Source organism: Barbus barbus, assembly GCF_936440315.1.
Source record: "Barbus barbus genome assembly, chromosome: 46".
Lineage (NCBI taxonomy): Eukaryota > Metazoa > Chordata > Actinopteri > Cypriniformes > Cyprinidae > Barbus > Barbus barbus.
The window spans coordinates 77,857-366,214 of record NC_136724.1 but is presented as its reverse complement, the minus strand read 5'-3'; the positions used below and the strand labels follow the sequence as shown (position 1 = coordinate 366,214).

Genomic DNA, 288,358 nt, shown 5'->3' with positions numbered 1-288,358 from the left:
AGCAGCTCATATTCTTCACGTCTATGAAGTGCTATTGTGGGAAAAGACAAAACTACACTGAATCTAGAGTCTCCTCTTGAATCACATTAGCTACTGTAGTAAATAAACTCAGACTCCAGTCAGCATTAGTCTGAACTTTGTTGCTGTTTACATTTCTGCTAGAAGAAAAAAACAATGATTTAATTAAAGGGAGGAACATGATTTCAGTCAGTACATGAACATCTATTTACTAAACATTACATATTCAATAATGACTGATTTAGGTTTGTTTTCTGAACTGGGCTCACCATTATGGTGGATCTGGCATCGTACGCCACGCGCTTGATCCTCTGGAAGAACCCGTCTCCTCCGAACGCCTGTCGGGAAACACAGGGACAGAGCCGGATCAAGAGAAGTCCAGCAGCGTCTGCTTTCAGAGAGGGATTCTGCTCTCGCTCTAAAACATTAAAGCTCCTGTGTGTGGCACTTACCGTCCAGACAGACACATTTACAGAAGCGGCTTCATCTCGTACAGCTGTGAAAACCAGACCATGTGTGTATTTCGTATCTAAAGAGACGTGATCCGTCAGTGTTTTAGTGTATGTGACTGACGCACCGGAGCGCTGCCGTCCAGGACGCTGCTGAAGAAGCGCAGCAGCTGCTCCAGATCCTCCACAGGCTCCGGCGGCACGAAGTACTGCTCGTTTGAGGTGTTGAGGATGATGATGCTGGGCACAGACACCTCGCTGCGGAGGAAGAGCACTCAATCATTCACAGCGGACGACAAAATGATAAAAACACTAGTATATTCAGCAGCTAAAAATGGTGTTAAGTCAGTTATTTGTATCTTCTGCTGTAGTGTGTCAGTAGAAAAGATCGGTTTATATTTCCAAACATTCATTAGCCATTAATTGTAATAATCCAGTGAGATGTTTGAGATCTGATCTGATCATCATCAGTCTGTCTGGAATGACATGAAGAAACTAACCTCCTGCAAAGCTCCTGAGAAACTCTGCTCAAGTGCACCGAGGACGAAAGCTGCTTTAAACAAAGCATGCTCACAACACATGTTGAGTTAATTTAGTTAATAGAAGTTAATTGATAAAGAAAATCTATTTATGACATTATTTTTGTCAGCTTCCTCATTTTACAGCATTTTTACACAAGTGCCTAAAACTATTAACAGCACTGTAGCTTTGCAGGAGGTTTCTTGAAGCGTCTTGGAGACACAGTTCTTCTGGATTTAGTCTCAGTTTGTTCTGTTTCTTCATGTCATTCCAGACAGACTGATGATGATCAGATCAGATCTCAAACATCTCACTGGATTATTACAATTAATGGCTAAATGAATGTTTGGAAATGTAAACTGATCTTTTCTACTGACACACTCCAGCAGAAGATAGAAATAACTGACTTGACACCGTTTTTAGCTGCTGATAATACTAGTGTTTTTATCATTTTGGCCAGCGCTGTATGTCACAGTAATGTTGTATATCATCACCCTCTTCCCCTAACCTCTGTGCAGTCTTCAGTGAAACTCACCCCATTATCAGGCTGTTGATATAGTCGTTCCCGTCCATGTGTCCGAACTGGAAATCCCTGGAGGACAGCATGAGAGACACATCTGTAAAACTCTTCTGATCATTGCAGAAACACAGAGTACAGACAGAAACAGCTGCTGATTGTCCGGAGCGTGTTCATCTCTCAGCTCTAATGTCTACTCTATGCTATTCTAGAAATAAAGCAAAAACAGAGCAGCTTTAACTAGACGGTTAACTAGCGATTGTCTAGTTGGACCAGGACAAACATGACAAGCTTTTGGATATTTGTCCGTCCAGATTGAAAAAACAAGACAAGAACACAATATATCTGAGGGGTCGAGCGCTAACGACTCATATGGACGATTACTGGACACAACTGAAATATATCTTGGCTAATATAATGTGCTTTTTTACTGTAAACAAACTCCATCTTGAAACTGAAAGAGAAGTTCAAAAGCCTTCTATAAAATGTTTACTGTCATAATACGTGATAATATGATGTGGTGTATATATATATATATATATATATATATAGATTTCAGAGTAGATGAATCATGTCATAGGAAAATTTCAAGTATGAAGCTGTCTGTATACATATATACTTACAGTTCATATTACAACTAGGGCCGGGACTCGATTAAAAAAATTAATCTAATTAATTAGAGGCTTTGTAATTAATTAATCGAAATTAATCGCATTTTAATCGCATATAAATATTTGACCTGAGAACAGTGAGAAGTAAGTTTTTTTTATATGGATTTTTACATTTCCCATCCACAGGGCCAACCAAAGCGGTCTCATCAGCTTCTTTGTCCATGTTCACTGTGGTTTGTTTTTGTCTGTTTCTCAATATGCGTTCTTCAGCGATCTTGCGTCCTTGTGTTCTCGTTCTATGTCATCATTAACCGTCGAAGTTCAGTTCCAATTCTCAAGAACGCAAGTACAGAGGATGCATGAAAGTGCCCGGATATGTTCTTGAAACTGAGGATGCATCGAGTGCAGACTTGAGAGAATCGAGCCGTTAGAAATCCCAGAAGACGCTGTGGGTGGCCGGTGTACGGAAGCCTGTAAGCTTTAAAGTCGCTCTCACAAATACTTAACGGCTCTTCAAGTTGAAAGTAAACATTTATCGTTTTGTTTTGGTTAATTTTAATAAAGTTATAAGACCCGGAGAAAGTCTGCATTTTTATTGGCATATTAAAATTAATCTTAACAGTAAAACATATAACGCTGTAACATAAAACAATACAATTATATGAAAGTAATATCTATAATAGTATGAAATGTTTTAATAAGTTATGACATTTTGTAATATTTATTGTTCATTGGCCGTTTCTTATGCTGAGAAGCATAATAGTCAATGTACCCACTATGAGTTAACCGCTGATTTAAATAGAAGAACAGATTAAATAAAGATGATGGACATCCTCAACATCTTCCTGTCAATCAGAATAAGCATGGCTGCGTCCGAAATCGCATACTTCCCTACTATATAGTATGCGAAAAACAGTATGCGAGGCGAGTAGTATGTCCGAATTCATAGTATTCGAAAAACAGTAGGCGAGAATTACCCGGATGACCTACTACTTCCGCCCGAATTCTGTAGTAGGCATACAATGAACACTTTACTATCCCATGATGCCACGCGAGAAGAGGCGTCATATTCGAAAAATGGTGGAAGGTGGCGACGCGGCTGTTTTCAAGTGCAAGTACCTCAGGGACAAACGTTGTTTATTGTGGTTAAACTGCACTTGTTTAAAATAATCAAAGTAAACTGCTGATTTATTCAAGTTTAAACGTTATAAATCGATGAGATTACTTCGTGAATCGGCTGTAAAAGGTTTTTGTTTCTATTCATTCTCTCTCTCTCTCTCTCTATCTATATGTATGTATGCGTATGCATTCATTCAAGTTTATTCATTGATTCATGTGTCTTTTGTTTGTCCTGTGTATTTTTATATGTATTAATTCATAACAATAAATTACTTTATTTCGTTGCTCCAAATCAGCCTTTGTCACTGTGTTCATAGACGTGTCTTTTTATTCTGAGGTAAAACTTGCAAGCTAAATTGGTGATTATACTTGCATTATTTGATAAATATTTTATAAGCTGTGGAAGAAGGCATGATCTGCGAGAAGCTGACCTATGCCTCCTCTGAGCTGTCGATCCAATCAACGTTAAAACGGCGATGAAAACGGTAAGAATTATGAGCAACATTGCTGAAGAGTGGGCTCTTTAAATTTTCGCGCTGTTGTGACGACGCATGACACGTGACAACATGAACATGGCGGATGTAGTACGTCCGAATTCCATTCATACTACCCTCATTCATACTATATAGAACGTACTGTTTTAACGGTCGAGAAGTACGTTTGAATTCAAATGTAGTACCTACACAAGTAGTATGCGATTTCGGACGCAGCCCACGAGTCTGTTGGTGAACCTCTTTGGTGGTTCAGGCACAGCTGTCACAACACACGGGAGCGGCGAGCTGTCGGCTAGCATCAGATCCAGCGCACTGATCGCCAGACCCCCGTCACTTTGCGGTCAGTTAAGCAGGAATGCAGTACATCTCAATTCTCATAAGTGTGCGTTCTGTGTTCTCGCGTCCTTCCGAGTTCGTTCTTCCAAGGAAGCTTGGCAAGACCGGTCTCCACGAGAACGCAAGTGCGTTCTTGGAATTGAGAAACAGAACGCTAGTTGGTGCTCCAGTATAATCGGTCCGCCGAAACGCATCCAGTGAGAAACGTTCCGCGGTGCAAAAATAAGTGCGATTAAAATGCGTTAAAAAAAATTAACGCGTTATTTTTGTGTAATTAATTAATCTAAATTAACGCGTTAAAGTCCCGGCCCTAATTACAACACAAGTTTGTACAGTATTTGTAATGCGCTGCAGCATGTAGTAATATGATCATGTGACCACACATGGAAAACTCAAGGGGTAATTCATGTGGTTTTTCTTTGAGGGTAAAAACAATGATACGTAATCTCAGGAAACTGTATGTTTACAGTAGAAGCTCTGAATAAAGATTACTAAGCTGAAGAACAGAAGCTATGTTATCTTGATCTAGAGTGGAGAACAGCAGCTATGTTATCCTGATCTAGAGTGGAGAATCGGAGCTATGTTATCCTGATCTAGAGTGGAGAACAGCAGCTATGTAATCTTGATCTAGAGTGGAGAACAGCAGCTAAGTTATCTTGATCTAGAGTGGAGAACAGCAGCTATGTTATCCTGATCTAGAGTGGAGAACAGAAGCTATGTTATCTTGATCTAGAGTGGAGAACAGCAGCTATGTTATCTTGATCTAGAGTGGAGAACAGCAGCTATGTTATCTTGATCTAGAGTGGAGAACAGAAGCTATGTTATCTTGATCTAGAGTGGAGAACAGCAGCTATGTTATCCTGATCTAGAGTGGAGAACAGCAGCTATGTTATCCTGATCTAGAGTGGAGAACAGCAGCTATGTTATCCTGATCTAGAGCGGAGAACAGCAGCTATGTTATCTTGTCTAGAGTGGAGAACAGAAGCTATGTTATCTTGTTCTAGAGCGGAGAACAGAAGCTATGTTATCTTGTTCTAGAGCGGAGAACAGCAGCTATGTTATCTTGATCTAGAGCGGAGAACAGAAGCTATGTTATGTTGATCTAGAGTGGAGAACAGAAGCTATGTTATCCTGATCTAGAGTGGAGAACAGCACTATGTTATCCTGATCTAGAGCGGAGAACAGAAGCTATGTTATCCTGATCTAGAGCGGAGAACAGGAGCTATGTTATCTTGATCTAGAGCGGAGAACAGAAGCTATGTTATCCTGATCTAGAGCGGAGAACAGAAGCTATGTTATCCTGATCTAGAGTGGGGAACAGAAGCTATGTTATCCTGATCTAGAGCGGAGAACAGAAGCTATGTTATCCTGATCTAGAGCGGAGAACAGCAGCTATGTTATCCTGATCTAGAGTGGGGAACAGAAGCTATGTTATCCTGATCTAGAGCGGAGAACAGAAGCTATGTTATCTTGATCTAGAGTGGGGAACAGAAGCTATGTTATCTTGATCTAGAGTGGAGAACAGCAGTTATGTTATCCTGATCTAGAGTGGAGAACAGCAGCTATGTTATCTTGACTAGAGTGGAGAACAGAAGCTATGTTATCCTGATCTAGAGTGGAGAACAGCAGCTATGTTATCTTGATCTAGAGCGGAGAACAGAAGCTATGTTATCTTGTCTACAGTGGAGAACAGCAGTTATGTTATCCTGATCTAGAGTGGAGAACAGAAGCTATGTTATCCTGATCTAGAGTGGAGAACAGAAGCTATGTTATCTTGACTAGAGTGGAGAACAGAAGCTATGTTATCTTGACCTAGAGTGGAGAACAGAAGCTATGTTATCTTGATCTAGAGTGGAGAACAGAAGCTATGTTATCTTGATCTAGAGTGGAGAACAGCAGCTATGTTATCTTGATCTAGAGTGGAGAACAGCAGCTGATGCTCTCACCTGTTGAACTGATCCCTGTGTTCAGTAGCAGCTCTCTGGATCAGACCTTTCAACCTGAACAATCACGGATCGGTTAAGCACAGGCAAACACTGACCTCACAGCGTCACATGACACACAAACCGTCTCTGTACCTGCTGCTGCGCTCCGTCACATCTTTCTCATCAGTAATGGCGATCGCCACCAGTTTACCTGAGAGATGAAGAAACCAGAACAGTCTCCTGATCAAGACAGACACCTTTTGCAGAGACAGAAAAAAGGCTTTCAATAATTCTCATTCATCAGAAATCCAGTCTAGGCTATGAGTTTGTGTAACGGTGTAATGTATGTTTCATATATGATCATAAGTCAATGTATGATCATTTCATATAAAGCTCACACTCCACGACTAGCGGAAAAGACTGAACTCAACACACTTAAAGACTGTTTCCATCGACTGGAGCAGATTCTAGTCTTTGACAGTCAAAGTGTTACCGTTTTTTTCTGCTATGCTGGTGCTGTTCCTAATAAATGTCTCAGCAATGTGTCTTGAATATGATTTGCATTAAGTCTGATACTTCGTTCTTTTTGTAATGAATGCTTGAGTAGACACATTTCATTAGCTAGGCCTATGTCTTTTCCGTTCGCTTAATTACTAGCGCTATTTTAAATGTTTAGTCAAGCAACAATATATTAATAATCTCATGTAGGTCTAAAATCAGGGATTAAAAATGAATTGTTACATTTTCCTGAGGTTAGAATGAAATAAAACATTACTTAATAAATGCAAGATAATGTGATTTCCTCATCCATTCAACACAAAACTATATATATGGGTATACGTGTGTCCTATGGTGTTACGGAAAAATGTTTAAAAAGAAGATAAACCTCGCTCATGCTATTTGTAACTAAGAATGAAGATACATTTTTCTCATGTTATTTGTATGTTAAGGTTTTTTTTCCCTACATTTTTGCTGTCACACCACAGGACACTAATTTTTTATTTAATTCTAATTTTTATTTGTCAACTTTCCATATATATATATATATATATATATATGACAAAATTGCTCTGTTGGCTGTGGAGTCAAGACATTTCTAAATATGATTAAAAGATGAATATGAGACAAAACTACAGATTGTCACATTTTATTATTAGCCGTTTCAACACATACATGTTTTACTAAATAAAAAGAGCAGCACTTTTAGAGTTCATCCCTCTATCTGATGAGAGCATAAGTATTGGAGCAGTTGCCTCACAGGTCTTTCTAAGTGATCAGCTGTGTCCTGTTGCATTAATTCTTCAGATATTAAAAGCAGGGAATGTGTCGTATCAGTTATATCCATTACTTCTGTATTCTGAATCTTGCATTCGATGATGACACACAAACCAGGATGAAGACGAGGGAGCTGACTTTGAGAGAAAAGAAAGCAATTTGGATGCTAAAAGAAAAGAGGAAGTCAGTTAGAGCTCCAGAAAAAACAAAGGACATGGAGAAATCAAGAGTTTGGAAACCACCAGCGACACCAGCAACCAACAACGACCTGATCGGCTGAGAAAACAACAGTAGTTGATGACAGACAAATCATAAAAGCTGTGAAAATGAATACTAAAAGACGTGTCTGTAAAATCACCAACAACTTCCAGAAAGCTGGGGTGATGCTCTGACAATCTACTGTCCTCAGGAGACTTTGACACAGAATTACAGATGCTACACAGCAAGATGCAAACCTCTGACCAGCACCAAACATAGAAAGACAAGATTAGAGTTTGCAAAAAAGCACAAAGGTGAGCCAGAAGAGTTTTGGAACTGTGTTTATGGACCGATGAGACAAAGATGAACCTTTATCTAAGTGATGGGAAAGCAAAAAAAACAGGGAACTGCAATGATCCCAAGCATACAGCCTCATCTGTAAAGCATGGTGGAGGTGGTGTCATGGCATGGGCATGCATGGCTGTCTCTGGAACAGGCCCTCTCAACTTTACTGATGACTTAATGTATGATGACAGTAGCAGAATGAATTTGGAAGGGGACAAAACCATCTTGCCTACCAATATTCAAGAAAATGCCACCAGATTCATTGGGAAGTGCTTCATATTGCATCAGGATAATGACCCAAAACACCCGGCCAGTTCAGTCAAGGAATTTATAAGAGCAAAGAAATGGAAAGTGTTAGATTGCCCAAGTCAATCTCCAGATTTAAATCTGATTGAACATGAATTTCAGCAGCTGAAGAGGAGAGTAAAGGCAGAAACTCCCCAAAACAAGCAACAATTGGGATTGGCTGCATTAAAGGCTGGGAAAGTATTTCAAAGGATGAGACCAAGAGTCTGGTGATGTCTATGGGTCACAGACTCACTGCTGTGATTGTGTGCAAGGGATCTGCAACTAAATAATAGCTTTTAATCTTTTATATCTGCCTTATGTTCAACTGTCCCAATACTTATGCTCACATCAGATAGAGGGATGAACTCTAAAAGTGCTGTTGTTTTTATTTGGTAAAACATGTATATGTTGAAACGGCTAATAATAAAATGTGACATTCTGTAGTTTTGTCTCATATTCATCTTTTAATCATATTTGTAAATGTCTTGACTCCACAGCCAACAGTCTTTACTGTCTTTACTGGTCCAATACTTTTATTTGGTCATATTCATGACTTTGTTTTTAATGAAAACTTTGTTTTTAAATATGTCTTAATTCTTTTAAATGTATACATCATCTGAAAGCTGAATAAATAATCTTTCCATTGATGTATGGTTTGTTATGATAGGACAATATTTGTCTGAGATACAACTATTAGAAAATCTGGAATCTGAGGGAGCAAAAAAATCTAAATATTGAGAAAATCTCCTTTAAAGTTGTTCAAATGAAGTTCTTAGCAATGCATATTACTAATCAAAAATTAAGTTTTGATATATTTACGGTAGGAAATTTACTAAATATCTTCATGGAACATGATCTTAATATCCTAATGATTTTTGTCATAAAAGAGAAATGTATAATTTTGATCCATACAATGTATTGTTGTCTATTGCTGCAGATATACCTGTGTTACTCATGACTGCTTTTGTGCTGCAGGGACACATATAGATGAATGGGCTATTCATTATGTTCGTATATTCGTTATGAAGAAAATAACGAACAAGTATAAATAACAAATAACGAATAGGCTAAATCGTTAGCCTAGTCTATTTTTTATTAAGTTAATTTAAAAATCTTTATAACAAATTGAAGTTAAAATTGAAGAAAAATGGACTTAGCCTGTAGTCTACAGACAGGCCTATAGAATAATTATATTTTTTCTTAACTTTTATTAGACTGCAGATCGAAATAAAATAATTCTTGATAATCTTTAAAATGGGAGAAATCACTGACATAATTTAGGTTATACTTTCTTCGACAGCAGAAAAAAACGAAACCATTTAATTTGCAGTGTTAACTTATGGATTAAAAGAAAGTCAAGAACTAAATCATGATAAGAATAATCAAGATGTTTCTTGTAATCAAGGAAACAATATTTACAATATAAACACATTATACAATCTCTGGTATCAGTCGCAAATATTAAACATGTTTAAAAAAATCTTTGTGAAAATGACTGGCAACAACTGGTTCTTGAATTCTAAGATTATAATCTTTAGACACCACACACTATGGGACTTTTTCTGCTGACTGCGAACAGCGACTGAGCCGTCCTCAAGACCAAACTCCATTCATAATCGCCTGACGGTCCTGTAGTGTGTTCTCCGCTTAACCAACACAGTGGAGAAATAACAATCATTTCCAAAGTATGTTCACAAATGTGGTTGCTCTAGGGTTAAGCTGCTCAGTGTTTAATTGAATACGGCAGAGCTGTATTACCGGTCTCTCCCAGCTCATAGAGCGTGAATCCATCGATCGGCAGGTAACTCTGGAATCGCTCTCGGTTCACCCAGGATGACAAGCTGCCGTCTTCATACTCTGAAACACAACAACCATCTTACTACAGAGACAGAAGACAAGCCATATACATCTGTGACCAATTCACTGGTCAAGCACTGCACAAACATTCATTAGATGCTTTCTTCACGTACCATCATATGTGAAATAGCTTCCATCTTTGAAGACGACCACTGAAGGCAATTCATGCAAAGCCACAGACTGCAGCAGAACAACGCATTTCAGTGAGATTTCATGTGATTGTTTCAAACACAGCAGACTGGATAAATCAAACCGCAAGCAGAAGAATCTGAAAAGGACTCATCTCACCTCTGGTAAGACGTCTTCAGACGCAGAGAAGAAATGGGTGTACACAATGAGCTCAGACGCCACCTCTATGTACTTCTCCTGAAATCACACAACAGCAAAATGAGCTCCAATGATGAGTTAAAGAGGTGTGTGTTTGTAGAGATGAAAAGGTTGATGAAAATGAGTGCAACAGCAAAAACACTCACTAAGGTTTATGGACAAAAAATGTAAAGCTTAGAGATAACAGTGATTGCAGATTGTCGTCTCATCAGAAGATCTGACTGCTTAGATTAGATTAGATTAGATTCAACTTTATTGTCATTGCACATGTGGGTACAAGGCAACGCAATACAATAGAGAAGAAGAATACAGCATAACATGAGGAAGGAGAGGAGAAAAAAAAAATCCCCATACTATGCTCCTTCGGGAGTAGTGTGAGAACAGGAAAAACACCTCAGCAACAAAAGCACAATCAATACAGAGACACAGGACTTGCAGGGGGGGGGGGGGGGGGGGGGGGGTAATCCAGCTCAGACAAGCAGCCATCCGGACCTGCAGCCTCTCAGCGCTAATCACAGACCCGCTTGTCAGAGTGGCGGTACAAAGCGGCAAAGGCGTTGGATGGGGGTTTGGGAGGTGAATGCATATCTGTATATATGTGCGAATATGTGTGTGTATGTGAGTTCGTGTATTTGTAGGCCTAGAGATCCGCCACGCTGGTATTCAAAACAAGTTGTCTCAGTCCACAGATTGTGATAGCGACACAGCAACTGCCATGGAAACGGCCTTGATCGGGACCCAGATGGAGTCGACAACCAGGTGTCTGTGGGAGGGGTCAGGAAGCAAGAGCGTCTTCACTGCAGTGCTCTTCCGGGGGTTGTTTCCAGCACGACCTTGTCCGAGAAGCCGGAAGAAGATAAGATTGCAATTGTTTGGTCTTGGTGCGAGCAGCTGCATACCAATTTCACAGCTACTCTCTTTGTCCATTCTGGTCTCCAAAACAATAAATTTTTCTCAGCACAGCCGTGAGCTTCTCCGTGATAAAATCCATATTGCGGTTGATAGTTTCAGTCTCAGTGCTGACCGCTCTGCCCAGTGCTTCAATCATGACGGGCAGCCTTGTGAGGCTTTGGACAGCTGTTCTCGTCTACTGAATTCTCTGATAACCCAGGGCAAAGCCTAATCCAATCAGCAGAAAACCCGTTATCATGGTTCCGAATAGGTAGATGTCTTCAATGTCCTCCACGGAAAGAGCCGCCAGACACACGACCCGCCATCTCTCCCATGCGTCCATCGTGTAGCCAGCTGCGAACGTCCCGTCCGGACAATTGGGCTCCCCCGAACCCAGGGCTCTTGTAGAGAATATGGTGTCAATTGCATTGAGAGACCAGTTGATCAAATCCATGATTTTTCGGTTTGGAGAGCAGTGCAGAAAGAGTCTCTCAAGTGTTAGACAATAGACAAGACGAGAGAGCAAGCAGGGAAGATAAGGGGTAAGGGGAGGAGAGAAAAAGCATCCGCCTTCGCTGAGAGGCAAACGAGTATTAATACTCGTTTGGCTCTCTGTAATACACAGCATTTAGCCGCACTTGTGCAGATGATGTGAGGCTGGTTAGAGTTTCTGCTGCATCAGCAGTGTGTTGTGTGTATAGGGCCGTGTTTCCATCCGGGTTCATGAGGAACTGCAGGGTTTGTGAGTTGATGGAAAGCTAATAATGATAGTGTGATATGGGTTGGTGTGATTGTCCAGTCAGGAGTCTGATGACCTGTGTTTGAGAGTGAAGTGTCACTGTGTTCATTTACATGCTGCTCCACATCAACATCCACATACAAGAGCTCGACTCGCTCTTAACGGCCATTCAGGACAATACTGTGTGTACTTGTGTTAATAAATCTGTGAAGTTAGCACAAATCACATCTGCTTTGTCATTATGAGGTAAAATTGAAACAAATTAGCATAAGGCGGCAAGATAAAACGTGAGATAAATGAAGGGCTCTGGACACTGAATTACCTGTATAATGGTTGTCAATGAAAGAATTCATTTTCTATAAAAATACTAACACTAGTTATTTTTCTGATATTAAGCACTTTTCTTAATCAGATATGTTTTTTGTAATGTCAGACACACTGATAAATGGCGCTATCTGCTGGGTGTGTAACTGCAGTGCTTACTTGTCCAGTTACAAGACAAGAAAACAAAACAATCAGTATTGATTAGAGATGCACCGATCGACCGGACAGGGATTCTCCGCATGCTCGGCCCACACCTGTGACCGGCCGGTTGGGGTGGGCGCTATATCTGTATTATACCGTGGATATCGTTACATATTCATGGATTCGTTGGATGGACAGACAAAGATTATTTCCCCGCGGTCGTTACTGCTGAGTTGAATCAGGTGTGATTGATACAGGAGACATGCAAAATGTGCAGTGCCGGGGAGGCTCCAGGAACGCGTTTGGGAACCCCTGCTGTAACACATTCATAAACAGTCACTTTGTTTCTGAATGAATCAGCTGTTTAAATGAATCGCTTGAATGAATGACTAAATGACTCACTCATTTGCTGCCATCTACTGGTGGTTTGTTTTACATATAAAAGTATCATTGCATTTTCCAAACATTTCTTAATTGTATGTTCAAACAAATTATTTAAAATATTATTCTTATTACATTTACTTATGCATTTGAAATTTTGCAGTGTAAATGCATTTATGGCACCTCAGCTTCATCAAACAGTCTGTAAATACATCTAATGTCACTCCAGATGCAGCTTCTGTGTTTGCTGCAGTGGAAAGATAGAGTTTGATACAGATTTCATTTGAATGGTAAGAACTCTACAGTTTTTTATTATTCTAACAGAATTAATTGATACAATGTATGAATTTGATTTGAAAGATGACATTTAATAAAGTTAAAATTGCTTATTTATAAACATATTGGGAAATGACATCTGTTTTGTCGTGGGGAAGTCGTGGCCTAATGGTTAGAGAGTCAGACTCGTAATCGAAAGGTTGTGGGTTCGAGTCTCGGGCCGGCAGGGATTGTAGGTGGGGGTAGTGAATGTCCAGCGCTCTCTCCACCCTCAATACCACGACTGAGGTGCCCTTGAGCAAGACACCGAACCCCCAACTGCTCCCCGGGCGCCGCAGCATAAATGCTGCCCACTGCTCCGGGTGTGTGTTCACGGTGTGTGTGTGTGTACCAATTTCGAGTATGGGTCACCATACTTGACAATACGTCACGACTTTACTTTACTTTACTTTTTTTTATATACAGCAACTAATTTCAACCTCTTTCCAGTCACAGAGCACTTTATTTTGTTTAAGTGAGAGAACATCTGTAACTTAGTGCAGTTTGGGGGAAGCTGTAATTAGAGATGCACCAATACTGAATTTCTCTGCCGATACCGATAGCCGATTATTCAGAATGATATCGGCCGATACCGATAGTTATGTGCGAGTTAAAAATTTGATGTGGTCGCATTTGTGCCAGTGCGTGGTCTGCGCTGCTCCAAAACGTCTGCTCCGCTCCATGCATAAAGCGTGCGCTGCAGAGCTGGCGCACAGTGCAGCAGGAGTAAGATTTCTGATCATGTGAAGAGAATGAGAGGGGCGCTTTGAATGAGTGCTCTTTGGGAGCAGAGTCTGGTTTATACTCGCCGCGTCAGCACCAGCGGCAAAAATTATGTGAATACTGAGGAAAGGATGGCGGACAGGGCAGTATTTGGTTTTCAAGTGAAAGTAAAATAAAAGACTGCTTCTTAAACCAGAGAAGGTGAACATGTTGGTTTTGTCTTTGCTGTTTATCTCATGTTACGCTATGGAGGCTTTCTTTAAATGTTCTTTATTTATTTGATTCCTCAGTGTTTACTAAACGTTCTGGTGTAGCCTATGCCATGCCTCGTCTTATTCCTTTATGTTAGTTACATTATATAAGTTAGTTTGTAGCGTACCGTTTTATTATTTTTGTACATTTTAGGCTTGCTGTGATAGACGGTGCTGGCAGCGGTGTTAAGCTGCAAGACCGGTTACATCACTTGCCCACCGCGGCACCGCCTCACTGTCATTTTGATTTTTTATAGTAATAATTTAGTTCAGTTAGAGGACACTACAATAAAAACTGAACGTGCACCGAATGAACAACAGTCGCCCATCACAGATCAGATTTCATTTATCACCTGAGGAGAGTGAGTTGAGCTGACTGACAAGAAGAGTGAGGTGAAAAAGACAAGACAATGGCGGAAGAGAGTTTCAAAACAAAATGTAAAAGCACCCGTTTTAAAAATAGTTTGGATTTTGAAAAGCCTGTTGACTTCTGCCATTAATCGACATGATAATGGAAGTTTTTTTAAACGTTTATTTCTCATTTATTTGGTTCCACAATATTTGCTGATTTTTATTTTATTTAAACTGTGTATTTTTTTTTTTCATTATTTTGCATCAAGGTGCATGCAACTTTCTTAATCGTTTCGCTAATAAACGATCTACGTTTCAAAATTATTTGTTCCTCATTCTTTACTGATTTTTAGTTTTGTATACCTATTTAAACTTGTGTAAGCTATTTGTTATTTTATATTAGGCATAGCATGGTGTATTTTTATTAATTTTGTTGTTAAAAGTTCTATGTTCTATGTTGTATTTTGTTGTTGCTTGAATTAAATTCAAGCAATTGATGCCGAATTGCTGCTAATTTAAAAGTGAACGTAAAATGCGCATGGCGCTTGCAGGCTATTTAAAACCGAAGGAAAGCGAGGAAAAGAGGGAAAACTCAAACAACCCCCCCACATACTGTAAGCCGCACTGTATGTTTCAACATCTTATGAAGTACTTTCATGTGTATTTTGCGCTATAACTTATTAAACTGGAAGAGACTTGAACTGGGCTGCAATAGCGATCTGTCACGTCACATTTAAAAGCGTCAAAACGGCATTCATTGTTTGTATTTCGTGATAGAATGTACAGGATTTGAAAGCTGAGAGTTTGTTTCTTATCAGAAGAAAGAAAGCACAGAGCTCATTGTAATTATTGGATGCGAGGCATGCTATAAGTGTTTGGTGTAGAGAAAAACTGCGGATCTGGCAATGCTGGCTTGAACTACGGGTGATTCATCTGGCCAAATAGAGCCTGCTATAATGTCGCTTTTTTAACTGTTAATGCCTTATTGTCACGTTAATTTTGACAGCCCTAACTTCAACAGAGATTTTCCTCACTCACAGTATGACCTTTTGACTGACAGGATATAATTGGCCCTGATCATCGGCTGATTTTGAACAATCGGCCGAAGGCCAATAGTGAAATAAATAGATTTTATCGGCCGATACCGGATCTGTATCTCTAATTGTAATGTTTAATCATTTATTTTATTATGAAAATAAAATTTTGCATTGACAAAAGTAGATTTCTGTTTGTATATGCTGTCAATTATAATTCTTAAAAGAAAATCAGAATCTGCAAAAATCGGTATTGGCAGGTCACACACAAAACTGAATCGACCAAGAAAGTTGCAATCAGTGCATCTCTAGAATTGATGAATCTCTAACTGAGGATTATCTATCCATATCTAATCTATTCGGTTTGCTCCAAAATGAATACAGTGTGAAGGAACATCAAATAATATTAATTTAGTTATTAAAGGAGACACACACACAGCTGATATTTCAGCACACTTTCACATGTTAACTTTAGTTAAGTGTAGATATGAAGACGGATTGAGCAGCTCACTTTCAGAGGAGATTCGCCTCCGACATACACAAACAGCACACTGTGCCTCTTCAAGACGTGCTCAAACATCTGTCTGCTGGGCAGCGAGCGCACGGCAGGCCTGAAACACACACACACACACACACGATCATCAGAAAATGACTTTCCTAACCTAACCCAGCTTGCTTCAACACACTCGCTGCGTCCCAATTCACCTCCGTACACTACTAAAGCATGCACTGTTTTTGCAGATAAAGCATGTGCAGCAGAAGAGCAGGGAGGTTTTGGCGCAAACTATCACATCATAAGCGTGTCGTGAAACGCTGCAGGAATCTGTGGGTCTCAACCCTCTCATTCCTCTCTCAGACACTACCTAGGGTGGAGAGCATGTGAATTGGGATGCAGGGACTTTTCTAGTAATCCTGATGCTCTTGATCAGCTGTTTATTTAGGGATCTGCACATAGAAGCAGGACCGTCCATCCCTGATATTTAAGATCGCAGCTCAATCTGATGACAATATACTGAGAAACTGATATATATGTAGTGTTTACTGCACTGTTAATCAATACTACTCTCTACACACTTTCACTTTACTAAGGCCATATTCACAAGAGTTCCACATAATAAAATGTTAACTTTAAAAAGGTAGGAGTGTTTAATACAATAATTTTGTTTAATGTGAGCTCAAGTCAAGTCAGCTTTATTTATGTAGCGCTTTTAACAATACAGATTGTGTCAAAGCACTTAACAGTATCAGATTAGAGGATAGAGTGTCAGTAACGTATAATAATAACATTAAACACTCAATTTTCAGTTAAAGGCATTTCATTATTGAATTCAGAGATGTCATTGTCTAGCTCAGTTTAGTTTAAATAGTATCTGTGCAATCAAATTTACGATAATCGCTAGAAATGAAGTGTCCCCAACTGAGCAAGCCAGAGGCGACAGCGGCAAGGAACCAAAACACCCTCTGTGACAGAATGGAGAAAAAACCTTGGGAGAAACCAGACTCAGTCGGGGGCCAATTCTTTTATTGTTTATTTATTGATTTTTATCTCTATTACTCAAGACCAGTAATAGAGGTGAGACTCTGCTGCAAAAACACATCATAGGAAACAATGCACAGGTGGTTTATAACCGTAGTTAAAATAACATGCAATAGCTTTTAAAGCATTAACAATGCTTGGAGAGAAAAAAAAAACCTTTAAAGGTTTCAAATTCAGAAATATAGCTATAGTTTAGACAGTATCTTATTTAGATTCTCACCCAGCCACTCTGTTGGCAAACTCGATAATGTCATCTTTGGTTCGTGGTCCCTTGTAGTTATATGCCAGCTCCCCCTTCAGCCTGAGAGAGAGAAACACTCATTTAATCAACGATAAAAATACAGAACAATCCACTGAATCAGTGACTCATCATACACCATATGAACGCATGACTCCACGACACGCATCTAAAACACGTAATTCACACCTACAGTGGGTATAAAGGTCTACAAACCTGCAGTTTTCAGGTGCATACACCGCTAACATAATACTGAAACACTGAACCCTAATCCTGAAGGTGCACATGCTGTTACAGCAGGACTCTGTGTGGAATTAACCAATCACATTCAAACTCTTACCAGTCATCATTTAACTCATTTTTATTTTATTATTATTATTTAATTAATCAGTGATTCACTTTAATAATTGGCAGATGTTTTGGCAGACAACCTTCAACTGAGTCTATTCAAAAGTAGTGAAAGTGCATTTGCGCACACTTTTTAATTTATTTAATTTCTTATATTATTGCTTTAAATGGCACGCTGGGGTTGACAGGCAAGCGGTTGTAAAACTCCTTAATAAAGAAATATCCGTTTGCTGTGTGTTCACATTATTTTGACAGTATATGTAACTGTAATCTATAAATACTATAGATGATTAACCCTCTGCTGTCATGTTAATGATGCAATAAGTGATCACCCAGCAACTGGTGTGGTGCAGCAGCCAAACAAGAGCATTTCCTCTGGTAACAGATGTACACAAGACTATTCCAGTCTCCTCCAGAGAGCGAGAGTCACGGACTGATCCAGCAACACACAGATCTGAGCTCTGCTTCGCCTTCAGAGGCTGGACGAGGTTATGACTGACAGATATCAACCCCAGCCGGACCATCAAACCAATCATATAGATCATCAAATAAATATATACAATTATATAAATGCACTTTTCACATTTGCACATTTTCTTGTGAGAGGGACTCTGGGACTCTCATTAGGATAATTGTTAGCCTCAAGAGGAATTTCATCAGCACCTCGGTCCCCAGACACCAGGCCCGGGTCTGACGGGATTCACAGACACACACACACATTCTCTTCAGTACTGACAGAAACACTGACAGCAGTCTGATCCTCAGTGAGTCTGAATCAGACGCTCAGCTGAAACACACACTCGGGGCAGAGACCCGCTGCACATTATACTCACTCATAGCACTCAAATTATCAGTGGCCGTGACGGACAATGGCCTTTTATAAGTTATCGTAATCTACCTTCTTGTGAGCCTCTTTCATTTTCAGACCACAAAAGGAGAAACGCCTGCTCACACTCGTCCATACAATGACAGCGAATCACAGAGTGATCCCACATCAGTTCTGGAGGCAAACAGCAGGGTTTGGTGAGAAACAAGCCGAAGTCAGTCAGCGAGAGTGTCTGAGTCAGCACTAATACACCGCTCAGATCTGCTTGTGTTTTCTGCTTCATCATGACTGTGTTTCCAGAGCGAACAGCCCCGAGATCCCAAACACTACAGTTCATTTACTTATGACACACGCTTTTTGATTCTTTGTGTAAATAGTGTTGTCTAATGACTGGATTGCATCCTTTTTACTTTTTGGATAGGCGACAGATTTTTTTATAAAAAAAGTTGTCTGTACGTAACATTTACTCGTGCAATGTTTGGATAGATTCTGAAATCTGGCACGCTTATTGGGACGGTCCTGATTAGTATTCTGACGAGCCCCGGCCCGGGAGGTTCATTATTATAACAGAACCTGTGGAGCATCAGTTCAGTTCTTCAGCGAAGCGCTGCTCTATTCTTCAGACTCCCGTCCTGCAGATCAATGCTTATAAAAAAAGTTGGCCATTGATTATTTAACTGGTTAAAAGTTGTTATCAATAATAATTTGGTTAATGATTTTTGGAAATAATGAATTTTCAGTGAAATGATGTTTCTTTGCAGTTTCTTGGTTGTCTATAGTAAGGATTTAAAACAGATGAATGGTGCAAATCCATTTGTGCTTTGTGTCAGAAGTAGTGAAATATAACATCAGTGCCCTGTCAGGGATTTGACATCTGGTGTAGAAACATGTCCAATCAGGACTAACCATTATTCTACACGCTTTCTTAAGATCAGTTAGTCACCAGATTGTTTGGTCAGCCCACGACTAGCTGATTTCAGAGAAAGCACACATCTGCACATGTGTACCAGCGTGAGAGGAACGCTGGAGAAAGACTCACAGTTTAATGGTGGGATATCCTCGCACGCCGAACTCTGACGCCATACCTGCATCTCACACACACACACACACACACACACACACACACACACACACACACACACACACACCCTTCAGGAACATGTTCATATCAGCAGCAGAGAGATCTGAATCATTTGTGTTACTGTAACTGATGAAAGCCCAGTCTAGTGTTATACCAGATCACAGATGCACCATATTATCATGCATTTAATATCATCACAATTTAATAAAAAACATTGAAAGTTACTAATTAAAACACTTCCTTTTCCACAGTTATTCAAAGAGTGAGTAAATGATATAGCGAAAACAAGCAAAGAACATTATAACTGACTCCAGTGATTAATTACAGCAATTATTTAAGCTTTAATATAGTTATTTCAAACACAGTGTGTTAGATTGCTTCATCCACACGCGTGACTGCACAGAGTATATCATGATAGAGTCAAGCATTCATGGCTGGTTCTCACCTGAATATGCGGTGGCGTCCATTTTTCCGACTCGGACCGGCGACCCCGAGCGGGTCAGCTCTGCTCCCACCTCCAGCCAGATCGGCTCCAGCTTCTTACAGTACCCACACCACGGCGCATAAAACTACAGCACAACACACAAACGATCAAACACTCACACACACTCACACACACTCACTCACACTCACTCACACTCACTCACACACGTTGGTTTTTGTGTTTTATGGGGACTCTCCATAGGCGTAATGGTTTTTATACTGAACAAGCTGTGTGTGCTATTGCCCTACACCAACCCTACACCTAAACTTAGCCCTCACAGGAGACTTTGTGCATTTTTAGATTTTCAAAAAAACACCATTTAGTATGTTTTTTAAGCCTTTTGAATTACGGGGACATAGGCAGTGTCCTCATAAACCACCTTCATATTGTAATACCTCTGTCATACCCATGTCATTATACAAATTTGTGTCCTCATAAACCACACACACATGCACACACACACACACACACACACACACACACACACACACTCACTCACTCACACACACACACACACACACACACACACATTAGATCATGTGTGTTTGACTCACATCCACCAGCCAGACGTCCTCCATCCTGCTGTCTTTAAACCTGAACAAGGAAGACAAACAAACAGGATTTACTGGAGGAAACAACAGCACAAGAACAGCAGAGTTATCAAGTGCACTGAACAGTGGACTACAGCGCTCAGGACTCAAGAACTGCTGATAAACCGGCTCAGTGTTTATATCTAGATATCTGTCGTGCAATGTTTGGATAGATGCTGAAATCTGGCACGCTTATTGGGACGGTCCTGATTAGTATTCTGACGAGCCCCGGCCCGGGAGGTTCATTATTATAACAGAACCTGTGGAGCATCAGTTCAGTTCTTCAGCGAAGCGCTGCTCTATTCTTCAGACTCCCGTCCTGCAGATCAATGCCTTCATTCTTCTTTTGTATCTGTAACTCATGAACACTGGCTTTGCTCTTCTTTGTGTTCTTCTGGCTGCTCGCAGCTACGCCATTAATCTTGCACACGATATTCATGATAATTGAGCAAAAATACTGAAATAAATGTGCAGTGGAGCGATAAAGCAGCACAACATACAGCAGAGGTTTTCTCTCATGAGAGCATACTGAGCTCACTATAACATTCATTTATCATGCAAACGCGTTAAACATTTGCATCTATTTACATTAAACTCATCTATTTATTTTATTACATCTATTTATCATCAAATAAAGATGATCATCATATTCAGAGCACTGAATCATCTCATCCTTCAACTTTCTCTCAAACAGAACAGCTTTTTGATCTTTTAAACTCATACCAAAGAAAACTAACGAGGTTTCCTCAGTCAATGCTTCATGACTGAATTAAGCAATGAAGAACAGTCAGGTTTGCAAGAGAGCCTCAGTAAATGATGAACACACACAGGCCAGTGCTTCATATTCACACCTGCAGCTGTCAGATACTGTATGAATATGAATATGAATATGAACCGAGTCAAAGCATCGGATCTTCACTCATGCACACTGCGATAAACTCAGGACTGTTCACACTGAGCCCAACTCTGTCGACACTTCTCGAAATATTGCACACATTATGATAATAACTCCGAAAGAATATATTACAGGAGAAGGAATATCTCACGTGTCATCGAGGTCCTGCACCAAAGCAAACGCGGAACTGAAGAGAAGAGAAGAGAAAACTGCAAACACACACATTAACAGCGTCAGACGCCGATCTGACTGATGATGATGACTGATATAAAGAGATATGAGAGATATAAAGAGTGTGCACCCGCTCTGAGCAGCGCCATGGCTCCGAGTCAGAAGAGCATCAACAGGAAATGCGAACAGCAGCAGCGGCGCATGCGCAGTGACGACATGCGCTTCCGGTCAAGAGCTGAAGCTGCGTCCGATTCGCTCTCGTTCCCTAAATAGTGCATGACACGCAGCACACTACATAGAGAAGGAGCATTCGACACTGACTTAAATAAGTTATTCGCGAAAGCTTCATATTAATAGAATGCAATGGTCTGACTCCAAAACAACAACTTTCTCACTTATCTCACGTAAAAAGTAATGTTTTAAACAAGTGTAAAGGTAAAAGGTCACAACATTGTAAGCACACATAATCTTGTTGCATAAATTGGAACCCATTGCATTGTATTCTGTAACTTATATTGTTTTCTTTTGAAGAGGTTAACATGTCTCAGTGTAACAAACAAACAAAAAAAACTTCTACTCTACACCACTGCTCAAAAGTTATATTTTTCTTCACAAAATAACAAACTTTTAGGGCAGTCTAGTTCTCTCCAGACTCACCGGTCCAAAGAGACACCCCATAACACTCTATTCTTACAATATGAGAGCATTCTGAAGGACCGCTTATGGGATATCATCATGTCAGTTTATTACAAGCAACAGAAGACTTTTACAGCTGGGGACACTGGGCTGATTTAGTGTTAATCAGTTACATTCATTCTTAAGACTATGGTCCCTGGAGCACAGGTTTTATCAGCTGGCTATTTTCAATGCACATTTAAGAGAGCCTGTTTTTAAATTCCCTAGCCCGACCTTCAGTCCACAAGACTGGCCAGGAGCTCCCATCTCTCTCATCATCTGAATCAAGGAGATATAAACATTGTATCCGGCTTACTGCTGTACACACACACACACACACACACACATCATCATCTGTGTTATCTCTCCCCTTCTCTCTCATTCACTGATCCACCACACTAATGTTACTGAACTTATTAGCAAGTTATGTTGGCCTGAGAAAGCTAATATACTGTTATATTTAAACTTCGTATTATTCTTCTGAGACCAAGAACTTTCAACTGTACTGTATATCCTCCTAGAGCTTTAATGATACAGGCACCAAACTCATCACCAGGGACCTGATCTGTAGTTTGTTTCTATGTCTTTTCTAACTGAGGAGACTTACAGTTTTTGTATTATAATTATCAAAAATCAAAGATTTCCCATAGACTTGCATTGGCTGAGCAAAAATGCCCTCTCTAGAGGACAACTGCAGTCCACTAGAGGGAGCCACAGGATAAGAAATCTTTCAACTCCCCTCATTTACCTTCATCGTCGGTCAGTTAAACTTACAAATAATTGCATACTTTTCCTTTATGCTGCCAAGCAAAGCTAACACATGACCAAGTCAGGTAGTGACTGTCTGATGTCCAGAGGCAGGGCCGTCATATCTCCTTTAGTAATTCACATTCAATTCTGCGTCATCAACAGAAAAACGGCATGATTTTCAAAAAATCGGTGCTTCACAACACAGACGAGGTGAATTTAAGAATGAAGGTGTGAAAGTTCTGTTACAAAATAATGTTGTTATGTATCCTCACACTTTTTTAAGTGGGTATATGGAAATCCTTGACCTATCCTAGTAGGAATACACAGGGAAGGAATCTAATGGTGTATTCACACCTGTCTTGTTTGGTTCAGTTGAATCGAACTCAAGTTCGTTTCCCCTCTTGGTGTAGATCTTTTGGGCAGGTGTGAATACAGCAATCGCACTCTGGTGCAGACCAAACAATCGTACCGAGATCCAGCTGAACAGGTGGTCTCGGTCCGCTTCCAAACGAATGCTAGTATGGTTTGTTTAAGGTGTGAATATGACCTGACCTCGATCCGACCCAATTGCAGAAATCACGCTCAGAAACACATAGTTTGCACATGTAGTGCTGTTTTTTGTTTCAATCACTTGTTTTTAAACCACAATGCTTAAAAATGCATGGAAATTATGAGTTTTCGTGACCATGGCACACACCAATGTGACGTGAGCACACTAAATAGGTTAAAGCTTGCTGCAAAAGTTACCAATGTATATGTTGGGGGCAAACAGTAAGGAAATATTTGAATGAACTAGTGCTTTCTGAGTCAGTGTCGCAAAGATGAAATTGATCCTGACTCAATATCTCATTAGACGCGCCTTTAGAAAGAAATGCATCTTTACGGATTACACAATGAAACAGTTTTTGTTTTGGATTTGAATTATTTTGTTTTGTAGTCATTTAAAGCTTTCTATGGATATATTCATCATGTCTGTAAGGAAAATATTCACTGAGTTTCGGTGCATTTTTGTTAAGCGCTCCTTTGAGACTGGAGAAATTGCATCCTATTCGTTTTCTTTATTTTACAAACACACAACGTTTTGTTGATATTGTGAGTGCACACAAATAAAAATAGACCCTTTGCAGTTCCGAACGATGTATTATTCTTACCTTTATGAGAACAAATGACGGCGTATTTAATTTGTTTCCACTGATGTTCACACTTCAGCTTCCACTCTCCGCACAAAGGATTGAATATGCGCCTAATAGCACACGTTTATCTAGATTACATGTTTAAACTAACAATGTGATATGCTTTAAGCATTTTATATCTATTTTATTTTCGGCATTTACAAAGCTTTCTGCATCCCCTAATCTAAAGTGTAAACTAATCATCAGTTGTAAATGTTTTACAAACCTTCCAGGTTACAGGTTGTTTGTGAATATATATATATATATTTACGCACACACGACTGGAAACCATAAAGTTTGTAAAACATTTACAACTGATGAGTAGTTTACACTTTAGATTAGGGGATGCAGAAAGCTTTGCAAATGATTTATAATGTTTATTGAGATAATAGTACAATGTTGACATTTCAATGATCTATAAGTGATTAATAATATATTAACTATTAACTATTATATGGCTTAGCTCCTCAGTACTTGAGTGAGTTCTTATCACATTATAGTCCTCCACGTCTGCTGCGTTCTCAAAACTCTGGCCGTTTGATAATATCTAGAATATAAAAATCAACTGCGGGCGGCAGATCCTTTTCCTATTTAGCACCCAAACTCTGGAACAATCTACCTAACACTGTTCGGGAGGCAGATACACTCTTGTCAGTTTAAATCTAGATTAAAGACACATTTCTTTAACCTGGTTTACACATAACACACTACTACACTTCTATTATTCAAATCCGTTAAAGGATTGTTAGGCTGCATTAATTAGATCAACCAGAATCGGGAACACTCCTCATAACACACAATGTACTCGTTACATCGTAAGAAGAATGGCATCTACGCTAATATTTTTCTTTCTTATTCTGTTTCTCAGTATGTGTCCGGATCAGATGGTGGATCGGTGCCAGAAGATGATGTCTGCGACCTTGATCGTCGGCGGAGGCCGGACACCTGGATTAGCCCCGGGGACATATCCCCAGTGAAGACCTCAACTAAAAATACCATAAAACTAAAAATAAAACAAAATAACTCAAAATATAATAAAATACCTAACTATATAATACTATTATTGTTAGAAATTGCAACAATATAAAATAGAAATATAATACATTTATACACTTTAAATTTTAATTAAATCAATAATTAAACAATAAATAAACAATAATATCCTGGCCAGAGGAGAACTGGCCCCCCGACTGAGCCTGGTTTCTCCCAAGGGTTTTTTCTCCATTCTGTCACAGAGGGAGTTTTGGTTCCTTGCCACTGTCGCCTCTGGCTTGCTCAGTTGGGGACACTTGAGTTTTTTAGCGATTATCGTCAATTTGATTTCACAGATACTATTTAAACTCAACTAAGCTAGACAATGACATCTCTGAATTCAATAATGAAATGCCTTTAACTGAATCGAATGTTTAATCTTATTATTATAGATTACTGACACTCTATCCTCCAATTTGATACTGTTAAGTGCTTTGACACAATCTGCATTGTTAAAAGCGCTATATAAATAAAGGTGACTTGACTTGACACAGATAGTCAGACCTGGTGTGAGAGCCGGGTACAACGCCCGCAACAAGGGAGAAAGCCATGGACTGTGAGAGTGCGGAGAGGAGCTCTGCCCCCTGCACCATGGCTGAGAGTGAGCTAATTATGGATCTGGGACCGTGTAACTCCAAAGGAGAGAGGGCTCCCGTTCCTGAGTTTAGCCCAGAGAGGGCTCCTGTTTCCACGTCCAGCCCAGAGAGGGCTCCAGTTCCCACGCCCAGCCCAGAGAGGGCTCCCGTTCCTGAGTTTAGCCCAGAGAGGGCTCCTGTTTCCACGTCCAGCCCAGAGAGGGCTCCCGTTCCTGAGTTTAGCCCAGAGAGGGCTCCTGTTCCCCCGTCCAGTCCTGAAAGCCTGGAGGCTCACAAATAAACACCCTCCCGCCCGCTCCTGCCTCCTCCACCACTGTCATCTGGCAGCCCCTCTGCTCGTCCTCAGCCCACTATCTATACGGTGCGAGCTCCGGGGGTCTGCCATCCTCCATCGTCACTGTGGCTGGAGAATCCCTTGCCTCTGCCTCCAGCGTCTAAGCCCCAGACTCCGCCTTGGCCCGTCGACCCAGTGCCTCAACCATGGCTCCTAGATCCCTCCTCTCCGCCGTGGCCCATCTGCCCACTGGCTCCACCGGGTTACCTCGTCCCTCCGGCTCCACCTTGGTCTGAAAAATTACAGAGCCGTGGTTTGTGGTTTTTTGGCTAATTTACTAGCCAATGCATGAATTGTTCATTCCGCTTACAGTATATCGGTGGAACACGTGGAACATACCAACTATACAAACTGTGTGGGGGGAACCTAAACTGAACCATTCACTAAATAGGCTACTACAACCAGGGGTGTATTCCAGAAAGCTGGTTATGTGACATACCCGCGTAAGTTTGAGGATAAGTGAGCAGATAAACTCGGCTTTCGGTTCCAAAATCGGAGGTTACTTTTAGGGTATGTAAGTAACCATAGTAACTTTCTCTCTGAAGATAACCTGCTCCGGAGTTATGTCCAGGGTTAGTTCACTTCAGTGCTATCAGTGCACGCGTGACATACTGACCAGCCTTCAGTGGGCCTGACAGATAACACAACATTATATAATATTACATTATATAATATAGCCTTATATATATATATATAGGAGTACAGTGTGAGAACAGGAAAAACACCCCAGCAACAAAAGCACATAATCAAAACACCATAGACACATGACTTTGCAACAGGGGAGGTAATCCAGCTCCGGCAAGCAGCGGCGAAGGCGAGGGATCGTGGGTGGGGAGGTGAATGCATATCTCAGAATCAGAATCAGAATCAGAATGAGCTTTATTCGCCAAGTATGTTTACACATACGAGGAATTTGTTGTAGAGTGAGGAAGAAATACAGCATGACATGACATGAGGAAAGGGGGGAGAAAAAAAATAATTCACAGACTATGCTCCTTTGGGAGTACAGTGTGAGAACAGGAAAAACACCCCAGCAACAAAAAGCACATAGTCAATCAACAACATAGCCACACGACTGCAACAGGGGAGGTAATCCGGCAAGCAGCCATCCGGTCCTGCAGCCATTCTCGGCACCGGCCGGACCCGCTTGTCAGGCTGGCAGTACAAAGCGGCGAAGGCGAGGGATCGGGGGTGGGGAGGTGAATGCATATCTGTATATATGTGCGTATGTGTATGTATGTATTTGTAGGCCTGGAGAGCCGCCACGCTGGCATTCAAATCAAGTTGTCTCAGTTCGCAGAATGTGATAGCGACACAGCACGTTGCTATGGAGACAGCCTTGATCAGGACCCAGACAGAGTCAACAATCCGCAGGTGTCTGTGGAAGGGGGGAGGAACGCAAGAGCGTCTCACTGCAGTGCTCTTCCCGGGGTTGTTTTTCCAACAGCGACCTTGGCCGAGGCCAGTGCTGGTGTGAGAGAGCCAAAAGAAGATAAGATTGCGATAGTTTGGTCTTGGGGCGAGTAGCCGCATTCCAATTTTCACAGCTACTCTCTTTGTCCATTCTGGTCTCCAAATCCATCAATTTTCCTTTGCAAAGCCGTGAGCTTCTCCGTGATGGTATCCATATTGCGGTTAATAGTCTCAGTCTCAGTGCTGACCGCTCTGCCCACTGCTTCAATCATGACGGGCAGCCTTGTGAGGCTTTTGACAGCTGTTGCCGTTTCCTGAATTCTTCGATAACCCAGGGCAAAGCCTATTCCAATCAGCAGAAGACCTGTTATCATGGTTCCGAATAGCTAGATATCTTCAATGTCCTCCACGAAAAGAGCCGCCAGACACACAACCCGCCATCTCTCCCATGCGTCCATCGTGTAGCCAGCTGCGAGCGTTCCGGCAGGGCAGTCAGGTTCCCCCGAACCCAAGCTTCTCGTCGAGAAAATGGTGTCAATTGCGTGAGAGACCAGTTGATCAAATCCATGATTTTTCAGTTTGGATAGCAGTGCAGAGAGAGTCTCTCAAGTATTAGACAAAAGACGAGACGAGACGAGAGAGCAAAGCAGGGAAGGTAAGGGGAGGAGAGGGAGAGAAAAATGCATACGCCTTCGTTGAGAGCCAAGTAAGAAGTAATAAATAAGGTAATATATTATTCTAATATGGTTATTTTATTTATTTTATTGGCATATATGACAGTTATTTGTATAAATTATAAAACACTATGACAAGGTAATGTTTAATTTATTATATTATATATACTTATTACATTTTATATTATCATCTCACACATGGATTGGCATTTTATATAATGTATTTCTATAATAAAAATACATATCTGATATGACTTAATAAATAATTAGTATCAAACTAAAAATATAAGTCATATTCTCAAGGATTAAAGATTAAACGGGGAAAAAAAAAGATTACACAGCCATCAATTATGTGGCGATATGCACTAAGCATGTAAACGACCATTGAACAAAAGAAGAAGAAAGAAACAGCATGGCGTGCAGCGTCCGTTTCCATAGTGACTCGTCGCTCTGTTGAGAACGTCTCGAGTCTTAACCAGGAACATACTCTGTGTTGAATGAACTTACTCCCGGACACGTTTTTGGAATCACATACCTCGAGTAAGCAAGGTTTGGGGTTAATCAAGCCAAAGTTCAGGGTTTAGCTGAAGGTAAGTTAACCGTGCTTTCTGGAATACACCCCAGGGCGTTGCTGAAAATGAGTGTGTGAGTTTGTGTACATCAGTGCTTCCCAAACCTCTCCTGGAGGAGCCCCTGCCCTGCACCTTTTGTATGTCTCCCTTATCTAGCACACCTGATTCTACTCATCAGCTCGTTAGTAGAGACTGCAAGAACTAAATTGGGTGTGTCTGATTAGGGAGACATACAAAATGTGCAGGGCAGGGGGTCCTCCAGGACAGGTTTGGGAAACACTGGTTTATAGAATACTGTTGTCACGGCTGCAAACTCCCATGTAAATAATTATTCTGAAAATATAATTTCCCTGCAGCCAGTGGGATAAAGACTGGCCGTGTCTTTACAAGATGGAGGAATTTGATGGAATATTTGGGATTCAATCAATTCGATGAACTTGCAAAGTTTTTTTTTTCTCGACAGGTAAGCTAAATTTCAAAGAACTTGAATGGATTCATAACATGTTGGAGCTTTTATTGAAAGTAGCGTAATTTTACCATGCTTTCACTTCTCTAGAAGAGCTGTGTTTGTGATGTTTGAGTTTCAGTTTCGTAGTTTCGCTAGCGCAGAAACTGAGTACTTCGCCTTTAAAGTCCACATGCAATCATATTTATTTTGTTAGCGCACATTGCTAGTCTTAAAGTCAACAATTAATCCGTACAAGTTAATCCTGACGTCAGTTTGACGGCTCGGGCAGAATATCAGTAACCACGCCCCTCCAACAGTTAGTTTACTGCGAGTGAAAGATGAGAGGAGGAGCCACTGATCTGTATAATGTTCTCTATTACAGATCAGTGGGAGGAATGCAAAAATAAAACCCCTACTCAATATTCAGTTTCAGTTGGAAATACGTCACCATACTGAAATAAAGTCAGTAGCAACTTCCGGTTCACGCAGACTTTAAAGCACCTGTATGGAGTTTTGTGTATTTTTGTGACTTGGAGTCCCCTACAGTTAAATGAGTGGAGATTACTGTGGTAAACACATTACTGTCATAAATACATTGGCTGTACACCTGTTTTTGTTGCTGCTGTAAAGCAATCAGCACTTTTCATGGATTTTGGTTCCTGATCAACATCAGAATTATTTTAAAAGTGATATTTCAACTTAGCCTACATACAGTAGCTGTAACTATTTTTTTATTGGGTGAGTAATATGTCAAGTTTGATGATGTACAGGTATTTTTCTAATCTTTGTCATATATATTATTTATTTTATATTGTATGTTCATTATGGTGAAGTATTTAAGGTGTATTTTGTTAAATTGTTATATATTAAGTGCTTTTGTCACTGTCTAGGAATACTTAAGTGCACACATTTTCACAATTCAAATGAAGTCAATCCGATCGCAGATTCTGAAAGTATTGTTTATGCGAACTCTACACACTGAGGGTCGATTCAAATATGAATTTACATGTACATCACAGAGGTCTATATTACAAATAAAACAAGTGCAGAGCATCAGTTGTGCGTTCACTTCAATCAGACAAAGGCAGGGAAAGCCAACATGGGCATGACATGCACTAATAAGTGCTTTTGCCTCATGGACACACATACGGCTATGTCAGCAACGCTTTTTTCTTCTTCTTTTTTAATCTAAATGTTGCAAACTTTACTCGGCCAGGAAAAAAACAACAAAAACAAATTAGAAGCAGTTTTCCACCATCATGTCTGGCTTCATGCTGGTGAATGAATAACCAGCTCCAATAACCACCATCTCTGGATGAAGGTACAAAGACAAGATTGTTGGCAGAGAGTAGAGAGTTATCAGATGTGGAATGTAAGCAAAATGTTTGAATAACACAGTCTTTTTTTATTATGTTGTGCTTAATGTTATGAAACAGTAACACATTCTCAAAGTATTGCTTCATGATATAAATTAGGTTCTTGCAGTGAGCATCATGTGATTTACAATCAATCTTGAGTCCACAAAAGCACTGTGAAAAAGTTTGTTGATCTGTTCAGGAACGGTCAAATTGATAATTAAAAAAACTAAAAGAGAGGATGAGGAGAGGATGGACCGCCTACATACTTCAGACTGTTGTAGAGGTTGGTGAGACGGACTCGTGATAGAGTACACACTTCAGTCGCGTTCACCAGGTCTGTGTTATGCTGTGGTCTGAAGCCTGGCAGTCTTCTGTTACTGAAGCGTATTGGCCGAGGACAGTCTTCTCATCACCATCACAGGACAACTCAGACTTCATACATCAAGTTACTAGCTTTTTGTTTTTCAAATCAATTTATTTAGTTTAACAAAAGTACAACATTTACTCTTATATTTTTAATTTATTCAGAATGTCTTGCCTGTATACATGCTTTAATTCCTGCTCCACTTCTGTCAACAGATGTCACGGATTTTTGTGGAGGATCAAGTCACGTTCACATTATTTGTGGTTGAGTGTTTTTGTATAGTGCTGAATGTGACAAATGTCTGAAAACATATACAAATGTGATTTTTGTGGGAATACGGAAACCTGAGGCTTTATAGGCCTTTAAAGTTGGGCATTTAAAGAGTAATGACTTAAATGTTTAACCCAGTGCATGTCAGGTTTCTAATTTGTCCATGTCATGTTAATTTGTCTAATTTCAGAAATAAATGTATGCTGTGTAATACACATGGAGTGAGCTGTAATAGTTTGTGTTTATAGTGATGTGCACTAGAGGGCAGCAGTGCCGCACTGGTGACAGATGAGCATCTCTAACACCTTTACCATCATTCACTGCATGCCTTTAATATCAGAATCAGAATGAGCTTCATTCTCAAGTGTGTGCAAACACGCAAGGAATTTGTTTCGGTTTCCAGGAGCTCTGGGTGCATATATACAAGAGCATTTTAATAAAATTAAGAAAAATAAATAAATTAAAAACAATTAACTAATATACATCAAGATCAGTAGATCTATGTACAAATGTGTGCATTTATGTACCATATGTAATATATTAATAATGTAGGAGCAGTTCATTGTTTTCTCTCTTTCCTCTTTTATTGCTCTTTTTTTCTCTTCTTTTTGGTAATTTATTTTGATTAATTGTTTTGCTGAGCCCCGTTTGTGACTACAAGAATTGAGAAAAGAGGTAAATGAGGGTATGCTTGTAAACCATCATGACTTTATTTACAGTGAGAGCAGCGTCTCCCTCATTATACGAATCTGATATGTGGCTCGTCTCAATGTTAGGACGTCGTGTAAACAGGAGGTTACTTACATATTCTCTTTCCCTCACAAAAGACTCTTGAATAATTGATTTTTGTTGAGTGTACTTTTTTTCTCAGAATTTATAACAAGAATCAGACAATGTCATTCTCCGAGAACAAAAGCCTCTTCACCAACATAAAGAGAAATAAAATAGTCTAGTTAGTGTAATGGCTGTATGTTTCTAGCATGGGATGATAGAATATGAGTCTTTCCTTAGGACTCCTTTTAAAAGTGTTAAACATGATAATTAATTTTAATTGCAGAACTGCATGTATGATTTCCCACATTTATAGATACACACCCTTATTTTGGAAAAATGTTGACTTTTTGGACACAACAGATTTTATGATTTTACAGTGGCAAAAATAAGTTTGTGAACCCTTGAAACTTGTGAAATATTGAAAATATCTGGATATTGGCATTGATTCCTCATGACTCTAGACAAACCCAATCTGCACATGAAACATGAGGGTTAAAAACGGACTGATCTTGCCGTTGTTGATGCGACTCCTTAGCTCTGAAAGCTCGATTGTGTTCATGTTTGTGTGGGACACAGACAGTCTGCTGTCGTCAGAAGCTGCGCTGGACTTACCAGGACAGAAAAAAAAAAAAACATACCTTACAAGAAAAGCATTTCACATCATTTTATTCTGAACAATTCAGATGCTAATCAGACAAGAGAAATGATTGTAAGGTTTCTGCAGAAATCAGGTGATGAATTATTTGCCGGTGTCTTTGATGTCGAGCTGATGTTAAGCTGGTTTGATTAGTTGTTTTTCAGAGGACAGTGGCCCACTTTCACACTAAAACAAAAGCTCACCTTCCTGCTAAATGCCAAGGGTAACAAACCTTTGCTGCTTTCTCATCCTTTGGGATTTAAAATATGTGCTCTAATTAAGAAGAAATGCCACCAACAGCCGAACAGCACGATCATAGCTAATTAACCACTGAGGGCAATTTTACCTTATTAATTTTTCACTTGAGTTTCTCAGTAATGGCAATTTGTACTCGAGTTTAGGATGGAGATATGCTGCTTATTGTCCTGGAGAGCCTCAGCACAGTGGTTCAGTCTCGGGTTCGGTGCTGGAGCGTCCAGCACAAGTTTGAGAACCAGCAGCCATCAAACACAGATATCTGACAAAACAAAACAAATGAGTGTAGATTGATGTTAGTGACCACAGAACCCTTAACTCGGTAGCCAGAGGCTCGTGAGCATAAGCATTTTTCCATGTAAAGAGATATTTGAAAACCATTAAAAACACAAGATTAAAGGTAGTTACCCAATTGTATCTTTCATAAAGAAAATAAACCTCACTGCATCCTTAAGACCATTAAGACTTTGACATTTTCTGATTACAGAGTTTAATTATCATTACTTTCAAAGATGGTTCTCATTTGTTATACAGTATTTACTCTATCACAATAAAAATGATTTATCTATTAAAAACAGCATGAATTCACAACAATGCAACAACCACAATGTGCTGTATGAATAATTTTAGTGTGAATCATCTATATAAGGTGCAGGTCACCATCTTAACTAGCGGAACAACCTCAGCAGAGAATAGAAAGTTTCTATATCAAAACCTTTTCTGACATAATTGCTCATCAACTGCTTGTTTAACAAGTCTCCATTAGTCTCATAAAAGTACTTCATTATAAAACTAAAAGCAGTAACCAAAGATCGAGCAAGCAAACTTCAGCAAGTCATTTGCAAAGCTGGGTTAAGTTGATGTAAAGCAGATGCATCTTCAGGGGCTAGGAAGCGAACACTTCCCACCTCCTGACAGGCGACTGACGGCTGTGTAAATGCAGGCTGTCATGAACAAACACCAGCCTCAGGGACACCTGCTTTAATCAAAGAAACAAAGGCACAGCGAGTGGCCGGCATCCGTCTGTGATATTCAGATGATGAGGAGGAGCAGCGTTGCACAGCAACAACATCAAAGAGGCACTGCTCCGCCTGCGTGTTGCCGCTGCTCCACCCACTGATCACCCACATGACGCCCGCTACTCTGCCCGCTGCACTGCCCGCTGCTCTGCCCGCTGCTCTGCCAGCTGCTCGCCCACTGATGGCCCTCTGATCACCCGCTGCTCCACCCACTGATTGACCACTCCACCCACTGATCACCCACTGCTCCGTCCACTACTCGACCTGCTGATGACCTGCTGATGGCCCGCTGCTCCACCCGCTGATTGCCCACTAATGGAAAAGGGTCTCTTCACTGTAAGTGCTAAAATTAATAAATTAGCGATGTGATTCCCATAATGTTTAAAGAAATTTTGTTCATATTTTTATGCGGGGGTCCCCAGGACCAGCATTGTAAAACACTGTCTAACCAATCACACCCAACAAGCTAATCAAGAATTATCTGAAAATTACACATAGGTGTGTTACCATTAGAGATCGACCGATATATCGATTTACCCATATTTTTCCCGATATTTAAGCATTTGTCCATAATCGGATATCGGTTTTGTAATATCGGATTCACCGATAAACGTCGCCATCTTGTGGGTGTTTTGAGAATTGTGCGCAGGATCGCAATTGCAGTGAATCTGAGGGGAGATGAGACAACAACAACGGCGTGCAGGTACTTGATTTGCTGTAGTTAGTAAACTATTTAATATTACAGTCATTAATGCACAAATTAGATGTATTACATAAATGCCTGATATACAGTTTATGCAACTTGGCTCTAAGAAATATGATAAATAAGATACTCTGTCAAGCCCTGTCCCTATAAAGACGTAACTTTGCATGAATTAAATAATACAGCCATGAATGATTGCATGTTGGAAATAAAAGCGCTGAATGTAATTCTCTCTCTGTTGTCTATATGCTCATCATTAGTCTCTCTGTTGTCTATATGCTCATCATTAGTCTCGTGAAGCCGCTTTCATATTGCAGTTCACTCAGCGGTTGATGCTCAAGAAATGCTCAGCACAGCCACTGCATGTAACTTTTAACAAGATTCACTTTTTTGAAGCACCCTAAATTGTATTAACACTTACTATATAACCATTATTTCCTTTATAAACATCTAAATTAATACAACTCTATAGAAATTCTCTGCAATCGATGGCAGTTTGAGTAGCCTATAGTTCTGTGTAAATGCAGATAAACCGCGCTGTCAGCAGCATAATTTAGAGCATGCCAGCTGAGAAATGCAATAAAATACAATGCTTGTTATATTCCAATATTCCAGAGAATATCATTCCGTGAATTAACATTATCCAGTGAATTATTCTTCACTCTTTAGCCTATTAAACAGCTTATAAACCTACTAAAACTGTAGTTAAAAATGAAGTTGATATGACTCCTGTCCTTTATTTATTTTCTTCATTTGAAAACATTAGACATTCTACGTTTATTTTGCTTACTGCTAATATTAGTGTTGCTGCTAAAGCATTTTATAAATAAAATGTTTTTTATTGTTGTAATACGAAGATTTAATTGAACATGACAGGGCTCTAGACTGCGACCAAAATGGTAATTTTTTTTTGTGAGTTAAAATTTGACGGTCGCATTTGTACGAGTGGCTGGTCTGCGCTGCTCCAAAGCGTCTGCTTCATACAGCGCACGCTGCCAGCCGCAGCACTATGGAAAGCCAAAGTGGTCATAAACACCTGCTCGGGCGTCTGATTGCACACTGACACGTCAAAAACATGCGACTTGACAGCAAACCGCGCGTACTGGTTTGCCATGAAAAAGCACGTTCTTAGCGCGCTCTTTGGGATTATGGAAAAAAACAGTTTATGGAAATTTTTACAGACATATTGCATAAACAAAATGGTATATCAAATCATTTTGTTATACATTTTATAACAAAGTTGAAAATCATCCTTAAACAAAGTTTAGAAGAAAAAAATCCTGAAACCTAAAAATGTATTGGGGATTTAAAAAAAAAAAAAAAATCCCATTGTTTTTGCCTTTTTGATGTCTATTCATGCCATTACATTTTTAGAAAAACTTAGTCCTAGTGTCCTCTACAGAGGACATAGAAAAAAATATGAATAAAATATATTTTTTCAAAAATGTTAATTTTCCATTTTTTTCTAATGCTCTAAACAATGTAATGACATGAAAAAATACTAAATTCACAAAGCTTTTTTTTGGGGGGGGGGGGGGTCTCAGGAGGATATAGCGGACACATGACAGAATCAGGCAATGAAGTCAGCACACGCTTTTGACGCGTGCCATTTTGAGAACACTACAGAAAGAGCCCATTGTTTTCGCCTGTGTGGATACTTCAAAAGACGTTTGCTCTGTCTGTTTGGTTTACCTGTTTACACGTTCAGAACGTGCGTTTTGTCCGACTCCAAATGCACGTATTCGACGCCCATTTCCTGTTATGATAAACGCACGTCAAGAACGCCCGTTTTATAGGAAATCACACGTCGAGGACGCGCGTTTTGATACACAAAACCGATCTCCATAATCCCAAAGAGTGCGCTAAGAACGCGCGTTTTCATGGCAAACGCACGTCCAGTACATGTGGTTTGCTGTCAAGTCGCACGCTTTTGATGTGTCAGTGTGCAATCAGATGCCCGAGCAGGCGTTTATGACTACTTTGGCTTTCCATACAGCACATTATAGCAGGAGTCAGATTTCACTGATCACGTGAAGAGAGCGAGCGTGAAGGTGCGCGTCGCGGAGCACAACGGAGGATTTTGTTTTCAAACTAAAGTAAAATACTGCTTCTTAAACCAGAGAAGGTGAACATGCTGGTGTTCTTGTAGCAAAAAGTTCTTGTAGGTTTTCCTGTAGCTCAAATAGTAGAGCATGGCGCTAGCAACGCCAAGGTTATGGGTTCGATTCCCAGGGAAAGCAAGAGCTGATAAACTGTAACTTGAATTCAATGTAAGTCGCTTTGGATAAAAGCGTCTGCTAAATGCATAAATGTAAATGTAAAAACATGCAAGTCCTGTCAGCCACAGCCAGTTTAGTTTTACTTTTCTTTTTGTTTTCGTTTTGAGAAGCTTGTTATCTTTGCTGTTTAACTCACGTTACGCTTTGGAGGCTTTCCTTAATTTAAAAAAAACATATATTAATATTTATTTGCTTCCTCAGAGTTTGCTAAACATTCTGTAATATACTCGGTATATAGTATAGCATGTGTCCTGTGCCATGCCTCGTCTTATTCGTTTTTGTTGATAAATGTTATGTAAGCTAGTTGGTCATTGTCAACGTACTGTTTTATTGTTGTTGTGCTTTTTAATTAAGAATAACAATGAATCCATCTTTTGTTTTAGTCTTAAAAGTGAAAGGTGTAGATATAAGCAAAACAGACAATTATCTTTTCTTGTAAAATGTGACACCGAGATCGTAAATTTGAAAGTGAAAGCACACGAAATAACTAATTCCTGTTCACAAAATAAAAATCACAAATAATACAGATGAAAAAGAACGAGTTAAATGTTGAACACTTTCGTTACCATATAACTATAAACTATGATAAAAGTTCATCAGCATGCATTGATTAATCAAATGTTGTAGCAAAAACAAAAAAACTAATTGCAAACAAATTATGTGCTCGTGCGACCAACTGAGAAAGTTAGTCACTAAAGTGAGATCAGTGGGAAGAATGAGTCTAGAGCCCTGCATGAAAGACTGCTAATTCTCAAAACATTTTTTGTTAAGATGACTGAAAGGAGCAAAAACCAGAGTGATATATGGACTTACTTCACGCAGTCATTTATTTACTTTATAACAGTTAAAATCGGTTCTGCATATCGGTTATCGGGCACATAAACATGCCAATAATTGGTATCGGTTATAAAAAAATCAATATCGGTCGATCACTAGTTACTATATCTTTGAATCATGACATGTTTGAGTGATACAGAATATGAAGCAGGTTTAAAAGCACATCGATTATAACTCTGTGTGCTAATGTTGCTGAATGAAACGCAACACAAGAGTCGGGCTCTGGAAGAGAAAATCCCATGATTTTATCCTCAGATGACTTGGTTTTTAAAACCTGTTTATATTTTATTTTATACTTTATTTTATCTAAAGTCAGATTGTTATATATCAGTTCTGCATTTAATTCTACAATTCTTCTAATTCTATTATTTGTGCATATAATTCTACACTTGCTCCTGTATTTGGAAAAGATGGAGAAGATGTATTTTACATGTCTGTGGTTTTTGTCTCTGTGTTTTCCCGGTGACCTAGTTTTCCCCAGTCTGTTTAATTAGCCATCCTGTTCACCTGCTGTCTTGTTAATTATCCCATTAGTTCCCTTTGTTTGGTTCATGTTTATAAACCCTCTGTTCTACCTTAGTCTTCATCTGTTCTTATCGATGTTAAGTTGGTTTCCGTTCCTGTTCTGACTTTTCTTTGATCTTCTTTGTGCTTGTACAGTTTGTATCACCAACGCATGACAATGTAATCTATTTTATTTTATTACACTTCTCAACAATATGGTATTGGATGCTCTGGGAGCGAGAGCAGCCTGCCTATACACCACAGTAATGCAGAGTAATAATCCATATTCTAGTGATGCCTAGTAAGCATAACCATAACAACCCTGCAGAACAGCAGTAATCAGCCCTAACAATAGCAAACAACCCTCAGTAATATTCCACCAGTGCCTGCAAACCAACCAGAAGAGCCTAACAACAGAATTCAAACTGTAATGTTGTGATTCACCATGCAACCGATGAATAATAACCGATGAAAAAATCCTGTTTTCAAAAATAACGAGAAGCAAAACCCAGAAAAGCCAGTGGTCAGGGATGTGCTGTACTTGTTGAAAAATATTCAGAGAAACGTGTTCAAACATGAGTACGGCTAACAAAACATGTACAGGTCGTTCTCAAAAAATTTGCATATTGTGATAAAGTTCATTATTTTCTGTAATGTACTGATAAACATTAAACTTTCATATATTTTAGATTCATTACAACACAACTGAAGTAGTTCAAGCCTTTTATTGTTTTAATATTGATGATTTTGGCATACAGCTCATGAAAACCCAAAATTCCTATCTCAAAAAATTAGCATATTTCATCCGACCAATAAAAGAAAAGTGTTTTTAATACAAAAAAAGTCTACCTTCAAATAATTATGTTCAGTTGTGCACTCAATACTTGGTTGGGAATCCTTTTGCAGAAATGACTGCTTCAATGCGGCGTGGCATGGAGGCAATCAGCCTGTGGCACTGCTGAGGTGTTATGGAGGCCCAGGATGCTTCGATAGCGGCCTTAAGCTCATCCAGAGTGTTGGGTCTTGCGTCTCTCAACTTTCTCTTCACAATATCCCACAGATTCTCTATGGGGTTCAGGTCAGGAGAGTTGGCAGGGCAATTGAGCACAGTAATACCATGGTCAGTAAACCATTTACCAGTGGTTTTGGCACTATGAGCAGGTGCCAGGTCGTGCTGAAAAATGAAATCTTCATCTCCATAAAGCTTTTCAGTAGATAGAAGCATGAAGTGCTCCAAAATCTCCTGATAGCTAGCTGCATTGACCCTGCCCTTGATAAAACACAGTGGACCAACACCAGCATCACTGACTGTGGGTACTTGACACTGGACTTCAGGCATTTTGGCACTTCCCTCTCCCCAGTCTTCCTCCAGACTCTGGCACCTTGATTTCCGAATGACATGCAAAATTTGCTTTCATCCGAAAAAAATACTTTGGACCACTGAGCAACAGTCCAGTGCTGCTTCTCTGTAGCCCAGGTCAGGCGCTTCTGCCGCTGTTTCTGGTTCAAAAGTGGCTTGACCTGGGGAATGCGGCACCTGTAGCCCATTTCCTGCACACGCCTGTACACGGTGGCTCTGGATGTTTCTACTCCAGACTCAGTCCACTGCTTCCGCAGGTCCCCCAAGGTCTGGAATCGGTCCTTCTCCACAATCTTCCTCAGGGTCCGGTCACCTCTTCTCGTTGTGCTGCGTTTTCTGCCACACTTTTTCCTTCCCACAGACTTCCCACTGAGGTGCCTTGATACAGCACTCTGGGAACAGCCTATTCGTTCAGAAATGTCTTTCTGTGTCTTACCCTCTTGCTTGAGGGTGTCAATGATGGCCTTCTGGACAGCAGTCAGGTCGGCAGTCTTACCCATGATTGCGGTTTTGAGTAATGAACCAGGCTGGGAGTTTTTAAAAGCCTCAGGAATCTTTTGCAGGTGTTTAGAGTTAATTAGTTGATTCAGATGATTAGGTTAATAACTCGTTTAGAGAACCTTTTCATGATATGCTAATTTTTTGAGATAGGAATTTTGGGTTTTCATGAGCTGTATGCCAAAATCATCAATATTAAAACAATAAAAGGCTTGAACTACTTCAGTTGTGTTGTAATGAATCTAAAATATATGAAAGTCTAATGTTTATCAGTACATTACAGAAAATAACGAACTTTATCACAATATGCTAATTTTTTGAGAAGGACCTGTATTATTCACTGAATGAAAAATAAATATTTAATTTCTTAAATAATAAAATCATTAAGGCATGACAGGCTAAAATGCTGCTTTGCGATCTTTGATTTTAAAACAGAAACATTCCAAACTACAGTGGTAGCTTTGCTGACCTCCAAAAAATATAATTTTTTTTAGCTTTACTAACAGTTCAATGAAACAAGAATGCCATTATATGAAAACTTGACCCAGATTTAATTTGTTCCCTATTATCCATGTAATAATGCAATTCATGCATTCATCTGTCTCTATAGCTGAAGTCATAAATCGATGCGTGATCCTGTATGGTTAGTCAGAGTTTATCTTCCCACTCCATCAGTCATCCAGGTGCTGTTATGATGTTTATCACGAGTCTGCGCTGAACCGTTGCTATGAATTGTGTTTCTATGTAATAAAAACAGCAGAAGTGATTAAAGCTGAGGCGGCGCAGCCTTAAGGAGACACATTCGTGCCTCTGACGATGCTGCTCTCTCGCTAATTACATGGCAACAAATGAGTTGCCAATCATCTGAATGCATTGTTTGCGCTTATCAGAAGGACCCATCAAGTCGAGCCAATTAAAAGTCTCGAATGAGACAGACGGTGGCGGAGAGCATGTCCTCCCCCTTTACTTAATTCATGATTGCCAATTAAACAAAAAAGCAGTTTGTTGTGATGTAAAAACTGCCAGAAAGTATAGCTGACTTTACCCTTTTTTAGATTAGATGATGAATTGTTTTGTTATTTTCCCTCTGTTTCATTTTGAGGCTGTATGGTGTGATGAACAATCAAAACGGTTTGAGACGATTAGTGGCAGATTTCCTGAAGCTCAAACAATAGATCATGGCGCTAGCAACACCAGGGTCATGGGTTCAATTCTCAAGGAAATCAAGAATGCAATCTTGAATGCAATATCACTTTGGATAAAACTTCTGCCAGATGCATAAATGTAAATGAACTCAAAGTAATCGATGGAACTGAGGTGACCTGGACTATTACAATTTAAGATTTTAATTGCTTGACTCCTTGTCATTCATTAACTGCCACATCATAGAGAGCCCACAAGCATGCACTGAACAGGACATTCATTTTCTTTCAGTAGATATGATTAAGAGAAAATATGATTATGAAGGGAAATGACCTGTTTACATATTGTGTATATTTTGTATAGTGTATTTTAGTATATTTATTTTTTATCTATTGTATTTATTTTGTGTTGTATGGTGTATGTTTGGCTGCTTATGCAAATCAATTTCCCTGCAGGGATTAATAAAGTAAGTATCTATCTATCTATCTAGCTGTCTGTCTATCTTCTGACTACTTGTTGTAGTTTATGACTGAAACAGCATGTCAGCACCAGTCAGAAGTTACATGGGTTTATTAGTCCGTCTGGATGTGTGATTTTGTTTACAGATGCACAGGATTCACAGGAAGACCAGGGGCCCGTTTCAGAAAGGAGGTTAAGTGAGAAAACTGAGTATGTTAACCCCGAAATCAGGGAAACTCTAGGTTTTACGTTTCAAAATGTGAGGTTTGTCAAACCTGAGAAAGCAGGGTAAGTCAAGTCCGTTTCTGAAAGAGAGGTAACTATACCTCTCTTATAAAAGAGAGGTCACAATACTGTAACTCACATGTCTCATTCTTTGCACTGTCAAGATCATATGTGATGCTGCTCGTATCATCACAAATGTGGAGGCCAAGTGGCCCGGCTCTGTTCATGACTCACAAATATATCGTGAGTCGACCTTGAGCAACAGGATGGAATGTGGTAAGTACATGTATGCCCTATAAACTTATTTCAATGTATGCACTACACACTTACATGGGCACTTCTATATATATATATATAGGGTCCTTTTCAAAAAATTAGCATATTGTGATAAAGTTCATTATTTTCTGTAATGTACTGATAAACATTAGACTTTCATATATTTTAGATTCATTACAACACAACTGAAGTAGTTCAAGCCTTTTATTGTTTTAATATTGATGATTTTGGCATACAGCTCATGAAAACCCAAAATTCCTATCTCAAAAAATTAGCATATTTCATCCGACCAATAAAAGAATGGCCATTATGTTCATTTATGCACTCAATACTTGGTCGGGAATCCTTTTGCAGAAATGACTGCTTCAATGCGGCGTGGCATGGAGGCAATCAGCCTGTGGCACTGCTGAGGTGTTATGGAGGCCCAGGATGCTTCGATAGCGGCCTTAAGCTCATCCAGAGTGTTGGGTCTTGCGTCTCTCAACTTTCTCTTCACAATATCCCACAGATTCTCTATGGGGTTCAGGTCAGGAGAGTTGGCAGGCCAATTGAGCACAGTAATACCATGGTCAGTAAACCATTTACCAGTGGTTTTGGCACTGTGAGCAGGTGCCAGGTCGTGCTGAAAAATGAAATCTTCATCTCCATAAAGCTTTTCAGCAGATGGAAGCATGAAGTGCTCCAAAATCTCCTGATAGCTAGCTGCATTGAGCCTGCCCTTGATAAAACACAGTGGACCAACACCAGCATCACTGACTGTGGGTACTTGACACTGGACTTCAGGCATTTTGGCATTTCCCTCTCCCCAGTCTTCCTCCAGACTCTGGCACCTTGATTTCCGAATGACATGCAAAATTTGCTTTCATCCGAAAAAAGTACTTTGGACCACTGAGCAACACTCCAGTGCTGCTTCTCTGTAGCCCAGGTCAGGCGCTTCTGCCGCTGTTTCTGGTTCAAAAGTGGCTTGACCTGGGGAATGCGGCACCTGTAGCCCATTTCCTGCACACGCCTGTACACGGTGGCTCTGGATGTTTCTACTCCAGACTCAGTCCACTGCTTCCGCAGGTCCCCCAAGGTCTGGAATCGGTCCTTCTCCTCAATCTTCCTCAGGGTCCGGTCACCTCTTCTCGTTGTGCTGCGTTTTCTGCCACACTTTTTCCTTCCCACAGACTTCCCACTGAGGTGCCTTGATACAGCACTCTGGGAACAGCCTATTCGTTCAGAAATTTCTTTCTGTGTCTTACCCTCTTGCTTGAGGGTGTCAATGATGGCCTTCTGGACAGCAGTCAGGTCGGCAGTCTTACCCATGATTGCGGTTTTGAGTAATGAACCAGGCTGGGAGTTTTTAAAAGCCTCAGGAATCTTTTGCAGGTGTTTAGAGTTAATTAGTTGATTCAGATGATTAGGTTAATAGCTCGTTTAGAGAACCTTTTCATGATATGCTAATTTTTTGAGATAGGAATTTTGGGTTTTCATGAGCTGTATGCCAAAATCATCAATATTAAAACAATAAAAGGCTTGAACTACTTCAGTTGTGTTGTAATGAATCTAAAATATATGTAAGTCTAATGTTTATCAGTACATTACAGAAAATAATGAACTTTATCACAATATGCTAATTTTTTTAAAAGGACCTGTATATATATATATATATATGTATAGGTAGGCCTTTTACATTTTATGAAGCCACTTGTATCCTGGGGAGTGACTGGCTCTGATGAACTCCCTTCTGGAATTCCCTCAGCCATTGACCTTCCAGTGTTCAGGCTCAGGGCCATCTCCTCTGCATTTGTGAGTGGTGGTGGTGCAGGTCCTCCCCCAGTTTTGCGAGCCTCTGCCTTCTTTCTGTTGGCAAAGTCTCTTTAAGAGGGTATTCTATAGTCTTTGGTAGAAGTCAAATAAGAAGAACATTTAATCGTGTGAAAACAGCATTAGACATGTCAAAAATGCTGCTGCACTGCTAGACACTGGATGCTATTTAGTTATTTAATATGTCAAATGTTTGTAAAGTCAGGTAGCCTACACCAATGATATGCTCATGCCTTACCTGATTGAATTATGTTTTTATATTTAATTTTTAGCTGTTGCCACATTCTTTTTATGCCTGCTGGATTGCACCAACATGAAAATTTAAATTAGGTTGAATAATGTACTGTTCTTCCAGTTTCACTTCTGATATTATAACAAGCAGTGTTGGGTAAGTTACTCTTTAAAAAAAAAAAGTCAATTAATTTGATCATTACTCTGCCTAAAATGTATTGGATTATTTATTACTAATTACTTTATAAATCCCATATAAACCTCAACCACAATGCAAGGATAGACACAAAACTGCACTTTTATTTTGTTAAAAAATTCAGTATTTAATGTAATTGCATCAGAAGTTACTTTCATTAAATTGAAGAAACATTAAAAGTAATCCCTTACTTTTTCAAGTGAAAATTAAATGACAGTAATTACATTACTTAAACTCACGCATTGACTCGAGCAGCTATTTTCTCCCAAGCTAACTCTCTCTCTTTAGCCGCTGTAGCTGTGTTGCTTTTTTTTCTAAATGTGTGCTCATACTCGCCATACGCTTGCAGAAGCACATCCAGTTCGGCTGGGGAGAAATATGTAGACCTCTTTTTTTCGGGTGCTGTTGCCATGGTGACTCATAATATCTGCACTCTATTGATGATGGCTTTTTATAGTCGTGGTGCACACACTTAACTCAGAGTCAACCTACTTAGAGTTAAGTAAACTAACTCAGTTCAGCTGTTTTGTAACCGAAAACTCAGAGTTTCCCATCTCAGAGTAAGTCAACTCAGAGTTCAAGTTTAAACTCCGAGTTGGTTGAACCTCCTTATTGAAACGGACCCCAGGACTAGAGCTGGTTTAACAAGGTTTCATTTTTGAGGGATATTCAATACATTGTTAAAGGCAGTCAGAGAAATATCCTCATATGTTTTCCAGTGAAAAATGAGAAGTCTTCTTATGATAAAGAATTATAAAGGAGTTTGCCGTCTGTGGGACAACATGAGGAAATCAGAATCAGAATCAGAATCAGAATGAGCTTTATTGGCCAAGTATGTTTACACATACAAGGAATTTGTTGTAGTGACAGAAGCTCCACAGTGCAACAGAAAGACAGCAACAGGACAGGACACAGGTAATAAAACAAAATAACAGGAAATAGCCAATAACCAATGTACAAAGCAGCAAAAAAATAAAAAATACACAATATATAATATATAATATAGGCGACTATGTATGTACAGGTCAAGTATGTGCAAATTAGAAATGAGAGAATATAAATAAAATAAGTGAGTGTGGTGAATGGATAATGAATTAGTTGTGTGTTCTACATTTATTGTTGAGTGTTCATGAGATGGATTGCCTGAGGGAAGAAACTGTTCCTGTGTCTGGTCGTTCTGGTGCTCAGAGCTCTGTAGCGTCGACCAGATGGTAACAGTTCAAAGAGGGAGTGTGCTGGATGTGAGGGGTCCAGAGTGATTTTACCAGCCCTTTTGCTCACTCTGGATGAGTACAGTTCTTGGAGAGTGGGGAGGGTTGCACCAATGATTCACTCAGCAGTCCGGACTACCCTCCGTAGTCTTCTGAGGTCAGATTTGGTAGCTGAGCTGAACCAGACAGTTATTGAGGTGCAGAGGATGGATTCAATGATGGCAGAGTAGAACAGTTTCAGTAAGTCCTGTGGCAGGTTGAACTTCCTCAGCTGGCGAAGAAAGTACAACCTCTGCTGGGCCTTCCTGACAATGGAGTCAATGTGAATATCCCACTTCAGGTCCTGAGAGATGGTGGTGCCCAGGAATCTGAATGACTCCACTGCAGTCACAGTGCTGTTCATGATGGTGAGTGGGGGAGAGCAGGGGGGTTTCTCCTGAAGTCCATGATCATCTCCACAGTTTTGAGCGTGTTAAGCTCCAGGTTGTTGAGACTGCACCAGACAGCCAGCTCCTTAACCTCCTGTCTGTAAGCAGACTCGTCACCGTCCTGGATGAGGCCGATCAGTGTGGTGTCGTCTGCGAACTTCAGGAGCTTGACAGAGGGGTCTTTAGATGTGCAGTCGTTGGTGTAGAGGGAGAAGAGCAGTGGGGAGAGAACGCAGCCCTGAGGAGCTCCAGTGCTGATGGTACGAGTGCTGGATGTGAATTTGCCAAGCTTTACTAACTGCTGTCTGTCTGTCAGGAAGCTGTTGATCCACTGGCAGACGGAGGTGGGGACGGAGAGCTGGGTTAGTTTATTCTGAAGGGTTTCCGGGATAATGGTGTTAAAAGCAAGCTGAAATCCACAAACAGGATCCTCCCATAAGTCCCTGGTCTGTCCAGATGCTGCAGGATGAAGTGCAGTCCCATGTTGACTGCATCATCCACAGACCTGTTTGATCTGTAGGCAAACTGTAGGGGGTCCAGTAAGGGTCCAGTGATGTCCTTCAGATGAGCCAAAACCAGTCTTTCAAATGATTTCATGGCTACAGACGTTAGGGCCACAGGTCTGTAGTCATTAAGACCAGTAATTTTGTGTTTCTTTGGGACGGGGATGATGGTGGAGCGTTTGAAGCATGAGGGGACTTCACACAGCTCCAGTGATCTGTTGAAGATCTGTGTGAAGATGGGGGCCAGCTGATCAGCACAGGTTTTTAGGCAGGCTGGTGACACACCATCTGGACCAGGTGCTTTCCTTCTTTTGTTCTTCCTGAAGACCTGGCACACATCATCTTCGCTGATATGAATTGTAGGTGTGGGGTGTAGGTGTCAAATGATGACATGATTAGCTGAAATATTATTGTCATGGCCAGCGGTAATGTATGTCCTGCTTATCAACAATCTCTGCCAATGACTGTGTGAAATAATAGATTTGTACAGTACATTGATGACTAGCATCAGTTTCTCATCACAAACATGATAAAGTACTGTATTTGCCCAAGTCTTGGGTGTATGTCTCTGACAGGCTGGCGTCTCTCTTCTGCCCCATTAGCTGCTTTTTCTGTGCTGCTGATGGTCTAATTAAACCAGCCAGCCTGAAATGTGTCACATTTTAATGGCAGGATATTGATAACCCACATTAATTTCCACTGTCTATGCTCTTTCTATGCATGTGCTGACCTCATGCTTGTGTGTTTCTTTCTGATGCCATACTTTGACGTATGAAAAGATCCATCTTTTGGTGCTTAATTCATCGCCAGTACAAATGACTAGTAAACTTAAATCATTATGCTATTTATTTTGCAGTTTTTAAAACAATAGAAATTGCATCTGATCAATCAAATATTTCATTCAAATGCACTGTATTTTTACTTCGCTGTTTTGAAAATGAAGTTTAAATATTTAAAATTCTTCTTCTAGTTTGTTTCTGTGTGAATATTTCTCTTTCTTTTCCTGACCTTTTTCCCCATTGTAGCCATATGTTTAGCTAAACTCACACAGGTGTTTCAGGTGTCGAGCTGGAACGATAAAGGCGTTTTTCCTCTGAAACAGTGAGACACAGTGACTGGAAGGACTCCGATTCTTGCTGAAGGAACAACATGTCCCCAGAGATCTTCTCGCATGAAAACTGTCACAAACCACGAGGGACCAGATCTCTGGCCGAGCATGTGCTTTCAGTGCCTTCGGTGCCGTTTGTCATTTATAAACCGTTAAAGTCAGACAGAATGTGAAGTTTGTTGATGTATTGATTGGTTTCTCCTGCAGATTTCATGAACTGCAGGCTGTGACTTCTGACAGCATCGTTCATCACGTTCGGCCTCGATGTTCTTTTGTAACCCAAATGTACGTTTAGATGGAAGGGTGTTTGTTGAGGAGCTCCTGATGGCAGATAGATGGATTGTCAACAGTCATGTTCTGAGCCGAACTGCTGAATTATGAGTGGGGGAAGAAACAAGTGTTGTTCGTTTCTTTGAAATCCAACAATGCTGATCTTTCTGATTTCGGTTTAATGTTGTGTTAGCAGTCATCCATCAAACGAGTCAGGAAGTATCATGCCTCACTAGATTCTCTTAAACTCCTGAGGGCACAAAAATATGTTTCCTACCATATTCTGTGTTCAGAACAGCACATATATTATGCAATACTTCATACAACCCCATCATTTGATAACAAACTTTGTGAAAGATGAAAGACGCTGGCAAATTAGGGCTGAAAGTACCGCTCAAACTGTTAAGATCAGTCGCATCAGCTGCTTGATTCTAATGCTGGGATTTTGTTTATAATTCGACAGTATTTTGCTGAGTGTGGTGTTTTTGTGCTGGTTTAGGCCTGTCGTGGACAGCTGACTCCTGAAGCGTTCATATTCTTCATATCATGTGCAGTGATTAGTGCACAGCAGCGACAGAAATGATCGTTTCCATATACAGCCAATATTTACCTTTTAGACTGTGGAGGCTCGTTACCAACTCGGCATAACGCAGATGACAAATTAAAACGAAACATTTTCAGGATAAATAACTGGCGGGTAAATATCACAGATGGTTAAGCTTAAATCAAAAGAAGCAGAAATCATGATCACGATTAAAATACGATTCATTGTGCAGCCGTATCTGAACTGAACCAACACTGACCTGACTTGATCTGAATAAAGACTGTTGTCATTTGAGCTGCTTCACAGCAGTGTCAGGCATAATCTTTTATGTTAAATTATTTCATTTAATTTATTTAGAATCATTTATAAAATCAGAAGCTTCATCTGAAGTGGCATTTAGATGTATTTACACTGTTTATCACAGTTGAAAGTTGGGGAAAAACTGCGCATTATAGCGAATCGACAGGATTAAAGTGTTTTTAATCACATCCCACTCACCGCTTCAGTTGTTCTGGTGTGAGAGAAAACCCTCTGATTTGAAAAGAGCACGCTCCTCAATGCAGGCAGATTTAAAGTTCTCTCTCCTCTCTGCATTAATTAGTTGTCATCTGTTTTCTACACATACTGTCGTGAGCGCTGCAAACATGGACAGGTGATGTTTATTGGGACATACATGCTCTCTTTTACATCCGTTTAGTTACTGATTATGAATGATTGTCAACCAAAATTGGGTCAAATCAATCCATCATATCAACATTTGGGTTGAAAAAAACTGATAACTGATGTTGTGAAAGCACTCTTCTCACAACTACAACACTGGCAATTAAAGCACAAATAATACACAAGATTACAATAGTTTCCTCATTATAATATCATATCTAAAAATTGTATATTCACATTTTTCACTTTCTCTTCTAAAATGTTATTTTTGTAAAATAGAGTTAAAGGTATAAAACTGACTATAATTACTTAATAGTGTCAAAATGTAATGGATGTTTTCATCAAAAGCTAAAAGCAGCTCTGCCTGATGTTAACAGAGGTTATTTCTAACTGGTTTGCATCTTGGCTTTGACATTGTGTAAAAATCTAAGATAATGGCTTTGTTCTGTATAACGTCCTGCACTTCACTGTATCATTCCATCCTCGCTGCACACTTTCCAAGCCATACTTTCATATTTAGTTCTCTGGTCTTCCCAAGCTAGTGTAGCTTATAGTCTAGAGTTTGATTTATCAAGTATGTGTCACAGTTTTCTAGGACAACAGAAAGCATATCCTTCTTGGAAGTCAACGCATGCTCTAATTTCAAGGGAATAAATGCATTTTGCAAAAATAATTATTTCTGAAACAAATTGATTTCCAGTCCTCTGTAAAAGCTCAGTTGTAATCAGTGCTAGTAATGAATGGTGATCAAGGTCCAATATTCACACTGGAGTGTCAGAATACTGACTACACCGTTAAAAGATTTTGCACTTACTGGGTGTTGAACATTTTGTCTTTTTCTCTTTCATTAGCTAACATCTAATTTCCAGCGTGGCTTAAAAAGACACACAGCTTTTTCCAGATCATCAGCACGAGCGACATACTGTATGTTTCTGTTTGTGTGTGACAGTTAATAAACACGTGTGGCTTTTTTAGCCTGAGCACTGAAGCACGGCAGCACGTTTTCCCATGAGACACACACTAATGCATATTTAATTTGGTTCAAACTAATTCAGATACACTTTTATAGTGCTTTTCACAATACAGATTGTTTCTATGCAGCTTGAATGAAATTAATTCAGTTTTTAGGCAGGTTAGTTAACGTCGTGCATTCAGTTAAGCAGACACAATGCTCATGATTACAAATTGTGATCACAATGATTACAATATAAGGATAATATTTTAGATATAGTTTTGTATGTCAATCCAAAGTTGGCATCATCCGAAGCCTTTGCAAGTTGTGTCATCTGAAACCTTCCCAAAGGCTGGATCCAGTCTGGGCCTGCAGTAATCGGTAGTTCTCTCAGGATGGGCATGAGATCGGAATAGAATAATGTGCATAGCTCCTGTTCATAGCATTTCAGCCAAAAGATGATCATGTGTATTTACTATTATTTGTGAATGCTTGGCTGAAGTGATGTGTCTTTAATCTACAATTAGTGTGAGTCTGACCAGAAAGGCTATTCCAGAGTTTAGCAACTAAATGGGAAAACGCTCTGTTTTATCAGAATTCATTAGAAGAAAATAGCTGATAATCCAACTTGAATCATTCAGAAATTGCATCTGGTCTGAGAGAAATGTAATTATTATAACAACTAAGAATGAATAAAACTAGCAGTGAAATGCAGCCTTGGTCAGATGTTCATTAGTAATATTAACAGGTGCTGTCTCTGTGTTATGATGGCTCTAAAATCTGTCTGAAATTCTTCACTGATACTTTTTTTCAATGAAAAGAAGCATTTGAGCAGACTGAGCTTTTTTTTCCAGTATTTTAGACATAAACAGAAGATTTGAGAGAGGTCCGTAGTTTACTAATTCACTATGGTGTGGTTGTGGATTCTTAATGAGAAGTTGTTGAGACGTGACCTGGAGTTCAAATAAACTCACTGCACACACACTTTTTACGCCCCTAGGGCCGGGCTTCGGGCCAATTTTCACGTCAGAATTCAGACACGGGCCGGGCCTCAGGTCTGTTTTAGGTCTCTTCTTATTTTTATATTTTAGACATCCATGATGAAAAACATCACCGCGCTGGTGGAAACAACAGGAGACCGCGCCGTGACTGAGAGCAGCTGGATGGTGTTTAGTGTCCCGCAGCAGCAGCAGCAGCGGAATAGTTCTGTGTTCAAACGCACGCAATAGACTAAAGCTTTCTGCAAAACCCCAGCAAACATAACCATGAATGTGTCTGCGGGGAATAATAAGGAGATATTTGAATTATTTACTAATAAACTAATGTTTTCTGAGTCTGTGTCGCAAGGATGAAGTTACTGATCCTGACTCGACGCTCCTTTAGCGAGAAATGCATCTTTATTGATTATGATTAAGATTATAATAAAAGAGTTTGTTTTCGTTAAGTGATAATTTAAAGCTTTCTATAGATATATGTATCATGTCTGTGAGGCATGTATTCTCAGCTGAAGCTCCTGTTAAAGACGCAGAAAGCACATCATGTTTGTTTTCTTTGTTTTATAAAAGAACTACGTTTTGTTGGTATTGTGAGTGCACACAAATACAAGTAGACCCTTTACAGGGGCCCGTTTCAATAAGGAGGTTCAACCAACTCTGAGTTTAAACATGAACTCAGAGTTGACTTACTCTGAGTTTTCGGTTACAAAACAGCTGAACTGAGTTAGTTTACTCAACTCTGAGTAGGTTGACTCTGAGTTAAGCTCGTGCACCATGACTATGAAAAGTCATGATCAGCGGAGCGCCGAAATTACGATTCACCATGGCAACAGCTCCCACCAAAAAGACATCAGCGTGCGTACTTCCGTCAATGCATAACTTTAATTCTTAATAACTGCCAATAACTTAATAACTTTTATAATATCAGAGGTGAAAACTATAAATTATTGAACTAAAATTCATTTTAATGGTATCTCATGATCACAAAAAAAAAAAAAAAAAAAAAAACAAGAACGTGGCAGCAGCTAAAAAACTATATAAAAGTATAAAAACACAATTAAATCAAGGTACAGCTTTAAACATGAAAGGTTCATGGGTGTTGGCTACATGACTTTTGACATTAAATATAATTCAGTGTCTATTTCAATGCGCTGCAGCTTTTTTCACATAATTAAATATTCTCTAATCCAACCTGTTACATTTCTTAATTACAGTAATAAAATTAACTACTGACTTGTCGACAGCAAGAAGGCAGAGGCTCCCAAAAAGGGGGGAAACCTGCACCTGCACCACTGACAGATGAAGAGGAGATGGTCAAGTATTGGAAGATTTCTAAAATCCAAAAGTAACTTATAAAAATAACTTTTTATTTTGTATTAGGAAATAAAGATGACCAAAAATTTGTGACTAATTTGTTTGTTTAACAGCTGTGGTGGTGGTTATGGCTACCCTTCCATCTGGCATCCTTCCATTCCATTAAGTAATCGGTTTCATGTTCAGAAGGGGTGATGGTGGAGATATGCTTGTCATCAGTGCATCCAAGCTTCCACACTGGAAGTCCTGAAGGAAATTCGGATTATTGGGTTACATCCAGACGTCACAGAATGATGTTATCAAGTGAACATCATTTATCAGATCAGCCTCATTTAAACCAATTTTTATACCACTGACCTACAGTCCTGTGAAACCCCTCTTTGACGGATTTGTGCCCAGGAAAAAATTCTCAGAATTCCAGGTTACAGGTTGTTTGTGAATATATATATATATATTTACGCACACACGACTGGAAACCATAAAGTTTGTAAAACATTTACAACTGATGAGTAGTTTACACTTTAGATTAGGGGATGCAGAAAGCTTTGTAAATGATTTATAATCTTTATTGAGATAATAGTACAATGTTGACATTTCAATGATTTATAAGTGATTAATAATATATTAACTATTAACTATTAACCATTAAGGATGTGTTTAATTATTTCATGATGCTATTTATAAAGATAACGTATGACAGATTTATAAATCGTTAGCATATTACTTAATCATTTGTGAATGTATAGTCATGTTTTGTAAATGATTAGTTCATCATTAGCTAATTACTTGTAAATGACTTTTAAATGAATTAACAAAACATACACAAATTGTTAGCATATCACTTATTAATCGCTTATGAATGTTTTGTAAACGATTAGTTAATCATTAACTAATCACTTATAAATTACTTATAACTGGACGTTATTATAAAGTGTTACCTGTACTTGAAATAAGACAAAAATACTTAGTAAGAAAATCTATTTTACAGCGTGAATGAATGAATAAGGTATTTAAACTTCGCTAACACTATAAAAAGGGGGAGGAGACCGAAAGAAACTCTGGGTTTACCGAAGAAAACCTGCTCCCGACCAGGTTAGGTTCACAGAGTAAGTTACTACGGTAACTGACTCAGAATATAAGTTACCTCTCTTTCAGAAACGGGCTTGACTTACTCTGCTTTCTCGGGTTTGACAAACCTCCCATTTTGAAACCGAAAACCCAGACTTTCCCTGATTTCAGGGTTAACATACTCAGAGTTTTCACTTAACCTCCTTTCTGAAACGGGCCCCAGGTCCCAATGATGTATTACTCTTATAAAAAAAATAAATAAAATAAAATAATGTTGTAGGCTATTTTAAGTAGAGATCGACCGATATATCGATTTACCGATATTTTTCCCAATATTTAAGCATTTTTCTATAATCGGATATCGGTTTTGTAATATCGGATTCACCGATAAATACCACCATCTTGTGGGTGTTTTGAGAATTGCGCGCAGGATCGCATTTGCAGCGCATCTGAGGGGAGACGAGACAACAACAACAACGGCGTGCAGGTACTTGATTTGCTGTAGTTAGTAAACTATTTAATATTACAGGCATTAATGCACAAATTAGATGTATTACATGAATGCCTGATATACAGTTTATGCAACTTGGCTCTAAGAAATATGATAAATAAGATACTCTGTCAAGCCCTGTCCCTATAAAGATATAACTTTGCATGAATTAAATAATACAGCCATGAATGATTGCATGTTGGAAATAAAAGCGCTGAATGTAATTCTCTCTCTGTTGTCTATATGCTCATCATTAGTCTCGTGAAGCCGCTTCATATTGCAGTTCACTCAGCGGTTGATGCTCAAGAAATGCTCAGCTCGGCCACCGCATGTAACTTTTAACAAGATTCACTTTTTTGAAGCACCCTAAATTGTATTAACACTTACTATATAACCATTATTTCGTTTATAAACATCTAAATTAATACAACTCTATGGAAATTCTCTGCAATCGATGGCAGTTTGAGTAGCCTATAGTTCTGTGTAAATGCAGATAAACCGCGCTGTCAGCAGCATAATTTAGAGCATGCCAGCTGAGAAATGCAATAAAATACAATGCTTGTTATATTCCAATATTCCAGAGAATATTATTCTGTGAATTAACATTATCCAGTTAATTATTCTTCACTCTTTATCCTATTAAACAGCTTATAAACCTACTAAAACTGCAGTTAAAAATGAAGTTGATATGACTCCTGTCCTTTATTTATTTTCTTCATTTGAAAACATTAGACATTCTACGTTTATTTTGCTTACTGCTAATATTAGTGTTGCTGCTAAAGCATTTTATAAATAAAATGTTTTTTATTGTTGTAATATGAAGATTAAATTTAACATGACGGGGCTCTAGACTGCGACCAAAATGGTAATTGTTTGCGAGTTAAAATTTGACGTGGTTGCATTTGTACGAGTGGCTGGTCTGCGCTGCTCCAAAGCGTCTGCTTCATACAGCGCGCGCTGCCAGCCGCAGCACATTATAGCAGGAGTCAGATTCCACTGATCACGTGAAGAGAGGTGCTTTCAGCGCGAGCGCTTCAGTAGAGCCTGCTTTATACTCGCCGCGTCAGCACAAAGGAGGATTTTGTTTTCAAACTAAAGTAAAATACTGCTTCTTAAACCAGAGAAAGTGAACATGCTGGTGTTCTTGTAGAAAAAAACATGCAAGTCCTGTCAGCCACAGCCAGTTTAGTTTTACTTTTCTTTTTGTTTTCGTTTTGAGAAGCTTGTTATCTTTGCTGTTTACCTCACGTAACACTATGGAGGCTTTTATGGAGCAAATTTTGTGCCAATATTCATCAGACAAATCCAGTGTTTTGCAAATAAACACAATCTGCTTTGCAAAGAAAAACTCGACTTTCAAACAAACGCAAAGTGATGTTCAAATACAAAACTCTATTTGAGAGAAAATGCAGAGGTATGGACAAATATATGTATTGTGTGTTACAACTGTGAGACTCATTTGCCTTTTTATGAGGAAACTTGGCTTGATTTTCTCACATGTGCAATTGAGCAACTTTCTTGCAGATGGCGCTGTCGGTCAATTTACGCTAGTCTCCCGAGACCTGAAACACCTCTTTACCTTTTCAGACCAATATGAGTGGGGAACAGGTGAGATTCTGTCTTACTATCGCTATAATTAACCATTTAGATGTTTTCACAAAGCGACCCTACTACAGTGTCAGTGAAATTCACAACAAGTCTGTAAAGTTGTTAACATGATTGATTAAAAAATCAGGAGTGACCTGGATAAACATTTAACTAGGCAGTCTTTCCCTAAAAACTGATCCATTCTCCGTACATCTTATCCTCTGTTGGATCGCAGGATATAGAATATACATATATATTGATACAATTGTTCAGCATTCAAAACAATGCTGGGGTATAACAATATATTGTGACACAATATATTGTAATACTAAAATGCAAATGTATAGTGGATAGCGACAATATTGTGTACCAAAAATGAAAGTGTTTTGAATTTTATTTTTACGTTAGGTCAAGTAAGATTTATTGTCTTTCTGCTATATATGTTGAAACATAGCCTACAGTGGAGAGAAATGTTGTAGGATACCTCTGCAGTAAAAGTTTAAACAAGTATAAAACTACACATAGATAACCTACTGAGAGGAGTAGGCTAAACTAATTATACTATAATCAAACTAGTTTAAGTTCAGGTGAGCTTTATTGTGATTCAGCTAAGTCAATGTACCAAAATATAATATAAACATTAATATCCCTTACGAAAATTAATCATGGTTTTACTAAATAAATACCATGGTATTTGTAGTAAAGCTGCCTATATTGAAATGGTAACCTGCAAAAAAAACATGGTTACCACTGTAAGATATCAGAGACTGAATCAGACGAAGTTAAGATTCGATCAGAACATTGAAACCTGAGGAGCTGGAATTCAGAGAGGCTCCAAGAAACAGGATGTAATAAATCTTGAATTAATAATAAATTAATAATACTTCTTAATAATTCCAATTCAAGAAGGAGACTGTCAAATTTGTTGCAAGTAATCAAGACTGATGGTCACATGTAAACCTGTGATAGAAAATCATGAGCTACAGACTCTCTTGGTTGGGTCTCCACACACAGAAGACAAAGAACCAGACTGAGTCCTTCGTTCATAGAGACAATCTGTTCACATGTACTAAAAATAATCTTAAAGGACATACAAGTTATTTCTCTGCATAGAAATAACCTATACTATGTTTCTAAACTACACATTAGATTATCATGCTTTAATCAAATATTATGTATGGTTTTTTAATCACTATTGAATAGCTGAAGGATTCAGATGCATGTGTGGTATGCATGAGTTTGAAAATTCATGCTTTAAATGTTTCTTCCAATCAATTCTTTGTCAAATGTATCGTAGTCTTGTTATAGAAATCATGTTCAAAGTATACTTTGCAAGAGCCTGTAAAGTTCAGACCTCTGACTGAACAGATAACAACGATTTATTAGTGGGGTGGAGAAACAAAGCAATACCCCGAGCAAGGACAGTATCTAATTGGTCTGAAAGCAGAGTTTAAAACCTCAGGACATCCATCAAACTCTCTCTTACTCTCTTACGCCCTTTGTGCTTCACTTTTGCCACCGCGTGCTGCTCTTTGAGCGTGCTCTGGCCCACGTGCCATAATGAGAAGGAAAACAACTTAGTCTCGTTACATCCTTTTATTCTTTTACTTTAGTTTCTTGTCTTTCCGTGGAGTTTCGTGTTCTAATGTAAGTTTGCTACAAAGCCCAGCTCCGACTGCAGTCGCTTCAAACTTCGACCAGACCAACTCCGCATCCTCAGCCAATGCCCAAGACCTCACTTCAAAGACTATTGAACTTCCAGCCAATCAGACACTTCGGGGAACCCCCCGTCTGCAACGACGACACAAAGGAAACCCGTAACACAGGCAATGCAAGCAAGTAACGCCTTCATGTTCTGAATTGGTGACTTTAATATAAATCTTAGCCTCATTGAGAAACTCAAAGCGAGGGTTAAACAAGTGATTAATGGTTGTTCAGGTCTATGCAATTGAACATATTGCTGTAAACTTGGGATTTCACATTTTCATTCTCTTAAACTCATTCTTCCCTCACTTTCTCTCTTTCTGCAGCGTGTGAATGTGTGAATGCTTGTGTTCATGTGTTAGATTAGTTTATGTCTTAGGTTTATATAAATAAAATCTGATTTATATTGAAAAGAGAAGTATCTTGTGTTTTCTGCTCATAAGTTAATGTCTTAATCTGCCGATCTAGTTACAATGCTGTTTAATAGTGTTTTCACTATATTTGGATTTAATATCAGTGCAGAGTTTGTTATACTCGTTCAGTGAATCGCCGTAACACTGATTCTGTTCAAATCCCTATAAAATCATAAATGATTCCCTTTGAGCTAAATTAAACTATTTCTTTAAATTACATATTAATATTACGTTACACTGATTACTAGTGTGTTGGGCCCACCACTGATGTCAGTGGTCTCTACGCTCTCGAGCCCAGCAGGCATCCTACTGTCTGCTGCACTGCCCGTAATGGCGGTCGCCATTTTGAGTGTGTGGGCTGCACACTGCACTCCTGAGGCCTCTTCTGTTCATGAATCTCTTCTTAAGGTAAAATGATAAAAATGTCTCCACGATCTGTTTTTGAAGAAATATTGCAGTATCATGCTACAGCGCACATTCTATCAGCTGCAGTTCTGGCGCCTCTCTATATAGGCTACTGTACAACGCCACATACATTTACATCAGTGTTAACTCCGCAGTAGAGTTACTCTCACGAGACTCTGCACTTATTCACAATCACAAAAGTACATTATTTGTATGAGCTTTAAATCATTCACGCGCTGTTCGTGACCTGCGCTTTTTCTGAGCCCGTACACCTGAAGCACGCGGACTAAAACACCTGTCAAACAGCACCTGATTACTGAACTAAGTTATCTTTTGAGCTAATCGTGTCAAAACACACAAGGTTTACATACAGACTCAGTTGGTTATATCTAAAAAGAAAGTAAACAGTTGAGAGAGAAACGGATGTGTGCCTGTATATTAGATGCGTGCAGCTCTTAAAGGGACTAAACTAAACATGCTGCCGACTGTCATTAAAGGGATAGTTCACCCTAAAATTTAATTTCTGTCATTATTTACTCACGTTGTCCCAAACCTCTATTAATTTCTTTCTTGTGCTGAACACAAAAGATGATATTTTGAAGAATATGGAAAACCAAACAGTTGCTGGACCACATTGACTTTGATAGCAAAAATACTATAGAAGTCACTGAGGACCAGCAAGTTTGGTTTCCCACATTCTTCAAAATAGCATGTATGTTCAGCAGAAGAAAGTAACTCATTCAGGTTTAAAACTAATTTTGAGCGAGTAAATGATGGGATAAAAATAAACACTATGACAGAATCGACAGACAGATGACAGAAAATGTATTCTTTAATGTTAAAACAACAAAATGCAAAGAGGAAAAAAAAACCCTCACTACTCTTGACTCAAAAAAATAATACAGTTGCTTTAATAGGAATCCAGGACGTATGTTAGGATGGGCTTAGGACGTATGTTAGGATGGGTTTAGGACGTATGTTAGGATGGGCTTAGGACGTATGTTAGGATGGGCTTAGGACGTATGTTAGGATGGGCTTAGGACGTATGTTAGGATGGGCTTAGGACGTATGTTAGGATGGGCTTAGGACGTATGTTAGGATGGGCTTAGGACGTATGTTAGGATGGGCTTAGGACGTATGTTAGGATGGGCTTAGGACGTATGTTAGGATGGGCTTAGGACGTATGTTAGGATGGGCTTAGGACGTATGTTAGGATGGGCTTAGGACGTATGTTAGGATGGGCTTAGGACGTATGTTGTAAGCTGCTGTTGGTGAGTCTAGTCTGTTCATGTCAAGTCTCGGATTATGTTTGTATTTTGGATCACGTATGTAAATAAATAAATAAAAATAAATTTCAGGCTTAGGACGCATGTTCTGTTTGGTGTGTGAATGTTAATTAATTTCCCATAGGTTGATATTAATCAATTCTGGGGAAAACGTAAATATTAACATATGTTATAATGTGACATATATTATAGATACTGAATTATTATCATGATTACAGTGCACATTAAAAAAAAGGTTCTTCAGTGGTTCTTTGGGTTGGTTGAGGTGCTATATAGCACCACTGCTATACAAAGAACCTAATAAACCTCTGTATAGTTATTTAAAGGTTCTCTAACTCTCTCTTACTCACTTAGTTTAGCTGGGGAAAGGATAAAAAACAATATTAAAATACAGTGTATTTTATGGTTCTGGATTATGTGGTTCTCAACCTCTCAACCCATAATAAAATATTCCAGGGCCTCCACATGATAATTTTTGACCTCAGAAAAGCATGAAAGTGATTCAAAACAGCTTTTGCCATTGAAGTAAATTCCTATTCGTAGCAAACATGTGAGAGTGGAGTAACAGCTAAAATCTAAGGTGACAGAAGAGCTATATAGCACTTATAGTGGTTTGCCTATGATTACAAGTGTGGGAAAGTTACTATAATAAGATAATATGGTAACAATTTAGAATAATGTTCCGTCATTAATAAATAACTACACAGGAACACATGAGTAACACAAGCACTCTAGTAATTACTAATAACTAACAAGAAACTTTGATTAATGAATTAGTAAGCGTAAGGTATGATGTGTTTTAAAGTGAAGCTCATGGTAACCCACTAGTAATGACTCAAGTATTAGCTTGAAAGGACATTAAGGATATTAAGCATACGATTAAGAATGAATGTATATTGTCAATGATTTTTCTATTAGCATTTCAAAAATTGTGAAATGTGTAGCTTTGACAAGTATTTTAAAAAAAGGTTGATTATGACAGACATTTAGCCTATTAAAATACTTTTTCCCCCTCCTTTTAGTTCCCTCTTTTCCCCCTTTTTATCAAGAAACCCAGAAGTGTTTTTGGCATGTCTATGGGATGTACTTAAAATGTTGAGATAGTTTACCTAAAAATTAAAGTTTTGGGTAACAATTTAGAATAGGGAACACTTATTCACTATTAACTACAACATTTGCCTCAATAAATTCCTTAGGTAGTTGTTAAATTTAGGTATTGGGTAGGATTACGGATGTAGAATAAGGTCGTGTATAATAAGGCATTTATATGTGCTTAATTACTACTAATAAATGGCTAACATTCGAGTAATATACATGCTAATGATTTTGTTATCATTCGGTAATCATTCGCTTATTCAGATTTTGTCATTCCAAACCCAAAAGAAAAGCTATGTTTTTATTGTGTTATGAGTTTTTTTTCACTAACAGAGTGAACAATGACATTTTTGAGACCACTTTGCAAGCTCAGGTTTGGATCTTGATATTTCTCAGTTCCTGTCGATGGCCATGCTTGCACTTCAGTATACACTGTATGATCTGCCCTCACGTTTCACCAAAAAACTGTGTACTGCACCTATCAGGAGATTCCAGCCTAAAAACTGAACTTCAGAAAGATGCAGTATGTTTCAAAGCAGGATATTTACAGCCGAGTGAGGCTTTAAAGAATAAGAACCTATGAGTCATAGTAAACTTCATCAGATACAAAAGGTGGGAAACTTTTGTGTTTGTTGGGTGAAACAGAAAGTTATAGAAAAAATAATCTCTCACCAGACTGCCAGCATGAGAAAGAGAGACACACACACGCACGCACGCGCTGCATCCTCTCGCTCAGTCTCCGTCTCCACGCGTGCCGCAGCATCAAGAGCAGGAGAGGATTTGACTCGTCTCTCTCTCACATCTCGACTTGAGCTGAGCTTCGACACGCATCAGATGAACCCGAGCACTTCTGATGACACCTGCGGCTGTTTCTCCTCATTCGGTGAGTGTTCTGCATGTGTTTGTGATGAATGATTATAATGGGTCTATGGTTCTGCTGGCAGACATTCACATTCAGAAAGAAACAAAAAGAAAACACATGGCTTTAAATTTTGTCTTCAAAACTCAATTTAACAAGAATGTCAATGGGCTGGATGGATCATGATCTTTCACATCCATCCAAATCTAATATAGGACTCAGCACCACTGACGTTTTGTCCGTCCAGATGTTTGAGATGAATTTGTGGTTCAAACACTGATAGACTATAACATGCTTTATTTCATGTTCATGGGCTGAATTAATTCCTCTGTTTCTCATTCATGGATTGATTGAGGGGTGGATGAGGTGTGAGTGCTATAGTTTCTTTGGAACAATTGTTATGTTTGATAATGAATGTGAATAAATCTCACAGTATGTTAAGATAACGTTTGTTCTAAATATTATATTGTACTTTTTATTAAAGTCATTTACAAATGCAGTTTAGCAAAAAAAGTAGGGTCATGAACATTTAATATGAATATTAAAATATGTAACCTGTAACTATTTAAATGCAAACTTCTTGTGTCTGTTATGTTTTATAATTGTAGGCTAGTACATTGTCTGTATATCTTTGCATTAATGGACTCAAATTAAACTGTAAGGAATATTTATAATTTTATTTTTAAATTATTTTTTTCCTCACCATTTTATCCCTTCTTAGACATTACAAATGAATCAGACATAAAGCCTATCCAGACTGACACGGCAGATTTTCCACTAAATGGATTTTGAATGCAGCTTCCAAATACTGATAACAATATAATTAATAATAATAATTAATATTTGTTACCACAAATTAGTCATTAATTATTGTGTCTTTGGATGAAATAGCCCGTTCTCTGTCTGTTAATTCAAGTCTCACAAAGAGAATATACTTTTAACTGATAATTCTGTCTGAGAAAATATCTACTCACTGAAGAAAAAAAGGAAGAAAGAAAAAAAGATCTCCTGGTTTGATGTTTTCCCCATAGAATAAGCGCATAAAATATGATTAGAATGTAAAAGTTGCTCAATTTGAATAAAAAATGCATCCTTGTTAGTTTAATGTCTTTTCTACATAGTGTCCTCATAAAAAAGTCGTTCCTGTGTAAGAAATGGGTTTTATTCAGTAAGATCTTATTTGATTAATAAGATGAGATGAAATACTGTTTTGTGTATAGTTAATATTGAATTTTATTCTTGAATACTGAACATGGACAACCAATCAAGTAATGCATACTTATACAATCCATTTATTTGTCAGCGTAGCTGAAATGTCTCTGCATGACAGTTTGTGATTCTGCTGATCGTTTACCATAATACCATCAGCATACAGATTCACAAACTTTGGATAATTATTAGTTTATTCTATTTCATGTGTTGATTGAAAAACTCAAGGTCAAGGATCATTGTACCAGATCCATTTGGACTAATGATAAATAATATATCCCAAGTCATTAATAAAATCTACCTCAATCTTTCACCTAAAAGTAAAAAAGCAGGACAGATCTTCCCTATATACCTTTACTGAAACGGCACAGGGATTCACCAAATGGAACGGTGTATTTAGTTTAGTTTTGATACATTCATGAACTTTTCAGGATTCTTTTATGAATAGAAAGCTCAAAAGAACAGTGTTTGTTTCAAATAGAAATTGTTTGTAACATTATAAATGTCTTTATTCTCACTTTTGAACAATACATAATAAATTTTTTCAATAGGGTTCCTTATGCTTAAGTGATCCTGGGAAACTAAAATACATGTGACCTTCACTAACAGCATAAAGAAAAACAAAAATAAAAGATAAGATGCTAAAAACAACTTTATTCTAAGTATGATGAATGGTCTTAATATCATGCTAGATTGTGTTTATGTGTTTTGTTCCCCACATGCCCATATTTGGTCCTTCCTGTTTCCTGTCCTCGTTTAGTTTGATTATCTGTTAATTTGGTTCCAGGTGTGTCTAGTCTTCCCCTCGTTATGTTTAGTATTAATAGTGTGTTTTGCCCTGTGTTTCGTGTACGGTATTAAATTGTCTTCAACCTGCCCTACATGTGTGTTCCTGGCTATCTTGTCAAATAAAGGCTGTGAATCTGAATCTCCTTCGTCTCCTCATTAATGTGCTGTAGCAGCAGCACCGTGAGACTAGAGAGAGAGATATAATAAAGTGTTTCATTATTTTTATCTCCTCTGTTGTTCTTTGTGGTAATTTCAGATGCATTTGTCGTTTCTCAGTCAGAGTTTCTGAGATGTTTCATGAACTTCAGAGAATGTATTAGCAAAGGCACAGGTGCAGCTTCTCCCTTTTTTCTCATTATATATGTGATATTTGAGTGGTGGATCCTATTAATGGAACAGAAGCAATAGAAAAGAGCAAGCTGAAACTCAAGAAATGACAAATATTTTATTGCAAAATTAAATTGGAGAACATGTGATAGAATTAGATTCTGCTGCAAATCAAAAAGGCCGACTGATGGCTCATAAAACATCTGAGCGATATTTGCTGCTGTGGGAGTTTGAGTCCCAGCATTCACTGCCCCTCACACTGACATCACACTTTGCATCTCACTGTCCTTCACACCGTCCACCTCACTGTCTACTATCTCACTGACTATCTCACTGTCCCTCACACTGACTGTCACACTGTCCATCATACGGACCATCTCACTGTGCATCACACTGTTTACTATCTCACTGACTGTCAATCACACTGTCCACCACACTGTCCTTAACACTGTCCATCTCATTGTGCTTTACACTGACCATCTCACGGTCCATCATCTCACTGTCGTCCACTATTTCACTGTCCATCTCACTATCTACTATCTCACTGTCCTTCACACTGTGCATCATGCTGTCCATCTCACTGTGAACCATCTCACTGTCCATCTTTCTGACCTCACCGCTTTATGTGTCATATGTTAAATATATGCAGGAATCTGTCTTTCTTTTTCCTTTTTCCTTTTTTTCTCAGATCCGGTCACACTCTGAAAATTCCTCAGTGTGTGTGTTTGTGTGTATAATGAATATGAGCGTGTGCAGGACATCCCTGCAGCCCCCACAGTGTGTGGGACCCCGTCCCTTTGGTGGGCCACATCACACGACATTCTCATCGAATGCAAAATTCACTTTTGCATGTTGTTTTAACTGAAATGTGTGTTGGCACAACCACCCTTTGATGATAAAAGCCCACCCAGTGATTTTTTTAAATCCCCATAAATAATAACCCCTTTCTCAGATCAAGCCATTCTCAGATTCTTGGCTGTGTGATGTCACACAGACCCAGGCCCCTCCCACGATTGTTGATTGACACTGGTGTTTTACCTTAGACCCGCCCTGAGTGAGCTGTCAAAAGTCCGCCATTGTTTCACAGCCGGAGCAGGTGTAGACAAGAATGGTTCCTAAGCGACTGAGGTGTTTTGTTGTTGATGTAATAATGAACAAAGCAGTCGTCATTTACTGCCGACATCTGAGCCGCTGATGACGCAGTGGATTACGTTTGATTTTGAAGGGAATGCTCCCCTGATCTATCTAAATGTGTCTAAATGTTCACGTGAATCATTTGTGATCCAGCTTCACTTACAGAAGTGAGTATAAGGTTTTTTTATAAAATCTTTGCCAATCGCCTTTCCTAATAACAGGCTAGTTAGCAAGTTCCACAACGAATGCAGCTAAAGTTTACAGTCTCAGAGAATGGCTCTTCACCCCACGGAAGAGAGGGGTGGGGTCAGCAGAGCTCATTAGCATTTAAAGGAACATGCACTGAAACGAAACATTCACAAATCACACAGGACATGTTTTTGCTTTGAAAATCTCGAGACGTGGCAATGGAATTTGGAAAAACAAATGCAAGGTCTCTTCTTTTAAACATTTTTTTTTCCTTTTGATTTGAGTTCTACATTTTTAGAACACTGTGTCATGCTTGAGACACTGCAAAGGATGCAAAATGCGAGCACAGAGGTAGTGCAGTGGAAATCTAACAAAAACCAGGAAAAATCAGTTTTCTCTCACATTTCACTTGTCATAAACATTATACTTCTAAGACAACACGCACTAGTGAGTAATCATTTTTGATAAATCCCACATGTTCTTAAACACCATGTTCGTTCATGTTCATGGTCATTTGCATTCAGATACTCCTCCAATGAACCATATATGGTGACAACACTTCCCTTTATTATCACGTGAATGTATACCAAAATCATGTCAAACAAAGCGGTAACGACTGAGAAGCCATTCTGTGTTCTCATTAAACAGATCAGCACGCTCTTTGAAAAACGTGTTCTCTGCGCAGCGCATGGTTTGCGTTTGCCAAATCTTCCAGCAAAGCAAGATCAGCCAGTCGACTTCCCAACTGTCCTTTATAGCTTTTCACATTTGCATTTGCAATTAAAGGACATAGGACACATGCGGGGGCAATATCTTTTTGTAGTATCACCATTCTACCACTGGATTCTCTGCGTAAGCGTAAGCATGCTCAGAGTTGTGCTTATATTTACACACATTCCTACGTATAAGTACAAGTTGGTAGATCCCACACTTTGCATGAAACTTTTCTTATGCACTTATCAGTGGTGTATAAAGTACCTGAAAGCCATACTCAAGTAAAAGTACAGTTATCTTACCAGAAAATTACTTTGGTAGAAGTTGAAGTCACCGTTTAGAATATTACTTGTGTAAAAGTTTTAAAGTATGTGATATTTATTGTACTTAAAGACGAAAAGTATTTTTTAAAATCTTAAACATACTTAAGTATTGAAAGTAAATGCAAAATGGAAAAGAAACAAAAAAATATGTATATTAAAAAAAATCATACACCGCTTGGGTAACAAGATTGTGTTCAGTTTTAACGCTTTCTTCCATTTTGTATTTTTGGGTAAGAATAAGAAGCACTCCATCCGGTTCTTAGTGTCTTTCATTCCAACATAAGGAAATATTTCTGGAATCTGCATCTGAAATAGCATGTTAGATGTATTTACATAGTTTATGTATCTCAGAGGGGACATGGATGCATTTAAACTGCAGTTACAGATACATAAATAGGTCTAATGTTTTGTTTTTAACATAAAACGTTGAATACTGATATTTGAACATTTCAAACATGAAAAAAATAGTAAAAAGGTGAAATTAAAACTGCCAGTAGGTGGCACCAAGTGACTGTTAATGAGTGAATCATTGAGATTCAACCAATTCGTTGAAAAAGCCGATTCATTCTATAAGTAAACACCGTCCATTGCTCAGACGCAAAACACTGCTGTGATCTTTGTTTGGAACTATTTTCGTTGGAAAAATTTAGCAAAAAGAAGCAATATTATGTCTAAAATGTAAGTCACTTATTGCTTTACTGAACTTGTATACAATTATTATTAAATGTGTTATCATGCTGATATCTGCAGAAAAACGGTACTCTGTGTGATATAGATTAAGTTAAATTATATAAATATAAAAGAATACAGAAGCATTTTAAAGTTGGCTGAAATATAAAAACTCAAGTAAAGTACAGATACTCCCAAAAAATACTTAAGCACTGTAATGAAGTATTATCACTTCGTTACATTACAGCACTGATACTTATTACATACACATCTGTGCGTACGCACTGTTGATAAATGAGGGCCCTGGTCTGTGTGAGTTTAGCCTTTGGTCTCTGTCAGAGCTGAGGAAAGAATTTATTTTGAGGTGTTTGCTCTCAGTATGAAAAGTTCAGATAAAATGCAGCTGAATGTGTGTCAGGAGTGGATTATGATCATCTGACAGACATCAATCACGCTGAATGCTTCATGTTCCTGATCCACCAGCACTACATGAGCAGTGCGTTATAATGCTCTGCAAAATTCAACCCTGTGCATTGAAATTTGGATCCAGGAAGCTCAAACAATCATATAAATGTTGTTGGTTTTGTGTGTTTTTAGCAGTACTGTTGAACTGCGTTATACCAGATTTACACAAAATATTATTATGGTTTCTTCTCTGAGAATGAATAGTTTAAAGGAACACTCCACTTTTTTTGAAAATAGGATCATTTTACACCTCCCCTAGAGTTAAACCAGTTAAACCACCTCCCCTAGATCATTGAATCAGATTAGACCGTTAGCATCTCGCTCAAAAATGACTAAAGAGTTTCAATATTTTTCCTATTTAAAGCTTGATTCTTCTGTAGTTACATCATGTACTAAGACCGACGGAAAATGAAAAGTTGTGATTTTCTAGGCTGATATGGCTAGGAACTATACTCTCGTTCCGGCGTAATAATCAAGGAACTTTGCTGCCGTGCCATGAGTGCAGCAGGAGCAGTGATATTACACAGCGCCTGAAAGTAGTCCGAATGAGTTACCTAGCTGGGGACTACTTTCAGGTGCTGCGTAATATCACTCATGGAGTAATTTTGGTAGACCGGCCACTCCTGGGAAGGTTCACCACAGTTCCAACTACAAACACATGACGAGCTGAAGACATTCATTCACAACACATTCCTTTAGCATGACTTTATTATGCAGTGATGCAGAATGACAGACTAATAAGCACATGCACAGTTCATCTAACTTCACAAAGGCAGACTTCTGACTGTCAGAATGAAGTCCACTTTAAGGCTTTTCACACTGCACTTAACCCCGGGTTATTCTTGTTTTAAACACACCTTTTAACCCCGGGTGAAGGAATGCTTCACACATGTAATTTAGAAGCGGGGTTAGCACAGCTTTTCATGCAGGGTTATGAAACTGTTCTCTGTAGCAGGGTTAGCACAGCGTAGCGGTGTTAACCCGGCACTGTGGTGCCAACCTTTACAGTGTGAAACAGAGCGGTGTTAGAATGTTACATGCTTCGCAACAGACATCCAATCATGTGCCTCAAATCCACATGCTTTGGACAGATACAGAAACCTGTTCTCCTGTTTGAGGAGAAAATGTCAAATGGTAACAGAAAACACGTGACTTGAAGTGAAGAAGAGACCAATTCATTCTTACCTTTATAGTCCAAAATATCCATTCTGGAGAACTTGATTGTATAACGCGTGCTGCGTTTATCCAATCAGTGAAACTGACACGCAAATATGCAAATAATGGCTTTTACCCAGAATTAGCAGTGTGAAATGGCAGCTTATGAAAGATAAGATAACAAAGATAACCCAGATTCCATTTGTTCAGGGTTTAGAATGACCCAGGGTTAACAATTTCAACTGTGAAAGCTCTTTTGTAGTTTATTCTGGCCAGAATTGTCCAGTTAGACCGAAAGTGACAGGATCAGAAGTGAATTCAGATTGAACTATATTTAGCTGTTGGTCTGTTGGTCAGTGCACAGTCAGTGGTGTATACTGTATGTCAGGAGGATGTTCTGCATCACCTCACAGTATTTATGAACATTGTGTCATTAGCACCACTGTTTTAAGATGATGTCAGGTTAAAAATAGCTGTACTTTTAAAACATCTCAAAAACCCTGTTGAATCCAGTTGTCATTTAGCAGACGCTGTGAGTCAAAGAGAATGACAAATAGAACATCACAACCATTCTGGGATCAGCAACATTCTCAGTATTTCATTGCCAAATTAAAAGAATAGCTAGAGTGGTACAGAAGCAGTACAAATCAGAAGTTATTTGTTTGTTCATAAGAAGAAGGTGAACTTTAGGCCGTCATGTTTTGTCGTTAAGTGAAGGATTTTAACTCATTGAAAGCATCGGCAACAGCAGCACATCTCTCTGCTCTTCCTGCAGATTTCCATAATTGTCTTAATAATAACAGTTATTACTTCGTTACAGTACTTAAGTATTTTTTGGGAGTATCTGTACTTTACCTGAGTTTTTATATTTCAGCCAACTTTCACTTTTACCCCTCTACATTTCCTAATTAAAATGTATACTTGTACTCCGATACTTTTCCCCAAAGCATATTCGTTACTTACTACAAAATAAAGTCAGAAGAACACAGACTGCAAGAAAGCAGGTTTGACGAATCAGTTGTGGGTCTGCGATATACAGTATATCTTCTGCGATTAATCTGTTAAGTGTTGTTGTACTGATGTGCAATCTTATTATCGATTAGGCTATATCACCAAATCACACACAGAGTGCACACATGATTTATTAGTCTATTAAATTAAACAAAAATGCTTTTATATGCTTTTTATATTTATATAATTTAATATAGTTAACTTAATCTACAGTATATCACACAAAGAGTGCCATTTTCCCCAGATATCAGCATGATAACAAATGTAATAATCTTTTCATACAAGTTTAATAACATTAGAATTGAGTGACTTACATTTTAGACACAATATTGCCTGTTTTTGCTAAACTTTACCAACGAAGAGTTCCAAACAAAGATCACAGCAGTGTTTTGCGTCTCTGAGCAATGCATGGTGTTTACTTATAGAATGAATCGGTTGAATCTCAATGATTCACTCATTAACAGTCACTTGGTGCCACCTACTGTTGGTTTTAATTTCACCTTTCTACTTTTTTTCATGTTTGAAATTATTGAAAAAATCAGTATTCAGTGTTTTATGTTAAAAACAAAACATTAGGCCTATTTATGCATCTTTAACTGCAGGTTAAATGCATCCATGTCCCCTCTGACAGAGAATGGAGTTAAAACTAAAACACAATCTTGCTACTCAGTATGAACATATTTTTAATGTATTTATTTGCTCCATTTCCATTTTGCATTTACTTGTACTTTTACTTTCAATACTTAAGTACATTTAATATATATATATATATATATATATATAAAAAACTTTTTGTATTTAAGTACAAAAATATCACATACTTTAAGTAATCAAGTACTCGGGTAATATTCTAAATGGTGACTTAAACTTCTACCAAAGTCATTTTCTGGTAAGATAACTGTACTTTTACTTGAGTATGGCTTTCAGGTACTTTATACACCACTGTTCAATAAGTGTGCAGCACCATTTTCATTACAGACGGCTCGACTGCGGTTCAGTGCTCATCATGCTTTTACTACATAGTCACATTTGTAAATAGTTATAAGGATCCTGTCTCAAGATGTTCTGCTTCTTTCTGTCTGATTGTTTGCTCAATGATCATGATCGATCACAGGTGTCACATCTCAATACTCAGAACCATAGAAATCACAATCTGTCACCTTTGGCTTGTTTAGTTGGGTCTAAAAAACACTTGATATTCACTGATTATCGATTATCAACTGCAGTGACACTATCTGACATGAATAAAACTTGAATTGAGCTGAATGGAATGGTATCTTCTGTAGAGCTGCTTTATAGCTGAATTGCATTTGTTTCATAATTGACAAACATTACAGTTATTGAAGTGAATCAACAGTGAACTGACTTGAGTTGCTTTAAAGCTGAATTAGGATTTGTTAATATTTTGAAGCTGCTTTGAAAGTCTGTATTGTTCTGTAGAAATAAAGGTGACTGGAAAGTCCCAACAATGACAGAAAATAAATCTCTGTGTGTGTGGCACTATTTGATAATGTGTGTTAATTATCACCCTGCAGTAATCACTCTGTTAAGCAGGATGAAAAGCAGAAGACTGAAGGAGACAGCAGCGTTTCACAGCAAGCTCTGGGCGAGCGTTGTTCATTTAGCCTGAGGCGAGAGAGCGAGAGACGTTGTGAGTGGGAAGAGCAGACGCTCAGCATGCTGGAGCAATTATCTCTATCACCGGCACCTGCCCACAGAGAAGAGCTGAGACATGGCAGAAACAGACCCGGGCAAATGTCTTTACAGCCTTTCCATGCAGAGATTTTTGAAGCTGACTAGCCCTATTCGGACGGGATTAGTTTTACATGGAGAGGTGGGGTAAAGTAATTATTACCAGAGCTTCTCCATTATTTTAGTCCCGTCCGAATGCGCCATCTCAGTAATCATTACAGACAATAGCCCTATTCACACGGGATTAGTATCACCTGGTGACCTCCAGTCATGTGTAATAATTACGGAGGTTGTCTGTGATCTTAATCCCGTGCGAATCGGCCATGTCTGTAATTTGTAAAGTAAAAATTACCCTGCAAATGACCTACCATATTTCGCCGAAAACAGAGGTCCTGTGATAATGTTAGTCCCCTGCGAATCAGCATCTCTGTGATTTGGCCAGCAATTGGAAGGTCGTATATCATTTTTCAAGGTTTTTGTTTCCTGTGCGCCTTTTTATCCATCTTTCACGAAGAATGTAAGTATTTTGGGTGCTGTCATATCGCTACACCATACAATTTGCAGAAAGAGAAAGCTGAAAAGGTTTAATGTGTTATAAATAAATCAAGCATAAAGCTTGAGATATTATTTTAACCTGGTGAAATGCCTGTATGCAAACTGTTTTCACGTTTTCCAATGGATCTCCAGCTTCCTGAAGGACAGACAGCAAGCCGTACGGATGGGTAAACACACCTCATCCTCCATCACCCTAAGCACTGGAGCCCCTCAAGGTTGTGTTCTGAGCCCCCTGCTGTACTCACTGTACACTTATGACTGCGTGGCCACTTCCAACTCCACCACCATCATCAAGTTTGCTGATGACACTGTTGTGTTGGGCCTGATCTCAGACAACGACGAGACGGCCTACATACAGGAGATTAAGAACCTGGAGAGTTGGTGCCATGTGAATAGTCTACACCTGAACATCAGCAAAACTAAGGAGCTGATAGTGGACTTCAGTACGAAGCAGGAGCGGTCGTACCAGCCGATCACGATCAGCGGGACTCCAGTGGAGAGAGTGGACAGCTTCAGATACCTGGGTGTTCACATCACGCAGGACTTGACTTGGTCCTGTCATACCAGCACCCTGGTGAAGAAGGCCAGGCAGCGTCTGTACCATCTGAGACACTTAAGGGACTTTAGACTTCCCTCTCGGGTGCTTAAGACTTTTTACACCTGCACCATCGAGAGCGTCCTGACGGACAGCATCACTTCCTGGTTCGGGAACTGCACTATGCAGGACAGACGAGCCCTCCAGAGGGTGGTGCGTTCAGCGGAACGTACCATTCACACCGAGCTCCCTGACCTGCAGGAGATCTACAGCAAGCGGTGCCTGACCAGGGCCAGGAAGATAGTGAAGGACCTCAGCCATCCCAACAATGGACTCTTTTCTCTGCTGCGTTCAGGGAGACGCTTCCGCTCCATGAAGGCGAACACAGAGAGAATGAGGAGGAGCTTCTTCCCGCAGGCCATTCGGAGTCTTAACCTCTCTCCACTCTAATCACATCACCCCACACTTCCACTTTGCACATTTTCATTACATCTGCACTAATTTGTAGAAGGTTACGTAAGGATAAATGAGTGGGACTTACATACCATTTGTCTTTAGTATTCCTTTTACTCACTTATACACTTTACTGCACTGCACAGCACACGGACACTTTATCACTGACATACACTTTACCTTTTATAGAATCTATATAGAATCATATTCTATTTTTATTCTTCATATCTATTTTTATTCTCATATCTATTTGTTATTTTATTTTATTGCTAGTTTATTTCTATATATATGTTTACTGTACTTTTTCTATTTGTATTTTTGTAAACTTGAGGTTTTTCTTAATTTTGTTGGACAGTCGTACAATACATTTCACTACATGTTTTACTATGTATGTATATGTATGTGACAAATAAAATTTGAATTTGAATTTGGAATTTTTACCTTCTGTTAAAAGGTCTGGAGAAATTACCTCAGGCAATACTAACCCTGTGCGAATAGACCAGCTGTAAACATATACGTAAATGTTCTGTCATTTCCTGTCATTTTCCGTGGTTTTTCAAATATGGAGGCGCTTGAAGAAGTTTTCAGTTGCGTTCTTGGCAGAGGGACAAGTCGACGACTCAATCATTTTCAACATAAAACGATGCAGGATTAGTAAAACAATAGCAGCTATGCTACGCTTCCTCTCTCTCTGACAGGGAGTTCATATCACACACAGCAGTTCTACATAGTCATGCCTCCTGTCAATCACTCGTCTTTTCTAAACCACCTCAAGAATTTTTTACTGCTACAGAACGATGAAGAGCACTTACATTCAGGAAGTAACATAAAATGCACGTGATGACAGGCAGATGACGGCGGTGCGTAAATTGAGTTATCCCTCCCACTTCTTATAGTTTTACTGAGATTTCTAATCCCGTGCGAATTGGCCATTAATATTACAGACGTCCTGTGTTAAAATTACATTACCCCATCTACCCCTGTAAAAATAATCCCGTCCAAATAGGGCTTTTGATGTAGAAACTGAAGCTGACCTGCAGTCTGATCTTCTGCTTGTTTTGGCAGATTCCTTGACTTACTGAGACATGGAGTGAATGAGACTTTATTGTGTTTGTGGAGCTGTCAAAGGAGAGAAAGGCACCTCAGATAGCAGCAGGTGTGTGTGTGATGGGATTATGTCAGGAGATGATGAGATCCAGCTACAGGTGACACAGCAGAGCCAAACAGGGAGTACTTTACTGAGTAAACCAACAAAACAATGCTTGTAAGCACCACAGTCAGAGCTTCAGCAAGTCTCTGAATGCTCGCATCTGCAGGCATTTTAAATATAGCTGCAAGCCACAATTACAGGGCCAAACACACCAACCTTGAAAAGTTTGTTTGAATATAGCACTCCAGACATTATTTCATTGGATTTTCTTTTAAATAAAAGCAGAATTACTTGCAGATGAATGCAAATTGCATTTGACTTTTGATCAATTGGTGACTTTGTTACAAACTGATCAGGGGACAGTTACATATATTGCACATATAAAGTTTTGTGTCATTGTGCCAAAGCATTGCAGAGACCTCAGATCCTGTTTGATAAAGTGTTAGATGGGGACATAAAAAAAAAATAAAAAAAATAAAACACTGTGTCAACACTGCTTAGTCGAATCAATGATGATCCAAATTCATTTAACTTTTAACATCTTTAGGTTCATAACCATCTTAAAAGAAAATATACAAGCTTAGTCATTTGAAAAGCTTTATGTATCAATTCTAAAGTTTATTTATATGCATTTAAACACAACCAAAACAATGTTCTTCCACAAGACTCTTTTTTTTATCCTCTACATAGTTTGCCTTAAAAACACTTTTACCTAAAAATATTAAATAAAAAAAAAATAAACTTGATACATTTTCACATATTTCTTTGTAAAGCAGTGTGCATGTAAAACAGATCACCATGTGCATTATACTGTATGTATTGCAATGCAAGACACAATTGTAGTAACATTACTGTTCATTATTTTGTCTTATGAAAAAACTGAGATTCACGTATTACCAGTTCTAACTCTAACCCTAAATCTCCAGATCAGGGCCCGTATTCATAAAGATTCTAAGAATCCTCTCAGAAAACTCTTAATTTAGCTTAAAAACTTTTACGTAGGAGTCTTAGCTTAAGAGCGATTCGGGACCGATCTGAGAGCAACTCTGAGTAAGGAAAAGACAAAAACTTTCATCTTAGTGAGGAGGCGGGGTTGACCCCGTTGCTATGTATGACACAATCTTTTGAAGACTGTGATTGGTTGGTTGTCAAGAAGGAAATAAAAGAGTGCTTTTAAGAGTAGGGTATATTATAAGCCGTCACTTTGAAATTACAGGCGGAATTTTTCCTCTCACTTTTTCTCACACACACACACACACACACACACACACACACACACATTATATATGTATATATATTCTTTATTTTTTATTTACCATGCTGTCATACTTACAGAGCCGGCGCCAGGGCACCTCCATCGGGGGGCATTTAAATTTCTAGAGGGGGCACAAATCACGTTGTGTGTGTGTGTGTGTGTGTGTCGGGGGGGGGGGGGGGGGTGGGGGCTGCAATCTGTGATCTCGTGCAGTTGCTGACGCTCGCTAAAGCATGCAATCGCATTATGTGCGCTGTTTTATCGGTACTTTCGCTTTCAAAATCAATCGCGTTCAGCAAGGAGGGGAAAGGATGGAAAGTGGGGGGGCACAGTAACTCGTCTGGGGGGGGGGCACGGCCCGCGACACCCCTTGGCGCCGGCCCTGCATATTTACTGTGTTTTATAGGAAATGAACAGAGACATATAAGCCTAATAAGTGCTGTAACAGACCCAAATCATCACTGCTGCATAGTTGCATTTTTCCAGTTGCCAAATATGTTAATGTAGTGATTTCTGGCGCTATGGCAATTCTGCGCGGTGTCTGAGATGTTAGCATGTCTTTAATAAGATCAGTCACAAACATGATCCCTGCACGAACTAATGTGTAGTGTCTTATTAACTCACTGTCATGCATTGTGTGCAACACATTTCTTCTCCCTCTTCATTTTCGTCCATTTTCTCCGCTGTTAAAGAAACTCTTAAGCCCCTTAAAAGTCCTCGTCCGTACTCCTAACAAGTTTGACCTTAAGACCTCTTTTAAGGGTTAAGATGCTTTCTGAATTACTTTTTTCTTTACTAGGATTTTTCTTTAATTTTAAGAGTAAACGCCCACATTTCTAAGAATTTTCTTACAAATTTTGTCACTAGGAGCTACTTTTTGCATTAAAATTCTTCATGAAAACGGGCCCAGATCTACAGTGAATAATAATAGAATTATATAGAATCAGAATCAGAATGAGCTTTATTGGCCAAGTATGTTTACACATACAAGGAATTTGTTGTAGTGACAGAAGCTCCACAGTGCAACAGAAAGACAGCAACAGGACAGGACACAAGATAATAAAAGAATAACAACAATTAACCAAAAGGCAATGTACAAAGCAGCAGAAACACAATATATAATATAGACAACTATGTATGTACAGGTCAAGTATGTGCAAATTAGGAATGAGAAAATAAAGGTAAAAATAAAATTAGTGAGTGTGGTGAATGGATAGTGTATTATAGTTGTGTGTTCCACGTTTATTGTTGAGTGTTCATGAGATGGATTGCCTGAGGGAAGAAACTGTTCCTGTGTCTCGTCGTTCTGGTACTCAGAGCTCTGTAGCGTCGACCAGACGGTAACAGTTCAAAGAGGGAGCATGCTGGGTGTGAGGGGTCCGGAGTGATTTTACCAGCCCTTTTGCTCACTCTGGATGAGTACAGTTCTTGGAGAGTGGGGAGGGTTGTACCAATGATTCGCTCAGCAGTCTGGACTACTCTCCGTAGTCTTCTGAGGTCAGATTTGGTAGCTGAGCTGAACCAGACAGTTATAGAAGTGCAGAGGATGGATTCAATGATGGCAGAGCAGAACTGTTTCAGCAGCTCCTGTGGCAGGTTGTACTTTCCTCAGCTGGCGAAGAAAGTACAGCCTCTGCTGGGCCTTCCTGACAATGGAGTCTATGCGAATATCCCACTTCAGGTCCCGGGAGATTGGTGATGCCCAGGAATCTGAATGACTCCACTACAGTCACAGTGCTGTTCATGATGGTGAGTGGGGGGAGAGCAGGGGGGTTTCTCCTGAAGTCCACTATCATCTCCACAGTTTTGAGAGTGTTGCTCTAGGTTGTTAAGACTGCACCAGACAGCCAGCTCCTTAACCTCCTGTCTGTAAGCAGACTCGTCACCGTCCTGGATGAGGCCGATCAGTGTGGTGTCATCTGCGAACTTCAGGAGCTTGACAGAGGGGTCTTTAGAGGTGCAGTCGTTGTTGTAGAGGGAGAAGAGCAGTGGGGAGAGGACGCAGCCCTGAGGAGCTCCAGTGCTGATGGTGCGAGTGCTGGATGTGAATTTAGATGTGGATGTGAACTGCTGTCCATCTGTCAGGAAGCTGTTGATCCACAGGCAGACGGAGGTGGGGACGAAGAGCTGGGTTAGTTTATTTTGAAGGGTTTCCGTGATGATGGTGTTAAAAGTGGAGCTGAAGTCCACAAACAGGATCCTCACATAAGTTCCTGGTCTGTCCAGATGCTGCAGGATGAAGTGCAGTCCCATGTTGACTGCATCATCCACAGACCTGTTTGATCTGTAGGCAAACTGTAGGGGTCCAGTAAGGGTCCAGTGATGTCCTTCAGATGAGCCAAAACCAGTCTTTCAAATGATTTCATGGCTACAGACGTTAGGGCCACAGGTCTGTAGTCATTAAGTCCAGTAATTTTGGGTTTCTTTGGGACGGGGATGATGGTGGAGCGTTTGAAGCATGAGGGGACTTCGCACAGCTCCAGTGATCTGTTGAAGATCTGTGTGAAGATGGGGGCCAGCTGATCAGCACAGGTTTTTAGGCAGGCTGGTGACACACCGTCTGGACCTGGTGCTTTCCTTCTTTTGTTCTTCCTGAAGACCTGGCACACATCTTCTTCGCTGATTTGAATCGTAGGTGTGGGGGAGAGAGGGGTTGCTGGAGGTGTGAATGGTTATGTGGAGAGGTGTTCAGGGCGGGTGTGGGGTGATCTTTCAAAACGACAATAAAAGTCGTTCCCGTCGTCTGCCAGGTGTTGATTCTCCAGAGTGCTGGGGGATGATGACTTGTAACTGGTGATATCCTTCATTCCTTTCCACACTGAAGCAGGATCACTGGAAGATAATTTTTTCCTGAGCTTGTCAGAATAATTCCTTTTTGTCGCTCTGATCTCCTTTTCAAGTGTGTATTTCGCCTGTTTGTACAAGACTTTATCCCCCTTTCTGTAAGCATCTTCTTTGGCCTGACGGAGCTGTCTGAGTTTTGCAGTGAACCATGGTTTGTCATTGTTGTAGATTAGATGAGTCCTGTTAGGAATGCACATATCCTCACAGAAACTGATATAAGATGTTACAGTCTCTGTGAGCTCGTCCAGATCGATGACAGCAGCTTCAAAAACAGTCCAATCAGTGAGGTCGAAAAAGGCTTGTAGATCCCGCTCTGTTTCGTTAGTCCATCTTTTAACCTGTTACCGTTCACCAGAGCGATGTCGCACTGAACGCTCTTTGTTTGCATGTGTCATTGTTTTCTAATAGAATAAATGAAACGGGACAAAGTTAATCTTGACAAACTATATATCATTCTGAGGGTCTAAGCCTCAAGCATCGACGACAGATCGCTGTTTTTCGATGGAAAGCTTATAAGGAATGTATTTGCTACATTTGTGTAAGCAGTACACATCCAAACACGCAGAATAAAAAAGCAGTACGTACCTTTATCATTGTAATAACGAGCCACAAACGCGTCCACTGCTGAAATCCCAGTTTAGTTAGAGAGGTAAGGGTCCACAGAACAACATCCCAGCGAGCACTTTTAGTCCAGCGAAACAATAACGTTGTAATAAGGATGAATATTCCTTTGTTTACGTTTCATTTCTTTGGGAGAGTTATTGTTCGCGTCCGTTATGGAATAAATTACGCTCAAAAACAGCGTCTTGGTAGTAAAAAAACAACACGGTGTTGCAGCATACGGTTTTACAAACAGAATGAGACCGTCCACGGAAAAAAAGTCTCAGAAAAGCGGAATATAGATTATTTGAATTTGGCGCTCCCTCCTGCCAGCTCTGACGCGGGCTATGACGCAGCAGTCATGTGAGCGGGGCGTAACTTAGCGATCTGCTTTATCCATAAAAAACTCTTTTTTTTTTCTTCTACATTTTGTATATGTGTGTGCAGTGTTGGGGAGTAGTTAACTACAAGTAGCGACGCTACTAACTTAACTACATTTTTCAGTAGCTTGGCAGTAGCTCAGTTGCTTTTTAAACAGTGTAGCTTTTCCAGTAGCTAACTACTTTTTGCAGCAAGTAGCGGTGTAGCGCGAGCAAAAGCTACATTGCGTTTTGTCGAGCCTGCGCGAATCAGCGCGATGCAAGGGTATTCTTCTTGTTTGATTACAAACTCATTTTTTGCCATTACCGCCACCTGTTGTTTAATCACGCATCTTGCGGCTAACGGTTCACTGACGTACAGAAATGGGTTGACACACCCATATTATCCATGATGGAGCAAGACGTGGCGGCAGATTTGGAGGATGGAGAAACAACTAACGTTAATTACCCATGGCCTTATTTGTCCAAATTCATGTCTCTCAAAGAAACGTCAAGTAAAGGTTACACTTTTTGTAACAGTCTGAGATATTTGAGTGTTGTGTGTAATAAAACAATACTCTTTGAAATCATAATTGTATTGCATTGTTTTAAACACTAAATATTTTACTTAAAACATTCCTCAGACAGTTATTCAGTTATTTATAAGTTCATTTGTAAGTCGCTTTGGATAAAAGCGTCTGCTAAATGACTAAATAAATAAATAAAATAAATAAATTTATAATATACGTTGTTCAAAAAAATCAAAAGTAGTTTCAATGTAGCTAGCTACTTTTTGATAATAACTTGTAGTGTAGCTAACTACTTTTCCAAAAGGGTAGCTTGACTGTAGTTTAACTACTTTAACTTACGAGTAGCTTGTAGCTTGTCAAACTACAGTTTCAGAGTAGCTTCCCCAACACTGTGTGTGTGTGTGTATTGTGTGGGGAATGTGGCCGTATCTGCATGATTATAATATGTATGGACGGACATCAGCGTGTTTATTACCGACTCTATGACGGCTATCATTGTGATTCATTGATCAGCTATTATTGATTATATGGCCCATCTGCATGATTATCATCTGAATGGAAGCACATCAGCGTGTGATTACTGACTCTATGACCATGTCTGGCAATATCACTTCATGTCTGGCAATCAGAATACTTCAGTATACATACTATATACAAAGCATTTTGTTTTCTATTTTTTTTTCCTTTTTTATTACTCAAATAATTATTTTTGTATTTTTTAGTGCTCAAATAAATCTGTCTATTATTTTATAATTGAAAAAGTATGCAGGAACATGTATAATGACTAAAATAGCTTGTATAATTCTGCAATCCATTTGGTGGTTATTTTTCCTCAAACAGGGGGGTGGGGGGACTATAAATAGTTTCAGAAAAAATATTGCAGGAATCTCATTTTTCATGGTATCTTCTTCAAATTTGAAATATGAACTCATGAGACACATGGCTTTCGATCCATTACTTTTCTGGATTGCTCCAGGACTTATTTAATGTATTTGTATATGAAATAAAAAAACATTCAGTGTGGAAAAATATTTTTCAAGGCACGTCAGTGCCTATAACTTTTTATCTTTTTGAGCATTATCAACTCTGGATGATAGATAGTAAAGCCCAGAGTCTCTTCTTTCCAAAGATACCTAATTTGTTTGTGTCAGCACACTTTGTCACAAACTGTTACCATTTTAATTTAGGTAGGTTATTTTCACCTGCGAGGCCCCAAATGGGGGTGAAGGTTAACAGGTTAACTGATCTTAATACAGGCTTTGCAGACTTAAGTTTCTGCCTGTAGGACGGAATAAGATGAACCAAACAGTGATCAGAGAGTCCTAAAGCTGCTCGTGGAACCGAGTGATATGCGTCCTTTATTGTTGTGTAACAGTGATCCAATATATTACTGTCTCTGGTGGGACATGTGATGTGCTGTCTGTATTTTGGCAGTTCGCGGGAGAGATTTGCTTTATTAAAGTCCCCGAGAATGATTAAAACAGAGTCCGGGTGTTGTTGTTCTGTGTCTGTGATCTGATCAGCGAGTTTCTGTAGAGCTGTGCTCACGTGCGCTTGCGGTGGAATGTAGACACTCACGAGAATGAACGAGCAGAACTCCCGAGGCGAGTAGAACGGCTTGCAGTTAATGAAGAGCGTTTCTAGATCTGAACAGCACATCTTCTTTAACACAGTTACATCTGTACACCACCTCTCATTGAAGCATGTCTCGCCGCCACGCGATTTCTCCGTTGATTCTGCGTTGCGATCTGCTCTGATCAGCTGATAATTAGGCAGATGCAGCACACTGTCCGGTATGTCGCCATTCAGCCAGGTTTCCGTGAAACACAGGGCAGCAGAGTTAGAAAAATCCTTGTTTGTCCGGGAGAGCAGAAGTAGTTCGTCCGTTTTGTTGGGTAGAGAGCGGAGATTCGCCAGATGGATGCTAGGCAATGCCGTTCGAAATCCGCGCTGACGAAGCTTCATGAGCGCTCCAGCTTGCTTCCCCCGGCTGCGCCTCCTGTAGCGTTTGACCAGAGCTACGGCTCCGCCAACTACAATGTCCAGCAAAACTTCCGAAAAATCTAAATCCGGTAAAAGATTTTGTGGTGTGTTCTGCCGAATGTTCAGCAGGTCATCCCTGGTAAAACTGATCGTATTTGAAAAAAAAAAAAACAGGAAAAACAAAGAAAAACAATACAAACACTGAAGAGCAACGCACAATAGCTGCCATCAGCGGCGCCATTTTTTAGTAGAATTTTTTAGTAGAAATATAATAATATAATTGCATAGAATTGTACTTACATATATATTATGTTTTAATCTCATAGCTCTTTCCTTCAGTCATTAATGTTTTAAATGTAGAAATACACAAGCAAAAACAGCACCACAATACTGCTTGCATACAGACAGCTGGCCTACTAAACTAAACCAGGTAATGCTGGTCAACCAGTTTCACCAGAAGCCCATCCTGATGATTCAGCTTCACCAGCTCCTGTTCACACTACTGTGCTGCTCCACCAGCTAGACCAGTGTTAGAATTCATACTGGTTCATTGAATTTCCCGTAGATATGCGTGTTGCTGCAGTGATGACTGTGATCTTTCAAATGAGACTCCTTGAGAATCAGCAGAAAGATGCTGAGCTGCTCCTAATTTATATTCTTAACAGCAGATCCTCTGGCCTTTCCACTCACAGCCTGTGTGTGTGTGTGTGTGTGTGTCTCATCATGTTCGTCTCAAAACTAACAACAGCCTGTAAGTTGTGTGTTGATTGTGGATGTGATGTATATTGAGCTGAAGGACAGCGAGGATGCTGTGACTTTCTTTACTGTTTGGTAGTTGCATTCTTATTCCAGTATTCAAGCAGCAAATACATTGTAAACTTATTTTGATTTCAAATACGATATTTCCACAAATTAATTAAGCTCTATTTAAATACATTATGTAGATAAAACTTGAATTAAGCAAAAACATTAAAATTATAATGATCAAATTAACCTTATGTCTTATCTAATAGCTTGCAATAGCTCATGCCAAGGTAACTAACGAAAATGCCCTGAGGTGTTTCCCAAAAGCATCATTAGACAACTATAGTTACAAGTTTCATTGTTATCAAATATCAACAAGTTTCCTGAATCCATAGTCCCACTGAACATTCACAAACAGGATTGCAAAGGTGTGTGTTTGAAACTCCAGCTCTCGACCTGCTCTTCAGACATGTTATCTGAACCGTTTGGCTTGTTGAAGGTGAGGCATTACTACTGTTTAACCCTGGCAATCTTATAGCAACATAAAAATGATTTTTAGCAACACCCTGCTATCCACTCCCCACAGCATAGCTTCGCAGCGGTGATTTCCTTTGCCACACTGCTTTTTCTCAGAAAGTCTACATCAGTTGCTGGTAGATTCTCTCACCTCTGTTTTATCTCTGTCTTTCTCTGACAGGTAAGAGTAACTCCTCATGAAGAAGAACCGTGAGCAAATCGTCCTTCAGAATGACCTCATTATAATCACAGCTCAAGGATTTTGTGTTCTGAGCATCAGAAACTTTGGAAAATCCACAAACTGCAAGGCTTTGACAGTTCATTCTCTGCATTTTCTGTGATATTTCAGAACTTTCGGGGTTTTGTTTTGTTCCTCAAATCCACCGTGGTTATTCGTTACGTGGCCAAGATGAGTTTTCTCATATGCAGCGCTGTCTGGCTCCTCACTGTTCATCTCTGGGGACCGAGGTCTGCTGACGGGGCCCCTGACAGACCCCACCATGACCCCAAACATTCATGGGACACCCTGCAAAGACAGAAACGAAACTGGGTTTGGAATCAGTTCTTTGTGCTTGAGGAATACACAGGGACTGATCCTCTGTATGTCGGCAAGGTAAGGTTTCTAATCTCATTTCTCACATGAAAGTGTTGCTGTTTTTTTTTTTAAATGATCATCCCAAAAGTTTAGTGTTTAGAATCATGAATAAATGCAATCAAGTCAGGTAAATGTTTGGATCTTTCTGGTGATGAGCAAATGCAGCATTTGCTGTGTAATGTGCCGCTTCATAATGAAATATACTGTAATACACGTGGAAATGAGTGCTGAAGAACATCAGCTGCGCTAGAACCTTTAGCGATCCACAATTAGACGCAATGTTGTTGTTCACGCAGAACACTGCAGTTATGACAAAATAAACATATCAAAATGTAATGCTTTAGGAGTGTCAGAATAATGCAGTGGTAGCAGAAAGTAGACTTCACAGAGAACTGGCATAAATCTTAAAATATTACATACGTGTTGCCCTTTTATTTCTGTTGCAGGGATTTATTTCTGGAACTTCTTGCCCTTTAGCTGCAAAAATGGCAGCTCTTGAGGAACGTCTATTAATTCTGCCCTTCTGCTCTTTCACTGACACTAAGTGCAAATAGCCCGCCTTGTTGGCAGAGGCTATTTACTCTAACTCCGCCCACCAACGTGTGATTGGGATAGTCAACACTGAAAAAAGACACTTATAAAACATCAGGTTCAATGGCGTAGATGGTAAGGTGTGTGCTTTTTGACACAATATACCAGAGTTCGAACTCGCCTTTTGCCAAACTTTTTTTCTCCATTTTCAAACCTCACATCGCAACGGAAAGGAATTTATTTTTAAGGAAATAATTAAAAAATTAAAAATAAAGCATCAGGCAGGTGTAGGGAGGGCTTTATTGTCCCAATAAGGTGGCATCCATTTAATAATTTGAATAAAAATCATAATTTACCCTCAATACGTTATTATTGTGTACTGTCTTATAATGTACTACAATACTGAGGTGCAGATAATTGCCACTATTTGCAATAACTAGCATAAATAGCAGAAAATCTTGCTATTTTAAGAGTGTAAATAGAATCCATCGCTATTTGCACTTAGTGCTAATAGCTGCTGCCATATTATTATAATGTTAATCTTGTTAATCATGATTATATGTATGAAAATGTTTGGCCTGCCTAGATCTTTTCATTGTGACAGCCCAAAGTCCAGTATAAGGTCATGTTCTGTTTGATGTGTGAGGTATGGGGATCATCTTACTCCAGGACTACTGCACTTCTGCTACTATGAGAACAACTCTATGATTTACACAAAACAACAGTGTTATTAGCTTTAATATTGATTAATATATTAATTTAAAAAGAAACATTTTCATGGGGAAATTTTCACAAAGCGGCAAATTCAGTCAAAATGTTGTCATCATCCGCTTTCACACACTGAACACCGTGAACTGCTATCTTGCAGTGACAAATCTACCATATCTGCTGCTGACACAAGCAACAGCTTTCTGTCTTTTTATCTGTAAGACACCATTCACACATCTGCACCAAAATACTTGAAAACTCTGTCAGTCAGTCACTGGCATCTAGGTTTGAATTGTTCAAAAAAGCAAGCTTTTTGAAGGGGAAAGAAACACATTTCCAGGGTTTCAATAGACTCTTTTTACTGGAATATGAGCTTCAGTACAACTTTCCTGATAATTGTCTGATGAGGTGGATTACAGCATCACAACACTGGCATTACTGTTCATTCAACTTTATCATTTACATTATGATTTAATACAGGAAGGCTGATTGTAACATCAGAACCAAAATATGCAATCACTTCACTCCACTACTTTTGAAATTAATAATACATTTTGCATGTAACTTTTTCTGCAGCAGTTTATTTTTGTTAAAAAATGAGTCATATCGCCATCTACAGGGTATTGAAAGCACTAGGTCTTCATTGACCACACTTGTCACTGAAGCTACTTGAATATGAGAGTATCTGCAGCTAGTTGTGTGTTGCAGGTGTTTTATATGTGAGAACATGTGTCTAAAACCAGCACTTCCAATACGAGCAGGGTTTGACTATTTCATTTTTCTTAATATTATTTTATTTTCCATTATGTTGTAGATAACTTTTTGAAGAATGTTGGATCACTTGCGGTCTTTCTGAGCTCTTGATCTTAGCAAAAACATTTATTTGTAGATGTTCAGGACGCTGTTGTGTTTACTTTGATTTATTGCACTATTGAGGTGTTCAGTCTTATTTAATTTTAGAAAACAAACATGATTGCTCTCCTCGCAAATCAATGGTTTGTTTGTATTAACCTGTCATGAGATCTCTGAAGTTTACCAAGAAAAAGATTAAACATGGCTCAGTTGAACAGGTATAGTAATACAATTTTTAGAATAGTTGTTGCAAAAATAAAGTTTTAGCATTGTCAGAAACATCTGGATTCATCTGGATTATTAATTATGAGCGCATTGTTAATGGATATAAAGTATATGAGAGATCAGAACAAATGTGGTGGACTAGCTGTTTATATTTAGGAGCAACTTGGAGTGTTCTTAAGAATCAGAATCAGAAAGAGCTTTATAGCCATACAAGGAATTAGTTTTAGTGTCACAAGCTTCCAGTAAACAGAGACAACAACACACAGACAATAAAAAAATAGGATGAGAATAAAAATACACACATATGTAAATATAAATAGACAAAAACATAAATAAAAAAATAAATAAATTGAGAGAAAAAAATAAATTGTATGTACAGTTGTGCTATAGATAATAGAATAGGAATAGGATAGAGTGAGATCCAGCGATGTACTAGGATATAGGTGGTAACAAATAAATAGAAGGTTATTGTATATTTCTTTATTGCATAATGGAGGGAACATTTAAATGTTCATGAGGTAGATTGCCTGGGGGAAGAAATTGTTCTTGTGCCTGGCTGTCCTGGTATTTGGGGCTCTGTAGTGCTGGCTAGATGGCAAAAGTTCAAAAAGGGGATGGCTAACAATCCTTAAACGGATTTGAATTATAGAAATGTGATAGTGTATTATGTGTAAACCAGGTTGAAGAGATGGGTCTTTAATCTAGATTTAAACTGGAGAGCAGAAGAACTTCATCCGTTTTGTTGGGTAGAGAGCGAAAATTCACCAGATGGATGCTAGGCAACGGCATTTGAAATACATGCTGTCTGAGTTTCACGAGCGCGCCAGCTCGCTTCCCTGTGTACGCATCCTGAAGTGTGTGATCAGCGTCTGCTGCTCCGCCAACTACAACGTTCAGCAAAACATCCAAATAATCAAAAACCGGTAGACGATTTTGTGGTGTGTTCTGCTGAATGTAGTTCATCCAACAGTTCATCCCTGGTAAAATGGATCATGTTTGAGAATGAAAAAACAGTGCAAACTAACAAAAAAAACAGTGCAAACGCTGGAGAGCCAAACACTGAGGCGGCCGTCTGCAGTGCCATCTTGTTTGTTTTTTTAAGGAAAAATAAAAAAAAAACAAAAAAAACATCTGCTTTTTATCTGAAGTGTTGTTTTTATTATTTTCAGTCTGTATGAGAGCTGCTCATTTATCCACTCTTCAATGTTTATTTTGTAACATCCAGGAAATGTGTTCAGTATCAGTCACAGCTGCAGTGACCATAATTTGACCACTTTGGCCAAAAATACAAAATTGTCTAAAAGGACAACTAGAATTAAATTATGTAGGTCATATAAATTATTTAATGAAAATTTAAGTAAAAAGTCAGTAAAATTGCACATGCAGCCTTGATGATGAACTGAGCTCATTAATGTTTCAAAAAGACAAATCTGTTGTCTGACAAACTCTTATTGTACATTAAGAAATAGGGTTACAAAAGTAAACTACATTAAACAGAGGGAGGAGATTAAGCAAAACGCTTAATGTACTAGCTAGTAGGGATGGGGGAAAAATCAATTCACAAATAGCTTAATTTTAAGTTATTTAATAAGTTGATAGTTAATAGGAAACACTGATTTCTTGAGTCAGGACTACCCATACTACACAGTGGTGTGTTTTTGTACCAAAATACTGGTGCGCGTTTGACATCCAGTGTGCACAAAAAAAAAAAAAAGTATGAAAAATCGTATCGTGATTAAAAAGTTAAGTGATTTGTAATCGAATAGTGACCCCAAGAAATGAAATTAATCAAATTGTGAGGTACAAAAGAGCCATGTGAACTGCATGTAGTACTATCTATGTGTGCCTGGGCTACCACGCCGAGCGTTACACAACTCTAATCAGACGTGCACTATGTGTAATGTGTTAACAAGAATCTGATAGATAAGACCCCAGCATCCATCTGAGAAATATCATAATTTAGTCATTTGATAACTGTTATTGATATAACAATAGTCTCTAATTGTATAGAGCCACAAACAACGATGGAAGTGAGTGCTTTTAATGCAGTGAGCAGCTGGAATCAACCACACACTCAGCACAGCTAATGAAACATCAACCTTAGATTTAAACAAACGTGACATTGAGATTATGCTGCTGAATATAGCGAACCCCGGTTGAAATGCATACACTCATGTCCATTATTGTGTGCATGTCCTCAGAGCGATTACATACTCTAGACCAGGGGTAGGCAATGTCGGTCCTGGAGTGCTGCTGTCCTGTAGAGTTTAGTTCAAGTTTAAGTTTAAGTTTATTTGTATAGCGCTTTTTACGATACAAATCGCTGCAAAGCAGCTCTACAGGAAATTTAGTTTCCACAATATATTTATATGTTGCAGAACCTTAATATATTTAACTTATGGCAAAATTTGGTAATTCTGTATGTTGTCTGAGCGTTGGCATCCTCTGAGGTCCTCTGAGGGGTTGGCATAATCTTTTCTCAGGTGTTCGGTGTCACAGAATGGCCCGTCTTCCCTGTCACTCATCACTGTCACCTGTTTGTCTTCAATCATCACCCGCACCTGCACCTCATCAATCTCCAATCACCACGCTCATAAAAGCACTTCCCTCAGTTCACTTCATTGTCCGATCTTAAAGTAACATGCTGCAAGCTGTTGTAACTACAAGGACTGACCTCTTACGAAGCTACTGGCTGAGTATACTACCTGAAATTCCCTACCTGTCTTACTTACCTTCTGCCCTGTTCCTCTTCATCCTCTTCGCTCTCAGGATCCAGCTCCTGGTGAACGCCGTCTTCCCCGAGCTCTCTGATACTCCAGTTAACCACGGACCTGCAAAGAAAGAAGGGACTGTTAGAATCCTGACGATCTATCACCATACTCACGAAGAATCACCACTCACCTATTTCCACACCGTCCACCTTTGCTGTGTGTTCACCCACTCTGTAAATAAACCTTGTCACTTGAACCACTTACCTTTGTGTCCTGCAGTTCCGTTACAGAAAATCGGACCTTAACCGAAAATGAGCGCCCTCAAGTGCCCGCTCCTCCAGAGCGCCCTCAAGTGCCCGCTCCTCCAGAGCGCCCCCAAGAGCCCTCTCCTCCTGAGCGTTCCCATGAACTTGCTCCTCCAGTTTGGCCCCTTATGGGGAACATTCCCAAATAAATTTTGGGGGGGGGCTATATACCTGTAATCCTGGTAGCCATAGTGGCCTTGCTAGGGACATTGGGCAGGGCCACTATGGCTCAATCCTCATGGCCTCATGATTCCCTTTGGGCTTCCCAAAAAATATGGCCATGGCTGCCCAAGCTCCCTGATCTGCCATGGCTGCCCAAGCTCCCTGATCCACCGTGGCGGCCCAAGCTCCCAGATCCACCATGGCTGCCCAAGCCTCCTGTCCCGCCATGGCATCCCAAGTCTCCTGATCCGCCATGGCTCCCTGAGTCTCCTGATCCGCCATGGCGTCCCGAACCTCCTGTCCCGCCATGGCATCCCAAGTCTCCTGATCCGCCATGGTCTCCCAAACCTCCTGATCCGCCCTGGATGACCTTCCTAGGTCTAGGTCCTCCTCTGACATCCAGGGCGCCCACCCCCCTCCCCGGTATTGTTGTTACGTCACGGGACGCGCCGTCCGGGAGGGGGAGGTAATGTCACAGAATGGCCCGTCTTCCCCGTCACTCATCACTGTCACCTGTTTGTCTTCAATCATCACCCGCACCTGCACCTCATGAATCTCCAATCACCACGCTCATAAAAGCACTTCCCTCAGTTCACTTCATTGTCCGATCTTAAAGTAACATGCTGCAAGCTGTTGTGACTACAAGGACTGACCTCTTACGAAGCTACTGGCTGAGTATACTACCTGAAGTTCCCTACCTGTCTTACTTACCTTCTGCCCTGTTCCTCTTCATCCTCTTCGCTCTCAGGATCCAGCTCCTGGTGAACGCCGTCTTCCCCGAGCTCTCTGATACTCCAGTTAACCACGGACCTGCAAAGAAAGAAGGGACTGTTAGAGTACTGACGATCTATCACCATACTCACGAAGAATCACCACTCACCTATTTCCACGTCGTCCACCTTTGCTGTGTGTTCACCCACTCTGTAAATAAACCTTGTCACTTGAACCACTTACCTTTGTGTCCTGCAGTTCCGTTACATTTGGTCATCTCAGATCATTTAAGGGTTGGATCCAGACTGAAGCTTCTGTAATTCCTAGTTACCACGGGATGTTAATCCCATGGCAGAAAGTACCTGTTGTGTCTTTGTGTGCGTGAGGCGCCAGCGCGATATGGCCATACCAACGCTGGTTGGTTATACTTATACAGATGCAAGACATCATTCAAAACTGTCAAGCTTTTGCAAAATCTATCTATCTATTTATAGATATTTTTTCTTTTGTTTCGTTATCTGTAGGCATATACTTATATAGGCATATTCCTTTTAAGCCTATAGTTTTATTCGGTTTTCCGTTTTATTATTTTTTTCACAGAAGCGCTGCAAGTGCGCAACATCTGTTGAATCCATCTTACACTATCCTCGGATAAACTCTTCCTCTAATGCACTGCCGTTGCGACTTACCTATGATGAGTTCTCAGCTGAGCGCGGGACGGCATTTCACTTGTTGGATGAGTCAGTGTCACATTTGCATAGTCCGTACTACTTGAATTCCTGATTGGTTGACAGCAAATTTCAAATATTAAATGGAACGATAAAATAACATTATTAACCGGTTAATGGCCATTTCAAATTTTCGATTCTGTTCGTAACTATAAAATTTGATTTCGTTTCTATTTTCGGTTCTGTTCCAGTCAAAATTTTGTTCGTTTCCGGTTTTCGTTTTCGTTCCTTGAACCGGTTCAGAGCCCTGATTCCATGTCCATGATCACGAGAAACACAAGGGTTTTCATACACAAATCTATTAGACAGACATGAAGTCATTTCAAGTTCAGAGGCATAGCTCTTTTCACATTATTTTTTTACAGTGTTTTGCAGTTACTGCCTCCACATTCATCTCAGTAAAACACAATGAGCTCAGAGGAGTGCTTTAAACCCTGTTTGATTTTATATGGCTCTTGGTTTTATTTTTGTGCTGTTGATTAATTTCAGAATTTTGAGGCACTGTCTCCTGTGAGATAATGCACCATTGGGATCAAAATGACCTGTTAATATGCTGTTAATAATTAATAATTACAAGAACCAAACTGACATTTGTAGAGCAACACAGGAGAGATCACAATTCCAGATTAAACTGCATAGAAACCGCTTTGCAGTAAGCATAGCTAAATTACAAAAAAAAAAATATATATATATATATATATATATATATATATATATATATATATATATTATTTTTTTTTTTTTAAATATTACAATATTTGGAGTGTGTATTGGAACTTCAGAAGAAGGGTGAAGAGAAGGCTATCTGATAAATGTGGGTAGCGCACACACACACACACACACACACACACACACACACACACACACACACACACACACACACACACACACACACACACACACACACACACAACATAGTCTCATCACTCAGGCTGTTCATGATTTTGCAATCTATTTTACTAAAGGCCACTTTCAACAAATGTCAACTAGAAGACACAGGTAAACAGTCTGAACACTGGCCAAATTTAGAGAGGGGTAAAGGTTACCAGTTTCAGATGAGTTAAGCTAGATAGATTTCTAACAGAGGCCGTCAGGTTTAGACTTTTTTTTTTTTGTTCTTTTTTTGTCAAGTCACTCACTTCAAGTTTTCACTTTTGTGTAGTGCATCGAACACTAATTATTTATGTTGTTTATTTTTCAATATCTTCGGTATGTTTAACATTAAAGAACAAACTGCTACTCCTAAATCTGTTACCACTTAACAGTGAAATTACTTTCACCAGCTCGTAGATGTATTATTGCAATATTTACAAATGCCTGTAGGCAAGATAAAAGAATATGAACGCTAAACTAGATGTGGCATGACAGACTTCAACCAAACTGCTTCACTCTGCAGGAATTAAAAGTCTTTTCAGTCATGTATTTCTTGTTTGTTGCAAATTCCCCCATTTCAGAGCTCACCCAATCATTGTTTAGAGATATTGTTTAATATATCCAGTTAATGCAAGGTGTTTTGCAGCACACATGGTGCTCTCATAGGGTTAGGGCAAGGTGATGTGTTTAGGGCCCGTTGTGTGGGGCTCTATGAGCCGTGCATCACACACACCGTTCAGTGCTGATGGGATCATGTTAATCGAATCAACAGCACAATGATTGTACAGATAAACATTATTAGCATAACTTAATGAAATGTCATGTTTCCCTTGAAGTCTTATTACAATAGCCACAGGAGTAGATAACTGGTTGTGTATAACGTATCATTCTTCATCACTTTCAGCAGTGACACGGATGTGAAGTCACTTCGTTTGGCACGTGTTTGATTAGCTTCATTCCTCTGTTCTGTTCTTCTCCATCTTCACTACGTCACTTGAAACAGTTTTGCATTATGGAAGTGTGTCAGTGCCAGCGGTACAAACCATTGGCAAATTGTCTCATTGCATCATATGCAGAGACGTGCATTGTTTGTGCAAGTGGAATCACAAATGGAGAACATGAATAGACTTCCTCTTCAAAGAATTATGGAGCACAACACCAAAGCTCTTTTCCCGTTCTCTCCTGTAATGGGCACCTTAGAGGCAATATCTGTGACCTTTTTTCCTGTTTGCCTGTGAGATGATAGAGCTGAAAGTTGACAGCTGAAACACTTCAGACAGAAGCAGAGCGAGAGACAAAAACTGTACATGAAAAGAAGGAATGTGAGCGAGTGCAGTTTCAGAGCGGATGTTTTCAGAGGCAGAATAGCGGCACAATGTGTCATTTGCATTTATATTATTTTTTAGGCGCCTCAGGCTAACCTGTTAGCAATGGCATCATGCCAGAAACTGAGATTAGATGAAAGAAAGCGGATAGATATGTGCCTGGATAAACATATGTAATAACAACCCAGCGACATCTGCAGAACTTCACAGACAACTATTTTCACACAAACGGCATTGTTCAAGGAACTTTTACAGATGTTTGAGAGGTACTTACCAAAAAACACTTCATCTAATATGCTTATTAAGCTTAGAAAGGGCTACTCAAATCAAATATTTAATTCACTAATACTATGTAACACAGGTTGACCTGGGGAAAGTATTGCAACATCCAAAAGCTTACACATTTTACCTTTACATTTGTGCATCAAATTTATTAGCATCTTTAGAAAAATATTAAGGAAAACAGGGAGGAATATCAGTGAAGTTCAGGGAATCTTCGCTGCTGCTCTGGGAACGCAGGGCCAGTCTAGATTTACTCTGCAGAAATGGGAGTTGGATCACTTTGTATCCTGGTGCTCATTGAAAGATTTGGTCTATTATTCTAGATTCTTAGAGCGAGCACTCATTTTCTCAGTCACTTCATCTTTAAACAGTGCATCTACAAAATCGAATACCCTGCATTCTTTCACAGCAAATCAATGTTTTGCATCTGGATTATGATTGGCATCGATAGGTTTGGCCTTGATAAATGTGGATGGTAGTGAAGTTTTGAACTGCAGTTATATTTTTATTGGATCTGGTAAATCCTGCGGTATATACGTTGGTGTTTTGGCCCCTCAAATTTAACAAGGAATGTATTAATGAATTTATGCACTGGGAATTGTTACTAATTATGGTAAAATAATACTTGTTAGAGACTTTGATATCCATGTATGTTGTGCATTCATCTCTGCAGTACATCTAGATCTACATCAAAGAGAATGTTGCATATGAACTACTGCTGTATATGAAGAGGCATTATAATCCGTTTAGACTTTATCTCATCAAAATATCGAGGAACATGTTAATGCTTTTAACTCTTGTGCATATATCTTACATTCTCTTGCTCCTCTTAAGAAGAAACATGCTAAACCCAAATTAGTCCCTGGCTTAAATTATTAGATCCACTCTTTAAAGGGATAGTTCATCCAAAAATGAAGATATTTTGAGGAGAGTTTGTAACCAGGGTGCTTTGGGGCGCCATTGACTTCCGTAGTAGGAATAAAAAAATACTATGGAAGTCAGTGGTGCCCCAAAACTGCTGTGTTTCCCACATTCTTCAGAATATCTTCCTTTGTGTTCAGCAGAACAAAGACATTGTTCTGTTCGTTCAGGTTCAGGATTCTCCGGTGCAGAGAGTAGTGACAAACTGGTCCTCCCACTCAGAGGCAATGCTGCAGGCGGCTCTTGATGACGTCGACTGGGACATGTTCCGGGCGAGCTCTTCTGACGTCAGCGAGTTCACGGATGTAGCATTAAGCTTTGTAAACATGCTAACCGAGCAAGCTACAGAAACAATAACTATAAGGACATTCTCCAATCAGAAACCGTGGGTGGACAGAACAATCCGTGCTGCGGTTAACACAGGCACTGCTGCTTACAATGAGGCTCTTCTGACCGGGAATAGGAGCGAGTTCAAAGCATCGTGTTATGCTCTCCGATGCGCAGTAAGAGCCGCTAAACACAGATACAGAGAGAGAATTGAGTCTAATTTCCAGCTCAATGACTCTCGATGGATGTGGCAGGGACTGAGGACCATCTGTGCCTTCGGAAACAAATCTTCCGCTGAGGTAAGAGCAGATCCGTTGCTGGCCGATGAATTAAACATCTTCTACGGCCGCTTCGATTGCAACGGCGGCGGCGTGTCTCTGCCGACCAGCGCGTCTGGAAGCAGCAGGCAGAGCAGCGATGATCCTGTAATCACCGTGTCGGAGGATGAGGTTCAGAGGGCGCTAAAGAAAGTGAACGTCAGGAAAGCAGCCGAACCTGATGGGATAACCGGCCGTGTTCTGAGGTCCTGCGCTGATCAGCTCGCTAGTTTGTTCACTTCTATCTTTAATGAGTCCTCATTCAAAAAATCCATCATAATCCCTGTGCCAAAGAACAATAAACACTCTTGCCTGAATGACTATCGCCCAGTTGCCCTCACATCAATAGTCATGAAGGTTTTTGAGAGACTTGTAAAGAGCCACATTTGCTCCTCCATACCTGATACTTTGGACCCTCTTCAGTTTGCCTATTGCCCAAACAGATCTACGGACGATGCCATCTCTCACGTCCTCCACTCTTCCCTCACACACATGGACAGCAACAATGGGAATTATGTAAGGCTGCTATTCATTGACTATAGCTCAGCTTTCAATACTATAGTCCCCATCAAGCTGGCTTCTAAACTCACAGACCTCGGCCTAAACTCCTCACTCTGTGACTGGATTCAAGACTTCCTCACCGGCAGACCTCAAGTGGTGAAAGTTGGCCTGTTCACCTCAAACTCCATCACTCTGAACGTAGGAGCCCCACAGGGCTGTGTCCTGAGTCCCCTGCTCTACTCTCTCTACATGCATGACTGCATGTCCTCTCACAGCTCCACATCCATCATCAAATTCGCTGATGATACTGTGGTTCTGGGCCTCATCTCCAACAACGATGAGACCGCATACTTGGATGAGGTAGAGAGACTCACATCATGGTGCCAGGACAACTGTCTCTCTCTGAATGTGAGCAAAACTAAAGAGCTGATCATGGACTTTAGGAAGAGACAGCAGCAGCCCTACACTCCTCTTATGATCAGTGGGACCCCTGTGGAGAGGGTGAGTAGCTTCAAGTACCTCGGTGTAAACATCTCCGAGAACCTGACTTGGACTACACACATCCAAACACAGGTTAAGAAAGCCAGGCAAAGACTCCACCATCTGCGACAGCTGAGGAAATTCAGGTTCTCACCAGCAATCCTGAAAACTTTCTATTCAGGGACCATAGAAAGTGTATTGACTGCATCTCAGTGTGGTATGTAAACAGCTCCAATCAGGACTGCAAAGCACTACAGAGAGTTGTGCGCTTAGCTGAGCGCATCTCAGGGTCTGCTCTCCCCTCTCTGCAGGACATCTACCTCAAACGCTGCAAAAACAGAGCTGTCAAAATCATCAAGGACTCTAATCACCCTGGTAGTCTATTCACTTTGCTTCCATCTGGTAAGCGCTTCCGTAGCCTGATGGCAAAAACTGAGAGACTTAGGAGGAGCTTCTTCCCCCAGGCCATCAGGCTCCTAAACTCTAACTCTGTGTCATAACATCACTTGACTCCATGTAAATATCACCATATCAATAAGCTATTCATAATTTTTCTATACCTCATATTGCTGCTACTTAAATACCCTGTACAACTTTTTGCACATTCCTTTGCACATTCCTCTTTATTACTATTTAGGTCAACAACATACTGACATGCACATTTATATTTTTTATATTTTATTTTATTTTATTCTTTTATTTTTTTCTACTTTTCGTTTTCTTAACATTTGTATTCTATATAATTGCACTGTCCTTGGAGCGGACCTGACCTACATTTCACTGCTGGTTATACTCTGTATAATTGTGTATGTGACGAATAAAAAGAAAAAATTGACATTCATACAGGTTTGGAACTACTTGAGGGTGAGTAAATGATGACAGAATTTTCATTTTTGGGTGATCTATTCCTTTAAGATCTCTGTGAAGAAGATCAGAACATAAATGGTAGAAGGACAAACTCTTGGTGTCTTATAAAATACCAAGAGTCTCTTTATGGCTGAATTCAAAATCACATACTAGCTTGTGTAGGTACTTATTTTGAAACCGATGTGTGACTCACGATGTTATTCTGATGCACTTCTTGAAACTACTGCAACTTTGTTGTCAATAATAAATAAAAGGTTAATAATAGGATCTGTTCCAGGGTATTTTAGTTGTTCAGCCTCTTAATAACAATAATAATAATAATAATAATAATAATAATAATAATGAATCATCATCTTGACACAATATTTATTTGTTTCTCCTAACCCCAGGCCTTATTTCTACAATTATAGAAAAAGCGGTATTTGCCTGATGGCCTGTTTAAATTATGTGAAAGCATGGATGTCATTAAATGTTTTTGGTCTCAATAAAACAAAACGGATGATTATGTTTGGCCCTTCTGAGAAATTGTTGGGTCTGAGTATTTGACCCTCTTAAATCACCAGTAAATATCTGGGCTTTCAGTGTGGCAGTGGTTCGATAAACAGATTAATGAAGTCATTAAAACGACTTTCTTTCAATTTGGACTTTTATCTGAGGTAAAACCTTTCCTGTCTGTTAAGGATTTTGAGGAGGTTATCAGTGCTTTATCTTAGCTCAGCAGTGATTCCCTCGGAATCGGAAATAATAATGCTTCTCTTACTAGACAGCAAATGGTCCAGAATGCTGCAGCTATACTGATGTGAGCTGCCTTTAAGCATGACCATATTACTGCGGTTCGTTTTCCCCTTCAATGGCTACCAGTTCATTTTAGAATTGAGTATAAAATAATACTTTTTGGTTTAGAGTTTTCTTACCTCACGGGCCTGCTATCCATGCAGAATCCTCAGAGATCCTCAGAATCGATCGATATACACTAGAACTGAACTGAAAGTGAGAGGAGACCGCATATATCATTTTAAATTCTTTTCACTTTGGCTTTCAATTAAAGGGTCAATATGTATGAATTTCCATGTTTTTAATTGCTTTTTTATTGCCTTAAAAAAATGAGAATTTCTAGGTTATCTACTGTATGAAAACGTGTAGACTGATTTTTATGTGAAGGACCGTTTTTTGGGACATCGAAAAAACGAAAGGTTGTGACATTTATGTGCGCTCCTGTGTCTCTCTTCTGTTCTGACATATGAAACGAATCATTGTTATGCAAGTACAGTCTGCGTTGTACAGTAATGCTGTTTTAATTGGTGTATTATAAATTAAATTAAATTTGTTTCGGTTTCAGAATTTGCTGTTATCACAATTCATACAGTTCATTATAAATTCATGTTCCAGTTTTATTTGAGTTCAAACTCACCTGCTGAGTGTAAAACCTGAATTACTCAGTTTAAATAAGGAATTTGTACATTATTGGTGTAATATTCAGAAGTGTAATTTTTTATATTATTAGTGTCACTAAATCTTTTCAGTAGTGTGACAGCAGTTTTTGAAACAGTATAGCTTTTCCAGTATCAAGCTACTTTTCCAATAAGAAGAGAGCTGTAAACAAACGGCATCTTAAAAATGCAGCAGTCTTGGCACTGTCACGGTGAAACTTGCAGGAAGCACGAGGTAGCCACGAATCAACAAAAAGTCTTTATTTGAGGAATCACAGGGAATTGTCCAACATGAAAGCTTGAGCATAAACATAAATAAACACAGAGCACGTAACGAGTAGACCAGACGAAGGAGAACGTACTCGGTTACTAACGTAACCTCGGTTCCCTTAGATACGGGAACGAGTACTGCATCGCTAGACGCTATGGGGAAAACTCCTTTTTCTCCGTGGACTGAAGACTTTTTCAATCACGCAGTGTGACTGCACGGCCATTGGTTCGTGCTGTAATAAAAAATTGCAAAGCCCGCCAGAGCCTGCCAAAAGGGGCGGGGTCATCTGGCTATATAAGCGGGCGCTTCGCCATAGCAAAACAGGCCAATTCGACTGAAGCGACGACCTGAGTCGTGCAGCTGCATGGCATGGCATAGTACGCAGTACTCGTTCCCGTATCTAAGGGAACAGAGGTTACGTTAGTAACCGAGTACATTCCCTGTCGATACGTCACTCATACTGCGTCGCAAGACGCTATGGGGAACAAATACAATCCCGCCATGCCATGAAGTGAAACGACAACATAAACTGGCCTTGAGCAATAAGGCTCAGAGGGACCAATTATGAGCAGGAAGAGTCCTGCAGGAGGCATGAGGACCGAACTCCTAGAGGTCGGTCCAGCCTAGACATCGTTACAACGGTCATAAGACTCAGCACCAGGGATGGGGCCAAGAGCGTACTTGGAGAATCAGGCAATGCCTGAGGGGACCGCCCAAGAGAGGTGTGTGCCCTTTATGCAGAGAGAACCCGAGCCTGTAGGGCTGGGACATCCAAGTTATAGAACCTGGCAAATGTGGACGGCGAGGCCCAGCCGGCCGCCGCACAAATGTCTGCCATGGACACACCACTAGACCATGCCCAAGAAGAGGCCACGCCTCTAGTGGAATGGGCTCTCACTCCAATGGGGCTCTGGAGGCCCAGGGAGGAGTATGCTAGTGCGATAGTGTCAACTAACCATTGAGATATTCTGTGCTTTGTGACCGGAGACCCCTTGGTGCAGCCGCCAAAACAGACAAAGAGTTGTTCCGTCTGCCTAAGGGGCGCGGAACGCTCGATGAGAAGTTTGAACTCTCGGTCCTCCTCAGAAGAGGGGAGCGCAGAGAGCATAATAACCTTGACTCTAAACGGAGTGTAAGAGCGCCTTAGGGACATAGCCGTGTTTTGGTTTTAGGACGACTTTAGACTCAAGACAGGCAGGGTTCACAGAGAGAGCCTGCTAGTCACCTACTCGCTTCACCGATGCTTGCGCTAGTAGCAGAGCGGTCTTGAGCGACAGTGTTTTTAAGCTTGCAAATTGTAGTGGCTCAAAAGGAGGGCCCTTCAGGGCTCTCAGGACCGTGGGCAGGTCCCACGCAGGGACTGTGATGGGTCGGGGCGGATGGAGCCTCCTAGATCCCCTCAGGAAATGGACAACCAGGTTGTTCCGGCCCACCGACTGTCCGGCTATAGGAGTGTGAAAAGCTGCTATAGCTGCCACGTAGACTCTGAGCATGGAAGGGGCGCAGTCCTTATCCAACAGCTCCTGTAGATATGACAATATCACTGATATGTCACATGTTGTCGGGTCCTCACCGCGGGCTTGACACCAGGTGGAGAAAACCGACCACTTAGAGGCGTCTCGTGGACGGGGCTCTAGCCTGTTCAATGGTATTCAGGACATTCTCGGGAAGATCTATTGAGTCCCATCGAGTGCCCATAGATGCAGGTCCCACAGCTCAGGCTGGGGGTGCCAGATCGTTCTGTTCGCCTGAGAGAGGAGGTCTCGCCTCAGTGGAATGGACCACGGAGCCGCTATTAGCAGCTGAGATAACTCCGGGATCCAAAGCTGGTTCTTCCAGAGTGGGGCCACTAGAAGCACTTTGTGCTTGCATTCCCTCATTCGCCTGATTACCTGAGGAATCAGAGCAATCGGGGGAAAAGCGTATAGAACGAGGTTGGGCCATTCGATTCACATTCGATGTTTTTTAAAACAAACAGTTTTGCCTTGGCACCCAGAACTGAACGGGGTGCCTGAAGGCATAACAGAGGGCGTTTTGGGATTGGTCCAGCCTCTGCGAGACCTTGCCCCCTCCTCTTCTTTCCTATCGGATCAGGACGACGCCGGAGGTGCAGGGTCCAAGGTCACCACTAAGTTGGCCATTGACCTCCCAGTGGACTGCGCTGTAGTTTTGGTAGCTCTTAAAGCCAGGTCAGTGGCGCTGCGCAGTTCCTTGAAAACTGCGGGATCAGGCCCGAACTCGTCCATGGTCCGGAGGAGTTTGGCGTGAAAGACCTGGAGCACAGCCATGGAGTGAAGCGCTGAGTCGGCCTGCCCGGCGGAGGAGTATGCTCGTCCGGCGAGGGCGGAAGTCGTCCTGCAAGGCTTGGAGGGATGAGCAGCCTTTGCTTTTTTCTATCCGATGGCGGGGAGTGGGCAAAGGTGCGCAGCCACAGCTTCGTCAGGAGGGGGTAACCTCTCGTAGCCCTTCTCTTCGGCGCCGTCCACTGAGGAGAGAGCAGAAGAAGAGTTAGAAAGGAGTCGGGCCGAATATGGAGCACGCCACGACTTCGTAAGTTCGTCGTGGACCTCCGGAAAAAACGGAGAAGTTCGCTGACGAGAGGCCGTGCGGCGCCCCGGCAGGAACCATTCGTCCAGACGACTACGAGTGGGCACCTCCGGCGTAGACCACTCCAAACCCAGCTCGTCAACGGCCTTAGAGATGATGCGGAAGAGCTCGGCATCCATCCCTGGCTTTGCTTCACTGGGTTCGGCAGACGAGGAGGGGGCGGGGTCGATGGTAGAGCCCGATATATCCTCCGCGTCCGATGCTATTAGAGACACGCTGTCATCTAATAGCTCGTCCTCAACAGCACCGAACGAGATCACGTCACTCGCACCAACTGAGGGACGCTGATCTGCGTGCTCGAAGAGGACGGGGGAATCCTCTCTGCATAGCGGGGGCGAGGCACGCGGGGTCTGAGCCGGCGTGAGCTCGCTCGCCGCTGAGCGCTTAAGCCCTTTACCCCTCCGTTTTTTCCCCACAGGTCCCTGGGGGAAAGAAAACGGGAGGGCGTGAGGGGCGGAGTCGCTCTCTGAAAAGAAAGCGATCCGAGCGCGCAGAGTCACGAGACTCATGTTCATGCAATATGAACATTCCATCTCGCTCAGAGCGGCTTCTGCGTGGGATTTACCCAATGCGTGGGATTTACCCAAGCAGGAAACACACTCTGACGAAGCGGGCTGGATCAGCGAAGACCAGGAAAAAAGGCAGCCTTCCAATCCGCAGCAAGGCTTTTCAACGGCGAGCGTCTGGAGTCCTGGATCAGCGAAGCAGTCGTCGCTGAAGTAAAATTGATCCGCTTTCCTATGGCGAAGTGCCCGCTTATATAGCCAGATGACCCCGCCCCTTTTGGCGGGCTTTGCCGCCATTGGTTCATTTTTTATTACTGCACGAACCAGTGGCCGTGCAGTCACACTGCGTGATTGAAAAAGTCTTCAGTCCTCGGAGAAAAAGGAGTTTTCCCCATAGCGTCTAGCGACACAGTCCGAGTGAAGTATCGACAGGGAACTGAACAGGCAGGAACTAATATACAAAGGATAATTACAAAACACAAGTGCAGGGGATTAATCAATGAAACTAAACAAGCCTGGAAGGTGACCAAATAAGGAAACACAGGAAGAACTCAGGGCAAAACAAGACCAAAAACGTGACGTTACACCCACTCCAGGAAGGCACGTCCCGCACCATAACAATACCACCGGGGAGGGGGAGGGCAGGGACATGGGGAAGGGGCCAGGGGGCCATGGCCAAAGAGCGATTTTAGGGAGCCATGGTGGGATAGACCGTCCGGGGAGCACAGAGCACGTGACGAGTAGACCAGACAAAGGAGAACTGAACAGGCAGGAACTAATATATACAGGATAACTACAAAACACAGGTGCAGGGGATTAATCAATGAAACTAAAAAGGACAGGAAAGTGACCAAATATGGAAACACAGGAAGATTTCAGGGCAAAACAAGACCAAAAACGAGATGTGTTGCAGTGCTAACAGATGTGCATCTAGTACATGTGTCTGTGCTGTGTTTTAATTACTGGCAAATGCAGAGTGTCCTGTGAACACACGCTTAGAAGTTAGGCGACTCAGCAGGGCTTTGCTTGCCTTTCATATCTAAAAATATGCCAAGAAAGATTTCTCCTCATGTTGCAAATCATTTTTTAAAATTATGCTTATGCCCATTCTCAGATAACAAAAATAAGTTCTTAGAATGTTTTGCTAACATTCCCATTAAGTCATGAAAACATTATCTCTGAATGTTTTTTTAAACATTCAAAACATCCTTTTTTTTCTTAATGTATTAAGAATGTTTTGGGGGGTTATGTCAACATTACAGGACCATTCCATTCTATCATCGTTATGAAAATGTTTTTTAAGACTTTTTGGCGATTCACAGTCTTTAAGTCCATATGATTTGTGCTGTCATTGATTAAAAAAAAAAACAGTTTATTTATAGTACACTATCTGGGGTCGACAATATAATTGGCCCGGTGGCCCGGACGTACTTTTAAAACCTTTTAAAACCGTCAGGGCCACCAGATCGCTCCAACCACTAGCCCGGTGGGGCCAGTAAAAATAATGCCTCGATTAAAAAAAAAGTCTAATTTCACATTAATTACCTGTGGTTCTGTGTTTTGATTTCTGTTAAATCGTCTCGGTAACCACCGCTAGCAGGTTACGTGATCCCGACAGCCTTACAGATGCAGCGGGTTTATGCTCGCTCCCGCGGTTACGCGCGCAAACTGCACACTGCTGCTCAGCACCTACCTATAGCTACTATTAAGCTAGGCTACATGTTTCTGAAACCCCCATCACCCGGCCAAACGCCGGGTAAAAAAGAGAAGGCAAGGAAGAGAAAATCACCAGAGGAATTGAGGGAAAGCGAAAGGGAATACGAAAAGAAAAGGCAGAGAAAGTTTCAGCCCCAGTGGCGAGACCGCTGGAATTGGCTGGGCTTAGGGGTGGACGATAAAAATGTCTCCACGATCTGCTTTTGAAGAAATATGGTAGTATCGTGCTACAGCACACATTATGTCAAATACAGTTCTGGCGCCGCGGTCTCTATATACTGTACAACACGACATACAGCAGTAGAGTTACTCTGACAGGACACTGCACTTATTCGCGATCGCAAAAGTACATTATTTGCACACAAGCCTTGCTGGTTAAATGTTTCATTCACGCGCTGGTCTGACGTGCGCTCATACACCTGAAGCACGCGCGCTAAAAAGCCTGTCTAACAGCGCCTGATTACTCAACTAACTTATCTTCTGCGCTAATACTGTCAAAACACACAAGGTTTACATACAGACTGTTGGTTATCTCTAAAATGAAAGTGAATAGTTAAGAGAGAAATGGATGCGTGCAGCTCTTAAAGGGACAGGACACTAAACATGCTGCCGCTTGTCATTAAAGGGATAGTTCACCCTAAAATTTAATTTCTGTCATCATTTACTCACTCACATGTTGTCCCAAACCTCTATTAATTTCTTGTGCTGAACCCAAAAGAAGATATTTTGAAGAATGAGGGTAACCAAACAGTTGCTGGTCCACATTGACTTTGATATGAAAGAACAATCCTATGGAAGTCACTGAGGACCAGCAACTGATTGGTTTTCCACCTTCTTCAAAATAGCATTTATGTTCAGCAGAAGAAAGAAACTCATTCAGGTTTAAAACAACTTTTGAGTAAATGATGGTATAAAAATAAAACATTATGACAGAATTGACAGACAGATGACAGAATATTAATTTGTGGGGGAACTATTCATTTAACGTTAACAAAACAACAAAACACAAAGAGAAAAATCACTCTATTCTTGACTGAAAAACTTTAATACAGTTGCTTTAGGAATCAGTCTATGTAGAGTTTTATTTTTATATTTGTTCATTCAATTTCATTGAATGCTCTGCTAAATACACCTATTGTACCTGAAAATGAAGAAGTTTGTTTTATTTGTATATTATGTGTATTTGTAATGTGCATCTTTGTTCTTATTTTTTAATAAGAAAGATAGAATGATGACAAAGATTTTTATCTTCGCCCACTTTGACCTAAATATCTGCCATGTCTTTTTTTTTGTTTTTTGTTACCTTGAAAGGCTTTGTCTTTCTAGTTTGGCTGTAATGCTCAGACAGCTTGTAAAACCAACATGACAAAGAATCGTGATAAAATCGTGAATCGTGATATTTCTAAAAAAAAATCGTGATATGATATTTTTCCCATATCGCCCACCCCTAGCTGGGCTACGATCAAGAAAAAAAGAGGTTTACTGTGAGCTCTGCAGATCAATGCCCACATATGCAGACAAGTAAGTTAGAGAAAAGTTAACGTGTATGAAACCTATGGTATGAACATAATATAATGAATTGCTGTGTGACTACGGAGAATGAATCCTATGCAATAGGTTTATTTGCACTTGTTTCATGTTTTTGCACAGTTTTGCTGCACTTTGCACTAAACCTACCTTAAAAAAAATTAATGTTATTCATGTTGTTCAAGCAAACTGTTCTTTTTCGTGATTATTGGGATCAATACCCGACGCGTTGACCTGGGCCAGCGAACTTCAAAAGACACTGGCCCGGAGGGCCAGTGGCAAATTTCCCTTATTGTCTACCCCTGACTATTAAGAAAAATGGTTCTAAACAGTACCAGAAAATGGTTCTTTGACTTGTAACCAATAGCAGAACCCTTTTTAGTGCTAAATAGAACCTTTTTTATAGGGTTCCATATAGAACCATGCTTTGAAAATACTATAAAGGACATTAATGGTGTAATAAATAAACTTTTTAATGATTTTCATTTTTCATTACTATTAGTAAAGTAATATAATTAATATTATTATTATTTGTATATATATATTATTTATTTATTTATTTTTTACCCCTCTATCTGCCTGGACTTATACTGTAATATCTTGAAGTGTCTAATAGGGTTTTACATAAAATCAACAACAAGTGTCAATTAGGTACTTTTATTTTTTAATGACATGTGAAATTGTAGCAAAAATGACAGTGTTCTAACAACAGTTATTAGCAGAATACATTAATGAATGACAATGGACATTGAACATAAAAGGTTAAACAAGTAAAACAAAATATAACATAAAACAGTGTATTTAAGACCAAGCTCCAGTGAAATATCTTCACAATCCTCTATGATGCATTTAAGTTAATTATTATCTGTATTTTGTTGTGATTGAATGGTAGTTTCTATCTACAGATGATGAGGTTGTAGGATGTGACAGCATCTGAAATGCACAATTGAGTTTAGACATGTCTCCTTTCATTTGTTTATGTGAAAACAGTTGTTTATGAAGGCCAAAAGTAGTATGTGAGCACTTCACAATGTTAATAGGAAGAAAGTCATGGGATAGCTGGGTATGTTTATGCATAAACCCTAGTAATAATAAAAAAAATCTAACAAAATGGACCATAAATTCAATATCTTTGTTACTTAGTGAAGAAGAGGAGAGAACTATCCTTAAATGAATAGAGCTGGTCACGCTTACATGTTTTGTAAAAAAAAAGAGAAAAGACAGAAAAACAATTAGCATTTGAAAGTTATAATTTATAGACATTTTAAGAAAGAAATTATTTACCTGTTGAGAGTGTGTTGACAGTCTGTGTAGTTGGATGTCTGAGCTCCAGAAATTCAGTAATGATGCATCTTAGAGTGTAGCCTCGGTTAGAGTTTTACATTAAAACAACAATAACAACAACAGCAGCATGTTGTGTGAATTAAGTATGTTTTTATTGACATGCAAAATTGTCAGTGCTCTTAACAACAGTTATTAGCTGAATACATTAATGAATGACAATTGACAATGAAAATGAATAAATACATAAATAATTTAAACAAAATAAGGACAAAAAATAGACCAAATTTCAGTGAATTAATCACAATCCTCTATGTCCATCATTTTGGTGTGATTAAGTGGCAATTTTTTGTGATACATCTGTGGAGAAGAGGAGAGACGTTTCCACAGCTTAACAGAGCTGCACGTATATGTGACCAAAACTAAAAAAAAGATAAGAACATGTTTGATTGGAAACCAGTTACAATTATAAAGTTAAATTTGTATTTAAATTTAAGATTGAAATCGTTTACCTGTTGAGAGTGTGTTGACAGTCTGTGTAGTTGGATCACTGAATTCCAGAAAATCAGTAACAAGGTGCTTTGACAGTTACAGATTTAATAATAATAATAATAATAATAATTTGTTACATTTATATAGCGCTTTTCAAGGGACTCAAAGCGCTTTACATACAAGGGGGGAATCTCCTCCACCACCACCAGTGTGCAGCATCCACCTGGATGATGCGACGGCAGCCATATTGTGCCAGAATGCCCACCACACACCAGCTTATTGGTGGAGAGGAGACAGAGTGATGAAGCCAATCAGTGTATAGGGATGACTAGGAGGCCATGATGTTCAAAGGCCAATGGGCAAAATTTGGCCAGGATGCCAGGGTAACATCCCTACTCTTTTTCGAAGGACATCCTGGAATTTTTAATGACCACAGAGAGTCAGGACCTCAGTTTAACGTCTCATCCGAAAGATGTTTTTTACAGTATAGTGTCCCCATCACTATAATGGGATGTTAGGACCCACACAGACTACAGGGTGTGCACCCTCTGCTGGCCTCACTAACACCTAGTTTTTCCCAGGAGGTCTCCCATCCAGTTACTGACCAGCTCAACCCTGCTTAGCTTTAGTGGGCAACCAGTCTTGGGCTACAGGGTGATGTGGCTGCTGGCAATATCTAGAATATTTGAAAAACAAAAGGGTGGGAATAAAGAACCCTAAACTCTAACACCAAGAAACATTTCAGCATAAAAGGGTTCTTCAGAATGCTATGGTTCTAAATAAAACCATTACTGCATGTAAAGAACCTTTTTAATCTTAAAGAAGATCTTTAATTACAGTGTAGTATTTGTAACGGTATAGAAAGACTACAAAGTAACCGCAGTTTATCACACACAGCGCATGTCTGCTTTGGTGGGGCATCTGGTAAAGCGAGTGCTTGTGTGTGGTAGCGACCCGGGTTCGAATCCAATTCTCAGTGTTTCCATCAGGCAATGTTCAAATGGCTGTGTCCAATGTTCCACTGATGTTCTCTGTATAATTGAGTTGACTGGTATGCTTGGAGTGTTAGTAAAAGGCAATTTCTTAAGCTTTGCCATTATTTATAAAGGTTTATTGCATTAGAAGCACACAATAATTGTGCCATTAGCACACTTCAAGTTTGCTTGGAATGTCATTTAGTGACTTTAAAATGCATTGCAAAGTAAGGGATAGTATGACCTCAGTTTGTTATTAGTATAATATTAATGTATGTTCAAATCTCTTACTGTGTAACTGAATTGCAATTGTAATGTCACCAAACTAAATTTGAAGTTTATGCTGAATGAATTCAGCATTTCAAAAATTAAAGGGGACCTATTATGCAAAAATCACTTTTATAAGGTGTTTGAACACAGTTGTGTGGCTGCAGTGTGTGAAAACAACCAGCCTATAATGGTGAAAATCCAATTTTTTTATAATCTGAAAAAATCATAAACGGTCTCTCAGAACAAGCAGTTTCAGATTCTCCCTCTGTTCACGTCACTGAGGAGACAAAGTCCCACCCATTTGTGACGCTGCCCTATAAGCATAGACACAGCCCTGAGTGAGAAGCTGCGGTCCGCCTCCGCCATTAACATTACTGATTACTGTAGCTGCTGGAGATATAATATCAGCGCCAAATAGGCTTTTCAAGTGTTGTGTTTTGGGATGCACAAACGAACATAGGAGTCTCCATAGAGTGTCACTGTCTAAGGAAATGTCCCGGAAAAAAATTGGTAAAGTCCCCAATACGTGTAGGGATCAATATCAACGCTTCGTGCTTGAAATTCAGAGTATTATACGTTTGTTTCCCAAATTGCCCTTCTGAAAGCGCTTCTTGGCACTCTGTAAGGCTGATGATGCTAAAGCTCTCTGTCTCTTTTCACTGGTGCTGTCTTCATGAATGATCGTGAATAGGAATGTGGTTGTCACGGTTCTGGAAGAGAGATGAGGCGAGGACTCAAGTGCAGGAGAATGGTCCTTCTTTTAATAATAAAATTAAACCAAAATGAACAAAAACCACCCCGAGGGGGAAAAACAGGCAGGTAGGCAGAAATGGCAAACACACACGACGTCAAACATCTGACATAAAACAAAGAAACAGCACAGGACTGCAGACACCAGGAGAATAAATGGGGAGACAAAGGAGGAGGACACGGGTAAAGTCACTGAAACAATAATGGGATAACAAGGAGGGCCGGGTCAGACAATAGACAGCATAACACATGGCACAAACCACATACAACAAGCCATGTGCTCAAACAAACACACAGTGACATCTGGTGGCCAATCAGGGCACACCAGCAGGACCGTGACACAACCCCCTCTTTAAGGAGCAGATTCCAGATGCTCCACACACTAAAACTGACATCAAATTGTCTAGGAGGGATGCTGGGCCAGGCCCGTGTAGCGGCAGAGGGCCTTGAGAGACCTCTGTGCCAGGGTACCAGGGTGGTGCCGGCAGAGCAGGAGGCCAAGGCGAGGACGGCAGAGCAGGAGGATCGTGAGAAGACAGCGCCACTGCCTCAAGAGCCTTGTGTGCGGACAATGCCACCTTGAGGAAATTGTGAGCGGGTACAGCCGCCTCGGGAGCCCTGTAAGCGGACAATGCCGCCTTGAGGAAATTGTGAGCGGGTACAGCCGCCTCAAGAGCCCTGTGAGCGGGCACCGCCGCCTCGGGAGGAACGTGGGCGGGCACCGGCACCTCGGAGGAACTGTGAGCGGCAACCGCCGCCTCGGGAGGATCGTGAGTGGGCACCGCCGCTTCGGAAGCCTTGTGAGCAGGCAACGCCACCTCAGGAGGATCGTAAGCGAGCACCGCCGCTTCGGGAGGATCGTGAGCGGGCACCGCCGCATCGGAAGCCTTGTGAGCGGGCAACGCCACCTCAGGAGGATCGTGAGCGGGCACCGCCGCTTCAGAAGCCTTGTGAGCGGGCACCTCCGCCTCGAGAGGATTGTGAGCGGGCACCGTCGCTTCGGAAGCCTTGTGAGCGGGCACCGCCACCTCGGGAAGACCATGAGCAGACCACGCTGCTCGCACCAACATCAGCGGGGGATCCTGCATGCTGTGCATCAGCCCGAGACGCTCCAAAAACGGACGCAAATTACTGGGTGCGGCAGACGAGGTCTCTGACACCCCTTGGATCGCAGCTTTGTCGGCCCTCACTGGGGGCGCTGCAGCTTCGACGCACACCAGCCACCCTAGCTGGGGAATGTGCCAGGAACTCTGCAAATTCACCAAACGTCGGGTGGTCCAGCCCCCTCATCCTCCACCTGTTTAGGGGCTCCTCAAGGGAACTATTGAAGAGGTCCTTGAGGGCTGCATCATTGTACCCCAAACCCTCTGCTGCACCACCAAACCTCAGGGCAAACTTCCTCACGTCAGTGCCCTACTGACGGAGGGAGCTCAGGGCCTGAAACTGGAGGATGCGCTGGTAGAGGGGGCTGCTGACGTTAGAGGCTGGTGGATGGTGTGAGCCCATTCTCCGCTGAGTCCTCATTTGGCTGTTTCGTTCTGTCACGGCTCTGGAAGAGAGATGAGGCGAGGACTCAAGTGCAGGAGAATGGTCCTTTTAATAATAAAATGAAACAAAAATTAACAAAAACCACCCTGAGGGGGAAAAACAGGCAGGTAGGCAGAAATGGCAAACACACACAACATCAAACATCTGACATAAAACAACGAAACAGGACAGGGCTGCAGACACCAGGAGAATAAATGGAGAGACAAACGAGGAGGACACCGGTGAAGCCACTGAAACAATAATGAGATAACAAGGAGGGCGGGGTCAGACAATAGACAGGAGAGCACATGGCACAAACCACAAACAACAAGCCATGTGCTCAAACAAACACACAGTGACATCTGGTGGCCAATCAGGGCACACCAGCAGGACCTTGACAATGGTTGCATATGAACAAGTTGCATATGAAAGCAATGTGAGTTGATCACTTGAGTTTGTTGAGCTCATAATCACGAGTGGGACTTATGAAGTTTGTGATAGCATGCCATGCACCATGAGACCAGCTATGTTGTTATTTTTATCGCGCTGTGCTCCCTGTCTGTGTAATTCATAAACGCAAATTTATTATGCACAGTATAATCAGATGACTGACTTTGAAACGGAGTACGTTTTCTGTAAAGATAACAGCCTTTGCAAATAAACATTCCACGATTAGTACAAGCCTATCACTGCTAAGCGGGAGCTAGAGCTCTTGAAGCTCTGCCCTCTTCTCCGGGAGCAGCAGCTCATTTGCATTAAAGCAACATACTCAAATACAGTGCGTTTTGGCTCACACCCTAAAAGTGGTAATTTTAACAAGCTATAAAAAATTATCTGTTGGGTATTTTGAGCTAAAACGTCACATACACACTTTGGGGACCTAAGAGACTTATTTTACATCTTGTAAAAAAGGAGCATAATAGGTCCCCTTTAAATAAAAGAGTGGATATTTAAAGTGTACTTAGGTATACTTGGAATAGTTCCACTTTAGCACAAACAAGTATATTTACACAACTTTAGTTGAACTTCAGCACTGCTTTTGCACAACTAAAATGCATTTAGTACAAAATTAGTTGTTCCAATTTAGCAGACTTTAAGTATAGCATAGGGGTGGTGATGGCGCAGTGGATAAGACACATGCCTTTGGTGTGAGAGACCCGGGTTCGAATCCACTGTGAGACACCAATGTGTCCCTGAGCAAGACACTTAACCCCTAGTTGCTCCAGAGGCGTGCGACCTCTGACTTATATATATATATAGCAATTGTAAGTCGCTTTGGATAAAAACGTCAGCTAAATGAATAAATGTAAATGTATACCAATTTATAGTGTGCCACAAATATATTTAGGTATACTAAAGTACAAACTAATAAATTGTACTTAAGTATACTATGTTTCACTAGGGTTAGCCAGCTTATATTTGATCTAGTTACTGCTATCATAAAAATACACTTATATGTAGAATTAAAATTCTACGTGTCACATATAATGTCCAACAACAAATATTTTAGCAGAATGTATATTTTACTCAGAATTCTTGCACTATTATTCTATTGTGCTCCGTCTGTTTAGTGTCGAATGATGATTGGCTAGTTCTAAATGTAATGTATGATGTAGCATTAAGTCTTCCCAGTAGAACTTATGCTAATGCTCCCATTTCCTGGACCTTCTTCTGTCCTTTGTGGCCTTTCAAAATGCATTGGGCCCACAGAGCATTTGCTCCCAGTTTTCTCAATACTCTTCAATACTCTCTCAGCCAATAAACACTAACAGCAATATCCAAACTGAGAAATAAAAAAATATTGAAAACACAGGGTTGCTTTGGTGTTTTAGCCCACTACACCACCCACCTCACCAAAAACCACATACAGACAGAAGAACAAGAACACACATAGTGTGTTCCAGGTGAAAACACTAACAGTCTTCAAATTCTCTCTTTTTTGAGGGCCAGATCCTTTAATTTGTTGTACAAATCTTCCAGTTCCCTTGGTGTGTTACAGGGCTTTTCAAGAATCTCTTCTTCTTCGAGTGGTTCAGAACACGTTAGTTCTTAGAAGGCCTTCAGTGTTTTGGAGTCTCCCATCGACTTTATTCAGGTGAAGGAGTACAGCCGCTCAAACTTTGATGACTGGATATCATACACTCCATGAATCATAGACAACACATAAAATTACTCTGTTTATGTAATGAATGCCACCCTGTTAAAACCAGAAGTTTTATCCATTTGGTCTACACTTACCTTGATCATAACTTGCCACTGATGCCCTCCCTGTGCTGTGGTTTTCAGATGGATTGCTCATGCAAAACACTGCTTTAAAAATTAAGACAGAAATAAATTATGAATGACCAGTTTTGGGGAAGCTACTCTGAAACTGTAGCTTTTTAAGCTTCAAGCTATGGTAAACTAGCTACACTACAAGTTACTACCAAAAAGCTTGGTACATTGAAACTACTTTTTTTACACAACACCGTATATTACATATAACTGAATAAGCATTTATGAGGAATGTTTTAAGTAAAATATTTGATATTTGAAACAATACTATACAATTATGATGTCAAAAGACATTATTTTGTTTTATTACACACAATATTCAAATATCTCACACTTTCAAAAATCAAAGTGCAAAATTGCAATAAATTTAAGATTGCAATAATATTAGTTGCAATAACATTGCAATAATGTTAAGTAACTTAAATTAAAAACACAGAAGCATTTTCTCAAAAATACTGTTTGAAAATGGTTGCATTCCGGCAATAAATTATATTGAATTCTTAACCGCTCACATACGGCTCTGACAAGGAAAGCACTAACAGGTGTGATTTGGGGAAAATAATCTAATTACAATTATTCTGGTTAAAATAGCAAATTGTGATTTAAAATGTAAATTTAAAAACAAATTATCAATAATAATAATAATAATAATTAAATAGGGGAAGTCGTGGCCTAATGGTTAGAGAGTTGGACTCGTGATCCAAAGGTTGTGGGTTCGAGTCTCGGGCCGGCAGGGATTGTAGGTGGGGGGAGTGAATGTCCAGCGCTCTCTCCACCCTCAATACCACGACTGAGGTGCCCTTGAGCAAGGCACCGAACCCCCAACTGCTCCCCGGGCGCTGCAGCATAAAATGGCTGCCCACTGCTCCGGGTGTATGTTCACGGTGTGTGTGTGTTCACTGCTGTGTGTGTGTGCACGTTGGATGGGTTAAATGCAGAGCACGAATTCCGAGTATGGGTCACCATACTTGGCTGAATGTCACTTCACATCACATTCACATTCACATAAAACAAATTAATAAGATACCACCTTTGCCCTGGAGGCTGGTGCAGGACAGAGTTAGTTTGCATTATAGGCTGGTTCCGTTGTTGTTGCTGTTGTCTCTCGTTCCTTTTTAGGATTGGTCCTGGACATAATGTGAGTCTGCTGGTGTTGGACCGGAGAATAGGCCAGGACTATAAATTCCCTGGAATTCCACCAGAGGGAGCTCTCTGCCTCTTCGGTCGATTGCTCATGATTGATTGTTGTGATACTGTGCTAGCTGGTGAATATGTGGTGCGACAGAGTGTGTTTTCTGTTCCAGCCGAGTGTTGCTTGCCCTCGTTGAACCTGTGTGAGCCTTACTTTTAGGACATTGATGTCTTGTTGACCATGTTTGTAATTTCTTAACTGTTTTGGGAAGCAGTAGGGGGTGAGTGCCTTGTTTCTTTTGTAGGCCATTAGGCCGTTACTTTTTTCTCCTGTTTATTGGGCAGATAAGGAGATAGGGAATTTGATTGTATGTTTTGTTTCTTTTATTTTGATCTGTAGGGAAGGTAGTTATTTTGTGGGGGAAGTTAGTTTCTGTTTGTTTTTTATTTTGGCATTAGCTCACCCCTGAAGATTTTGCTTCTGATTATTTTGTTTTCGTATGTTTTGAATATATTGTTTTTTTGTATCTCAATCAAGAAAGACAGATACAATTTCATCAAAAACTAATCAGAGAACAAGGAAAGAAAAAAATAAAATGAGCAATTAAGATGACGTGGTTGTGTTATTTATGTTACACTCGGACCTAGACCAGGGATCGTAACAACAGGGACACCTCCAGGGTGGCCTCCAGGGCGGATCAGGAGACTTGGGGGACCATGGCGGATCAGGGATTTAAGGCGGCCATGGCAGATCCGCCTCCGTGGCCTTGGCTCGGCCACTATGGCAATGGATATATGGCCCCCCCAGAAAAATGTCTTGGGGAAAATAAGGTCCTTTAAAGCCTTAAGGGATTCTGAAGGGCGTTTAGGAGGAACGTTCAGGAGAACATGGGGATGCCTCGGTTTGGGCAGGTGGTCGGAGCCGTTGGCGAGGTATGTGGGGGTCTCTGGCATGAGGTGAGGGGGGAAGACACGGCTTGTTCCAGAGGAGGCTGGACGAGTAGACTTAAAATTTATCTTGACTTCTTCCACTTCAAAGTTGGAACCATTTAAATAAAGGACGAGATTAATCAGCTCGATCAGGGAAAAAACGCCACGTGGGGAGATCATAGCAGATGGTATCATCGGCCAGCCCCAGCTGGAAACACGTACCAAGTGAAGAGTCGTGCCAGCTCACCTCGTTGGAAAGCGCAAGGAATTCCTCCACATATCTCTCCAATGTCTGACCACTCTGCCGCAGAGCACACAGTTTGTCCTCCGCCGTTATCATCTTGCTCTGTTTTGGGTCCTGGATTCTGTCACGGGAAGTGGTTGTAGAAAGTGCACAATGAAAAAGTAAACACATAAGGTCTTAAATTCCAACTTCAACACAAAAAACAGAAAAACTAAATAGCATCAACACACGTATACCATTAAATCAACATCAATCCAGCACGAAGAACAGACAGAAACTGAAGACTCAAAGATAGGGAAACAAAGGAGCAAACGAGATGACTAATTAATACAGGTGGAAATTAATAAACTAAATCAGGGAACACAGGAACATGACCAAAAAATGAAAGACTGGAAACTCAACAGGAACATAAACGTAACAGTTGCTGTTGTTGTTTAAACTGCAGGGTTACTAACATACAATATATGGTTTATATGGTATTTTCATTATAATAAAGTAAATGTATAATCCATTACTAATCGACATAGCCTTTATTACAGTATATTTTCTCCCTTATTCTGTGATAAGTATCCACATTGGATCAGAAAATGAAGTCATTTCAAACCCTTGACTGATGTTGTGGAGTAAAATCATGCTATTAAATGTTCTGTTTATTTGGACATCAGGTTTATTAAAGGGGTCATATGATTTTGCTAAAAAGAACATTATTCTGTGTATTTGGTGTAATGCAATGTGTTAATGTGGTTTAAAGTTAAAAAAACACATTATTTTCCACATACTGTACATTATTGTTGCTCCTCTAAGCCCCGCCTTTCTGAAACGCTTCGATTTTTACAAAGCTCATCGTTCTGAGAAACGAGGTCTGATTGGCCAGCTATCCAGTGCATTGTGATTGGCCGAATACCTCAAGCATGAGACGGAAATGTTACACCCCTCACCGCATTGTGATGGCGTTTCAGGGCACGACCACACAAAAACAATAAAATCCATTACAAACGAGGCATTTGTTGCATCCAGTGGGGACATAATTACTGATTATAATGACTTATACTGTCTTTTTAAGCGCCGCGTTGCATCACGCCTTGTAAACATTACCATGTCTGCATTTGTGATCGGAGAAACGACAAACAACAAGCACTACCCTGCACAGCTCAAAACTTGCGTTTGAATCGTCAGTGGCAGAAATGTACTTACACAAACAGATTTCAACACTCCAAAGATAAAGGAAAACTTGAAATCGCATCATATGACCCCTTTAAGACTTCTCACTAAGTTTGGGAAGATGTTTGGCGCATGTTGCTTTTTCAGATGCACATTATAGGTGCTTTAAAAGCACTTGCAGAGATGAGCAATAATGGCAGTAATGCACTATTTTAGTATGTGATCTAAGGAGACGTTGTGCTACTTCAGTCCATTGCAGGTTAGTGTTTGTCACGCTACACCACTATTTGCTGGAAAAAGTTGTTAGTTACTGGAAACACTCCATTATTTTTAAAATAGCTGAACTACTGTCAAGCTACTGAAAAAATTTAGTTATGTTAGTAGCATCACTACTTGTAGCTAACTACTCACACTGTGAATGACATCAGTAAATTTGAATTATGCAGTTCTTATAGATTAAATTACCATCACTGTCTTGTTGGGTTGTGACCAGTGCCTGGTTGTCAGTTGAGCTTTGAGTCAGGTTTCCTGATAAACCCAAGGCATCATTTAGAAAATACATATGCAAATACACATGCAGGTTCACAGGACCCACATGTAACTCTATGCTGAAAGCAGGTTTTTTAACTTGGTCGTGACTCTACCACTGCCTTCGTCCTGTTGCTACTTGACATTACAATCACCTACAGACAGCCAAGCTCCGGTCCCTTCTCCCACATTTACTGATCCACCACACTAATGTTAGTGAAGTTAGCTAGATATGATTCAATATACCAGCAATCCCCTGCTCTTACGTTTACATTATTAATGATAACGTATATGCTACTCTAATGTAAATGCATCTGTTTACACAAATTAACATTTTCAGTATATTATCTGATCTAATGTATTGCTCTCCAATTTAAAAACTTGAAGTATAGGTAATAAAGCTCAGTTAATGTGTTCAAATGTCAAAACCTCTTTCAATTCAGTTCAAATGAGCTTTCTTGGCATGACTTGTACAGAATTTCCATTGGCATTTACATGAGCAATGAACAAAATAATGATTATGTAATACATAAAATAAAATCAAACAATAAATTATATATATATATATATATATATATATATATATATATATATATATATATATACACACAAAACTTTTTTTTTGTTTTTAATAAACAAGAAATAACCAGGAAATTATGGTTCGTACACACATTCAGACATGTAAGAGTTTTTCTGACTTTAGCCTATTTTTCTCTCTCTCATATAAACACTGTATGCTGCACTTTAATGTCTTTTTAAATGGCTACATTAAGGGCCTTTTCAATCACATTTTCAACTTTTCTTTAAACCTCATATCCCTCTATGTTTTTTTCTCTGTGATTGGATGCAGATGTGAAGCCTTCCCCTCCTCCAGAAAATATATAATCAGAAATGTAAGAATCAATTGTGACTTTGATGGAAAGCTGATTGGTCTGTGAGCGCTGAAGCTTGTCTTATCCTCAGCGAAGCTGTCTGAAGCTATTTTCACATTTGCATTTGTAAAGCCCCATCTCCAGACGCGTCAGAGCTACTGTCAAATTATGATTCACATGGTAGACCATTCCAAGCTGACTGATGCTCCCAAAGCTGCTAACCTGCCTTGCCATCACTTACCTTCCATTGATTTCAGCACACAACAAATAAGAGCTTTCACTCAGACCCTTCAGGAGACTCAAATGACTAATGGACCGTTCACTGACCAACACAAAAATGGCTGATTTTCAGCTCCCAAAAGTTAGAGTGTACATCTTTGTATCTGTAAATTACAACGAGTATTTTGGCAATTACAATGAGCAATGGAATGAAACTCTGATCATCTCTGGACTTTAAAATCAGATCAGTGAAGTCATTCGGCAGTCTAGAAGCAGGATTTCATTTTTGTGGTGGTTTTGAAATTTTTAAATTACCTTTTTTTCTCACCTAGTCCACATCTCAGGACAGGTTTCTTGTTATATAGGGTTAGATGCATTTCTAAGAATAAATAATTACTCTTCCTGCTGATGCTTCTATATATAATGTAATGCAATGTTTATGGACCCAAATAATGCACATATTTTAGAAGAAACGCAAAACATCAGAAAACACCCTTTTTAAAATTAATTAATTTATTTATTTATTTTAAGCAGCACCAGTGGCATCCTTATTCATTTAGCATCTAGTTAGTTTTTGCTTATCTCTTTCATCCTCATGCACTTTGTTCTGCCAGCCACCTGTGACAATAGGTGGTTTAGTTTCAGTTTAGTGAATGGGGGACCTGAGTTAAATACTGTCCTACTTTAATAAACCAAGAAGAATTGCAACTGGGGAGTTTTATACTCATATAAATAATAGATAACTCATTGTATGTGAAATTGAGTCATATGCGTGTAAAGTTTTAAATGTTCTAACTTGCTAACTTTGCTACTATTGTTCAACAATCTGAGGGCTTTTGTTTTCTGGCAAATTAATGTCTTCATATTACATGGTGTGTGTAATTACTGTGCTTAAGATGCAATATAGAAATTATGAAATAAAACACCATTACAGATGACATTTTGTCTCTTGATTAGCAGTGACAAATTGGATTGATCATTCACATTACACTAAACATAGAAGATTGACTGGCACCGGAAAAGAAAATTCACCTTTCAACTGCACAAGAGCAGATATGGGAGATTCGTCAGTAAGGTCATTATATGGTCATCACAGATAAAAGAAATGTGTGTTAGTGACATGATAGAGAAACATGTGACTCCTGCAGGGTTGAATGCATTTACAGCATCTCTGTGTGGCATTGTGTATTATAGGAAAAGGCAACCGACTATAGAAAGCTTCATCAGCAGTAAGAGAAACACGCAGCTCTTTATCAACTGTGCAACTGTGTGTTAGTGTGATGTGTGATCATGATCTGACATCTCTGTGCTGGACAGCAGATACCAGCTGAGTGTCGTCCTGAGAGGCCTTCATGTGCTGGATCATGTTAATCTGACAACAGAGAGGATTCTACCATTATCTATAGGAGCAGATGCCAACCATTGTAAATAGACACTCTGTAGCTATTTATTTAAGGTATTTAATAAAAGGTATTTAAGGATAAGACCCCTGATTTAGATTATCAGATGGTCATAAGAGACATCCATCGACTGATGAGACAAAGCAGTGGGTCTCCAGGACTGAAACCGCCCATGTATTGACTGCTCTTGTTGTGTGTTTTTGCAATTTTACTTTGTAGTTGCCTTCATGTTCTCCTGTTTCCCCTCATTATTCCCTAGTCACTAATTTTTTTAATAACTTGTGTCTTGTTACACTTTTCATATAGCTACTTTAAGGAAGCTTCCAAAGTTAGCAAATAAATATATAAATAAATAAAACAAAAAAAGTGAAATGCTGCAATACACTGGGCAGAAGTCAAAAGGCTGGTTTGTAACGGATGGCGATGGAGGAGAAGCTTCTGTCGTACAGCTCTCACAGCAACTGAATCATCAAAGATTCCTTTTGCCTTGTGTTTTTACGGAGTTCTGAATCATGCTTTCAACATAACCAAGTGCAGCCACAATGTAACTGTGACATTCATTGTTCAGTATAGGGCTTTTCAATGATTATTATATTACAGCAGTTGCTTTAAAACCGTCTTGATTCTCCAATGAATAAGTAGAACTCTGACTCAAGATGGCGCTGTGCATGGCAGCCATTGTGCTTGGCTCTCCAGTTGTCTTAGTGTTTTTGTTAGTTTTTCCTGTTTTTTGTTTGTCTAAGACGATCAGTTTCACCAGGGAAGAACTGCTGAACATTTGGCAGAACACTCCACAAAATCTCCAACCGGTTTTCGATTATTCGGATATTTTGCTGAACATAGTAGTCGGCGGAGCTACAGCGCTCTTTAGACGCTTCAGGACGCGCAGACGGGGAAAGCAAGCCGGAGCACTCGTGAAGCTCAGACAGCGCGGATTTCCAATGCCGTTGCCTAGCATCCATCTGGCTAATCTCCGCTCTCTACCCAACAAAATGGATGAACTCCTTCTGCTTTCCTGGTTTAACAAGGACTTTTCAAACTCTGCTGCTCTGTGATTCGCAGAAACCTGGCTGAATGGCGCCATTCCACCATTCCAGACAGCGCGTTACATCTGCCTAATTTCATTCTGATCAGAGCAGATCGCGACGCAGAATCAACGGGGAAATCGTGTGGCGGCTGGACATGCTTTTACATCAATGAGAGGTGGTGTACAGATGTAACTGTGTTAAAGAAGATGAGCTGTTCAGATCTAGAAACGCTTTCTATCAACTGTAAACCTTACTGATTGGAGTGTTTTTGAAGCTGCTGCAAACGATCTGGACGAGCTCACAGAGACTGTAACATCTTATATCAGTTTCTGTGAGGATATGTGCATTCCTACCAGGACTCATCTAACTTATAACAACAACAAACCGTGGTTCACTGCAAAACTCAGACAGCTCCGTCAGGCCAAAGAAGAGCAGAGTCTTGTATAAACAGGCCAAATACACACTGGAAAAGGAGATCAGAGTGGCAAAGAGGAATTATTCTGATAAGCTAAGGATCCAATTATCTTCCAGTGACACGCCTTCAGTGTGGAAAGGTCTGAAAGACATCACCAATTACAAGACACCATCCCCCAGCACTGTGGAGAATCAACAACTGGTAGAAGATCTGAATGAGTTCTATTGCAGGTTTGAAAAAACACCATTCACACCTCCTGCAACCCCCCCAGCTGGCCAGCTGGCCCCCATCGTCACACAAATCATCAACAGATCACTGGAGCTGTGTGAAGTCCCCTCATGCTTCAAATGCTCCACCATAATCCCCATCCCAAAGAAACCCAAGATTACAGGACTTAACGACTACAGACCTGTGGCTCTAACATTTGTGATCATGAAGTCATTTGAAAAACTGGTTTTGGCTTATCTGAAGGACATCACTGGATTAACTGGACCCCCTGCAGTTTGCCTACAGAGCAAACAGGTCTGTGGATGATGCAGTCAACATGGGACTGCTTTACACACTGCAACACCTGGACAGACCAGGGACTTATGTGAGGATCCTATTTGTGGACTTCAGCTCGGCCTTTAACACTATCATTCCAGACCTCCTCCTGCCCAAATTTCTCAGGACCTGAAGTGGGACATTCACATTGACTCTATTGTGAAAAAGGCCCAGCAGAAAGGTTATACTTCCTTCGCCAGCTGAGGAAGTTCAACCTGCCACAGGACTTGCTGAAACAGTTCTACTCTGCCATCATTGAATCCATCCTCTGCACTTCAATAACTGTCTGGTTCAGCTCAGCTACCAAATCTGACCTCAGAAGACTACGGAGGGTAGTCCGGACTGCTGAGCGAATCATTGGTATATCCCTCCCTACTCTCCAAGAACTGTACTTATCCAGAGTGAACAAAAGGGCTGGTAAAATCACTCGGGACCCCTCACATCCAGCACACTCCCTCTTTGAACTGTTGCCATCTGTTCGACGCTACAGAACTCTGAGCACCAGAACGACCAGACATAGGAGCACTTTCTTCCCTCAGGCAATCCATCTCATGAACACTTGAACTCTTAACAATAAACATGAAACACACAACACTATCATACTTTTTATTTAACACACATACTTATTACATTTAAATTTTGCACCTAACATACCTATACATACTAAATTGTCTATTTTGTATATTGTGTTTGTGCTATTTGGCACATTGTCCATTTTTGTATATTTGTACATTATTTTATTTTTTATTATTTTTATTTTTTTTTATTATCTGTGTCCTGTCCTGTTGCGGTCATTCTGTTGCACTGTGGAGCTACTGTCACTAAAACAAATTCCTCGTATGTGCAAACATACCTGGCAATAAAGCTAATTCTGATTCTGATAGAACAAAATCATTGTGTGACAGAACTGTCTTTATCCTTACGTCAAAACAATACTTTATTACAGATCAGGATTTGAATTTGATTTGCTAAAATCACTAGGGCCTTTCCTAAGCCCATCCCTAAACCCAGCCGTCCCGTGAGAAAGAGCAAATCAGCTAAAGAGGTTAAAAAGCACCCACCGTTTTCAAAACGCCACTAGTGTTCCACAGATATACACCTGTGCAGGCAGTCTTGCATCGATGTACTGAATCATAAAGACAAAGATGTAGTAAACGCGCCACTTTGCATATTGTTTTCAAAAAGGTTGTTTGGACTAACAAGCAAGTTTTAAATTCTGAAATGTGTTTTATAGTATTTTACTGCAATTTTTTGTACTGATTGTACCCATTTAGTCAAAATTTCAGAGCATATAGCAGCTGAAGTGTGAGTTTTGGTTGTCTGTAATTCTGTATGTCTTTCACAGCTGCATTCAGATGTAGATAAAGGCGATGGAAACGTCAGGTACGTGTTGACTGGGGATGGAGCCTCCTCTATCTTCACTATCGATGAGAAAACAGGGGACATCCATGCTACCAAACGCCTGGACCGAGAGGAACAGGGTTATTACACTCTTCGTGCTCAAGCGGTCGACAGCGAAACCAACGCTCCAGTGGAGGACGAGTCTGAATTTATTGTGAAGGTCCAGGACATCAATGACAACGAACCTAAGTTTCTGGATGGGCTGTACACCGCAGGAGTGCCTGAGATGTCTCCTCTCGGTATGTTCATTTAATTCATCTTTGCTCATTTTCAAAAGCTTGTGGTTACCTTCTCAGAATGCCATTTCTAAAAACACATCTGAAAAAAGCCAAGCACTACCGTTCAAAAGTTTGTTTTTAATATAAAATAATCTCTTCTGCTCACCAAGGCTGCATTTATTTCATAAAAAATACAATTAAAACAGTGAAATGTTTTTACAATTTTAAAGAGCTGCTTTCTATGTGAATGTGTTAAACTATAATTGATTGCTGTGACCTGAATTTTCAGCATCATTACTCCAGTCTTCAGTGTCACATTTCCTTCAGAAATCATTCTAATATGCTGATTTGCTACTTAAGAAACATTTCTGATTATTATCAATGTTGAAAACAGTTGTGCTGCCCAATATTTTTGGGGAAACTGCAATACATTCAATTTTTTAGAATTCCCAGATAAATAAAAAGTTGTAATGTGATAATTTCTGAGTAAAATTTTCCTATGGATTCTATAATTTGGGAATGATGAATAAATGGATCCATTTTCTTCCCAGTGGTTTACTTAATCTTCACAACCTGGCAACCATTTATACGTGTTGATGAGCGGAAAAGACCTGCAAACTCACAGAATGAGATCATTACAACACAATGTAAATTAAAAAAAGGATCAAATCTTTTGACTGTTTTCTCAGTATATTAAAGCACAGAATTATGTGCTTTCACTCCCAGGATGCATTGTGAGCCACTGAATGTCAGGGTCATATCTGTAGCAGTCTGTCTTATGGCAAACTGCCAGTGAACTCTAAGAAACACAAAAACATGGCAATAGAGAACAATGTCACTAAAAAGAAGCATGGAGGCAGAAACTGCCACAAAGCCAAAGTTTCAGATAGCTGATGTCTCAAATCTCCTCGAGGTATCTGAAGCTTTGTGCTCCTGGTCTGAGGACCCTGTCAGAATGGGATTCATGGATTAAACTTCCAGTGTAAATTGGAGTGACAGTGTGCCAGAGAAGGTCAGAAGCTGCGACAGCGAACAGCAGCTCAGTGTGTCTGGATCAGTCACATGGCAGACGCATACTGAGGGCACATGCTCTATCATACTGTAATGTCCTGCACTGAAGCGTAAATGAAACCTCTTGTTGCAATAACTGTGTGATATTTGATCTGAAAAACTGAAGGTGAATCAGAGGGGATGGAGGCTTCATAAAATCACGAGTTTTACTTGATGAACAACTCTCAACTGGGTCTTTCTGTTGAGGGTTTTAGACAGACATAGAAACAGAGATAGATATGCTGGAAGCTCTTTTGCAGTGTTAAACATTCATAACCCTGTGACACTGATAAATGACTTCAGTTAAGTGGAAATCATGAATTTAATGAAGTAATTAGACTCACCTGCACACACAGAGACTTTCACTCTGGAAGAGTTTTGTCTTCATGAGATGTTGAGGGATAGCGGTTGCTCCTCTGAGTTCATTCATGTTATGCAAGATCACATATGATTCTAAAAATTCTGAAAGTTTGGGGTAAAAATACCTGCAAGTAATGTTATATTTCAGTCATCTGGACAAACTCATCTAAGTTCACAGATTTGAAGGAACCAAATATCCATCTAAATATTTAGTGATGACTTCATGATTAAAGATTTATTAAAGAACTGCACAATGCAGTTCAGCTTAAGCATCATTTCTCTTGTTTTTAGTGTTGATTTTTTTTCAGATTGCTGAGATCAGGGCAGCAGGTGTAACAACAGACCAATGGAATCACTCCTGGAAATGTGTGAGACACTGAATATGATCTGTTTTATGAAAAGGCAAAATATTCCTTTTTTTTTTTTACTCCAATGTTAACTTTAAATCCCACAAGGATCTATGATATTCTGCATGCATTTTTTTCCCCATTTTGGGTGAATGTTATATTTCATTGTAACATCACATTATTGCTTTAGTCTTCATCAGTAAATAATTCTTTGTGCATTAAAAAGTATGATTTCTGTAGACTATATTTACATCCGTAAAGGCAGCACAGAGGCCAAATCTGAAGAAGCATATATTTACAAGAAACAATACACACTCACAATGCTGCCTTTGTTTTGCTTCTCATGTATACCTAACAGAAATTAATCTATTGATCCTAAGCAAACGAGATTTAGTGACCATGACGGTCAAATTTCAGCTCCTGTTTGATGGAGGAATATGAAAAAGTGTCATCTCCTGAAATTAGTCGAGGTATATTTATTTTCGTTACAGTCAGATGACAGTCAGCTGCCTGGAGCATAGAATTGATTACAAACCCCAGAGATGCATTTCTCGTACACAGAAAATGAATGGAAACCTGAGACTGTGATCATTCTCTGGAATGAAGATGGACAAATGAGATATGACAGAGAGAGACAGTGATTAGACATACAGGCTTTGACTCAAGCACCACAAAGCCAATCCAGGTGAATGTATAGCGCACTAGACAGATCAAGACTTCAAATTGTTGCAAGCATTTCATTGCTGATGTATAAATAATCCAATATTTTTTTAGTCTGTCTGTATATATTGTAGCAAATTAGCTCAAAATCAGAATCAGAATCAGCTTTATTCGCCAAGTGTGCGCGAACACACGAGGAATTTGTTGTGGTTTTTAAGAAGCTCTGGTACATACATGCATACATACATATCTGACATGAGAACAGAAACATTTAAATAAGACTTAGCAATAATAATAATAGTGTGTAAGAATCTGGAACAGAAGATGGTCCCACTTTATATTAGGTGGCCTTAACTACTATGTACTTACATAAAAAAATAAGTACAATGTACTTATTGTGGTCATATTGTATTGCAAAACACATTTGCTGCTATTGAGGTGGGATACGGGTAAGGTTATGGACAGGTTTGGTGGTATGGGTAGGTTTAAGGGTGGGTTACGGTGTAAGGGATTGGTCAACAGTGTAAATATAAATGTAATTACAGAAATTAATTACAGATGTAATTACATATAGGTATTTTAAAAAATATAAGTACAATGTAAAAACACGCATGTACACAATAAGTGCATTGTACCAAATTATTAATTGAAATGTAAGTACATAGTAGTTAAGGCCACCTAATATAAAGTGGGACCCAGAAGATTTATGTACAGATTTGTGCCTCATTTACTCTATATATACAGCTGTTTAGAAAAATATGCATATATATTTACAAAGTACTAGGGAGAGAGTCAATAATTAGAGATGGGGAATGAATTAAAGGACACCGGTAATAATTCCTGTGTTAGTTGTTTAGGCTGGAGATGGCATGGGGGAAAAAACTGTTTTTATGCCTAGATGTTCTAGTGCACAGAGATCTGTAGCATCTGCCTGAGGGGAGAAGCGCAAACAGGTCGTGTCCAGGGTGAGAAGGGCCTGCGATGATGTTACCTGCCCGTTTCTTCAATCTGGAGTAGTACAAGTCTTGAAGGCTGGGCGGGTGGACACCACTGATCCTTTCTGCTGATCTAACAGTCCGCTGCAGTCTTCTTATATCTGTTTTATTGGCTGACCCAAACCATACAGTTATAGAAGAGCACAGGACGGACTCAATAACAGTAGAGTAAAACTGTGTCATGTGTGCCTGTGGTAGGTTGAACTTTTTCAGTTGACGAAGAAAATACAATCTCTGCTGAGCCTTTTTCACGATGGAGTCGATGTGAGTATCCCATTTCAGGTCCTGGGAGATGGTGGTGCCCAGGAATCTGAATGACTCCACTGCAGTCACAGTGCTGTTCATGATGGTGAGTGGGGGAGAGCAGGGGGGTTTCTCCTGAAGTCCATGATCATCTCCACAGTTTTGAGCGTGTTAAGCTCCAGGTTGTTGTGACTGCACCAGACAGCTAGCTGATCAACCTCCTGTCTGTAAGCAGACTCGTCACCGTCCTGGATGAGGCCGATGACTGTAGTGTCATCTGCAAACTTCAGAAGTTTGACAGAGGGGTCTTTAGATGTGCAGTCGTTCGTGTAGAGGGAGAAGAGCAGTGGGGAGAGAACGCAGCCCTGAGGAGCTCCAGTGCTGATGGTGCGGGTGTTGGATGTGAGTTTTCCCAGCCTCACTAGCTGCTGCCTGTCTGTCAGGAAGCTGGTGATCCACTGACAGACAGAGGTGGGGATGGACAGCGGTGTCAGTTTATTCTGAAGGGTGTCCGGGATGATGGTGTTGAAGGCGGAGCTGAAGTCCACAAACAGGATCCTTGCATAAGGTCCCGAACTGTCCTGAAATGCGAGCGAAAGTCTTGGATCGGTGTGCAGGAGCTCAAGATTCAAGATTTTTATTTGTCACATACAACAATTATACAGAGTATAACCAGAAATGTAAGTCAGGTCCGCTCCATGGACAGTGCAATTGTATAGACAAATATTAAGAAAAAGAAAAGTAGAAAAATTAAAAGAATAAAATAAAATATTTATAAAAAATATAAATGTGCAGGTCAGTATGTTGTTGACATAAATAGTAATATAACAGGAATGTGCAAAAGAATGTGCAAAAAAGTTGTACAGGGTACAGTTGTACAGTTGCACATTTAAATAGCAGCAAATGAGTTAGAAAAAAATGATGAATAGCTTATTGATATAGTGATATTTACATGGAGTCAAGTGATGTTATGACACAGAGTTAGAGTTTAGGAGCCTGATGGCCTGGGGGAAGAAGCTCCTCGTTAGTCTCTCAGTTTTTGCCATCAGGCTACGGAAGCGTTTACCAGATGGAAGCAAAGTGAATAGACGGTTACCAGGGTGATTTGAGTCCTTGATGATTTTGACAGCTCTACTTTTGCAGCGTTTGAGGTAGATGTCCTGCAGAGAGGGGAGAGCAGACCCTGAGATGCGCTCAGCTAAGCGTACAACTCTCTGTAGTGCTTTGCAGTCCTGATTTGAGCTGTTTCCATACCACACTGAGATGCACTGAGTCAATACACTTTCTATGGTCCCTGAATAGAAAGTTTTCAGGATTGCTGGTGAGACCCTGAATTTCCTCAGCTGTCGCAGATGGTACAGTCTTTGCCTGGCTTTCTTAACCTGTGTTTGGATGTGTGTAGTCCAAGTCAGGTTCTCAGAGATGTTTACACCGAGGAACTTGAAGCTGCTCACCCTCTCCACAGGGGTCCTACTGATCATAAGAGGAGTGTAGGGCTGCTGCTGTCTCTTCCTAAAGTCCATGATCAGCTCTTTAGTTTTGCTCACATTCAGAGAGAGACAGTTTTCCTGGCACCATGATGTGAGTCTCTCTACCTCGTCCAAGTATGCGGTCTCATCGTTGTTGGAGATGAGGCCCAGAACTACAGTATCATCAGCGAATTTGATAATAGATGTGGAGCTGTGAGAGGGCGTGCAGTCATGCGTGTAGAGAGAGTAGAGCAGGGGACTCAGGACACCGCCCTGTGGGGCTCCTACGTTCAGGGTGATGGAGTTTGAGGTGAACTGGCCAACTTTCACCACTTGAGGTTTGCCGGTGAGGAAGTCTTGAATCCAGTCACAAAGTGAGGAGTTTAGGCCGAGGTCTATGAGTTTAGAAGCCAGCTTGATGTGGACTATAGTGTTGAAAGCTGAGCTATAGTCAATGAATAGCAGCCTTACATAATTCCCATTGTTGCTGTCCAAGCGTGTGAGGGAAGAGTGGAAGACGTGAGAGATGGCATCGTCCGTAGATCAGTTTGGGCGATAGGCAAACTGAACAGGGTCCAAAGTATCAGGGATGGAGGAGCAGATGTGGCTCTTTACAAGTCTCTCAAAAACCTTCATGACTATTGATGTGAGGGCAACTGGGCGATAGTCATTCAGGCAAGAGGGTTTATTGTTCTTTGGCACAGGGATTATTACGGATTTTTTGAATGAGGTGGGAACCATGGAGGTAGCAAGGGACTCATTAAAGATAGCCGTGAACAAACCAGCGAGCTGATCAGCGCAGGACCTCAGAACACGGCCGGTTATCCCATCAGGTCCGGCTGCTTTCCTGACGTTCACTTTCTTTAGCGCCCTCCGAACCTCATCCTCTGACACGGTGATTACAGGATCATCGCTGCTCTGCCTGCTGCTTCCTAATGCGCTGGACAGCAGAGATGCGCCGTTGCATTCAAAGCGGCCGAAGAAGGTGTTTAACTCGTCGGCCAGCAACGGATCTGCTCTCACCTCTGCGGAGGATTTGTTTCCGAAGGCACAGATGGTCCTCAGTCCCTGCCACATCCGTCGAGAGTCGTTGAGCTGGAAATGAGACTCAATTCTCTCTCTGTATCTGTGTTTAGCGGCTCTTACTGCGCGTCGGAGAGCATAGCAAGATGCTTTGTACTCGCTCATATTCCCAGTCAGAAGAGCCTCATTGTAAGCGGCAGTGCGTGTGTTAAACGCAGCACAGATTGTTCTGTTCACCCATGGTTTCTGATTGGAGAATGTCCTTATCGTTATTGTTTCTGTAGCTTGCTCGGTTAGCGTGTTTACAAAGCTTAATGCTACATCCGTGAACTCGCTGACGTCAGAAGAACTCGCCTGGAACATGTCCCAGTCGACGTCATCAAGAGCCGCCTGCAGCATAGCCCCTGGGGTCACACCATTTCTTGTTGATCCTGAAACACACTCCTCCATCCCTGGATTTACCGGCCTCTGCTGTTCTGTCCGTCCAAAAAACAGAGAAGTTATCACTTGGCATAACAGCAGTGTCCGGGACCAAGGACGAAAGCCACGTTTCGGAGAAACAAAGGCTGTTACAGTCCCTTATGTCCCGTTGGAAAACTAATCCTGGCTCTAATATCGTCCATCTTATTCTCCAAGGATTGGACATTTGCGAGCAGAATGCTTGGAAGGGGAGGACTGTGAGCCCTTTTCCTGAGTCCATCTCGAATCCCAGCGCGTTTCCCGCTGTTTCTTGATCTGTAGCCTCGGGGGGTTATTGTTCATCTCTGCGTTCTGAAAAATCTCCAGAGGCCATGCTGGATTCCTGGATAAAGTGTCCTGGAACAGGTTGGTGTAGCGGTTTCCAATGTCCAAAAGTGTTTCTTTGTTATAGGTGATCAGTGCCGATGAGAGATGTGTAAAAGGAGAACGTAAAACTAAGTAAAAAAGTAGATAAAAACAATCTTAGCGGAGCGACCTGGACTGTGTCCGAACAAAGCGGCGCCATCTTGTTTTTGGCTCAAAAACATCTCACATAGCCCATCTCGTTGCAGACGAGATGTGCTATGTGAAGCCGCTTTGAGAGAGTGAAGGAGAGAAGACGCGGTCCAGCTGAATCACTCACGCTGTTTTCAAATGACTGATTTAATCTGCTAGTTTGTGTGGATTTATTTACTCATATAACCTACTTGCTATCTTGAATAAATGTTTGCAGGAAATATCCCTCATTATAAGCTTGAAAGCTGTGGAGATGAGTAAAACTATGTAATATACACACAATCACCCACAAAATTCTGGACATGATTAATTATTACAGAGATTTGTGAAATAAAATTCCATTATTTTTTAGTAATTTTCTTCCCCAGGCCTGGTAATTGCTGTTTCAAAATGTAATGGCTTTTTCAGGTTTTTCATACACAAACCCTAATAAAAGCAACTGCACTCTGTTAATCACTTAAACTGGCCCACCAATGTGATCAGCTGAATGCTCCGTTACCTCTCCCCTCCTCTAACCACATGCTGGATCCATCACCCCGCTTTGTTCAGGGACCTCGAAATATACAAATTAAGCACTGGTTTGTAGTCGTCTATTACAATGTCTCTGGGACAAAAGCAGCTGCATGAATGCAAAAGTTGAAACAAAAATGAAACCATCAACAAAAAGACTGACTGCATATACCCCTCCATGTTTATACAAGCGCAGCCATTTGGAGGTTAATGATGTCACAGAATTTACCAGTATTTTGGAATGGATGTGTGAATGGACATTTTCCGGAAAAAAAGACAGAATGTTGTTGCCTGTGTGAACAGTGCATTTTTTAATTTACCGGTAATGTCGTTCTGGAAATTTTACGGAAATTTACTGGTATTACTGTGTGAAAGGGGCTACTTTCTCTTTCTCGATAGAAAGGTGTTCATGCTCTGCTTACTATAGATAGAATCTCCAGGGACCAGTACTCCCAAAGGTTATTTCCAATGGCAAGGAATGCTAATAAGGCAAAAAGGCCACTTCCCATTGGGGGTCGGAGATGTGATGCCCTGGGGAAGCGGAGGACTCAATGTGACGACCTTGGGTAAGAGCGGAGTACCACTCTACACGCAACCATAAAAGACTCTCTCGCTAAGGGGAGCTCATAAAGCATGAGCTGCCACTGCTTGATGAAGCTTATACACGAAGGAGCTTCCTACTTAAAGTACTTCAAGGATCCCATGGAGGCAGCTTCAACTTTATTACTGTCAGGGAGCTTTCTGCTTAGGGATTCCCAGTGGGTAGGCTGCTTTAACCTGAACACTCCAAAGCAGCTTTCTTCTTAGTGGACCCCACAAAAAGAGGAGGCAGCTGCAACTTAAATACTATCAAGAGACCTCAAATATCTGGGGGAGGCAACTTCAACTACATTTCTGTCGCATTTGCCTCACTGAACATCCTGACCACCGTCTCAACAGTGCCAAAAAGCCAAGATGGAGAAACAGACACAGAGGAGGAAGCTTTTTTTTTTTTTTTTTTTCCTGGGTTCAGCTACAGATTTCTGTCCAAGGCCACCATTGCAGCCATTGATCAACTGACTGTGGCAGCTGTCTGTCTCTGTGGCCCAGAGAGCTAGATCGACTCATGTCTCTGCTCACGCATTTCTGGTATATTTGTGCAATTTGCATGCTGAAACAAACTCTCCACATCTGTTCATGATCTCTCCACCTCAGTGGTAACGAGCAGTTATATAGAGACATAAACTGCTCCTCATACGGGAGACAGCCAGGCTGGGAGGACTTGTTTGCTGTCTCGCTCTCTTCAGCCTGCTCCTCCTGACTTGACGCCAGTAGAGTGCTGTCTGCTGAATTGGAAGATGTCAAAGAAAGAACACCCAGATCCAGCAGCTTGCCTGAGTCGGTTCCTTTTACTTTTATATAGTGGGCTAATTTATCAATAATATATGCCTCAACTCTCTCTGCATCTAATACCTCAATATTACATATTCCACATTCTTCCGTTTCTTTCCTTCTTGTAGCAATCTGTATGAAAGAATTATAGGTAACAGGAGGAGTTCCGAAAGGGAAAGCGCTTACCATCAGACTCCTCTTATGCTCTGCCTACAATCCCAGTGATCCAGTGATGGGAAGTTTGGATCATTTTACTGACTCTGACCTTTGAGTCTCGTTCAGCAAAAATAACTAATCTTTTTTCGAGTCATTTTGTTAAATTTAGCTAAATATAATTAAAATGTTATGTGCTACTTCCCTAACACATCTACTACTTATGCAAATGTTGATCACACTACAAACAATACAAAACTATAATGGTATAACAGAAAACAGAAAAAAACTAATTCATTGTTTACCTGGGTCTTTAGGCTATGATTAGCTCACCTCACCTCTTATCTGACAAGTCTTGGGTTTGAGTCGTTCATTCATCACGTGACAGCCTCATAAGCTAAACCTAGACTCGGGAGACAAACTAATCAATTCTCTTTCCACCTCTAACTGCATAGGTTTAGCTTATGAGGCTATCACGTGATGAACGAACGACTCAAACCCGAAGACTCGGGAGATGAACTAATCAATTCTCTTTCCGGCTCAGACTGCATAGGTTACACGTATGGGGCTGTCACGTGATGAACAAACAACTCGAAAAACCCGAAGACTCGAAACAGTTGAATTAATTCAGTGCAGAACCTATAGGATGTTGCGCATGTGCGACTGAACAAATCACTCCCCGAGATGACTCGTTCTTCCTGAGTCACATTAAAGATTCGTTCAAGAACGACCCATCACTACAGTGGTCGATCACACCTCGCAGTTCTCTTGGCAAGAGTGGGACCTAACTACAGGGAGTAGGTGCTCAACTCTAATCCCTCAAGAGAAAGTTAAGGATAGGTGGAACTTCTCACCACATCCACATCACACAGCATGCATTCAACTCAAGAGCCGAACGTACTTGTGCAAACACTGACTACTATCCCTCGGGTGAGAATCAAACAAGAATAGAAGCTTCTTACTATTATTATCCTTTAGTCTGTCCCACAGATGCATCTTTAGGGCCTTTCGCACCGCAGGAACCTTTTCATAGTACTCAAACTAATTGTGGAACTACCGAATTTGACGTGTTCGCACCGTGGGATCTAGGAACGGTTTTAGTTCCAGGAACTCCGTTTGGAGGAACTAAATTAGCTCCTACTTCAGAGTAGGGTCTAAAACAGTTCTAGGAAGTATCTGTGACGTAAGTGTATGCTGATTGGCTAAACGCGTACGAAAACTCCCTCAACCACAATGATTTAAAACACTGTGTAAACATGTACTGTGTAAACATTGTATCATATCATATAGAGCATTTATAAACGGCATTTACCTGTATAGGGTGAAGATTTTCAAAAACTCTGGTTACAGTGTAATCTTTTAGCTCCAACTCTAATCAAACACACCTGCCTTTAATTTTCACGCGATCCTGAAGACCTTAATTAGTTGCGTCAGGTGTGTTTGATTAGAGTTGGAGCTAAACTTTGCAGGACAGTTGATCGTCAGGAACAGGGTTGGGCACCCCTGGTGTAGACAGTGAAACCAGAGTTTTTGGCTTGTGACGTCGGAGCCTGCGCTGTTATCTCCGCCTACTGGAAACTTTTTCTGATTGGCCAACATTGCCACCTGTTGGTTTGGCATGCTCCTGCCAGTGCTTCAAAGTATGCGTTTGCATTTTCATGCAGATGGAGATTTTTTTTTAAATGGAAGAAGGAAAAACTCAGTTTATAAAAAATACCCGTGTACGTGTGGACATGGCCTAACACTACACATTTTCAAACTCTTCCTATTAATTAAACACACCTGATTCAGCTCATCAGCTTCTTAGTAGAGACTCCAAGACCTGAAATGTCATATTTGAGTTAAAACTCACTAGGATTTTGTTTTGCATATTTCCTGGATGCACAGGCACCATGGTGGTTCAGGTGACAGCGACAGATGCAGACGACCCCACTTACGGCAATAGCGCCAGAGTCGTGTACAGCATCATACATGGACACCCTTACTTCTCTGTGGAGCCCAAGACAGGTAACCTTATATTTAAATGTATTTCTTTAAACTGATTAACCTAACTGCTCATTTATTTTGTATCTGGGTAGTTAGTTTAAATATTTTTTTTTTTTAGAAATTTTGGATTATGGACTGTGGTTTCGGCCAAGCAGAATGTTTGCTTTTTCATTCAATGAAAGTGAAATGAAATGATCCAAAAATTAACCTTAAAAGTAACCCATATGTCTTGTGTGATGTGTGCTGTATTATATGTCAGGGCTTGGCACCCTTTTTTGACAGGATGTCCCAAGACTTGTTCTTACATTCAAAGATAAATTATAGATTGAGAGAGTTCTTGAGCCAAATATATCAATGACGCACAGTGCTTAATCTGTTAAAGGGGTCATCGGATGCAAAATTCATTTTTACATGTTTGAACATAAATGTGTGTTAGCAGTATGTGTACACAACCACCCTGTAAAGATAAATGTACCCCCAGTGCTTTTTTAAAAATCTTGATAAATCCAAATCCCTTTCTCATATCAAGCCGATATCAGATTCTTGGCAGAATGATGTAGTTCTGCACAGGCCCCTCCCAGGATTGTTGATTGACAGTGGCTTTCTTTGGACAGTGGCAGTCTTTGGTTTTATCACAGCTCTACCCTGAGAGAGCTGTCAGCAGTCTGCCATTGTTTCGACGCCAGAGCGGTTATAGACAAGAATGGCTCCTAAGCAATTGACGTGTTTTGCTGTTGAATGTAATAATGAACATTACAGTCGTCATTTATTCTCGACATCTGAGCCGCTGAAGATGCAGTAGATTACGTTTGTTTTTGAAGGGAATGCGCCCCCGATCTACCAAAATGCATCTATGTTTGCACGAATAATTTGTGATCCAGCTTCACCTACAGAAGAATGTGTTTTCTTTGCAAATTGCCTTTCCTAATAATGTGCTAGTTAGCAAGTTTCACGATGAATGCAGCTAAAGTCTACAGTCTCTCAGAGAGCAGCTCGGAAGAGAGGGGCGGGGTGAGTAGAGCTCATTTGCATTTAAAGGAACATGCAACAAAGTGGCTTGGTGTAAATAGAGCTGTTTTTGACAGGGTAAAAGGGTGTTACTTTACACTACCATTGAGAAATGTTAACCAAAGTATGTTATAGACTTTTCATTAAGACCCTAAAGAATCATATGCATTACATTCAAAATCATATGCATTACATTATAAAAGGGGGGTGGGGGTCCAATGCTGTTTCATGCATGTTGAGTTATTTACACTGTTAAAGAGTTGGATTCTCATGTTAAACATGGCCAAAATTTCAAAAAACGATTTGGACGTATAACAGAGTATTTCTGTGCCAAATACACACTTCCGGGTTTCTTACAAGTTTTGGAAAGTTTTTTTTGATCATGGCTCTTCATGATGTAATGAAGGGTGGAACTCCTTATGGGCATTTCTCCCGGAAATTTCACCCGTGCACACATCGACCAGAGTGAGAGCAAGAGCGCACACATCAACGCGCTTCATTCGGCTGCACTGCACGGGACTCGCTCGGGAAGAATGTCTCTAAAGAAGTGTGTCTTTGGTTGTAAGGGAAAGATAACCTTGTTCAGCTTCTCAAAATAACCCAGCGTTACGTAAACAGTGGATGCATTTTGCTTTTCCGGGGCAGCAACGTAGTTTTGCAAGTGTGTTTGTTGATGAACGTTTTATAAACAAGGCTCAGTTCGACGCTGATAAAACTAAAGACTCTTTGGAGATATGAAGGATGCAGTACCACTCTATAGGTACTCAAGATTAACAAGAGATTGGGTGAAACTGTGGATGTTATGCCCCCTTTAAAAAAAGAGAGATAAAGAGCAGCTATGTTTGCCAGTGTTAATTTCGACAACGATGAAAAATACTCATCAACAAACTTTTTTTCTGTGACTAAGATGAAACGTTGACGAGCTAAAAGTAATATCTGATGATAAAAACTGTGACGAAATTTATACCGCATCTTCGTTAACAAGACGGGACTAAAATGTTATTTGTGGACTACCGTGCGATCAGTTCTCAGCGCTCAAATGCACACACAGCAGTTCACACGTCTATCGTGTAGAGTCAGAGTATCTCACGTAAATACAGTCGGTTATGGCTTAAGTGAGCGTAAACAGGTGGGTGAAAACTGAATGTGTGTCAGTATTACATGCATCTTAAATGGACCGCATTCCTAATTATCTGTGTTGTCAATGCTAACGAACAAAAGACTTTAAATAAATGTATACTTAAGTAAACCTACTGTATCTGAAAAATTAGTTTAATTTGTATCTCTACCAAAAAAATAAAAATTTATTCCAGTTTTTCCAAATTCAATCCTTGATTCAAATTTCTCATAAGCTTAATTGATTTGGTCTAAAAAAAGAAGAACTGATGACTATTTTTGTTTGAATACTACATATAAAATAGCTACCAAAATAAATGTTGGTAACTGCAGTTTGACTAAAAGTAATGACTAAATGCAATGACTTTTTGTTGACTAAAACTATGAAAGACCAAAATGTGACTAAGACTATTAAGAATTTTCATCTCACGATAAAGACTAAGACTAAATTAAAAATGCCTGCCAAAATTAATATTGGTGCTGCTGTGTGCTTGCTGTGGCAGTCTGGGTACTAGCGTGGTTTATTTTTTGTTTTAAAAAAAAAAACATTAAAGCAAGAAAGCTGATTTCATGGGTGGATTTCTTCACTCGTGCTATTTCACTGCCCTTTTTTTACAGGTCCATATCTCAAACTTAACAAAAGTGCAATCCTGGATGTCCATCAATTGGACTGCAGAAATGCTGCATATGAGATCAGTGTAAATTAACGGGGACTCGGGGCAAAAAATGCCCTTGCACAATTAAACTGATTTGATTACAACACACTGTTTCATGCACATGGAAGCCAAAATCCTCAGTAGGCCACATTAGTGCCCATGTTTTTATGTAGGCAAGCCTTTAGTAAACCGGGGCCATAGTCTTTGTGGATGATTGGAAAGAAAATCTGATACATTATGAGGCTACCATTAACGCTTAAATCAATTAGTGTCTGCAAGGGAATGTGTTTCTTCATTATTTTAAAAGCAGAGCTAAAATCAATACATAGAACTCTAGCTTAATGTGCACTGCAGTCTGCTGAATATATTCAGCGTCTCTGTTAAACCTTAAATATAAACAAAAGTAATAATGATGCTTGCCTTAGCAAACACTAAATTACCTCAGGTGACATAGCAGAAACACAGATGAAAATATTTCTTCTGAATGTTGACTTGCTGTGAGGGTGCTTCAGTTTGTGTTCTGTGTGTGTGTGTGTTTGCACACTTGTTTGTGTGTGAGTGTGTGTTCATACTGTACCTGCAGCAGTCTCATTACCCAGCATCCTACTGCGCTCCAGCTGCAAAACATTCTGGGTGTGAATCTCAGACAGGAGGCTGTAGGTCTGCTTGTTACGTTTTCTTTCCTGAGGGAGAGGACCGTCTCATTATTCCTTGACCATGTCTGTGGTATTAACCAACACGTGTGCATGTAATTTTCTATTGTATCTGATGCATTGTTTATCTTTCATGGACTTTTTCCTTTTGATTCATCTGAGGTTCGACATCTGAGGAGTTTTATAATATTGCAGAGGCATGATTGGAAATGACACAAATGCTGCATACAGTATGAGTAGTGAATATTTTTTTGTCATTAGGCTGTGAATTGTACCTCTCTTTTAAGAAAGCAATTTAAGAAATCCCCCTTTACACCTGTCATTAATGTGTTTTTGGTGATTGGTTCACAGTTCGATCACGCTTGACCACATTAAAAGCAAACTAAGGCAAGGCAAGTTTATTTATATAGCACATTTCATACACAGTGGTAATTCAAAGTGCTTTACATAAAAGAAAGTGAAATAGACATTAAAATCAATAAAAACATGGAAATAAAAATAATAAAAACAAGGAATTTTAAAATGATATAGAAAATTATTTAAAATAAATTTTAAGAAAATGATTATACCTAAAATTTATTGCAGTTAGTTCGGACATATAGCACAGTGCTCATTCAACAAATGCACAGTTAATCAGATGAGTTTTGACTAACTAAACACAATGGGCCTCATTCATGAAACTTGCATAAATATATGAGTAAATTCTGAGTAATTTGCACATAAAACAAACCTTCCAGAAAACTCTCCTCTGGATTCACAAATGCTTCGTAAACGTCCCATTTGATGGTTAAACATGTGTATGTTAATGCATTCCAGTCATTCTTAAATAAGGTGCTCCTGCATGCTCATTCATAATAAGCATAATCCCCGCCTATGAATTACTGCTATGCAAATTGCATGTCCAGTAACACAGTGGAAGGTTCTCTTCTTAAAACGACCAGCTGGTAGCGCTTGAAAATGTTTTGGTGGCACAGCATTTTTCCAGCTGAGACGCTTTAGATGATTTGAATATCCACGGCGGCAACATATTGCTAGTATCTCATTTTTAATAACTAAATATAAAAAAGCAGTAACCAGTAATATTGACTGCTCCATTGTTGTAGGCAGTAGGATATTGTCCCACCTGTCCTCTATTTACGGCTGGGTAAATAGTGACAGTGACAAATGCTGCATTTTACAGTTATCAAAACAAAAAATTATAATAATCAAAATAAATCAAAAAGAGGGAAAGGGCAAATTAACTTGTAATTATTATGGCAGTGCATCACAATTCAGTGTCATCAGTTTGCCAAAAAGAACACAAGAACATTTTACGCACCATTTACACTTGGTAGGGAGCAGGTGTACATTTTTCATACCAACTAACATTTTGAAAATACGAACATTTTCATGACTTCGAAAGTTTACGTCAGAACGGCTTTACGAATGATTTATAAAAAAAAAATTCTGCTCGTGTTTCATGAAGGAGGCCCATTGTGATTTATTTCATGACAGAATTGCTGAAAGCACATTTGAGGTGATCTGGCTGAATGTAGCTGTACATGCAGACGGACCCGGCAAAAAATCATCATGCCTTACCACCAGACAATTACTAAATATGCTTAAAATCATTTTGGTGTTTATTTTATCACTGAAACATGATATAATATTCAGAAGTTCATTGCTACCATGAATCTGATTAAACCGTAACATTCCTGTCAAGGTCTATGTTTGGTAACACTTTATTTCGATAGTCCACTTTAGTCATTCTGCTAACAGTAAGTAACTTTGCAACTACATGTCAACTAGCAGTCATTAGAGTATTAGTAGACAGTCTGCTTAATATCTTCTAACACTATATTTTGATGGATCCACAACATACAACACACTGACTATCAGAAACTTTGCAAGTATATATAAACTTATTCTACAAACCCTAAACCTACCCTACTCAGAGTTAGTAGACATGTAGTTGCAAATGAATGAGAATTAGTCGACATGTAGTTACAAAGTTACTTCTAGTTGGTAGAATGTCTAAAGTGGACTATCAAAATAAAGTGTAACCCTATTTTTATCCGTCATGATTGTTTTACAGACTCTAAGTGTAGTTTCACCCTCAGTGTTCAGTAGTGTGGAGTGAGCAGAGTTGAACAAGCATTTCCAATTCATTCTCTATGGAGGCTGAGAGACAAGCTTACACAGGGGATTGTGGGACTGATGGTGGAGTGGAACAACTTCTGAGATCATCAAAAAGTTTGATGCAAAAAATTTTGTCATTTAGGGCCAGAGTAAAGTGTAATTTAGGACCAGGTTTATTTTCATCAAATAAAGTGTCTGCAACTGTGATAATTCACACCTGTGAGGAGGAAAACTGTTGTCAAGACTTTAGTGCGCTGTGTGCACAAATATAACTGTTGGAGCACCTACCGAATGACTAGCATTCATGCAAGCCCACTAGAGCAAGCCATTAGTGTCAAACAAAGATTCACCAGTCTGGGAAAGGAAAAATATGACAGATTGAAATTACTCTGAGAGTTCATAGTTGTGCATGCATTGATACCATGTTTTAGACTATGAATATGATTCTTTATACTTTATTACCAATATGATACCTTTATTTTTAGAGTGTATGTCTATTCCATGTAATGGTGCCCACACCAATCTGCTTTTGAGTACTTTTGTTACAGTAACATTTATTACATGTAATGCAGTAATGATCGGGGATCTTCTGCACCAACTCTACTGTTTTTCAGCAGTCTGGCAATAGCTCAACTGTTTTCCATAATACTTTTTAAATGCTACTTTTTCCAGTTTTTTTAAATAGTGTACAAGTGTTAGATCACTATAATTTGTAATATTTTAACAAGCATGATTACAGATAAGTGAACTAATGTAATAATCTAATCTTGTGTGTATAAACAAATGTGATAATCTAATCTCTCAAACACACAAAGCATTAGGAAGAAAAGTCAGTCACTTCAGTCTTATTTATTCTTTTGCCCCACACCGCAAGCATCCACTGACTGCACGCACACTTCAGAGGCATTTTTCTTCAATATGCTCACTGTACTATTTAAGTAGAAAAAGAAAATAGAAAATAGAAAAAGAAAAAGTAGTTTGGCAGAGCAGCGTCACAATTTATTAACTCATGCAAAGTTCATTAATGTTTATAAATAATGTTTATTAATGTGACTGTGTACAAGTACCCATTTCCATTTTTTTACCAGTTCATTTGTTGAATTCAAATCATCAGTTCATTAATCTTCGAATGCTTTTTTTTTTTTTTTTTCTCATGCACACGCAAACTCACTGGCACGGTGAGTGCAGACCAGGCTTTATGTGTTCGCTCTGTCAATGTGCATTTTATATTGAAGTGTTATGGATTTCATTTCCTCGTCCAGAATATCCTCAGCAAGCACCTAAAAACATTCCTCAGGTCCGTACCCCTCCTGGTTTACTAAACTTCAGATTGATAGAAGCACAGTTTACTTGCTATGAGAGATTCTGGACTCTAGATTTTGTATAAACCAAATATTCTCAAGTGGTGGTTGTAGAATTCAATTCAATGTACTTTATTGTATATTGTATACATAATTTGTCACGGTCTATAGGTGCCCACTTACACATGGGGCTGGACTGGTAATCTGGTGTAGCGGGCATTTTCCTCGGTGGGTAGACGTACTTGCATGACACTGGTATAATATGTTTAACGATCTTGAAAGTCCAACATAGAAGACTTATGTAGGAAACAGAAACAATTTTCATGAGCTGAATTGATTATCCAAAGATAACCATTGATTGATGAGACGTCTTTCAAAAATATTAAACAAATCTTAACTATTCCAATTAATTGGAATTTTGAACTATTGGACAGTAGTGTACAGAAAGAGGCATATTATTTAATCTAGGGCTGTCAATCGATTAAAATATTTAATTTTAATTTAATACTCTAATCAACATGGGCATGGATAAATATGGATGCTTTATGCAAATGTATGTTTTTTATTATTGAAACCACAGTCAACAGAGCATGAAGACTAGGCATGTTTAAAGGTCATAGATGTTTTTCAAAGAACTTGTTCATGTCTATTAGGCCTCGTTTACACTGCAGAGCTGCGTTCAGCCCCGAAAAAATGGTGCAAAACGTTTATTAAACGGCGTTGAACACCCTGTTCTGATGAAGTGTGGCAACTATGGCAGCTGAGAAGGCCACTTTGTGTGTTCTTTTTGAAGAATTGTCAGAGCCTGATGAAATCTGTATAAATAATTTTTTAATACTGCAGAATACGCTCAATGTTACAGTCACTGCCCTTGCCATCCAGAATAAAAGAGAACATCCCAATGAGTGAAGGTATTTGTGGAAACTGTGGTTCCTAATTATTGGGATCCAACATTTGCCTCACATTTCAGGATATAAATAAATTTCAGGTGAAGGATAATCCACTTCTTACCTCAGAGACTGTCTTATGATCTATATGACCTTATTTTTATTGCGAGTATTAGGCTTATCATTATTGCTGATCACTGTTGTTGTGTTATGATACTGTAATATTTACCATTATATAATCAGAGGAGCATAGAAAAGTTTATGAAAGTGTCACTCCACAATACAATAGCCAAATATATAAATATGTATAGTATTTTTATGTTACATTAATCAGTGTCTAGCACAGCTTCCTGAGGAAAGGATATGGACCAGAAGACATTGCAATTACTAAATGATATTTAGACAGATTTAAAGAAGTTCCAGATCTATACTTGTGCTCTTATTATTTCAGTTATTTTGCCTTTAATGTAAATTAACATGTGCAAACAATATACTTGCTCTTGTGAATTTATTTTGATGTTAATTATATTTACTTACAAATTCATCATCATCATGTTGATATGTTACTATAAAACTCTGACAACAAACTTGTCTTCTTCCTGTTGCGCATACCGAGCTGCAGCGGACACATATTAAATGACTTCACTTGGACCCATTGTGCGATCCGTCTCTTTAATACCGCGTGGTTTATATACATGTTGCTGCTGATTGGGTTGACATTTTTGACACAACCACCAAAAAAGAGAAAACGTATCTCAAACCCTGTTGCACACCGTTTCCAGGAAACATGTCATTCAACCCGGAAGCCAAAGCAAAACGTTGGGCACCGGTGTGAGACTGATCATGCCCCAGGTCTTGATGCTCAATTCCGATTTGTTGCCTATATCCGATTTTTTTTGGCTGTCCGTTTACCTGTTCTTTCAGTTGTGACCCATATCCAATTCATGTGTTTACACTTGCCATAGCATCTGAAACATCCCGCATGCGTTGTTGTAATTTAGCGCCTCCACACATGCTTCCTCCCAAGAATAACGTGACCTGTGATGACCAAACGAGTCGAGCACATTTGAAAAATTAGTTATTTTTATGTTCACATTCTCCATTAAAAGACCTTCAAAATGATGTATGATTTATTTGGAATCCGACAAAAAATGATTGCTACACCCGTTTAAAATCGATATAGAGTCAGCAAGGTTGATTAAGATAAAAATTTTACTCCAGTTCTTTTCTTATTAATAATTAGGCTATCATGTTAATCATCACAATATAGCTGTTTTTTTATTATCTTTCCTATTATAAATAAGAACAGATGAAAAAAAAAACAGTATAGGACAAATAGCCTAGAAAGAAACAAATAATGCATTACCTTTATCATTTTGTATCTAAACAAAAGCATTCATATATCCATCGAAAAACAAATGATCAAATGTAAAAATCACTTCAGTGTGTTAATTACAAATAAATTGATTTTTAAAACTACAAAAGCAGTTAAATGAAGTGCTATGGGTGATTCCAGCTCTTTTCTTTTATAGGCTATTGACAGATAACACTGAGATAGACGGCCTACTGTAATGCACAAATCATATAAAGTTACACATCAGATGATTTTCCCCATCAGTTCCCCAAGCGTTCACTTAAAACAGAACAGATTATTGTTTGCGGGAATACTGAAATACTATAATTCGGTCAATTTATCGGGATTGCGCGCTATCAGAAGTGCCATTATGCACGCTCTTCAGATGACAGTCAGCGCGAGAAGCAAGCAGAGAAAAGGTAATTCTCTCAGAAAATATACAATTAAAGATACTTTTAGATGTTCAATTACTAATTTGAGCATTGGGATCCCTAAAGGAGAGCTTAATTAACAATTTTTTTGTGAAAACTCGACTAATTAGACTAAAATCTAAATTTTTCCCTTTTTTATTTTTTTTTATTTTTTGCCCGTAGCTCTAAATAGCCTGTAGGTATTTACATGACTTACACTTATGACATAATTAAACCGCGGCGAAGTACTAAATTGTGCAGTTTTAATGACGTACAGAACGCGATGACTCAGAAAATCCGATCTGCATGTTTACATGACAGTCGCATTGGCACATATCCGATTTATATCCACATATGAATGAGGCCTGAATCCGATCTCGCTATATCCGAATGCATGCGTCTTTTTCCAGTTTACACTGTCATGGAACAGATCCGATCTGTGTCACATATGAGCAAAAAATCGGAATTGGGTCACATTTAACTGACAGTGTAAATGGGGCCTTAGACACATGAAAAAAGAAGGTTCCCATTACTTCTCTTTCTTTGCTCTGAGCAATTTACTTACACAAACCTGTTTACATTTTTGCACGACAGGGCAGCTCACTTCTTCTGAACGTGCAAAATGTACATTTATTATTCATTATAAGATCTGTTTGCCTCTCTGTGCCCACATACTGTATTTTGATGTAGCTAAATTCTCAATAAAACTGTTTTCATTGATATATTTTACTGTTTCTGTTGCCAGACAAAGGAAAGAATATGAAATAGTGACTGAAACACGACCCATTAAGACTACATAACCAGCTCTCCCTTCCAATATGTTAATCTGTACAAAATTCCTGATAATCGAGCTGTCGTCTGATGAAATCAAATTCACATAAAATAATGACAATAGCTGTGCTGTAGTTTTGGCTATACTTACAGATTTTATGTCGCTTCTTTAATTTTACATGTGTTTAACTGAAAGCGCTGCTCCTCAGCTGTTTGCTGAACAATGCAGACGCATAGAGAGAGGTGGGATAGCAATACCTCACGCTTGTGCGGCAGTACCAGTGAGTCTCAGAAACTAATTAAGGTTTGGGCAAACCCTAGAGATTTGTCGCTAGGTGCTTTTTTTGAAGAGGGGAGGAGTCGCTAAAGGGGTCTACAATGTCGCTAAATGATGTTTTATTAACAAAGTTCGGGAGGAGCACGTTCAGATAATTAACCTAATTAACACAAGAGGAGCACCCCTTCTCCGCACTTACAACTATTGCTGTCCTAACCTGTAGGGGGGGTACTCAGGGTTCGGGCCAAAGTTCCGAGCTCGGAGCCCTCCCCTCGGACAGCACGCCAAATACGCATAAACTTTATTCTATTTATTATATGCAAGTGTGAACTCGTGAAGTTACTGTGCATCTCCATTTCTCCAACTACAGGCTTGGCCACCGGTCAAACAGAAAATGAGCGCTGCGTTAACTGCCTGTTAATAAAATTTGTGCCGTTAAAATTAATTTGCGTTCTTAACACGTTAACTTTGACAGCCCTGATTTAATCACTTAATTTGTGTGAATTGGTTATAAAAGCTAATCTAAATAGTTAGTAAAATTATTTTTTTTCCCTTTTTTTTTTTTTACTATGCCAAAATAGTCAGAACAGTAGTTGTATATGCCACATGTAGCATGTATAACTTGTTTGCTGCAAAAAAAAAAAAATATATATAATGACATAAAAAACACTAACAAGCAGCATTATACAATAAGGTGACCAGACATGGCACTTCCTGGGGACACGTTCTGCCCAGAATTTCTAAATTGCCTAAAATAACCAGGGTTTGGCAGATTGCGCTGCACCAATCGATCATTGTATGACCTCAAAGTATCACGAGAGCGATAGAGAGCAGAGCAGACGGCTTCATGCTTTCAAATTGCTCTCACAGTACTTTTACGGCAATTTAGAAATTCTGGGCAGAACGTTTCCCCGGGAAATGGCACATCTGGTCACCTTATTATACAATGCTTGCTTTTGTAAAATTTCATTAGAAAACCATTAATTCTGTTTAGCAATGATAAATGACCCACAGTTAGCCATATACAGAGTCTGCTGTTGTGCTTCACTGAGTGAAGAGTTTTGATAAAGTGATTAACCCTAAAATACAAACAAACACACACTGTAATACTTAAAACCTCAGGTTTGTTTGATGTTTTTGAGTAGGTCTTTTAGAGCACATTTAAATTGAACTAAAATGATTTGCAGTATTATTGGATCAACCCATATCAACTCAACCAAATATAAACCCATTATTGGATTATGCAGTAGCACCATAACTTGTTTAAACACTAAACAAGAATAAATTCATGTGGTACATGTGATTGTTTGGTGTTTTTAGATTTAAATACATTTTCTTTGTACATTAGTATTGACCTGCAGACTAAAGGCTGTTTGTTTTCCCCAGGCATCGTACGGACAGCCCTGCCCAACATGGACAGAGAGACGCGTGACCAGTACATACTGATCATTCAGGCCAAGGACATGGTGGGTCAGATGGGTGGACTGTCAGGTAGCACCTCCGTGACGGTCACGCTCACCGACGTCAACGATAACCCTCCACGCTTCTCTCGCAGTAAGAGCACCCAGTCTCTCATGCCTTTGCCTCTCATCCTGACCTCATCTGCTGATTGTGAAAAGTGAATTGCTGTAATTGTCTTTAAAAAAAAAGGAACGTATTTGCTCCACTTTAGGGTGTGGCGTTTCAGAGCAAAAGGCTGTATCTTATTCGTACACTGCACACAGTCCATGAAAAGAACAATCAATATTTTTCTGTAGATGCAACCGAAATGCTGGATAAGCTGGTAATCAGGCAACAATTTAAAGTTCTATAGAGCTTTGGAGAAAGTGCTTTGTGTTTGTGCTGAAGGAGAGTTGTGTGAAGTTGGATAAGCTCTCCTGTTATAATGGATGAAGCCAATCAGAGTAATAACCGAGGAGTCTGAGATGCAGTGGTGTCTTCCTCCCGTTCTTACTCTACTGTCCCTTACTAAAATATATGCCAATATACTGGGAAATATAATGCAACAATATCAAATAATACATTTCCATATATGGGAAACTAGTGCTTATATTTGTCAATATACTGCATTATATTCATGGACCGTGTATGGTTATATATTGTTATTAGTGCTGTCAATCGATTAAAAAAACTAAATCACATTTATCACAGTCCTGGACTGTGATTAATCACAAATTTAAAATACTAGGATTTACCCGTAAATGTGTTGAAATAAAGGAATGCATGACAAACTAGTTTAAGGAACCAGAACCTTTCACATCTCCGCTAGGTATGAGACATAATCCTTATTATTCTTTTGCTCTTTTTTTGCTTTTTGTTCAGCCATTATCAGCCTTATTCTGCATTATTCTGGCAATAAAATGTATACCAAGCCACATTGCTTCAATCCCAGAACACATTTACCCAACTATTACCAAAAGTATTTCTAAATAAATACAACAAAACATTTACTTGCGACCTTACATGAAGTATTATGATAAAATGCATTATGAAGAAGAATTGGACCTGTTCTGCAGGTGCATTAGAGCTAGCATTAGCATCATGCTACATAAGACAATTTATGAGATTAATAGTACACTTTTACTCAGAACTCACTTTAAACCACCATCGAGTGTTTGTAATAACTTCCTTTTGTGATCACATGTGTATACTTTGGGGGGCCGCGGTACATTATAAAAGTAGCCCAAAAAAACACAACCCACGGCTCTGTAATTTTTCCCGCAACTGTATTTTCAAAATAGCCCAATTGTGCGGGGAAACCGCGACTCTGACAACACTGGTTCACTGTACCTTTATCAAATATGAGTATACATATCTCTCGCGCACTGTTGCTCTCTCTCAGACACACTCGCTCTCTCTCTCCGCATTCGCTTCACTTTTGTCCAGCCCTGCGCCTCATAATCACACAATCCCTGCGTCCCAATGTGTATACTATCCACCCTATCTGCACTAAATAGTACTGAAAATTACTAATATCACATATAATTTAGGATGGATAGTGTGCACATTGGGACACAGGCAATAATTACCTTCGGTGCTGCGATGACGGCAAGTTGGGGTCAAACCTTATCAAACGATTAATTTGCATTAACAAATTTTTAGATTAACGCTGACAGCCCTAATTGATACATATAAAAAATACATATATTGCAACGAAGACAAAAACTGGTCTACATTTTTACAAGTAATAGCTTTATTTTTACATTTTTACATGAAATAGCTTTAACTCGGTCTCTCATGAATTATTATTTTTCTGTTAATGCTTGGGTTTACATAAACATGAACATGTATTATCTCACTTTGTTTCCATAGTTTGATATATGAAAAAATGTGACTATAGATAACGATATCTATTGTGAAAAACGATAAACACATAAAATGGACTTGACTTGATCACTTCAGAGCTCAGTCGCTCTTGATAGAAAGGCTAACATGTTAACTCTAAAAAATAATTTCCTCTATAAAGAAAATGAATGGGATTTTTACTCCAGAACCATACATTGCTCTTCTTGTTTCTAAACCCTGAAACAAGAAAAGCAATGTTTGTGAAACAATGTGGAAAAAGAGCGAGAACTGAGAACAAAGAGGGAAATGTGAAGAAACAAACAGGCAAGACATAAAATAAAAAGAGCATGAGATGGGAAAGAGAGAATAATGGAGGACAGAGAAAATGAAAAAGAAAGAAAGAGGTAGATGAATGGAGGTAAAAGCAATCACAGGGAGAAAAAGAGAAGTGAAATCAAGACGAGGGTGTGACCGCAAAGGTTTAGTCTGCTAAAAGTTTCTATTCCATGGTAAATTAAAAAGTCATTACAGAGATTACATGGCTGTTCTTCATGAGAGTGACACGAATTCTGAAGATACATGAGAGATCTGCTAATGACGCTCCTCATCTCACCTCAGCATTCATGAGTCCTCTACAGTCTCACATCAGCATTTAGTAATCCGTCTGAGAGAAAACTGAGATTGTGATTATTCTGACCCACACATATTATTTTCCTTTTTTGAGAATTTGGATTAAAAAGGCATTGAAATCTCTCCTGAAAAGAGAAAACTGGTAAAACCTAATAGATATTCCTCTGGCAATATTTCTTATAAATAAATGGCTGTGTATAACATTGTTAATTGTATGTCCATAAATTGTGTTTCAGCCTCCTTTTTGTTTTGGTTCAGACCCACATCCCAAAACCAAACAGAAATAAGAAATTGTCATTTGTTGCATTTTCATTATGCAAAATTACATTTTGTAATTATTTCCTTTGATTTATGACCTGGACACTGGCAGGTTCCTGACAGGTTTGGTGTGTTTGATTTTAGTGTGTTAAAGGTGTCATGAACTGCCGTTTGTTTTTTAATATTAATTTATTTATTTTGTACTGTTCTGTTATCAAGATTTTTACATAAAAAAGCATCATAATTTTGAAGTAATAGGATATATTATTATAATCCATAAATTAAAAATAAGGAAAGGCAATAGAATAAAGATGCGTTTTAAGAATTCCAAATTAGACGGAGCACTCTTAATATCAGGTGGCAACTGATTCCATAACCATGGAGCAGAAAGGCTCTGTCACCTTTAAACTTAAGTCATGACCATGGGACATCTAAAAGAGCTTTATTAGCAGATCTGAGGGACTTAGGAGCAGAATTAAATGAGATAAGATCAGAAATGTATGATGGGGCTTGTCCATTAAGTGCTTTAAAAACAATCAACAACATTTTTAATTGAATTCTAAATGAGACAGGAAGCCAGTGGAGCGACGCTAAAATTGTAGTGATATGATCACGTTTTTTTTTTTTTTTTGGACCAGTTAACAATCTGGCCACTGCATTCTGGACCATCTGCAAATGAGCCAGTGAAGATTGGGGAAGACATAGGTATAAGGAATTACAGTAGTCCAATCGTGATGTCATAAATGCGTGAAGAAGTTTTTCCAAGTCTTGAAAGGAAAGTGTTGATTTTAGTCTAGAAATGATTCTCAATTGATAATAGCTGTTTTTAACAACTGAGCTAATTTGCTTTTCAAGGCAAAGCTTCAAAAGAGTCAAAAATGACACCAATTTGTTTTTGCATTTGACTTGACATATGGAGTGAGACTGTCTAAGTTACTAACTATAGAGTTTCTGTATTTAGAGGCACCAAAAATAATCACCTCAGTTTTTCAGTCATGACCCCTCTAATGTTATTCTAACATGAAGTTTCTGTGTGTCTGTAGAGTCGTATCAGTACTCAGTGCTGGAGTCGGTGCCTGTGCCGTCAGTGGTGGCCAAACTGAAAGCCGCAGATGCTGATATCGACTCCAATGCAGAGATGGACTACTATATAATAGATGGGGATGCACCAGGTGTGTTCAACATCACCACAGACGAGGAGACACAGGAGGGAGTCATCTTTCTACAGAGGGTGAGATCATAGTGAACGACAGGCCATTTAGTATAGTGAATTAGACTGTCTATATTAATAATGAAAAACTAGTCAACTGATATTAGTAGTATGCAGGGTTCCTCAGTCCTGGTCCTGGAAAAAATAAATAACTACAACTAGCCATCAATAAATACCCTCCTGTGTAGAGTTTAGCTCCAACCCTAATCAGACACACCTTAGCCAATAACGGTTTTGGGATGATTGCGGGTGCGTCTCAATCAGCTCCCAAGCTCATGAATCAGTGCATTGTGTCCATTAATCCTGACACTGGTAAAAACCTTGGCTCACTGCGCACTGGGACAGTGATTCCTCAGTTTCCAGTGACAAGACCGTGTATAAAGTCACCACTGGTATTAATCAACAACAGGCAGGACCTATATCTTTTTAAGATTATTTTTCATGCTCTTTAAACATATTGGGCCTCATTCATGAAACACGAGCAGAACAAATTTTTGTGTAAATCATTCGTAAAACCGTTCTGACGTAAACTTTCGATTCATGAAAATGTTCGTATTTTCAAAATGATAGATGGTATGAAAGAAATGTACACCTGCTCCCTACCAGGAGTAAATGGTGCATAAAACGTTCTGTTTTTCTTTTTTTTGCAAACTGATGACACTGAATTTTGACACACTGCCATAAATTACAAGTTAACTTGCCCTTGTCCTTTTTTTTTTTTTTTTGCAGCTGAGTTGATAACTGTAAAACGCAGCGCTCACCACTGTCAATATTTACCCAGCTGTAAATAGAGGAGGGGCGGGAAAAATAGCAACCAACCATCCTACTTGTACAATGACTGCCTACAACAATGCAGAAGTCAATATTACTGGATACAGCTTTTTTATATTTAGTACACTTCAGAAAAATGAGATACTAGTAATACGTTGCCGCCGTGGATATTCCAAATCATAGCAACCAAAATATCTCAGCTGGAAAAATGCTGTGCCACCAAAGCGTTTTCAATTAATTAATAAAAAATATATATTTACGAATTATTGGATTTCATTAACATACACGTTTCTATCAAATCGGACATTTACGAAGCATTTGTGAATCCAAAGGGGAGTTTTCGGGAAGGTTTTACATGCAAATTACTCAGAATTTACTTCTCGCAAGTTTCATGAATGAGGCCCATTGTCTTGTTACATGTCCTTATAACATTTCCACCAAATATTAATTATAAGTGTTAACTAGATGTGTTTGCTACCAATCTAGCCATGTGTTTATATAATTAAAAAAATCAGTTTGTGTTTTCAAATCTTCTGTCACATGCCATTGTCTCCATTGTGGCCTTGTTTCCTCTTTTTATTTTATTTTTTTAAGTTATGTTTTTGGCCGTTCATGCCTTTTATTAGACAGAGCAGTGTAGATGAGACAGGAAACAATGGAAAGGAGAAAGAGGGGAACAGGACAGGCAAAGGTCTTGGCTCAGCAGCGCTGCACACATGGCCATAATTCCAATGTCTGGGTACTGTTCAACTATTGTTTTATGAATACTGTGAATTCAGACATGCTACTCCTGTTTTATAGTAGGGAATTTTGCATATTCAGATGTCATTCCAGAGATCACATGCAGTATGGCCTAACATTGGGGCCTGAGACTTTAAACTCATTAGGTCAAAGATCATCAACTGTCTGGATTGATGAATACATTGTGTTCACTCTTTGGATTATATCACACTGGATTGTATATTCGCAGATGGACACATCAAACCTCTTCTGAACTGTTTTATGATATTGGACCAAAGGACTATATACCTTTTAACAGCCTAAGAACTCTGTGTACATATTGTGATTATTTATTTAAAAAACAAATGTTAGTACATATAAATATTTATTAATTAATATTATGTGATGATGTTTTTAAACACACAGTTAATAATTTAATTTGTGTAGCCACTATTTAGTTTTTTTGTAAAAAGACAAAATATCTTTTGCTTTTTCTTCTTTCTAAATGTCAATCTTTCTCTCTCCCACAGCCTTTGGACTATGAAACTAAAAGCAGTTTTTCTCTGAAGATTGAAGCCACTAATCGGAATATTGACCCTCAGTTTTTGACCTTTGGCCCCTTCAGTGATACAGTGGCTGTAAACGTCATTGTAGAGGATGTGAACGAGCCGCCGGTCTTCTCTCCTCTGATCAGCAGGATGGTGGTATCTGAGGCAGCGAGGGTCGGCACGGTCATCGGTACAGTTTCCGCCCGTGATCCAGACTCTTCCAGCAGTGCCATCAGGTAAACGCTTCGGTGATGTGTGTTCTGTGTAATATCTTATTAGACTGTGTGTTTGTGATTCGCATGGCTGTTTAACTTATTGTCCTCTTAGCCATAAGTATATGTTACAGTCCTAACACAGAACTCTGTTTGGATGCTAAAACACAGTTTAATCAGTTAATTCTGTACTTAATTCACATAAAAACAATCTGTGAGGTCTACAGACCCCAAACTCTGGTTTAATAGTATGACTGTTATGGCCAGGATATGTAAATAAACATGATGAAGACAAGCCAAAGTTCAAACACAGTCTTTTCTTGATAATCCCAAAAATATATAACAAAGAAATCAAGAGAATGCTCTTGTCATGTATACACTGATGAGACAGGACAATGAACTGAACAAAACAGGTACTTAAACTAAACGAGGGGACTAATGAGTTGATTAACAAGGCACAGGTGAATGAGATGAACCAATGAAACATGGGAAAACTAAGGCTACGTCCACACGAAGACGGGTTTCTCCGTATCCGATCTTTTTTTTTTGCCTTAAATTCCGTAAACACGGAGTCGTCTCAGGAAATATCTGCGTCCACACGGAATCACTGAAACCGACTGAAAACGATGTAGTACACATGCCAGACCAATATGTGGCGCAGATTCTGCCACAGAGATACACAAAAAAACAGAGAAGAAGACTTGGACCATGTGCGTAAACCTTGCGCGCTGAATATAAACTAACACACAAAGCAGAAGATTTTGCTTTAATAAAACTAATGAGCTCGGTAGGTTCTGCAGCACGAACACAGGCACGTAGTCTGACATTGTTGTTGTTGTTGTCGCTGTTATGTGGCGTAGCGGTGTCTGATTAGGGGCGAGACGTGGGGTGATGACGTCATCGTTTCAGAAAATATACGGATTCGCCGTCCACACGAAACCACGAAAACGGCATTTTCAAATTTATCCACCCTGGGACCCGGTTTCAAAAATGATTGGTTTCACTCTTCGAAAACGCCAGTTTCGTGTGGACGAAACGCCTATATGGTAAAAAATTTATGCGTGTACAGAGAAACTCGTCTTCGTGTGGACGGGGCCTTAGTCAAAGGAAAATGAGCAGACAAGGTGAACACAATGAAAACAAAAAGATCACATGACACTGACAGACTGAAGTGATGCTGCTCTTGAATAATTTGTTTTTGGTCAAAGCATTAGGACTCGAGTCTTGACAATGACAAATATTTGTTATCTAGAATTAATAGAAGCTGTAAGAGAATCTTCAACTTGAACTTATATTTTTAGGTTAAACAATTAATTTTGTTTTCTATAAATACGGACCAAATTTGATTGTTAAATCGATACAACATATTTTCCATAAGATGATAATATAGTTACGAACACTGCTCTGAGACTTGGCTGAAGAGCCAGTTGCAGTCTTTATTAAAGGTAATCCAAAGAGTAGCCAAAGGCAGATGAACCCTAGTTAAAAAAAAAGTAACATATTTAAAATAAATTTATTTCATACTAAGTATAGTTCAAATCTATTAACATATTTACTGACATATCACTTGAGACTTACTGATATAAAAAACTGATTAAACTTTGTTTGGAGTACTACTAATGCACAATGTACATTTATTATATTAAGCCTAAAATGTGTTTTAATGTCACTATTGACAAATATGATATGATCTTTGAATAATATCGGTCTTTAAATGCAAGATATTTAAAGTGCACCTAAAGTATACTTGCAACAGTTCCACTTTGGCACAATCAAATATACTTCAGTATACAACCCGAATTCCGGAAATGTTGTGACGTTTTTTTAAATTTGAATAAAATGAAAACTAAAAGACTTTGAAATTACACAAGCCATTATTTTATTCACAATTGAACACAGAGAACATAACAAATGTTTAAACAGAAAACGTTTACACTTTTATACACTAAATGAGCTCATTTCAAATTTGATGCCTGCTACAAGTCTCAAAAAAATTGGCAGGGGGGCAACAACGGGCTGAAAAAGCAAGAAACTTTGAAAAGATTCAGCTGGGAGAACATCTAGCAACTAATTAAGTTAATTGACATCAGGTCTGTAACATGATTAGCTATAAAAGTGATTTCTTAGAGAGGCAGAGTCTCTCAGAAGTAAAGATGGGCAGAGGCTCTCCAATCTGTGAAAGAGTGCGTAAAAAGAATACTTTATTGTGGAACACTTTAAAAACAACGTCCATCAACGTCAAATTGCAAAGGCTTTGCAAATCTCATCATGTACAGTGCATAGCATCATCAAAAGTTTCAGAGAAACTGGAGAAATCTCTGTGTGTAAGGGACAAGGCCGAAGACCTTTGTTGGATGCCCGTGGTCTTCGGGTCACTGACATTACTAAATGGGCCCAGGAATACATCCAAAATCCACTGTCGGTAAACACAATATGCCATGCCATCTGCAGATGCCAACTAAAGCTCTATCATGCAAAAAGGAAGCCATATGTGAGCATGGTCCAGAAGCGCCATTGTGTCCTGTGGGTCAAGGCTCATTTAAAGAGAGAGAAGAGAGAATGAGCTTTATTTATTGGCCAAGTATGTTTACACATACAAGGAATTTGTTGTAGTGACAGAAGCTCCAAAGTGCAAAAGAAAGACAGCAACAGGACAGTGAAGTGAAGTGAAGTGACATACGGCCAAGTATGGTGACCCATACTCAGAATTCGTGCTCTGCATTTAACCCATCCAATGTGCGCACACACACACAGCAGTGATCACACACACACCGTGAACACACACCCGGAGCAGTGGGCAGCCATTTATACTGCGGCGCCCGGGGAGCAGTTGGGGGTTCGGTGCCTTGCTCAAGGGTACCTCAGTCATGGTATTGAGGGTGGAGAGAGTGCTGGACATTCACTCCCCCACCTACAATCCCTGCCGGCCCGAGACTCGAACCCGCAACCTTTGGATTACGAGTCCGACTCTCTAACCATTAGGCCACAACTTCCCCACAGGACAGGACAGGACACAGATAATAAAAGAATAACAACAATTAACCAAAAGGCAATGTACAAAGCAGCAAAAACACAATATATAATATAGACAACTATGTATGTACAGGTCAAGTATGTGCAAATTAGAAATGAGAAAATAAAGATAAAATTAGTGAGTGTGGTGAATGGATAGTGTATTATAGTGTGTTCCACATTTATTGTTGAGTGTTCATGAGATGGATTGCCTGAGGGAAGAAACTGTTCCTGTGTCTGGTCGTTCTGGTGCACAGAGCTCTGTAGCGTCGACCAGACGGTAACAGTTCAAAGAGGGAGTGTGCTGGGTGTGAGGGGTCCAGAGTGACTTTACCAGCCCTTTTGCTCACTCTGGATAAGTACAGTTCTTGGAGAGTGGGGAGGGCTGTACCAATGATTCGCTCAGCAGTCCGGACTACCCTCCGTAGTCTTCTGAGGTCAGATTTGGTAGCTGAGCTGAACCAGACAGTTATAGAAGTGCAGAGGATGGATTCAATGATGGCGGAGTAGAACTGTTTCAGCAGCTCCTGTGGCAGGTTGAACTTCCTCAGCTGGCGAAGAATGTACAACCTCTGCTGGGCCTTCCTGACAATGGAGTCTATGTGAATATCCCACTTCAGGTCCTCGGAGATGGTGGTGCCCAGGAATCTGAATGACTCCACTGCAGTCACAGTGCTGTTCATTATAGTGAGTGGGGGGAGAGCAGGGGGGTTTCTCCTGAAGTCCACTATCATCTCCACAGTTTTGAGCGTGTTAAGCTCTAGGTTGTTGAGACTGCACCAGACAGCCAGCTCCTTAACCTCCTGTCTGTAAGCAGACTCATCACCGTCCTGGATGAGGCCGATCAGTGTGGTGTCGTCTGCAAACTTCAGGAGCTTGACAGTGGGGTCTTTAGAGGTGCAGTCGTTGGTGTAGAGGGAGAAGAGCAGTGGGGAGAGTACACAGCCCTGAGGAGCTCCAGTGCTGATGGTACGAGTGCTGGATGTGAATTTACCAAGCTTTACTAACTGCTGCCTGTCTGTCAGGAAGCTGTTGATCCACTGGCAGACGGAGGTGGGGACGGAGAGCTGGGTTAGTTTATTCTGAAGGGTTTCTGTGATGATGGTGTTAAAAGCGGAGCTGAAGTCCACAAACAGGATCCTCACATAAGTCCCTGGTCTGTCCAGATGCTGCAGGGTGAAGTGCAGTCCCATGTTGACTGCATCATCCACAGACCTGTTTGCTCTGTAGGCAAACTGCAGGGGGTCCAGTAAGGGTCCAGTGATGTCCTTCAGATAAGCCAAAACCAGTCTTTCAAATGATTTCATGGTTACAGACGTTAGGGCCACAGGTCTGTAGTGTTTAAGTCCGGTAATTTTGGGTTTCTTTGGGACGGGGATGATGGTGGAGCGTTTGAAGCATGAGGGGACTTCACACAGCTCCAGTGATCTGTTGAAGATCTGTGTGAAGATGGGGGCCAGCTGATCAGCACAGGTTTTTAGGCAGGCTGGTGACACACCATCTGGGCCTGGTGCTTTGCTTCTTTTGTTCTTCCTGAAGACCTGGCACACGTCATCTTCGTTGATTTGAATCGTATGTGTGGGGGAGAGAGGGGTTGCTGGAGGTGTGAGTGGTTTTGTGGAGAGGTGTTCAGGGTGGGTGTGGGGTGATCTTTCAAAACGACAAAAGAACTCGTTCAAGTCGTCTGCCAGGTGTTGATTCTCCACAGTGCTGGGGGATGGTGACTTGTAACTGGTGATATCCTTCATTCCTATCCACACTGAAGCAGGACCACTGGAAGATAATTTTCTCCTGAGCTTGTCAGAATAATTCCTCTTTGCCACTCTGATCTCATTTTCCAGTGTGTATTTGGCCTGTTTGTACAAGACTTTATCCCCCTTTCTGTAAGCATCTTCTTTGGCCTGACGGAGCTGTCTGAGTTTAGCAGTGAACCATGGTTTGTCATTGTTGTAGATTAGATGAGTCCTGTTAGGAATGCACATATCCTCACAGAAACTGATATAAGATGTTACAGTCTCTGTGAGCTCGTCCAGATCGGTAACAGCAGCTTCAAAAACAGACCAATCAGTGAGGTCGAAACAGGCTTGTAGATCCCGCTCTGTTTCATTAGTCCATCTTTTAGCAGATCTTAATACAGGCTTTGCAGACTTAAGTTTCTGCCTGTAGGACGGAATAAGATGAGCCAAGCAGTGATCAGAGAGTCCTAAAGCTGCTCGTGGAGCAGAGTGATATGCGTCCTTTATTGTTGTGTAACAACGATCCAATATATTACTGTCTCTGGTGGGGCATGTGATGTGCTGTCTGTATTTTGGCAGTTCGCGGGAGAGATTTGCTTTATTAAAGTCCCCGAGAATGATTAAAACAGAGTCCGAGTGTTGTTGCTCAATCTCTATGATCAGATCAGCGTGCTCACGTGCGCTTGCGGTGGAATGTATTGCGGTGGAATGTATATGCGTGCCAATGCACTGCCCACAAGGCTATTGGCTATCTGTTTCTTGAATCATGTCGTAACCAGGCTAGTGTGGTTTTCAGGGACAGTGTTGACTTACCTGCGCTGGTGTTCATCCGTGCCCAACGGCACATGATAAATGTCATAAACATTCCCACCAGAGGCCTGACATTCCCAACTATAACATCCATTCTGACAAGCAGACTGTTTCTCTCCATCACTGTGATCCTTTACAATTATTTGATAATTGAAGAGTTATTATGAGGCTTTGAGGCTTGGACGGTGAATGATAATCTGCTGTTAAAATAATTAAATTACTCTCTTATTTAATTGCTTGTGAATCACCTTTTTGTGCCTTGTGGATTCTCTGCCTCAAGTTGAAATATGAAGTTAATATCTGTACATTTAATAAAAACACAGGACAATATGTTACTCATTTGAATTCCTTTATAATGAGGAAAAAATACTCTGAATGGGGTACTATAGGGCTAAAGGCACAATGTGCTTGTTACTACTCCCATAGTGAAATATTGCAGAAATATATCATATATATGTGTGTGTGTTTTATTTAACATTGTTTTGTTGGTTTGTTTTGTTTAAAAGTAGTCATATGTATGTGGTGGTGAGGGTGGCCTCACAAATACTTAACCAATCACCTTAGCGAAGTTTGTACTCTTTTTTTTGTTTGTTTGTTTATTTTGATTAATAAAGGATTTTGTTTTGTTCAAAAATGAATTAAAATGTTTTCATTAATATTTATATTTTAGACACAGGAAAAAAAAAAAAAAAAAAAGGATTTGAAAGCTTTATTTTTCCCTGCTGTACCGAAAATGTACCAAACGGTTACTTCAAAACCGGGGTGCTTACTGAACCATTTTTGTATGTAATTTTTGTTAACGATTGTACCCATTAAATATAGTGGTTATAGATATGGGGATTATGTCTAACCCTAACCAACTTAATAAATGCTAATAACCATATGAACTTAACTACGCCACCTCAACAAATGGAAAATCAATCATTTATTTATTATCATGTCAATTTTTGTGCCTTTTAGCTTAAAAAGTAGAGGCACTTTTTACTCCAGGTACCATACTTTCTGATTCCCAATTACTATATATATCTATAACATTTTAAAAACATTAAGAATTAGATACATTTAGTGCAGAATACTTTTCTATTTGCTTAATGAAATGTTGATGTTTAGGAAAGTGATGCAGTGCGTTTTTGTGCCATCTACATACCTGCAAACTAGTCGCTTTTCGGGAAAATTCGCCGTTTTGAATCAATAAATTACTCCACTGCTCACAAAGAGAAGAAAGAACACTGATGACAACAGAATTGCTCTGTCCAAAAAGTTTGTGATATAAATGTGCATTTTTTACTTGAAGGTCTTTTTCCTTTTATTATGTTGATAATTTCTTCTGGGGGGGATGCCCCCAGACCCCCTACAAGGTTTAAATTTCCGAACTGTCACCGTTTTGACCTCTTGTGAGTTTGCAGGTATGCATCTAGTGGTTATGAGGAGAATAAAATTAAATGTGTCTTTTCTTTTTATAGTGCAGCATTAGCCCTTTTGTTCTTGTAGACATGCTACAGTCAATCAATTGAATTATTTTGGAATGCTAGAGTCATTTATGATAAATAAGAAAAGAGGCAAGCTAATAAGAATTAGTTAATTTTCCCTGTTATTACTGAAGGACTTGTCTCTGGTGTGTCCAGGTACTCCATCGACCGGAACACAGACCTGGAACGCTTCTTCAATGTGGACGCTTTGACCGGTGTCATTAGCACAGCCAAAGCCCTCGACAGAGAACTCAATTCAGTCCACAACATCACCATATTTGCCACTGAGAACCGTGAGTACAACAAAAGCCACATTTTAAAATGTGAAATAGAATTGTCAAAAAAGAAAATAATTTACTTAACTGTTTTGAAGGGGTGACACTCTTTCATTCTTTCTCTCTTTCAATTCAATTTGATCAAAATGGCGTCAGGCCGCTCCGCTTAGATTTTGCTTTAATCTACTTTTTTTACTTACTTTTACGTTCTCTTTTTACACATTTCACGTCGGCACTGATCACCTATAACATAGAAACACTTTTGGACATTGGGAACCGCTGCACTAACCTGTTCCAGGACACTTTAGCCACGAATCCAGCGTGGCCACTGGAGATTCTTCGGAACGCGGAGATAAACAATAACCCCCCGAGGCGACGGATCAAGAAACACCGCGGGAAACGCGCAGGGATTCGAGACAGACTCAGGATTATTGCATTCTGCTCGCAAATGTCCAATCCTTGGAGAATAAGATGGACGATTTTAGAGCCAGGATTAGTTTCCAACGGGACATAAGGGTCTGTAACATCCTTTGTTTGTCCGAAACATGGCTTTCGTCCTTGGTCCCAGACACTGCTGTTATGCCAAGTGATAGCTTCTCTGTTTTCGGATGGACAGAACAGCAGAGGCCAGTAAATCCAGGGGTGGAGGAGTGTGTTTCATGATCAACAAGAAATGGTGTGATCCCAGTAATATCTCCATTCTGTCACGTTTCTGCTTGCCTCATCTGGAACATCTTTCCATTATTTGCCCCTCATTTTAATAATAATAATAATAATAATAATAATAATCCATTACATTTATATAGCGCTTTTCTGCTTTTCTAAGCACTCAAAGCGCTCTACATTGTGAGGGGTGGTGTCTCCTCGTCCACCACCAGTGTGCAGCATCCACACTGGTTTTATCTGCCCCGGGAGTTTTCATCGATCATTGTTACTGCTGTGTACATTCCACCACAGGTAGACACCGGCTTGGCTTTGTCTAAGCTTCACGATGTGCTCAGTGGCTACATTAACAAACATCCTGATGCTGCCTTTATCATCGCGGGAGACTTTAACAAAGCTAACCTCAAACGTGTCATGCCGAACTTTTATCAACATGTATCCTGTCCAACTAGAGGACCAAACACACTGGATCATTGCTACACTCAGTTCAAGAATGCCTACAAAGCCCGCTCACTCCCGGCTTTTGGCAAATCGGACCATGCTGCCATTTTCCTCACACCGGAATATAAACAAAGGCTCGTTCAGGATCCTCCGGTGCAGAGAGTAGTGACGCGCTGGTCCTCCCACTCAGAGGCTATGTTACAGTCGGCTCTTGATGACGTAGACTGGGACATGTTCCGGGCAAGCTCTTCTGACGTCAGCGAGTTCACGGATGTAGCATTAAACTTTATAAACACGCTAACCGAGCAAGTTACAGAAACAATAACTGTAAGGACCTTCTCTAATCAGAAACCATGGGTGACAGAACAATCCGTGCTGCGGTTAACACACGTACTGCCGCTTACAATGAGGCTCTTCTGACCGGGAATATGAGCGAGTACAAAGCAAAGCATCGTGCTATGCTCTCCGAGAGCCGCTAAACACAGATACAGAGAGAGAATTGAGTCTCATTTCCAGCTCAATGACTCTCGACGGATGTGGCAGGGACTGAGGACCATCTGTGCCTTCGGAAACAAATCCTCCGCGGAGGTGAGAGCAGATCCGTTGCTGGCCGACGAGTTAAACATCTTCTACGGCCGCAACGGTGGTGGCGTGACTCTGCCATCCAGCGCGTCAGGAAGCAGCAGGCAGAGCAGTGATAATCCTGTAATGAGGATGAGGTTCGGAGGGCGCTTAACCCTCTGGGGCCGGCTGTATCACAACTCGGTTTTTTTCAGATCAGTGCAAAAGACACTAAAAATACTCTGTTGATTTTGGTCACACAAATAAGTGTTATACATCAATCGAAACTGTTAAGTCTCTATTTTTTTTGTGTACACTCACGATTACAACAAAACTTTGTGGTTTTGGGGAAAAAGAAAACAAACAGGGTGCGCTCTCTGTCTTCTCCATCTCCGCGATCTGTTTATAGTAATGCGTCACTAAAATGAAGTGTAACTCAGCAAATACTCAACACAGAAACATGAGAGTTCTCTCTATAGAAAGCCTGAAGTGTCTGCTTTCAAATGAAGTAAGTCATATCGATAACAAACATTATGTGATAAAGTAATCCGTATGAAACCGACACTATGTTCAGTCTGTCCAGTCTAACTCATTATTTCTAATGAGATCCCGCCCCCTCGTGTTCACATGTAAATAACCACGTGACCCGCGCGTGCTTGGAGACGCTAAACATAAACAAAGCGTCAGTGAAGACATCATTGCGGCTATACTGTTCGTTTCTGGAAGAAGACGCGCTGAGTAAAGGCTGTATTTCCCTAAAAATAAGAGCAAGAGTTCATCCAGAAGAAAGGATTGATCTGATGAGTAAGTAATGCTTCTTTTTTGCATTAGTTAGTGTGTTATTGTGACAAACTTGAACGCGTTTAGTTGGGTTTTTCCCAAACTACAACATGATGAATGCTACCATCTAAGAATGCTTAGAAGAATGTTTCATGTTCACAAATAGATTTAATAGCGTGCTAAACAATAACAATTAGTTTCTCAGATATAAAATATACTTTTTTTTTAATGGTACAGAGTACATCCTTTTGTAGTTCACAGCATACGAAGTCTATTGCTGCAAAATCATACATACTATATGACTGCAAAATCATAGCTGTTTTTTCCCAAACTGTAATTCCAGACTACAATGTTTGAATATGATGGGCAATTAATTATATTTAAATTCCTTACGGCACAATGATGTTTTCATGCTCTTTATAAAACAATAAAAGTAATATGAGAGTACAATGTAACATGATGAATGCTACGAGTCTAAGTAGGTTTAGAACATGTTTATTATTAATAGCCTACTCTGTTCATAAATAGATTTTAATAGCGTGCTAAACAATAATAATTCGTTTCTCAGATATAAAAGGTCTTTTTTTGTTTACGATAGTACAAAGTATGCGTGAGTCTATAAAACCTATATATATATAGATGCTCCTGATGTTAACATGCTCACAAATGTTTTTGGTTGTTTGTATTTTATTGAATCAGGTACCTGAACCACAGATGAATCCTGATGACTTTCTTCTGATGTTGGTACAGTGCTCTCAGTGGAACACAGTTTGATGTTCAACTACACTGATATTCTATGGTAAAACAAGATCCTTGACTACTTGTTGTTTTTTTCTTCTTTAATCCATGGACATGAGTAAATGTCAGGTACTTGTTTCACTTGTTGAACAGAATCTGTTGCAGGAATGAGTTCAAGTCTGTTCACATCTCTGTGGTTAGATCAGTGTGCACAATAATGTGTCTTTGACCTTCATTATGTATGTGTTGATTATACTGTGTTGTAAATAAAATACATTTACATTTACATTTATTCATTTAGCTGACGCTTTTATCCAAAGCGACTTACAATTGCTATATATGTCAGAAGTCGCACGCCTCTGGAGCAACTAGGGGTTAAGTGTCTTGCTCAGGGACACATTGGTGTCTCACAGTGGATTCGAACCCAGGTCTCCCACACCAAAGGCATGTGTCTTATCCACTGCGCCATCACCACCCCTGCAAATACAAATAATTAAAAAAAAAAATTCAATCTCCTCACACTCTGTCTTACCTGCCTCAGTCACAGTCACACTGATGGCCCATTAGCAGCTTTAGGGGAGGGCCCTTTGTCTCTCAGGTGAAAATCACTTAATATTCAAGCCCATTACCACTCCGTCGCATATTGTCTTTCGATCACAAAACATGTCTTTTAAAAATTTTAATCAATATATTGTTTTCTGTGAATGAGTAAGCAGAATGATTTTCACATAATAGTGAAGTAAATATTCTAGCCTACAAGACTGATTACTCAAAAGTCTTATTCCGGACTATGTAGTGTGGGTATTATGGCCTTATTTCAGCTACATTTTTTTTCCCCCAAAACTTACTAACCACGCATAATATTTTTTTTCTAAAAAATGCAAACATGTACATCCACCTTGGTCACATATTATTGTAGCACAGTTTGTGCTGAATACAAAAAAAAAATACATGTTGGTCAATAGTATGTTATAAGTAGCTGAAATAAGCACAAATATCAGGGTATGTCAAAACATCTCAAGGGCCCCAAAATCACCTCAGGCCCCAGAGGGTTAAGAAAGTGAACGTCAGGAAAGCAGCCGGACCTGATGGGATAACCGGCCGTGTTCTGAGGTCCTGCGCTGATCAGCTTGCTGGTTTTTTCACTTCTATCTTTAATGAGTCCCTTGCTACCTCCGTGGTTCCCACCTCATTCAAAAAATCCATCATTATCCCTGTGCCTAAGAACAATAAACCCTCTTGCCTGAATGACTATCGCCCAGTTGCCCTCACATCTATAGTCATGAAGGTTTTTGAGAGACTTGTAAAGAGCCACATCTGCTCCTCCATCCCTGATACTTTGGACCCTGTTCAGTTTGCCTATCGCCCAAACTGATCTACGGACGATGCCATCTCTCACGTCCTCCACTCTTCCCTCACACACATGGACAGCAACAATGCGAATTATGTAAGGCTGCTATTCATTGACTATAGCTCAGCTTTCAACACTATAGTCCCCATCAAGCTGACTTCTAAACTCACAGACCTCGGCCTAAACCCTTCACTCTGTGACTGGATTCAAGACTTCCTCACCGGCAGACCTCAAGTGTTGAAAGTTGGCCAGTTCACCTCAAACTCCATCACTGAACGTAGGAGCCCCACAGGGCTGTGTCCTGAGTCCCCTGCTCTACTCTCTCTACACGCATGACTGCGTGTCCTCTCACACCTCCACATCTATTATCAAATTCGCTGATGATACTGTGGTTCTGGGCCTCATCTCCAACAATGATGAGACCACATACTTGGATGAGGTAGAGAGACAGCAGCAGCCCTACACTCCTCTTATGATCAGTGTGGAGAGGGTGAGTAGCTTCAAGTACCTCGGTGTAAACATCTCCGAGAACCTGACTTGGACTACACACATCCAAACACAGGTTAAGGAAGCCAGGCAAAGACTGCACCATCTGCGACAGCTGAGGAAATTCAGGGTCTCACCAGCAATCCTGAAAACTTTCTATTCAGGGACCATAGAAAGTGTATTGACTCAGTGCATCTCAGTGTGGTATGGAAACAGCTCCAATCAGGACTGCAAAGCACTACAGAGAGTTGTGCGCTTAGCTGAGCGCATCTCAGGGTCTGCTCTCCCCTCTCTGCAGGACATCTACCTCAAACGCTGCAAAAATAGAGCTGTCAAAATCATCAAGGACTCTAATCACCCTGGTAACCGAATATTCACTTTGCTTCCATCTGGTAAGCGCTTCCGTAGCCTGATGGCAAAAACTGAGAGACTTAGGAGGAGCTTCTTCCCCCAGGCCATCAAGGCTCCTGAACTCTAACTCTGTGTCATAACATCACTTGACTCCATGTAAATATCACCATATCAATAAGCTATTCATAATTTTTCTCTACCTCATATTGCTGCCATTTAAATACCCTGGACAACTTTTTTGCACATTCTTTTTCTTTTGCACATTCCTCTTTATTACTTTATTTAGTCAACAACATACTGACCTGCACATTTATATTTATATTTTTTATCTTTTTATTTTATTTTTATTTTTTTCTACTTTTCTTTTTCTTAATATTTGCATTCTATATAATTGCACTGTCCTTGGAGCGGACCTGAATTACATTTCACTGCTGGTTATATTCTGTATAATTGTGTATGTGACAAATAAAAAATCTGAAAATCTTGAATTCTGTCCTCATTTGCTTTTCCTCATATAATTCCAAACTCATGGCTTTTCTACACACACGCACACAGTTTTGGAGAATGTCTATATTGCCAATATGAGTGAAATGTAATCCTTTCAAGCTCCAAAAAGAACATGAAGGTACAAGTTAGCATTATATAATTTCATGAAATTAGACTGATATATTCTAAGTCTTCTAAGGCAGCATCACTTTGCATGATGAACAGATCAACATTTAATATTTTATTCGCTCTCAAAGGAAGTCAAATTTAAATACAGATACAGAGACTCTGAAACATTTAGGGACAGAAAGTTCAAACATTGATGTTTGGTCATATGCAAGTCAGTGGTTGCTTGAAAGTTTAAAGTAATGCGTTTTGCATTGCCATATTTGATGTCATCTGTGCACACGTATGTTGATCAGTGTTTTGGTTTCGAAGTGAATAAAAGCTGACCATCGATCTATTTAGTAATTGTATAGCTTCATACGTTTGTGCAATATACCACTTCATATGGATTCTCTCTAACATTATAGTTGGATTTCATTGACTTTCATTATATGGACAAAACAGCTACAAGTTGCTATAAATATATTATGTTATGTTGGGCAGAAGAAAGCAAGCTGTACAGGTTTGGAATGACATGAAGGTGAGTAACTAATGACAATGTTCATTTATGGGCAAACTTTTCTGGTAACACTTTATAATAAAGGTACCTAAATAATCATGTTCTAATACGTAAAGTAATATTGAACTATGGATTAGTGAAGGCATGAACTCATCAGGATTGGATAAGGAGCTAACCCTAATTTTGACAAGAGTCAACTGGACTGAATAATTGAATAAATGGGTTGATGACTAAAGGGATTGAATAATAGACACCTCAACAACAAGTTAGTACATGTTTGATAGTCAATGCATTAATTAAGAAAGAATGAGAAGTACTCTGACGTTCAGTTAGATGTGAATAATTATAATTATATGTAATTTAAACTATTGCCACCTGGTGCTTCATGACATATAGTGGATGGATCATGATTATTTGGCCATTAATTAGATGAATGAATGAATCAATCAATCAATCAATCAATCAGATATCCGTACATGATGATTTTTGTGCTATTGTTATAAAATACTACAAGGAAATGTGATTGCACAGGCAGCTTTAGGACAGTTTGATTGTATAGTTCTTTTTTTTAATTTTCATATATTTTATCACATTGCAGATTAAATTGAAAATAAATTAAAAATATATATAAAAAAATAAAATAAATAATAATAATAATAATAATAATAATAATAATAATTGCAACATGTTTCTTAGACCAAATCCTGAAGATCTGTTTTGCTGGTTCGTATTTTGTGCTCAACATGCCCTTACTATGATCAACCGTGTCTCTGAGTGTCAGTGGTGAAGCAGGACAGTAGAACAGTTGAATGTTAATGTGTTCTTCAGGGACTGGTTGTGACCTATAGCTCAGGGTGCACAGCTGTGACTGAGGTGATTTGCTGACTAAGGCATGTATCCACAATTCTTCTGCATTATAATTATGCAAATGCAACGACCCGTGGTGACACACGTGCAGAATATCAGCAAGCACAAGGAGAAAGAGAAATGTGTTCTCACTCACTCAGCCCTACTCAGTCACTCACTCACTCTCACACACACACACACACACACACACTTTGTGTTTGTGAATTGTGGGGACATTCCATAGGTGTAATGGTTGTTATACTGTACAAACTATATTTTCTATTGCCCTACACCAACCCTAACCCTTACATGAAACTTTGTGCATTTTTACTTTCTCAAAAAACTCATTCTGAATGATTCATAACCCTTTTGAAATATGGGGACATGGGGAAATGTCCTCATAGGTCACCTTCTCCATGAAATACCTATGTCATACCATGTCATTATACAAATTTGTGTCCTCATATGTCACACACACACACACACACACACACACACACACACACTCTTCCTTTTCCAAATTCATATTCCAGATCAGATTGGAAAGCAGTTCTAAGTAGACAAACTACCATGACTGAGCTGTCTTAAGCCACCAATCAATAGTCACTTTCTATGTTGTAAATCTTCATGTCTTTTTTTTTTTTGTATGTCAGAGGACCCATCTCAGGTTGGCAGAGGAATCGCTTTAATCACAGTCATGGATATTAACGACAACGCTCCAGTGTTTGCTATTGAGTACGAGACACTCTTATGTGAAAATGCAGTACCTGGACAGGTATGTGTAGCCCTTTTTGTGTTTATTGGGGTGTCAAAATGCAACGGTGCATCACTACGGTAATAAAAAAAAATGTGTTGACTATGGAATTTAGTAGTTGATGACAATGCCTATAATAATACCCAGTGTGTTACAGAGGTCATGGATTATACTGTATACACATGCTTTCACAACAGACATGGAGCACGTAAGATTGAGAAAACAAATGCATACTGTAAAAGCAGAAATTCATGCTGCTGCATTTCACATTTCCCAGTTTGGATGTGGAAATAAAGTATAGTAGAGTAAACTTTTCTATTTGAATTACTGCCATATTTATTTTTTAATTATTAATTTAATTACTGACATATTTTATTTTAGTTATTGACAAATGTCTGATCACATATGCAGATCTTTTTCACATAATTAACAATCAGACATGACATTATATATATATATTAATTGGATCAATAATAAATGCACATTAATTTATTTTAAACATTTGTATTATTATTATTAATGGTATATTATTTCCGCTAACCCATTTATTATCCTGTTGCCAGCAGGTGGCACTATGACTATAACTGAATATGGACATTTTGTTCAGGACAGGACTCTTATAAAAAATTTGAATTTTGGTGCAGATCGGACATTGTATGCCTGCATTATAACAACTTCCTTTTTCATGGCGAAACATCAAAGTTTGTTAGGCTGCCACGGACACGCCGTTCCACAAAAACTCAAGATCTTTGCAATTTAATGTCACAAAGGGCTTTAGATTACACTGACCAAATTTGTTGTTGATCTATGTAAATCTCTAGGAAGAGTTTGTTTAAATACAATGCCTGAAAATGGCAAAAATGGCACAAAACTAGCAGTAAATTCAAAATAACAGACTTCCTGTTGGGTTTCGGGCTTCGTACCAGGGGGACTTTTTTGTAGGTATTGGTGTGTTACATGCAGGGCCTAAAACTAACTTTTTGCCACACCTGCCAATGGCCGGTGATGTGATCAAATTTACCAGCTAAAATTTTTTTTACCAGCCATGAAACTCTTTTTGCAAAAACAGGCAGTTATTACTACTACATTGACTAAATATATTTACAATGTTTTTAATTGGTCCTTTACTTTATTAAAAAAACAACAAACAGATTTATTGATTTATCTTTTTGTTTTAACAAACCCTGTATGTGGTGCATATTTTTTCCCTGCACCCATGGATTAGACCAGGGCTATTCAGATAGCTTCATTTGAGGGCTGGATTATCGAACAGAAAATTTGAAGGGGGCCAAGGGGGTGGGGGTGGGGGCTGTCCCCGTCCCAATCTTTTTCTGGGGGAACCTATAAAATTAGACATTAAATTGAAATCTAAAATCTATAAAAGGTTAGCAGTGCTGTCTGTCAGTCGTTTAAAAAAATAATCACACAATTTCTTTCTGTAATTAATCATGATTAATCTCATATTTATATATTAATTACATATTTATATATATTTATATTCATATTATATAATTTCACATTGAACCTCCAAACTAATGTAGAAACAGCAAAGTTAGATATTTTAAAACATGGCATCTATTTACCAAGTAGCCTATTATTAATGAAGTACTGATACCAATACTGCTACTGGTGTCTGTATTAAATGCATTTTCCCTCAATTTTACCTATTATTTATAGCCATTCAACATTTACAGTATAATTAAAAGCCATTATTTTTTACATTTTAATAGGCTCTGAAATATTAAGTGATTTTAAAACAATCTTCACATAAACTATAAATTGTGTATGCATGAACTATACAGATTAATCTTTATTCAAGCTAAAAAAAAGTTAATCAGCGAGTAGAGCAGTCGAGTGATTTCTCTTTTTCTTTTGTTCTTTGATTTACATCAATGACAGACTTCAGCAGGTTTTACTTTAAAAGCAGTGCTGTCTCTTTAAAACCTGATGCACGACGCAGATCTAACACATACCCTATTTTCTCCAAACCCTTTACGGTCATTGAAGACTCAATAAGATTACGTTTATGAGGTTACTCGCCAAAACCACGTATTTTGACATAACTGTGTGTGTTTTCGTCCATTGAAGTGCCACTGGTGCGCTGTCTAAAGTGGCTGTAGTGACTTTTTAAAAACTGGCTGTTGTTCTCACTACATTGCATTGTTATATTTCATAAAAGTTTTACCCGCCAACTGGTGACTGACACTGTTACATTTACTCACCAACGCTGATTTTTACTCACATTTGGCGCTTGGAGAGTGTTAATTTTAGGCCCTGGTTACATCGAGAGGCACATCGTTGAAATTTTACAGGTGGCGCTATCGAGCCATTTTGCCACACCCACTTATGAAACTCATATCAGATGTGAATTTTCACTACTTTTGGCACGTGTGAAACGTTTTATGAGTTTTTGAGTATGTTTAGGCCCTCAAAAAGGCTATTCATTTTGGAGAAAAGTGATAAAATTGTGAATATTTTTTATGCATGCATTCCTCTCATGTATGTACATCAACTAGTCTTCTAAGTAATAATCACTTAACAACACAGTCAATTATAATGTGAGATTAGATAATGTTAAGTGCATGTAATATTGTATTTCATACTTGTCTTTATCACTGTTTCATATGCACCTCATGTGGTTTGGGTCAACACGATGCAGTCCAACAGAAAGGAGAATTAATGACAGTTTTAAAGGTCAGAGGAGGCACACAATCCATGTATTACACAGCAAATATTACACATATGTCATAGCATTTGGAATATTTAGCAAATATTTTGTGGAGCTAAATATCTGATCTGTGTGCTCTTGGCATTTTGAAAATGTAATCAGTAAGAGAGAAAAGCCAGATTGGACACAAAAAAAGTGTTATAGATCAAAATGATACTATTAAGGACATGGCCATCAGAGCCAATGCAAATCCACATTACAGGCAAATAAAGTGGCTTTCCTTTGAATCTGCTTTTAATCATTTTTTTCAAGTTTTATGTATGTCTTCCTTTCTTTTTGTGTCAGTGGCTCAGCTTTAGAATCAAAAGAATCTCTTTGTTTTAACTGAATATGCAGGCTGTGTAGGATCAGAGATGGGCACTGTGACTAAAAACAAGATTTTCTATGCATTTCATAATATGTGTCTTTGTGGATACTTGGATCTCATTTAAACTCAAATAAATGACACCACAAATAAAAGGTAATTTTGCCTGGACATGTCTAAAGAAATAATTTTGCTCTGTACTCTTAAAATAATATGTAATGCAACTGGAGATGGGTATATAAGAAGATCGTCCTGGGGGAAGATCACCTAAGGTATGGCAACCAACAACTGGGGTGATGCGGAAAATTGTGCACGAGTGGTAGCTCAGGTAGGCTAAAAAACACATGAGGAGAAGCATTTGGATAATACAATATCAGCAATCACAGACATTTGCATTTGGACGGGATTAGATTTCTCAGAGGACCACCGAGTTTAACGAAATTTGTAAAGTAAAAATTCCCCCGCAAATGACCTACCATATTTCACTGAACACGGAGATCCTGTAATAATATTAGTCTGGTGCAAAGTGGCATTTCTGTGATTTGGACAGGATTTGGTGGGGTTGTATATAATTTTTATAAGGTTTTTGTTTCCTTGCGCCTTTCTATCCATCTTTCATGAAGAATGGTAGCTGCGTTGGAGTGTTTTGATAGTATTTTGGTAGTATAATTTCTAAATCACACAAGGTCCCCCGATAATACTAATCCAGTGCGAATATGTCCTACAACATGTCCTCTCGACCCGATCCCCTCACACCTTCTCCAAACAATCTCTCCCACACTCTTACCGGCACTCACACACATTATCAACACATCTCTCCTCACAGGCATCTTCCCCACAGCATTCAAGCAGGCTCAGGTAACCCCACTGATAAAAAAAAAACTACATTAAACGCTTCTCTTTTAGATAACTACAGACCTGTCTCTCTCCTTCCATTCATAGGGAAAGCATTCGAACGAGTTGTCTTCAACCAGCTCTCGTGGTTTCTTTCACAGTACAACAAACTGGATGCTAAACAGTCAGGTTTCAGGAGTGGCCATTCAACAGAGACTGCGCTACTTTCAGTCACTGAAGCCCTGCGAACTTCAAAGACTGATTCCAAATTGTCAGCCCTCATTCTGCTGGATCTTTCTGCTGCTTTTGACACTGTCAATCATCAGATTCTCCTGTCTACACTCTCATCACTGGGCATCACTGGGATTCCACTTCGTTGGTTTGAATCCTATCTCACCGGTAGATCTTTCAGGGTGGCCTGGGGAGGGGAGGTATCCAAACCACATCAACTGGTCACTGGAGTTCCTCAGGGATCGGTTCTTGGACCCCTCCTCTTCTCCACATACACTACATCGCTGGGTCCCATCATACATGCACATGGCTTCTCCTATCACTGCTATGCCGATGACACACAGCTCTATCTCTCTTTTCAACCAGATGACCCAACGGTAGCTGCACGGATCTCAGGCTGCCTGGCGGACATCTCGGCATGGATGAAAGAACATCACCTACAGCTCAACCTGGCAAAGACGGAACTTCTGGTCTTCCCTGCCACTCCGACTCTACGGACTTCACGATTCAGTTCGGCTCATCAATGATTACCCCATCAACTTCGGTCAGAAATCTTGGTGTAATCTTTGATGACCAGCTGACCTTCAAAGAGCACATTGCAAAGACTGCTCGATCCTGCAGGTTTGCACTACACAACATCAGAAAGATCAGGCCCTTTCTGACAGAGCATGCTGCGCAACTTCTTGTCCAGGCCCTTGTTGTTTCTAGACTGGACTACTGCAATGCTCTTCTGGCTGGTCTGCCATCAAACCTCTACAAATGATTCAGAATGCAGCGGCACGACTGATCTTCAACGAGCCCAAAAGAGCGCATGTTACACCTCTCTTCATCTCCTTGCACTGGCTACCAGTGGCAGCTCGCATCCAGTTCAAGACACTGATGCTTGCGTACAGAACTACCACAGGCTCAGCACCCTCCTACTTCCACTCACTATTACGAACCTACATCCCCTCCAGAAGTTTAAGATCTGCTAGTGAGCGACGCCTTGTGGTACCATCACAGAGAGGCTCAAAATCACTCTCCAGAACATTCTCGTTCACCATTCCTGGCTGGTGGAATAATCTTCCCACCCCTATCCGGAACGCCGGATCCCTGGCAATCTTCAAGCAACAACTGAAAACTCATCTCTTTCAGCAGTACTTGACTTAATCCTAAACTCAAAAAAAAAAAAAAAAAAAGGACCTTTCCCTCTATCTTTCTCTCCGCTTACTAGCTTGTACTTATTGAACAATGACTGAAACTTGGTGTTACGAGCACTTCTTCTGTCTGATTGCCTATTCAAGATTAATCGCTTTTTGTATTCCCCAATTGTAAGTCGCTTTGGATAAAAGCGTCTGCCAAATGACTAAATGTAAATGTAAATGTAGGGTAAGCCCTGTTCAAATTGAATTATTTTTCCAGGGGTTCATTAGAGGAATTTGTGTTTCACAAGTCCTATTCGCACAGGAATTTGCATTATAGATCTATTTATCTCTGTCATTTAATAAATTGCATATATATTTAGACCAGGGTTCCTCAAATCTTGCACTGGAGGGCCAATGTCCTCCAGAGTTTAGCTCCAACCCTAATCAAACACACCTGAGAAAACTCATCAAGGTCTTCAGGCTCCCTAGAAAATCACAGTCAGTAAACTACTCTGCCGGCCAGTGGCTCTTCAGGACCACATTTGAAGAACCCTGATTTAGGCCTAATGAGCACCAACTTTTCTGTGTGTGTGTGTGTGTGTGTGTGTGTGTGTACAGCTAGTATACTTGACAGTCAAGAAGGACAGTTAGTGAGCAACATAATGTAAATTTTGTCATTGCTAATCAGTTCTTCATTGTTATTAGGGTTAGGGTTAGGGTTAGGGTTAGGGTTAACCCTAACCCTAACCTGTTGTAGTAATATTGTCGTGAAGTCATGCTGATGCGCATGCGTCACAGTTGTACTGTATTCCGTTCTGTTGCTGCTGAAGTTCCTTGAGTAAACTTTCATTCACCCGAAGCTCCGTTTGTATGTGTTTTTGTTGAACGTGACATTTGGCGACGAGGATTGCTTTATCTCTGCCTCCCCCTGAGCAATTTCTGCCCCACGCTGGTGAACCTGTCGTGCCATGGGAGTGCTGGTATGTGTCATTTCAGACGTACCTTGTAGCCATGGGCTTGGATGATGTCCTGGATGAGAGAAAGCACGCACTTCTCCTCCATTGTCTCAGCGCTGAGATATTACGGATCTTCCAGATGCTCAGTGCTGCAAATACATACTCTGATGCTGTTGCACGACTAAAAGGACATTTTCAAAAGACTCATAGCATGCTGTTGAAACGCCTAAATTTCAGACAAAGATGCCAACGATCGGGTGAGTCGGCCAGTCAGTTTGTCGCTGATTTAAAAAGCCTTCCTGAGCCATACAAATTCGTTGCTCTTCGAGATGAATTAATTAGTGACCAATTTATTGAAAAAACTAACAGTGCACTGATCAGAGAGAGGCTGCTTATGGACGATGATAGACTTACTTTGGATAAGGCTCTCACTCTGGCACTCCAAATTGAAGAAGATACTTAGTGTGCACTTAAACGTGCTAAAATAGCAGAGACTAATGCAGCTAAAACTGATGTCACTTCTGTCCCTGCAAATACAGTCATGGATGAGGAGCTCCAGCCTCCAGGTGCAATTATCCAACAAATACGGCCTCAGTCAAGTCAACAAAGACGTAAATGTGGCAACTGTGGCTCCATTCGTCATGCCAACAGGTCCATAGACTGCCCAGCTATCGGCCAAAAGCGTAGACATTGTGGTAAGCTCAACCACTTTGCAAGGTGGTGCAGATCAAGGTCCAGTTTACAGCCTTCACCAACAGTAAACCCTTTGGTAAACCCAAAGTGCTGGGCCACATCCTTCCTGTTGGAGATCGCTTCCTGTTCCTGCCTGCCGTGCTGCTGTTTGTAGCTCCGTGTAGCTTTGTTTATCTGAAGAAATCGCTGTCTTACTCTTTGTTCTTTAAATCGCTAAAGTATAATTTAATTTAATTTAAACTTGTCAATCGCATCTCGATTCACATTTTCTACCACTTCTTCTCTCTCTCTCGCTCTGTTTCTTTTCTCTCTCGCTCCTTTTTTACGAGTCCATCAAACAACTGTGGCGAGTCGGAATTAATCTACAATCACGGTGAGTAATGGCTTCTCCTTGCATCGTCACCTGCACCGCTTGCCACATGTACAATTTATCTGTCTCTGTCAGCAGCGAGGGATTCACAAGTGATAAATGCTCGGAAATAGTTAGGCTGACAGAGAAGATTTCAGAATTAGAGACAAGCATCCAAACTTTAGTTGAGGACAGTAAGAATGTGAGGGCTGTAAATACTGCTTTGGATGCGACTAGCTCAGGGAGTCCTGTACATTGTTCGGTTCTGGTTTCAGCGCCTCTGCAGCAGGGCAACTGGGTGACTGTGAGGCAGCATAGTCGCGGGTCAAAACACCGCTCTTCCGTTCCGATCAAAACATCAAACAGGTTCTCCCCACTCAATGACGCACCCACTGAGAAACCTAATAAAAGTGCTCTAGTTATTGGCAATTCTATTGTACGGAACGTGAAAATAGAGACACCAGCCACCATAGTCCAACGTTTACTGGGAGCCAGAGTGCCTGACATCTTGGCAAATTTAAAAGTGCTGGCTAATGCAAGACGTAAATTCGGTAAGATTGTTATCCACGTCGGCGCTAATGATGTTCCACTTCGGAGTTCGATGTTCGCCAGTCGGAGATCATTAAAAATAATGTTAAAGAGGTGTGTGAGATTCAAGATTCAAGATTTTTATTTGTCACATACACAATTATACAGGGTATAACCAGCAGTGAAATGTAGGTCAGGTCCGCTCCAAGGACAGTGCAATTATAAAGTATACAAATATTAAGAAAAAGAAAAGTAGAAAAAATAAGAGAATAAAATTAAATAAAATATAAAAAAATATATAAATAGAAATGTGCAGGTCAGTACAGGTCAGTATGTTGTTGACTTAAATGGTAATAAGAGGAATGTGCAAAAACAATGTGCAAAAAGTTGTCCAGGGTATTTAAATAGCAGCAATATGAGGTAGAGAAAAATTATGAATAGCTATTGTTATGGTGATATTTACATGGAGTCATGTGATGTTATGACACAGAGTTAGAGTTTAGGAGCCTGATGGCCTGGGGGAAGAAGCTCCTCCTAAGTCTCTCAGTTTTTGCCATCAGTCTACGGAAGCGCTTACCAGATGGAAGCAAAGTGAATAGACGGTTACCAGGGTGATTTGAGTCCTTGATTATTTTGACAGCTCTATTTTTGCAGCGTTTGAGGTAGATGTCCTGCAGAGAGGGGAGAGCAGACCCTGAGATGCGCTCAGCTAAGCGCACAACTCTCTGTAGTGCTTTGCAGTCCTGATTGGAGCTGTTTCCATACCACACTCAGTGCAAATCAATACACTTTCTATGGTCCCTGAATAGAAAGTTTTCAGGATTGCTGGTGAGACCCTGAATTTCCTCAGCTGTCGCAGATGGTCTTTGCCTGGCTTTCTTAACCTGTGTTTGGATGTGTGTAGTCCAAGTCAGGTTCTCGGAGATATTTACACCGATGTACTTGAAGCTACTCACCCTCTCCACAGGGGTCCCACTGATCATAAGAGGAGTGTAGGGCTGCTGCTGTCTCTTCCTAAAGTCCATGATCAGCTCTTTAGTTTTGCTCACATTCAGAGAGAGACAGTTGTCCTGGCACCATGATGTGAGTCTCTCTACCTCATCCAAGTATGCGGTCTCATCGTTGTTGGTGATGAGGCACAGAACCACAGTATCATCAGCGAATTTGATAATAGATGTGGAGCTGTGAGAGGACACGCAGTCATGCGTGTAGAGAGAGTAGAGCAGGGGACTCAGGACACAGCCCTGTGGGGCTCCTATGTTGAGGGTGATGGAGTTTGAGGTGAACTGGCCAACTTTCACCACTTGAGTTCTGCCGGTGAGGAAGTCTTGAATCCAGTCACAGAGTGAAGAGTTTAGGCCGAGGTCTGTGAGTTTAGATGCCAGCTTGATGGGGACTATAGTGTTGAAAGCTGAGCTATAGTCAATGAATAGCAGCCTTACATAATTCCCATTGTTGCTGTCCAAGTGTGTGAGGGAAGAGTGGAGGACGTGAGAGATGGCATCGTCCGTAGATCTGTTTGGGCGATAGGCAAACAGAAGAGGGTCCAAAGTATCAGGGATGGAGGAGCAGATGTGGCTCTTTACAAGTCTCTCAAAAACCTTCATGACTATAGACATGAGGGCAAGTGGGCGATAGTCATTCAGGCAAGAGGGTTTATTGTTCTTTGGCATTTTTTAAATGCGGTGGGAACCACGGAGGTAGCAAGGGACTCATTAAAGATGGTAGTGAACAAACCAACGAGCTGATCGGCACAGGACCTCAGAACACGGCCGGTTATCCCATCAGCTGCTTTCCTGACGTTCACTTTCTTTAGTGCCCTCCGATCATGTGTGAACATACAAGTACAATGTCAGACACTGTAATATGCTCTGGTCCGCTCCCTGCTTACTGGGGTAATGAGATTCATAGCAGACTGTCGTCACTCAATGACTGGATGTCTAAGTGGTGCCCGCAGAATAGCATAGACTTTATAGACAATTGGAAGAGTTTTTGGGGCAGACCTGACCTGTTAAAAAGAGATGGTGTTCATCCCTCCTGGGGTGGTGCCGCTCTTCTCTCTAGAAATATGGCACAGTCTTAGAGTTCGTACCTGACTAACTGAGGCCCAGGTCAGGAAGCAGACAGACTGGCTAAACCAACCGACTGCTAGCCAACTCACGTCCCAGAAGTCAGTTAATTCTCAGCACATAAAGGCTCTTTCGCCTCTGCCGCTTTTCCACTGCGTGGTACTACTCGGCTCGGTTCAGATCGGCACGACACGGCTCAGTTCGGCTCAGTCTGCTTTTCCACTGCAGTTTAGTACCGCTTTAGAGTGGACGGGATTATTCACGTGTCGTTATAGTTGCGCCGCCTCTACTGCCGTGACTCATGAAAAACTTTTTAATTCCGCGTCAATCCATCACGCTCTCGCTGGATCTGCTCCTCGGCTGTCAAGGAGAGGATCGTCTGAACTTCCTCAACAGACAACGACACAGCCATTTTTTGGTTGTTTTAAAAAGGTGTGCACATTCAAAACAGTTGCGTTCGATCCTTCGCGGGCTGTGCCAATTTAAATCTAGTGGGTCTGTTGTGTCTCGTGCCGAAAGTTCAATGACGCAGGCAGTGACGATTTTCTCCGGGCAATCAGTGATCAGCAGAGTTTACACGTCATGTTTTGGTAACGGTATGGCTCGCTTGGAACCTCGGCCGAGGTGGTACTAAAAAAAGTACCAGGTACCAGGTACTGTTCCCAGTGGAAACCCCCCCAAAAGTGAGCTGTACTGTGCTGTACCATGCAGTGTAAAGGCGCAACTAGATATCACACTATAGAGACCGTGTCTGTTCCCCGAACTAGAAAATACAGAAAACGTCCAAACCAAAGTAAGAGTAACAATTTAAGTGATGTTCAACAAATAAAAAAAACTAATATAATACAGATAAACAAATTATAAAGCTTGGCTTATTGAATATTTGATCCCTTTCTACAAAATCAGTTTTTGTAAATGATATGATTACTGACCATATACTAGATGTGCTTTGTTTAACAGAAACCTGGCTAAAACCAGATGATTACATTACTATTAATGAGTCTACCCCCCACGATTACTGTTACAAACATGAGCCGCATCCAAAAGGTAAAGGGGGAGGTGTTGCTACAATTTATAGCAATATTTTCAGTATTTCTCAGAGGTAGGGTTTCAAGTATAATTTGTTTGAAGTAATGGTGCGTTATATAACATTATCCAAAGAAACAAGTGTTAATGATAAATCTCCTCTGATGTTTGTACTGGCTACTGCATACAGGGCACCATACAGACTTTATTAAATAATTAGCTGATTTTCTATCTGAGGTAGTGCTGGCTGCAGATAAAGTCCTAATTGTTGGTGATTTTAATATCCATGTTGATAGTGAAAAAGATTCGTTGGGTTCAGCATTTATAGACATTCTAAACTCTACTGGTGTTGAACAACCCGTGTCAGGACCTACTCATTGTCGAAATCATACTCTAGATCTAATACTGTCGCATGGAATTGATGTCAGTGGCATTGACATTTTGCAGCAGAGCGATGATATCTCAGATCATTATCTATTTTTGTGTATATTCCATATAGCTAAAGCTGTAAAGCCAACTCCTTGTTACAAATATGGTAGAGCCATCACCTCGACCACAAAAGACTGCTTTATAAATAATCTTCCTGACTTATCTCAGTTCCTCAGCATATCCAATAGCTCATAACAACTTGTAATAGATTGATTATGTAATAGAAACTATGGACTCTCTCTTTTCTAGCACGGTTGTATGGGTTAAGATTCCCGCCTAAAGTACTGCAGTCATGGATAAAAAAAAAAAAAACAAGCGTGAAAACAAAATTTAGAAACGCAAGTAAAATGATATTGCACAAGATTTAAAAATGAAAGCAAAATTTTCAGAATAGCGAACAATGCTCATGGATAGAAAAATAAGCGTAAATCAAAAAAATTAATGACGCATTTTTTAAAATAATAAGCATGAATCAAAACTTTAAACACATTTAAAATCATATTGCACAAAATTATAAATAAAAATATTTATGCAAAATTATCTGACTTGCACACAAAATCATGTTTTCCGTGTTTATATATCTGTTTTTTCTGCTCTCAGACATTTTCTGCTCATATTTTTATTTTTTGTATGCTTATGCTGTTTTTCCCTTCACTCTTGTTTCCACATTTTGTGCTTGCTTTCCCAAATGTTGCGGTTAGGGTTTCATGTAAAGCAGGGCGGGTTTAAGCATCATCATTGGCCCACTAGTTCTTGATTGACAGCTCTTCCTCTAGCCAATCAGTCGAAGAGGTGCGTTGACATCACTCTAATGCGCCTCATTAGCTGCCGATGCTCAGCGTTGTTCACTTATACAGGTGAAAATGGATAACTGTCAGCTGGGAAACATCTTTCCATACAGGACACCGTTATACGTATGTGTCTGTCTGTCATTGCTGTACACCTGCCTGGCGATCCGTTAACGTTAAATGAGCCATCCTAGTGACTCATCGTGGTTATATTCACCTGCATTTATTTGGCTATTGTCCACAACGCGAAAGGGAGCAGCCACAATATGCACCGGGCTTGCAAAGTCACCGTTATATATGTCTCTCGCCATGCATGACAAGGTCACCACTGAACTACAGGGCATGCTAGCTGCAGACCTCATTGAGCCCATTGATGCTTCTCCTTAGGTCTCAAATCTTGTGATTGTGCAAAAACGGTCTGGTGGCGTATGTCTCTGCGTTGACCTTCGGGGGCCTAACAAGGCTGTGGTGCCAGACAAATACCCATTGCCGACAACTGAGGAAGTCACAACACTCTTTTATGGTTCCTCAGCAGAGGTGGACAGTAACGAAGAACATTTATTGAGTACTGTACTTAAGTACACGTTTTGAGTACCTGTACTTTAGTACACGTTTTGAGTACCTGTACTTTACTTGAGTATTATTTTTTTCTGGAAACTTGCTACTTCAACTTCACTACATTTGAAAGACACATATCGTACTACGTAGTACTGCACAGCTAAAAGTGCTCTAAAAAGGCAAATAAGATAATAAAAGATGAAAAACAAAATAGTTGACGTATCAGTCTGGAAAGGGTTCTAACGCAATTTCTAAGGCTTTGGGACTCCAGCGAACCATGGTCAGAGCCATTATCCACAAATATAGAAAACTTGTAACAGTAACTTGTTTCCAACTTGTTTCCAAGAGTGGCCGGCCTACCAAAATTACTCCAAGAGCGCAACGACAACTCATCCAGGAGGTCATAAAAGATCCCAGAACAACATCTAAAGAACCGCAGGCCTCACTGGCCTCAGTTAGGGTCAGTGTTCATGAATCAACAATAATAAAGAGACTGGGCAAAAACGGCATCCATGGGAGAGTTCCAAGGCAAAAGCCACTGCTGACCAGAAAGAACACAAAGGCTCGTCTCACATTTGCCAAAAAAAATCTTGATTATCCCCAAGACTTTTGGGCAAATATTCTGTGGACTAATGAGACAAAAGTTGAACTATTTGGAAGGTGTGTGTCCCGTTACTTCTGGCATAAAACCAAGACAGCATTTCATAAAAGAACATCATACCAACAGTCAAACATGGTGGTGGTAGTGTGATGGTCTGGGGCTGCTTTGCAACCTCAGGACCTGGACGACTGGCCATAATTGATGGAACCATGAATTCTGCACTCTATCAGAAAATCCAGCCGTCAGTTTGTGACCTAAAGCTGAAGAGCACTTGGGTTATGCAGCAGGACAATGATCCCAAACACACCAGCAAGTTCACCTCTGAATGGCTCAAGAAAAAAAAATTAAGGTTTTGGAGTGGCCAAATCAAAGTCCAGACTTAAATCTGATTGAGATGCTGAGGCATAACCTTAAACAGTCCATTCATGCTCGAAAATCCTCCAGTGTTGCTGAATTAAAACAATTCTGCAAAGAAGAATGGGCCCAAATTCTTCCACAGTGATGTGAAAGACTCATTGCCAATTATTGCAAATGCTTGATTGCAGTTGTTGCTGCAAAGGGTGACACAACCAGTTATTAGATTTAGGGGGCAATTACTTTTTTACACATAGTGCCTGGCAGGTTTGGACAGCTTTTCTCCCTTAATAAATGAAATAATTATTTCAGAACTGCATTTTGTATTTACTCGGGTTATCTTTGTGTAATATTAAAATTAGTTTGAACTGAATCATTCAAGTATTTTGTGATTTGCCGAGAAAAAAAGATAACATTATGGACCTGCAACTCTATTTGCCTCAACTGTTTGTATATATTTTTTTTCTGTACCAGCATTTCTGGCATGAGGGTTTCTACTGTGTTTTTAAACTCTTTAGAGCTGGACCGCAGTGCTGTCGTGAATGTGGCACAGTGTTTTATCCTGACATACTTGAGATTGTAATTAATTCTTACAATTTCATCTTATTAGCTGCTTCATATTTATAGCTATTGTATCACATCCATGGTGACCAGAGGTGGGTAGTAACGAGTTACATTTACTTCGTTACATTTACTAGAGTAAATTTTTTGGGTAACTAATACTTTTAGAGTATATTTAAAAATGGGTACTTTTACTCTTACTCAAGTACATTTTTAGTGAAAAAACGGTACTTTTACTTAGTTACTGTGGGCGACGCTCCTCTCGTTACTTTATCTTATTGCAATACGTAATAATAAAGTAAAAAATGCTTCAGTTTATTCCAAACGCGCCGTCTACTTTTCTCTGGGCAATGAACGATGCCCATTCGCGAATGATTCATTCTTTTGAGTCAATTATGTTCGAAGGCTTGAACAAACCTGTTGGCAAACCAGTGAATCGGTTCGTGAATCAGTTTGAATGATTCGTTCAGTTCCCTGCCGCACGCGCTGAGTCTGAAGCGGTTCTCACTCAGATAACAGAGAGTTTAAGAACATCAAGAGCGATGAAGACGTGGCTTTGGATCTACAGTCAGGTGAAAGCAAATCTGAAAAGGCTATGGTTTGCTAGGTATGAAGATCTTTATTAGATGAACAGTGCTGTCGGTTCCACAGGTATAGATTCGATTGCACTGACTACACGATATCACTATGACATTACCAGTTAGTTATAAATGTACCTTATACATTAAATACAATCCAGAATTTATTCAGTATAAGCTGTCACAGAGTATGAAATGAACACCCGCCAAACCCGCGTTAGTTCCAGTAGGAATGCCTTTGCTTAGACACAATTAATATTGATATTTTCACAATATTTACGCTTGCAGAAATAAAAGCTACATTTGTTTATGTTTTGCGGAACAGACAGAAGAAGATCCATCATATGCATTTATTTCGTTATGTTCAGATGTTCTGTAGCGGTCTTGTGAGGAGATTTCTCTCTTCTCCGTGTCAGGTTATATACATATATAAATAATACATAATTAATAATTCATTAATAACAATTAATATACTTTAAAATATAATTTAATTCAGTGATGCAAATCTGAATCTTTATGAGCTGTTACTCCAGTTTTCAGAGTCATATGATCCTTCAGCAATCATTCTAATATATTGATTTATTATCAGTGTTGTTGAAAAAACAGCATATGCTAGTTAAGTATGTTTTGAAGCTGGGATGCTGATTTATGCTGGTCATGTGCTGGTCTTAAGCTGGTCGGACCATTAAACCAGCTCAAACCAGCATCCCATGCTTCAAAACATACCTATACCAGCATATGCTGTTTTTTTCAACAGGGATTTGCAGTTTTTTTTTTGGAACGTGACATTTTGTTAAGGATTTTTTTTTATGAATAGAAGGTTAAAAGAATAGCATTGATAATAAATCAACATATTGGAATGATTTCTGAAGGATTATGTGACACTGAAGACTGGCATAAAGGCTAATAAAAATTAAGATTTGCGTCACTGAAATAAATTACATTAAAAAAAAATCTTTTGAACCGCATTGTGTATGTATATGTATGTGTGTGTGTGTGTGTGTGTGTAAATTGTATCTAAATATCTATAAATCTAAATAAAAATAGACTATATTCAGTATATGATCCAAAGTAACTAGTAACTAACTACTTGAGTAGTTTTTTTATCCGATACGTTTTTACTCTTACTCAAGTAACTATTCAGACTATTACTTTTACTTTTACTTGAGTAAATATTTCTACAAGTACTTTTACTTTTACTTGAGTACAGTTTTTGGCTACTCTACCCACCTCTGATGGTGACCACTTTAAATCCTAAAAAAATCTCACTTATACAGTATGTGTTAGTACAGTATAATAGGTCTAACACTTCACCTCTGGGGTTGTTGTGTCTCTAATGCATTACCCCACCTCCAACTATAGAAAGTACTAATTTATTTGAGTTACATCTGTTACCTCCTCTTTCAGTCTGTCATGAAAGAAAAAAGTGTTCTCTCTCTGCTAAATGTGATAAAATGGATGGAAATGAAGACTTTGCTTGCTGGAAGAGAGCTGCATGTATTTTGCATTAATGAGTCTGATTGTCTCTGTCAGTTCAGGAGAATTTCATTTCTGTCAGAACTCTATATTTCACAGTGGCCCTTTCATACGTGCTCTCTGCTGACAAACACAAATAAAACGTCAGCATTTCAGCACATATTAAGGCACAGCAAGGCTTTAATTATACAAAGGCTGTCTGTAGTTCTGTCTTTTGAGTGTGTGTGCATGTTTCTCAAGAAAGAGAGCTTTGTGTTGTTTGGCAACCTTTCAGCATTTGCATCTTTGTAGCTATTAAATCACTGTAAACAAAAACAGGATGCTTATTCTTTCACAGTGTCTGTTTAATGTGACAGCTCCTTCTGCATGAATGCTAACTGAAGCTGCTGACAAACTTGCACATTAATCTTGCAATTAAACTAGCCAATTGTGTTTACATCTCTGTTGTCACTGAACTTAGCATATAGCATGATGTACACTAAATGATACTCATAAGCATTTATTCTGTGGCATATTGAAAATATCACTTCTTGATATCATAATATGTTTCAGAATGACAGGTAATATGAAGAAACGAATAACTAGTCATGCTGTTGAAATCTTTGCTGACTGTCCACAATTGAATTAATTTGTATTGTATGTCGTCAGATTTTAAGGTCATGTGCATCATGCCACTACGAACAGATGAAACAAAATTAGAGCTTTTTGGAAGAACTATGAATTCTGCTCCATATCTGAGAATTATTTGAACAATGCATGCCAGGTTTGCGCTGTGAACTTGAAGTAAAAGAAAAGAAAAGAAAAGAAAAGAAAAGAAAAGAAAAGAAAAAGGCTGAGCATCTTGCCATGTCAGTAGGCTTTAAGCTTTAACGGTGGCTTGGGACAAAAATCCTCCTGCACAATTAAACTAAATTCATTACGGCTGTCCTGAATAAAATTCAAATTAAATTAAGTGTCTATTGCGATATTAAATGTAGACCTGCTATGTTACATCATATTTCTTTTTACATCGTTGCACATTATAACCAATCACACATGATTCCATTGAGTTTATCAATGCAGTGGCCAATCAGAGGAGTTCAGATGAGTCATCACTGAAATGCCAGAGTTTTGTTCAGTGTGTGTTCACTGACTGTATTCAGTGACTTCTATCATACACGACAAAGTGCAGGTGTACGTATGATGTAAGTAAGATATTAATTCATCAAACAGTGGAGACATGCTAGACTGTAGTCAATCATAATCACACAGCCATATCACCCTACAGCCCAAAACTGGTTACCCACTGAAGCTAAGGATGGTTTAGCCTGGTCAGTACCTGGATGGGAGACTCCTGGGAAAACTAGATTGCTGCTGGAAGAGGTGATAGTGAGACCAGCAGGAGGTGCTCACCCTGTGGTCTGTGTGGGTCCTAATGCCCCAGTATAGTGACGAGGACACTATACTGTAAAAAGCACCATCCTTCGGATTAGTCAAGTCGTCACCATTGTTTATATAGTCCTTTTTACAATGCAGATTGTGTCAAAGCAGCTTTACAGTATTAAACAGGGAAATAATGTGCCGTTCTCCTCTGGCCAGACGAAACCAGCAGTTTAATTCTAGGCTGCAACAAAGTCAGGTTGTGCAGAGGACACATCTGGTTCCTGTGGTCTTGTCTCAATTGCCATCTGTGTGACAAGGTCTTTGGAGGGGATCTGTCATCTAGTTGTCCTGATCTCTACTGACATTCAGGGTTGTAGAGGTCATCTCTAGGTGCTGATCCAGAATCTGGTCTGTCTGGGTACGAGTGACTGCAGTGACCATCTGATCTGGATACAGACTGGATGTAGTGGCTACGGTGACCTCAGAATAAGAAAAAAACAGACTAATATTAGCGCAGATGCCCTTCTTCTAATGATGTAACAAGTACACCGTGTGTTATGGGAAGTGTTCCCGGTTCCGGTTGACCTAATTTAATGCAGCCTAACAATCCTTTAATGGATTTGAATTATGGAGATGTGTTAGTGAGTAATGTGTAACCCAGGTTAAAGAGAGTGGATTTTAAAAATATCTAAACTGACAGAGTGTGTCTGCCTCCCGAACATTTTTAGGTAGATTGTTCCAGAGTTTGGGAGCTGAACAGGAAAACCATCTGCCAGCAGTTGATTTTGATATTATAGGTATTATCAAATGCCCAGAGTTTGAGATCATAGCGGATGTTAAGGACTATAATGCAATAAGAGCTTGCTCAAATACTGAGGTGCTGAACCATTTATGGTGTTATAGGTAATTAGCAAGATTTTAAAATGTACACGTTATTTAATAGCAAGCAATAGCAAGTAACCAAAAACTGTACTCAAGTAAAAGTAAAAGTAATAGTCTGAATAGTTACTTGAGTAAGAGTAAAAAAGTATCGGATAAAAAAACTACTCAAGTAGTTAGTTACTAGTTACTTTGGATCATATACTGAATATAGTCTATTTTTATTTAGATATATATATATATAAATTTGATCTAAATACACACACACACACACACACACACTGCAGTTCAAAAAACTTGTGATGGTTTTTTAGTGTAATTTATTTCAGTGACGCAAATCATCATTTTTATCAGCCTGATTTATTATCAATGTTGTTCTTTTTTAGCTTTCTATTCATAAGAGTGTGGTGAATGCCAGTTCGCGGGAAAGTTACAACTCGGGAGGTTAATTGAGTGATATCACTGTGTATATAAAGGGCATCCCCCTGAATTGAGGTATGCCTCGTTATCGTGTCATTGCGTCTCTGTCGCTTCCGGAATTCCGCCGCTCTGAGTCTGAGGTATGTGTGCTTGGTGTTTAGTTCATGGTCGGTATGTGTATCGTGGATTTAACAAGGTTTTGTGCAGCCGGTGTTGGTCCGTGGAGTTTATATGACTGCCTAAGAGGGTTGGTTTCCCCAGCGACCATGTTATATTGCCTGTTTGGAAAGAAAACGACTGCAGATATATGTTGAGTGACCTGAGTGACGACTGCTCCTCTACTTGGTGGGTAACGTAATTGTATTAGTGTGGGTACTAAATATGAATGAGTTTGTGGCGCTTTTGTATGACGTGCTCTTTTTCTGTTCAGTGATCAGCATAAGGGATTGGTTTGCCGGATATTTGATGAAGTCCAGTTGAGGGTATGTAAAATGATTTATATCCCTACGGGCATTCAAAAAGGTATACATTTTCAATTTGTCTTTTGGTGTATTTTAGCCTCGCAAGGGTGACATGCTCTGTGACATGGCCTAGCCCCGACATTGCTGTTTTGCTTTGGTTTTTCTTATGGTTTACTTTCACTATTTTTGTGGAAATGTATTCCGTTGGTGTTTTTGTCTGTGTTTGATGTTTCAGTGTTTCTGATTGGAGTTTTATCTGTTTTGAGTTGTTTCTTTTTGAGTGTGAAATTATTTTTTTGTAATAATAATTATTATTAGTAGTAGTAGTTTCTGTTAATTTAGAGATTTATTTTGTATTCTTCTTGTTTTGATTTTGTGTTGATTTGTTATTGTTATTGATTTGGTGAAAGTCCATCTAATTCAGTGTTTGGTAGTAATATCGACTCTGGCTGTAATTATAATTTTTTTCTCTTCTCCTTTAGAAGCGGGGTGAGCCAGAGTGCGCAGGCTAGTTGGTGTGGGAGTAGAAGCTCCCCCTTTTTGTCCAAAGTGTGGGGTGTAGGTTTTTGCTTGCAGTGTAATTCCACTAGAGTGTGTGGGTGTTTGTGAGATTTAATTCACCAAGGGCTGGTTCATCGTGGGCTATTGTAATGCCCAGTGCTTCGCCTGCCCACTCTTTGGGATACCCCAGCTCAGTTAGTAGACCCTTCTGATTTAATTTAATTTATTGATTGTGATTGTCTTTATTGTTGTGATTCTGGGCCACTTGACGTCATTTTATTGTGTCCTTCGCCCTGGTTTCAATTTTATTTATGATTTAATAAAGTTTCATTGATCTGTATCCACGCCTCCTCGTATTTGGTCATTTGTGGGAGTGAACAAGCTTGCGTGCTTTGCTTTGCTTAGTATTTCCCCAGGTGTTTCGCCAGGGGTGGCGTAGTCGCTATTAGTGATAATTCCGTAATCTGAGTTCCTACACCTTTATGCCACAAGAGAATCCTGAACAAAATGTCACAGGTTCCAAAAAATATTAAGCAGAGAAACTGTTCCCTGTTGAAAAAACAGCATATGCTGGTAAAGTATGTTTTGAAGCATGGTATGCTGGTTTGAGCTGATTTAAGCTGGTCCTTTGCTGGTTTATGCTGGTCCTTAGATGGTTTAAGCTGGTCAGACCAGCACATGATCAGCTAAAGACCATCTTAAACCAGCAAAGGACCAGCATCCCAGCTTCAAAACATACCTAAACAGCATATGCAGATTTTTTCAACAACACTGGTAATAAATAAATATATTTGAATTATTTCTGAAGGATTATATGACTCTAAAACTGGAGTAACAGCTGATAAAAATTCTGATTTGCATCAGTGAATTAAATTAAATTATATTTTAAAGTTTAATTATGTATCATAAATGTATATATGTACATAACCTCTGACACGAAGAGTGAAAACTCCTCACATGACCGCTACAGGACATCTGAGCATAACGAAATAAAAGCACATAGACTTGGTTGGTGTCGCATCATAGCTGTGTGGCCGGAGTCGGCGTGGGGGAAAACGGTCCTTTCCCCCTCATTGGAAAAGCTTGGTGTTGACCCAGAATGGTCTACATAAAATAATTTCTGCTGCTCGACAGAGCAAGATACGTCGAAAAACCGAGCTGTATTAGGTCGAACTGTCCATACAGTATCTGTGACTGGACAAACGACTCAACGGAATGGCCAGAGGTGTCATTTCCCGACACTTTTTGTTACCTGATTGAGTCTCCAGGCAAGAGACCGCTTACTACAAGCCTATACGTGACGGCTTGTGAAAGTAAACATTTGTCGTTTTGTTTCGCTTAATTTTAATAAAGTGATAAAGACTAGAGTAAAAGCCTTTCATACTTTTATATTGATATATTAAAAATAATTTTAACATTGACAAAACATGGGTAACATTAAAGGTCTACTGAAGTGCCTTGAAATGCACAGCATTATGTGGTGTGTGCTAAACGTATAGCCTAATTTTTACAAATACACGCCGTGAAATAAAAAGATATAAAATAACATGAAAATATCCCTTACGAAAATTAACCGTGGTTACAACAAAAAAAAAAAAACATGGCTACTATAGGTCCATGGTACCATGATAAAAAAACTAATTAAACACGTTTTGCTACACTAACCATAGTTTAACCATGGTATTTGTAATAAACCTGTGGTTATAGGCTACAACTGTTAATAAAAACGCCCAAAAAACACGGTTAGCCTACTATAACCTACTTTTACTATAGTAATACCATTGTTAACTTTCGTAAGGGATTGTGTATAATAATATGAAATCTTTTAATAGATTATGACATTTACATCACAAAATATCAGGGAGTGACATTTATTTGATGTGAAGGAGGGTAAGCCCCATCAGAACTGGGTTGCGGTGTGGGGGACGGGACTAATGACAGGTCATTGAAGGGTAAGTAGTCTAGCCTATCTGGAGTGCATATAAATATGAATGTTAAGCTTGATATGTTTCATACATTGCATATCCGTAACTGCTATTGGAGTTCTGATGTTGTGTGCTACCCGCTCAGATTGTGCTACATCCGTCTGTTTATTCGGCAGTAGCCTATATACTGTATATCTTCAGATGTTTTTTTTTTTTTTTTTTTTACTTATTAGATGTACAGAACGCCACACAGCAACTTTTCGTCATTGCACCAAGCAAAAATCAATCGAAATCCTTACAAAAAATAAGAATCAATGGCCTAACAAGGTCTCCGCGCGTTAATTCGAATGGTTTGTTTTCCTCCACGGCCTAAACGGAAATGACGTTTTTGTGGGCGTTCCCAGCAATGCCGACCAAGTCGGATCTTCTTCCGTCTATTTTGCAAAATGTAAACAAATGTAGCCTTTATTTCTGCAAGCGTAAATATTGTGAAAATATTAATATTAATTTCCTTGTGTGTACAACAGCGTGTACAGCTTGACTCAATGACCTTTCCATATTCCATGGGTTCATGAATGAGGTGTTCCAGGAATACGACCATTGCTTTGTACTCCTGGAACCAGACCAAACATTGTCACCACATCGCACTTGTTTTGGCCAAGCTGATGGAATACCATCTGTAACTGTAAGGTGGAGAAGTGCTCATTCCATCAGACCTCCATTCAGTTCCTAGGATACCAGCTCACAAGGTATCCAGATGGATGAGGGGTAGGTAGAAGCAGTAAAATAATAATAATAATAATTTGTTACATTTATATAGCGCTTTTCTGGGTACTCAAAGTGCTTTAAATAGAAAGGGGGAATCTCCTCAACCACCACCAATGTGCAGCATCCACCTGGATGATGCGACGGCAGCCATATTGCGCCAGAATGCCCACCACACACCAGCTTACTGGTGGAGAGGAGACAAAATGATGAAGCCAATCAGTGAATGGGGATGATTAGGAGGCCATGATGATTGACAGAGGCCAATGGGAAAATTTGGCCAGGATGCTGGGGTAACACCCTACTCTTTTTCGAAGGACATCTTGGGATTTTTAATGGCCACAGAGAGTCAGGACCTCGGTTTAACGTCTCATCCGAAAGACAGTGCTTTTTACAGTATAATGTCCCCATCACTATACTGGGACCACACACAGACCACAGGGTGAGCACTACCTGCTGGTCTCACTAACACCCCTTCCAGCAGCAACCTAGTTTTCCCAGGAGGTCTCCCATCCAGGTACTGAACAGGCTCAGCCCTGCTTAGCTTCAGTGGGCAACCAGTCTTGGGCTACAGGGTGATACGGCTGCTACATCATGGCCCACTCTAACAATCATCAATGCTCCAATGCTTCATTGGCTTTGCCAACTTTTCCTGTAGATTCATTCATAACTCCAGCACCCTGACTGCATCACTGATATCCCTCAGATTTAAGAGCAAGTCTGTCCTGGTCTCCAGAAGCCACCTTAGCCTTTTAGCGATTTAAGGAGCGAGAGCAAGATTTTCTTAATAGAATGAGTTCACCATTTCCTGTCATCCAAGGACCAAGAACATGAAAGCAGATGCCCTTTCCTGTCTCTTTCCTCCTAAGTAAACCTCAGAGGATCCCAAAACCATAATCACTTTGGAGCTCGTGGTTAGTCCCATCCAATGTTCACGTTACATCAAGCTCTTTTTCATTAGAGATCAAGGAGAATTTGATTGCTCTTGATTTGACACCCTGAAAATTAAAAGACATTGTTTCACAATACTACAGCATCAATCAAACTCTAAAAACTGTTAATTATAAGGGTGTCACTTTAGGACAGTTCTATTATGCTAAGTGTTTCCAGCTCCTTTCACAGAACAGACGAGAGCCAGGCCATCAACACTCAACATCTCTCAGTAAATAATGTATTTATAACAAGAAAGAGAGGCTTTCTATGGGCTTGGTAATTTTTAAATGACTAATTTATGTAATATTACAAAAAGTTTATCACTGAGTAACAATGCGCGCACACACACACACACACACACACCTACATGCACGCCTGCATGCTTGGTCATCTAAAGGAACATTACTTTGACACTTTGACTCTAGGCTTAAAAGAACTTGGAAAAATGCATGGAAAATATGCCTTTAATGAGTTCCTTTAAATGCCATAAACAAAGGAACACCAAAGTATACCCTATTTGTGGAGAGTTTCACTCTTCTTGCCAGCCTTAGCTTATGGACACAGTTATTAAAGCTTTATACTGTGTCCTAATATGACGCAGCGACAGGCGATAAAAGGTTAGGGTTTAGGTTTACTCTTTTCCATGTTAATCTAATGCTGTTCCCTTTATTAGTCCACTAATATAGTCCAGTTGAAGGAGTGAATGTGAATTCGGGCACTGAGTGAGCAGAAATGACTGCCGCTGTTGCATAGTTAGTACTTGCTGTTTAAAAATCATTACAAAAAATAGCAAACTGGCAATTCCAGTTGTAATGGAAAGATTTATCTTGAACTCTGTAACTAGCATTTATAAACTTGAATAAACTATTTAATAATCGGTTGAAAAGAAATGTATGCATGTATGATATTATGCTGTCCCCACATTGGACAAGCGGTTTGAAAAATGTATGGATAATTCAGCAGTGGGCGCCATCTTCTGGCGAGACACAGGAATTAATTTAGAATGACCCTGGTAGTGCATTATGGGGGATGTTAAAATTGTCTAATGGGAGTTTGAATATTATTTTACATGACCTTTATAGCCAAACTGAAAGCAACTATAGTTAACTTATAATTAAATGAAACATGCACATTAAAGTTGTGAACTCATTGTGAACCAACAAGTGTATTCCATAAAAAGATTTACATACTCAAGTATGTACTTTCAATAATGGTAAAAAGGTTTAATATTTATGAACTAAATAATAAACTTTTGTTTGGTTGGGAGTGCAGTGCACTTACAGAGAGAACCCACCCACATGCGCTTTGGATTGCCTGTGATATTTGATTGATTTTGTAGCGTCGCATTGCAGTGTCGTGTTTGGTATGGACAGACAAATTGCTAGTCGCCGGTTAGGACACAGCGTTACGAGTTCATGTTTTTCTGTTCAACTGAAGCTTTTAAAATTGTTTGTACATTCATGTCAGATTTAATTAGCTTCTCAGCTACCCCTGTTCACGTGTATATTCATTCATTTATCTGTTATTTATTTTTAGCAGACTGAGTCTTTCCTGCCATTCAGAAGTATAGTCCTGCAATGACACACATCCTATAATTTGTAGAGCATTATCTAGATCAAATGCCAAGTTGGCTGAATCATGTATCCCATTTGAGGGAGAACAATGTCCTCATGAGTTAATTACACAGTATTGATTCTTGTCTCAGACATAAAGATTTAAATCTGCTTAAAAAGCTGCTTCTCCTTCTGAGATCAGCCTTAAATGTCCTGCCAAATAACCCCTTACTTTTAGTTTGAATGATAAACGATGACACAAAACCTAAAAACCCCAAACTGACCTCCTGAAAATGACATTAAATTCTGTGATACGGCACAATAAACTGTAAATTACTTACTTTTTTATTTTCTCTGAAAACATTCTATTAACTAACATCGATCATTTTAACACTCAACATTGAAAGTGTCAGCTGTATGTTTTGACAAGCTCTTTTTGTTTTCTTGGGCTGGTGACAGGTCATTCAGACGATCAGTGCTGTGGATAAAGACGAGCCTCTCAGCGGTCATCGTTTCTATTTCTCTCTCGCTTTCTCTGCTGCCAATAATAACAACTTCACCCTCAGAGATAATAAAGGTAAACTCTGAAAACCATGAGAGAATTACAAGTGCTGTTTGTATAATGCATTTGTGACCAAAACATGCAATGTTTCAAATGCTGACTTTTTCATGGCTGCTACAGCAATACCAAACAGAATTGCAGATGGGCTGTTTGTTCAAGGGTGTTTTCTCTTTGCAATTCTGTTTGCTGATGCAAAAAATAAGCTAGTCATCTTTACTACAGCTTTATGTCAACTGTATTTTAATTCAAACTTTGCTTATGAACAGTTTAAATAGGAACCAAACGATTCTAATTCTAAATAGTTTTCATCTATCCTAAATTTCCATTTTAGGTTTTATAGTTCTGATTTATTTTTATATATAGGTGTACTGAAATCTGCAGTTAGATAATGTACAAAACTTTAGGATATTGGTTAATTTAAGAGCTGAGGTCAATTGTCAAGTAAAGCTAAAACTCTTATTGCAGCCCTGCAGATTCATACCTACTAATATAATTTAGCTGGTACAGAGAGACACAGGCAGAAGATTTGTAGAACACAGAAGGTGAGATTTTCAATAATGTATTTAGTCACTCTTTTCTGTGGAATTACAATATTTTTCATGGAATGTGGCCAAACAGAGCAAAACCGAAGTTGTTATTCAGTGAATCAATTCTATAATTGAGCAAATCCATAGACAAGTCAACCCGACCTGTTTTTAAAACAGTATCTGCCTATTAACTGAAAAGATTAATGTAGCATGTATGGATGGTTTTTGATATTTTTAATGGGCATTTTGGACCTCGACAGCCCCAGTCCTGAATCTTTTTATTTATTTATTTTTAAATTATTATTATATGGAAAAATGTGGCCAGGATATTAATTATATTCAGTCTATTAAAGGTAAATTTGCAGATAAATGGTGCAAAAAGGTGCTTTTGGCATCTGTATAGAAGAGTGAGAATGTCTTATGTTTGCTTATGTTTTCTCTATACATATTGTCCTTCCTTTTTATGATGCAAGTACTTTTTTTCCATCTTTCATCTCTTCATGTGTATATCAATACATCCATCCAGCCATCCCTTCATTCAGGAATTTATTTAACTCTCAATCCTGGGTTTGGTGTCAGGCGACCAATTTTGATCTAATCTAATCCTCTTGACATTTGAATGCATTCTAACAGCTAGTTTCACTGTGCACGTTCTAAACCCTGACATTAGGCCTTTCCTCTCACCTCAGATAACACGGCATCAGTACTGACGAAGCGTGCTGGTTTCCGGCGGCAGGAGCAGTCGCTGTATCTGTTACCAGTGTTGATTGTGGACAGTGGCAGTCCAGCCTTGAGCAGCACTAACACTCTTTCTGTGCAAGTGTGTGACTGCGGTGTGAACGGCATTCCTCAGGCGTGTGGCGCCGTGGCTTTCTCTCTTCCCGTGGGTCTCAGCACTGGAGCTCTGCTTGCTATACTGGGCTGCATCATCACTCTTCTGGGTAAGACTGTAATGGCACAAAATCAAGCAGTGTAGAAACTGATTGTACAAGAAAAGGGAGGGCAGCTGTCCAAAACATGATACATCTCTTTACTGCTGTTGAGTTGATCTTTGTGATATCTTTGTTTTACCCACTGCTGCTGCATCCTGGGTCCTAAGGAATTTTTATGACGGTCACATGCCAAAACCTTAGGAATTAGCCTCTAGATGGGAGAAGGGCAGAAACTGCATTTTGACCAATGTGAAGTCCTGTCCTTTCTCAGCTTCGTACCAGAATTATTCTTCTTGCCCTCCAAGAGGTGTCTGGCCAGTATCCTAGTATATTTTTCTGATGGCGTTGAGCAGTCTGCTTATGTTAGTCCACCATGATTGAAATCAAAATGTAGCAAACCTTTGTCCACTGTTGTGGTCAGAGAGGGGATTAAACTAGGCCCTGGAATATGCCATTCACCACATTAGTTGTCAAAAAGCGTTAATGAAAACATGATCAGTAGTCCTGAATTAATAAAACTGGCTATTGAAATGTCCAATATATATATATATACACACACACACACACACACACAATCACATTTAATTTGACTTTTGTTTTTACTACATTGCATATACTGTACATAGTACAAAAATGTGACCATTCAAAATAGACACCAAAGGCCAGATTTTATTCCAGTTTGTCTAGTAAAATCCACCATTCGCTGTCATGTTAGCCAGCACCAAAATTTCTTGTTGAGAAATCTGTTGCAGATACAATCCATTCAACTCCATATTCCTCATCCTGGATTGACTCAGAAATAGTGAAGAGTGCAACAGGTCAATTCAATTTAAGTCTATCAGTGTTACAGTAGCCATATTCTGTGAGCATTTCTATCTTATTTTAGCCTGTCAAAATTATTGATTAGTTATAGGTTGTTTTCTGTGTTTTGGCTCTAGTTGCACTAATAATGTGTGTGGGGGGCGAAATGTCCTTAGCCTCACTTCATTTTAATTATGTACACATGACAGAAGGAGAGACACGAGGCCTGAACATTTACCCAATTCTTATTGATTGCACATGATGGATCATTTGCACAATTTAATTACAGCAATAAAGTAAAAAATGTATAATGGACACAAATGAAGACAAGGCAAGAGTCTGCAAAATCAGTGTCAATGGAGAGTTTTTACACAATTTTAAATTTAATGAACAAGGTAATAAATGATGACTGTAGAAGATTAACTGATGGATACAGTGATGATTACACCATAGTTTAAAAAATATATATATATATCCATAGTCTTCATACTTGAGCTCATATGTGACATCCTGCACCTTAAACCTTCAACGCGCTCAAGTGTTTGTGAATGCATTCAAGTCAAGTCACCTTCATTTATACTGGATCCCGGTGACCGCAGTGACCATCTGATCTGGATACAGACTGGATCTAGTGGCTACGGTGACCTCACAATTAGAACAAAACAGACTAATGTTAGCGTAGATGCCATTCTTCTATGTAACAAGTACATCTGGCATTATGGGAAGTGTTCCTGGTTCCGGTTGACCTAATTAATGCAGCCTAACAATCCTTTAACGGATTTGCATAATATAAATGTGTTAGTGTGTTATGTGTAAACCAGGTTAAAGAGATGGGTTTTTAATCTAGATTTAAACTGACAGAGTGTGTCTGCTTCCCAAACAGAGTTAGGTAGATTGTTGCAGAGTTTGGGAGCTAAATAGGAAAAGGATCTGCTGCACACAGTTGATTTTGATATTCTAGGCATTATCAAATTGTTTTAGAACACAGCGAACGTGAAGGACAATAATGCGATACGAGCTCGCTCAGGTATTGAGGAGCTAAACCATTCAGGACTTGAGAAGTAATTAGCAAGATTTTAAAATCGGTAGTATGTTTAATAGGGAGCCAGTGCAGTGTTGACAGAACCGGGCTAATATGGTTGTGCTTCTTGGTTCTAGTAAGAACTCTAGCTGCTGCATTTTGGACCATCTGGAGTTTGTTTATTAAGTGTGCAGAACAACCTCCAAAATAAAGCATTACAATAATCTAACCTCAAGGTCATGAACGCACGAATTAACATTTCTCCATTTGACATTGAGAGCATAGGTCCTAATGATGGAAAATGGAAATGGAATGTGGGAAAAGTGGTTTTACAAATGCAAGGTTTTCAAAGGAACAATTGCTATCAAATAGCACACCTAGGTTCCTAACTGATGATGAAGAATTGACAGAGAAGCCATCAAGTGTTAAGGCCTTTTCACACTGAACGCAAAAATTTGGTGCGAATGTTCGGCTCTTTTGAATTGAAACAATAGATCCCTATGTGGCTATTCACACCAGGCGTGATCATTGGTGGTGTGAAAAAGTTTTTTTTTTTTTTTTTTTCTTTGAGTGTCGAGTTTTGTTATCATTGGTATCTGAGAACAGATTTATTCTCACATTGTTCTTTATATATGTAACCCTTGGCTTAAAATATAAAAAAGAAACCCGACTACGCCACCTAGGTTAGCACCCAGGAAAATAATAAAATAAACAGTTACCCCAAAAATATGAAACCCAAAAGTTACAACAATATGAAGGACCCTGCTGGTTCGGGTTGGATCAAAGACAGAGACGTGACTTACCAAAAATAACACGTTTAAATCACACCAAGGGATGAATCATAAATCAAAAAGAATATTCAAATTTAAAAAGTCTCATCAACAGTTTACCATTTAAATACCCACAGTTAAAAAGAGACCATAACAGACCCTGCTTTCACAGAAGGGACAAACCCCACAGCAAAACAGTGCCTACAAATTCATAAAGCAAGTGACAAAGATAACAAAAAAAAAAAAACACACTCCCCTTCTGTTAAGCTTCAGTATTACGGCTCAACCGGCATTCACCTGTGGATATTTATACATGTTTAAAAATCAAGCATACTGTTCTAACTAAACAGGATACACAGATTACTTTAATAAACTTACATAAAAAAGACAAACATATCCAGAATTTCCTCGCATTATCACACAAATCAATTGGACAAAATAATCTTATGGAACCTCGGTGGAGCACGATGCTTCACCGTGACGATCACGCTGTCAGCGGTGCACACCAGGCCGCGGAACAGAATGTAAGGTAACACTTTAGAATACTGATCCTTTGTTAATGAATAACTACACAGGAACAAGTCACTAATGCACTGTTAACATTGTAATAACTACTATTACCTAACAAGAAACTATGATTATTGATTTAGTAAGTAATAGCGCTCAGTTGAAACTGGTAGTTCACTATTAGCTAATCAATAACTACTATTTTTTTATATATCCTGGAGAACTACTAAGAACTACTGTATACAGGTTCATAATTAATGTGAATTATGCATAATTTACAATTAATTCTAAAATGAAGATGATGGTAACCCACTAGTAATGACTCAAGATTTATCTAATTCTTTTAAAGGAACTACTAACTACTTGGGTCAGTATTCTAAAGTGAAAAGCATCATAACTCCCCAATACTGACTGACATGATTTAAAGCGTTTGAGATATAGGTGAGGTTTTGGATTGTAATGACTCAAGTGTTACTACATCCTTCTGAAGAAATTACTAATTATTTGGATCAGTATTCTAAAGTGAAGATCACGGTAACCCACTAGTAATGATTTAAGTGTTACCAAATCTAGCAAACTGAATTACTAACAAAAACCTTAAAAGTTTACAATGACTTCAGTAATTACTAGGGAGTTATCACAATCTTCACTTTAGAATACTGATCCAAAAAACTAGTAATTCCTTTAGAAGGATGTAGTAACACCTGAATAATTACTATCCGATGCTTCACAACACTCTCAAACGCTTACAATGATTTCAGTCGTTACTAGGGAGTTATCATGATCTTCACTTTAGAATACTGATCCAAATAATTAGTCATTCCTTCTGAAGAATTTGGTAATACTTGAGTCATTACTAGTGGGTTACCATGACCGTTACTTTAGAATTAATTATTCATTATGTATTATTCATTAATTATGAACCTGTATACAATAGTTCTTAGTAGTTCTTAGGGAGGTATGAAAAAATAATAGTTACTGATTAGCTAATAGTGAACTACCACATTCGACTAAGCTCTATTACTTACTAATTCATTCATCAGAGTTTCTTGTTAGTTACTAATAGTTACTAGAGTGCTAATATTACATTGCTCATGTGTTCTTGTGTAGTTATTCATTAATGATGGAACAGTATTCTAAAGTGTTACCGAATGTAACAATATACAGCACAGCAATATGAAATATGTAAAACACCAATTAAAAACAACATTAAATGAAACCGGTACGAACAACGGCCATTAATACAGGGACAAGAAAACAACAGCTAGCGTTCTCAGGCCACACCTAAAACACAAATATAAAAACAAATAAAAAATTTCAATAATGAATTCCCCCTTTTAAAACCCAAAATAAACTTCTTACCTCCGAGAAGAAATTGATAAGCTACAGCAGACTCTACACGAACTGCGCTTGCCACTCCACACACACACTCTCCTAATGGTAAACATCTTTAGACAGTGATGGCTTACGAAAAAGACTAATAAAAAACAGGCGACAACTCACCAAGGACAGGATCGACAAAGACTATAACTGACCACAGAGTATGAAGACACGGTAGAGAAGTCACACACAAGCTTTACCCAAGATCTTTTAAAACAACGTAGATCAATCAGCTTCAATCAATGAGCCACACAGGTGTGCTCAATGATACTACGCAACGGCGCCAGTGGGAGTGTCTTGCCATTGGGGATATACCCAAACATTACGAAAAGATTAAGAAACTAAACCTGCCACATATAGAATATCCTTTATATTAATTCTCCACTGAATTATGTTATCTGAAGACCACTGTCGGTTTTCTTCCACGTGCGCGAGTGTTATGAGTCAGAGCGCATTTACTCAAGATCTGTCAATCATGGGATAATATCTCCTGCCATTATGTATGAAAAAAAATGAGAGAAACATTTTTCTATATATGAAATACAAAAGCAAATAGACATGATTATGATTATATATTTTCTGTATGTGTTTTATGCAGCTCATGGTATTTTTATAAAAATAAAGACTGTTCATGACAAATGCTAAGCAGGTGAGACATTCAATCCATTATAAAACTTATTACAGAGAGTGCATGTCTGCCTAGTATAGAATAAAGTACACCTTAGATATCGGAAGTTATTACAAGCACTTGATGATGGTTTAAAGTGGGTTTTAGGCAAAAAACATAAATAATCTCATGCATATTCAAATTTAGCTTTATGCTAATTGTACCTCTATTTATATTTTAAGATGTATTCTTGTAAGCATTTTAGTTTGTGTTTCTGGTGTAGAACCAAATTTTATTTATCTTAATTTAATTATGTATATTGAGCAGCAGACGATGTACGAGATACATATGTGAGGAAAAAATGCATTGCTGGTAGGCTTCACCTAGCGTGCAGGAATGTATTAGCATGAGGCGATCAAACGTTTCGCACTTTGTGTGAAAGCACCATTCATTGGCGATTCGCCTCGCTTTTTCGCATCGCGCTCAGTGTGAAACATGCATTCCTTACTATCTAGAAGCTTCACAGTTTCCCCTAAAATATTACAGTGAAATATTGCTTTCACTGAGCAATGTTTCACTCTCCCTGCTGGGACAATGATGGATGGTGGATCATTAGGCCTTTGTTGGCTGACATTTGGCTGTTGATTATTTTCAGCTGTAATGTATGAGAAGGGATGTGGCAGAATGAGTGAAATGACAAGGAATGTTTCTATAAAAATTCCACAAGCTTTTACTAATTTCTCATTGTCTCTAAAATGCAATGAAATCATTTTGTTTCCACTGAGAAAAAAATATATATATTTATGCTTTAGTGCTGTTTGAATTTCTTATGCGTAAATCATGTGTAAGTTATTGGTCAAAATAAGCTCTGGACCTTACTTCATGTTGCAGGTGAAAACTCTTGCTGCACAAGGCTAGTAAATACCAGTGTGCTGCTACTGCGTATCTAAAGCACAATTTCACACTTTCATTTGGTGTACTCTTAATTCCAGTAATAATGAAGTACTTTGAAAGACTGATTCTCTCACTCATTAAGACTGCTATCCCTGTTTCTCTGGACCCGCATCAATTCGCATATAGCGCCAACAGATCTACAGAGGATGCCATCTTATTGACTGTTCACTCTGTCTTGTCCCATTTGGACAGACATGGTACATATACGGGAATGTTATTTATCGATTTTAGCTCTGCTTTTAATACTGTCATTCCCAGCATGTTCATTCTTTATTCCCTCTTTACACATGATTGTGCTCCTGCATCTCCTGATAACCGTATTGTTAAATTTGCAGATGACACAACAGTGATGGGTTTGATCAGTAGCAACAACGAATCAGCCTACAGAGGGGAGATAGAGAACTTAGTAAGCTGGTGCTCTAGGAACAATTTGACCCTCAATACAGAGAAGGCCAAGGAGTTAATTGTCAACTTTGGGAGAGCACAGCAGCTGGAATATTCTCCAGTGTTTATTAATGGGGACCGAGTGGACATACATCTCAGAGGAAATTACTTGGTCCACAAATATCATGGCATTGGTAAAGAAAGCATAACAAAGGCTGTTTTCCTTAAGGACATTAAGGAAAGCTTGTTTGCCTCAACAGATGCTGATTACTTTTTATCGGTGTACTATAGAGTGCATTCTAACATATTGCATTTCTGTATGGTTTTCTAGTTGTACAGTAAATAAGAAAGCACTCCAGAGGGTTAATTGGAGTTGCACAGAGGATAATTGGAGTTGAACTACCAGCATTAGAAGATATCTATAGGTCACGATGTTTAGCATAGGCTATCAGCATTTGTAAGGACTCTACACATCCATGCCACTACATGTTTGAACCTCTGCCGTCTGGTCGGCGCTACAGGACATTGTATGCCCGTATTTCTCATTTGAGGAACAGTTTTATTCCCAGAGCCATTAATGCTCTGAATCAAACTAATAAATTAGTTTAGTGGTGGATTAGTGATTCAGTAAGATTAGGGGGGCATTGTTTTTATAGTACTGTTTATTAAGTGTGTTATGTATAATTATACATTAATGTTACTTTTATTTATTTATTTTGATCAGTTTTAATTGAATTTTGTGTGGATTTTGCATGTGAAATTTTGTTGGTAGACACAATGAAAGTTGTATGCATACAATAAAAATAAAGAAATTAAATTCAGTTCAATTCAATGCAAAATCATTTATGTAGAGAAATGTAAATAAATTGTACTATAGTTTATTGTGCACGCAGATTAGGCTATATTTTAAGTTGTTACATGAAATCAACTAGCTTATAAGGAGTTTATCTCTCTATATACTTTAGACATGTAGAACATATCAGTGTTTCTGCATCAATGTATGTAATGTGTGCTGTAGGTGTGAAACTTTTAGGAATCTTATCCCCAGTAAACGATATTTAAACGGTCTCCTTACAACCTGCTCAAGATCGAATTCATAATGGGCTCATGTATTACTCACACTGTGAGGATCGCAGTATGAGGATCGGTTGAGTTTATAATGACCCACTGCGCAAAGACACGTCCAAACGACGTCTTTTGTACGTCATTTTTGAATGTCCAATTTTGGTCCCCTGAAGGTGCAGACTGTGATGCCAGATGACGTCTTTTTTCCAACGTCTACTGAACGTCCAATATTGACGTCCACAGGACCTCTGTATAAGGGCTAAATGTAGGCCAAATGTGGTCGTTGTGGATGTCTTTTCTACATAAAACTAAAACTCATTTTAGACATCAATTTATACTGCTTATATGCTATGTACATAACTGTAGTCCCATTTCAGAAGGTGGCATACTGTTCAAGTTCATTTTCCTATAGCTTCATTTGATGGTCTCAGCAGCACATGATAAATGGAAAAGCATACAAAGGTGTAGTGCACGTCCAATTCAATCCTGCTGCTGAGCCAAACGAAGCTACAGGAAAAAGGTCCTTCACCTTCTGGAAACATGGGACTACAGTTATAAACAGGTTTACAAATAAATCACAACTCAATTACCACTCACTTATTTCCATCTTTATTGTTTTTAACTGGCACAAACGTCACTAATAAGCTTTTGACTAGTTAAATTTCCTGCCAACTACCATTAAAATCAAGGAAAATAACTTAATGGCTTGCATACATCAATTCAATGTTGTGCATCATAACCTAGAAACTTTGTAAAATCAACACAGATGGTACAAAAAAATAAAATAAAAATAAAAGTTTCACAGCCCACCTTGCGTGGGTCTATACCACAACAAATGTACAACAATAAAAAATAAAGTGTTTAACCAAATGTGTTTTGTGGTAAAATTGAACCATAAGCAACTATATTAAAACAGGAAAAGACACTGTACAAAAGATTCTCCACAAGGGATAATCAGTCCTGAGTGACTGCTGCGTGTCCTCCACCTCCAATTATTTGCGGTGCATGCTTCAGATGCTCTGAAGCAGTCATCCTTATGAAGTCCTCTGTTGCTGTGTCATCAAATTTCATGACTGCATCTGCACAAGTAGAAAAAGACAAATGATTAGAAATATGCAAAGGCAATCTGCAGAAATATGCAAAGGCAATCTGCAGTCATACACCAAGTCCCCATATTTGTAAGCAAAAATGTATTTACTATGCATCCACTACCAATACTGGATTAATACACCTCACCTCACATAAAACCACCTCACTAAATGTTAAAATTGCCATGGTAGACATTTAGCAGTGAATTTTAAATGTAAATGGGAAGGAAATGTTTTGTCCAATCAAGTCATTATTCAGACTGGCAGGAGCTAATTACCTTTCCTTGGTCAACATGAAATATGGGCTTACCTTTTACTGCTCTATAAACCTGTGTCTTCTCCAAAGATTTCTTGCCCTTTATCCCCTTCCGCTTCATATTTATTCCGCTTCATAGCTGGCTTATTTTGTTTACTAGGATGAGAGTTGCTGAAATCGCGTTTGGTCTCGTACTGTATCGTGTATCTTGTCAGTGTGTGCACTTGCTTGGCCATTTGTAGTTGATAAACAGGAAAGTGGGTCCAGCTGAATTGAAATGATCATTTGTTAGATTGGTATAATAAAGGTTATTATACCGCGGCAGCGGTCGCGGCAGTCGTCGTGTGAAGCCCTCTTAGTGTGAAGACCAAAGAGTGTAAAGACCATCGACTCTACCGTGCGACTCCACCGGGCAGGGACACCGGCAAGGGATAGTAGTAGCTTTTTATTTAATTTTTTCATTGATATGTTTATTATTGAAATGTTGTTGTTATATGCATGTGTTAATTTTATTTAATTTCTTTATTTTCTTAAATATGTGGGTAGATAGTATTTATAGAGTTGTAACTTTTTAGTTTTAGTTACTTTTTCTTATTTGTAAGTCGCTTTGGACAAAAGCGTCTGCTAAATGACAAAAGTAAAAGTAAGTAAGTATATTGAATTGCGCCATCAGGGCATTACTGAAGAGCCTAAAGAAAAATAAATTACATTTATAAATCAACAAATGATATATGTAGGAATAACATTACGCATCACATAAACCCTTTATACGACGTCCCTCATTTTAACCCTCTACAACAAATCTTGTCAAGAACAGCTGGTCTATAAGCTGACGATGCATTGTGTTGTGAACTTGAGTATTTAATTGAAAAATGCAAAAAAATAAATAAATTGATTTTCACCGTCATTGTGTATGGTGTACCAAGTATTGAGGTCTCGGTGTTAATTTGGGTAATAATTATATTGAGTGGACATATTTGAAAAGGATGACAAGCTGTCTACTTGCTTACTCATGTTTGCAAGTGAACCACATGTTTTAATAGCATGTTATTTTCCAGTGCTACATTAAGTACATTTTATAGTGACTGAGTGAAATGTAGCAGTGCAGTAAGAAGATCTAAAATAAGCTAAAATGTTATCGTTTCAACTCAATTAATTATATATTTTATATAAATGAGTTTAAATGTTAAGTTAACACAACTTGAAATTACTTAGTACATTATATCATATTGCATGTTTTAAGTAAAGAATTTTGAGTGAACTCAAATATTTAAGTTCATATAACAAAAATTATCTTTGTTATTTTACTTAAAATAAACAAGTTGGGTTTACTTAAAGTATGATCCAAAAATGGCGCATATATATTTTTAGTGAATCAAACACGTCAGTTTTACCAGTGCAGGGTCCTGTGATTTCCCTGATGAGGAAAACGCAGACGGAGTTGCAGAATATGGCAAATATTAGATTCAGTCATTTTTAAAACAAGTTATAACTCGTTTTAAAATACTAGTTCTTTGACTTGGAAGGGAATAGTCGTGTTGTTAATCACAGAGAGATGCAATGCTAATTGTAACTTAGCCACAGCAGATATAGTTAAGACAACAAAGCTAATTAAAACAGCTATCACTATAAATACATAAAATCTACTAAGCGAACCAAACTTACCTTCAACTGAGTAGAAAACGATGATTTGATGGATGCTGAACAAAGCCGAGCAGCCACTTGCTTCAGCAGTTCGCGCCGAATGCTTGTTGGCTCCGCCAATCAGAGTGGCATTTACTGGTTGGGTCATGATGACGTGATACCTTAGCCAATCAGAGTGGTGTTTACTTAATTTTCAAACCTACAGTGTTGTATTTGCCTGTTATGTTAAACATAAAGTCGGAGACGATATGACACAAACTGGTCCAGAGACAATTAAAATAAACAAGTAACGTTAAGTTAGAGGAAAAACAGTAAAATAAATGTACTCAATAAATAAATAATTAAATAACAAATAATGTTTCATCACAAATAACCTATATTGATATGCATTAACCATGTTGATAACAACAATGTTGATATTTGTCTTAAATAAAATAAAAATTACATTCATGTCAATTTCCTGCACATGTCTTAGACGTCCAAAAAAGTTACCTAGTCTGACATTCAAATGTTGAACTGCATATTGACGTCCAAATGGGGTCTCGGTTAGATGTCCAAATAGCGGACCTAGTTTGCACGTCGTGTAGAAGTGCAGAATTGGTCTTGGACCAACCGACGGACGCAATATAAACATAATCTGCACGTCCATCAGACGTCTAATGTTTAGTGGGGAGCTCACATTCTACTCACACTGTGAGGATCACAGTATGAGGATCGTTTGAGTTCATAATGAGCTCACGCATTATTTACACTGTGAGGATCACAGTATGAGGATAGTTTGAACTCACAATGAGCTCACATACTACTCATGGTGAGGATCACAGTATGAGGATCGTGTGATGTCACTGTGATCATAACATGATCTCACGTGTTGACTGGGAAAAGTACTGGATGGAACTTTTATTGCTCTTTGAACTTTATCCTCTCTCCCTTTAAACCAACAGAAAGTTCAATCACTGAATCTTTGAACGCTGATTAGTCAGCGTCCGTTTGAACTCTTTTGGATTGCATCAGTGAGCATTGAAACTGTTTGAATTGAATTGTTGAACGTTTGAACTGTAAGAAATAAGTGTGCTGCACAAATCTTCAAAAGTGAAGCCAGAACGTTTCGATGGCCCCCAGGTGGCTGTTCCCAGTATAGGTCATAAACCCCACCCTATCCATGTATTTTAATGGGATGTGAGACAAACTAAATTAAATTACATTTCAAATATATATATATATATTTATTTATTTATTTTTTTTTTTTTTTTTTCAAAGATGGTTCTTGTCATTTAATTTAGTTTTTATCATGCTGATGTAAGTTCAAGGTTTGGTTTTAGTTAGTTATGTGATGCATTAAAATCGGGAGTATGATGTCGTGATAGACAGCTGAGATTGATGGCTACTCTGAGCGAACCGGGGCTCCAAAGGACTTTTTTGGGATCTTCCGGAGCAGATTGGAGTTGTATTTACTGTATTTTAACATGAGCCTCTTGTACGGCAATCAGCAGACAAAAATGGGAGCAGTCAGTCTAATTAAAAAAGGGTCAGGGGCGTGTGCTTGCGATCGACTCTGCGGGAGTATGGGCGGGACATGACTCCATTTTGTTCGTTACAGCACAGACTCGGGTCCCAAATCAGCGCAATACGGCCGTGCCTTATTGGGACATTGAATCAGAATCAGAATTAGCTTTATTGGCCAAGTATGTTTACACATACAAGGAATTTGTTTTAGTGACAGAAGCTCCACAGTGCAACAGAAAGACAGCAACAGGACAGGAGACAATAGAAGATAATAAAGGAGACAATAAAGAATAATACAAATATCCAAATAGGCAATGTACAAAACAGCAAAAACACAATATATAATATACATTTACATTTATGCATTTAGCAGACGCTTTTATCCAAAGCGACTTACATTGCATTCAAGTTACAGTTTTTTTTTTTTTTTTTACATTTTATCAGCTCTTGCTTTCCCTGGGAAACGAACCCATGCCCTTGGCATTGCTAGCGCCATGCTCTCCTATTTGAGCTATAGGAAAGCCTGTAATATAGACAATTATGTGTGTACAGGTTTGATATGTACAAATTTGAAATGAAAAAAATTAGATAAAAAAGTAAGCAAGTGTGGTGAATAAATAATAGAGTTGTGTGTTCCGTACACTCACGAGAATGAACGAGCAGAACTCCCGCGGCGAATAGAACAGCTTGCAGTTAATGAAGAGCGTTTCTAGATCTGAACAGCACATCTTCTTTAACACAGTTACATCTGTACACCACCTCTCATTGATGTAAAAGCATGTCCCGCCGCCGCGCGATTTCCCTGTTGATTCCGTGTCGCAATTTGCTCTGATCAGCTGGAAACTAGGCAGATGTAACATGCTGTCCGGTATGTCACCATTTAACCAGGTTTCCGTGAAACACAGAGCAGCAGAGTTAGAAAAATCCTTGTTTTTCCGGGAGAGCAGAAGGAGTTCGTCCGTTTTTTGGGTAGAGAGCGGAGATTTGCCAGATGGATGCTAGGCAACGGCATTCGAAATCCGCGCTGACGAAGCTTCATGAGCGCGCTGTGAAGCTGGTGGCTTCATTTTTGGTGGCTTAATTTTTCTTTAATGGAAGAGAGTGAAGGTGCGTCATCCATCTTTTTTACAGTCTATGGTTAGAACTGAGATACCGATAGTTTGAACTGTTCGAATTGAGTCCATACAAAGATGGTTTAATGAAACGATTGTTATGCCAGTTTTACTTTACCCAATTATGCTGTTCAAGGATTATTTTCAGGGTAGAAAAGGTACCTCTAGAAATAGTTATGTAAAGACTTTTTTGATTGTGTTTTGAACTGACATTTGAGTGTATGTACATGTGAGATTTTTTTAATGTTTTGTGAATTTTGTGCTTTTCAAAGTTCAAATTACTTATTGTTTTTGTGTGCATTAAAAGGAGAGCAAATTGGAATAATACCCCAACCAACTAAAATTGTTTTATTGTTGTTTGTTTTGTTCTTTGTTGTCTTTGGCTCAAAGGGGTTGAAACAAAAAATGTTGAGAATGTTGAAGATCTTGATGAAGATGTTTATTGTAGCATAGCAGTGACAAAGTACATGTAGTACCTTTGGTTCAATGGAGTTAGAATGAAACCTGAATATATCTAAGCTCAAAGCTTTATACATTTACAGTTTACTATCGTTAATGGAAATGAAGTTCCTCCTGTTGTAACAGCTGTGTTCTGTATGTTAATGAAGTTCTGACACCCCATTGTCTGAGATGGTTCTCAGTGTTCCGCACCCATTCCCATTCTACAATTGGTCACGATTTGTTCAGGATGTCATCATCCCAAATAGTGCAGAATCAACATAAATGTTACCTTGCTTCTTCTCTAGAATATTTAATACATTTATAAGTTGTCACCCCAGACCCAGTCAGTTTGCTACACAGCATTCACATGCATATGAATGGAAGTGAAGTAAACAAGCATTTTCCTGTTTCTTCTTGACATAGGATGCGTTCTACTTTTTGCCAAAAGCAAAGAGACATTTTTTTCCTGTGCCTCTTGTTTTTCATGCAAAAGAAAATCAAGTTCTTTATTTTCCTGCAACGCAAAGTGGGTTTCAAGTCAGGCTCTTCCGATCATTGAAGCAGAATTGACCAAGCATTGAATTGATCACAGACTAATAGGGAACGTGAGCTGGGTTTAGAGGGAGACAGCTTAGTTTTACTCTGCTCAGTATGAGAGGAACATACATTTTGTACATGTGCTTGGCTGAGGAGCCACTGGTACAAAGCTACCATTGGTGGAATTATGACTGAACACCTCAAAGTCAGAATCTCCCCCAAAAAATATAATGATACAGAGCGTTATTGTTTTCTCTCACTCAACGATCACCCTGTGCAGGGTTTCTCTCATGGGTGTGTGAGTTCACACTGCACGATTTAAGCCACGATTTTCACTCACCGACAGGTTTTGAAAAATCGCAGACAAACGCCTGAAATCAGAGGCAAATCTGTGCTCGTTCATGCTTATCACGCAGTGTGAATAATCAAAGACGTGATCTGAGAGAATCGCCAATGTGTCGGTGCCTGTGAAATATTTGGGATGTTAAATATCTGGACCTGTCTGTGATTCAAAATCCTGCTGTGTGAAATGAGTTCTGACTGAAAAATACAAAGTTAAGTTCATCACAAGTACAGAGGGCATAAAAATCTACACACCCCATTAAAATTCTAGTTTTCTGAGACGTATAAATAGATCCAATTAAAATCTTGTCAGATCTTTTTTCCACATTTAATGTAATATTGGACTAACCCTAAACTTTAAAGGATAAGAAGAAGAAAAAAATCTGGTTTCACAAGTATGCATATCCCTCAACTATATTTGCTTGAAACACTTTTTTGTTTTAATACAGCAGCAAGCCTTTTCGAATAAAAGTCTATCAACTTGGCACTTGTTACCAAATATTTTTACTGGGCATCTTTATCCTACGAATAAGGGGGAAAATCCTAAATGTTTTATCACTGCAGTTGTGATCCCCTTCCATTGGTGCAACCATTGAACCTTCATTTCCAACATGCAGCATGTCTGTTTCTCTTCTAGTTCTGATTCTGTTGATCATGGCAATGCGACGCAGACGGAAAACACCTCTTTTCATCGAGGACGAGCGTGATGTGAGGGAGAATATTGTTCGGTATGATGATGAAGGAGGAGGTGAAGAAGATACGGAAGCTTTCGATATGGTCACCCTGCGTAATCTCAATATCATATGTGATTCAAAGGTCCAGGATGTCAGTCCAGAAACAGCCTCTGTCTACCCATACTCAGCTTCTGCTACCTCCAGGACATCTTATAAAACACTTCCTGACAACATTGTCTTTCAAGAGTTTATCTGGGACAGGCTGAAAGTGACTGATGTGGATCCCTCCGCACCACCATATGATTCACTGCAGACGTACGCGTTTGAGGGAAGTGGCTCCGTAGCAGAGTCTCTAAGCACGCTGGAATCACCCAGTTCAGATTCAGAGCAGAGTTATGACTACCTCAGCAACTGGGGGCCGCGCTTCAAAAAACTAGCAGACCTGTATGGAAATCTCGAAGGAAGCAGTATTTTCTCCTAGCCTTTCCTATTAAGAAGAACTTTGGCCTATAAACATCTATTTTTGCTCTAAATGTGTGCAAGGTGTAAGGTCTACATTTTGTTTGCTGGCTTCATCAGATTTGCCGAAACAAAATCATGGTACCAGAGTTTGATTTGGTAAGTGTACTGCAGGTTCCTCAGATCTGGCCACTGCCCTGAAGAGTTTAGTTCCAACCTTAATCAAAGACACCTGAACAACCCTATTAAGGTCTTAAGAGACCAAACACTCTATCAGATCCAAAAACCAAACAAACGGTGTTAATATTGTGCTGAAGTACTACCAAAAATCATGACACTAATCTTTATATGCATAAAATCTCAGTTGGACAGACAGTGATCCAGCTTTTCTGAAATGTTAAAATATTGGGTGTGCTGTGGAGCCAATTACTGCATCTGTAGCAATCTCAAAAATTTGTATCTGTATTCAAATAAAACCATAAGTGGGCATAAAGGGGTCATCGGATGCCCATTTTACACAAGTTGATATGATTCTTTAGGGTCTTAACCTGTTAACGTTTACCAGAGCGATGGCGCACTGAAGCGTTTTTTCCCCCACTAGTTTAATGTTTATGAATGAATTTAACGTGAAAGAATATCATTAATCTTGACAAACGATATATCATTCTGAAGGTCTAAGCCTCAAGCATCGATGACAGATCGCTGTATTCCGATGTAAAGCTTATAAGGAATGTATTTGCTACATTTGTGTAAGCAGTACACATCAAAACAGGCAGAATAAAAAAGCAGTACGTACCATTATCATTGTAATAACGAGTCACAAACGCGTCCACTGCTGAAATCCCAGTTTAGTTAGAGAGGTAAGGGTCCACAGAACAACATCCCAGCGAGCACTTTTAGTCCAGCGAAACAATAACGTTGTAATAAGGATGAATATTCCTTTTGTTTACGTTTCATTTCTTCGGGAGAGTTATTGTTCGTGTCCGTTATGGAATAAATTACGCTCAAAAACAGCGTCTTGGTGGTAAAAAACAACACGGTGCTGTAGCATACAGTTTTACAAACAGAATGAGACCGTCCACGGAAAAAAAAAGTCTCAGAAAAGCGGATTTGAATTTGGCGCTCTCTCCTGCCAGCTGTGACGCACGCTGTGACGCAGCTGTCATCTGAGCGGGGCTTAACTTAGCGATCTGCTTTATCCATAAAAAAATGTTTTTTTTTCTTCTACATTTTTATGTGTGTGTGTGTATTGTGGCCATATCTGCATGATTATCATATGTATGGACGGACATCAGCGTGTCTATTATGACGTCACTCTATGACGGATATCATTGTGATTCAATGATCAGCTATTATTGATTATATGGCCCATCTGTATGATTATCATCTGAATGGAAGCACATCAGCGTGTGATTACTGACTCTATGACCATGTCTGGCAATATCACTTCATGTCTGGCAATCAGAATACTTCAGTATACATACTATATACGAATATTTTTTTTTTCTATTTTTTTCCTTTTTTATTACTCAAATAATTATTTTTGTATTTTTTAGTGCTCAAATGAATCTGTCTATTATTTTATAATTGCAAAACTATGCAGGAATATGTATAATGACTAAAATAGCTTGTATAATTCTGCAATCCATTTGGTGGTTATTTTTCCTCAAACAGGGGGGTGGGGGGACAATAAATAGTTTCAGAAAAAATATTGCAGGAATCTAATTTGTCATGGTATCTTCTTCAAATTTGAAATATGAACTCATGAGACATGTGGCTTTCAATCCATTACTTTTCTGGATTGCTCCAGGACTTATTTCATGTATTTGTATATTAAATAAAAAAATATTCAGTGTGGAAAAATATTTTTCAAGGCACGTCAGTGTCTATAACTTTTTTTTTTTTTGAGCATTATCAACTCTGGATGATAGATAGTAAAGCCTAGAGTGTCTTCATTCCAAAGATAATTTGTTTGTGTAGCACACTTTGTCAGGAACTGTTACCATTTTAATTTAGGTAGGTTATTTTCACCTGTGAGGCCCACAATGGGGGGCGAAGGTTAACAGGTTAATGAAAAGTCTATAACATACTTTGGTTAACATTTTATCAATGGTAGTTTAAAAAACACCTTCTTTACCCTGTCAAAATCAGCTCTGTTTCAACACGCTGATCTAGTCCATGTTGCTTTAAATGTTAGTGAGCTCTGCTGACTCCGCCCCTCTGTTCCATGGAGTGACGAGCAGACCATAGATATGTGTAGATTCCCTATTCAATCACTCCAGATACATTGATGCATCAGCCATCTCACATTCACCATAATAATCATTGTCTGTTTCTCATGAATATTGAATGAATATTCAAAGATATACAAGCGTATAACTTGCTGTTGTAGACGCACACAGTAAATGCGCTCAAAGATTCACAGACCGTTCCAAAAATGGCGAATGGCTTATGTAACGCGGCCCATAGAAACATTCGATAAAGAGGCATCTAGGTATATATATATATATATATCTATGGAGCATACTAAACTTCAGCCGCAAAACTGGCTAACTAGCACATTATTAGGAAAGGCGATTTGCAAAGATTCATAAAAACCTTTACGCCCCATTCACACGGGGCATCAGCGTTAATGCTTCTCATTTACTTTGAATGGAGTGACGTCAAGCATTGCCAGCCAATCAGATTGCCTTATGCAAATACCCTTGCACAGATGCTAGCCAATCGCAAAAATGTCAATACTCACTTCTTCTGTAGATAAAGCTGAACAAATGATTCAGGTGAACATAGACGCATTTATGTAGATCGGAGATCGACGCATTCACTTCAAAGTGAAAGAAATGTTAATCCTCTGCCTCTTCAGCGGTTCAGATGTCAGGAGTAAATGACGACTGCTATCTTCATTATTACATCCAACAACAGAACACCTCAATCGCTTAATCTGAGACATCTTGTCTTCCCCTGCACCAGAGTCAGTCGGACTGTTTACAGCTCACTCAGGGCGGGTCTAAGGTAGGATGATCTTGTCAATCAACTATCATGGGAGGGGCCTGTACAGAGCTACGTCATTCTGACAGGAACCTCAGAACAGCCTGATTTGAGAAAGGGGATTTTAAAATAGGGATTTAAAAAAAAAAAAACACTGGGTGGTTCCCTTCCAGGAACTCAAGCTGCGTCGAAACATTAGCTCCTCATTTAGGGAGCATCACTTCTCGTACTCCCCAGAATACTGGAGTCAGAGTGGCGCTCCCGGGCCAAAGGCGGATCTGCATACCGTCATTCTCACTGGATAGTCTTTGGCTAAAACGTCCTGCTGCCTATGGCCCAGGACTTCTGTCGATTTATGTTGTGAGTCTTATTTAGTGTTGTTTGTCCTCACACAATCACTTGAAATGAGCTCCACGATGTCTAAAATGCAGAGAAGACTAAGCACTTGGGCAAGAGCAGATCGCATTACAGGCTGTGTGTTCTGCCCCACAAATGGCTGTTCATCACTGCTGAGGATACACACAGTGCGTGTGTGGTTTGCTTGAGAGCAGAGCACGCAGAGTCAGCTCTCGAGGGATCTGACTGCCCACTTTGTGAGCATTTTGTCACTGCATATGCTTGCTCTCAGAGGGCTCTCTTTGAGGAGGGAGCTTTCACCAGCGTTCCTCGTGGTGCTGGCCTTGCTTTCGCTCACTCTGGTGGGCCCCGAGCAGGCTCTGGTCATGGAACAGGAAGTAGGCACTCTCTTGAGGAAGGAGGCCATCGAGGTGGTCCCTCCTCACGAAAGAGAGTCCGGGTTCTACAGCCGGTACTTTATAGTTCCTAAGAGGGATGGAGGGTCACCATCCTTCCCACTCCCAGGAAGTCCCTGAGTTTTGCTTTTGGGGGCAAAGCTTACCAATATTGGGTTCTTCCCTTTGGCCTTGCACTCTCACCCCGCACTTTTTACATCAACGATTGGTTGATTCTAGCTCAATCGGAGCAACTGGCAATTCGACATCGAGATGTCGTTCTTGCGCACATGAAAGAGCTGGGGTTGAGACTGAACGCCAATAAAAGTGTGCTTTCTCCAGTACAGAGAACCTTTTATCTAGACGTGGCGTGGGATTCGACCACGATGCAGGCACGCATGTCCTCTGCTCGGATCGAGTCGATCCTCACGTCAGTCAAGAGAGTGAGAGAAGGCCAGTCACTTACTGTCAAGCAGTTTAAAAAACTGCTGGGTCTGATGGCAGCTGCGTCCAACGTGATACCTCTTGGCCTGCTGTACATGAGACCCCTACAGTGGTGGCTCAGAACCAAGGGGTTTCTTAGACATGTGGAGACGTCCTTGGTTCTTGTCTCAGGGCCCGGTGTTGGGAGCTCCTTGTCGCCATGTAACACTAGCGACGGACGCTGGCGAGAGTGTGCCGGGACGAGGTCAGTTTGTCCGATTGGTACAGTTCTGGAGTTCGTGCAGGCCTGTTCCTCCGCAGGGTTAACCCTGAGGGTCTACGTGGCGGCTATCCGGCCTACCGTGCCCTTCTCGGTGGCCTCTCAGTGGGTAGGCACCCCCTAGTACATGTTTCCTCCAGAGGCTGAAGTCTCCGGCCAGAGAGCCTATGCTATGTGGTGGAACAGGATGCTATTCCATTGCCTCGAGTCCTCTGCTCTCCCCCTTTTGGGGATCAAGACTCACTTCTCAGAAGTTGGCCTTTGGGATGCAGGCCCTGCCCACTTTAGCCACTCTTGGCCCTTTTTCTCTCGCCCTCGTTGTGCTCCTGAGGGGTACACACAGGGCAGGGACTTGGAAATCTGGCAGCATGGGCATCTTGTTCCCCTAGCATTTCAACGCAGCTTGAGTTCCTGGAAGGGAACGTCTCACGTTATGTATGTAACCATGGTTCCCTGAAGGGAACGAGATGCTGCGTCTCGGAGCCATACTTCCGGCATCCCTGCGAGCGGTTGCTTCATTCCTAGAAGCTAACGCCGGTTCCACCGCACGTGCTTTTCTCCTTCCTTGTCAATTATGTCACCCGCCAGTGAGGTCTCGCCCTTTCATTGGATAGCTTACACACGTGATTCTGAACTGGAGGAGTTCCCCTAGCGTTTTGACGCAGCGTCTCATTTATTTGCATTCATTATTTAATTCATAGTGTTTACACTCATTCACTTCGCACACTTAGTATTGCATAGTGATTTGAGAGGTTTATGTAAATATCGTACTTTCCCTGGCTCACCTGTTATTCAGCAAACACAAGAGTGTGACTCTCTCTGCTGAATACTTTTTTCTTTATTTCATTTATCCGGTAGAATTCCTTATTTGTTTTAAAGCCATGTTCTGTGCCTTTCCAAATAAGGTATAAGCAGATGTCTATCCAGGACACTGCCAGCGTGGACACTGTAAAGTACACCGCTACAAGAGCTCATAAATGGCTGTTGAGATGTTATAGATGTTATCCTCAACTAAAACTGAGTGGAGGCTTGGACCAGTAAACTGTATTCATTACCTCATAAATTAACAAGTGAGTTAATTACTGTTACTGACCGCAAGAAAATTATGGATAGGTGAGTTTGATGATGGTTTAAGAAAAACTCTCCAGTGCGTGGCCCTCCAGGGATACGGTTGAGGAAACCTGGTGCACTGTATATAAGCCACTGGATAAATTTAAGATATATTCATAATGACACACCTGTCATTTTCAAAATGTCTACATCTTATAATTCCACCTGGTTAAAGCTCAAATATTTCTAGATCTTGTTTATTTGTTTACATTTGTTTTTTGAGACTTTCAGAGAAACATTTGTGGAAGGGTTTTTGTAAATCTCAGCTTGTCAGTGTTTATGTATAGACTTTAAGCATTCACTTTATTGTGATGTGTAGTTTCAGTCTAGCTTAAAAATAGTTTACAGCAAAGGTCTTGTGGAGCAATTTATTACGTCTTATTATTATTCTTAATCTTATTATTATTAATTGTAAAGTTTAAATACGCTTCAGGAGTATATGCTACTGTATGTAATTAAAAAAAAGTTTAGCCTCCATGATATTAAACACTGTCCAGCAGTCACTGTTTACAAAGATGTACATGAATTCATGAAGCTACACTGGAACTCATTTGTATAATAAAGTGAAAGCTTGCACAGGTATGTGCAATATTGATGGTTTTATAATTTTGTTGAAAATCTTAAGTTTGCAAATTAATGCAGTTTTGTATATGTTTTTTTCACTGGTGATAAATACATCATTCAAAGCAGACATGACACAGATTCCTTGAGAATCCTGGTATCGCTGAAAACTGATATCCCTGTTTAACTGCGGGAACAACAAATTTGCGAACTCTTTTAGATTTACATTTTGAAGAATACGAAATGAAAAATGTTTGAAGGTTTGTTTGTTTTTAAGCCTATTTAGTGAACAATAAAAAGGACAATTGATTTTCAAACCCCTCTTGAAAACCTGCTATTCTTTTGACTGATGGTTGAGAGAAGTAATCTTTGGGAATTTTCTGTTATCATGTTAAGGAAGATTATGTCTGATTGGGAAGGTCAAATCTTTGTTTCTTCATTAACATAAGACTGTTTGTCCTAGAGAATGAAATCCAAGGAAAACACAAATTTCTTATGCCAGGAAAGAGTATGAATTGTGAGTGTTTCTTGTCTCTTCTCAGTGATGCTTTTTAGTTGAACGGCAGACAGGTGTGAAAGTTGTGGGGTGTCCAGGCTCATTCCTCTACAGTTCTGACACTTGTATTCATATGCTCTGTTCCTTCTCTTGAATAATAGCATTAAATGTAATGCAGCTGTAAATGGTGGGCATAAATATAGTGCTCATAAATGGCTACATATGCATTTCACATATCAGTTTTATATGAAGCAACTTGCATTCGGGTTTAATTGTGCATAACATGTGATTCATTCCCTGAAAGCTGAACCTATGCTGTTGCTGTTACTGTTGCTAGCACTACTGCTCTACTGTTTCAGCTACAGGGAGACAAATACAAAGTTCTGGTATGAAACTCTAGATGGCGCTGTCCGATAAGTCTAAATCAATCTGACAATGATATCATTATCACATGGCACAGCTGATTGGTTCTTTCTTGTATTGGTAGCCAATGAGCTCACTGCTCAACATTCCAATATATGACTAGTGCTTGCTGTAGCAGTTGCAGCATGTTTCGAAAAAACCCTCCACCTTCCCCGGCTCCACCTGTATAGATCTGCTATACTATATGAGGGTTATTCCATATATGTTATATGTGCAGCAGCAGTATTTCTTACATGCTCACAGCTGCATGTTGTGAATGTATTGGTAGTAGCAAGTCTCAGTACTTGCTCTGCCACAGCAGAAGCAGCAGTAGCATAGCAGATCTATTCCGCCAAGACCAAACACATTCACATTGTCATGTACATTACCATGCCTATCCTTCCGAGAGTTGTCATGACAGAATTATATTTGTGTATATTTAGTGTTAGAATAATCGTCTGGTCTATTTTGAGATAATGACTGGCTGGTTGTACATGGAGGAAGATGTTTGGGGGGAGCTGCACCGTCTCGTCTACTGGACCTGTCTCGGGGTGGTCGAGACTAGTGCATGTGGCTGGAATCCTGGCGGCCTCAGTGGTTGTTCCAAAGTCTGCTCTCCTTCTGATGATGGCGGATGACATTTTGGGTGTCTGGGCCGTACACACTTCTCCCGAGGCTGCAACGATAACTGCAGAATCTCCCGAAGAGGCCGTCCCTGAACCCCTGGTCTCCACCCTGGCAGCCTATTCTGCCTGATACCGCTCAAGTAAATATGCATGTGGATATGGCCAAAAAATCCTCACCCGACGTAAATGTAACTCCATATCTCCTTCCTTATTGAGCTAAATAACTTCTATGCTCGCGTTGAAAGGGATAACCAAGACCTGACAAACAAAATCAGTTTTGGTAGGTTTTGTGTGTTTTCAGTTGGGTTCCTGTTGGTTTTACTTGGTTTTCGCCATAATTTTGGACCTCTATCAATGGGCTTTTAAAAAAAATCTTTTTTACCCCATCTTCCATTTGAACCTGAAATTTTCATGGACATCGGAGGTTTTATCCAATATGCCAGCCCCTTTTGACCACCTTGTGGACGTTTCTCTCGGTTTTCTCAAGTTTTTCACTCCTACTTCAACTTCCTTTACGGAAGTTCCTCTTACGGATGTTTTGGAAAGCTTTCTCAGGTTTTTCAGCCCTCCTTCCAGTTCCTCTGTATTGCACTTCACTCTTGATGGACCCCTTCGCTTTTCATGGACATTGTGGAGGTTTTATCCAATCTCTCACCCCCTTTTGGCTATTTTATGGACGTTTTCATTGATTTCTCAGGTTTTCCAGCCCTCCATCCACTTTCTCTGAATTTCACTTCACTCTTTATGGACCACTTCACTTTTCATTGACATCTTGGAGGTTCTTATTCATGGATGGATGACTTCACTTTGTTCTTGATGCTTTGCTATTGATGGCCTTTCACCTTTTATGGGCATTGGTCCATAAAAACGGTTCGATGATGGTTTTTCACAATATTTTAACCCCCTTTTCAGTCCTAATTTCATGTTTTGGGAGGGATCAGAATGTTTTGCTTGATGGTCAAATCACTTCACTTCACTTTCTCATGTCTTATTTCACATACTACGACTATTTCATAAACTACGACTATGACATCGATGGCATTGTCATCAAACTTAAAGATCTGATGGCAATAAAAGCACACCTGCACTACTTGCTTGTGGGGAAGGTTGTGGGGCCAACCCTCCAAACCCACTGGAACTCAGGAAAAAATACATCCAACTAAGGACTACAACACCGAGGGACTTTCTTCACTGACCCGAACTTTCAGACACACCCTGTCTTTTGTGGATGGTGGATATCTCTTAAACATTTGTTGCATGATGGCAGAAAACAAGAACCTGCAGCCGGTGTTCTGCACCGAGATACGAGGGCCAACGCAGCACAAATAATAAATGCAGTCTTGGATGTCTTTGCTGAAAAACTGAAACCACTTCTGCCAGAAGACATGCAACAGCCAACTGTGATGAAGGCCAACCTGAACGACTTTGGACTTAATGCACGTTCTATGGCATGACCAATCATTCATACTAGAGATACTTATGCAGGCAATCCAACAGGTTGGCCCAACCAAAACTTGTCATCGTTCTGACGATAAGATGAAAGAAGACTGGAAAGTTCATCCCTGGTGGAAAAAAAGGTGTACGCTCCATCACATGCCACACTCCATGCACCCTCTCTGCAAAAGATCCAAGGACTGACCTAATGTGGTCGAGGTATGGACCCCAGGAGGTTGTGGGACACAGGGGAACACTGTACACTGCCACTGCCATCCCTGAGGCTGCCAACTTTCAATCGAACCTTGACCACCACCTCTTAACAATTGACAGACTAATGGACACCCATCAGACTGGATGCCAAAGATTTCTACAACCCCTATGCTATCCATCACCTCCTTGAAGAGACCCCCATGCTCTTGCCTTTTCGAGGCAATGAGCACAAGCTGGGCCTGCACCATGTTGTACAGCCGGTGGCAAAACACCTTACCACCACACTGTACATACTGCTTTCTGAAGCAAAAGGTCAAGGTGGCTTCACAAATACGTGGACAGCATTAACCGCCTGCCAAAGGACATGAACCACCACCAACACATTAACAGCTCTCACCTTCATAGGGCGGATCCAAAATAGAGATTACATCTCCCTCTCCATTCTGGCAAATTTGATCGTGGAGCTGCCAATTACCCAACGGCAACTACAATGTCTATATATCCTGTCCCCGCTACTCCTTTTCAACTCATCCAAGGTCCATCGACTGCATGACTCTGTACCATATAAGGTGCCAATATCTCAGTCACTACTTAACAAACCTGCGACTACAGCTCATCGTACAAGGGCACCATCACCCCAACAATCTGACCCTGACACTTACCAGCAGGAGGAACCACAGGACCAGGTGATAGAGAGAGTGCAAACAAAAACAGGACCAGCCAACATAACAAGATGGACTGATGAAGAGGTAGAGCTGGTAACAGCAAAGCCACAAATGACTCACTCTGATGCCTACCAATCTTAAAAAAATGTCAGGAATTTGGCAGGCCTGCACGCACATTTGGAGCATTCAAAAGATAGAGGCAGCGCCTCCCTTAAGTAAGTGTTTCCTTTTTTGGAATCTCATTTCCATTTTATTTTATCAGCCCAACACTAAGTTACTTTTATATGGACAGGTCATCTGGATGACTTTGAACTATCCTTTGTTTCATCCCTGTTTTAAAAAGCAACTCCCTTTAGTAAGTTTTTAAAGTCTTACATTTACTTTTGTCACAACATCACTAATGTGTTCTTTTTATATTTTTAGGTCATCCACATTACTTGCAACTTACTTTCTTCGGTTCGTGTTTGGAAGTGTGACTCCCTTTGGTAAATATTTCTTTTTTGGGGCTTTATTGACATTTGCTTTTATCACAACATCACTAATATGTTCTTTTTATATTTTCAGGTCATCCACATGACTTCACACTTACCTTCTTCAGTTCCTGTTTGGAAGTGCCACTCCCTTTGGTAAATGTTTATTTTTTTGGGGGGTAACTTACTTACTTTTTCTTTTATCACCACATCACTAATGTGTATCTTTTTATTTACAAGTCATCGGGAGAAGTTTGCAATTCTACTTACCTTGTTCCAATACACTTACCTTTGTTATTGTGGAGCCTGTTTACTATCAAGTTTATTTTACCACACATTTTTTTTCTAAAAAATGCAAACATGTACATCTATCTTGCTCATATATTATTGTAGCACAGTTTGTACTGAGTACAAATTTTTTTTTACATGTTAGCCAGTAGTATGTTATAAGTAGCTGAAATAAGCACAAATGTCAGGGCATGTCAAACATCTCAAGGGCCCCAAAAGCTCCTCAGACCTCATAGGGTTAATCACCAAACTTAGAGACTTGGGCATTAGTACTTCACTCTGAAACTGGCTATTGGAATTTCTGACCAACAGACCCCAGTATGTTCAGTTAGACCACCACTGCTCTTCCACCCTTATTCTTAGCACCGGTGTACCACAGGGCTATGTACTGAGTCCTTTCCTCTATTCCCTCTATGGTTCTAACATCATTGTTAAGTTTGCAGTTGACACCATGGTGATCGGACTCATAATTCTACTTATGCGCCATCAAGAGTATCAAAACAGCACTCTTGCACGTGTGATATTGTGTATGATAACTGATGTAAAGACTACAGTCATGGCCAAAAATATTGGCACCCTTGGTAAATATGATCAAAGAAGGCTGTGAAAATTCATCTGTATTGTTAATCCTTTTAATCGTTTATTTAAAACATTCACAAAAATCTAATCTTTCATTGGATAATAAGAAGTTAATATGGGGGGAAATATCATTATGCAATAAATATTTTTCTCAAATACACATTGGACACAATTATTGCCACCCCTAAAAATTCTTATAAGTAAAATATCTCTGAATTATATTCCCATTCATATTCACAATTTTGAGCACTCCAGGGTGATTATGAACATGAAATTATCCATCCATGGCTTCCTGTTTCACAGAAATATAAATAGGAGGGAAAACAAAGCCCAAATTCCCTTAATCATCCATCACAATAAGAAAAACCAAAGAATGTATTTCTGATGTGCAGCAAAAGATAACTGCGCTTCACAAACTAGTGAAGTGGCTTTAAGAAAAGAGCTATAGCAGTGAAAATTCAAATTTCCACTGTCAGGGCAATAATTAAGAATTTCCAATCAACATAAAATGTTACGAAACTGCCTGGAACAGAACGTGTGTCTATATTGTCCTAATGCACGGTGAGAAGGAGAGTTTGAGTGGCTAAAGACTCTCCAAGGACCACAGCTGGAGAATTGCAGAAAATAGTTGAGTCTCGTGGTCAGAAAACCTTAAAAAAAATTGTCAAACAGCACCTTCATCACCACATGTTGGTTGGGAGGGTTTCAAGAACAATTCTCCTTGCTAATCCAAAAACAAATTCCAGCATATTCAGTTATCAGACACGACTGGAACTTCAAATGGGACTGGCTTCTATGGTCAGATAAAACTAAAAAATTAGCTTTTAAGCAGCAAACACTCAAGATCGGTTTGGTGAACACAGGGATAAAAAGTACCCCATGTGTACAATTAAATATACTGCTGTATTTTTGATGTTGTGGGCCTATATTTCTGCTGGAGGTCCTGGACATCTTGTTTAGACACATGGTATCATGGAGTCTATCAAATACCAACAGATGAAAAAATCAATAAGTGACTGACTCTGTTAGAAATCTTATAATGGGCCATGTTTGGATCTTCCAACTGTTCAATAATCCAAACACAAACCTCAAAAACAACACAAAATGGGTCACTGAGCACAAAACCCAGCTTCTGCTATGGCCATTCCAGTCCTCAGACCTGAACCCTCTAGAAAATTAGTGGGGTGAACTGAAGAGAAGAAGCACCAACATGGAGCTGGGAATCTAAAGGGTCTGGAGTCATTCTGGATGAAGGAATGATCTCTGATCTCTTGTCAGGTGTTCTCTAACCTCTTAAGGCATTATAGAAGAAAATTTAGAGCTGTTAAACTGGCAAATGGAGGTTTCAAAAAGTATTGAATAAAAGGGTGCCGTTAATTGTGGCCAATGTGTATTAGAGAAAAATATTTATTTCATAATGATATTTCCCCTCATTTTAAATTCTTACTATCCAATGAAAGGGTAGATTTTTGTGAATTTTTTAAATAAAAGATCAAAATGATTAACAATGTAGATTAATTTTCACAGCCTTATTTGTTCATATTTACCAAGGGTGCCGATATTTTTGGCTATGACTGTATATCATATGATATAAATATAAGAGGGTAATTTTTTTGCCCTCATATCTTGAATTTTAGGCTCATAATGTCACAGCCGTCTGCTGGAGTGCTCATGACAGCCACTAGAGGGCGCTCCTCCCAGACCATTGTCCATTGTTTGTGGACTTCAGTTCCCATCACCCCTTGTTTGATTATTGGTGTATTATTGGTAGTTAACCCTCTGGGGTCAATGCTGCCGTTTTGTTGCATTTTTTTTTTGAAAGCCCCTAAAGGAACTTAAATTACTCCATAAGTTTTAATCGTACAGATAAGAGCAATACATCAATCAAATCTGTAAAGGGTCTATTTTTATTTGTATACACACATAATAACAACATAAATTTGTGCTTTTATAAAATAAAGAAAAGAAACATGTAAAGGGTCTATTTTTATTTGTATACACACATAATAATAAAAAAAACTTTGTGCTTTTATAAAATAAAGAAAACAAACAGAGTGCGCTGTCTGCCACCTTGGTCTGCATGATCTTCATTTAGAAACATCATTAAAATGAACAGAAACTTCAGTTTTATCAAAAGCAAATATTCTGTGATAAAGTAATCTATTTGAAACCAACACAATGTCCAGTCTTTCATGTCTGCCTTCATTATCTCTAATGTGACCACACCCATGCGCTGAGCGCGCTATTGATATTATAATTGTCCACATGAGATACACGGCATGTAAACACCCACATCACAGCAAACTAAGCAGCGAGACTTTACCTCAAGTTCATCTCGGCTACTGTTTGCTTTGCGCTGAGAGGAATAAGACAGAATACACCTCTGAAAAAGACGCATAAGACAGAATTTACCTCAAGAAGACGCACTGAGAGGAATAAACTTGGATTACCTCAGAAAAGAAGAACGGGGCGGCTTGATCCAGCAGAGATTATTAACATGAGTATGTCTTTTTTTTATTAACCTACTTGTATTAGTTGTCACATAATTTGTACACATTTTACTAGTTAGAATTTTTCCAAACTACAATTCTTGACTAAATGTATAATCAAGTGAAACATTATGAAGTTTCATTCACCGCATCTAAATGTCTCACAATGCCAGGATGTTTTTTTTTACGTTTTATAAAAATGAAATAAAATTGACAAAACTTTACTGTGAAGGGCTATACTCTGTTCGCGAATATAGCCATATAAGTTTATAACTATAGGTGTTGTATTGTATAGGCCTACATACAAACTAAGCTTCTGTTTGCAATTATCTGCTCTGGTGTAAATGTTTTGAATGTGTTATACCCAGTCATTGGTGCTTGTGATCGCCTGAGGTGTAAATGTATGAAGTAAGCTGTAAATATCAATGATTAGTGACTAGGGCTGCCACTAACGACTATTTTTATTTAGATTAATCTATCAATTATCTATTTTTATAAAAAACTAATTTATCAATTAATCGATTAATCTAAACAATTAATTTCCCGCAAAGAATCTACAATTTTACTTAAGAATATTTTATTAAACCAAATGAAATCCAAATTTCTATGAAATCCTTTTAAAAGCAAAAGTAAATTGCAACATAGAGTGCAAGAAGCAAGTGTCCATCTCATAGTCCAAATAACTTAAATCAAAGTTCAGTATTATTAGTCTAAGAATGACAACATATCCATGTGTTCTTGCCTAATAATACAATTATAATCAAAAAACACTTTTTAAAGGAGTATTGGCCAGAAATTTTATTTACCAGAATTTATTTAGGTGAAAAATGTAAATGTGCAGTATTTCTTAAAAAAAAAAGTAAAATCAAGTGATTAGAGATGCTTTTGATTATTACAAATTAATGGAACCATTAAAATGGAATCCAGAAAATAATGGAAAACAGAATTTGGTAAAGATAAAAATGTAAAACTCAATTAATTAGACAGGCTTTTTGATTAATAAAATTTGATCTAACCATTAAAACAGAGTATAGAAAAATGTAAATGGAAAAAACTGAATTTGAAAATAAAATGGATTTCATAGGGCCCTATAATTATAATAAATCGTTTTGTGGTAATAAACATAGATTTAAGTGAACAATAGCTTTTAAAATGACTTAAAATACATATATAATAGCAATGATGCAATAATAATTAGTTCAAATAAAGTATCAAAAGTAAGAAATCATATGGTTTTATTGAACAAAACTGTTAAAATGCATAAATGTATTAAAAACAATAGAGCTAACATACATTACGCATAACAACAAAAGCCTGCAGGGGGCACCGACGGCCTGATGATTATTTTTACACATTACTGCGCGATCTAATCCTTGTTTAATATTGACCAAGCACCATTTAATTCAAATGTCCTCTCAATCTTTAATATTTTGCCATTTCTTTCGAACAGAAATGCTATAGCCACTGTAATTAAATGAATATGTGGACATCCAAACGTGTAAACTCAGAGTGAGGAGTTGAAATTTTATTTTGAAATCGTGATGTATTCTCCTGTGTTTGTATAGATTTATAAATGATTTACCTTACAAATCTGATTAAATGGCGCACGTTGCGTTCCCAGATGAACGCTATAATAAACCAAACTCACAACAACATGCGGAGATGGAGTTTGAGTCGCTCCACATGTAAATGATAACAGTTTCTGTGGAACTACTGTGAACAGAGACGCTGTGAGAGGCACGTAGGCTACTTAACCTACACACATGTAAATAAAGCTCATATACTGTGTTAGAACTGCATCGCAATTAAATCATAGCGTTTGTGAATTCACAGTTATGCTTAATTATGATTTTTGAATGTGTTTAATATATCATGCAGCCATGGGCGTAAATTTCATTTAACAGTAGGGGGGGGGGACAATAAATATAAAATTTCTCATGAGCAATTTTTGAAGGACACACACACAATAGGCTACAGTCAAATTGTACTTATAAAGATATGTCCCCACAGTGAAAAACTTTGCTTCTAACATTATTGTAGCATGGAGACTGCGTCATTATGGTTATTTTCAAAGTTTTTCTCAGGTTCAATGACAAAGCAGATTTTTCTTCAAAACTATTTATTACATTGTTTATGTTGTTTACAGTCAAGCTATCAACATACAATAAAATTTAAACACGACTGTAGCCAGTTGTAGTGGAAAACTGTAGGTCCGAAACAGAGCAGAACCGAACTGAACAGAACCGAGCTGGTACCAGTCAGTGGAAAACCCCCATAAGTTGCAGTGCACTATGCAACAAGCTATTGTAAACAAGCTAACGTTAACTAGATAAGTAATATTTTAATCACTAATATAGCAGATTCATGGAAAATTACATCAGTAATCAGCATTTTTGCCGCAACTAATTTATGAATGAGTCTGCATCAACTACATTAAAGAGAATCGCTTTATTTAAAGTGAATAAAGTACCCTACTTACTGGAGTTCAACATTAACTGAGCCGCAGCCACACACCTGACTCGAGTGTGGAGTAGGTGAGATGAACTGGGAAAGCAGGCAGTGGGCCAAACCACTGTGAGGAAGGGGAGGGGGGACTCAACTGTTTCTAAATGCATTTTCTGCGGGGGTTTTTTTTTTTCTACTTACACATTATTACTTACTACTTATTTTAGGTATACATACATATATATTTTTTTCACAATAGAGAGTGCGATTATTTAAAATAATTTGTTTGGGGGGGACAACCCCGGGATTTACGCCCATGCATGCAGCCTTAGAAAATAGTCTAATAATGTGTTTTATGGATTTTTGTCCGTGAAATGCGCCACTTCCGGTATTGTGTGACAAAGCACTTAACAGTATCAAATTGGAGGATAGAGTGTCAGTAATGTATAATAATAAGATTAAACACAAAATTTTCAGTTAAAGGCATTTTATTATTGAATTTAGTGACGCCATTGTCTAGCTCAGTTTAGTTTAAATAGTGTCTGTGAAATCAAATTGATGATAATCACTAGAAATTAACTGTCCCCAACTGAGAAAGCCAGAGGCGACAGCGGCAAGGAACCAAAACTCCCTCTGTGACAGAATGGAGAAAAAAAACCTTGGGAGAAACCAGGCTCAGTCGGGGGCCAGTTCTCCTCTGGCCAGGATATTATTGTTTATTTGTTGTTTACTTATTGTTTTAATTAAAATTGTAAATGTATAAATGTATTATTTCTTTTTTATATTGTTGCAATTTCTAACAATAATAGTATTACCTAGTTAGGTATTTTATTATACTTTTAGTTATTTTGTTTTATTTTTAGATTTATTGTATTTTAAGTTGAGGTCTTCACTGGGGATATGTCCCCGGGGCTAATCCAGGTATACCAACTAGAGTTTTGAAAATATTAACATTTTCATGAATCTGAAAATTTATGTCAGAAAAGCTTTACGAACGATTTACATAAAAATGTGTTCTGCTCGTGTTTCATGATTGAGGCCCATTGTTCCTTATATATGGCCATACAACACAGGAAATATTATTATAAACAATTCTTAGGGAAAAAAAATGGGAGAATGCAACATTTTCAAAGGTAGGATTGGTTACATGGAAGCAATTGTGTATTTGCATCACATTTCTGATATCTATAAAGTAATTTTCACCAGTAAGAATGTTAATATCAGACATTGAAATTCTCCCCAGTCAGATTTTCCTATTCCAAAATCAGGTTCAAGGTATCTCTTAAGATTTGACAAGTAAAAATTCAAAATACCTCAAATTATATTTTGATGGTGGCTCAGGCAAGGAAGAGGAGATGCAGATTTTAAAGCAGAGTTCTTCTTTATTAACACAGATAAACCAAAACACTTCCAGGAAGAACACGGACAATGAAAACAAGCCAAAGTAAATTTTACACAAAAACATAAAGGCGCGGTTTCACAAACAGGGTTTAGCTTAAACCAGGACTAGGCCTTAGTTAAATTAATATATTTAAGCAACTTTTACAAAAATGCCTTGGTAGAAAACATTACAGGTGTGCATCTTGACACAGAAAAAATACATTGACATATTTTAAGATATGTCAGAGCAAGATATTTTCAGTTGATACAGCTCAAACATGGATGTTTAGTCTGGGACCATTTTAAGCCTTGTCTGTGAAACCGGGGGAGAGACAATACCAAAAAAGGAACTAGGAAAATTAAGGGCATATAAATACACAACAGAACAAGGAACTTAACAGGACAGAGGTCAACATAATCAATCAATTGATAATCAGTAACTATCAACACCAAGGACATGTCTAAAATGTATTTTGAATAACTTCAATCAGGAGAAATTAAAGATCTCAAATTGTACTTTGATCATTATATATTAGAATTAAATCTAGCTCAATATTATAGATACCTTTTAATTACAAATGTTAACCTTAACTAATCAAAACTCATTTGTACACACACACACACACACACACACACATTCATATATATATATATATATATATATATATATATATATATATAGGTTGATGGAACTATGACTAGTTAAATTAGCATTCTCAAAATCTTTCATACCAGTTAAAGTGCATCAAAATTGCATGATATCTGGAGTTGGACAGGGGAATTAAATGATAAAATGTCATGCCATAGGTATGTCTGTGGAATATTAGAACATTCAAAAGAAGAGTATTTTTGTTCCTTAATTGCTCTTCATGTTTCAAGGCCTCGGGTCTTTAGGGAGATTTAATTTTCTGAATGAGCAATTGCCAGAAGAGATATGTTAATGTCAAGACTTGGCAAGGCCTGAGGGAGAGTGTGTCATCTCAGCGGACAGAAAGATGCTGCTAGGGATTCACCACATAAATATAAATACATTCTGACACATCAGTCCTCAATTCGGTATGTGTGCGTGATTTTAAAATAGTCCCAGCTGTAGCATTTTGTCATGCAGGAAAGAGAAAAAACAAAAAGTTACGAGGCAAATGCACATAAACTGAGACTGAAGTTTGAAATAATTTTTATTCAGCACAGGTGTGTCAGAGATATTTCTTGTGCAGGAATTCAACATTCAAGCTGAAAAAAAAAATCATTCATTCATGTTCTTTTTTTTAACCGTTGTATTGCATATAATAATATTCTATATTTTAGTAGGGACAGATAATCTCTTGCCATAGTAACAAAGTTATTTTTACATTAGTAGTTCATTAGTAGTTCTAAAGTAAATCTAAGGATATTCAGCATAATTTAGTGAGATCCACATTTATAGAGTCAGCAGTGTGAGCAAGCAGACCACAATGACAATAATCCAGACTCTAGCTACACATGTGAATTGTGAGCTGAATTATGAATCTTTCTCCAAATCTTTCTACTAAATCATATCATACTCTCCACTATCTTTATCACCAACATTTTGTTGTGGCAACCGAAAAAAGAAAAAAAAAAATTGAACAAGTTGGCTTTTTTTTTCTTTCTTTTTTTTTTATTAATTCTTCTATGGTCAGACATCTTAAGCCCGGGGTCTCCAACCCTGTTCCTGAAGACCTACCATCCTGAAGATTTCAGCTCCAACCACAATCAAAGACACATGAACTAGTTAATCAAGGTGTTCCAGGTTACTTAAGTGACCAAACGTTTGTCGTAGCACCCTTATGACCTTATGACCATGCCAGTCGGCAATTGCAACATGGCAAACACTATCAAAGGCATTAATGTTTCAAATATAAAATAATTTTAGATATAATTATATGAATGAAAGGATTCAAGACCTAAGGATATGCTATCTTGTATGTGAGTATAGGAGAGCATAAGTCTAAGTGGACGGCCATGACATGCGGAGTCCCACAAGGCTCAATTCTTGCACCGCTCTTGTTTAGCCTGTATATGCTCCCACTAAGTCAGATAATGAGGAAGAACCAAATTGCCTATCACAGCTATGCTGATGATACCCAGATTTACCTAGCCTTATCTCCAAATGACTATAGCCCCATTGACTCCCTCTGCCAATGCATTGATGAAATTAACAGTTGGATGTGCCAAAATATTCTTCAGTTAAACAAGGAGAAAACTGAAGTCATTGCAATTGGAAACAAAGATGAAGTTCTCAAGATGAATGCATACCTTGACTATAGGGGTCAAATAACTAAAAATCAAGTCAAAAATCTTGGGGTGATTCTGGAGACAGACCTTAGTTTTAGTAGTCATGTCAAAGCAGTAACTAAATCAGCATACTATCATCTCAAAAACATTGCAAGAATTAGATGTTTTGTTTCCAGTCAAGACTTGGATAAACTTGTTCATGCCTTTATCACCAGCAGGGTGGATTATTGTAATGGTCTCCTCACCGGCCTTCCCAAGAAGACCATTAGACAGCTGCAGCTCATCCAGAACGCTGCTGCCAGGATTATGACTAGAACCAGAACATCGGAGCATATCACCCCAGTCCTCAGGTCTTTACACTGGCTTCCAGTTACATTTAGGATTGATTTTAAAGTACTTTTACTTGTTAATAAGTCACTCAATGGCCTAGGGCCTAAATACATTGCAGATATGCTCACTGAATATAAACCTAACAGACCACTCAGATCATTAGGATCAAGTCAGTTAGAAATACCAAGGGTTCACACAAAATAAGGGGAGTCCTCTTTTAGCTATTATGCCGCCCGCAGTTGGAACTAGCTTCCAGAAGAGATCAGATGTGCTAAAACATTAGCCACATTTAAATCCAAACTCAAAACTCATCTGTTTAGCTGTTCATTTGTTGAATGAGCACTGTACTATGTCCCAACTGACTGCACTGTATTTTATGCATAATCACTTTCCATTATTAACTGTTTTAAATAAATTTTAAATCAGTTTCTATATCATTTAAAATCCCTTGTTTTTTTATTATTATTTATAATTCCCTGTTTTTATGGCTGTGATTATTATTTTTAATGACTATTTCATTTTCTTTTATGTAAAGCACTTTGAATTACCACTGTGTATGAAATGTGCTATATAAATAAACCTGCCTTGCCTATCTTACTTGCTAGCAGACATTTCAGATGCTCAAGGAAAGGTATTAAATCATGAAAGAGGCATAAATATTAGCAAAAGTAATTAAAATAGGCTATGGCTAATGTTACTTGACCAGTCTGGTGCAGTCATTGAAATCCTTTTAATGTAACTGATGAGAAACAAAGAGATTTGTCAGATGTCATCTTCTCCAGCTGCTTGAATCTGGCTTCCCGGTTGCCATTGCAATGTTGTCAGGATGTTGAGATGAAATGAGACATGTTGTCTGGTGGTATGTCATCAGAGGCGCAACTGCACATGTGCTTAGGGGTTTGTAATATCGGTGCTGGTGAACCTGTATATTTTATCCCCTAACATAACCCCCGCCAAAACTGTTCTGGACTCATTTAGCGAGAGAGATGGAGAGCAAGAGAGCAACAGAGTAGAACTTTGTGTTCTGTGTTGCATGTAAGTGCTGTCTATGTCAACATGATAAACAAATGCACGCATGCCACCCACAAGCTGCAGCCCAGGCATGTCTAATGATGACAAATACATAACAAACTGAACCTAATTATACACATCACAAAGCACATCCCCACCCCCACTTCATCTTCACACTTTAATGTTATTTGTTATGTTTTGTGTAATGGCTATGCTCTTCTCAGTTTTTTCATTTAAGTTTTTTCTAAATATCAACATTTATATGTAACTTTAGGATTTGTGTGAAACACATTAATATTTATGACCACTGACACTCCCTCACATACAGCCTTTCTAACATAAAGTTTCTGAAATAGTTAAATATATTGATGATTTGTAGCTCTAGTCTACAAAATCCAGCATTCAAAAGTCTTGTAAACTAATGTTTAGTATGTGTTTTATGGTCTTTTTCAGTGACTTCTTCAGAGTTAATTTCAGTGCTGTATCCAGTAGCCTAATTAAGCAATTAGCCTAAGTAGCCTACTATTATACATTGTAGAGGGCTTTTAAACTCAAGTCTTTTCATTATTGGATAGTGATAGAAGTGTGTGAGTGTGATTTGTTTGGCTTGGATTTATTTATTTATTTATTTATTTTAAATTTAAATTTATATTTGGTTTTGTGTTTGGTAGTATGTTAGATATGATCATTGGCCACACCCAAAATATATTCTTATTCTTATTCTAACACCGTGTCCTAACTACATGCGATGTGATGCTTTTCCATGTTATCAGAGTTTTTGTCCTAACTCGCCGTGACAGCGACACGCAAAAGTTCTAATTTAGAAACGGTTTCAATTTCGACAACGTAGCGGCTGGAAAACAACATACAAACTATATGATAGTAGATAATCAGGTGATTATGTACTTTATTCAAAGTTAAACGTGCCTAATATGAGTTTAAATATTATTTAGTGTGACCTTATAGCCATACTGAAAGCAACAATAGATAGTTTACCTTAGATCTTGAAAATAAATTAAAGCAAATATATACCTTAAAACTGTGAACTCAGTTGAACCGAGTGCATTCCATAACAAAGATATTATCAGTCACTCAGTTTGTACATTTAATAATGTTAAAAAGGTTTAATATTTATGAATTAGATATAAACTTGTCCATTTCGTTGAGAGTGCAGTGCACTTCCAGAGAGAGCCCACCCATACATGCTTTTGATTGGCTGTGATATTTGATTGATTCTGTCGCGTTGTGGTGTCGCATCACATTTGGTGTGGACAGACAAATTGCTTTTCGCTGGAATCGTGTCATCATACATTAAATGTATTTGAAATGCATATTTAATAACTAAATATGTATTTTGTAATTTTGTATTTTGCTGGACTAAAAGAAAACAAAAGTAATGTGTAATTAAATACTTTGGGAGACAGTATTTTGTATTTGAAATACTCAAAATACATAATCGAGTAGGCCTAGTTCTTTTTATCTCAAATAATACAATATCTTTCTTCAAACACACAAAAAACACTATTTACACATGCATTTATTTAACGTACCAAGTTTCTTATTTACATTTCCTTGCATTTGTACATAACACACCTGTACACACAAATACCATATAATTTTTATTTTGTATATTGTGGTTTTTAAAAAAATTGTATATTATTATTTCCTATTTACTTATTACTTGTCACTGTCATTATTTTTGTGTTGTGGAAGCCTCTGTCACCATAACAAATTCCTCGTATGAGTAAACATACCTAGCAAATAAGCTATTTCTTCACCTGTGTTAATAGTATGGGCAAATATAGCCTATCATAGTTTTTGGCTAGATGCAAGTGAATCATGTCCTCTTGGATCCGGGTTAGTTCACTCCCCCTTCCCCCCAAAAAATAAAAACAAATAAAAAATAAAAAGATCTGTTGTTAATACTCACCCTTGAGTCACTCCACTCCTGTAAGATCTTCGTTTATCTTTGGAACATAAATTAAGATATTTTTGTTGAGATCTTTCTGTCCCTCTACAGTCAGTCATGCAACTTACACATTCAAGGTCCAGAACGGTAGGAAAGCCATCAAGTAATCCACGTCATTAAGTATATCACACAAGTGCCCAAAAAAACAATTTACCACTTTATTTCCAAATATATTTTTCAAACACGTGTTGTGGTACTCTAGTGAACACTCACGTGCGATGTTTTGACGCAAGTCTTCTATGGCATGAACACAACACAAATGTGTTTTAATGCTTTTGTGAACACAATGCAGAGCAATATTTTCATAAAGTTGTAAATTGTTTTATTGTGCAAACAAAGCACTCAAGTTAATCGAACTGAGGTTAAACCACTGAAGTCACATGGAGTGTCACATGGAGTACTTTAACAATGTCTTTCCTACCATTCTGGGCTGGGAATGTGTAATTTGCATTGGTGCCTATGAAGGAAATGCTCTCGGATTTCATCAAAGATGAAAGAAGGTCTTACAGGTATAAAATGACATAAGGGTGAGTAATTAATGACAGAATTTCCATTTTTGGGTATGTATTATGTAGTATGTAAATGTTTATTAAAATATATATATACCAGTATATCAGCAAAATCAGATATTGCTCACTGCATGTTATTACAGGACAGAAGAAAATGTTGCTCTAGAACTTTAATTGCTAGCTGACAAGTGACGTTAGCTTGCTTGGCAAAAGTTAGCTACTTGTTTCTATAGACAAACTGGAATTTTTCAAATATTAAGTTAAAATAAATATTATTGCTAATGTCTGAACAGCATGTAACGAAAATTAAAAAAATTAAAGCCTGTAGACTAATAATTATGTGACTCAGGGTGGCTTTGCTGGGAATATCCAAGGGAAACTGTCATTGCAGTGTAATTTTAATGAACCTCATCTGTCGACATGATGTCGGTGAATCTCACTGGCCGTTGGTCGCTGGCATTACTATGGAGTGTGTACAAGAGCATGAGCAATGAGTTACTGACCACAGCTCACTTAACGGCCACCGGTGTCGCTAATAACAAGGGTTTCTGTGTTTTACATAGAGCCCTTTAACAGCTAAATATCAACATTTTCAGGAGTTAATCTTTACTGTTGACAGTGAAATAACTGGAGCCATTCTCTTGAATAGGATTAGGTGGTATGACAAAGCAGTTTTGCAGGACTGCTTAATTTTTTACATGCAACGATAAAAGAGCGATAAAGAAGCATGAAAAAAAAGTGGAGAAATGCTTGATGGTATTCAAGTAAACAGAAATTAGAAGAAATATGGATCAATATATTGTATATATTGTGTAGTGTTAGGGTTAAAAAGTGTGTTGTTTATAAATAAGTATGTTCAAGGAGGGGAAAGCATTTATCTTTCCCTTATATGTGTATCTAAATGTTATGGCACGGTTTCTTGCACTTGATTACTTGTAAATATTTATTTTATTTTTGTATTTTCAAATTACAAATTGCTTGTATTTTAATTAAATACATTTCTCACACCAGTGTTTTTGCATTTTAATTAAATACATTTGATGAGCTTGTATTTGTAATTTGCAACTTAATACTTTTTGATGTAATTGTGCGTGTCATGTCATGTGTAGTTAGGACATGGTGTTGTTCTTATTGTTATTCTGTATGAACTAGGTGGAAAAGAGAGAGAACATTTAAAATGGTCAAAAATTTTATACATAGAAATGGAACTGTATATCACCAAATCATTCAGGAGATCAAGGAATCAGAGGTAAAACCTCATATCTCACACAGGTTCATAGTAATCAAATTTATATTTTTGTTAATAACTATAATACCGCTGCCCAAAGATGAATGTTGGTGCAATATAGGGCCATCATTCCAACTTTAGGGGCTCTGCAATATATATTCTCTGATTCTCAAAAAGTTTTAGAAGTAGTAGTAGCAAAAGACAAATAGGGTTCAAGAACCTATTTTGCTTTGACCGTTAAAAGTTCAGTTTCATTAGTACAGTATTGGTAGGGGAAAAAGCCATGTTAGAATCCTTTTGTTATCCTCAGGTCAGAATGAGGTCTCGTCAGCTGCTGCTCCTAGCCAGGGTGACAGCCGCAGGAGATGCTGCCCCGCATCACGAGTTTGACTCATGCAGGGATCAAATGTGGAAGACTCCAGTGAGCTGAGTGAGCCTGTGACAGACCCTGTCCCTTCAAAGGCAAATGTGTGCAGACAGTCAAAGGGTGGAACGTATGGGTCTTCATCTGCCTCAGCCAGCCGGTCCATCATAAACTGTTGAAAGACTGTGTCTTCTGGTCCAATGATGTGAGAGTGACGCAAAGACATGCGGATACTTGTGGTAATCTCCTCCCGACAGAGCTTGCGCTCTCGCCGATGTGGGTGCCGGAGAGGAACTGTTTGGCTGGACTCTGTCTCTGGGATGACAAAACTCAAGATTTTCTGAGAGAACTCCACTGTTTCCAACTCTTGTGTTGCCATTTTCTCCTGTCGTAATATCTTGTACTTTCGCACAGCTAGCATTAGTGTGGACAGCACTGTAGGGCAAACCAGAAAAAGAACAGGATTTACTACGCTTTTAAAACTAACACTTTTTAAACCAGATATAATCAAGAAACTCTTACCAGGGTCAAGTCAATAACTTAATTAAAATCAATAATTAACATAAAGCTATATTAATATGAGAATGAATCTTCACAACATCTATAGTAAGGTTGCCAACTCATCTTCTTTTTAGGAACATGAGAAACACTCCCTATTCCTTTATATCGAACATGCCATTTGAGATTTAAGATAAACCATTTTGACAATTGAAAATCAAAACAAAATGCTGCATCGTCACAGTTGGCAAAGATTGAATATGTTAGCACAAGAGCATCTCAAAAGTAATGGATCAACACTTATCTATTAATTATCTGAATTCTTATTTTACTGATCTAAATGATAGTGTATATGTTGATACCTATGCAACATATTAGTATTATAAGAATCTTTAATAGTCTTTGCATCAACACCAATCCAGTTATGCATGCAATATACCATTTTCGAAAACAAAGGATCATAAACTTTCCCTCCGAAAGTTTAAGTTACCATTAGCTTCTGGAGGTGTGACCTCTACAGAAGTTAAAGGGCACTGTCGGAGTGACCTCACGCTCTTATCTCTTCTTCTGCTCTTACTGCAGTTATACATCCTGTCTGACTGTGATGCCATGGGAGAGAACTCTCCGGACCACAACTGAGTCAGAATAATATCTCTGAAGTTGTCATTCTTCAACCCGGAAGAATATGATCGCAACTGCATCAAACCATCAAGACATTCATCCAAAACTGCATCCAGACGCTTGTTCAACAGGCAAGGCAATTGAAGTATCGTACATTTAACTAAACAAAAGAGAGGTTTAGTATATGTGATAGACCCCTTTGTTCGAAAGATGCTGATGGTTCATGCTCTGGTTTCTAACGGTTTCATTCATTCATTTGTATTTCCCCACCTTTTCCCTATGTTTGTATGAGTGAGTGTATGTTTGTTTAGACTAGTTGTGTGCCAGTGTTTGGTTAGTAAAACTTTTGTGAACAAATTTCATGAATTTGGTTTCTGTGGTCTATGCTAGTAGACAAAATCAATTTAATGAGCCGATCTTGCTACATGCTCTAATGCAGTGGTTCTCAATTCCAGTCCTGGGGTACCACTGCTCTGCACATTTTGTATGTCTCTCCTATATGACGCCCTCTGTTCAGTTCATGGATCTCCCTCCTAACGAGCTAATGAATCAGGTGTGTTAACCACCTGGGGTCGGCAAAGGCACTGGCGGAAGATGACAAAGAAAAGAACTTCCAGATGAAAGAGAAAAGAACTTAAAATGATCTGTCACTTTTGATTGGACACATAAAAGTAATACATCACTTGAATCTGTAAAGGGTCTACTTTTATTTGTGTATACTTGCCATATCAACAAAATATTTGTAAAATAAAGAAAACAAACAGGGTGCTCTCTCAGTCTTCACTGCCTCCGCAAACTGCTTTTAGAAACGCGTCACTAAAATGAACTGAAATATATCTATATCTATATCTATTGAAAGCTTGACATGTCTACTCTCAAATTAAGTAACTCTTACCAAAAATAAATATTCTGTGATAAAGTAATCCTTATGAAACCAACGACATGTCCAGTTTTTCCCATCTGATCTTCATTATCTCTAATGTGATCCTGTCTACGCGCTGTTCGCGCTATTGATATTACATATCTCCACGTGAGACGCATGACATATAAATGCCCACATCACCGTAAACAAAGCAGTAACATGTTCATCTTGGATACTTTTTGTTTTTGGAAGAAGACGCTGAGAGGAATAAGCCTTGTATTTACCTCAGAAGACGGGCTGAGAGGAATAAGCTTTATTTACCTCACAAACAGAATGTGATCACAGCTGGAGAGGAGATCTTTCATGCCAAATAAGTAATGTTTCTTATTTGCTTGAACGCATTTACTAGTTGGACTTTTCCAACTATTCCAGGCTAAAATGAGTTAAATCGAGTGCAACATTTTGAAATGTGATAGGCAACCTTTCATTGCATCTAAATGTTGTACAGCGTGAGGATAGTTTTATATTCTATAAACAATACTATATAAAATTGTTTTGACAAAATAAAAGTAATGTCTACGACTGTTTAGACCAATCATTGCTGTGAAATACTCTGTCTCCAAATATATGTTCAAACGTGCTTAACAATAATAATTTAATTTGTTTCTCAGATATAGAATGTCCTTTTTGTACTGTATGATAATACATACAATGCATGTTTGCATCTATGATATAAAATAATCTGGGCAATATTAGTGATTGCTAATGTAATAATATAGTTGCTCCTGATAGGTGTAACAGGTCGTGGTTGTAGCAATCAGCGCACGACAAAGGAGTAGACGAAAAGGAGTCTTTAATAAACATCAACACACAATTTCTATTTGAAAACATTAATCCAGGACGAAGAATAGACAGAAACGGAAGGCTTATAAAGACAGGCAAACAAAAGGAGCAAATGAGACTATAAATTAACACAGGTGATCAGAATGAATGAAGATTAACTAATGAGAGCAGGGGGCTGTTCATAAAAGACGCTAAGAAAAGCGGGGATTAAAGTCCAAAACCTGACTTGAAATAACCTAACAAATCAATCGGGACTAAAGCGGTTCCATAAACGACAATTCAAGTTCACGCAATCTGACTAATGCTATCCAGGTTCAGTGAGTCAGGATAATGTGACGTACACGCTTATTCTGAAGCAGCCCTTAATGTCGATCATGGATCAAACCGATCCACCATAGCAAACAGCGAATATTTGTGCTGTTTAACGCATTTGAAACATTGGCTGTGTCCAAATTCAGGGTCTGCATCCTCCTTAGGATCCTTCCTACCCGGTTGAAGGAGGAGGGATCCTCCGACGTCCGCAAAACCCGGAAGTCGTGTTTGTGAATTTGGACAGCCTACCCTTCTTTCAGTTCCCTCCCTTACCCGTTGCTCATATCCTGTCGCCTAGCAACCGTGACAGCGCCAAGCAAGAAGCGGGAAAATGGACAAACAAAGAGTTATTCTCCTCATTTTAATAATAAATAAATAAAGCAATTAAATAAATTAAATACTTTCTTTGCTCGTTGTCGGAGAGTTTTTTATATCAGACTACAAGACAGTCACATCCAGGTAAGCCATTATAGCCTATTTTTATTTGTTTTTAAGTATTCTACTAATTTCTCCTACAAATTCATTGAGCCGAAGCATAAACTTTAGCTTGTATTGTCAGAGAAACTCCTCTCCCACTCCGCTACCGCTCGCTTCGTCTGCCATTACGCTCTGCCGAAAAGAATTATGGGATAGGTAGGACGGGAAAGGATCCACCACACCCATCCTTCCAATTCGGGGAAAAGGAGGACGTATTTGTGGGCCGCATTTGAAGGATCCTACGAATTTGGACAGCCTTTGTCGCGGCGCTGTGACGTAACATCCTTCAAATGAGTACTCCGAAGGATGCAGACCCTGAATTTGGACACAGCCATTGTGTTTTCCTCAGTGCATAACTGATACGTCACAGGTATATTTTTTACATCTGTAAATGTCAGAAAGCCATGCAAATATATCCATTTTGCTGTCAGGAGTGGGCGAGGCTTATGCGAGAGAACGAGCGCTGCGGCGCACATGCGCGCTACACAGACAGAGCAGAATAGAATACTAGCGCAAGAATTCTGAATAAAATATACATTCTGCTAAAATATTTGTTGTTGGACATTAAATGTGACACATAGAATTTTACTACATATAAGTGTATTTTTATGATAACTGTTAATCACTAGCAACTGTTAATCACTAGCTCAAATGAGTTAAATGTGTGTTCCTCTTATCAGTTAAAATGTACTCTGATTTCTATTATAAATTTACATTTTTAATTCAGTGATTTTAACTTTTGATTGTGTTTTTATGCTTTAAAGAGATATTTTAGATTGTAATGTTTTAATGTTCTAATAACCATAAAAGGTACAGCTGTCATAAATTCAGAGAGAAAGGCTGCATGGCTAGAAACTTCTGATCAACTTCTGATTTAACTATGTTAAAATGTCATTCGCCTACATTTTGGGCACAATACATTAAATACAGTTGGTTGTAGCCTATGTTTTATTTATTTGATTATTTAAGGTGTATTTTCTGTATACTTTTATTTTTGGACCAATAATAAATTAAACTGACTGTATGTGAGAGAGTCAGTGGTAATATCGATGCGTTCCTATTGGTCAGAGTTAGAGGAGCTCAGCTGAGCCTGACAGTTAGCCTGCTCCGGACCAGGTTAGTTTGCCAGCATAAGTTGCCGGGGTAACTGAGTTTGAACTTTTTTAAGTTTGATTTATGAAACCGAATCTACCAAAAATAAGCCTGACTAACCGAAATAAGCCTGGTTTATACTCTAATCTTGGTTTATGGAACAGCCCCCAGGAACTAAACCAAATATGGACAAACAGGAACTCAGACACTTGACAAAAGGCCTAACAACATGCTCACTTATTTATTTTAGTGGGGGGATTAAGAAATTATAGAAATGAATAATTTTATTTAGCAAGGATGCTTTAAATGGATCAAAAGTGAAGATAAATACTTCACTGAAAGAAACCTGTAAAAAATCTACTCAGCTGTTTTTAATAATAATAATAATAGTAAATGTTTTTGAGCAGCAAATCAGAATATTAGAATGATTTCTGAAGAATCATGTTACACTGAAGACTGGCGTAATGATGCTAAAAATTTAGCTATGAAGTCACAGGAATAAATTATATTTTATAATATATTTAAATAGAAAACCATTATTTTGAATAGTAAAAATATTTCAAAATGTTGCTGTTTTTGCTGTACTTTGGAGCAAATAAATGCAGGCTTGGTGAGCAGATGAGACTTCTTTAAAAATTACGAATCTTACCGTTTAAAAACTTTTGACTGGTAATGTAGCCTGTATATATACTGTCACCATGTTTGCTCTGTCTTTGTCCGATCATTGTGTTGCTCACGTCCATTTATTTTCTCGTGCAGTTTCTGCTGTCTCCCATTCTCCTGCGTTCCGATTTCCTGCCACTGTTTTGGATATTGCACCCATGACATCTTGACTTTTGTGTTGTTTATTTGTTTGTTCCTAATAAACGGTTTAACTGCACTTACAAGTGAATCTCAATTTATTTAGTGTGATAGTTGAATATATTCTTTTTTTTTTGGGATAAATTTTTTATTGTTTTTGCAGGGTCATATACAATTGTATACATTTACTTCTTCAAAATATGATGTTTTATTAACAAAGTTCGGGAGGAGCAGGTACTTAACCTAATTAACAGAGGAGGTTCGCACTCAAGTTATTCAATGCACTGACATAAATACAGCTGACATACCTCTATTCATTCGACGGTTAATCAGCATTCGGTTTGCACTTTTTATCATTATATCACTGACCCAACTCGTCCTGTCCAAACAACGAGACCTAGGCCTATACTGAGGATTTTTCGGATACGCCAGCCAAACTGCCGACCCAATGATCGATCTTTCTCCACCAGACACGGCCACCGAGCTCCAGGCTTTGCCGCAGCCGCTGCTCTCTGCTCGATCCTCAGGCTTAACCTTGCCTCCACTGGCATCGCTTCCATCCTTTTATCATTCGGATGCAACAATATCATCCGTGCCAACAATCCCTCCGATCGGAAAGTGGTTCGTATTTAAGCCTAAGGCAAACGTTGATTAATTCCAACACACCGTCCTCGTGGAGGATTTGCAAAGCGAATTTGCACGTTCCATTCTTCACCGCGCAAACCAGTCAACCACACTCCTAAATCCACTCCAATAGATCGACAAAAGCTCCGAACTCGCCTCGTTCGACACCACCGTCGTCTCCGCGAGCGTTGGATCGCAGCAGAAGTGAAGTGACATTCAGCCAAGTATGGTGACACATACTCGGAATTCGTGCTCTGCATTTAACCCATCCAACGTGCACACACACAGCAGTGAACACACACACACCGTGAACACACACCCGGAGCAGTGGGCAGCCATTTATGCTGCAGCGCCCGGGGAGCAGTTGGGGGTTCGGTGCCTTGCTCAAGGGCACCTCAGTCGTGATATCGAGGGTGGAGAGAGCGCTGGACATTCACTCCCCCCACCTACAATCCCTGCCGGCCGGAGACTCGAACCCACAACCTTTGGATTACAAGTCCGACTCTTTAACCATTAGGCCACGACTTCCCGGATCGCAGCAGAAGGCCTTCAACAAGTCTGGGCCGTGCCCCAGTTCTCACCGCAGCAAAGCCTCACTCACTTCTTGCTTCGGCTCAGCCTTCACTGCGGGTCTCCCGACCACAGCGCTGTACGCAACCGGGCCTCTTGCTTCTGTTTACAGATGCTAGCGTGAGGCTGCTCCCGCTAGCGGCGCAGACCACCAATGTTGCCAAATAATTTTCAGCTAAAAACGCTAATGGCAGGTAATTAATTGCTAAAAGTTGTTAAAGGGCGTCGCGATATCACTGGATGTTAACGTCTTTGTTACCATGATGCAAAGTGCCTAGAATACACACTGGAATTACTCAAACTTTCTGCATTTGTCACCAGCATTTTTTACCCGTATTTAGTCTACAAATTGCATTTCAATAAATGGATAGATAAGATGGATAAGATTAATTTGTTTTATGGATAAGATCAACAGGGGAAGAGGAAGTTTCGCTGTTGGTCACAGTGGACCAACAGATAAACAATCATAGGTACAAACCAAAAATGAAGGCGCATCATAAATAAACAATTATTTAACAAGCGCAACTTAATACATACGTGAAGCACGTACTGCTAGACACCTCTACCAAAGTGTCTAACGTTACCAGCCAACGTGCCGCTTGGCTGGCTAGCTGTTTCAATACTTTTCTTGCTGTTGCGTGGTTAAAAGAAAAATGCATGCCAAAAAAAAGGCTGGTACATTCATTGCAAGTAGCTTGAAAAACTAGTTGCTAGGGTAGTCCAAGAAGTGGCTAATCTAGCAGCAAAATGGCTAAGTCAGCAACACTGCAGGCTACCTGGACATTCCAGCACATCCCGCTAACAGCAGGCGAAGCAAGCTCGAGGCTGCCTCCGCTCGCAACAGACCCACACATCTTTCTTTTACTCCCTTTTCTCTTTCGCTTCCATCAGTTTCCCACCTCAAGCCCCAGAGGCCGATATTACGTTTGAGGCTGCCCTTGCTGGAAATTCAGGCCCCTGCTCCTCTCCTTCTCAGCTCTCTACTTCATTTTAAGTCACAATATCATCTTTTACAGCAACATCACTGCCCGTCCCACCAAATGCTGTAGCCTCGGAGCCACCGCTAGTGGCTTACAACATCTGAGCACGGATCCCGGCAGGTGCAGGCATAGACCTCTCATCCAAGGCCATCACTAACGAGCAATTGGGTAACAGATGCATTGCACGCCACAATAGGCCATAATCGTTTCGAATAAATTATCAAAAGTAAATAACGTATAGTTCCGTTGAACAAACTTAATAAAATGTATCAAACAATACAACATGCATACGCATTACATCAAAGCCTACAGAGGACTCTAATAGCCCAACAATCGTCTACTTGTCACTGTGCGATCTAATCTTCATTCGGCTAAACAACTCTTAATTCAAATGTCTTAATCTTTAATATTTAGGCCATTTCTTTATGATAGAAATGCTGGAACAATCGTAAATCATTGAACGTGGACATCAAAAGTTGCCATTTTTCTGAGTTTTTCATTACGTTCAGCCGTTTCACCGATATAATCTGTTCAGCTTTCCCCCTATAGGTGGCGCAATTAAACGAGGGTTCATGATCAGCCCTTTTTAATGACCGCCTTCTCAGCATTAGCCCATTGGAGTGGCTGCTAGGAAAATTTCCAGGGTAAGAAATGCCTTCTAATCGATCTGTCAATTCTGCATAACTCCCCGTTTCAAGCATAAACACCTCGATTTCCTCTCGACGAATGCTCTCACAATAGTAGGACATTGATCATGCAATCCATTTTATAAAATCATGGGTTTCAGCACCTGGCTGTCAAAAGTCGACATCACCTCCGCTTAAAAAAAGCCATGCCTGTCCATCCAGATTCATGGCATTTATTTTGGCTACGCTAGCACAGGAAATCCTTTTCTGTCGTATGCTTAACTTTCGGACGCAAGCAGCACCAAGATTTTCGATGCGTTATCAGAAGCAGCTCATTGGATTTGTCTACATTTGCGCAAGTAATCCTCATAGCGTCTTCCCCTTTTAGCCGACTCAAATTATCCTGAGTATTGAACTCCCCATCAGATGCTCCAAGAGCGGTCCCGGTGGAGCAAATACGTTTCTCTGTCGACTACCGGTGAGGCTCACCCATCCGACGCTGTGATTTATTGAATTCATGTCGAATGCCGGTGAGAGCCTCCCGGCTGAGCAAACCTTTGCCTTTTCCGCCCGACTACCAGCTAAGCTTATCCATTCGATGCAGCGAGTATTGAACTCCCTTCGAACGCGACAACGGCTTCCGGTCAAGCAAATCTTGGCCTTTTCAGTCTATCTACTGGCGAGGCTTAACCATCTGATGCAGTGAGTATTGAACTCCCGTCAGATGCTGCGAGAGCCTTACGGTCGAGCAAATCTTGCCTTTTCCGTCCGACTACCAGCAAAGCTTATCCGTCCAATTCTGCGAGTATTGAACTCTCATCGAACACGGCAAGAACCTTCCGAATATGTTTTTCGTTCAACTACTGGTAATGCTTACCCGCTCGTACCATGAGTATTGAATAAAAATCCCTAATTTATATGTACAATTTATTTTAGAGAAGATTGAATAAAAATCTCTAGGTAAGTCATCTGATTCGTGATTGGGATAGCTGTTGTTATCTGGATACTCTCAGATTTTTTGTTTAATGGTAGAAGAGATGATTTAGACAAATTGATCCTATATCCAGAAAATTTCCCAAAACAATTAAATGTTTCAAGTATGTTTTGGATTGTGCCAAAATCTGAAAAATACAATAAAATGTTATCTGCATAGAGAGATATTGCATGCTGGGTACCCTTAATTGAGATGGAACAGATTCTGTCTTGTCTTATTTTTGGAGCTAAAGGCTCGAGGGATAATGCAATTAACATTGGTGAGAGGGGGCATCCCTGCCTTGTTCCTCTCAAGATATCAAATGATTGGGAGTGTGAGCCATTTGCTGCTATAATTGCTGATGGATTAGTATAAATTATTTGTACCATACTAATTTCTCGTCAAACCCAAATTTATCTAGCACCCTCCATAAATAATCCCAGTTTAATCTATCAAAAGCTTTATCCGCATCTAAGGATAAAACTGCACAAGGGGAATTTTTGTCTTTACTTTCATTAACTATTTGTAGCAACCAACGTATATTGTCTGCAGCCGAACGATGTGTAATAAAGCCAGACTGATCACTGTGAACTAATTTACAAATATATTTTTCAAGACATAGAGCTAAGACAATAAGTTTATTAATGAAATTGGTCTAAAATTTGATTAGTGATTTGATTAAAATTAGTCTTTTTTTTTTTTTTGGAATTAAAGATATTAGAGCTGTATTCATTTGTTTTTCAAAATGACCATTTTGGATTGCCATGTTTATTGCAGCATGCCTAATTGGTCCTAATATATCCCAAAAATGTAACATTATTTCTGGCCCAGGTGATTTCCACTTCTTAGCCATTTTCAATGCTGCATACAGCTCCTCAAGTGTTATAGGTTGGCTCATTTGCTGAGCTTCACTTTGCGTTAATTGTGGTAGATCAATGTCATGTAGAAATTTAGAACACTCAACCATATCTATACTATCCATAGGCTGACACAGATCTTTAAAATGTTCTGCAAAAGTGTTGTTTATCTCTCTAGGATTGGTTATTAGTCCTTTTGTAGGTGAATAAATGGTATCAAGAATAGCCCTAGATTCACTTTGTCTGAGTTGTAAAGCCAATAACTTGCTGGGTCTTCTAATAATTCTGCCGAACCCTATGCATAATAAATTAAGCCTTTCTTCGAAGCAGATCATTTAACGTGGACCTGGAACTCATTAATGCACTTTCAACTGATTTTGAGAATTTCTTCTTCAACTCTGTTTCTTGGAATAGGCAAATTTGTTCTAGTTCTTCAATTTGTACTTTTCTTACTTTATTTAAATTAGATGAAAAAGAAATGGCAAAATCTCTAATAAAGCCTTTTGTAGCCATCCATACCATCGTGTGATTATCCACACTATTAAGGTTTATGTTCAAAAAGTCTTTCAACTTATTTCTAAAATCTATTAGAACCCCAGAATATTGTAGAAGAGTTGTAAAATTTCCATCTTGGAGATCTATCATGTGAGCAATAAATAAATTTAGTCAGCAGTGGATTGTGGTCAGATATTACTGCAGGTAGGATCGCAATGCTCTCAAAACAAATCCTGAATTCATGAGAACATATAATATAATCTATTCTAGAATGTGTCTGATGACTCGAAGAAAAGAAAGTGTAATCTCTAACTGACGGATTCTGAACACGCCATACATCTATGAGATTAAAGGTTTGCAGAAAAGACTTAAAATTTGTTGATGATATCTCTTGTGCTTTAGTAAATATAGTGGTGGATTTATCAAGCATTAAATCTGCAAGTGCATTCATGTCTCCTCCAATAATGAGTGCATAATAATTTAAGATCAGCAACTGATTTGTTAACAACTGAAAAAATTTTACATCAAAAGCTGCTGGGGCATAGACAGAAACCAAAGCTATTTTCTTACCTTGAATACTTGTACAGAAATAGCACAATCTACCAGATGTATCATTACTACATTTTTCAATAACAAGAGGAAAGGTTCGTTTAACGAGTATAAGAGACCCCTTCGTTTTTGTGCCAACACTGGACACGGCAATGACTTTAGAATATTTGTTTTGTATACAAGGTACATCGGTTGATTTTAAATGAGATTCTTGGACTAAAGCCACATCTACGCAGTGTCTACGCAAACTATCCAGAAACTTTGTTCTCTTCATAGGACTGTTTAAACCTCAGATGTTGATCGATAAAATTGAAATATTAACCATTATAAAAGAGACTGTAAACTTGAACTATACTGAAGGTCAAATAGTGAATTGTTTTAGACATGACTTCTTTGATTGCATATTTCGTTACTAACATAGAAAAAGAAATATATGGCTGGACGAAACACTCCCCTCCCCCTCCCCCCGACCGCTTGTTTTTCCCCCACTTGTGTATTGGAACCGTGACAGTATCATACGTTCCACTGATCTGAGAATCACCCGCTCCCTCCCATGTATAAACATCGAAAAAACATAAGTTAACAAGAACAACAGAACTATAAATAAATGACACTTTCAGCTGAAGGCACGCCTTTCTGCGTTAAATGCTTCAAAACTAGTAGTGTCCATCTAGAACAAGAAACATAATCCTGAACTCCAAACTTAAGAACAGTAATGTTATAATCTTAGATATGAAACAAAATTTTAACTTGATCGGTTTATCCAGAGTAACGTAAAGTGACCCAAATCCTACAGTTCCATGAACAGTCTTAACAGTAAGAATGGGTGGTTAATTATCATTTAGATTCGTGTCCATCTCGAATTGTTTGACATCTGCGAAAGTTAGCTGCCGTCTTGCCTGCGAAGTATTTGCGATCTGCAGTCGAAACTCCTCTGCTTCTTGTGGCGAAGAGAAAGACAGTTTCTCCCCGTAGGGCATAACGCGCAGAATTGCTGAGTAAATCAGAAAGGATTGGATTCCTGCTGCTCGCAACTCCTTCCGTGTATCAGCAAAGCTTCTCCGTTTTTTGCGAGGTGTAAGCACTGTAGTCGGCGAAGAATTTCAGATGATTCTCACCATCCAGAATTGGTCTTCTCTTGCTCACCTCTCTGGCCCCGTCTAAGATAGCCTAACAGTCTTGATATCTCAGCACTTTAAAGATCATAGTGCGACCCATCTCTGTGGACTTCTGCTGTCCATAGATGCAGTGGGCTCGTTCGATCTCTATCGGCCTGTTTGAGAGTGAGGGGATCCACTTTGGAAGCATTTCTTGAAAAAAGCGTATCGCGTCACCTCACTCATGGTTCAGTGAAAGACTATCAATTTTGACGTCGTTGCGTCTTTCTCGATCTTCCAATTCTGCCAGCTTTACTTGAAACTTAGATACATCCGATTTACAGCCAGACATCTTGTTTCAGGCCTCTCATCTCGCGCTGGACATAATCCACCTTGTCGATAAGCCCACGCACAACGGCCATCCGTGATTGAAATTCCGCCATTAGAGACTGCATGCACTGTCACATCTTTCATCACAATATGCACCGCATTCCAGACAACTTCTTATAATGTATCTTTCATTCGTTTTCCAGTCGGGGTTTTCACAGGCGAGGATGCAGCTTTCTTGTAAGCATTCATCTTGTTGAAAAGAATATTTAGAATATTCAGTTTGAATGCTTTGACCTGTTAGATATTAATAAATGAGGAGCGTGCCAGGAGCTCTAAAGATCCACTTGAAAGAAACTAAACTTCCAAATGTCTGCATAGACTTTCTCTCTGCATCCAGTCCCAAGCCTTTGTCCAGGTGCCTCATACAATAAGCCTGTAAGACAGCTAAAATGTGCATTGCTGATGCCGCACTACCATGACATAAGTATGCCTTATTAAGCAGAGAAGAAGTGAACTAAGAGGTAGCTTGGAAGAGATGAAAGGCTTCCACACAGCAGCCAGTGAGATGGAGAGATAAGTCTCCTTCACTGCTGCCATGAATGACTATGTAGCCAGTAAAAATTAAGTGAAATGACTTGAAGGATCAGTCATGATTTGGGCGTGCTTCAGCATGAAGAAAACCAAATACAATGTTATCCTGGAAGAAACTTGCTTCCTTCTGCTCTGACATTCTTCCCCAAATCTGAAGATTGGTTTGTCCAGCTGAACAATGCCCCATGCCACACAGCAAGGGTCATCAAGGTGTGGATGATAGAACACCACATCAAGACAATGTCATGGCCAGCACATTCTCCAGACCTGAACCCAAGCAAAAACCTCTGCAATATTTTCAAGAGGGAGATGGAACAGCCATCAAACAAAGCAAGCTGCTTGTATTTGATTTTTGCACCAGGAGTGGCATAAAGTCACCCAGCAGAAATGTGAAAGACTTTGGGCAGAGGGGCAGGGAGCACCTCTGTGGTCATTAAATGGCAGGCAGGGTTTATGGCCTCCTTTGCCATGACAGGACAAGCAAATATCTCTGGAATGGACACCACTGCCTTTGGGAGAGCTGGAGCAGATGCTGCTGGAGCAAGATGGCAGTCACCATCAGAGAAAGCATCGCCAATGGTGGGAGGACCTCTGAGACTACTGGACTAGACACCACCAAAGATGCCAGCTGTGGCGTCCATGAGTGCTGAATGCTCTATTGTGGCGTCCAAGACAGAACAAGGCTCTGATGATGGACCGAATGTAGTCCTTGAGGAAGTGTGTGTCTTGTCTAAGGCAAATTAGCCTAAGTGCTGGACCTTGGTATGGTGTTCTTTTCTGGAAAAGAACTGAGGAAAAACCAACACACAGCCACAAAACACCAGAAAAAGAACATGAGCAAAAACACAGGGGTATATAGATGCTAGTTAACCAGGCTAACAAGTTGAAGTGACATACGGCCAAGTATGGTGGCCCATACTTGGAATTCGTGCTCTGCATTTAACCCATCCATAGTGCACACACACAGCAGTGAACACACACACACCGTGAACACACACCCGGAGCAGTGGGCTTTGGATTACGAATCCGACTCTTTAACCATTAGACCACGACTTCCCCTAACAAGGGACAGTTGGAGGTGATTAACAAGGGTAGCTATGGTAACAAACAAGGGGAACTATGAAGGCAAACAAGGCAGCATAGGGAACAAGGCAAACAGAAACTGAACACACGAAGCAAAAGCAGACACAGAAGGGAGCAAACACATTACAAAATAAACGTCTTTAAACACAAAACAGGGGAAAACAAGACAGAACAGAAATATTGCACAACTATTTAAAAACACAATAATGTATAGTGAAGTCAAGTCACCATTATTTATGCAGCATTTTTTTACAATGCAGATTGTGTCAAAGCAACTTTACAGTATTAAACAGGGAAATAGTGTATCAAAATAGTGACACTATTTTAGTTAGTTGGTCATTATCACAAAATCAAGTCTGACAAAATGATTGGGATAATGGCTGTCTCACTTTCAGGAGAAATGCTCATTATGTTTCACTCAATACTGCACATATGCAAATTATATATGCAGCCTCATTTACATACAATATATCATTAGCATTCTGACACTTGATTAAGCATCAGTGTTATTATATTAGTGCGAGGCCACACTGGTTTATCAATATATTGATTATGAGAGCTTATTAGATTGTCCTGTGTTCTGTCATACTTGCCTGCTTGGAGAGTAGAGAATATTCCCTCATTAACACAAGAGCTCTGCTAGAAAAGAGAGTCTTGTAATTCAGTACTGACGCAACCACATATGAAGCCCATAATTAATCAGAAATGGAGAAATCTCTCTAGGGCTACATAAATACCACTTTAAAAATATTCACTTTGAATGAGCATTTCCCATAACGGCTCACCTGCAAGTGTGATGAGGCAAACAGAGAGGCCCAGTAAAATCTGCATACTGACATCCAGAGAGACTTCCACACCACCCGATAAGCAGTGACCGGTAGGCTGACACACACACACCCTGATGGTAAGCGTGGTGGTACTGGACAGAATGGGGGAACCGCTGTCTCTGATCACAACTGGAAGATGGTAGTGTGTGCGATCATGTTGGGTGAAGGTGCTTCTCCGTGCCAGAATGCTAGCTGTGTTATCTGTTAAAGTTTCAGATTATGTCACAATTACATATCCATACAATATATAATTTAAAGAAGTGTAACAAGTTAAAAAATAATAAATAAATAAATAATGAAAACACTAAAACACATTTTTTTTGATGTTTTATTAGTTGCTTTCTCCCCTCTTTCCACCCTCTTCACTCCCACCTTTTCACAGTTTTACACGCCCATTTCTGGAGTCTTTTTCAGATCTAAGGTGAGAAAGACTAATGCTGAAACAGGCATTTCATGACACTTTAAATCACACATTGGATATTAATTAATTAAATATTCAAGTTGAAAATATTCACTTATATATGTGGTGTAAGTTGTTGAGAACAAAATGATCTAACCAAAAAATTATCAAAATAATTCAAAATGATTACAAATAAAACGAGAAATTAGTCATTTTATTCATCATACATTAAAGTGATGAAAAGTGAGTTAAGAGTGAAGACACTTAAAATGTTAAAAAATATTTATATTTAATAAATGCTTTAATAAATTTGATAAATATATTTGATTAATGCAAATAAATGCTGTTCATTGAACTTTCTATTTATCAAAGAATCCTGAAAAATAAAATGTATCACCATTTCCACACAAAATTTGAAGCAACACAACCTTTTTCAAGATTGATCATATTCAGAAATGTTATTTGGGCAAGTAGATGTGTCACTCAAAACTGGAGTAATTATGCTCAAAATTCAACTTTGAATCACAGGAATAAATGACATTTTATAATATATTAAAATAGAAATATTTTTATTTGTATTTTTTTTCAAAAATCAAATAATATTTCACAATATTGCTGTTTTTACTTTATTCTTTATTTCTAACTTTAGCCAGGTACTTTAATAATACAATTCCATTAATACTTGGCTTGGGCATGGTCAGATTTTCCTGCTTTTTTGTCTCTAGCTGATCACATGCCTGGGGTTGTCTTGCTGTTGCCTCTCCAGTGCAATTGTTGTCACTGCCTGTTTCTCAATTCCAAGAACACAGAGAACAGACTTGCATTCTTGTGGAGACCAGTCTTGCAAGGCTTTCTTGGAAGAACGAACTCTGAAGGACGCGAGGACACAGAACAGGATCCTTGTGAGAATTGAGATGTACTGCGTTCTTGCTTAACTGACCGCATAGTCTCAGCATAAGCAGTGGCCAATGAACAATAAATATAGCATAACATTACAAACAAATGTCATAACTTATTCAAACATTTCATACTATTATAGATATTATTTTCATATAATTGTATATCGTTTTATTTTACAGCGTTATACGTTTAACTATGAAGATGTTAAGATTCATTCTAATATGCCAATAAAAATGCAGACTTTCGCCGAGTCTCATAACTTTATTAAAATTAAGCAAAACAAAACGATAAATGTTTACTTTCAACTTCAAGAGCCGTCGAGTTATAAATAAATATAGAAATTAAGTCAAAGCAAACAGGTTTAAAGCAAACAAGAGCGAGTTTAAAGCTTACAGGCTTCCATACACCGGCTGCCCACAGCGTCTTCTCGGATTTCTAACAGCTCGATTCTGTCAAGTCTGCACTTGATACATCCTTGATATCAAGAACACATCCGGGAACTTTCATGCATCCTCTGTACTTGCGTTCTTGAGAATTGGAACTGAACTTCGACAGTTGATGATGATGTAGAACTAGAACACAAGGACGCAAGATCCCTGAAGAACGCATATTGAGAAACAGACACTTTCTTTTGCACCAAAGCAGGGGAAACTGATTCACAATCACTCATGCTTCCTAACTGGGCAGACTGATATCCCTTCAGTTTAAATGACTTAGTGTTATACTGTAATGATTTAGTGTTCCCTTATTTTTTTGTATTTGAGCAGTGAACAGTGAGCAGTGATTTCTGAGGTACTATGTTGAGATTTTTTTCCATCTTAAATAACAGTCAAAATTTAAATTGTTATGAGTAAAAAAAATGATTGGAGAGATGGACTGTATATATACACTCACCTAAAGGATTATTAGGAACACCTGTTCAATTTCTCATTAATGCAATTATCTAATCAACCAATCACATGGCAGTTGCTTCAATGCATTTAGGGGTGTGGTCCTGGTCAAGACAATCTCCTGAACTCCAAACTGAATGTCAGAATGGGAAAGAAAGGTGATTTAAGCAATTTTGAGTGTGGCATGGTTGTTGGTGCCAGACAGGCAGGTCTGAGTATTTCACAATCCGCTCAGTTACTGGGATTTTCACGCACAACCATTTCTAGGGTTTACAAAGAATGGTGTGAAAAGGGAAAAAATCCAGTATGCAGCAGTCCTGTGGGCAAAAATGCCTTGTTGATGCTAGAGGTCAGAGGAGAATGGGCCGACTGATTCAAGCTGATAGAAGAGCAACTTTGACTGAAATAACCACTCGTTACAACCGAGGTATGCAGCAAAGCATTTGTGAAGCCACAACATGCACAACCTTGAGGCGGATGGGCTACAACAGCAGAAGACCCCACCGGGTACCACTCATCTCCACTACAAATAGGAAAAAGAGGCTACAATAAACACAAGCTCACCAAAATTGAACGGTTGAAGACTGGAAAAATGTTGCCTGGTCTGATGAGTCTCGATTTCTGTTGAGACATTCAGATGGTAGAGTCAGAATTTGGCGTAAACAGAATGAGAACATGGATCCATCATGCCTTGTTACCACTGTGCAGGCTGGTGGTGGTGGTGTAATGGTGTGGGGGATGTTTTCTTGGCACTCTTTAGGCCCCTTAGTGCCAATTGGGCATTGTTTAAATGCCACGGCCTACCTGAGCATTGTTTCTGACCATGTCCATCCCTTTATGACCACAATGTACCCATCCTCTGATGGCTACTTCCAGCAGGATAATGCACCATGTCACAAAGCTCGAATCATTTCAAATTGGTTTCTTGAACATGACAATGAGTTCACTGTACTAAAATGGCCCCCACAGTCACCAGATCTCAACCCAATAGAGCATCTTTGGGATGTGGTGGAACGGGAGCTTCATGCCCTGGATGTGCATCCCACAAATCTCCATCAACTGCAAGATGCAATCCTATCAATATGGGCCAACATTTCTAAAGAATGCTTTCAGCACCTTGTTGAATCAATGCCACGTAGAATTAAGGCAGTTCTGAAGGCGAAAGGGGGTCAAACACAGTATTAGTATGGTGTTCCTAATAATCCTTTAGGTGAGTGTGTGTGTATATATATATATATATATATATATATATATATATATATATATATATATAGAGAGAGAGAGAGTCGTAACTATATATATATATATACAAACTATAAACTGTTTAAATTTAGATTGAGTCAGATTTACTACAGGTAAATTGTTGTGAAGGTAAAGGAAAGTGCTGTCTGTGTGCCTGTGGCTGGTAGGCATGTTTTCTGCTGAGTTCAGCATGAAACTGTACTTGCAGCTGGGTGAAACTGTTTAGCACAGCGTTGCTGTTGTGTGAACAATCTATACATAACATAAGCGACAAAATAAATATGCAGCACTCACTGTTTGTGTGCAGGTGTAATGTGTGTGAATCAGCCATTCTAAACTTAGAAAGCTCATGTTGTGACATACCTTGGTTGTCTCTGATGGTGAAGTTGGGGTTGATGTGTTTGTCTGGGATCATGGAGAAATAGAAATGATGGCCATCTACAGGATCATCTGCATCAGTGGCACTGATCAACTCAATTAGCTTTAAGTGAGACAGACAGGGAATGTTTAATCTGTGTATGTACCTCAATTCATTAACAGTTCAAATTCAAACAGTTAGATCCATGCCTACAGGACATACTTGGACTATTATGTGTATACAAATATCTAATGATTGTTAAAATGTTGGTTTTATATAAAAATCCATCCATGTAGATACAGAAAATAGACTTTACCAGAGTGACTTAACTGTGTATGTGTTTTGTATGTTTTCAAATCACCAATGCAGTCTAACCAGGAGCAGGCCACTGTTAATTGTTGATCTTTCTGTGATTTCTTTACTTCACTGAAATAAACTGGTATTGTAACTAAAAGGGGTGAGCAAAATGAGCATGCAATTCTCAGATGGAAAAAGTTCTGTCTTTGTGTGTGTTACCTCTCCTGCCTCTGTGTCCTCACACACATAAGGCTGATAGTCTTGTGACATGGTGGGCACATTGTCATTGATGTCAAGGACTGTGATGTACAAAGACACTGAGGAGGACAGCTGCTCATCGCCTGAAGGATGCAGTAAAACATACGTTATTCGTTTTTGCCCCTCATTAACTTTATTTAAAAAAAGCTAAGGGAGCTTACCAACTTTGGTTAAATAATATCCCCTGTGCTCTCAGACAAGAGTACATAAAAGTGAAACAAAATTAAAAAAAAAAGGTAAGCTTCAGGTCTCTTTTGACATTAAAAATGGGTTTAACTAACTATAAATTGTTTGTGATAAAAGAAAAATAGTAATAATTAAATAATAAGACCCTGTAGTCTGAGACATGTGCAATATTGTAGCCTTGCTCCTTGAATCATGCAAGGCAATTCATTAGGGAGAGAATGGACTCTTGCTATATTTATTCTCATCAGATCTAAACCCAACTGCACACATAGACAGAACACTCTCTGACTCTCCGATTCATTACATTTTTAGGCAAAACAAATACATTTTCTGTGTGGAGTATAAATGCTTACGTGGGGGGAATAATATGCAAAAAAAAAGTTGACTGTTCAAATAACAATTGTGGTGGGAATCTCTTATGCAAGAACAAGAAGTTTAAAGCTTACAGGCTTCAGTTACATCATGTGCCACAGCATCTTCTGGGATTTCTAATGATTAAATTCTCTCAAGTCTGCAATCGATGCATCTTCAACATCAAGAACACACCTGGACATTTTCATGCATTCTCTTTACTTGTGTAACAGGTTAAAAAACGTGCTTCGACTTGCTTTAATTTTTATGTGTGTATGACCCTTTAATTATAATCGGCCCACGCTCTCTGTTCATTGTCTGGCGCCATGTTGAAAACTGTTGATGATGACATAGTACAAGAAAACAAGGATGCAAAATCGCATATTGAGAATTGGCCTAAGTTTTACATCAGTTTTTTGGCAAGTTCCCTGTTCTGTGTAATGTCATTGTGGTGCCCCCATTGTTTCCACTTGTTGATGATGGCCTTCACTGTATTCCATTGTGTATCTAATGTTTTGGAAATACTTTGGTCCCCTACTGATTGGTAACCACGGTGAGATCCCCTACATCCTTTGTAAACTCTTTGTGGATTGTCACGAATCCGGTCCGTGGCCTTCCGTCTGATTGCCACCAGAGGTCGCCCTTCCAATATATTGACTCTCACACTACACAGACTGTTTCATGTTACCTTGGACTACATTTCCCACATGCCGTTTCATTAATCACACGCTCACCTCTAGTCAATTACACACACTATATAACACCCACTTAGATTCTTCTCAAATCGCCGAGTATTGTCTGCGTTTTTCACTCTCCTAGTGATAGCACTTTACAGAGCCAGTTTATTGTCAGAGTTTTGTCATGTTCCTATTTCCTTGCTCTAGTCCAGTCTAGTTATTTCCAGTTTTACCTGATTTTCTGTTTCCTGATCTCCTGCCTGTCCTGGATTGCTCTGTTGTCTTGCCGTTTGGACTCTGTTTGTACTGCGCCTGGATTATTGTCTGTCTGTGGATTATTTGCTTGCCTCTTCCTTTGGATTATGTTCGCCATCGATTTACCCACACCTGTTTACTTGTACTCTTCTGTCTTGCCCTCTATATACCTTGTTTGCCATTTGTGCGACCTTTGCCTGTGTTGACCACGTTTAATAATAAATCTTTGCAAATGGATCCGCAGGCTTCTCGCTTCACTTACTCAGTAACATGGATAATGGTTTCAGCAATAAGATGCAGTGAAGAAAATCCTATTATTATTATTAATAGCTATTTTATTATTTGTTCATTTATTGTTAAATTATTTTATACTATTTCGTAGTATAACACTCATGGATCATCTTGTCTCTGTGTGAGTGTGCAGTTCAACTTCGCGTTCTTTAGACGCTGATGGGTGCTCTGAGCTGGTACCCCTGTCAATTCGGCTTTGGTTTAGTGTCGGGGGTTTGAACATTCATGTTCCATGTGTTGTCTTTGTTGTGAGTGCATGTGTTGAGTGTGCTCGTCCTGTAGCTTTATTTGTTCTTGTGTTGTCATATTTGTAACACGTGACTCGTAAGTGTTCTCTTTGGCCGCATGCTGTTGTGTTGTCTTGTATGAACACGCGAATCATGAGTTCTCATTGGCTGTGTTTTCTTGTTATGTTTTGTATAAACACATGGCTTTGTTTTGTTTCTATGTGCCATGTGCTCCCCTGTCTATTTGTCTTGACCCTGGCCTTCTTGTTAACCCATTATTGGTTCATCTGCCCCACCTGTCCTCCATTGTTACCCTCCTTGTTTGCTTCCCTATTTATTCACACAGTGTTTTCTGTCCTGTGCCAGTTCGTGTAATGTTCATCTGTGTTTGCTCCACTCATGTCTCGTTTTGGACTGAGTGGTCCCCCAGGAGAAGAAAATCCTGGAAAAAAACATGATTGGGATAATTTTGGGCTGGTTTTGTTTCTCAGACCTGACTACCCTGACCCAAAGCCTGACATTAAGGCCGCATTTACACTGCGTGACCCAATTCAGATTTTTTTTCCCTCCCATGTGGCACAGATCGGATATGGCCCACGACTGTGTAAGCAGGAAAAAGTCACATGAATTCCGATATTCTCTGATTGGTTTCAGGCCTCATTCATATGTGGAAATAAATGAGATATGAATCTCATTTATGAAAGATTGCGCCTGCCACGTAAGCAAACAGATAGGATCTTCCCCTGTAAATGCGACTCCTACATCTTTGAAAAGTGAGTTTTTAAAAAAAACATTTTGCGGTACAGACATACCTGTAACAAATTAAATATCTCTAGTTGAGTAGCAGAGTATTAATTTTGTTTTTTTGTGTTAAATAAAAGGCAATCTGATGATGAAAAGTGTTGCTTTTGAAATCACACTGAGTGCTTGTTGCTGTTGTTGTCAGGGACAATGGCTCGTGCACAGACGAGCGCTTCAGTCCCGTTCGTTCCATTGAAACCACAAAAATAAAATGCCTACAAACAGGTCCCTGCCTTTGATATACAATCACTGATGAACACATTTGGTTTTAATTACTAAAAAAACACAGACAATGTGACATCACTGTCCTGAAAAATTTGTTCTAGGCTATATAATTATTTAGATTTATAGATGTAACTACTGCATTAAAAATGTTTCTACATGATTTCCATGTCAATAAACTAACCTCAATGTACCATTCAAATTGATTTGTGATGTCATATATGCTATTCTTGGATTGTTTCACTAAGTGCAGTGTAAAATGCACACATCGGGCACAGATCACTTTTAAAAGAAATGTAAGCACATAGTCCAAAAAATTGGATATAGTCACAAAATCGGAATTGGTCATCGTGACCTGCGGTGCAAATGCAGCCTAAATAGACACATAGGGTTGGGTATCGAAAACATGTTTCATTTTAGAACCGTTTCAGAATTTCCAAGAAATGGATATTTGATAATACACGTGCATTTCGATTCTGCTTAATGATTCCTGCGTTCAACTCATGCTCGAAACATATGTCTGCACACATATCATGTCTTCTTCAAATTAAATACATGTAATTAATGTGAGTAAGCTAATTTTTAGAACATAAAAAAGTCATAGGCCTATAGTAAGCTGTCAATTACTTTTTTAGATGGGTAGCCACCAAGACAATCCTTTTCGTCAGTATTTCTCCTATGACAAGTTGTCTAACAAGTCTGTCTGCAATATTGAGGGATGCGGGGCAGAAATGTGCCTGATCCAAGATGGCAGCGCGGTCAGACGCAGCGGCTACTCCGGGTCCCAAAGATGGTGCTTTTGTCTTTTAATGTCGTCTGTTCGTCTCCAAATAGTGTCAATTTACCACTAATTCATAAGGAAATCACTCCAAAACACATCTATGATCGCCAAAGTCTTTGGGATATTGGCAACGCATACAAACACCAACTCTCGCCGGCCTCTACTGAGAAGCTACGAGGCCTTTGTTCACTGCTGACACTACCTGCACAAGGCGGCGTTGTAAGCGGTGTGAGAGAGGACGGAAGCGTGGAGGTATACCAGCTAGGCTAAGGGCTAAACCCACAAGACTGGCTCTTCCAACAATCATGCTCTCAAACATTCGCTCTCTGGAAAACAAACTGGACATAATTCAACTCAGTCGGTCTACACAGCATGAGGTAAGGGATTGTTGTGTGTCTATTTTCACTGAAACATGGCTAAACGACAACATCCCGGACTCCGCCATTCAGCTGCAGGGGCTAAACTGCTACCGAGCAGACAGAGATTCATCACTGTCTTGTAAGACTCACGGGGGTGTGTGTGTATATCAACAAAGAATGGTGTAACAATGCTTCGGTATCAAAACACTGTTCATCGTTGGTGCAAACGTTAAGGACGTGCTTTGTGAACTGTACAGCGCCATCAGTGAACAACAAACAAATAACCCTGACAGCTTTTCCATCATAGCCGGTGACTTCAACCATGCAAACCTAAAGACAGTTTTGCCAAAGTTCTACCAACATGTGAACTTTGCAACAAGGGGAAACAACATACTGGACTTTGTTTACACAACAGAGAAAAACGCATACAAAGCTGAACCCCCTCCCACCTAGAGTACTCGGACCACATCTCTGTTATGCTAATCCCAGCATACAGACCACTTCTCAAACTTGCCAAACCGATTCAAAAGCAGATCACGGTATGGCCAGACGTGTTGCAAAAACGTTGCGCACACAGAACGTTGTCAGTCTTCTTAAAAGAATGGGGCACAAAAGGGCAATTGTTGACTGTCCAACACGCTGACATTCAACACACGATATGCTGGAGCGGCTTTTAGAGCTCAGGAATTTTTGCGAGGACATGTCACCAAATTAAAGAACTACATTTAGGTAAGAATGAATGGGAGACAGTTTCCAAATTGGTGAGTGCACTGAAACAGCGAAAATTGCTACAAAAAGCCTCCAATCGGACCAGCTCACAGCGGGTGACTTCTACGGCGTTTGGCTTCAGTGTGTACTGTGTACTGACAGAATTGACAATCCCTTTGCAAAACACCTAGTTCAGTGTCTCAAATCACAACAAACAGCCCTCTTTGACAATGACGCCTTTGTGGCTGCTTTATTTCTCAATCCTAGATACAGACTTTTTCTCAGCGATCTTCAATCCGAAAGCGGAAAAATTCACTTATGTCGTGCCTGGGAAGACATTCAGAATTTATCTGGCAGCAACGCAACGTCATAGCACACTCCGTTCCAATCATCCACCTCAGCACTGCAGGACTGCTTCCAGGACACAGACTGGAACATGTTTAAAGAGGCGGCCACAACCACACAGACCTGCAGGAGTACACTGACCCTGTGACTGCTTACATCAAAAAGTGCATAGATGATGTGACAGTCACCAAGATCATCACCACACGTGCCAACCAGTAGCCATGGATGACAGCAGAGATTCGTGGGCTGCTAAAGACCAGAGATGAAGCATTCAGATCAGGAGATAAAGCAGCCCTCAAAACAGCAAGAGCCAATCTGTCTCATGGCATCAAGAAGGCAAAACATCAGTATGCTAAAAAAATCAATAACAACTTCAGCGACAGTAAAGACACTCGGACCCTGTGGCAAGCCATTCAGACCATCACTGACTACAAGCCCCCGCCACAGGCCAGTGACGATGACACATCCTTACCAGATGCACTCAACCACTTCTACTCACGATTTGAGATACAGAACGACACACCTGCACAGAAACTACTCATATCTCCAAACGACCAGATACTCCAGGATTAACCCACGAAAGGCTGCGGGCCCTGACAACATACCTGGACGTGTACTGAGAGACTGTGCTGCACAGCTGACGGATGTCCTAACAGACATCTTCCACACCTCGCTGAGCCAGGCAGTCGTCTCCACGTGTTTCAAATCCACCTCCATAATTCCAGTACCAAAGAAGTCACCTGTGTCCTGTCTGAATGACTACTGTCCCATAGCACTGACCCCAATCATGATGAAGTGCTTTGAGAGGTTAGTCATGCATCACATCAAGTCCAGTCTCCCAAACACGCTGGACCCATTCCAGATTGCATACCGTCCAAACCGTTCCACGGACGATGCAATATCCACCACTCTCCACCTAGCTCTTACTCACCTGGAACAGTAAGACTTATGTAAGAATGCTGTTCATCGACTTCAGCTCAGCATTCAACACAATAATCCCACAACAGCTCATCCACAAACTAAACCTGCTGGACCTGAACACCTCCCTTTGTAATTGGATCCTGGACTTTTTAACTGCAAGACCTCAGTCAGTCCGTGTCGGCCACAATACCTCCAGCAGTACCATACTTGAGCACAGGTGCCCCACAAGGCTGTGTGCTCAACTCGCTGCTCTTCACACTGCTGACTCACGACTGCACTGCCAAGTCCAGCTCCAACCACATCATCAAGTTTGCTGATGACACAACTGTGGTAGGTCTCATCAGCAACAATGAAGAAATGCACTACAGAGAGGAAGTGGCAAAGCTGGCTGAATGGTGTGGTGCTAACAACCTGTCCCTCAATGTGGGTAAGACAAAAAAGGTTGTGATGGACTTCATTAGAAACACTGTTGACCACCCCCCACTGACCATCGACGGCTCAACCGTGGAGAGAGTCGGCAGCACTAAATTCCTGGGGGTGCTCATCACAGAGGATCTCACCTGGACCACCGACGTCACTCAACAAGAAGGGACAACAGCGCCTCCACTTTCTCCGCTGGCTGAAAAGGGCAAGTCTCCCTCCACCCATCCTCACCACTTTCTACAGGGGCACCATTGAGAGTGTGCTGACCACCTTCATCACTGTGTGGTATGGGAACTGCAGTGCTACTGACCGCAAGTCCCTACAACGGACAGTGAACACTGCCGCAAAGATCATCGGTGCCCCTCTTCCCTCCATCCTGTACATTTTCCTTGCACGATGCTGGAGGCCTTGCTGGAGAATCGCCAAGGAAAATGTCCACCCACCCCTCCCACAACCTCTTCCAGCTCCTGCCATCAGGTAGAAGGTACTGGAGTATCAAAGCTCGCTCTGTCTGTTTGCTCAACAGCTTTTTCCCCAGGCTGTGAGAGCTCTTAACTCCAATCTCCCTGTCCCCCTCTGAAACTATTATCACCTCTGCCCCCCCAACTCATTAATAACTGTTGACAATTTTTTTAAAAGTATTTATGTAAAGTTCTTGTACAGTCTCAGTTTGTGTAAGTGTAGTCAACTAGGTATAGTAGTTAGTATATGTAGTATTTATAGTATATGTATAGTCAGATGGTTAACTGTTGTATAGCTCTATTGTTTTTGTTATACTTGCATTGTTGTATGTTTATCTTATGTCTAACTAGTATGTAGCACCGTGGTCCTGTGAGACACGACATTTGGTTCCACTATATGTCCACACATGTAGCAGAATGACAATAAAGCTCGACTTGACTTGACTTGAAATAGCTGGGAATCACGGAGGTAACTTGCAGTGGCATATTCAATCCAGCAGAGTATACTGACTCAACCAGCAATAAAAGACCAGCTAACGTTACAGCAGATGGACAAACAACTTTGGACACGGTCATAGTGAAAAAGCCAAAGACAGCAGGCCTACATATTCAAATGAATCCTGATGTTCTAAAAGATGCGTATATAGAGCTAGTAACTGTAAACGGGAGACCATTTACATTAATGGAAGACACTGGCTTCAGGAAAATTATCGAGCCAATACAAGAGGCTATTTCCTCAAATATCCATGATATGGTGTCAAGTGTTGCTCAGGCTGGAAGGGAAAAGCTCAAGAATGAGTTAAAGGGAAGGCTACTAATGCTTAAAATTTATTCAGATACATGCAGAGACCGATCTGTTCTTGGCATACAGTACACTGACGGAGATAAAATTGTGTTGCGCACTTTGGCCGGAAGAGAGCTAACTGAACGATACACAGCCGAATACATTTCATCTGTTGTGAAGGATGTATTGGAAGAATATGATGTTGAATTACAGTAAGGTTACTCAGTAATGTCAGATAATGGTGCTAACATGTTACAGGCAGTGCCTTTACTATCTGATATGCAAGAGGGGACCCCATCTAATGAAGTGAATGAAACTGATTCCATGGGCGCAGGAATGGAAGAGAATGAGCTAGCTGAAGCTAGCTTCAGTGTCTCAAATCACAACAAACAGCCCTCTTTGACAATGACGCCTTTGTGGCTGCTTTATTTCTCGATCCTAGATACAGACTTTTTCTCAGCGATCTTCAATCCGAAAGCGGAAAAATTCACTTATGTCGTGCCTGGGAAGACATTCAGAATTTATCTGGCAGCAACGCAACGTCATAGCACACTCCGTTCCAATCATCCGACGATGACGACGAGATAGAACTGCTGTTGATGGCAAAAGAAAAAGAAAGCACAACAGTAAAACACACTCGTGTGTCAATCTCATCTGTTTTGGATATGTATTCCAGAGAAGCACGCCTTAAGAGGAGTGAGTGTCTTTTTAAGTACTGGGCAAGTGTTGCTCCCACTAGCCGAGATTTGCACAAACTTGCTATGAATGCAATGGCACTACCTGTAACGCAAGTCAGCGTAGAGCGCACATTTTCATGCCTCAAGTACATTCTTTACCCACTGAGGTCTTCAATGAATGCACAGGTCTTGGAGGACATTCTCTTCGTACATTTAAACAAGCAGTACAGACTTTAGTCTCAAATAGACTGATTCAGTTTGTGCATTTTGTTTAAGCCTATCCAAGTAGCAACTATCGCACATTTCTACTAGTCTTTCAGATAGCCCAAAACAGGTCAGTGTGATTTCTTTGTAGACTGTTAATGCTTTGTAGAAATTTGTAGAAATTTTGTTGTAATTTTATTTTACAATGTTATATTTCATTAAATGATCGAGCTTAATTAGAGAACTGAATTTGGTTCTGTGATGCAAGGACGTGTTGCACAGTGAGGTGTTTGCATTATACTTTGAAATTAGCAGTTGACGGTGCATTAAAAGAGCAATGGTTATCCAGTAAAAAAAAACATTTTTATTATTCATGTAATTTCTAAAACAAGTAGTGTTGCAAGAAAATTATGTACACAGAACGTTATCACTCATCTGAAAAGAATTAGGCATAAGAAGGCAACTTTTGATTGTTCAGTACGAACGGTTCAGTAAAACGGGTCAATATGTTTTCCAGCTGTTTATGCTTTGTAATTAATGGATGTATTTCTGTTGTGGTTTTAACCATGTTATGCATTAAATGTTCAAGTTTAATTATCATGTGTTATGTTATTTTTGAGTGAAAATGAGCCTGTTTATACATCTGTTTAAAGTATATGCAAAATCAAAATAATGTTATTAACCGGTATTTTTTCGAAATGAAACCGGTTTCGGAATGGTAATGTTTAATGAGGAATGCAGGAACGGAAACGTTATAATACCGTTTCTGTTCGGAGTGAACCGATTGAATTTTTTTTTTTTCGTTTTTAAGCCCTGGTTGTATTTATTTATGCTATTTGATTTGTTTGTTCCTATTTTATTACTGACTGTTTACTTAAGCATAGGCAAAAGCTCTTCTTGTAGGCCTAAGTGTTCTGTAGGCTGCTGATTTTTGTTCGTGATATTTAGCTGCAACAGAATGCATTGTAAAAAAGACACAGAATAAATGTTTGACATCTAAATGTTTGACATTATTTTTTTATATTGGATTTTTTATTTTATTGGAATCGAAACTAGGAATCGATAAGAATCGGAATTGATAAGCAGAATAGGAATCGATAAAATTCAAACAATATCCAACCCTAGTGACACGAGAGCAAACCCAAAACCATGGTACCAGATGAACAAATACAGGAAACTGAGCAGAGTATAGTGCAAAAATAAGAAGACAACAGCTCAAACAAAACTCAAACCCAGATCAGACATTACATCTGTAATGTTTAAAGTACACTGTATTTTCAAATCATTCATCATATGCCTGTGGTAGTCAGTGGTTGATGCATGTTAGTGACAAGAATGTGCTCACTGATTTCTCTGGCGTCGATGGTCAAGTTGTACCAGGCTGCTGTTTCTCGATCCAAAAGGTTAGCCACATACACTGTCCCATTACTGGGATCAATTCTGAACATCTGTCGTGTGTCACTGCTCTTTGAAATGCTGTATCTGTTCAAGGAAAACAATTGTTATTTGGAGCTATTCTTCTCGTATACTTCCCTTGTTTTTTTGTGTTTTTTTTTTACCATATGCATATTTCAACCATGCACAAACAGCATGTAAATCAAACAATCAAGGTATGTCTGGCCAAGCACAAATCAAGGGGTGAGTGATACTTTTATACTTTTATATATATATAAAATTAAATCTTTTAATGAGCTCTTTCTACTGGCAAAAGTATTGTCATCCATGAGTGTACAAATTTTCATTATGAACAATTGAAATCAGCACACAAAGTCAGATCAAACCATGTTAAAATTTTTGTTTTGGCTCTCCTGTAAAGTTGGTGAAATGTCACTTACGCCTTTCTGGTTCTCACCCCTTGATTTATGGTATGGCAAACATAATGTATTCTGTTGTGCAGGGAAATAGGAAACAGGGTCAACATGTATGCATCATTTCAGTTATAATTTCAACTTCAATATAATTTCAACTTCTACTATAAATGAACTCTACAGAAGATTATACTGTACAGCGGCATTATAAGGTATAAAACACAATGTGACTAATGATTTTAAGCTACTGCATGTCCATGTTTTGTAAACAGCTCCCTTTCCTAGAAGCATGTCATGGGTTTGGATGGACCTGGCTAAGATCATTGAGGTAGGGGTTGTGGAAAAAGGCCCTGTTTATTTTTATCATTATTTTCTATGTTTTGAGGTTAAAAACATGTTTTTTTTCTCCAATGGGTTTGGGGGCTTTTTTTGTTTGTTTGTTTGACTAAAGTAGTGGGGTCAGTTTTATCTACAGTCACAATACTTGGTTCATATATTTTTGTCATCAAGCTGGACAACTTTCAAAATCACAGTCATTATCTCTGCCCAACAGCAACAAAATGCTTTTTGAATTTAATGTGGATTAAAAAAAAATAATAATAAAAAAAATAATATATATATAAAATACAACATTACTTTTTAGTATTTAACTCTTGTTCTTAATTATCTGATGTACTTATTAATTATATGGTAAGGCAAGAGTTTGTTTTATAAAAAATATATATATATCTTCCAATGAGTAGAAGCAAGAAATATGTTTTGTTAAGAGTAAGAACGGATTGTTAAGAGCAATGTTCCCTCTAATTTTTTTTCTTACTGAGCAAAACTTTTCTCTATTGGGCGGACATTTCGACCACCTGAGCAAAACCATTCTTTAAACCAGACCTGTACAGCGTGCACACAAAAAGTGTATAACTTTTAACTTTAATGTGCTATTTATATTTGATTTGATCCTTGATGTAACGATGTACATTTTAGGTTTTACACTGCCATTCAAAAGTTTGGGATCAGTAAATTTTTTTTAAAGACGTTTCTTAGAAACTCTGGCACGATCTACCTAACACTGTTCGGGAGGCAGACACACTCTGTCAGTTTAAATCTAGATTAAAGACACATTTCTTTAACCTGGCTTACACATAACACACTACTACAGTTCTATTATTCAAATTCGTTACAAGATTGTTAGGCTGCATTAGAGGTTTGCGCGGGACTGTTTTTGTAAGTCCCGCTCCCGCGAGGTTATATCCCGCACCCACCCGCTCCCATGATATATTCACTCTTTGTTCACCCGCTGTCCGCTTTGATTTTCTTCCCGACCCGACCGGTCCCGCTAAATTTAGATCTCGTTTCCAGAATCACACATTTCAATTTCCTCTACTGAAAGCGAGATAAAAGTGTAGTCTGCACAAAATTGTATTTGTTATTTGTCTTGTCAAGAGTCTTTTATTGACAGCAAAATGTTAAACAAATTTTTTGTCCAACACAGTAGGAAAAAAAATGTCACAGAGAAAATAAATATGTACAAAAATGGTATTCCTTTATTTTAATTTGTCTTGTCAGGATACAATTTGTTTAGCCTTTACAACACAATACGAACAATTGTCGCAAAAAATGCAGGTTGTACAAAAATGGCCGATTATAATTTTCTTTGTCTTGTCAAAATACTACATTTGTTTAACATCTTGCTGTAAACACAGTAGCCTAGGAAAAGTGTCGCAGAAGAAAAATAAATAAATAAATAAATTTTATATCTGTGCGGGCCGTATATTCACCAGCAGTACAGCCTGTCCTGAGCATCGTTATGCACATGCTGCGCACAGATCTTGCAAATAAAACGAAGCACTGGTTCATGCGTGCAGCATGTGCATAACAGCCGAGTGCAGGCTTTACCAGTGCATAATTGTGCAATTTCAGTTTGAGATCTCTCTGCCCCAGAGCAGGTTATATCAGGCCCCAGGTGTTGTCACATCAGTACCACCTACTGGCTTTGGGCAGTCGAGGGTTTTGTGAAGTTATACCCATGTTTTTTTTATCTGGAAATTGCAGGCCCTTACTTATGCCACTGATTGAGCTAGAAGTTGACATGGATCATTCAAAGAAACTAAGCAATGATTTGAAAGCATCATAGAGCCATAGTGTTTATCCTCTGATGTAATGTTATTGTCATTCTAATCTGACCATTAGGGGTAGTATGGGTTGAAATGAGAAAGGAGAGAAGGATAAAAAAATTACCTTATGGGGTTGTTGGTGGTGTCAGTGTCTTTAGCGTAGACTGTACCAACTTGAGTGCCTATTTGGGCACTCTCTAGAACTTTCCAATTATAAGGTGCTTCATAAAAGATGGGTGGTTCGTCCACATTTGTCACAGTGATTTTGAGTGTTGTCCTGTCACGAAAATCATATGCACTCAAAAAGCGTGTATCTATATTTTCATTGATGGCTTCTACAGCAATGACGAACCGCCTCTTGCTCTCATAATCGAGTGGCTGCAGAGACAAGAGAACACTTATAAAAGACAAACGTAAAACGTTGTCCAGTGATTGCTAGTGTTTATAGATTGAAATTTGAAAATTAACATTATGAATTAAAGTATGAATTAAAATATTTAAATAAAATATTAATCAATTAGTACAAATATAAATGAATCTTGAATTTGTTTCTAAGAACACCATGCACAACATTTGTGAAACGCTGTCATGGATGTTCAGAGAAAAAAAGACTTAGATGATGATGATTACATATGCATATATCTGTATTGTACTGTAAGACCTGAGTCAGTATGACAATCCCCTCTTGAGTGTCAGGGTCCGTCTGGATTGTGAAAGTTCTGCTCTCCTCAAGATCTTCTAAGCTGTAGTTCATTTTAGCGTTCAGACCAACATCACCATCATCTGCCATTACTCTTCCCACTGTACTGCCCACTGGGGCTGACTCTGATATAGCAAATGTGTACAAATCTTGACATAGAGGAAAAGATGGAAAAGATAATAAAAAACTGTCAATAACATTCATGTGTTTTGGCAACAGAAACGGGGGGGGAAAAATTACATAATACAATAAATCACTGAATGCTGATAATAAAGTAAAATGTCATTTCTCACACACCCAGATGTATTTTTGAAATGGTATGAATTTTCCATTGACCTCTATTAATTTTATACAATACTAATTATATTTCTGGTCCTCTTACTCTTCCCCTATCCTAACATTTCCCATCACAACCTTTAATATGTTATTTAATGTTATTTATTAAGCTGTTTGTGAGGAACATTGGCTGCTCTACAAAGAAAGCATGAGTTAGCCCCACCTCTTTTAATGCTATTAACTGTGTAACAAATGTTAGATAAAAAATCGGATCCAAAAACTTGGCAAATATGTTCAACCACAATCTAAAATGAACCCAAATCACATGCAGAGGCTCAGACAAACCACTGGGTCTTTTGATTGGGAAGATGCAGTTACAGGCAGCTTTGGATAAGCTGCAATGGTGGATAACTCTTAGGAAACTAGGAATACTGAAACGACAGGAGCCATAGGGGAAGCTGCGGTGGTCTGAATGATTTTAGGGGTGGTTTCTATGGTCATGACAAAAATCTCTGAGAAAAACACAACTTTGGGCACTGGCATTGGGAATGACAGCATCTTGTCCAGGACAGATGTTGATGCAGACAAACTGCAGGTTCTGGTTCTGGTTCTGTTGCCAGTACAAGCTTCTCAAATTGGAACCTTTCTCCTTTTTTAATTATTTTTTGTGTTTCTGTCCATTTAAAAAGTACTGATCTATTCAGAATCACAATCAGAATTAGCTTTATAGCCAGGTATGTTTGCACATACGAGGAATTTATTTTGGTGACAGAAGCTTCACAGTGCGATAGAATGACAGTGGCAAGACAAGACACAGATAATAAAAATATTAATGTATAAATATACAAAATAGACAATGTGCAAAATAGCACAAACACAATATATAAAATAGACAATTTAGTATGTACAAGCATGTTAGGTGCAAATTTAAAATGTATTAAGTATGCGTTAAATAAATAAATGTATGACAGTGTTGTGTTTCATGTTTATTGTTAAGTGTTCTAATGTTAATGAGATGGATTGACTGAGGGAATAAACTGTCCCTGTGCCTGGCCATTCTGGTGCTCAGAGCTCTGTGGCGTCGACCAGGCGGCAGCAGTTCAAAGAAGAAGTGTGCTGGATGTGAGGGGTCCAGAGTGATTTTGCCAGCCCTTTTGCTCACTCTGGATAAGTACAGTTCTTGGAGAGTGGGGAGGGTTGTACCAATGATTCGCTCAGCAGTCCGGACTACCCTCTGTAGTCTTCTGAGGTAAGATTTGGTAGCTGAGCTGAACCAGACAGTTATTGAAGTGCAGAGGACGGATTCAATGATGGCAGAGTAGAATTGTTTCAGCAGCTCCTGTGGCAGGTTGAACTTCCTTAGCTGGCGTACATGCGGTCCGCACTGAACAGCTGAAAGCTCGGCAGATGGAGCGTGCTCTCCGGAATGGTGTCATTCAGCCAGGTTTCCATGAAACACAGATCAGTAGAGTTTGAAAAGTCCTTGTTTAACCAGGAAAGCAGAAGGAGTTTGTCCGTTTTGTTGGGTAGAGAGCAGAGATTTGCCAGATGGATACTGGGTAGCAGTGTTCAAAATCCATGCTGTCTGAGCTTCACGAGCATGCCGGCTCGCGTCCCCCTTCTGTGCGTCCTGAAGCGTCTGAACAGTGCCGCTGCTCCATTGACTACTATGTTCAGCAAAACATCAGAATAATCGAAAACCAGTAGGAGATTTTGTGGTGTGTTCTGCTGAATGTTCAGCAGTTCATCCCTGGTGAAATTGATCGTGTTTGACAAATAAAAAAACAGGAAAAACTAACAAAAACACTAAAACTACTGGAAAGCCAACCACCATGGCTGCCGTGTGTGATGCCATCTTGATCATAGTATAAGTCTTTATATGGCTTCATTACCACATAATCTTGTCACAAGTAACCCCAACCTGATCTGAAGATGCTTTATAATACAATGCATGGCTTTATTGCATTATATATGTCATTATATTTCCATGAAAGATTTTGGTGAATGAGGAGATACACCCCCTCTCAATGTAATGCACTTTGAGTGATTAAAAAAAGCAGAAAAGCAATGTATAAATGAATTATTATTATTACTATGAAAGTTTTGGGGTTTTCTTAAATATAAAATTTTAAGAACTGTGCTCACTGTGCTGGAAAGTGGGTCCGTTGTCATTGACATCCATCAGGCTGATGGTCACAGTGGTTGTGGCGCTGTAGCCTCCGGTGAGTCCGAGCATATCTTTCACTTGAACCACAACCAGATACGTCTCCCTGGCTTCTCTGTCCATATTAGACCATGATGTCACAATTATACCTGTGTTGGAGAGAAAGAAAAATAAACTTTGAGAACAGATAGTATTTGGACATTTAAAGCTGCTGTAAACTTTTTTTTTTTTTTCACCACTTCTATCTGACAGATACCTGTCTTGATTTTAGCCTGTGCTTTCTTCCTGTTTCAGTTCCCTATACCACCCTGTTTGTTGCTATAGTTACCTTAATTCGTTTGGATATTAATTCATTAGCTCATCCCTCATGTTTCATTATTAACAAGAAATGGTGTGATCCCAGGAATATTTCCATTCTGTCGCGTTCCTGCTCGACTCATCTGGAACATCTTTCCATTACTTGCCGCCCATTTTATCTGCCCTGGGAGTTTTAATCGATCATTGTTACTGCTGTGTAAATTCCACCACAGGCAGACACCGGCTTGGCTTTGTCTAAGCTTCACGATGTGCTCAGCAGCTACATTAACAAACATCCTGACACTGCCTTTATCATCACGGGAGACTTTAACAAAGCCAGCCTCAGGCAGGTCATGCCAAACTTTTATCAACATGTATCCTGTCCAACTAGAGAACCAAACACACTGGATCATTGCTACACTCAGTTCAAGAATGCCTACAAAGCCCGCTCACTACCGGCTTTTGGCAAATCGGACCATGCCGCCATTTTCCTCACACCGGAATATAAACAAAGGCTCGTTCAGGATCCTCTGGTGCAGAGAGTTGTGACGCGCTGGTCCTCCCACTCAGAGAGTATGCTGCAGGCGGCGCTTGATGACGTCGACTGGGATATGTTCCAGACGAGTTCTTCTGATGTCAGCGAGTTCACGGATGTAGCATTAAGCTTTGTAAACACGCTAACCGAGCAAGCTACAGAAACAATAACGATAAGGACATTCTCTAATCAGAAACCGTGGGTGAACAGAACAATCCGTGCTGCGGTTAACACACGCACTGCCGCTTACAATGAGGCTCTTCTGACCGGGAATATGAGCGAGTACAAAGCATCGTGCTATGCTCTCCAACGCACAGTAAGAGCTGCTAAGCACAGATACAGAGAGAGAGTTGAGTCTCATTTCCAGCTCAATGACTCTCGACGGATGTGGCAGGGACTGAGGACCATCTGTGCCTTCGGAAACAAATCCTCCGCGGAGGTGAGAGCAGATCCGACGCTGGCCGACGAGTTAAAAACCTTCTTCGGCCGCTTCGATTGCAACGGCGGCAGCGCATGTCTGCCGTCCAGCGCGTCAGGAAGCAGCAGGCAGAGCAGCGATGATCCTGTAATCACTGTGTCAGAGGATGAGGTTCGAAGGGCGCTTAAGAAAGTTAACGTCAGGAAAGCAAATGGACCCGATGGGATAACCGGCCGTGTTCTGAGGTCCTGCGCTGATCAGCTCGCTGGTTTGTTCACTTCTATCTTTAATGAGTCCTTTGCTACCTCCGTGGTTCCCACCTCATTTAAAAAATCTGTCATAATCCCTGTGCCTAAGAACAATAAACCCTCTTGCCTGAATGACTATCGCCCAATTGCCCTCACATCTATAGTCATGAAGGTTTTTGAGAGACTTGTAAAGAGCCACATTTGCTCCTCCATACCTGATACTTTGGACCCTCTCCAGTTTGCCTATCGCCCAAACAGATCTACGGACGATGCCATCTCTCACGTCCTCCACTCTTCCCTCACACACTTGGACAGCAACAATGGGAATTATGTAAGGCTGCTATTCATTGACTATAGCTCAGCTTTCAACACTATAGTCTCCATCAAGCTAGCATCTAAACTCACAGGCCTCGGCCAAAACTCCTCACTCTGTGACTGGATTCAAGACTTCCTCACCGGCAGACCTCAAGTGGTGAAAGTTGGCCAGTTCACCTCAAACTTCATCACCCTGAACGTGGGAGCCCCACAGGGCTGTGTCCTCAGTCCCCTGCTCTACTCTCTCTACAAGCATCACTGCGTGTCATCTCACAGCTCCACATCTATTATCAAATTCGCTGATGATACTGTGGTTCTGGGCCTCATCTCCAACAACGATGAGACCGCATACTTGGATGAGGTAGAAACTAAAGAGTTGATCATGGACTTTAGGAAGAGACAGCAGCAGCCCTACACTCCTCTTATGATCAGTGGGACCCCTGTGGAGAGGGTGAGTAGCTTCAAGTACCTAGGTGTAAACATCTCCGAGAACCAGACTTGGACTACACACATCCAAACACAGGTTAAGAAAGCCAGGCAAAGACTGTACCATCTGTGACAGCTGAGGAAATTCAGGGTCTCACCAGCAATCCTGAAAACGTTCTATTCAGGGACCATAGAAAGTCTATTGACTCAGTGCATCTCAGTGTTGTATGGAAACAGCTCAAATCAGGACTGCAAAGCTCTACAGAGAGTTGTGCGCTTAGCTGAGCGCATCTCAGGGTCCCCTCTCTGCAGGACATCTACCTCAAACGCTGCAAAAATAGAGCTGTCAAAATCATCAAGGACTCAAATCACCCTGGTAACCGTCTATTCACTTTGCTTCCATCTGGTAAGGGCTTCCGTAGCCTGATGTCAAAAACTGAGAGACTTAGAGTTAGAGTTTAGGAGCCCGATGGCCTCGGGGAAGAAGCTCCTCCTGTGTCATAACATCACTTGACTCCATGTGAATATCAATATATCTATAAGCTATTCATAATTTTTCTCTACCTCATATTGCTGCTATTTAAATACCCTGTACAACTGTTTTGCACGTTCTTTTGCATATTCCTGTTATATTACTATTTAGAATCAGAATTAGAATGAGCTTTATTGGCCAAGTATGTTTACACATACTAGGAATTTGTTGTAGTGACAGAAGCTCCACAGTGCAACAGAAAGACAGCAACAGGACAGGACACAGATAATAAAAGAATAACAACAATTAACCAAAAGGCAATGTAAAGCAGCAAAAACACAATATATAATATAAACAACTATGTATGTACAGGTCAAGTATGTGCAAATTAGAAATGAGAAAATAAAGATAAAATTAGTGAGTGTGGTGAATGGATAGTGTATTATAATTGTGTGTTCCACATTTATTGTTGAGTGTTCATGAGATGGATAGCCTGAGGGAAGAAACTGTTCCTGTGTCTAGTCGTTCTGGTGCACAGAGCTCTGTAGCGTCGACCAGACGGTAACACTTCAAAGAGGGAGTGTGCTGGGTGTGAGGGGTCCATAGTGATTTTACCAGCCCTTTTGCTCACTCTGGATAAGTAATGTCATTTTTCAACAACATACTGACCTACACATTTATATTTATATTTTTTTATCTTTTATTTTATTTTATTCTTTTATTTTTTTGTACTTTTCTTTTTCTTAATATTTGTATTTTATACAATTGCACTATCCTTGGAGCGGACCTGACATACATTTCACTGCTGGTTATACTCTGTATAATTGTGTATGTGACGAATAAAAATCTTGAATCTTGAATCCTTGTTACCTTGTGTGTGTGTGTGTGTGTGTGCGCATATATATACGCTTCGAACCTGACAAAAACATTGCCATCTTGTGGTTAATAAAAAATAAAGCAGTCGAAAGCCTATGAAGGAACCTTCCGTTGGACAAAGCAGCCTCCACGCATTCCATAGATTGTAAAACGAGATGGGTCCCTCTCAAGTAGTGATGTCATGTATGAATTTTTTGTGCACCTGCTACTGACTCTGTCTCCCCAATTTACATAACTGATTTAACAGCAATGAATGTGGTGAATTATCATTGCCTTGGTGTATTTTGTACTTCTATCACTTCTACCACAAAGGACTGCTTTGTAAGCAATCTTCCTGATTTGTCTAAATTCCTCAGCATATCCAACAGTGCAGAAAAACTTGATGATGTAACAGAAACTATGGACTCTCTATTTTCTAGCACTTTAAATACGGTTGCTCCTTTACACTTAAGGAAGATTAAGGAAAAAAGTCCACCACTGTGGTATAATGAGCACACTCGCGCCCTAAAGAGAGCAGCCCGGAAAATGGATCGCAGCTGGAGGAAAACTAAACTAAAGGTATTTCATATTGCTTGGCGGGAAAATACCCTATCCTACAGAAAAGCATTAAAAACTGCTAGATCTGATTACTTCTCGTCTCTTTTTGAAGAAAACAAACATAACCCCTGGTATTTATTCAATAGAGTGGCAAAATTAACAAAAAATAAAGCATCAACAGGTGTTGACATTTCCCAACAGCACAGCAGTAATGACTTTATTAACTATTTTACTTCCAAAATCAATACTATTAGAGATCAAACTGTAAACATGCAGCCGTCAGCTACAGTATCGCATCAAATAGTGCACTATAGATCCCCTGAGAAACAGTTCCACTCATTCTCTACTATAGGAGAAGACGAATTGTATAAACTTGTTAAATCAGCTAAACCAACAACATGTAGGTTAGACCTAAACTACTAAAAGAGGTGCTTCCAGAAGTCATAGATCCTCTTTTGGCTATTATTAATTCGTCATTGTCATTAGGATATGTTCCCAAAACCTTTAAATTGGCTGTTATTAAGCCTCTCATTAAAAAAACACAACTTGACCCCAAAGATCTAGTTAATCACAGACCGATCTCGAATCTCCCTTTTCTGTCAAAGATAGTAGAAAAGGTAGTAACCTCACAATTATATTCCTTTTTAGAGAAAAATGATATCTGTGAGGATTTCCAGTCAGGATTTAGACCATATCATAGTACTGAGACTGCTCTCATTTGAGTTACAAATGACCTGCTCTTATCATCTGATTGTGGTTGTATCTCTCTATTAGTGCTACTGGATCTTAGCGCTGCGTTCAACACTATCGATCACAACATTCTTCTGAATAGACTAGAAAACTTTGTTGGCATTAGTGGAAGTGCATTAGCATGGTTCAAATCATACTTATCTTACCGCCATCAATTCGTAGCAGTGAATGAAGAGGTATCATATCGATCACAAGTGCAGTATGGAGTACCTCAAGGCTCAGTACTAGGGCTGTTGCTTTTCAAGCTTTACATTTTACCCTTGGAAAATATCATCAGGCAACACTGTGTTAGCTTTCACTGTTGTGCTGATGATACTCAGCTCTATATGTCTTCGCAGCCTGGTGAAACACACCAAATTGAGAAACTTATGGAATGCATAGTCGATATAAAAAACTGGATGACATTCTAAAAAAAAACAGAGGTGTTAATTATCGGACCTAAAACCCCCAAAAGTAATAATCTAGAACACTGTCTAACACTTGATGGCTGCTCTGTAAATTCTTCGTCATCAGCCAGGAACCTAGATGTGCTATTTGATAGCAATCTCTCCTTAAATCTCTCCTTGAAATATATCTAAACTGAGACCTATGCTCTCAATGTCAAATGCATAAATGTTCATTCATGCGTTTATGACCTGAAGGTTAAATTATTGTAATGCTTTATTGGGCGGTTGTTCTGCACGCTTAATAAACAAACTACAAATGGTTCAAAATGCAGCAGCTAGAGTTCTTACTAGAACCAGGAAGTATGACCACATTAGCCCAGTTCTGTCAACACTGCACTGGCTCCCTATTAAACATAGTATAGATTTTAAAATCTTGCTAATTACTTATAATGCCCTGAATGGTTTAGCTCCTCAGTACCTGAGCGAGCTCATATAGTCCGCCACATCCATTACGTTCTCAAAACTCTTTTTCTATTTAGCACCCAAACTCTGGAACAATCTACCTGACACTGTTCGGGAGGCAGACACACTCTGTCAGTTTGAATCTAGATTAAAGACCCATCTCTTTAACCTGGCTTACACATAACACACTAATACGCTTCTAATATTCAAATCCGTTAAAGGATTGTTAGGCTGCATTAATTAGATCAACCAGAACTGGGAACACTCCCCGTAACACACGATGTACTCGTTACATCGTAAGAAGAATGGCATCTATGCTAATATTTGTCTTTTTCTTTCTTATTCTGTTTCCCAGTCCGTGTCCGGATCAGATGATGAATCGGCACCGGGAGATGATGTCTCCCTGATCGTCGGCAGAGGCCACGACACCTGGATGAGCCCCAGAGACATATCCCTAGTGAAGACCTCGACTTAAATACAATAAAACTAAAAAGAAAAGAAAATAACTAAAAATATAATAAAATATCTGACTACATAATACTATTATTGTTAGAAATTGCAACAATATAAAATAGAAATATAATACATTTATACATTTAAAATTTTAATTAAAACAATAAGTAAACAATAATCTCCTGGCCAGAGGAGAACTGCCCCGACTGAGCCTGGTTTCTCCCAAGGTTTTTTTTCTCCATTCTGTCACAGAGGGAGTTTTGGTTCCTTTCCACTGTCGCCTCTGGCTTGCTCAGTTGGGGACACTTAATTTCTAGTGATTATCATCAATTTGATTTTGCAGATACTATTTAAACTAAACTGAGCTAGACAATGACATCTCTGAATTCAATAATGAAATGCCTTAACTGAAAATTGAGTGTTTAATCTTATTCGATACTGTTAAGTGCTTTGAAGTTACTCACCAACTAAATTAACACTGTGTCTACACCGGACGAGAGCAGCAAAATAAATTACAGTAGAACCCATTATAATAAGTGATGCTGTCTACTAGGGGTGGAGCAATACATGTATTCGTACCGAACCGTCACAGTACAGAGATCTCGGTTCGGTGCCTTACAATGAATACAGGCAATTCATCCCTAATCCAGAAGGGGGCGCCTGCAGTAATGCAATGCTGTTTGATAACCGCCAGCAGAAGAACAGCGAATGTCATGAGTTGCACACTTGAAAACAAAGCCTCCTAGACAGTGACCATGTGCTGATCCTGAATGCATCTCTCACTGACAAAGGAGTATACTTTAAATGCTTGCGCACTCAACTGTTTGCGAAATGGAGCTTTGTGCTCGTGTATCCTACCTCTCTCTTTCAGCATGAATCCAAATATTCCATAATATTTCCATATTTGCGATGCAAAGGATCTGAATGCTAAACTATTATTGATTATGTAAATGATAGGCTGTGTACTTCAGTCGCGTTCCAACGGTGACACAGAGGCGGGCGCGCTGATGCTTGGTTCATTGTATTTTATTTTGATAAAGTACCAACTGCGGGTCAGCAAGTTAGCAATGCTGGAACTTATGTGTTTTGTGTGTGTGTGTGTGTGTGTGTGTGTGTGTGTGTGTGTGTGTGTGTGTGTGATTTCACTTCACTTCAATTGTTTCCTTATACCAGCATAATCAACTTTAAACACTTATTGTCTTATTAATAATGCATCACTGTATAAAGGTCTACTTTCATTTGTGTACACTCACAATGAAATCAAAACATTGTGCTTTTGTAAAATAAAGAAAAATAGGATGTTGCTTTCTGCCATTTGAGTTTCCATTCTGTGAACAAAAAACTCAGAATATACAGTCATGGCCAAAAATAGCGGCACCCTTGGTAAATATGATGCAAGAAGGCTGTGAAAATTAATCTGCATTGTTAAACCTTTTTATCTTTATTTAAAAAAAAAATCACAAAAATCTAACCTTTCATTGGACAATAAGAATTTAAAATGGGGGAAATATCATTATGAAATAAATGTTTTTTCTCTAATACACATTGGCCACAATTAACGGCACCCTTTTATTCAATACTTTTTGAAACCTCCATTTGCCAGTTGAACAGCTCTATATTTTCTCCTATAATGCCTGATGCGGTTAGAGAACACCTGACGAGATCAGAGACCATTCCTTCATCCAGAATCTCTCCAGATCCTTTAGATTCCCAGCTCCATGTTGGTGCTTCTTCTCTTCAGTTCACCCCACTCATTTTCTAGAGGGTTCAGGTCAGAGAACTAGAATGGCCATAGCAGAAGCTTGGTTTTGTGCTCAGTGGCCCATTTTTGTGTAGTTTTTGAGGTTTGTGTTTGGATTATTGTACAGTTGGAAGACCCAAACATGGCCCGTTATAAGACAGTTTTTTTGTTTATTTTTATCTGTTGGTATTTCATAAAATCCATGATGCCATGTGTCTAAACAAGATGTCGAGGACCTCCAGCAGAAATATAGGCCCACAAAATCAAAAATACAGCAGTATATTTCATTGTACACATAGGGAACTTTTTATCCCTGTGTTCACCAAACACATCTTGAGTGTTTGCTGCTAAAAAAGCAAATTTTTAGATTCATCTGACCATAGAAGCCAGTCCCATTTGAAGTTCCAGTCGTGTCTGATAACTGAATATGCTGGAGATTGTTTTTGGATGAGTGAGGATAATTTTTCTTGAAACCCTACCAAACAACATGTGGTGATGTAGGTGCTGTTTGACAATATTTGTTTTAAGGTTTTCTGACCCAGAGACTCATCTATTTTCTGCAGTTCTCCAGCTGTGGTCCTTGGAGAGTCTTTAGCCACTCAAACTCTCCTCCTCACCGTGCCTTAGGACAATATAGTCACACATCCTCTTCCAGGCAGTTTAGTAATATTTTATGTTGATTGGAAATTCTTAATTATTTCCCTGAAATTCTTAAGGATTTCACTGCTCTAGCTCTTTTCTTAAAGCCACTTCACTAATTTGTGAAGCTCAATTATCTTTTGCTGCACATCAGAAATATATCCTTTGGTTTTTCTCATTGTGATGGATGATTAAGGGAATTTGGGCTTTGTTTTCCCTCCTATTTATATTTCTGTGAAACAGGAAGCCATGGCTGGAAAATTTCATGTTCATAATCACCCTGGAGTGCTCAAAATTGTGAATATGAATGGGAATATACTTCAGAGATATTTTACTCATAAGTATTTCTATGGGTGCCAATAATTGTGTCCAACATGTATTTGAGAAAAAAAACATTTATTTCATAATGATATTTCCCCCCATTTTAAATTCTTATTATCCAATGAAAGATTAGATTTTTGTGCATTTTTTAAATAAAAGATCAAGGCCCGGTTTCACAAACGGGGCTTATCTTAAGCCAGGACTAGGCCTTAGTTAAATTAAGATATTTAAGCAACTTTTACTAAAACGCCTTAGAAGAAAACATTAAGGTGTGCATCTTGACACAGAACAATGACTCTGACATATTTTAAGATATATCAAACATGCATTTTAGTCTGGGATTTAGCTTAAGCCTTGTCTGTGAAACCGGGGGCAAAAGGATTAACAATGCAGATTCATTTTCACAGCCTTCTTTGATCATATTTACCAAGGGTGCCTATTTTTTTTGCCATGACTCTATAGGCTACGTTACATGTCGCACTGTTTTTTTCCTTGTTTATCTGTAAACTATATAAATATATTATAAATATACGCATTTTGTGGCAGATTTTCTTGATAAGGCAGAAATGAGCTTGAATTACTGTGCCATTTTTGATCGTTCAGATAAGAGCAATACACCATTTGAATCTGTAAGGGGACTACTTTTATTTGTATACACTCATAACAACAACTAAATTTTGTGCTTTTGAAGAATAAAGAAAACAAACAGGGTGCGCTCTCTGTCTTCTCCGTCTCCGCGAACTGTTTTCAGAAACGCGTCATTAAAATGAAGTATAACTCAACATAGATTCTCAACATAGAAACATGAGAGTTATCTCTATAGAAAGCCTGACGTGTCTACTTTCAAATGAAGTAAGCCATATCGAAAACAAATATTCTGTGATGAAGTAATCCGTATGAAACCAACACAATGTTCAGTCTGTCCAGTCTAACTCATTATTTTTAATGCGATCCCGCCCCCTAAATAACCACGTAAGCCGCGCGCGCATGGAGACACCCAACATAAACAAAGAGTCAGGAGTGAAGAGACCACCCATCGCTGCTACTGTTCGTTTCTGGAACAAGACGCGCTGAGTAAATGCTGGATTTCCCTCAAAATAAGAGCAAGAGTTCATCCAGAAGAGAAGATCGATCTGATGAGTAAGTAATGCTTATTTTTTGCATTAGTTAACGCGTTATTGTGACATAAACTTGAACAAGTTACTAGTTGGGTTTTTCCCAAACTACAACATGATGAATGCTATGCATCTAAGAATGTTTAGACCGTTTATTATTAATAATCTGTTCACAAATATATTTTAATAGCGTGCTAAACGATAACAATTAGTTCTCAGATCAAAATTTTTTTTTTTTTATAGTACAAAGTACATCCTTTTATAGTACAAAGCATGAATGAGTCTATGGCTGCAGAATCATATCTTTTAAACTATAAAATCATACATGATGTTCAGGATGGCTATATGACTACAAAATCATAGTTGGGTTTTTCCCAAACTATAATTCCTGACTAAAATGTTTGAAATCCAGTAGAACATTTTGAATATGATTGGCAATTCATTGTATTTAAATTTCTTTCGGCGCGGTGATGTTTTCATGCTCTATATAAAACAATAAAAGTACATTTACACTTACATTTACATTTTCATTTGGCAGACACTTTTATCCAAAGCGACTTACAATTGGGGAATACAAAAGGCGATTTATCTTGAAGAGGCAATCAGACAGAGGAAGTGCTCGTAACGCCAAGTCTCAGTCATTGCTCAAATAAGTACAAGCTAGTAAGGGGAGAGAAAGACAGAGGGAAAGAGTTTTTTTTGTTTGTTTTGTTTTTTGAGTTTAGGATGAAGTCAAGTACTGCCGAAAGAGATGAGTTTTCAGTTGTTGCTTGAAGATTGACAGGGTAATATGAGAGTACATTGTAACATGATGAATGCTACGAGTCTAAGTATGTTTAGAACATGTTTATGATTAATAGCTTACTCTGTTCAAAAATAGATTTTAATAACGTGCTAAACAATAAAATTAAGTTTCTCAAAAATAAAATGTCTTTTTTTTTTACGATAATACAAAGCATGCATAAGTCTATGGCTACAAAACCTATATATATATATATACAGTTGCTCCTGATATAAACATGCTCACAAATGTTTTTTCTTTTTTTTTTCTTTTTTTTTTGTATTTTATTGAATCAGATACCTGCACCACAGATGATGAATCCTGCTGACTTTCAGTCTCTTCCAACTGTTTTCCTCTGAGAGCGCTGCACCAACATCAGATGTTCAACTACACTGATATTCTATGGTAAAACAAGATCCTTGACTACTGATTATGTTTATTTCTTCTTGAATACATGGAAAGAAGCAGAAACACTTAAATAACACGTAAAAATCAGGTATGATTTATTTGTTTCACTTGTTGAACTGATCTGTTGCAGGAATGATTAAAGTCTGTTCACATATCTGTGGTTAGATCAGTGTGCACAATAATGTGTCTTTTGACCTTAATTATGTATGTTTTGATTATACTGTGTTGTAAATAAAATACAAATAATTTTAAAAACCCATTTTTTCAATCTCCTCACATTCTTTCTTACCTGCCTCAAAGTCACAGTCACACTGATGGCCCATTAGCAGCCTTTAGGGGAGGGCCCTTTGTCTCTCAGGTGAAAATCCCTTAATATTCAAGGCCATTACCACTCCCTTGCATATTGGCTTTCAATCACAAAGCATGTCTTTAAAAATTTAAATCAATGTATTGTTTTCAATGAGCAAATAAACAAGATGATTTTCACATCATTTTGAAGCAAAAATTCTAGGCTACAAGATCCAGTTCTCAAATGTCTTGTGAACAATTGTTCTGTATGTGTTTTATGGTCTTATTTCAGTGACTTCAAAATTTTAGTTTTTCACTTACCACGCATAAACGTTGATTTCTCAAAAACACAATCATGTACATAAATGCTGCTAACATATTATTGTAGCCCAGTTTGTGCTGTTTACAGTTTTATTAGACTTTAGCCATTTATATTTTTATAGGCAGCTGAAAAAAGCACAAAGGTCAGGGCATGTCGAAAGTTCTCCAGGCCCCCAAAACACCCTCAGACCCCAGAGGGTTAAAATGATCAATGGTTGCTTTGTCACGTCCAGTGTAGAGCTGTTGAGGCGCGACAACTGTCACGAATGAACAGCACCTGCCTGGGTCTGTGCAACTTCGTCAATGGCTTTTCTCTTCCCTTTCACAAACCAATCCATCTCCCATTCTAAGTTACATCCTTTGGCTGTTTACTGTTTTATTTATTTTCTTTTTCTGCTGATGGCCCGCGCCTCCCCCCCCCCTGCAATACTCATGTTTCCACACTTTGAGAACCACTGGCCTAATTACTTTAAGATATATGCTACATTTTAAGAAAAACTAACTTTCTCTACATCTTAACATACCAACCTTTGACAATTAACTTATTTTTTTTTATCAACTAACTGCCACAAACAAACAAACAAACAAAAACGTTTTGGTGAACAGAATCTTTCACTGCAGCTTTCATGTCAATGTTGCGGGTGCGGGAATTCTCAATACTCAGAAGAGCTAATCTGGACAGTCTTTCTTGTAACATTGTGCTCTGGAGAAATGTCTTGATAACTTTCTATTTCGAGAATGAACTACAGCAATTGCAAGGCAAAGTCTAGTGACAAGTTGTCAGTGTACTGAGCTGCTAAATTATTTCCATTTTAAACAGGTCGTTGTCAGAGAATTGCAGCAGTGGACCAGGCCACAAAAACATAGTTTGCATCATCAAGGTGTAGCTATATTGAATTTTCTCTCTATATGTTAATGCATTATGCCACATTAAGTGAAATATAAGAGAAAATTGATTTTGCCTGGTTGTTGTTTCAAAGCATTACTAAGCCACATTAAGAGTTTTTCATGTGCTTTTCCACTCCACTGCACTACATTTGCGCTTGAATCTTGCATCCTCTTCAATGTCTTGACCATGACACGGTGTTCTAAAAACGAGGCTCTCAAGTCAAAAGACGTTTAAAAGTAAAAAAACAAAAAAAATATATATTTTTTTCCCTCGACATTTCACTGCTTCAGCTTGCATTTTTCAAAGTAAAAACTTTACTTTGAAAAATGCATTTTCAAAGTATTTTTTACTTTGAAAAAATATAACTAGCCAATAGCTAATTTAGGACTGATCTGGCACGCTCATTTATTCTCGCCATGATCTCTGACGCCTTGGTTCAAATGTCACATCACTAGCTCCACTAGTTTTTTTTGTGCACCCATGTTTTGTTTTACTTTATTTAGTTAATAAACCTAGGGCTTGTACTATGATGGTGACTTTTGAACAGATGAAGATGTCCAAATTTTTCTTATTTAGTTCATAAATATAATCTTTTCCATTTAGTACTGCCCTTCAGAAGCCACAGAAGATACTTGCATGTTTCCCGGAAGACAAATTATGTACAATTTACATTGATCTTCAAATTCAAAAAGTTTTCACCTTCTGGAGCATCAATTAATATTTTAACCTTTTTTAACCCTCTAAGAGCCAAAGACGTCATACTTAATAAAATAGACTGTAGTTCCTAATATGGTATAATATCTCATTTGTATTCCCTACCACTAGATGGCATACATGTAGTACTTCAATTATAGACCAAAATTATGTCAAAATTATGGTCCTATTCAAAGTGTTCGAGAAAATAGCAGAGTAAGTGAGCTATCGTGTCATTGATAGCAGTTCAGTTCATAGCATGCAAGTAAACTGTGAGATTTGTGAGAGAAAATCACCAAATGGCTAATAAATGGCTAGATACATGTATTTGACTATAAAAAATTGTACCATGAGGATGTGTTGCAAATGTTATTTGCCAATTCTAACTCTGAACGGGAATATTTGCCCTTTGGAAATGATGACCAGGCGTCTAAAAATCGCGCTTCTCCTGGTACATCTTTGCAGCGCAATGGTGCTGCCGTGCAAGGCGAGAGTGTTCACGAAGCACAAACAAGTGATCATTTCGACCCTTTGCCCAACGGGGATGAGGGTGGCAGGGGTGGATGTGGTTGTAATGTCCATAGGAGAGCTGTTGCTATCTGAGTGCCACTGGCTCCACATTGCCGACGATCGGTCAGATTGTGTCGTTTGTTCTGATCGTGCACGCTCAAAGGGCCGCCGGTGTCACGAATCTGGTTTTTCTTCTACATTTTTTATATGTGTGTGTGTGTATTGTGTGGGGAATGTGGCCGTGTCTGCATGATTATAATATGTATGGACGCACATCAGCGTGTTTATTAGCGACTCTATGATGGCTATCATTGTGATTCATTGATCAGCTATTATTGATTATATGGCCCATCTGTATGATTATCATCTGAATGGAAGCACATCAGCGTGTGTTTACTGACTCTATGACCATGTCTGGCAATATCACTTCACGTCTGGCAGTGATATTTATCATTGTAATAACGAATAACGAAGAATACTTCAGTATACATACTATTTACAAAGCATTTTTTTCTATTTTTTTTTTTCCTTTTTTATTACTCAAATAATTATTTTTGTATTTTTTAGTGCTCAAATAAATCTGTCTATTATTTTATAATTGAAAAACTATGCAGGAACATGTATAATGACTAAAATAGCTTGTATAATTCTGCAATCCATTTGGTGGTTATTTTTCCTCAAACAGGGGGGTGGGGGGACTATAAATAGTTTCAGAAAAAATATTGCAGGAATCTCATTTTTCATGGTATCTTCTTCAAATTTGAAATATGAACTCATGAGACAGTGTTCGCGAAGCACAAACAAGTGATCATTTCGACCCTTTGCCCAACGGGGATGAGGGTGGCAGGGGTGGATGTGGTTGTAATGTCCATAGGAGAGCTGTTGCTATCTGAGTGCCACTGGCTCCACATTGCCGATGATCGGTCAGATTGTGTCGTTTGTTCTGATCGTGCACGCTCAAAGGGCCGCCGGTGTCACGAATCTGGTCTATGAACTTCCGTTCACTCACCACCAGAGGTCACTCGCTCACCACATTGACTCTTGACTCTGATTCCTATCACACGCCTTACTTAAGCCATGGACTTCCTCAGTCAGATCGCAGAGCATTGTATAGCGTATATCACTCTCCTAGCGATAGCTACTCTACGGAGCCCACTTAGTTGTCATAGTCTTGCCTTGCCTGTTTTCTCGTGTTTTGATTCTTGCCCATGTTTCCTGGATTTACCCTTTTCTATGCCATTCGGACTCTGTTTGCACCTCGCTTGGACTATTGCTCGTGTACCTGGATCATCTCTCTGCCATACCCTGTTGGATATTGTTCGCCGATTGACGGCCTACACTTGTCCTAGGAATACTCTTTGTCTTGCCTAATTCATGTCTGTTTGCTTTTTACTGAACCATGCCTGTTTGTGATCAGGCCTTTGAATAAAGCTTGTACATGGATCCGCACGTCTCGCATCTTGTTTGCCCCATTACAGCCGGCAGACAAAGTACAGCAGTCAGTGTGGGATAGGTTTGTGCGCTGTGCCATGCAATGAGAGGTACCATACTCTCAAGAACTGTAAACTGTCACCTAGGTACCTGATTAGGCAGATAGCTGGTCAACTGATCAAAAAATAAGCACATGTATTTTACTATGGCAGAGTAATATAGTAATAATTTACTACTTTCTCCTGTTTTACTGTTGATTTCTTCATTTCCTGATAATTTGGTATGAGGATAAAAAGGCAAAAAACAACAACTTGCAAATAAGTTCAAACATCCATTCAATATCTATTATTTCCAGAAAATTACTGATGAACTGATAAAAAAGTAGCCTACTGTTCACCTGCATTTTACTACTATATAGTATAGTAATAATTTAGCACGTTCTCCTGTTTTATTGTTGGTTTCCTCTTTTCTGATAATTTGGAATGAGGTTAAAAAGACAAAAAAAAACATGCAAATACGTTCAATATCTACCATTTCCTGAATATTATGAAATTCAAGAGGGCTGCCCCCTTGATGACGTCATAATATGAAAATGAGACCCCACATAACCTTTCGGTCATGCCCAACATTTTTTCAAATTTACAGTAGATCTCTATCTTTAAGCCCTTTCAAGCCACACACTTTTGAAATCTTGATGTCAAAATCCAGCATTTTTTACAAAAATCCCTGGTGCCTAAAGCGTTAATAGTTGCGCTTGAGTCCCTCAGTTGTCCTCAGTGTGAAAAGATGGATCTCAAAATCACACAGTCACTGCTGGAAAGAGTTCAAATATGCAAAATATGCTGGAAAACTGAAGAATCTACAGGACATGGAGGATTTTTCTGAAGAACAGTGCTCAGTTTAACTGCTCAGAACAAACAAGGGACTAATGTCAACATCTACAACGTTTTCAAGAGGTACCGCATGGAAAACCGCTGGCCCCTTGAAAAGCATGGTATCTATGACAACATACAGAGCTCCAGCCATAATAGGGTGTCACTTTGGATTTATTGCATATTGTAAAGGCCGTTTCACACTGAGCGTGATGCAAAAAAGCGAGGTGAATCGCCGATAAAGGTTGCTTTCACTCCGAGCACAAAACGATGAATTGCTTTTTACTAATTTACACCTGTACGCGAGATGGCACCGAACAGCAATGCATTTTTCCTCATGTAGCCTATGTATCTCGGATATGGCTTTTACATCGTACACTGCTCAGTATGCAGCATTAAATTAAGACAAATTACTTCATCAGAAACACAAACTATCCATATTGCTTACAAGAAAATATAATTAGAGGTTCAATTAGCATCTAGCTACATTTCAAAATATATGTAATTAATGTTTTTGCTCAAACCCCACTTTAAACCACCATCGAGTGCTTGTAATAACTTCTGATTATGATCTAAAATGGATTTTGCTTTTATAATAGGCAGACATGCATTATTTGTATGTTGGACTGAATGCTACCTGCTTGTCATTTGTCATAAACATCATTTATTTTTATAAAAATACCATGAGCTGCATAAAACATATACAGAAAATATATTGTATAAAAATAAATAAAAATATATCTCTATGTTCAGACACCAACAACAACAACATCTCGACATCCATATTCTTTGTATGTTGGTTGAAAGTCCTCTACTTTGGTGTTTTTACGCTCGTACTCAGTACAGTCTTCTGAGCTTTTAGCACCGCCATGTTGACTTTTTGGATAAAGCAGTTGCTCTGGCCACATGATGTAATGCTCAAATCTTATTGGATGGCCTGTGTTTTCGCTTTGCGAAACTGAAAAGATTTGTCTGACTGGTTCGGAAAAAAAAAACTTTCATATTTTCGGTGCACGAATGTTCGTGGTCTATGTGGAAGCATCCATAGGAATCTGTTGTTTTATTCCAGTGCGTCATCACGTCCGATATTAATTCCCCTTTTTTGCACTTAGTGTGGAAGGGCCTTAAGAAGGATCCAGATTTTTCTGCATTTCTGAACTATCATTGCATCATTCATCAGCAGGTGATCTGCAGTAAGGTTATGGGTTTTGATCATGTCATGACACCAGTTGTTTGTATTATTAACTCAAGTCCCAACAACAAAGATGCTTCAAATTGATTCTTGATTACCTTTCTGCAGAGTATGGCAGAGTATGGCTCTTACTTCACACAGAAGTCAAATGGTTGAGTAGGAGTCAGTTACTTCATTGCTTTATTTCCTTGCTGAGTGAAATTAACACCGAACTGTTATAGTTGAAGAACAAAAGATTGCAGCACTTCCCTTCAGTGTTAAAGATGTTAGAAAGCCATGCATATACAACTGAATTTTTTGTTGTACTCAAGTACTGTGACCTTCTGTCCTGGCTTGAGCAGGAATTTGAAGAAAGGTTTAGTGATTTTGAAAAACTTGAGCCATGTATTGCATTCATTGCCAACCATTTTATGGAGCTAGACATTGATAACATTTAAAAGAATGTCAGTGCTTTAGAGATCTCCAAAATAACATCTAGATGCAAGTTATATAAATCCCACAAAATAATATCTATTTGAAATCTCAGCAAGATCTGCCACATTTCTAGAGTTTGGTAGACCAAGGAGTCAACAAGAACATTCACCAACTTGACTTTTAATAATGGATACAAATGAACGACAATATAGTTATGTGTAGACAACTTCTCTGATTCCGTTCTGTAAATCTGAGTGATGTACATACAAATAGTGATTTGTGAAAAATTTCATTTAGTAGTTTTGTTCATTTGAGAGATATGATGCACTCTAAATATGTAAGTAACTGTTTTGTGTCGACGTACATAAAGAACTGTATTCTCTGATTCCATTTTTTTTCAGCATTCTGTTCAACAAGTAAATCATACCTGATATTTACTTGTCTTATTTAAGTGTTTCTGCTTATCTCCATGGATTCAAGAAAAAAAAACAAAAAAAACAATTAGTAGTCAAGGAGCTTGTTTTACAATAGAGTATCAGTGTAGTTGAACATCTGATGTTGGTACAGTGCTCTCAGAGAAAAACAATTTGAAGAAAGTCATCAGGATTCATCTGTGGTTCAGATATCTGATTCAATAAAATACAAACAACCAAAACAATAACCCCCCAAAAAAATATTTGTGAACATGTTAATATCAGGAGCATCTATATATATATATATATATATATATATATATATATATATATATAGATGCTCCTGAATGCTCCTGCGTCAGATACTTAGCCTAATTAACACAGGAGGTTCCCACTCCAGTTAATCAATGTCGGCTATAAATACAGCTGACATACCTCTGTTCACTCGACGGATAATCAGCATTCGGTTTGCACCTTTTACCATTACATCTCAGACTCAACGCGTCCCGTCCAAACAACGAGACCTACAGTATACTGAGGATTTTTCGGATCCCCGGGCCAATCTGCCGGCCCCATGATCGGTCTTTCTCCGCCAGACACGGCCACCGAGCTCCAGTGCTTTGCCGCGGCCGCTGCTCTCTGCACGATGCCGAGGCTACCTCGCCTCCACTGGCGTCGCTTCCATCCTCTTATCATTCGGACGCAAATATCCGTGCCAATAATCCCTCCGATCGGAAAGTGGTTCGTATTTAAGCCTGTGGCAAACGCTGATT

At 39.3% G+C, this 288,358-nt stretch overlaps 3 protein-coding genes across 4 annotated transcripts in view; 1 reads left to right on the top strand and 2 right to left on the bottom strand.

The window, feature by feature from the left end:
- Positions 1–21,814, bottom strand: part of tmx3b (thioredoxin related transmembrane protein 3b) — a 23,867-nt gene extending 2,053 nt beyond the window's left edge. Inside the window, exons 1-15 of one of the 2 annotated variants that reach the window (XM_079409815.1) lie at positions 21,729–21,814; positions 21,579–21,636; positions 20,497–20,536; positions 19,904–20,027; positions 19,417–19,462; positions 17,186–17,266; positions 15,940–16,039; positions 10,240–10,317; positions 10,065–10,131; positions 9,853–9,951; positions 6,142–6,199; positions 6,010–6,063; positions 1,522–1,578; positions 596–725; positions 288–356 (exon numbers count right to left, since the gene is read on the bottom strand). In XM_079409815.1, the coding sequence (XP_079265941.1) occupies positions 288–356; positions 596–725; positions 1,522–1,578; positions 6,010–6,063; positions 6,142–6,199; positions 9,853–9,951; positions 10,065–10,131; positions 10,240–10,317; positions 15,940–16,039; positions 17,186–17,266; positions 19,417–19,462; positions 19,904–20,027; positions 20,497–20,536; positions 21,579–21,636; positions 21,729–21,747 (1,080 nt within the window). In that variant the 5' untranslated portion in view covers positions 21,748–21,814. Of the gene's footprint in view, positions 1–287; positions 357–595; positions 726–1,521; positions 1,579–6,009; positions 6,064–6,141; positions 6,200–9,852; positions 9,952–10,064; positions 10,132–10,239; positions 10,318–15,939; positions 16,040–17,185; positions 17,267–19,416; positions 19,463–19,903; positions 20,028–20,496; positions 20,537–21,559; positions 21,637–21,728 lie in introns of both variants that reach the window. The other variant, XM_079409816.1, reaches the window with a different exon arrangement.
- A 60,693-nt stretch (positions 21,815–82,507) lies between these two features.
- On the top strand, positions 82,508–208,978 carry LOC306864999 (cadherin-7-like; the record flags this gene model as incomplete). Its single annotated transcript, XM_079409331.1, has 13 exons — positions 82,508–82,537; positions 82,736–82,741; positions 82,904–83,167; positions 121,417–121,711; positions 132,734–132,853; positions 144,770–144,937; positions 148,600–148,787; positions 150,788–151,041; positions 158,201–158,337; positions 166,301–166,422; positions 191,847–191,964; positions 193,166–193,417; positions 208,461–208,978. The coding sequence occupies 13 exons, from the start codon at positions 82,508–82,510 to the stop codon at positions 208,976–208,978; spliced, it is 2,472 nt and encodes an 823-aa protein (XP_079265457.1).
- A 25,169-nt stretch (positions 208,979–234,147) lies between these two features.
- LOC306864997 (cadherin-7-like) lies at positions 234,148–269,505 on the bottom strand (the record flags this gene model as incomplete). Its single annotated transcript, XM_079409329.1, has 8 exons — positions 234,148–234,635; positions 249,267–249,509; positions 253,104–253,221; positions 253,615–253,736; positions 263,672–263,808; positions 266,367–266,620; positions 266,904–267,091; positions 269,364–269,505. The coding sequence occupies 8 exons, from the start codon at positions 269,503–269,505 to the stop codon at positions 234,148–234,150; spliced, it is 1,692 nt and encodes a 563-aa protein (XP_079265455.1).
- Between the last annotated feature and the right edge of the window lie 18,853 nt (positions 269,506–288,358).